Here is a 250046-nt window from a genome sequence, read left to right as displayed (position 1 = left end):
CGAGGAAGCGCCCCTTAAGTTATACTGGGGTTTCGGGGAAACCTCGGGGCTCCCGAAATGGGTCTGGGAGCGGAGGGCGAATTCCCATAGGGCTAGGTATGGAGCAGTGCAAGACTGCCTTGAAGGGGTCCTGGTACCGGACGTAAAGGTCTCCACCAACTCGGCCAGGGACATCATTCCGGGGGCTCACTTGTCCGCCAAATTGCGTTCCAGGATATTGGACGGCCGCTATGTTGATATATTCAGCCTAGCCCCCCCGTTAGAAGGTCAGGAGCCCCTAGATAAGGGCCTGCCTGTTCCAAAGAAGCGGACGGTCATAGCAAAGGCAGATAGGACTTTTGAGCGATGGTTAGATAGTTACCAGGTTTTTGCTGGAGTCGTGGCTGCGGCTTATCCCAGGAGATCTTTGCATCTTTGGGTGTATCTATCCATAGTCCGTTCCGCCTTCACAATGGCCGGGGAAACTGCTGCGCTAGCTTACGACCAGAATTTTAGGCGTAGGGCGGCAAAGATCCCCACGGCCCGCTGGGATCGGAAGGACTTGGATGTCTGGACCACTTATGTGGCCCCTCGTATTGATAAGAAGGTTCCTGATACCCAGAAATTCAAGGTTGCCCCGGCAAGGTTAGGCCGTAAGCCGTTTTGCTGGGATTTCAATAAGGGCGCTTGTACACGGCAATCCTGTAAATACGCACATGTGTGCGATAAGTGTTCAGGGAACCATTCCGGGTCTGCGTGCCTGGGAGGTCGCCGCCCCTTTCGGAAAGGAGGGGGCTCCCAGCAGCCCCCAAAAGCCGCTGCCCAAGCCCCTGCCGCGGGAACGGGAAAGTAGTATGCTTTCCTCTTTAGCTTATACTCCGGTAAGGCTGCAACCGCTACTATCTTTGTTGAAGTTATACCCTGATGCCAAATCGGCGTCCTACTTGCGTGACGGTTTTTCTTTGGGTTTTAGAATCCCGGTGGTCTCTACCCCGGTTGCCAGGAACCCTGCGAACCAGAAATCGATTAGGGATATGCCAGAGGTGGCCCGTAGGAAAATAGGCAAAGAACTAGCTTTACGTCGCATGGCCGGTCCTTTTGCCGTCCCCCCTTTCCCCAATTTGCACATTTCACCTTTGGGTATAGTTCCCAAAAAAGCCCCGGGGGAATTTCGCCTGATTCATAATCTCTCACATCCTAGAGGCACGTCAGTAAATGATGTGATTCCCCCGGAGCTTTGTTCGGTGAAGTACGCTTCTCTTGATCACGCGATCAAGATGATTCGGAAATTCGGGCCGGGCGCCTTACTGGCAAAGTGCGACATTGAATCAGCATTTCGGCTGCTTCCAATTCATCCCGACGATTTTTGGTTGCTGGGATTTCAGTTCGAAGGAAGTTTCTACTTCGATAAGGCTATGCCCATGGGCTGCTCAGTTGCCTGTGCGGCTTTCGAGTGTTTTAGTTCCTTTTTGGAATGGGCCTTGCGTGAAAAGACCGGCCTGAGCGGTGTCACGCATTATCTCGATGATTTTTTGGTCGCCTCGGCGGGCAAGTCTGGGGACTGCGTAGCGTTATTGCAGGCCTTTGCTTCCTTAACGGAAGATCTGGGTGTCCCTTTAGCGGCCGGAAAGACCGAGGGTCCGTCTACGCAGCTGACTTATCTGGGTATCTTGTTGGATACCGTGGCTCAAACCTCCAGCTTGCCGCCTGAAAAAATAATCAATTTGAGAAAGGTCATTAAGGATATGATTCCCTTAAGAAAAGTTTCCCTGCGGCAGCTTCAGTCGTTGCTGGGCCATTTGAATTTCGCTTGCAGGGTGGTCTCCCCAGGGCGACCATTTTGCTCCCGCTTGGCCAGACTTACCTCGGGCTTACAGGCCCCGCATCACAGGGTCCGCCTTCCTTCTCAGGTAAGGGCTGACCTTGCTATTTGGTTGGAATTCTTGGAGGAATTCAATGGGGTGTCCTTGTGGCAGGACACTTTGAACCTCCACAACGACTTCCAGGTGCATTCTGATGCTGCGGGGTCCTTGGGGTTTGGCTTGTACTGGGACGGCAGGTGGTGTGCTGAGCGCTGGCCTCCTGCTTGGCGGGGGCAGGCTATAACTCGAGACCTAACCTTTCTTGAGTTTTTCCCTATTGTAGTGGCAGTGCACCTATGGGTCGAGCAATTCAGGGATCACCGAGTTTGTTTCTGGACCGATAACCAGGCGGTGGTGAATGTACTGGCCAAGCAGTCTTCACGATCTCCTAGGGTATCTGCCCTTCTTCGGGCCTTCGTTTTGCATTGCTTGCGATTTAACATTGTGTTTTCTGCCCGTTTTGTCCCGGGAATTTCTAACGAAATTGCTGATGCTCTGTCCCGTTTTCAGATGGAGCGTTTCAGGTCCCTGGTGCCAGTGGCTCGAGACCGTCCGGAAATTTTCCCGGATCATCTCTGGAACCTTGGCAGAACTTAGTCTTTCAGGGAGTAGCTGCATCTGTTGCACCTTCTACCTTGAGGTCCTATAAAAAGGCCTGGTCGGACTTTTTATTATTTAGCGGGCAGTCTGCAGGGGAAGTTACCACCTCCCATTCCACTTCTCAGGTGCTCCGGTATCTAGCACATCTATTCCAGATGCGTCGGGCAGCTAGGACCCTGCGTCTGCACTCTGCAGCAATTTCCTTCTTTAATAAGGCATATTTTAACAAAGATCCGTGTGGGAAGTTTGTAGTGCGTAGGGCCCTGGAGGGATGGGGGCGACTCACTCCTTCCAGGCACATTTCCAGACGGCCCATTACATTTGAATTGCTGGGGCAGATGCGGTCTAAGCTGCGGTGCATCTGTTGGTCTAAATTTGAGGCTCGGCTATTCTCAGCAGCCTTTTCGTTAGCTTTCTTTGGGGCCCTGAGAGTCGGAGAGGTGGTCCTTGAGCCCAAACGGGACGGAGGTTCAAGGGGTTTGCTAATGCAGGATGTTAGTGTGTCTTCAATGGACCTGCAGGTTAATGTCAGGAATTCAAAGACGGACCAGCTAGGCAGGGGCGCTGTTCTTACGCTCCCTGCGACTGGTGAGGGTGGCCCTTGCCCGGTGAAAGACCTTACGAGGTATCTAGCTTTGCGGCCTGGCGGTGAAGGGCCCCTGTTCATTCATGAAAATGGCCGCCCGCTGGTAAGACACCAGTTTACTAGCGTGCTGCGTAAAGCTGTGGCGGCTTGCGGCCTTCCGGCTTCTGAGTTTGCCCCTCACTCATTTAGGATTGGAGCTGCTACAACTGCCGCCCATTGGGGTTTGTCAGTAAGGAGGATAAAGGACCTAGGTCGGTGGAGATCGGATGCATTCAAAGCCTACGTGCGGAAATAATGTGTTGTTGTACTTACATGTGTGTGTTTTAACCCTAGGTCGGGCTGCTATCCGTATCTGGATAGTAGGGCACAGTATTGTGCACTGGGCTGCGGACAGAGCTCGCCAGTCCGGACTGGGTGATGGCCTGGGATTCCCGCAGCACGTACATGTGTCCTGGATCTCCAGAAGGGGGATGCTGTGGAGGGAATTCTTACCTCTCATGCGAAGGCGTGTCCTCCAGTGTGGCCCTCCTTCAGCGATCGTGGTGCAGCTCGGGGAGAACGATATGGTTTCCTCTTCCTGCTACGGGCTGCGTGCTGCCATAGTACAGGACCTTGGAGAGCTGGCGGCACTGGTGCCGACAACTAAGTTATTTTGGTCACAGCTACTGCAACGCCGCATTTGGCGAGGTAGTCCTTGCCCAGCTGCCACCGAACGTGTAAGGAAGCGGATTAATTCTGCGGCAAGCAAGCTGGTGGTGAATCTGGGCGGGTCTGTGATCCCTCACCCTCTTATTTCATTCAAGGCGATCGAATTTTATAGGGATGACGGGGTTCATCTCTCGCCAGTTGGGAATGATGTGTGGTTGGATGCTGTGGTGTCCAGGCTGAGGGTGTGGCTTAATTTGTGAGTGGTTGGCGGCGAGCGTAAGGGCTCGAATGGCGGTTAGGCATTGGTTAAAATTGGTTGGTGGAGGGGTATGGATTGGCTGTGCCTGCCCCTCCAATGCTGCTGCTGACGGGTATTCCGTTAAAGGAATTCTGAAGCTTACCATCCCGTTCGTCCAAACCCTGACGGCAGGGTGCGGGCCGCGTAAGCTTCAAGGAACATGCGCGGAGTAGATGAGGGCCTGTGACGCAGCTCCAGCTGACTCTGACCATGTTTCCTCCGGGACTGACTAGGGAGTCAGTGCTGTCCCCCCCCCAAGGCGGGAGGGGGGGACAGGTAGTCATAACCAATGCCTAAGCAACCACTCTCAATTTGTATGAAAATAAAGTTGTGGCCAAAATTATGCCAAAAACCTTAAACAAAATTACGTGTGATGTCTGAGTTATTGGGGTAGGGGTTTTGTGGGACCTCAGCACGCAAAGCGTGTTCTCATAAAAGAGAGAGCACGTGTTGCGGATGGGGCCGAACAAAGCCCTCAGTTAGTGACCAGGCCATTGAGGGCAATGGGCTGGAGCAGATTTGATGATGTTGTTACTGGGGTAAATTTGATGTTGCCAATTTAGGGGTGGGATTAATGGCCTTATATAAGCAGGGTCCACAGCTTTCTCTTTCTCTTTCGCTGTGGACATCGGATCTCCCGCCCGCCCTCCCTTGAAGGGGCTTGCGCCTTGACCTTGCTCTGCCTGTCATGGGGTCGTTCGCATTGGTGCGGGGGCCCAGTAGGAATTTGTCCAATTGGCTGATTAGTGCGTGCCTTTTGGGTTTTGCCTACTGCTTAGCAAATCGTCACAACTTGTAAGGTTGGCGGTTAGGCATTGGTTAAAATTGGTTGGTGGAGGGGTATGGATTGGCTGTGCCTGCCCCTCCAATGCTGCTGCTGACGGGTATTCCGTTAAAGGAATTCTGAAGCTTACCATCCCGTTCGTCCAAACCCTGACGGCAGGGTGCGGGCCGCGTAAGCTTCAAGGAACATGCGCGGAGTAGATGAGGGCCTGTGACGCAGCTCCAGCTGACTCTGACCATGTTTCCTCCGGGACTGACTAGGGAGTCAGTGCTGTCCCCCCCCCAAGGCGGGAGGGGGGGACAGGTAGTCATAACCAATGCCTAAGCAACCACTCTCAATTTGTATGAAAATAAAGTTGTGGCCAAAATTATGCCAAAAACCTTAAACAAAATTACGTGTGATGTCTGAGTTATTGGGGTAGGGGTTTTGTGGGACCTCAGCACGCAACCTATAATATCATTTATAATATAATTTGTTAATTGCGTTGTATTTACATACAGCAAAGGGAAGCCTGGATAAACTAGATATATTTTAATTTAGGTAATCTATGTAATAGGCTTATGTCAGAAAATGAATATGGATTTTGAATTTGATGTTTGTGAATTTATTTATTTTTTTGGTTTTGAAATAATATTTTTTATAAATAAATAAATAAGGTCCAATTTGGCTCAGGGCTCAGCTGAATCTGGAGCACCACTCTACTTACTGTGGAAGCTCCAGTCCTCAGTCACCATGTCTAGCATTAGGAAATCAGCTTGTGTTGAGCAGGGGTGGGAAACCTGAGGCCATCGCAATATTACAGGACTCCCAGCTCCCATCAGCTCCAGCTACTACGGCCAGTGGTCAGGAATGATGGGCGTTGGAGGCTAGCAACATCTCAAGGGCCACAGGTTCCCGCAACCCTACGCCAGAGCCTTACCTTTTGCCCTCCGACAACTTCTGCCATCCAAATGTGAACGGTTACCCTTTGCCTGTTTGATCCAGCCCTGTGAAATCTTTCTAAGGTGCCAGCAAAGTTATGCATAGAATTAGCAATCCAGAGGCCAAATCTTGCCACTGAAATTAACACTCTTTTTGTGAACGCTTTCAAAGCAAAAAGGCATCATTATTGAATTTTTCTCCATATTTGTTTGCCAATAATTCGCGTTTCAAACCCATGACAACGTTTCCACGTAAACAAGATGGTTCAGACTCATATAATTTTATATATTAAAGTGAAAGCCTAATTAGCCTCCAAGTCAAGCCGATTATGTCTTGTTTGCTGTAATATTCATCCAGATACATAAAATATACTAAGCAGTGTTCCATCTGAATCCTATCAAGCAAAGTTACTGAAGCATGAGGCCTGCGCAGGCAGTGAAGCAGAAGACCATGCTATTACATGGATAAATGCTCCAGAGTTACTGAAGCAATGCAAAAACAATCACAGAACATGGCTTTTTGAGGTCTCCCATGCAACTCATTTTTTAAAAATAGAGAAACAGGAAAAAGCCATTCACTACCCAGAGGCCTCTGGCTGCCCCCACTGCTAAAGAGGAAAAAGCCATTTTCCTTCTTTAAAAATTAAAAAATAATAATCAAGAAGAAGAGCGACAATTAGAAACAAAAGATGCACAGGGATTTTTCTTTGGTCCAGACCAATCGTTCATGGCATACGGTAATAAACCAAGCCCAGACTATGTGCCGAAAAGCAAGCGCAAAACCCGAGGGCGTGCAAATGAAGCTGAAAAATGAATCATTAATTTCAGCTGACGTTTCCGCTTGCCAGAACATTCAGGCATTTTCGCAAACAATAGAACGGTCTATAGCCTCTCAACCACAATGTAGGAGATGTTAAATTCTATTGAGGGCTTGGCAGGAAGTGCCTAATCCCACAGGGGTCTTCCTGATGCTTTAGGCCCTGCTGAGTATAGCTCAGTGTTTGAGGCAGGGTCTTCTTGGTGTCACCACCAGTATTAAGTGTGTCACTGGCAGGGATCCACCAGCTACTTCCATTAGGTATTTTAGTAGAGGCCTTCCCAACCACTCTTAAATGAATTATTGGCTGATTCATTCATTCATAATTGCTGCTTGCTGTTTGGCTGTTCCATTTGTTGATTCAGCTGTTGCTTTTCAACCTATTGATCTTATTTTCAAGTTGCAGTCCATTTTGGGTCATATATATTAAAAATAATAATAACTGGTCTGTACTTTTTATCAGTCAACAAAGCTTAATATTTGCAATTAATGCAAACAATGTACGTTTGCAGTTAATGCTTGAGAGGTGCCTATGAATGAAAACCTTAGTCATCTTTTACTTAAAGACACCACAAAACAAAGCACAACTGCTATAACAAGGTTGGCCAAAAGATGAGCTCATCATACAACTATTGTCTGATTATTATAAAAGATATACAAACACACACACACACACACACACACACCCCTCACACACTGCTATACACAATGCAAAAATGATACTTGTAATCAGTGCTATTTTTCTAGAAAAAGAGGTGCCGAAACTCACGATGAACGCCTCCCTTGTTCTCTTAATAATGGCAATGGCACCCACTTGAGTTCCTGCTGAAAAAAAGCCCTGCTTTTAACAGAAAACAAGTGGGAATAGTGACCCCTGGTGGCAAGGACTTGGGCTCTGCTTTGAGCAGCAAAATGCTTTGGCAGTGCAATCATCAAAACAGATGCAGAGAATTTGTGCAGATGACTTTCCAGTAATTCATGAAAATACCCTAAAGGTTGATCATTTCAGTTCTCAGTGCTCTACATGCAATTAAAATGAAAAGCAGCCGAGCAGCAGAGATTGGTCAGTTGCGCTACAAGTGACCAGATTTAATTAAAGCAACCTATCAACACTGCCACAATAAGGATTTTATTATTATTATTATTAACAGGAATGATTTAACTAAGAAGCCATTACCACATATTACCAACAAGCTACTGTTACTGGGCAATGTGCTTGCAATGTGGAGGCACAGTCAACCACAAGTTGGATCACAGTAGCATTTTTCCTCCAGGGTACCTCCAGATTCATTGCACATTCGTCCTTGAGAGGCTAGGCAAGGTTGGTTGTTTAATGAGCATTCATTCTGATTTGTCTGCAGGGAGGTTAGACGACGTGTCAAAACAAGGGCATTATCCCGCATTTTCCAGTGCACCTTCTTGCCACTTTATCTAAAGCAAAAAGTGGATTTGTTGCTTTCACTTTGCAACCTGAATTTTTGGGGACGTGATTGAATACCACCCCGAAACAATGAAAGTCTGGAAGTGCCCCCAGCTTCATTAGCGATTCCTCTTCTCACCCCAATATTCAAATGGCTGAACAACAACCTGTATTTACAACAGCAGTAAGTCTACAGTGTTTTTAAAGCAAAACATGAAAATGCACATTCGATATCTCTAATCACCCACCCAACCTGATCAAACAGGGCTACAATAACTACTCTAAGGTTAATATATTATGTGCCAGGCTTTGCCTAGAGCAAAATATAATTTTTATTTTTATTGTCAAATGGTTAAACAAAAATATCCTCCAGAAGGAGAGGGAGTGCCTGACAAGATTTTTAGCTTGAAACATTCCTCTGCAATAACCTAGTTGTTTTTTTTAATAAAAAACATATATTTTTAATGATTATTTTCCTTTATGCCTATCTGTCCTGAGGTATTATCTTTGTTGGAAAAGAAGGGGTTCAGTTGGGCAATGCTGCCCTCATGTGGTAGCATTTTTATATACTATATTTAAAAATGCATAAGCTTTTATTCCATTGAAATTCCTTGGTTGTCATTTGCAGAATTCAGTTCTTTTGGACCACAGGACAACTTCTCTATGTCTAAAATTTGAAGGGAGTTTTAGCTTGTATGAGTTTTAAAGGAAGCAAAATCTGCAAATCTGACTAAAACCATGGCAGCAATGTGAAACCAGAGTAAGTTAGCAGCGCTGCAAGTTGGTCTGTATGACACAGAATGATGCTAGGAGCTCCTTGTAGGAGCCAAAAGCATCTCTCTCTCTCTCTCTCTCTCTCTCTCTCTCTCTCTCTCTCTCTGCATGGCTATTTTCATTACAAGCCCTGCAAGGTGAGATTTGAAAGGTTTGATGTGCTGCCTGCATCGCAATGACAGAAAATCATTCTGAATTGATTGCTCTGAAAGGCTGAATTACTCCATGTGGTCTTATATTTGATTGTAAAAGGAGAAAAGAGTTTGTCGCAGGGTGGGGCGAGCAACACACCGCCCTGCACAGAAGAAATTGTGTGGCTGAAGATAGCTAGAGATTCGCAAAGCATCTGGGTCGAAAAGAAATTATTTAAGAAAGCATGGAGGATTGGAAAGACAAACGGGGAAGTGGGAGAATCTGCAAATATCAGTGGCCTGGACCGGCCCACCCATGAGGCAAGATGAGGCGGTCACCTTGGGCAGCAGGATTCACAGCTGCAGCAGCTGGAGTGACAGCGACACTCTATGGAGGCCAGACCTTCCACCTTCTCTGCAGTCCCCACCCCCAATTCTGCTTCGCCAGGGGCTTCTCGGTAAATAGGAGGCACTGCTGTTTTCCTCCCATCTCTAGAGAGGGTTGGGGCAGCCCTCTGGGGTCTCCTGGACTTTGCACCCACCCACTGTGGTTCTGACAGCAGCCTTTGATTGTGAGCCGAGGCCCCACTCCGCACTTTGTGATGAAATAAGATACACGGACACAAGTATTTTAGGTTAATGGGCTAAAAAAGGCCACAGCTTTATTGGTTACAGAATGTGAGTGGTATTGGCTTAGGCACTGGATCCAAACAGACTATACTTGACTCCTGCCCGCTCTGCAGGAGGTCACACAAGGGTTAACAACCTGTAGAGGGAGCTTGTTGGTGCAAATCAACTGGAAGCTTTCCCCTAGAGTCACCGGAGGGTTGTGCCAGGGCCCTAGCCACCACCTGGGCATCGGACAGGAACCACGACCACCGGATTCCTTTAAAGGAATACCCTTCAAGGGGAGGGGTAGGTGATGGCCACCTCCCCTCCAACTCACAACACATTTTCCAATGTCTAACTGTCAAACCTTACAAAGTTGTGGTGATTTGTTACGAGGTAGGCAAAAAACCGGGACGCAGGTGGCACTGTGGGTTAAACCACAGAGCCTAGGACTTGCCAATCAGAAGGTCGGTGGTTCAAGTCCCCGCAACAGGGTGAACTCCCGTTGCTCAGTCCCAGCTCCTGCCAACCTAGCAGTTCGAAAGCACGTCAAAGTGCAAGTAGATAAATAGGTACCACTTTGCCGGGAAAGTAAACGGCGTTTCCGTGCGCTGCTCTGGTTCGCCAGAAGCGGCTTAGTCATGTTGGCCACATGACCCGGAAGCTGTACGCCGGCTCCCTCGGCCAGTAAAGCGAGATGAGCGCCGCAACCCCAGAGTCTGTCGCGACTGGACCTAGTGGTCAGGCGCCCCTTTACCTTTACCTTGAGGCAAAAAACCAAGTGGCTGGAGCCAATCTGCCAAGTGGAAAAAATTCCTACCAAGCCCCTTGGGCAACCAACCAAGGTCCATAGCAAGGTCAGGTGCTGAAGCAAAGCCTAAAGGGCGGGTGGGCAGGTGATCTGAGGAAGCTGGGAACAAGGAGGAGCTTGTAGGGTCTGCGGCCATTTTAAATGGCTAAACCATGCCCACGAGCCTGCCGGATTGGCTGGCTGGAGTGTGTGACGCAGGCCCAGGACTCCAATGAGCAGGGGGCCCGGCCACCACCACCACCACCCTGCAGACACGGGAAGCGATTCCCGCTCACAACACCTCCCCTCTGGGAAGAGGAGAGACTTTCCCACAAACCGTTGATTTGATCTGGCCCCCTTGTTCCCAGTGTAGGTCTTCACCCACTTTTCCCTTCTTTGCTGGCTGGGTGGGGGCGCCATTTTGTGGTTCGCCTCAGCTGCCAAAATGTCTTGAGCAGGCCCTGGCAATGAACGAAGAGTCCATATTGGATTGGCATTGAAAGATGAAAAAGAGCAAAGGATTGCAGGTTGGGCATCAGGGTAAAAACAGCTACTGCAGTACCTGGACTTTTTGTGAACATGCAAGTTGTTGGGCTGCAACTTATTTCACATCTGAATTTATCATTGATGCATCTGTATTTTGAAAGGAGTGGCACCTCTTTGTGTAGTGTGTGTATTTGGGTAAGGAAAGAGGAAGGAAAAAACCTGTCCATTTATCCCTCCCCCCCCCCAAAAAAAGTGCACTGCATAGTACTGGAGAGGACAAAATGCAGTTTAAGAAAGAAAAACTGCCATTTAAAAAACTTCTTTCTGCTCTGAAACATGAAGCCATTTAGATTCAGAATTATGCCTGTATTGATAATTTTAGTAGGGACAAAAAAAATTGCAAGGAGAGAAAAATTAACAGCCCTGCCTTTAGTTTCTTTGTTCACTCGGGTAAGATTGCCAACTGGTCTTTTGTAGTGATTGCTATCTACCATCTAATAAGTTTTTTAAAGAATATATGCAAGAGGGGAGAGGGACAGGACCACAGGAAAGTTAAATCTGCATTCACTGTAGATCAAGATGCCAATCCTCACTCACACATTCGGGTGCACACCCCAACCCACCCATAGTGTGTTTGTATGTGTGTGTGCGTACATTATACATGGGATGAGATAGAGGAAAGATAATCGCCCTCTGTCTCTCACACACCTCTCCATCCACCCATCTGTGTGCACATTGTGAACGGATGAGCAGGACATGTGGAAATATGGTTTGTGGAGAGTGAACCGATTCACAGGGACTCCTCTACCTCCAATCCATCTACACAGCTGAGCAGTGAGGAAACAGCTGAGTGTTGGGGAAGCAGGGCTGTGGCATATTCATGGTATGGCACAGAGGGGTGGGGCGCTGTTGCACTCAAGCGAGACTGCTGAGAGAAACCAACCCACCTGCCAGGTGCCGGTAAAGCTTCTTCAGATGTGTAAAAGAGGGAAACCCTCCGCCATCTTATACTTAAAGAAACAAACACCCTCCTAATTCTCTTGCCCACCCCTCTCAGAAGTCACTGAATATCCATACACAGATACAACTTTGTTGGGAGAGGGGGGGGAAATATACGGTCCTGTAAAAGTGAAATGAATCCTAATTCATTATTTAAATGAATGAATGAATAAGTGCAAAGACATACACTTAGAATGAAAGAATTTTTAGCTCAGGAATTTGTTCTGAGCACCAGTAGACTGAACTTACAGTCCTATACCAAATCAATCAATCAATCAATCAATCAATCAGTCAATCCACTCCTGATTAATATCCTCCAGCTTCTTCTTCTTCTTCTTCTGTGGTGGGGAGGTCATATGTTGTCATCATGTTTAAACAAGTAGGAGCCAGAAACCAATGCCAATATACTTCAAATCACCTAGAGGCCCACCAGGAAATCCTAGTTGAGATTCTGCTCACCTCTGACTTACAGAACAGAGTTTCACATGGTTTAATTAGGCATGCTTACTAAGATGGCAATCCTAGACTGGAGCAAGTCCCACTGAACGCTTAAGAGTACTTAACTTCTGAGTGGGAAAAACATAGGATTGCAATATTTGCAACTACCTAACAGAACCGTATTAGAAAGACTTCAAAAATGACATTTTCAATAAAGAGAGTGCTCATTCATGTTTTATAGAACATTTTAATTCTAAGACATTTTGGTGCGGCATATTTTGGCTCATAAAAACTATTGGCATGTGTTTAAAGGCCAGCTACCAAAGCACTTTGCTAGCAGATCAATTATCTAAGGAGGCCAAAACACAAAGATCATTGGCTTTAAAAGCAGCATGGTATGTGTTAACATTTCAGAAGCTAAAGACAGTAAGTGACAGACAATGGTATTTAAGTGCTAAATGCATAAAAATAAATCTTATGTACATAATTTATGAGAAACAAAATCATATAAAGATTTTCCATCGAAAATAAATATACATGTATATGGTAACATGGTCACTAAATAAATAAAGACTACTTTTGCAGTTAAGACTACAAGTACTCAACAAATCAACAAGAAAATTAGTTGTACAAAGTGGCTGAGTTCTGCTAACCAAACATATGGGCACAAACATATTCAGGACTGGCATGTCCCAGTCCAATGTCCCACATTGTGCAATGAGTTGCTGTGAGTGGAGGAGAAAGGAAAAGATCTCCTTGCACTCCAGCAGGGATGGGGAACCCGCGGTCCTCCGGTGTTATTGGACTCCAACTCCCATCGGCCCCAGCCAGCAAGGGCAACAGTCAGGGATGGAAAGAGTGGTAGTCCAACAACATCTGGAGGGACACAGGTTCCCCAATCCTGTACTACATTTCATGGCATGAATGGAACCGCTCTTTCCATTGAAATAGACAGGGACTTCTTGGCACATGGCAGGATTCGTATTTGCACCGCTCCAATCTATAAAGGATGATTTGCTAGGAAGTTGGCAACTTCAGAAATAGAAACTAAAGTTCCAAAAGTGCAATCATGCTGGTTTAAACTGCTGGCTGTTGTCGAAGTAACAAAACCAGTACTTCGGTTTGGCGGCCCCTGCTACTGCAAAGGCATTTCAAAGACTTGTATAAGCCCTGATGCTGAGTAGTTTATACTTATTTTAACACTTCAATTTTTGTTTGCATACCAGGTTTGTAACCCATAACTGTGAATGCTTCACGATTACTGCTACTGGTGCTTTAAAATAACACCTAGAAATCTTTAAAATAAATCAACCTGCGAAAACTGGAAATTCTGGGCTAGATTGCTAGGATTTGAGTATAAATGTATGTATAAAAGGAGAACATGCAAATCACTTACGGTGCCCTACTCAGCACCGATTTGCATCCAAGTTGGCTGAATTACAAACATTTGTATTTTCATTTCACCCCAATTTTAAACATTTCCACTGATACGTATGCTTTGAAATATAAGAGTTTTGGTGGTATTTAAGTGTCCCCAATTCTCTGTTTGCAGTTTTTCCTTGGATACATTGCTTACACCAGGATGGAGCACCTGTAGCCCTCCAAAGGTTGCTATCTTTGGCTACTGACTGTGCTGGCTGTGGCTGAAGGGAACAGAAGTCCAACAGCATCCCAAGGGCCACAGATTAGCTACTCCTGAGCTACAAGTAAAGCAATGCACCCACTCACCCCTCACAACCCAGACAGTTCTATTGAGACTTGCAGAATTTAGACTAGTTTTCTAGGTTGCTGTAAGTTTCACAGACATGAACAGCTAACAAATGCTTCAATTGCAAACACTTTCCTCACTATGATAAAGCATGGGAAAGCAAAATAAAATCTATACATCTATAAAAATAGACTAGTTTTTATAAATTAGTTATAAGGAAAAAGATATGAACCTATAAATGCAGTAAAATATTTAACATGTATATAAAAGAGCCCAAGTTTCTTAGCTCAGTCAACAAACATTTGCATGTACAAATCTCCACCAACTTCCCATTCCACAGGTCAGAAAAAAGCCCTCTCTCCAGGTAGTAGTTATCAGTAACAGAGGTCAGAATCAACCTTCTAATTTTGTATGTAAGAGCTTTTGTTCTACATTGTTTTATCTGTTGGGGGCCTTTCCCTTTCTTTCCCTTTAGATTGTTTGAACTCAGGCCCACTGCAAACTTAACCATTTCCAGAAGAGATGCAGAGGCTTGGATCAGCTGTTTGCCCAAGCTAAGTACAGACTACTTAGGGTGCAACCTGTGAAAGCTGCTGATCTAAACCAGTTAGCATTAGAGCTCATTATTTTGAAGGTGGGAAGAAAACACCCATATTTAACTCCACTGCATTATGAGAATACTGGCATGTGGGGAGCAGGTCTTTCAACAAAGGGCACATGACAGACAGTTCTCACCAGGGTCATGAGCCTGTGCTTGGGCTATGCCTCTTGAGATGTGGGATGCACACAAATTGACTCTCTTCAATAACAAAAATTGGACTATATCCATTGTTAGTCCTCACAGTAGTCATTGAAACTGACAGGCATGACTAACTTCCACCCATGAATTTCAGTGGCTCCACTCTGAGTAGAACTTAGTTGGATTTTCTCCACCCAGAAAACAAGATGCCTGAGGGGGAAAAGAGGTTTTAGCTTAGCCTTCTTCAAAGCCTGCTTAATTTACATTTTACACACACATCCCCTGCAACTGGGAGCACTCCAAAGCTGTACAGCCCAGACACGGGTTTATCACCACAGTGACAGCTAAGACACATTTCATTTATCCTGGTCAACTGACATGTATGGCTTCTAAAAGGAGAAGCAAGCTTGAATGGTTAATTCTTCCCCAAAGTTCCTACATGACGTCAGGGATGCATGATTAGTTTAGCTTTTGACACAGCCACGATTTCCTTTCCAATGCAGGTTCATTTGCCTAGAGGTTGACTGCCGCCATGTTTCCTTGGGAACCCGATGCAGCACAGAATGCAGGGGGAAGTTAAGAACTGCAGAACTCCACTCAAAATAGACATGGGGCAAGTTTCAGGTCGGGGATGAAATTGCACGAACAGCAGCAAATGTCTCCCAGCAGGTCAGAGAATGGGCTTACTATTTACATGTATATTTTGAGTAAGGAGGATGCCTGATGCCTTGCTTCAACATTTCTTGGGCAGGTTGTCTTTAAAAGGCACAGGCGGTTTGCAGCTGGTTCTTGCACACAGGAACCAATGTCTCAGGAGTGTCTGGCTCTGCTTCTGGACTGAAGGTCCCAGACTCCCTGGCCTGGTTTTGCTCAACAGGGTTCCAAAGCACCTGAAGCTGCTGAATGGATGTGGCAACTCAAGAGTAATGGTTCTCAGGTTCTTCTCTACAGAACACTCTATGCCTAAATCCTTCATTACTCCTTTTCTGCCCCAGCCACAGGAATCTGTTTCTTTGGAGCAAAAAGAGGGCTGGATTGTCTCTAAACACCACAGCAGTTTTTGGTGAGAGACGGCTTCTTTAATGATGTCCCAGTCAGGTTTGTCACAGACTTGTCCTCCTCTTTGTCACTCCTTTTTCGCACTTCTCTGAAAAATAATAGTTTGGTATGATTACTAGCAGACCTGACTACAACCCAAAACCTGCATATTCAACCGAGCCAAGTTTGAGTCTGCTAGCTGCCTTTCACATGCCTTTCACATCAGCCAGGATTTTCTCTTCTTCTCTCTCCCCTTGTTGTTTACTATCTAGCCTCATAAAAAGTTCTCCAACACTTGCACACTATTTTGTGACATTCTGGTTGGCCTAATACAAGGTACTGCTCTAACATGTAGTTGGGTTACCTTTATTTTCTGCAGTCCTGTGAATGGCTTGCTATATTGGGTCTACTTGCTCTTGGTAATATAGGAAGCAGGCTTACACCAGGTCAGACTATTTATCCATCTAGCCTGGCAATGTTTGCTCCAGGGATAGGGAAACCCTTTACCCCTGACCACTGGCCATGTCCAGCAACATCTGGAGGAACCACAAATGCCCCATTCATTCCCTGTTCAGCTCTCATGGTCTCAGAGAGAAATGAGCCTCTCTCAATACCTGCTACCTGAGATACTTTCAGCAAGAGAACTCAAAAGATTGAATCTGGGACATTACATGCACAATGGCCCTTGCCACAGATCTATGGTCCTTCACCATGTAAAAGTAGAGAAATTAAAATGCAGTGTTATAATCTACATGCTCAAGAGGCTGTGGCAGAGGTAACCAATATTGTGCCTCACAGATCTTGCTGGTATTCCAATTCTAATCATGGCTGACATTGGCCATGCTGACGGGAGCCGATGGGAGTTGGTCCAACAATACCTAGAGGAGTCCTCCTCGGCTTCCCCTGGAAACATTATTGGAGCAAGCAAATGATTTTCTTCAGTCTGGAAGCAGTCAGGAAAGATCACCACTAAAGCACCTCTAGAGTTTTGGAGTATGTTTGTTCATGGTCCGCAACTTCTCTCAAATATAACCCCCAGAAAACAGGTTTCCCACTCTAGGATGAACAAAATGGTTAAAATCTCCATTTTGTCATAAAGAGGAGAACATTTCAGGTCTCGAATAATTCATTTAGTAGTCTGAAAATTAGAACTAAGAGGTCTGTTTTCCATCAACTGTTTGGGTTATATAATTGCTCTGTACTTGCTCCCTGGAAATCTCTAATGCACTGCGCTATTTAAAGGGTAGCGCCTGAAAATTCCTGGAAATGAATCATACCACAAGGCAACAATTAACTTTGAATTGATACTTCCAGATAAGTGGATTGTTACACCTCTGCTGCACCTGTTGCCATGGGAAGATAAGGGTTTTTCTCTGTGCTCCGAATTAACAAGCAGCTTTGCCTCTTTCCAGGAATCCCATACTTATTTTTATTTATTCAAGAAGGGCTTTTGAAAACAAAACAGCTTGCCATAAAATGTAGAAAAATGATTCCAGAAATCCCCTAATTTTTTCATATGAAAGGCCATATATTTCAAGCAGCATAGGGACAAATAATTTATGTTTGGGTACTGAAACAAACAGCATTTGTTTCCATTTGGAAGACAATTATTAAGAGGCTTAGGGTACAGTGTGTTCCTTTGCTTAAGGTTTCAAAAGCCCTTTGAGGCTGCTTCCTAAGTTACAAAGTTCCTGCACAGAAAGCAATTCCACACAGGAATGCATGAGAAAACAGTGTATCACTCAGCAAAGGAAACAAGAGCACACAGGTATTTCGCACTTGACGTCCTCCTGGGAAGCAGCTCTCTGGGAGACGCCATCGCATGTAATGCAAGGTTCATGTTCATTTTACACAGAAAGAACATCTGTGCAGATTTTTATGTTTTTAAGACGTGAAATACCATTTGGCAGATCTGACTCCCCTCGCCAAAAAAGAGAAACAGTGTAAATGGGGTTAAGAAAAAGTAATTCATATCTTTCAACCTACCGAGCAAGATGAAGTACTGCCTCCACAATATTAGAGCCATCTTTAGCACTTGTTTCACAGAACAATGCACTGTAGGTCTAGGTGGAAAAACAAAAGCAGAAGAGGCTTATGCACATATGCATGGAAGTTTTCCTTCCAATAAATTAATTAAAAGAGATGAGAACACCGGGGAAGAAGCTAACCTACAGGAGGTACAGTTCACTAGCCACAGTTGTTTCTGCGTGCTTTGAGGTACCTATCTGAATAAAGGTTGCCAAAACATCAGCCAGCGACAAACCATAAATTTTCAGCAAGTTTCAAACTAAGCACTTATTAAATGTCATCCAATACCAATGTTTTTAAGTGAATTACAATCTCAGTTCTTTATGACTTGACTCTCATAAATCCAAGATCTGACACCATCATTTTAATACATTCATCCAATCCTCCACTTCCTACTGCCAAGTCTTTCTTGATTGTGAGCGATGAGTTCTGTAGTTCTTACCATGGCCAGCTTCTCTCCATAGTTTATCGGCACACATTTCTGTCCTTGCTCAGCAAGCACCTGGCGAAGATCGGCTTTGTTTCCTACCATCATGATTGGAATGTTTTCATGAGTTGCATCCTGCAAGAACACAGTTTGTTTTCGGTTTTAGGGATTGCTGGAGCTTGAGACACTAAGCTCCAATTAAACATTTAAACTTCTGCTGTCAAAAAGTACAAGGTCAAATTTCAATGGACGTCAGTTAGATTATACAGGCACATTTATCAAGCTATACTGAATACGGTAACCACACTGAAACGGAATTATCTGATTATAACATTTAAAAACAAAGGGAGTTTCCATTTTAAAAAACAGAAAAGAACATCCCACCTTGAACCCTCCAGGTCAATGTTTTATTTAGCCTTTATTAATGAAAGCAAGTGCTTGCCCTGCATTGGTCAAGTCAATACATGAATTGGCTGTTTATCCACGGAAGCAAAAGACATTTCCTGTGACTCACAATGGCTCAGAGCAATGCTTGCAGTTATCTGTGTACCAAATCCCTCTTACAACCTAAACCAGTGGTGAGGAACCATGCCCACTTGTTCCACTTCTGATGTCAGGTGTGATTTGAGGTGGGAGCAGGTGCAGCCACAGCTGTGAAGGAACTGATGGCACTGACAGGGATCCCCACTGGGGTCAGTTGAGCATGTTTGCTTTCTCCATTTGGGAGAAGCAGTTTGAATCCCAATCGCTTGCTCAACAATGGAGCTTTTCCCCCCTCTGCAGACATCTGCGGAGGAGAAAATGTTGCATCTGGAGAAAGTAGTTGGAATCATAGCTACTTCTTCCAGACTTCAAAGGGGCTCCCTGAAATTGCCAATCAGCTTATTGGCTGTTACAGTGACCTCCTTTGAATTTGGCCAGTCTCACAAATAAATACAGCACTCCAGAATAAGCTCACTGGATTTAAGTGGGAATCTTATGTACACTGAGTTGGAAGCATACTCCATAGGTTTCACATGGCCAAAATCCTTACCGCAATCATATCCACCCATTCTCGTACATTCAGGAAACTCTTCTCACAGGTAACGTCATATAGAAGAAGTACCCCATCTGCTCTTCTGAAGTACGATTTAGCAATACTTCGGAACCTTTTAAGAGAAAGTTACATTTAAAACCACACTAGGTTTTACCACACTAATAACAACTCTTCTGTTGTTATTTTTTCCAGTCTGATCTGTACACAAGTTCAATGAACTCAGTAGACCAGACCCAGAGACCTGAATCCATTTGTCGTGCAGGCAGTCTTCTAAGATAAGAACCTGCCTCCAAGGAAACAGAAAGCAAAGCATCCCAGTGTCTGGACCCCTGAATGCTGATGGGTGGCAAGAATTCAGTTTGGATACTATTAGCATCACCATTACTGACCTAGTGCAAGATGTACAAACTTTTGTGCTAACTTTTAAACTTAAGGAAGGTGGCACCTCATTTTTTAAAAAAATGCAGATTGTATAAACTGCAGTCATTAGGCATTGAAGGTAATGGCACGATTCAAACATTGTTGATGGGGAGCCCAGGACCAGACTGGACTTCAAAGGCTAACATGCCAGAATTATCCTTAAATCGTACAGATAAAAAACCTGAATGGGAAATATATGTGCCCATTTATATTGTTCTATAGTTAAGGCTATACTGAAAGCTTCTCTGAGTTGGTGCAGAGATGCCAGCCTGTCTAAAGATGACTTAGTTATTAATACACCTCCACAGAGTCGTATGTGTGATTAATTTGGGGGTCTCTTTCCCTCCCTGAAACATGCCACCACTCATGTTTTATGTATAAATGTATTGCATTGAATGAATATCCTGCGTTGTACAAAATAGTTTTAATATAATGGAAAAGGAAAATTGATGAAAACCACAGTATGTTGCCTCAAGGCATTCAGCATCCAAGGCTGAAGGATTTCAATATAAATGTACTATGATGAACTAGGAAGCCTTACTGTACATAACCTTCGAGAAATATGGTAGGAATGGCAAAAAAAGGAAAAAGGAAATTTGCAAAAAATATAATGAATTATACTGATCTTATTGGTTTCCCACCCCCAGATCCTCATAGTAATACACAAGTGGGAAAATGTTTATAGAAAAGTTGCAATCTCCCTGACCATACTGCTAAATTAATAACAATCCCAATTCATTACAGCTTACCTACTAATGCATTTTTCATATCGCATGGATATCTTCAACCAGATTCACTGCACAGCAGCAAACTCAATCCACTTTTACACAAGTACAGGTCAAGACTGAGGCTTGCATTTTCACAGATTTGAGCTTAATTATTGCTTCTCCCTTTGAAATTTGGTATGAGATCTAACCCCAAGGTACAAGCCCAGGTCATACTAACCTCTCTTGTCCTGCCGTGTCCCACAGCTGCAGCACTGTAGGTTCCCCATCAACAATGAGCCTCTTCATTTGAAAGTCAACACCTTAAAAAAAATGAAGTATCTATTATATCCTTTAACAGAGTAGAAGTAAACGAAGGCAGAGGAATAACTTAGTGCAGCTTTCCCCAACCTCCAAATATTGCTGGACTTGGCACAGGTATGACACCATTTCCATATATTGATGGTACTTATATTTAATAGAACTTTTAAGAGAAAGAAACATACAAAAAGCCACTGGCATTTTTAGATTGCATAGATCAGGCATGTCCAACTCCCAAGAGACTGCGATCTACTCACAGTATAAAAAGACTGCAGTGATCTACCCATTATTTATTTGTTTGTTTGTTTGTTTTGCTCCAAAGATTGACCAGGGGCACCTCACGATCGACCAGTAGGCTGCGATCGACCAGTTGGACATGCCTAGCATAGATTAAAAACTGCATCACTGATGCAATTACAAGTGAATAATAGTAAGGTGGTTTTAGCAAAGTCAATGTTACGTGCCCCGCCCAGACACTTACTGGTTGACAGGAATGCTGTCTTCCAACAGTGACTCAAAAGAGATTCTCCATTAACAGACCGTAAGTGCATTTGATCATTGCACATTTTATCATCTTTACAAAATCCACATGCACAGAATACAGATAACAGAGTAAAAATGCACACCACTTGCAGCAGTTAAAGAAGGACTGGAGTACAGTGGTACCTCTGGTTAAGAACTTAATTCGTTCTGGAGGTCTGTTCTTAACCTGAAACTGTTTTTAACCTGAGGTACCACTTTAGCTAATGGGGACTCCTGCTGCCACACCGCCACCGCCCGATTTCTGTTCTCATCCTGAAGCAAAGTTCTTAACCCGAGGTACTAATTCTGGGTTAGCGGAGTCTCTAACCAAGTGTCTGTAACCTGAAGCGTCTGTTAGCCGAGGTACCACTGTATATAAATGGTTCCTTTTGCCTTCACAATACAATTAGCCCACAGGGCTGAGAGTGCGGAAGCCTTTATTCATGCAGAAGTCTCACAATACTTGGCTAATGGCAAGTTCCTGGGAGGCTTCATTCCCCATCCCCATTCTAACCATGGTTTCTTCAAGTTTTTGTTGCCTCCTGGATGGCTGCCATTTTCCTCCTCTATCTCTGCTATAGGACAAAGTGTCCAAACCGTGCCTCTTCCTTTCACAATAATGGCAGCCAGGTCAAATTAGACACCCTCACTGTATAGCAGGTGAAATAAAGATAAAAAAAAATGTCCAGTAGCACCTTATAGACCAACTAAGTTTGTTCTGGTATAAGCTTTCGTGTGCATGCACAGTTCTTCAGATATACATAGCAGGCAGCTGTGTACATCAGAAATAGGCAAACTCGGCCCTCCAGATGTTTTGGGACTACAACTCCCATCATCCCTAGCTAACAGGACCAGTGGTCAGGGATGATGGGAGTTGTAGTCCCAAAACATCTGGAGGGCCGAGTATGCCTATGCCTGGTGTACATTGTTCTTCGTTAACTGGTGCAGGAGAGCCTGATTCTTATTCCCTAACATATGTAGCAGGCAGTTACGTTGTACCTTGTTTTTTCTTAACTAACTGCAGGGACAGGGAGCCCAATTTTCACTATAAAGGCAGCATGTCAGGAAGAGAAATTATTTACTGAGTCGAACCCCCTGCCAGTGATTAGAATGGAGGTTGCCATTCTAAGATAGGGAGCTGCCTGCTACATATTACACACATATCTACTGTGTCCATTGGGAGCAGAACACACCCACTGCTGCTTATATTTTAAACCTAGGGTTTTGGCTCAAGCCTCCTTCAAAAGTGATACAATATCACTCCAATCTGTTGTGACCAGGCTGCTGACACCCCAGAAGGGGAAAGTCTGACGAACATACCTAGAGTTGCGCTGGTGTTCCCTCGAAATTCGTTTTTGCAAAGCCTCATAAGGAAGCTAGATTTTCCAACAGCTGCATCCCCAGCAAGAACTATCTTGTAAGCTTTCTCTGAGCTTGGGTATCTGGAGCTGCAGTCTGGAGAGTCCGACTAAGGGCAAACAAACACACGTAAGATTGACATTCATGAAGTGTACAAACCGCCTCTCGTCTACAGTCAACAATCTCATTCCTACGGCAGCTTGCATCCTCAATAGACAGAAGCACATGTCTATTCCAAACCATCCAATGGAGTGTCGGACTTGTCTTTCTTAAACAACTGCCCTTCATGTCACCTGGCAAATGTCTTTAAAAACCGAGCATGAGTTTTTAAATTTCATGAGGTAGCAGCGTGACAGGAAGGAAACCTGCCATTTAAAGGAATACTAGTCAAATATTACACTGATCAAGCCCTTAGATATGTCTAAAGCTGAAAGGGGGGTCCTCAGGCTAAAAATTTCTCCACCCCAGGTGGAAAGTATCTGTTGGATCCCAGTCAATACGGCTTTCAGGTGAAACCTGTGGAGACATACCTGTGGAGACATGACAGGGAGACATTTCCTTATTGAAGCTCCAGAGCTGCTTCGACTGACTGGGTGGGTGGGCTTCCAGTCCAAGACGGTGCCGACGTCATCAGGACTATATACCTCTTCATCTCGGATATCTGGGACCTGCAGAGACCAGCAAGTGTTACCAGCTTCCACAATGACCTCAAATTAGCCTTAGGAAGGACAGAAGTGGATCAAAGCATACAGCAGTGTCTCTTTTTTGGAAATAACGTCACACTGCATTTTCAACAAAGACAGGATATAAACACTGCAGCATTTTGAAACCAGTGGAGCAAGCCGCACCAGGGGAAGCATAGCAAAATTTCAGGCAGGGGGTGGTGTGTGAGAGAGGGTTTCCCCCAAAATATGTACAATGGAAGTAGCAATAATTAAAAGTCACACTGTTTCAATCATTTTGAAAATCCAAATGAAACAATTAGGGGAGCCAGGTTCTAAGGGGTCATGGAATTTTTGTTGGCTAAAAGGGGGCAAGGGTAAAAAAAAGACTGAGACACAGAGGTAAAATATTAGCAGAGCAGGGAAGGCTATTTTCTCCCTGCCCTCTGATGTCCAGGGCTTGCAACTTATGCATGGCCTTTTCTGCTCAATATAATATAATAATAATAATAATAATAATAATAAGCCGGGCTCAGGGCAGCTAACACCAATAAAATTACAATAAAACAAAATAGGGGGAGAACAAACAAACAAAAACCAGTTTGTTAAAATACTTGTTAAAATACAATTTAAAATGCAGCCTCATTTTAATAGAAACCCATAAATCAAAACCATAAGGGGAGGGAAACATAAGGGTCAGACTGATTCCAAACCAAAGGCCAGGCAGAACAGCTCTGTCTTACAGGCCCTGCGGAAAGATGTCAAGTCCCGCAGGGCCCTAGTCTCTTGCGTTGGAGCGTTCCACCAAGTCTGGGCCAGTACTGAAAAGTACTGGTCAAACAACCATATTCAATGAATGGAGATGAGGGGAGGGCAAGAGACACAGAGCCAAGGAGCTACATGATCTATGGGATGGGGTACAGTACAGCCCCCTTCCCTTTCCATATGGTGTATCCTTCAAACATATGAAGAAGGCTTGCATAATACCTAAGAAGTGGCTTCCACAATCTTGATTTTTGGAGGCTTGCGAATGACCATAGATGGTTATCATTCTCTCTGATATGCGGGCCTTGAGTAGATCACTGCCATATCAAACATGCTGTCCTTTGTGGATTAGCATACATTTCATTCATGAATTTCATTTTATTTTAATCAGGTCTCTACAAAAACCATTCTGTGTGCTCACAAATCAGACGTGTGTGAGCAAACATTCCACAAAATAAACCTCACAGCCACCTTATACATATTGATTCCTCCCCCTTTTGGTCTGTGCATACACAGTAATAACTCAGACCCACTACTTTATTTCTTACTTATATGAAACTGTTGGGTTCGCTCAATAGATAGCAAGTAGTAATTTTGTCTCTTTTTAAAATGCAGCTAAGTCTGGAGCTTACATCTGTATCAGAAGCGTCACCCGTAAAGCTTTCACGCAGACCCTGTGGCCTCTGAGAAATCCTTTGGTGTTTAGAGTCCACTTCTGAATCATAATCATTTGAATCTCTCAAGGTAGACAAGCCACTGTCAAAGCAGCTTTCGGGCAGGCTGTCAACCTCACAGTTTCTCCTCTGCATAGGGTCACAAAGGGCCAGAGAATCGTAGTCTTCATCCATATAGGACGAATGGTATGACCTGAATGGAGAAACAACATTCCATAACATTGGCTGACAAAGTTCCTTATCTACAGCCAAATAATACTGGTGTGCCCAAGAGCCACAAGACACACACTGCATGCCATTTTTCTGCCTTTCCAGAACAGCCCAACTGCAAGTCCTGCTTCCATTTCCCCCACTAATCCGACACACACACGATCACTGAAGCTGGGCACTGTTTCAAGTTCTCAGTCTGCTACCTTGGAGTCTCTCCTTCCACCACCCTCATTTTCCTTTCCTCATCACCTCTTAGTTCAAATCTAATGCACATGGTTAATCGTCTCCTAATTTTGAATCACAGAATTGTAGAGTTGGAAGATCGTTTCCAAATTCCCTGAGATACACTTTGCTAAGGAAACATTAAAGAAAGCATAATGGTAAACCACTGGAGGACTGATTAATGTTTTGGCTTTCTGCAGATATGAAAGAGTTATTCCAGTTCTTCACTGAACAGGGAACAATGCACATTCAAGAAAAGAAGGTTGCAAGGACCTTGCTCTGAAGTTCAATGAACATTTACTGTCCTTGATATTCTAGAAACGCTTGCAGTGCCAACCCCAAGTTTGCAAAATTATTCATCCGGGTAGAAATGCCGAGAACAGTTAGTGTATGAGAAGTGCTAACTTTACTTTGGATGAAATCCAAACGAGTTGTTCCTAATAGTCAGCTGGCAGAAGCATGTCCCTTGTTGCTCGCTGATCATTAACTCCACTAGAGAGCAGCATGGGGCAAGGCAGCCAATCAATGCGTCTGGATCTACCAGCAACTTTAATCACTTAAAACAGAAGATTAGGGATGTGAGTCTGTGCTCTTTACATGTCTCAGAAAGGCATTAAGCATTCCCAGTCCTCCTAGATTTAAATAGGGCAAGTTCCAGTGAACAGTGGCTTCCCCCATCACACACAAACACAGAATTGATACAGAGGGAAGACACTTAGCTCTAACTTTTTTCCAACTGTGATGCTTTGCTGGCATTGCAGGCCTCGAAACACAGTAGCTTAGAACCAAGTCTCATCAATTTCAGCGAAAAGTATTTTCAGAAAGTGCTTGTGTTTAAAGGATCACTGCCTGAAAGGTCTCCTTTAAATTGCTAAGATCTGGAAAAAATAAAGTAACACCTGTATCAGTTCTACCTGTCATATCGTGGATTTTGGGGAGACTGGCCGCTGCTGCATTTGGGACTGCTTCTGGCGAGAGTATTCCCTGGAGAAGTGTTTGTCAGACGCTGAAAAACATAGGTAAAGAAAGCTTTTCAGAACACCTGGCTTGTAACATACAGTGGTACCTTGGTTTAAGAACAGCTTAGTTTATGAACAACTTGGATTAACGCAGCAAACCCGGAAGTAGGTGTTTTGGTTTGTAAACTTTGCCTTGGAATAAGAACATGTTTTGCTTCCTGTTGAGTGTGTTCCATTTGTAAATTGAGTCCCCCGCTGCTGTGGGAAAGCACGCCTTGGTTTAAGAAGGCTTTGGTTTAAGAACAGACTTCTGGAACGGATTAAGTTCGCAAACCAAGGTACCACTGTACTCTTTAGCTAACAAATGGTAGTCTTGATTCTGGACATTTATTTTTTTGTTATTTTGGAATGTTCAAAGCCAAAGGGTAGTATTCAACATTGGGCAGGTAGGGCAACAATCTCCCCCACCCCGAAACTGATTTTGAGGCTGCACAGAGGGCTGTGGGGTGAGGAGAAGGTAACGTCTTGCTTTGCAAGCAGAAGTCTGGTCGACTTTGACACAGACAGCACTAGATAAAACGCAAAGCAAGAGCTACACTAGCTAAACAGCATTCAGCCCCTTTTCTGTGGTCCAATCAGGGGCAAAATAGTGTAAATGAAGGATTTCCATGTGAGGGTTTTTTGTTTGTTTGTTGCCCACCTGTTTTTCCTTATGTGACTGAAACATAATTTAACCTATATAGAGAAAAGTTCCAGTACATTAGCTTTGCAGAAGAGAACAACATATACTCTCTGGTGGCAACTATGATTCCTAATTTACCAGGGAGTAAGCTTCATTTAACTTGACGGGGCTTGCTTTTGAGTAAAAGTCCACAAGATCACGCTGTGAGTTACTTTGGCATCAAACCAGAATGACTACATTATTTCCATCACTATCTTACGGCTTATATTGGTATAACCAAGAGCAAATATTTATATTACTGCACAATTATTTAAACATATTGCTTATGCAAGGTTGCTGCCTACCAGTGATCTGTTGTACATGCTCCAGCTATTCTCTAATGCGCTTCTTAAACCATCGTTGCTGTCGTGAAGTTTCCTGTTGGCTGACCTAAAAAACAAGCCAGGACAAACAAATTTATTCACATTCAGAAGGTATCAGAATTAGATTGTAGAGTTTCAATCATCTGGCATTTTGAAAGCCAACAGATAGAAGGCGTTTAATAAGGTGACCTTGACTTTTGTGATAGTGGCACAATGGATCAGTATAAATCATTGCATCAAAGACAGCATAAGGAATCACATTAATGCCATTTAGACTCTTACAGTAACCCCAAAGCAGGGGAGGAGATTCTCATCTATCACGTGATGCTCCCTGAATGGTCCTACAATGGGGGGGGGGGGTTGACTGTTCTGTTATTTTTCTGGGTCTAGCTTGTTCTTTTTAACTTTGCAAGTTCCTTTGGCAGGTGATGCAGCAGCTGGTATAAAGGCATTAACCTGTCAGCAATTCGCTAAATTCAAAGCCAAAGCTGATTTCAAGTTGAAAGCAAAAAGGCATAATTAAGATACTGCAGGTCTGAGAGACCCCATAAATGTAAAAAAAAAACCCCACAAAACCACTAAATAACTAACTAAATCAATGATTTCTTGATATGTGAACAAACAGCCTTCAAGGAATGCAGTCCAAAGGCTTAACCGTCTGGCCATAATATTTAATATATCAAATGGGAGGGCAGAAATGCAGGTTAGGGAACCAGCAAAACTTTTCATTACAGCCAAGTACATCTGCTTTTCTCTCATTTTATTATGGGTGCTCAAGTATAAAAGTCCATAAATAAAAAGTGATTTATTGGCAGCTTACTGTAGAATGTCTATCTGCCTCTCCAGACTATCTCTGTCTTCCGTGTATTCTCTGATCATTTCTAGTTCTCTACAAAACAAAAATTTGCACAATTAGTTTTCTTTACTGACCAGAGTATACACAGGGAACTAAATAACCAATTTTCTACAAATATGACTACTGAAGACTCTTACCTTTCTGAACTCAAGCTCTGATCTGCAAGATCACTTTTCAAAGTATCTAACTCGCTCTGAAGGAAAGCGATATTTGTCTGTGCTTCCATAAGATCTTTCTTAAGTTTCTGGTTTTCCTGAAAATAAACCAGGGAAAAACAATATTACTGATTAAAAATCACTTGTTACATATGTAATGCATGTTCAAAAATACCTAAGAATAAAATATTCACTGCTACTAACTACGAAATGATAATATGAAAATGCTTGATGTGCAAACTCATAGCCCATTTAAAGTGCATAAATGCCTCAAGGCCAGTCTACATGTTACAGTCCTACATGGAGACTCCTCCACAAACATCTGTAGAGAAGACAATACCATATAATGCCACTAAGACATGAAAATGTCTTCAGTCACAGCTGTAAGTTCCCATGTCTGCTAATGGTGATGGCAGCATGGACATTTCATGAAATGAAAAGTAAACACAACATGTACTTTCCAATTAGGTTTCCAATATGAAGAGGTGACTACACAGAAGTTATTCTAGCCGGCCCCAGATCAGTTAATATTAACCCAACCTCACTTAAAGAGCTTGAGGCAACATTTGTTAAGAAACTGGGTCCACAGAAGAGAACTGGCCAAAACTATTTTCCGTGAGAAAGAAATGAGAAAGTTATTCTTACTTTGAAAAGCCAGAGTCCTGTAATACCTATACATTCTCCATTGCTAATGTGTGAAAATGACACCCAAGCATGATATACGCAGCTTAAACAGTATAATTTCTTCTCCCTCTGAAATGCCAGTCATCCTCCTTTACAACCTCAACAATTTTCAAGAAAATGCCATCGCCCAACAAGCTACTTAAATATGATGGGTGGTAAAGATACGGATCATATCGAAGCGCGACAGGCGCAATGATCACCCCGAGTAGGAAAATTATAATGCAGCTCATACCAAGGTCAGATCATGTATCCTGTTCTTTAATGCCACCAAATCTTCTTTGTGATGAATGTTTTTAGATTGCTCTTCAAGCTGAAACAGTAAAGACAGTGTGATTGATGTAACAAAATAACTTTGATGGACACATTAGAATGCATGAAGAGCAGTAGAAAGGGATCAAGCAGTACAGTGGGGAGTTTTAAAAAAACAAAAACAGACAAACTACAAAGCATTTCAGTACAGCCTTGAAAATAAGACAAAAACAACTATCACAAAAACAGTTCCTTGCCAGCTTGCCTGCTCTTAGCAACTTTGGCCCAATTGTGGAACATAGGAAGCTGCCTTCTACTGAGTCAAACCACTGGCCTACCTACCTCTTTAGTGTCTACACAGACTGGCAGCTGTTCCCCAAAGTTTCAGGACAGGGGACATTCCCAGAACTACCTGGAGATACTGGGGAATGAACCTGGAATCTTCTGCATGCGAAACTGATACTCTGCCTCTGAGCTACAGTGGTGTGCCAATAACCTACAAAGACAAGGAACTGACTGCTTTTCCATTTATGAAAGGAACGTCTCCCCATCTGATTAGCTAAAGAGGATTCACACCCATCACAAGCAATAGGTGGGTGGCTATTTAAAGTCTGCTTTTGTAACTGTGAACATTAATAATTTTATGTATTTATTTGGATAATATAAAACAGTAATTCTCAAACAGTTCTACACACACAGTGCCACAGATGCAGCCTTGAGTGAAGTGAAACCCTTACTGAGACCTGACATCATCGTTTATGAAACACTCTGAAAGCAACTGCTTCCTTCCTTTCTCAGAAAGAATGGCTTTGCAGCACTTCTTCTCCTTCAACTCATAGACTTCAATCTTACAAACAACCTTCCAGCAAGATGAAGTTCCAGGCTCATCCTCTGAAGTGTGATATGCCCTTAATTACTTCAAAGATAGCAGCAAACGTATCAGAGGATTGACTCCCAATAAATTTGTCACAAACGCCAGACCACCGCAAAAGTCAGCACAACTTACCATTTTAAGTTTTTTTATCGTCACTTGGAGCTCATCCACTTCAGCCTCGTATTGGCGCTTGAGGTCATTCAGAGCCTCTTCTGTTTTCCGCTTCTCCTACAGGCATGATATATTTGTTAAATTACAAATGGCAGGCTTAAGCAATGCACTTTTACACCATCACATGTCTGGGAGGCATCTCTTCCCATTACAGTGCAACAAAAATATTTTGGGCTACCCTTAATGTTTCTACACGTGGCTATGCATGTGTGAGAGTTGGGCATATGCTTATGGATACATGTTGTGCAACCCACAATATGAAAAGAAGTGCAGGGGAATCCCATGGCACTGACAAGCAAGCACACAAAATACAAGGTGACTGTGTCATAAGTCAGCCCTGCATCAGTAATAACTGTGTACATGGTTACCATTAAAATTTATAGTTCGGTACTAACCCACAAAGTAAATATCACCGAAGGAGTGCATTTACATTTGGGGTGTCATACTTCTCAAAATTGCGAGCAGCACTGAATGAAGGACAGAGTAAAGAATGATAAGTGAAATAAGTCATCACCAGGCCAGCCCTGCTATTTCTATCTAGGTGGTAAATTGACTGATACTTGGCAAGATGCTTATCAACTCAGACATTCCATTGTGTGTGTGTGTGCTTAGGGAAATACTGATACATTTATAAGGTGGGTTCAAAGTCCATGGTAAGGCCAGTGCTCAGAGATCTGTGGGATCAGCTGTGAATTACCAGCTGTGGTTTGGACTTCACAAAGAACAGCCTCCACCCCACTGCCCCCCTACTAATTCAAATGCTTCAGAGCCTCAGGGACATTTTAGAAGTCACATGTGGTCAGGTGCGCAGCCCTGTCATTCCATCACTGCTCACACACAAGCTCTTAGGGCAGGCCTGCACAACTTGCGATGTCTTCTACAGTACACACATCACAAGAGAAAGGTAGTCTACTACTCAGGTAGTGGGCCCTAACTAGATGCTTAACAAGCCCCCCATGTGAAGTTCCTGGAAGACAGCAAAAGGAGGAGGTTTATCAACACCTCGGTATGCATGGCTGGTGGGGTCAATTGCCTAAGCAAGTCACAACTTGGGCCAGCTTGCCTTAGGCTTGGGGTAGGGAACCTGTGGCCCACCATATGTTGCTGGACTTCAGCACCCCTCATCCCTGACTACTGGTCATGCAGATGGGAACTGGAGTCCAGCATTAACTGAAGAGCCCAATGTTCATCACCTGCGCCTTAGGCGCAACTGAGAAAGCCCTCTCACTTGTGGACACAACCTTTGACAACTCAGAGGCTCCTTCAATGAGTAACTAAGCAATCGAAAGGGGTGGGAGGAAGAGTCGCTTGCATGCAGTTTAAAGAACCTGTGCTCTGTTGAATGTGCAGGCTGGAGGTACCGTATTTTTCGCTCTATAAGATGCACTTTTTCCCTCCTAAAAAGTAAGGGGAACTGTGTGTGCGTCTTATGGAGCGAATGCAGGCTGTGCTTTCGCTGCGCAGCGATCCCTCTTGCTGTTCTGGCTTCTGGGATTCAGAGTATTTTTTTTCCTTGTTTTTCCTCCTCCAAAAACTAGATGTGTCTTATGGTCTGGTGCATCTTATAGAGCGAAAAATATGGTACTTAGGAATGAAACACAGAAATGCAGCAGCTTAAAACTTCTATATTACTACTAGTCAGAAAACAACTAGTTCTAATTCTTCTATTAGGGCCAGTTTTAGAGCCACCACATTCAAGGGAACTGTATGCTGACTGCTGCTATACAGCAGGCAAGTTGCTTGCCCATCATGTGGATCAGGCAATTTCTCAAAAAAGTCACACACACAAAAGCTGAGCTAAAAGAAAACCCCTGGTATAGATACAACCAGTAGTTTAAAATGTACATTTAAGAAAAGAAAAGTTCCAATTAAAAGGCACATCAGCCTCTATCTGGCCTAAAAAAAGTTTCTCACAGGCACCAAAAACAGCACCAACCCCAGCCACCCTTTCCGTATTAATGCTCCCCACCCAAAAACTGAGGTGGAGAAAGCTCTGACCTTCATACCTTTCACATCCATGGCAAATTGGGAGGAGAAAGAATGCAGAGAAAGGTTTCATGTATGAAGCCTCAGGCAGAGAAGCCAGAATCTCTTCACTAGTTTTCTTAAGCAGAGAAGCCAGTTCTAAAAGAAATATTAGGGCTATAAACATCAACTATTCACCTCCTTCTTGATTTTATGCTCTGCAGCCTGTATTCTCTGGTCCATCTCCTCTTCCAGTTCACCAAGCTGCATTGCTGCTTTATCTTGTGCTCTAAAATGTAAGCATTCACACAAGGCCATCTTGAGAAACTTCAAATAAAATTGAGAATACATGGTTTGTTCCATCCCTAACCTGAATCGGTGGCTCAAGATGTTGCAAGTCAGGCATCTGGGGAAAGGTGAACAAAGACCTTGGTCTCATCTGCAAAGCAGCATCATTCCACTTTAAACAATAACGGCTCCCCCCAATGCATTCTGGGGACTGTAGTTCGTAAAGAGTGCTTGAAGTTTGAGGTCCCTATGCCAGTAATAGAGCTACAATCTACAACAGTGGAGTTCAAACTTTTTTCAAAGAGGGCCAGATTTGATGAAGTGAAGGGCCATGAGGGCTGACCAAAGGGATAACCAAAGTTGTTGAGCTTTTTTAGGGTTGAAGTTGTTGAGGGTTTTTTTGGATTTTACCCCAGGAAATAAACTGACTGGTGGACCTGATTAGGCCGCCGAAATGGACTTTGGACATGCCTGATCTACAGAGTAGTTCATCAAACAGTCCCTCTTCCCAGGAAATTCTGGGAATCGCAGCACTTTGGGAGGAACAGAAGGTTTCCTAACAACTCCCAGCCCCTCTTACGAATTGCAGTTCTCAGGCAGGAAGCCGTGGCTGTTTAAAGTGGTATGATACTGCTTTAAATGTATAGTGCAGATCGGCAACTCCAAATTAAAGTCACCTGATTCTCATTACTGTCATTAAAAGCAACCCAATTCTCTTAGGATGGTACATGCTACACAGATATCCCAAGCATTGTAACTGCTTAGGGCATCCAATTACCAAAGCTGTGGCTGCAAATGATGTGCAGAACTGTATGTGAACTGGTTTTCCACACACGATTCTGAACATCTTCTCACGGCAGCACAAAGAAGGCAACTTCATTTTCCGCTTCCCTTTCTGCTGCCAACTTCCTATGATGTGTTACCACAAAAAGGTAGATCAGCTGGGATGTAAAACTGTTGCTTCTCATGGATATACACCATCAGCAACAAAATTTCACCAGTCATATCGGCCTGGATGTCATACTGCTTGAACAGTATATAATTGATAACTATTTCCTTTTTACATATGTGTGTTCAAAGGTATAACTTTAAAGTAAAACAGACTTCTGAGAGGACATTTTTTTTAAAGTTACAATCCCAATTCCATAAGGAAGGAATTTTGGTTGTGTCCAGCCATGTTATACTCACTGAAATGAATGAACTTAAGTTGGTTGTGTCCATTAATTCCAGTGGGTCTACTCTGAGGATATAACCCCATGATTGCAAGGAAAAAACATAGCATGAAAAAGAATAATATTAGGCTAATAGTCTGCCTTTGGATCTTAAGCACTTCATTCAGCTTCTCAGAGACTCCAGGACAACCAATGCTAATTTTGACTTCTCACACCCACCAGCCTCATCCAACTCACAGTGAAATTTTGGCAGTTGAACGCTGCCATTAACATTATCATGTGACTTTAAACAACACCATGTACTGCAGACAAAAATAGTAATTGTTTCACTGTGAAGTACAAAACATTTGACTCTTACCTTTTTACAGCTATGGCTAAGTTTTCCATCTCTGCACTCTGAAGCTTGATCTCTCGAATAAAGTTCTTAATAACATGCTCATAAGGTTGAATTAATCGTGGTTCCACGATATTGATGTTCTGATACAGAACACTGACCTGTTCTTGCCTGGAAGAGGAAAAAAATTACTAATTAAAGCATATGCAGATTTTCTCACAAATAATCGGTTTATATCTCATGCAGAGATGGCTGTTGAAATGGCGAAGGAAAAAGCACTCCTATTCAGTTTTCGCGGGTTAGGCTTTCGTACCACGAACCAATTATATTTAACCCTTACAAAATTGTTAGCATTTCTTTGGTTAATGGCATCAACTCAGAAGAGATTTGGATATCTTCAAAACAATATTACAAAATGTTTTGGAAACAGTGTAATTGCACAATAATTAATGCTTTTACTGTGGGGACGGAGGCAACTTCTGCACAACTTTCTGAGGGTCACATGCCAGTGGGAGGGTGAGGTCAGAAGCAAAAGTAGGTGGAGCAACAAATGTAATTCTTTGCCTTTGTACGGTAGGCTAGTTTCTACTCAGGCGCATCTCTATCTCCCATCCAAGCAAGAAGTATAATGGGAGTTCAAAGGCAAATTGCAGCCAGACAAACACTCTTTGGGGTGCAAAGCAGGGCCAGTGAGTGGTGTGGCCTGGGGAGAGTTTGGAGGGCCAAACAGAAGGGCCTGGAGGGCCACATCTGGCTCCCGAGGCCTGAGGTTCCTGCACTGCAGGGGGCTGGAGTAGATGAAACTCGTGGACCCTTCAAACTGTAGAATTCTCCAATTCTCTGTTGCTGGCCCAACCTCCTAGGCATCCATGTGTGGGACCAGATACCTGCCTTTATGAAGCCTTTGGGTGAGCAGCTGCTTGCTCATAGGCTTCCATGCAAGTGGCTCTCCTGATCACATGGGTGGCCTCCTTGTGTGGAAGACCACACACCCAGCAGCTGCTTCAGCACAGGCTTTGCAGTTCAGATGTGTGCCCCAATGCATGGGCGCCTCGGGAGGGCCAGGGCCAAAGGAGCCAGCTCTGCTCCACAATAATTGTGTGAAGAATATATATAGTGCAAGTTTTTAGATGCAGGATAAACTTTAGAGAAGTGGATAGAAACCAGCAAGCACACGCCCATGCACGGTTAGTAAGAAAGGCAGCACAATAAAAGCTTTTCTAGGATGCTGTAACAAATATTAACTTAACTCAACCGATAACCTACCATTGGATGCCACTGGCGTTCCTGTTGGGATAATTAAAGATAGTCAATATATATGATCTAGGAACTGCAACCAAAATACTCATTGGAATTGGTGGTGGATGAATCAGGGCAAACTGACGTGGTTCTGGAGGCCAACTTTCATGGCAAAACATAATAATAATAATAATAATAATAATAATAATAATAATAATTTATTTATGCCCCACCCATCTGGCTGGGTTTCCCCAGCCACTCTGGGTGGCTTCCAACAAAATATTAAAATACAAGAGTCTGTTAAACATTAAAAGCTTCCCTAAACAGGGCTGCCTTCAGATGTCTTCTAAAAGTCTGGTAGTTGTTTTTCTCTTTGACATCTGGTGGGAGGGCGTTCCACAGGGCGGGTGCCCAATTTTATTTTTACAGAAAGGTAAGCAAATTTTCAGTGCACCTTCCGTAAAATTGTCCAGACATGTAGCTGTCTTAGTTGGCTGCCGCAAAAACAAAACAAAAACAGTCTTACGTCATCTTAAAAACTAACAGATTTATCATGGCATAAAATTCGGTGGACTAGGGCCAACCTTGTCAGGTGCACGAACTGTTCTCCTCAGTTGGCAAGTATGCACAATGGGAACAGAGGGGGGGGGGATATAAACAGTGGCGCAAAACAACAGCGAGAGGCCCAGTCTGAGACAATTGTATGCAACGTTCAAATGTATATAAGATAAGCAAAGTGGCAATTCACTATGGCAGTACGTTAACTCACCCCTGTAGTGAGAGGGGATGCCATTGTCTCTATTCAAGGCTAAATAAATAAAATCAAATTCCCCGATAAATTCTAGTCCAACAGCTTCACACTGTGGTCTCCCTTTGAAGTTCCTTTGTTTTAGACTGACAACTGCCAGCTCAGTGAGCAAAGTGTCCTGGGAGACTGAAATGTTCGCCCACTTGTTGCTTGAATGTTGCCATTTCTTTATGTCAGATCAGTTTCCCATTTGCTCCTTTGTGCAGAGACTGACTTGCTTGTCCTGCGTTGACCACAGAAGAGCAATGCTGACAAGGACACACTGCGTTGGGGAATGACCCTGGATGGCATGGCTGATATTATGAAGGAGAACAGCAGTGCGGCCTGAGGAGATATGTGAAAAGAACTGGCACCTGGGCTGGATGCAGCAGCCTCTGGCCAAGGCGTTTGGCTTGGTTATTGGGCCTGCTGATATCTTTCTGAATAATCAGAGAAAGCGTCTGAAGTGTCTGGGCAGCTTCCCTCACACACTGGTGGACAGGCAATCTCCTGGGCACAGCATCTTTCTGGGGACACTATCTTCCGGACTGGCCTTGTAAGGGGCATCAAATATCCTGACATATCATTTTCAACAAGCAGAGCAGGAAGGTAAAGGTAAAGGTAAAGGGACCCCTGACCATTAGGTCCAGCCGTGGCCGACTCTGGGGTTGTGGCGCTCATCTCACTTTATGGGGAGGAGCCGGCGTACAGCTTCCGGGTCATGTGGCCAGCATGACTAAGCCGCTTCTGGCGAACCAGAGCAGCGCACGGAAACGCTGTTTACCTTCCCGCCGGAGCGGTACCTATTTATCTACTTGCACTTTGACGTGTTTTCGAACTGCTAGGTTGGCGGGAGCAGGGACTGAGCAATGGGAGCTCACCCCATCGCGGGGATTCAAACCGCCAACCTTCTGATTGGCAAGTCCTAGGCTCTGTGGTTTAACCCACAGCGCCACCCGCGTCCCAAGCAGGAAGGTAGGTTCACTTTAAAAAAATTAATTCCACGCTTTCCTTTTGTTTTTAACAACCTACTTGCATAAAAATCACCACAGCCTTGATTCAGTCAAAGTTATTAGGTATGTAAGACTCAGGAGGGATAAGGGTCTGAATAAGGTCATTTAGGGGGTTCAGCGCCAAGCTGAGATTCGAAAAAGAGGCTTCCACTTCATAGCTCTGAAATGTTCAGCCTTCACCAACCTAGTTCCCGGAAGATGTTTTGAATTGCAATAGTGCGCTGTAGCCCAAAACACCTGGAAGGCACCAGGCCAATTTAATGATGATGGCATATAAAAGTTTTGTTTGTTTGTTTGTTTGTTTGTTTACCACCTGCTGTCAGGCATGTTTAAGCCGTTTTGTGGGTCAAATGCTTTTAAAGATTTTACTCAGGGGGAAGCAACAGGTTTTGTTTCTGCATAATGGCCCATGGCATGCATGCATCAGAGCATGTTATTTTATTTATTTATTCTACACCCCACCATCTCAACTTCACAATACACATCTCCCCACCGCCCTGCCCCCTCCCTTTCCATAGAGCCCTTGTAAACCTATCTTCGGGAGCTGAGAAGCAGGCTTCGTGGCCCTATTCTGACAGTGCTACCTTTTGTTCTGGTTCTCAAGAGCGTCACAGCTGCTGTTCTTGGAGATTTTTCAGCTTCAAAGATTAAACAAACAAGAAGCCTGAAAGAAGGGAGGTTGAAAGCTTAAGGCTCAACCTCCCCCCCCCCCCGCCATGCTGTTCAGTCTGCGCCTGCTGAGCTCGGCTAGGAAGAGCCGCTGCTGTCACAAACATATGGCGGCAATTGCGGGAGTTTGCTCAGCTTATTTGATCTCAAAAACCACAATATGGTTTCATTGTTCCTCGCTGGCCCAATTACAACTGTCAAAAGAGCTTGATTCAGCAGACTCCGGCGGCCTATATTTATGCTGTGCCGGTCAGGTGCAAGGAGCGAGAAAACACACCACAGGCAAGCGCAACAGCGCAACCCTCTCCGGAAGCGCAGTCACAAGGAGGCGATGGGGTCTTTTTAAATTAGAGGTGACAGTGAGCACTCACCCGAATGCTTATTATACAAAAAGGCTGAATGAGATTTTAAATCAAAAGCACACGTTGGCAACTGCTACCACCAGCCCCAGAGCCATTTTGGAAACAGAGAAGTTTTTTAACTACAGTCAGCTGGGAAGGCAAAGACATCCTTAAACTACAACTCCCATCATCCCTGACCACTGGTCCTGTTAGCTAGGGATGATGGGAGTTGTAGTCCCAAAACATCTGGAGGGCTGAGTTTGCCTATGCCTGGATTAAAGGCAGGTGCTCAAAAATGCTGAAGACTACTGCTCTGCTAGCTAGTCCATGAAATTGCATGGGGCATTTAGAGGAAGGGGCATGTGGAAATCATTCTTCCCTCCTGCAGTTTGTATCCAAGTAAGTTCTTCTCGGAGTAAAACCACGGAAATTAAGGGACTTAAGTTAATCATGTCTATTAACTTCAGTGGGTCTACTGCTAGTATGACCAAGACAGGATATAACCCCATGTTTCAGATCACTTGAGATTATTGTTTCAGAGCAACCTCTACCCCTGATTATCATTACCTCTTACTGCAGCTCAACTGATTGAAATGGCACCCTGGTAACTTAAAGACTGCAATATTCCAAGTCCAATATTCCAATATGTGCAAGTTGGTTCATCAATGCTGCCACCAAATATTGTGACCATTTGTTGAAAATGAATTATTAAGGAGCAAAATATTGTTTTCAAAATTCCCATTAACTTTGTCCTTTGCTTCTGCATCAGAGACGAGTCAGAAACAAAATCCAAATACCAGAATCATTTTAAGGAATTTCTGATCCACATACACTCAAATACATTTCCAGGTAATGAAATGATAATGAGAAATCTACATTCAGCAGTCAAACCTGAAGCTTGAGTCACCCAAGCTTGAAGAAGCGCATTAAGATTTGGAGTTCCACTTGTGGCTGGAGCAAAGCTGCCCCAAGCAAAGTTCCCAGCCATCATGGTGGAGTGAGGAGTGGCACTGAGATGGTGAACGACAGAGCTGTGTACCACGTGACCACTTCTGAGCCCCTAAGCTAGTCTGTTGCCCTCAAGTGCAGGAGAAAACCAAGTTTCGTTGCCAGAGTTAAAACAAGATCCAGCTACCAGCTCAGTCAGCTTCTGGACATGGTATGGGAGCTTATCATCTTGTTCTTCACCTCAGGCTACAAGCGTCTTGGACTTGTTGTATTTTAATTTTGTTTTTAAGTTGTAATCATTCAACTTGTTTTTATTATTGCTTGTTAGCCGCCCTGAGCCCAGCCTTGGCTGGGGAGGGCGGGGTATAAATAAAAATTATTATTATTATTATTATTATTATTATTAGTCCTGCTGCACTTTAATACAGAAAAATGACTCAAAACTATGACTAAGCATCAGTGCATCTGCCCCCATTATTACTGCTCTGCGCACAGCCCACACCCAAGGAAGTAGGAGGTGAGCATGATGTTTGGCTGGAGACAACAAGCAATCCTTTCCCCTCACATGGGATAGTGAACCTGAGTCCTGATTAGACTGCTTTGCACCACCAAGTACCTAACTTTGTCATGTGTCTCGATTCACCTCAGCTATCCCATTTTGACCATCTTTCTGTCTGAAGTGATGCATGAGAATTTCCATTCAGTAGAATCAAATGGGTGGCGCTGTGGTGCAAGCCTAGGGCTTGCCAATCAGAAGGTCGGCGGTTCGAATCCTCACCACGGGATGAGCTCCCGTTGCTTGGTCCCTGCTCCTGCCAACCTAGCAGTTCGAAAGCACGAAGTGCAAGTAGATAAATAGGAACCGCTCCAGCGGGAAGGTAAACGGCGTTTCTGTGTGCTGCTCTGGTTCGCCAGAAGCGGCTTAGTCATGCTGGCCACATGCTGGCTCCCTCGGCCAGTAAAGCGAGATGAGCGCCGCAACCCCAGAGCCGGTCACGACTGGACCTAATGGTCAGGGATCCCTTTACCTTTAGAATCAAAACACACTCAGCACACTCACGCCGAACAAAGCTATGGCAATTCACTCTACCACCCTATTAAGCAGCTGGACTGCATTCAAAGTGCTATGGCAAACATTGTATCCATGGCATTGCGATAAGGACTAGCTGCTGAAAGGGAGGCAGATGCTTACACAAACTCTCTTTGCACATGCCTCATTCCACCACCAACTCAGCAGTCTGCTATACCTGAGCAGCCTTTGTTTAGCAACCACCATCTTACAAAAATAAGAATAACTTTTCCTTTCAGAAAGCAGGACAAACCAAGGACTCCCTTCCAAGTTTAAAAAGCACCTATTCTGCAAACCTTTCTGGTTATGTTGTTTTAAAGATAACACACCCACACAATCTATATATTTATTTAAAAAAAACCCATACATATATATTTAAGTGAAGACTTTAGGGATTTCCAATCTTTTTGAAAAAAATAATGTTATAACAATTTAGTAAGATACTGAATAGATAAAGTTCTTGATCATCTGCATTATTCTACATCAGCCCAATATCTCAAATGGGCAGCTGCAATCTATATTCAGTTAATATTTTCAATACAGGAGTTTCTGATTCAATAAAACAGAAATATAAATTACGCAGCTCTTGCAAGTTCATATTAGAATCATTACAGGCTACAAGGAGACCATGGCAACACTTCAGTGCCTTGAACCCTCTAGCCTTTTTATTCAGAAATATAAAGGAAAAGACAAGCTACAGTGTTCTAGCTGATTGGTCAGTAAGAATGAAATCTGAACCAGTCTTCCAGTGTCCTAACCAATGGTCGCAAAGCTACTGAAATGACAGACAAGTGTAAGCAACTTGTTTTAAATATTTATATGGCAAATGCATACTAAGCCTAATTAGATTCTTGTTGTATCGTGTGGATTCATTCCCAGTGTACTCTTGAGTCCCCTTCACTGCATTTCTAGCACTGAGCATTGCTTGCTGTACGTTCGCCACTAAAGGTTAGTGTTCTTTAGATGGAAGCATAACTTTCTTTGCATCCCCTTCAACAGCCTCCGGGTGGATAATTTGCACTCTCACACTTCATGCCAAAGGAGCATCTTGAACTAGGGGAAACGGTGTTCTAATGCGATTCTGTATGAAAGAGCCAGGGCCTTATTAAGCCCACTCAGAACACCATGGAAATCGATACATGGATCAAGTTACAGGCCTCAAGTGTCAAAGTGAACAACAGCAATGCAATGATCACCTTTTCGTATGTTCCAGAAAATCAATGATAATTTTTACCTTTGCTTGAAAATCTGACATCTCAGTTCCTTTTCATAATCAACTGCACCCTCAGGAGCCTTATATAACCAACATGCTTAAGTGAAATTAATGCATGAAGGGGTTAAAACCATAGAGTCAGCTGTCCTGCCAGGTTTAGCTAGGTCATACCCTCTCACCTCTTCCACCATGTGAATCCAAGTAGTAAGGCTGTCTAAACTGGATTTTCCAAGCTTAGACAACATGGCTTTAGCAAACCATCTTTGTGTTTCTATACAAATAATTTAGAAACTCTTACCGTTTTTTAAGCTAAGTTTTAAGCTAAGTACTGCCTGCTTTTTCTTGCTGCTGTCTGGAAAAGCACATAAATCTGACCTTTGATGCCTGGAGATGCCAGGGATTGAACTCAGGACCCTCTGCATGCAGATAAGATGCTCTGTCACTGAGCTATGGCTCTTAAATAAAGGAGGCATCTGACTAACAACTACCCAAGGCAGGATGTTGGGCCACATCAGGACTGGCTAACTCTTTGGCCCTTTTGATCTTACTGGACTCCCCAACCAGCGGCCATGATGGGAAGTGGAATCCAATATGACAGGTTACCTGCCCATGGCCTAGATCAGCCTTTCTCAACCTGTGGGTCCCCAGATGTTGTTGAACTACAACTCCCATCACCTCTAGCTAGCAAGGCCAGAGCTCAGGGATGATGGGAGTTGTAGTCCAACAACATCTGGGGACCCACAGGTTGAGAACTGCTGGCCTAGATGGAGCCTTAATTGAAATCTAAACATCTCCTCCTATGTGGCTAATTAAATTTTTTAAATTGTGTTTTATTTATCTATTAAGAACACTTCTAAGTCTGTCCTTTAGCCTAAGATCCCAGGGTACAGTACAATGATCAATACATAAATAATTCCAATATTATTAAAAGAGCAGGTAAAACAATCCTTAAAATCACGGTCCATAAAACCACTTAGAGCCACTCACTGACTCCTTAACTGAAGCTCCATACTAGCTATATTATACTACATAAGCCCAGGCAAACAGCTTTACCTGCTGCCAAAAAGGGGGAAAGCTTTTGGGAGATAGCGAAGGAAGTGCAGTATAAATTATTATACACAGTTGGAAAGAAAGCCCATCTTTGCTGTTCTCTGTCATACAAAGTTCAATAGTACAGCAGAAGCAAAATGGCCTTTGAAATCTGACAGAAGAGACCTTACGCCACTCACAGCAAATAATCTACTCAGAACAGCAAGCCCAACTGTTAACATCGTAAGCAAAATGATGGTAACCAATTATTGCGGATGAAAGAAGCTTGCGATGCAGAAATGCACAGGGTGGCATTTCTTTAGCATGACCACTCCCTCCTCTGGCATCCCAGGGTGTCACCGTTACTATTTGGTCACTGCACCTTTCACGTCACAGCATGGTTGGGTGAAATGGCTATCATAGATCAGCTATCACAAACAGAGCCTTCTTACTGCGCAAACACAGGGCCCATCCATAAAGGCAAACACGGAATGTGATATGCTTGTCACAAGATAATTTATCACCTCACAGGATTACGAATGCTAAGCCTAAATCCTCATTCTCGACAATATCTCTTGGGGGCCCAGATAGTCCACTTCCTATGCATGTTTGTTACTCAGAAGGAGAGCCCACCAAGTTCAATGGGCCTGAGGATGCAATCCTGTACATAGTTACCTGGAAGTAAGCGCTGCTGAACTCTGCAGGACTCACTTGAGTTGACATGAACAGGATTGCATTAATAGTCCCAGGTACATAGGATACACAGGATTCCACAGAAGCATAAGAAGTTGCCTCATAGTGAGTCAGACCATTGCTCCATCTATCTCAGTACAGTGGTACCTCGGGTTAAGAACTTAATTCATTCTGGAGGTCCGGTTTTAACCTGAAACTGTTCTTAACCTGAGGTACCACTTTAGCTAATGGAGCCTCTCGCTGCCGCCATGCAACTGGAGCATGATTTCTGTTCTCATCCTGAAGCAAAGTTCTTAACCTGAGGTACTATTTCTGGGTTAGTGGAGTCTGTAACCTGAAGCGTCTGTAACCCAAGGTATCATTGTACTGTTTACATGGAGTAGCAGCGTGTCTCCCAGCCCTACCTGCAGCTGCCGGGGATTGAACTTGCAACCTTCTACAGGAAAAGCAGGTGCTCTACCACGAAGCTATGCCCTTTCCCCAAACTGAATTGCAATTCAAGTTGAATGGAAACCTGTGTTATTGTCATACATACGGGGAGAGGGAGAGAACACAAACCTAAGAAGAGCCAGCTGGATCGCCAATGGCCCATGTAGATTGCATCCTGTTCTCACAGTAGCCAACTAAAAGTCTCCGGGAAACCGGATGTAGGACCCAAGAACAAAAGCACATTTCCCTCCAGTGGCTTCTAGAAACTGGTATTCAGTAGCCTGACTGCCTCCAATTTAAACCATCCATGAGATAGGGAGGAACCTTTGGGTGCTTTGATCATTTCACATACGGAAGTTATTTCTGGCCGATAACCTGTACATTAAAACAGTTACAAAAATCTGATTTCACTGCTCTGCAGAGTGAATGAATTTGCCTTTATACCAGTGTTAGAAACTTGAGATAGATATGAAAGCTAGGAGCTAAATGGCACCTTAAACCGAGCTTATGTGCGCAACAATGGAATGTCTAGGCACACTTTTTTATATAGCAAGAAAACAAAGCTGAAAATGAATGAACTACAGCTAAAATATTATGTTCATTTTTCACATGGTCCAGTCCTTCCCCTGCCCACCCCCTAATATTCTTAAGAGGGTCTCTTCTCCAGACTTCAGAGAGTAGCTGGAAGTGGAGAGGCAGAAAAAGGACCTCCTTTCCTTCCACTCTGCCGTTTTGATGTGAAATCTTAGGCCATAGGTAGGCAAACCAAAGCCTGGGAGCCCAGATCCAGCCCAATCGCCTTCTAAATCCAGCCCGCAGAGGTCCAGGAATCAGCGTGTTTTTACACGAGTAGAATGTGCCCTTTTATTTAAAATGCATCTCTGGGTGGTTTGTGGGGCGTAGGAATTCGTTCACTCCCCCCAAAAAAATATAGTCCCCCCCACAAGGTCTGAGGGACAGTGCAGTACTGCGCACAGAGTTCATAAACTTCTCACGCTAATGAAACTCTCTGTCACAAAATGTACCTAGAACAATAGGAGTTTCAAACACTTCTTTATACCAAATCTGACCCTTTCTTTCTGACTGCTTTTCAGCCTCTGCTTTGAAGTCGTAGGAAGTGGCATGTCCAGTCTCAAAAAAAGACGCGGAGTGTGGCGTGAGAAGAGTCTGTTCCAAAACTGCTCCTACCCCAGTGTAGAGGGCTGCCATTTGGACAGGGCTGCTATAGCAGATGGATCATCTACAGATGGGGAAGGGGCAGTATTTTCACAAGAGCCAAAGCGGCACAAGGGTGAACTTCCTGCCCCGCCTTAAATAGCCACACAACTACCCTTGCTATTCCAGCTGTAAATAGAGCCCCAACACTAAACAGGAACAGATGTAATAAAAGATAACGATTTATTTGTTCATTTGTTTCTGTTCAATATTTTCCTTGTAAGCTGGGCAGCAACTGTCCACTCCAAAAATAGGGAGGGAGTGGCAGGGTACACTTTCTTCTCCTTCGCAATGTGTTCTGCAAACTTTTACAGAACTGGGATGCCTTCAGATAAGCATTGCTGCTTGCTTTGGGGTTTCTAAAGCAGTAAGAGAAAATACCTGAAACCCACAAAGAGAGTAGCACCGTCTGCCTGCAGTAATGGACAAAAAGGAGTCCAGAAGCGACGTGGCACCTTGCAGACTTGTAGCACAGGATATTTCAAAGATATGGATTGCATCATAAAATATTCTCTTAAGGGCCTCTTTCATTATTGGTCCCCCCTCTCCCATCCCAAAGTCCTATTGCAGCCTGACTGGATTGCCACTGCCTAATGTTTTATCTCAAACAATGGGGGGCAGAGAAAAGGCTGTGTGTGTGTGTGTGTGTGTGTGTGTGTTTTCTTTTCTTTTAAAAAACACACACATAAAAATGTTTATGTGGACAGAAAATGCATCTGGAGTGTGCCGTTGCCACCAGTTAATTTCTAAAATTGCAAGAGGATGCCTAGAAACTAAATGCTTTGACTTACAAGCTTTGTCTCTTTATCCCTCTATCTTAGAGACAGTGTTGTTCAGTGGCTAGTGCCAAATGAGGAATCCCAGGTTGAAAGGTCCACTAGAATAACTAACTTGGGTCAGTCACACTCTTTCTCCCCACTGAGTTGATGAGGATAAAGGAGGGGCAGAGAGGGAGACCCTGACTGTTACCTTGAGCTCCTCAGAGGAAGTGAAGTGGGGGAGGACACACAAATAAAGAACTAAGTAATACCATACTTTTCTGTGTATAAGACTAGGGTTTTTTTACTAAAAATAATGTTTAAAAAGGGGGGTAGTCTTATACACGGGGGCAATCCCCCCATTTTCTTAATTTTGAGTCCCCCAAAACAGGAGATGTCTTATACAGGGGGGGGGGGCGTGTTGTACATGGAAAAATATGGTACCTCACAAGCTGATCCATGAGAAAAGGTAAACTGCCTTTAGGGAGGTTGCCTTGTTCCAAGCAGGATGTCCCTGTGCACACTTTAGGATGGGGGAATCTACAGCCCTCCAGATGTTGTTGGGCTACAGCCCTCTGTATCCCTGAGCACTAGCCCTGCTGACAGAGGCTGAGAGGCGTCGGGAGTCCAACAGTTTCTGGAGGACCACAGGCTCCCCATCACTCCATCATTCCTGAAAGGCGGACAAGTTTTCCAGGCGGAAAGGTGCATAGGAATTCCTACCGTTGTCTACTTGGTAATGAGTCGCTGGCGGAGAGGAAAAGGCCAGCAACGCTACTCGGCACATGCTCAGAAGCCCTTTTACCACTAATAAGACCCTGCACACCCCAGATGTTCTGGCATTTCGGGCGCCGAGGCCAGGTGGCGCCTGCCTGCCTTCCTCCCCGCGGTTTACTCGCCCCCCAGTCCGGCAGGGGACGACGGCGGGGGTTACCTGGGGATGAAGCCGGCCTCGTCCCCGAGCCGCTGCTCGAACTCCCGCCAAGCCTGGCTCGGCTCCATCGCCGCCGCCGCCTGGCTCAAGACGTCGCGGGCATCTGCCAGCCCCGGCTCGTCCGCCCCGTCCTCGGATGCCTCCTGCGCGCTGTCCCGCCGCCGCTGATGCTGCCGCCTCCAGCGCTGCGTGGCGCCGCGGAAGCCGCGGAAACCGCGGGCAAACTCGGCGAAGGTGATGGCGCCGTCGCGGTCGGTGTCGAGGCGCTGGAAGATGGCCTCGGCCTCGGCCGGCCGGACCCGCAGCTCGGCGCACAGCGCGCCGAAGTCGTCGCGCTCGATCCGGCCCGAGCCGTTCACGTCGCAGGCCACGAAGAGCGAGCGGAGCCAGGACACGTCGTCCAGGGGCCCCTGCTCTCCCCCGGGGGAGCCCATCGGGCACCCGGAGGCTGGATCCGGCTCGGAAGGGCGATCGCAAGCGGGACGAGCAGCACCCGCCACCCAGCCCAGCCACCCTGCCCGCGCCCAGGCGCCGCGGGGGCCCGTTCCCTTCGGCGCTCCACCCCCTCGGCCGAGAAAGTTTCTTCCGAGAGCCCAGCGCCAGTCGGCGCGCCCGCCCCGTCCCGCCCCGCGGCCACCTGGAGCGCTGCGTTTGGCCGTGGAGAGGCGGCCGCGCCGTCGACGCCTCCCAAGAGCAGCGCGGGGCCAGGAGGAGGGAGCGGCGCGCCCGAGGCTCTTCCGTCGGAGCGCACGCCTCCGACTCTCTCTCTTTCCTTTCCTCTCGATTTTAGGACTAGTCAAGGGTGCAGAGCACACGGCGGGGACTAGACGCCAAGGCGTGGATTTCAGGGTTTGCTGAAACCGCTTAATCCGGACTAGGCAGCCTGCGGCCCCCAGCCAGTGGCCATAGATGTAGTCCGTAGGGAATATAAGAAGTAGCCCACCTAATAGCACAACCACGGTTGGTCTCTTAAAGCACCGCTACCTCGTTCCTCTTAGCCAGGGGTCAGGAAACTTTTTCTGCAGGGGGCCGGTCCACTGCCCCTAAGACCTTGTAGGGGGCCGGACTATATTTTGGAGGGGGGAAATGAACGAATTCCTATGCCCCACAAATAACCCAGAGATGCTTTTTAAATAAAAACACACATTCTACTCATGCAAAAACACGCTGATTCCCGGACCGTCTGCAGGCCAGATTTAGAAGGTAATTGGGCCGGATCCGGCCCCCAGGCCTTAGGTTGCCTACCCCTGCATGTTCTTAGCTGAAAGTACCAGGAGTTAAACGTGGGACCTTGAGCTTTATCACTCCAGCTTAATTTATAAGGATTCTATCCGAAACTTTTCTTGCCCAGGGAGGTTTTTCTGCCTATATAGAGATGGTTGCTTTGAGAATCTCTTTATCTTGGACAAAAATCACTTACCTGTTCACTGCTTCCTATAAAGCCACCCGTGGAAAACCCCTTCAATGGCGCAAATACACAATGGGCGTTATTCCTCTTGCATCCCTGAGGCTGCCGTTCTGTGCTCACTTACCCAGGAGTAAGTCCAACTGCATATGAGACTCGCTTCCAAATAAACTCCCATAGGGATGTGCTGTAAGTTATTTCAGTTGCTTAACTAAGGCAGCAGACATGTTTTTGTTTGCAGCAATCCTAAGCAAGTTGAACTTACTTCTGAGTAAACACATTTAGGATTATATTGCAAGTGTGGCTTGCTCATACCCAAATACATAGGACTGCAGCCTGCTCAGGCTTCTTCTACTTAAAATCACTTACTCAGAACTAAGTCCCATTAAACATACTGGGAGTGTGTTAAAATTACATGGAATTTTCACCATGAGGCATCTTTTCCATGGAGACATTCTTTTTCCTCCCTTATCTCACTTGCATTTCAGCATTTTGTATTTGTTAAGAGACAGTTTCCTTATAGATATGTATGTGGAGAGTCTATCTAAATAGGTTTATGTGAAATAGAATTACCTTCTTATAAAAAAAAAGGACCTGTGGTCGTGCTGCTGCTGCTGGACTACAACTCCCATAATTCCTGACTGAGTGCCACTGCTGGGAGTTTCTGCGTACACCATACATTTAAAGCACATGACTTCCCCAAAGAATCCAGGACACTGTAGTTTACCCCCTCCAGAGCTACAGTTCCCAGCACCCTTAACAAACTACAGTTCCCAGGGGTCTTTGGGGGAAGTCATGTGTTTTAAAATGGAGTGTGTGCATCCTGGGGGCCAAAAACGCATGGAAGGCTACAAGCAAAATGCTCAAGGAGCTGCCTTTTAATTCTGTGGCTGACCATTGGTCTAACTAGCCACAGTTTGTAAGTTCTCATATATACCGTATTTTTCGCTCTATAACACGCACCAGGCCATAACACGCACATAGTTTTTAGAGGAGGAAAACAAGAAAAAAAATTATTCTAAACGAAATAGTGGATATATGATTTTTGTGGTTCATGCTGTGGCCACAGACATGTGATCTGACAGTGAGTTTGGAGTAGTCCAATACAAAAATCCTGAGGATCCATGTGGATCCATGCTTTGTAACCACGGAGGAGGGAAGGAAGGGGAACCATGGATCCTCTGCTCACGACTGCAGCAGATCCCACCACCACCCGCAGGCACTCGCTCCATAACACGCACAGACATTTCCCCTTACTTTCTAGGACGAAAAAAGTGAGTGTTATGGTGCAAATTATACGGTATTTCCCTGTGCTCCTGTAGTCTTGAAATCTTTTAGTTGCATTGGTCAAAAACTTGGTCAAAGGACCTAGTAGACCTTTCCATGTGTTGTGCCACTAAACTCTGATCTTGTATGGATTATTGCTGAATATAAAGGAAAAACTGAAAGTAACCCAATCTCTTTTCTTTAATATAAGGGGTCCTTTCGAAGACTAACAAGTCTAGACTTTACAAGTGTGTGGCTTCTAAACATTAAACACACTGACCTTTCTGCTTGCAGAACAGTGTGCTCAAAATAGATTACCTGAGAACCAGAGAAAGGAAGTGGCATAGAGTTGCAACACTGGTTTTGCGAGGTTGGGATTCGCTAAGAAAGGGCTCACTTGCTGAACAGGTTTCTTTGCTCTAACTACAGTTAACAGATATCACTTAGATTGTATTGCCTGCATATATTACAAGGACAGAAACAGACTAGCTGTCTGTTGAAACAGAAAGTGTGCCAATGTATTTTCTGGAATATGAGTCCTTAATCAAAATAGATTCATAATTGACTATTATCTTCACATAATGCTGCTGCTCCCTGTGATTTTGGTTTCTATTCACCTATAGAACAATTGTGATTTTTTTTGCTTCAAGGAACAGGCAAAATAAAGGTCTTAAACCCGCAGACTTACATCAACACTAGATGGGCTGGTGAGGGCAGCTGTGCATGCCCTCTAAGAGTGAGTCTTGGATTCAAAAATGGAACTTGAGAGACATGGGGAGGTGTGTTCAATAGCTAGATGAACAGTCCCCCAACCACCCAGACCAACATACTGCATGTGCAAAATGTGAGGTGGTGTGGTGACATACAGGGCAGTCTTAAGCATATCTGGCGCCCTTGTGCAAAGCTCCCTCCGGCGCCCGCCCCCCCCCCCCCCCATTTTCCAGAATTTTTTAGGGAGGACGGCACTGCTGGCGGGGCTGGAAGAGGTGGGCAGCAGCTGAAGGGCAGCTCCTCTGGCAGGGAAGAGGCGGAGGCTGGACGTGGCGCCTCCCGGCTCAGCTGGCCATTTGTGCCACGGTGGCCACGGCAGAGAGGCTCTGGGCGTGGCGCTGCTTCAGCGCGGCATGGCGGAGGCGGGCAAGGGCGGCAAGCTGATGCCGGCAGGTGCCGCGTCCAGCCTCTGCCTCTTCCCTGGCACTCTCCAGAACTTGGCGGCCTGGCGCCCCGTGCCACTAGCCTCTATGGGTAAGACGCCCCTGGTGACACATCTTTTGGCACACTCCAACCAAGTTTCAGGAATGGGCTGAAAGAGAGTTACAAACAGGTTGAATACATTCTGTCCCAACCATTCAGGCCCTTTCCCTTGGCTCTCTTCTTAAGATCAAATATGACATCATTGAGCACTGTCACAGAGATGTAACCTATAAAATGGATGGCACTGGTTGTATTTATTCAGGCTGCCAATTTCCACCTATGAAGGCTTGGCACCACCCAGCCTATTCAAGCAACTGGCAGAAAAACCACCCAACAAAAGATGATTTATTTTTATGAGCAGTAAGAGTGGGCGTTGGGAGACGCAGCTCTCAGCATAAAAAGAGAAAACAAAGCTTTGTTCCGATATGTCTTATACATTGGGGGGGGGGGGGGAGGACAAGAGATAGCAGTTTGAATGCAACCCCAGTTTAATTTAAATGTTAAAAATGTGTCAGATTTGGTCTCTAGTCTACATAGTGCCCTCTTTGAATTCAATGACTGAGTAATTCTGGTAGGTAGATGTTATAAGAATTTTTAGGTCTTATAAATATATAATGAATGTTCATAAATGTACCAAGCAAACACATATATAAACCACATGTCTGAAACCCATAAGGTAAAAGGACCCCTGACCATTAGGTCCAGTCGTGGCCGACTCTGGGGTTGCGGCGCTCATCTCGCTTTATTGGCTGAGGGAGCCGGTGTACAGCTTCTGGGTCATGTGGCCAGCATGACTAGGCCATTTCTGGCAAACCAGAGCAGCACACGGAAACGCCGTTTACCTTCCTGCTGGAGTGGTACTTATTTAACTACTTGCACTTTGACGTGCTTTCAAACTGCTGGGTTGGCAGGAGCAGGGACCACGCCACCCACGTCCCTTCTGAAACCCATAGGAAAAGTCCTAAAGCCATTTTGACTCTTTCAGTCACCTCAAATATTTCTCTACAAGGTCGAAGGAAATGCAGAAACCTCCCCATTGTCTCTGTCCTCACAAATCCTGCCTTAAGGGCACATTTAAGGTGTAAATAGGGTGAGCCTGTGACCTGGCTCAGGAATTAAGTATTATCATTAAAAATAATGGCCAGACTCTCCAGGTAATCCAGTCAAGTGACCATTAACAGGTAATCTGGCAGACAGGGTAAAAACAATGCACTCAGATTTCTGTTGTAGACCGCCTTTTCTGTGATGTAGGTCTGTTGTATCTGGGGGGTGGTCTTGGGCTACACCCCTTCTGTGATGTATGTATAGTGTTTCTGGGGGTGGTCTTGGATTCCAGGGCGGGCAATTTAAAATGTCTATATAAGGGCAGGCACACCTTTGTTCTGGGTCCTCCTCCTCCTCTCTCCTGTGTGTGGGGGAGCACCCTGCTGCAACAGTTAATAAAGATCAGACTTACTAGCTGCTTTGCTTCTCAATATTCTCTGGTTGGTCTCTGTTATTTTCTCCTACCGACAGAGAACCTACAAAAGGACTCTATATGGGCTCTTGGGTACCCCATAAGGGGAAAGGAGCAGCTTAATTACTTATAGCATAGATATCAAAGCAACCATTCATTGAGGTAAGACGTTTTTCTATCCTATTTCACTGTAAAATAAAATTCCAGTTTCAAAACTCAACTAGCTTTAGAACCTAAAAGCAGTGCTTTTTTCTGGGGGGACACATACCCCTAAACATTTTGTGAATCTTTGTACTTTTGTCCATTTACTGTATTTATTTTTCCCAATTTGAACTATAAAATGGTGATTTCCGTGAGTCAAAATGAGAGTACCCCTAAACATTTTTTAAAGGAAAAAAGCACTGCCTAAAACTATAATGAAGCTTTCAGAAATCTCTCAAAATTTTTCATGCAGGCAATCATGGCACCAATTTTGTGATGTCAAATAAGACATGTAACCATTAGCGAACTTCCTGTGGACTCATTGCCGTTTTTACTCCATATTTACTATATTTAGGCACCCCAATGCTCAACATTAGAATTTCCAAGTACTGGATGATTCTAGCACCAGTTTTGTGAGGTTGGGAATTATGATCAGTAAGCCCAATCCAGAAAAAGTCGACAAATAAATAAATAACTCTTAACATATATATTAAAGTTCTTATTTTATCCTCTCTTGCCTCACTCATTGCAATCATCAGGACTTAAATGTAGTCCACTACTTGTGATTCACAATTCAAAAATATGTGTTTCTGGCTATATTCACCATGTTTTCCTGCACACATCTTAAGCACATACAAAAAAGTAGATCCACTTCAGCTCCTTAGCTGAGTTTTACCTACGTAACTGGATTGTCCTGTTTATGTATTTATTTATGTATGTATTTAAAATTGCCAACAAAGGTCCGTATAGTTAAAGCCATAGTTAAAGCCATGGTTTTCCCAGTAGTGATGTATGGAAGTGAGAGCTGGACCATAAAGAAGGCTGATCGCCGAAGAATTGATGCTTTTGAATTCTGGTGCTGGAGGAGACTCTTGAGAGTCCCATGTACCGCAAGAAGATCAACCCTATCCATTCTTAAGGAAATCAGCCCTGAGTGCTCACTGGAAGGACAGATCGTGAAGCTGAGGCTCCCATACTTTGGCCACCTCATGAGAAGAGAAGACTCCCTGGAAAAGACCCTGATGCTGGGAAAGATGGAGGGCACAAGCAGAAGGAGACGACAGAGGACGAGATGGTGGGACAGTGTTCTCGAAGCTACCAGCATGAGTCTGACCAAACTGCGGGAGGCAGTGGAAGACAGAAGTGCCTGGCGTGCTCTGGTCCATGGGGTCACGAAGAGTCGGACACGACTAAACGACTAAACAACAACAACAACTTAAAATAGTTCTATCACACTTTTCTTTGCACAGAAAGAAATGCAGCTAACGTGAAAATCATTATTTATTTATTTTTTGAAAAATTAACCAGGGTAAGTCAGAGGGTGTGTGTGTAAATATTATAATTATAATATAATAATATAATATAATATAATATAATATAATATAATATAATATAATATAATATAATAATATATAAATCTGAGTGCATCAACAGAGAAAGCCTTTTCCTTTGTTGAAGCCAAATGTCAGTTTGGAAGAAAGTAGGACCTCTGTAGTATGTGGCAGGCTCATATGTGTCTAGATAGCTTTTCCATTCCTCATATTTCTTCTGCACATACTTTTAAATAAAGAATAAAATATGAATTAAGTCAAAGACTTTAATCACAATTTATGTTTATTGTACTTTTTCAAATTATGTTAAACTGTATCTCTTGCAACACGTTTCTCCTCTCTTATTTCACGGATATTAAAGATACAGTAGCAGCAGAGATTGTATCTGGATTAAAGCTAAACTAGAGGTAGGTTCTATACCTTGCCCAAGTATAAATTTGTACAAGTCTTCTTAATAAAACTCTGAGCAGGAAAAACTAATGTAACATGTCTTTGCTGAATCAAAATTGTTTTTTGTGAAGTTCCTCATTCAGATGACATTTTAGTGCCTGCCAGGTCATGTAGCACTTCAACGTTTTTATTGATTCTTTTAATGGAGTCCAGATCAGGCACAAAGTGGCAACCATATAAATGAAGTATCTTCAGTCTGGGGGGGGAAAAGCAACATTTGTAGATAGTTCATTAATTTATTTTACTAGTCATCTGGCAGCCACAGAATAAGTCCCTGAAAATATGTTGCTTCCTTTTAAAAAACGCCAGAGGGCCTTTCCTGTAAGATGCTCTGCAGATAGGAGGATGAACGTGCATTACGTGCGCCACCGAAGCCTCTACCAAGTAGCTGTTGACTTTCTGGGAGTTTATAGAGTTTTATCATCTGTTAATGGGGTTATTTTAGTTGGGGTGGTGACAGAATGAGTAGACCACAGGCTTTTCATGCCAAAGGTCCAGGTTCAATCCTCAGCATCTCTAGGTACAGCTGAAAAAGACCCATGAAAAGCTGTGGCCGGTCAGTGTACATGTCCTTTCTCCAATCTGATGCCCTCTAGATGTTTTGTACTATAACTCCCATCATCCCTGATCACTGGCTACACTGGCTGGAGCTGATGGAGCTTGTACCCAAAACATCTAGAGAGCACGATCTGATTTGATATAAGGCAGCATTCTTTTTTCTTTTTTTTTTAATAGCTTTTCTTTTGCTTAAACAGGTACATATAAATATAAACAACCAAAAATTACAAAGGAAAATTCCTTAATAGTAATGGGGGAAAACTACAAAAACTACAAAAAATATCGAAGTACATGACACAGAACATAAGCAACTACGGGAAATATAAAAGAAAAGGGAAAGAAAGGAAAGGAAAAAAGGGGGGGGGGAGGGAAGATGAGCCAAAGCAGGAAAGCTCATCAACTGTACACTTCCTTCAAGCTCACAACAGATCATTATTTTTATCAATTAACTCTATCTGCATTCCAAAGGAATCCCTCATCTTGGTATCAGGGAGCATTTCTCTATGCAGTATCATTCTAAACATAGCCAGATCTTTCTTGCTGAGCCCTTGTCCCCTAAATAATTATTTAAACATTCCCATTCTTCTTTCACCAACTTTTTAGGTTTATCTCTTATTGCATCTGTCAGCTTTGCGAGCTCCAAGTACTCGCACAATTTGACTACCCATTCCTCTTTAGTGGGTATATTTTTATCTTTCCAGTGTTTTGCCACTATAACCCTTGCTGCTGACGTTGCATACATAAATAGCCTAGTTTTGTTTTTGGGAATATTATCTGAAACCATTCCTAGTAAAAATTCTTCCGGTTTCTTGCTAAATGTAGTTTTTATCAATCTCTTTATCCCTTCATAAATCATATTCCAAAATCTTTGTATCTCTAGACAGGAACACCACATATGGTAGTATGTTCCTATCTGTTCCTTACATCGCCAGCACTTGTTATTGTTTGATTTATTTATTTTTGCAAGTTTTACAGGGGTCAGGTACCACCTATAGTACATTTTCATAAGATTTTCCCTTATAAGGAAACAAGCCGTGAATTTTATATTTTTAGTCCATAATTCGTTCCAAATATTGGGTTTGATCGTATGTCCCAGGTCCCTCTCCCATTTTACTGTAATTTCTTTTATGTCTTCCTCCTTTCTTTGCCAATTCAAAAGTAGTTTGTACATTTTAGAAAGTGTCTTTTGATTATTATATAAAATATCCTTCTCCAGATAGGATATTTTTTTGTCAAATCCTTTGGTTCTTTTATCCTTTTCAAGGGCGGCTTTTAATTGATAATACTCCAGCCAGGTTATTCCCTTCTGTTTCAATTCACTTAGGTCCTTTATTTTCGGATCACTACTTGTTTCCTCTACTAAATTCTTATATGTTAGCCAATCGCTGTTCATATTCATCCTGTGAACCGACATAGATTCCATTGGTGACAGCCACCATGGTGTTTTGGTTACTACTGATTTTTTACTCCTCTCCCATACTTCATATAATCCCCTTCTCACAATATGATTTAAAAATCCTTTGTGGGATTTAACCTTGTCATAGCCTATGTAGCCATGCCACCCGTACACAATATCCCATCCCTCCAGATCTAGGGCTTCCGTGTTTTTAATTAATATCCAGTCCTTAATCCATGTCCAGCACGCTGCCTCAAAGTACAATTTAAGGTCAGGGACCGCGAAGCCTCCTTTTTCCTTCAACTCTGTTAGTAGCTTAAATTTTATGCGTGGTTTTTCCCCTTGCCAAATAAACTTGGCAAGGTCTTTCTGCCAATCCTTAAAACACTTTACGCCTCTAATTATAGGTATTGTTTGGAACATAAAAATCATCTTTGGCAATACCATCATTTTAACTGTGGATATTCTCCCCCACAGGGACAAATTCAATTTTCCCCAAGTCTCTAATTCTTTTTTTTATTTCCTTCCACTTCTTCTCATAATTGTCCTTATATAGGTTTATATTCTTATTGATGATCCAAACCCCCAAATAATTTACCTTATTGGCTACCTTTAAACCTGTTGTATTTTCCAGTTCCTCTTGTTACAACTTACGTAAATTTTTCGTTAATAATTTGGATTTTCCTTTATTGAGTTTGAACCCCGAGACCTTCCCAAATTCTTCCAATTGTGCAAGCGTTTTTTGGATACTTTCCACTGGATTTTCAGTGGTTACAATTACATCATCGGCAAAGGCTTTAATTTTGTAGTATCAAGTGCCTAGGTTAATTCCTCTTATATTTTTATCCTTTCTTATTGCTATTAAAAGTGGTTCCAAGGTGGCAATAAAAAGAAGTGGGGAGAGAGGGCACCCCTGTCTTGTCCCCCTTTCGATACTGAACTCTTCGGTGATCTCGTTATTTATTAGCAATTTTGCTTTTTGGTTATCATATATCGCCCTAATTCCATTAATTATTTTCTCCCCTATGTCCAGACCTTTGAAAGTTTCCAATAGGAAATTCCGTTATACTCTATCAAAAGCTTTTTCTGCATCAACCAATAACATGGCCAATAAGGCAGCATTCTAAGTTCTTAACAGCTAGGCATATTTTTCTGATGGACTAGGATTCTGCCTTCACTGGGTAATAACTGACAAGAGCTGGGAGAGACAGTTTGAAGCCAGGTTGGCAGTTATTAATTTGGAAAGAGAAAACTAAAGGGAAGCGGGGGGGGGGGGGGAGGCAAGGTCTCTTTCTTCCCTAACAACATAAATGTTTAAAAGGTGCTTCCTACTTCACAGAGCGAGCCCACTATCTCTGGAGAAACAAATGTGCTAACTCCTTGCAAATCCAGTGCGAGGAGCCTGAACTATTCCTGCTTGAAGGCTGCCAGCACTTTTTGGAATTCTCAAGCTATCACCTTGAGAGATGTCAAACTCTATCCACAAGAAAACTAAAATTTGATTGTCATTCTTGATTCTTGTTGCCAGGTCTCCTTCTGTACTAACAGCTCTTCTTCCGCTGGTAATAAAAACTTACTTGAAGCACTGCAAAAAGTAAGAGGTATTTCTACGACTGAATAATATCAAAACCACCTACATTGTCCTGATCCCCAGCCAGCCATCAAATAGCCAAACAACAGCAACAAGTGAAAAATAAAAAGGCAGGATAGCATTACGGTATCTCTAAAGAATTTGTTAAATGAGGAAATGTTTAATGGAGGTTTCACCATTCATTTACCTCAAAGGAGACTAAGGTTACTCACACTACAAAATAAAACAAACAATAAAGGTCTGGAATGCAAATTGCTCTGGAATGCAATATGACACCACACTCACTGCCTTTAATCTTAACTACAGGGCATTAAAATCTTCACACACACATGAATTCTTCCTAATGCAGGTTTGAATAAACTGAACATTGTTTTGGATCCTTGCCTCTCCCTCAGCAACTTCACATTCCTTTGAATGCAAGAAATGGGCCCCTACATGCATATAGCCATACACAGCCTGGGAAGTCCAGTTGCATGGAGTTCCTGCTTACATGAACATCAAGGGGCACAAAGCCCTAGGGGTGGATTACATCTCCACCACCTGCTCATACTGTCATTGAAAATGACAGCTAAAGATGGATCAAAAGATCATCAAATCTAGCATTCTGTTTCTGACAGCAATTTCTGGCGACCAGTGGGGCATGAATCTGATAGCACTACTGCTGCCCCACATCAACTGGTATTCATTTTGCCTCTGCACATGGAGGCTCCATTTAGCCATTATGGCAAACAAATGGAACCTATAATAAAACAGTGCAATGGTTTTCTGCTCCATTCAAGCCATGCCCTCCTCCAGGATACTCCATCCTACTCTCCAAATACTGAAACCTTTCCTCGTAATTTAGTTCCAGCAGGGTCCTATTGTTAATCCCTTTACTATTAAGTCAATGAAATCATCAATACCTGGATTGTATTAGAGGAAGTCACACTCACCTTTTGCAATTTTTGCATAATTTCACAACTGCATCCAGGGAGATATTCTTGCAGAAACTCAGCTTCACACATTCCAAAGTCCTGAAGCAGAAGCTAGCCAACAGGCAAACCCTGAAGCCCATAAACAAGACACAAGCTACAAGTTAAGTTCTGCTTTTGAAGTAAGATTTGAAAAGGAATTTTGCTCTAGGAAGTCACTTCTCGGATTAAGCACACAGCACATTCTAAATCATCAAAGGTCACCTATTCCTGATGGACACAGCACTAGGTGAAAAGCTATTTCATGCTTTCAAGACCAGCTACTTATTTGCAAGATGATTCAGACATTTTTGGGGTATATGTATTCTACAGGATGTGATGCGTTTGCACTCCTTAAATCAGCAATGAAAGGCTTTGCTGTAGGAGAAGCCACATTTCACATTTTCTTAACTTTGTTTCATGCTTCTCCATAAAGTATTTATTTTGTCGTTCATTTCTGAAGGTTACATACAAGAGGTTAGCTTCTACACCAGGGTTACCAACCTTTACGGACCAGTTGGTACATTTTGAATTCTGGGAGAGTGCTGTGGGTGCCAGTCACAAAATAGTTTCCATGGGGGGCATGGTATAACACAGAATTAGAGAGCATAGTCATTGCTGCTTCTACCACCTCAAGAACCTCATGCTTATCATGGGAAGTCAGTTATAGCCTGCTGGTGCTGATTGTAGACATACAGCTGTTAAAGTCACAAGTGCTCTGCTTTCCCTAATGCCAATCCTAAACCAAAAGCTCAGCTGCCCTCTTGTGCCCAGTTTCCAAGGGACTATTCCCCATTAAACCTAAGGAGATTTATTTCTGAAGTAAACAATGCATACCATTGTACTGTAACTTACAGTGACTTCTTAAGGAGTGCAGGGACATCATTTCATGTACAGTAGGAGATATCCCTGAGTCTTGTTGCAAAGTTTTCACATTTTGCACTTGCCACTTGGGGAAAGTCCTCTTTTAACATCCACCCATACTTACTGACTGTGTACTAGTATTTGCAAAAACTTCCAAGGAGTACCTGATCTCAGTCAAAACCACCACAGGAAAAGTACATCCTGGTTGCCAGGAAAAAGGGAAGGGAAATCATGGAGATTCCAAGGTCTGCTAAAAAAATAAGATGGAAGCAGGGAAAGCATACTAATGGGGACAAGAAAATAGAAGCTCTTATGACCCCAGGGATTTCTACTGTTTGGTATCCAAACAACTCACTTAGCTCTGACTCCACTCATTTGCTTAAAAACACTGACAGACGGGAACAGCCAGACCAGCTCATTTTACCTAAATTGCTTAGAAATTGTTTAGAAGGGCACCTGCACATTTCACCTCATAGCTTTCTTTCCAGGAGGGCTAGTTTAGAGTCTGAGAGCCTTAGCCTAGAGGCCCCAATGAAGGCCTTCATAGGTGTCATGGCAATCTCTGGATGAAATGTCCAAAACATTCATTAACCATCAGCTTCAATATACTTAACAAGGATGCAGCTTGGGTGGGGAGAGGGGGTTGTTGGTTTATTTTTGTTTTGTTTTTTATTATGCATTTTGTGTGGTTTTGTATCCTGAGATTTACAGATGAGATTTAATAAATTAATAAAAATAATATTAGTCAAGTATTTCAGAGCCTGTTGCTACAAGATACTGATCTGCTTGCAGCCAGTGGGAGTGGAGGGCAATGCAATCAAGAAAGTCCATCAATATTATTACAGCAATTTAGCTGAATGTGCTGCAGTCTGAGTAACTGCAAGGAGGACATGTGCTGTGACATTTAAATCCACTTAGTTCATAGAAGAAAAATAGCTACATGAGAAGCAGCTGGAAACATTTCTGATAATAATGGAATCAAAAAGTTAAACAGAGCAGACCAATCAGATGAAGCCCGGATTGTCCAGCAGTGCTAGAATGCATCTAAAGAACATAATGCACTTACAATTATATAGCTGTTGCCATAGCTACCTAGGAAACAGTCTTAATGCTCTGCAAATCAGAATGGGAAATTGAAGGGTTCGGGGAAAAGCTCTTAGGTTATTTTGTCTACTCTCCACTCTGGATCTTAATTAGCAGATCCTCAGCTTCTGGGGGTGAAAATCCAGTCATGATGAAAAGGGAGATTACAAATTGCACCTAATGGTAACAACTGGAGCTTAGTAGCCGCTGATGCACACCAGGTTACTTTAGCAACCACAAAAACCGCTCTCCTTTTTAAATGTAGATAACAAACTAATCAGAAATAGTCTTTATGCTCTACAACAGCCATATGATAGCCTGTGTCAGTAGCACAAAGTATGTAGCCTGAAAGGGAGATAGTGAAACTCCAAATTTTGCCTGAAAATAAATCAGTTCAAACCACAAATTTGGAGCTGAACTGTTCCGCCCTGCCTCATTCTCCAGGCAGGCTGCAGAAACATGGGTATCAGGAGGGCAGCTCCACCGTACCATTACTGGCTGCTACTGTTTGAAGGTCAGATTACATTTTTATTGCATATTTCCTTGAACACGTCACTTGCAAAATGTCCTCAAACACCCTACCCTCTCTTGCTGGTTGCAGTGGAACTTAAATCAAGGAAAGAAAGCTTCCGACAGCTCCCCGCCAAAGCTTGAACTCCAATGTCAGTGACCTCTTTACAGCCACTAACATCCAGGTACCTGCAGCAATTTTTAAAAAAAGAAAGAAAAAACCAGCATCCATATATAGCAATCAGCTGATTATGTAGATCAGAGGTAAGTGTTTAAAGTAGTTACGGCAGCTCCATGTAGTACATGGTTGGTTTTTATGATCCAACCCCGTAGCAGACTAAACTAGCAAGTACGCATATAGGGATGGGTGCACCTTACCGATTGTGTGGTACCTCATTACATGACAATATTTATAAGTGGTTACAGAGGAATAACTTGAGCTTCCCCTTTTAAGACTTCCCAGGTAAGATGGGAAGCAGGAATTTGCACAGATGTGCACAGAGCTCACACATTTCACCAAAGAGGAGATCCACAAGTTCATGTTTCCTGTGTCACCACTTGTAACACTGAAAATTATTTTTATAGTACGAAACTCTCATTTCTTGCAAAAAGGAAATGGGAAAAAAGAAAAAGTACGTTTCCGAGCACAATTCAAAGTGTTGGTGCTGACCTTTAAAGCCCTAAACGGCCTTGGTCCAGTATATCTGAAGGAGCGTCTCCACCCCCATCGTTCTACCCGGACACTGAGGTCCAGCACCGAGGGCCTTCTGGCGGTTCCCTCACTGCGAGAAGCCAAGTTACAGGGAACCAGGCAGAGGGCCTTCTCGGTAGTGGCGCCTTCCCTGTGGAACACCCTCCCACCAGATGTCAAAGAGAACAACAACTACCAGGCTTTTAGAAGACATCTGAAGGCAGCCCTGTTTTGGGAAGCTTTTAATGTTTGATGTATTATAGTATTTTAATATTCTTTTGGAAGCCGCCCAGAGTGGCTGGGGAGGCCCAGCCAGATGGGCGGGGTATAAATAATAAATTATTATTATTATTATTATTATAAAAAAGTTACATTAAAGTACATTTGTTTCATTTGTGGTCACTGAACAAGCAAATCTCCAAACTTGGCTTTTGATTCTCTTGTCTGCAGTATTAATTTAAACAATTTCATACTGCAAGGTAAAATTATAAAGCTGTAATAAAACACTCTGCTGTAAAGCATCTTGTAAATAATCCATAATGATTTTAGAAAAGCTTTCTACTTTATCTTGCCACATGGTATGTTGGACAACTAATTAACCAATTAGGAGATGATGCATAAAATACTTATGATGGTGTGTCTTCAGTCCAAATAAATATATTGAATGAGTTATCAAATAAGAGCACTGCATAAAATAAAACAATGAACTATGAGTACAAGCCAGTTTTATCCACCCTTCAAACTTATCACCATGAACTCATGAAATTCAAGGCAATCTAAGAATACAACTGGTCGTCAGCCAGGAAAAAGCCAATCTTTCAAGGATTAAGTGGTAATAATGCTGACAAAATTCCATGCTACTCAAATAACTGACTAACTCTGTTTTAGAAGCAAGATAAATGGTTCCTTTAAAAGTCATTCTACACACACCAATCACTGTCTCTGGGCTTTCCAAAGACTGCCATTATTGGGGAATCACCTTTCACCAAAGTCAGTTGAGGAATGGTGTAATGCCCCCACTGAGAATGGGTTTTATTATCATATGCTCCATCCCAATCTCTCACACAAATTTCCCTTGTTAGGCCCCTGCTACACTATATGTTTAAAGTTGTATCATGGGACATTAAATAATGCTGGGAACCCTAACTGCAGTGCAGATTTCACTCTCAAGTAGCACTCCAACTTGAACACTATAATGAGATTTCCTTTTCAAAAGCTAACATTTAGAATCTAAGATGCCCTGAACTACTTTTTAAAATCTTTTTAATAATTGTATATTGCCATGCATTTCCAAGTGTCATGTAATGAGGTACCAAATGTGCAGTGTTTTGTTTGGCTACTACAGAATTGCATGCTTCTCTGTAAAATGAATATTTTTATTTTACGATTGTGTTTTGCGCGTACATGGCATCCACCACAAACACTGAATCATGCCATGCTCCTGTAAGCAGGAACACCACATCACCCAAAGGGTTAAAAAATGACAGTGAGATTTAAAACACCTGAGAACAATAATGATGCGGCCAGGGCAGGACTTTGCAGGAGAGGTCTGGAGCCCCAAAGTATTATAAAAGGGTTCTTCATTAGACGATTAAGTCTGGTGTGCTGGTGGCCTGTAAGACCTTTAAGTCTAGAGTTGAAAGATTGCTTGCACCATTGAATAACAAATGCATTTACAATAGCTAGTCTTCAAACATACCTGATTGTTGGTAAGCCAATGCTGATTTCTAAAAGGCTTATATCTGTTACTTGGGAGCATGAATTGAGAACCAAACTTTCCAGTTTAGGACATTTCTTCACAATTAAATGTACAACACAATCCCTCACCTACAGCCCAACAAGAGAGAGAAAAAGGAAACACAACAATTTGGGTAGCACTCTTCATCTAGTGCAGCTCTACAATCTTATTGCCACTATCATGCAGGCTTCTCTATTGCAGTTTCAACCAATTGAAAAGGAAGGAATGCATCAATATATATGTAATAGTCACAGGCCAGCAGACTGGCCAGTTGGCTACGCTAGTTGTGACAGTCTTATCAACCACAGCAGTCCTACGCAAAACAAGAGGCACTTTTCCTGAGTCGCTGCAAGATTTGTTCTGCTGTGAAATAAAAACCACCTACTCAAAAAACGTACTCGCATAAGATGGCAAAATAGAAGCTGTTAAGAAAACAAATACTGAGAATGCACAGTCATATGGCAATAAACTTTTATATAGCTCACTGCTGTTTTTCTCCTCCACAGTTCTGACACAATCACAGACAACATGAAATATATATATCAACATGACTTTTGCATTATAGTAATAATTATAATAAACCACCACATCTATCTTCCCTCTGTAGTTTCTTCAACAGACGGAGCCCTCATGCTGAAATACTTCATCCGTCAGCAGGCAAGTTAAATGCAATTAGCCTAATTTGCACTCCATGCGCATGAACATGGTTGATGCTATATCACAGTTGGACAATATGCTGTATTTAATAATAAATCAGCGTTGTGCTGGAATTAACTCAACTTGTGGTGGAAAACTTTGATTTAAACCATTCACAGTTTGCCACAAGCAAATTTTAGTCACTGCTGAATATAGTCACAAGCATAATTCCAATGAAAACTGCTATATCCCATTTGTGGCCCGTTTTTTAAAAAAACTCACCCTCTGGTTTAGAAGTCTCCGCCCACCTTGCTATCACCATTTTCTAAGCTAACATCACAACACTGAAAACTAGAACTTTTTTGAAAGTGCTAAGTGGGATTTCAGATTTCCAGTAAGAACTTGTAACCTGTACACGTGAGCCTTGAATTCATGAATACCCGTGATTCATGTCTTTCTTTTGCCCAAACTCAGCACAATTTATTCCACACAAATGAAGACAGGGGAACAGGGGGGAGGGGGACTACCTGCTTACCATATTGAGCCCTGTAAGGTTAACACTAGTTAGCTTTTTCATAGAGCTTATGACTTTCTCCAAACACTCCTCGGTAATCTTGTGAATTCTGCCAATGTTCAGTACGTTTAGATCTGGACACTTCACAGCCACGGATCTCAAGCATTCGTCAGTAAGAGCATGGCATCCAAATATTTCCAGCTTCTTAAGGCTAGAAAAGACAAGATAGAGAAAAGTAACATGGTTTTCTAATGATCATTAAATCACCACTGTTTAATAAACTTGTCCAGAATATGTGTGTGTGTGTGTGTATATATATATATATATATATATATATATATATATATATATATTCTTGTTTTACAGAAGTAAGTGTAATGTCTCTCGTATTTTTCCATGTAACATTTTTACAAATCCGTTTCATTTGTTGAGACATTAGGGAGAGAGAAAAAAGGGGGTGGAGGGAGGGAAGATGCGTAGGGGTGGGGTTGGGTGGCGATGTTTCTATTATGCTTAATGTATGTAGGGTTTGGTGTCAATATATTTTAACTGTATCATAACTGTATTGATTCCACAACTCCAACATGAAACAGCTTAAGGAAGTAGTTGATAAAACTACTGAGTTAATGAAATTGTATCTCATATGCTCTAAATAGGTTCATTTGTGTAATTTCACAAATTGGAAATGCTATAAAAAGAATAACCCTATGTTCACACCAAGATCAGCAACACCAGCTATTACTTTTTTGATGCCATAAAAGTATGAGGCATCTTATGCTATTAAATATACAATATAGAAGGCTTATGTTATATGTTTAGTATATTTTTCCTCCATTTATTATTAATAAAAACAATGGTCATAATTACACTTCCAGAATATGGGGGGAAAGAACAAATTTAAACAGAATATCTGCAGAATTGCAATTACAAAATGTCTGTGAAATTAAATACAATACTGAATTCTATTTCAAAAGGAATTAACCAAAATGAAAAAGGAGTGAGAGAATCTGTGTCATAACCCTTTTAATAACAGAATAAATCTTAACCAACCTCACCAAACCTGACTTCAAAACAGGGTAAAACCACAATATATTTTCATTAACCCCAAATCCTTGCTAAAGTCAATAAATGGCTGCCCATTTGATTAACGTGATCAGGATTTGAAGCAGCTTAGAATGTTAACTGGTGGCAGACCCAAGTATTGGGGTACAGATTGACTGCAGTATTTCAATACCGCAAAAATACTCTGCAAAGATTAAACTTCAAGGGGGAGAAATTTCAGAACACTAGGGTGGGATGGAATGATGTGCACTGATGTAAAGGGTGTGTTTGGTTTAACCAGGAAAAAAATATATTTGCTTCCAACTAAAAACAGCAGGTTGGCAGGTAAATAGTTAGCCCTCACCTCTTTCCCTCTATTTATGCTAACTCGGGGTGCGGACAACTGGCTTAGGCGCGTAGGCAGCAAGAGTTATGAGATGGCACAACAGGATCAGGAGGTTCCTGAGACCCAGGCAGGTGCCCAAAGATGCTGTATACCCAACGCCAGCCCTGATCAAGGACATGGTTAGTGGGAAAGCAACCTTTCCCCTTTAACTATGCCAATGGTTCCCAAACTGTGATTCACAAGCTTCACTCAGGTGGCCCACAGCATGTCTGTGAAGAACGGCAGGAGTTGCCACTGCGAATCATGGGTGTGGTGGCCGCTTCATTGCTCAAGGAACTTGGCAGCCCACCCACAAGGTGAGCAGGATGGCGTAGAAGTGAAAGGAGGAGGGGGGAATCAACTGGAAAGGAGCAGAGGGGATTAGGAGCACGAAAAACAGAGCAAGAGGAAGGGAATAAAGAAAAACAAATAAAAGACGCAATAAAAACACAATTGAAATCATACAGCATCTAAGCGCAATTGCTACAGCGGGTGGACAAGTCATCAAGTGGTCTGCCAAGGACCTCAGCAGATGTCAAGTGGTCCATGAGGGAGAAAGTCTGGGAGCCACTGGATTTATTGAACCAAGCATGGGAAATGACTGTACATTATAGTCATGTGGCTTAGTATCCAAGTTCTGATGTTACAACGTAAACATTTTGGTCAAAGAAAGAGCAGGGAGGCGAACAGAAATATTATACCTTTTAACCAAGGGACTCTGAATGAACTCTCGCTTTGTTCGTTTGTAAAAAGGCACAACAGTTCATAGTTCATTACTTGCAGAGGGAGCATCACTTTAGGACTAAAATTAGGAGGCAGCAATAAATGAAAATCTAAGCTGCAAACTGTAGCTTCAAAACTTCAAATCTCACAACTTCCTGTGCTTGTGGCCTGTCCCCATATCAGTAAACATATCTGATCAGTGAAAGGTCAGCTGGGCCTTTTCCCTCCAGACTTTTGCACTTCAGTGAATATGTGCATTTGCAGTAGAAAACTGGTCAAGGCAGTCCAAATTTCAAGTTTTGTTCTTCCGACCCACAGTTCAGAATTTCCTCTGATAAAAATTATCTTGATGTGGGTGAAGACATATAACATGGTAGATAACTAACACTGTTTGCCTATCTTCATGAAATTCCAATTATAATATGCTTTGGTAACTTGGACCTTTATCAACAAGAATACTGATTAACAGAGCAATCAGCTTCATATTTACTTAGAAGCCTCACCATTTTCAATAAGGTTTACACCTTAATGAATATTACAACTGTGACACCTTTTCCCCAAAGCTGAGGCATCACAATAACTGGACCAACAAAGAGACAATAATTTTTCACAAGGAAGATTTTCACCAGAATTCATTGACTTGCCAAACACCATTATATAGAAAACCCTGAAAATCTCCTCATTTGGTATAAGCTGGGCAGAACTGAGACAGTTAAGTTCCCTAACAGTAAATAGCTTGTGTGACATATTTGTTACGTGTGCAGCGCCATGAACTTCAGAACAGATATATTAAATCATGGAGCACATGAGGAAAACTGCATCCTATTCAACATCCTACAAAGTGCCAATGGCAGCTTCTCTCTCTGGTTGAATAACAACTTTGGGAGGGGGCCATTTTTACCAAAATCAACATGCACAGGACTAACCCACCCCTCCCAACACATCATAGTTCTAATTCTGAGTAGTTGCTGTTTATTTACTTTAAAAACCAGATACATAAAATGCATTCACACATTTTACATATTGTCTAGCTTGGCCCTCAGGTGACAGACTGTGGGTTCTGTTAAAAGTGGTAGATTAATGTGAGAACATGTGCAGTTAAGCAATTCAGATATGCTGAAATAACGCTTCCAGATGGGGCTTAATTTGCAAACTGAAATATTGCAAGTGATTGGTTGTCAACAGGGTTTTTAAAAATATTTTTATTAGATTTACCTCAGAGAAGTTAAATCCAGATTAAATGGGTGGGGGGAGAATACAGCCTGACATTTTGACGCCAACAACACTGGTTGGCTACTTAAATATATATATATATATCTGTGGGAGATCCTGCAACTTCCTGGAAGGGCCCAAAGTATGAACCAGCTGTTCACCAGAGAGAAATCCATGTAGGCTGTACCCACAAAGGAAGTTAAAAATATTTTTCATAAAGTGAAAGCCTAAGGAAACTCTGGGAAAACAATAAGAAAAACAAATGTGTGACAGCAAACCAGGCAGGCGATATTCTGATTTATTTATCAGTAGCTCCTGGCTGTGTTGCTCCTGCCATGTCTTAAGCGGCTCTGTTATATTTTCCTGCATTATCGCAGATGTCTTCGCAGTCATACTTGCACTCTGTGCTGAAACACAAATTCATCGTATGCTTTTATTGCACTCAGCTGGAGTATTCCATATCATTAAAGTGCATCTGCCATGTGTAAACACATCAGCAAGAAGAATCATCGCACTATGCTATGCTCTGAAATTTTGCAATAAAAAGAACAGTCAAATTATGACGGGGAAAGAAGCCCTTGTTGAAATCAGTCATCGTATGAGAGCATCTTTTTAACAATCAAGGCAAGGAGCCAATACTGATTAAGCCACTTAAAATAAGGTATTTTGTGTCTTGTTTGTTCTGTTCTAATTTTACAGCCATGACAATCAAAACGTAACTTCTCAGCAGATTATATTCATGTAAATCTGACGCTGGAGATATCAAGGAAAACTCGTTTTGGAGGGAGAAGAATCGGTGGAAGAAGACTGGAAAAAGTTTAAAGATTATTTACAGAAATACTGTAAAATTAATGAATGTTAGAAAAATGTTGGAATGAAGTTATATGGCTTTAGTAGAAATGTTATAAGGAATTAAGTATAAATAGATTAATAGAATATTAAAGGGAAAATAAGGTTAGAATGTGTTAAGATAATTATAGGATAGAAAACAGAGGAAGATGGAAAGGAATTGCTGAAACAATTAACAGAAGTGGAATACAAAAAGGGAGGTGTGAGGAGGTCGTGGAAACAAGTGAACGAAAGATAAGATAATGAAATGGTTTGATGTGTTTTAAATGGGTTTTGTTTTTGTTTTATTAGTTTTATGTGTTAGTGTTTTGTAGTGTTTTTGTATTGTATTGCATTGTCTTCTTTTTTATGCTTTTTCTTTTGTACTGTTGTGTTTAAATTGTTGGAAAATTAATAAATATTATACCAAAAAAAAAAAAAGGGAAACTCGTTTTGGCTCTATGTCACTTCACATAGCTGCTGGTGCCATGTTAGGTCTGAAGTCAGGAGCTACAGTATTAGAAGGGAACAGTGTCTTCCCTAACATTGGGCCCTGGGGTTCTGTTGCCTGACCCTATGACTACTGGCACAATGGCTTAAATGGCAAAGTCAGTGCTGTTTTTCTAGAAAAAGAGGTGCCGGAACTCACCATGAACGCCTACCTCGTTCTCTTATAATGGAAATGGCGCCCACCTGAGAGGTGCCAGAACTAAGTTCCAGTGAGTTCCTGCTGGGGGAGAAAGCCCTATGCAAAGTAATGATTGAACAGAGGCGAAACTAGGCTTTATTTCACATAGGTCAAAGACCTCCCTTGCACATCTGTGTGCGCACATACACAGGGTAGGAGCCTTAATGGCACCCCCCTGGAGGCTTTACCTGGGGCAAAAAGCCTGGCTAGTCCCGTCCCCCGTCGCTACAGCTTGAACTAGACATAACATATTCAAAACATCTTTACATTTAATGTGCATTTTAAAAATGAATATAGTAGCTGCTGGGGGGTTTATAATTATCAAGATTGTAGCAGGCATTGATGGAGCATTTAATCTTTCCCTCCCCTGCTGTGGTCCTGATGAAAATCACTCTTCTAGAGCTGCTATTTGCATTGGGATGAAAGCTCCCATTCCTCAGTTTTGAAATACCTTCTTCTTTAATTTAAAAAGATAAACCTCCCGTATTTTGTTTTGTTGTTGTCTTTGCAATGAGTAGGCTTTTAAAAATAGGAACTGTTACTCACAGGAATTAATAAAATACAATTCTTTAAGCATAAATTATCCAAAATGGAAAAAAGAGCCAGCATTCTGAAAATATTGAAGGAATTAGAGCAAATCAATACAGATTAGACAGAGCGGTACAAAAAGCAATTCCCAGACAGTCCTGTACAGAGTCTCAAATAAACAGCCCGGAACATCAAGTCCAAAGGCTTCAACAACAAAAGAACCTCTTGAATTCAGATACTTCATACATATTAAGCAGAATGAGCCACCTAAGTAGAATGACCCATCTAAATTAAGATGCCTCTTAATGGAAAGAAATGGGGTTTTGGTTTTTTATAATGCAGAAGTATATGTGGGCATGATCTCATACAACAAATAATTGGAGCAGCCAGATCTTTACAGACTGTGTATAATGATGGTTTTGTTTCTAACCACTATGAAAAAAACTACTATGTACCTAAGATATAATGAAATACAAACAAGCTAGAATTATGTGGAGGAGGAGGGACGGGCCCACAACTCATATTTCTTTATTCATGCACATATATACAATAGCCTGGCACACGGGTGGCGCTGTGGGTTAAACCACAGAGCCTAGGATTTGCCGATCAGAAGGTTAGCGGTTTGAATCCCTGCGACGGGGTGAGCTCCCATTGCTCGGTCCCAGCTCCTGCCAACCTAGCAGTTCAAAAGCACATCAAAGTGCAAGTAGATAAATAGGTACCGCTCCGGCAGGAAGTAAATGGCATTTCCGTGCGCTACTCTGGTTCGCCAGAAGCAGCTTAGTCATGCTGGCCACATGACCCGGAAGCTGTACGCCGGCTCCCTCAGCCAATAAAGTGAGATGAGCGTCGCAACCCCAGAGTCGGTCACAACTGGACCTAATGGTCAGGGGTCCCTTTACCTTTACCTTTTATAAAATAGCCTAATAGTTCAGCCTTGGCATGTCTTACCTTCCAGATTTCACGGTATAGGATGGGTTTCGTTCTTATTGATTTGTTACTGAACCTGCTGGGAGTTGCACCTTCATGTAAATACTAAATGTTTCTATTTTTGGATGCCATAGATGATAACATAAATTCTGTAATTCATGGACCCAATTACACATGCAGGACTGCCAAGTAACTGGAAACAGAATTCTCCCACCGTGACTTTGCCAACATGATTTTGAAGAACACCTGAATAGGGCTCATATGATGACAAACATAGGCGTAGGTATGATTTGAAGGGAAATATTTATTGCACATTCTCTTTAAAGTTCCAAGGCAGCACTGGGTGAGGCATAAAGTAAAAGGGATTGTAAGAAAATTGTAATTACAGAATATAGATCCTGACTGGCTTAAAACTGGCAAAATGAACAGAGGTTGAAGAGAGAAAGAAATAAGCAAAGCTTTGACAGACGGTGGCTACCATCTGCTAACAATGGTTTTGCATTGTATTCATTTCCCATGATATTACATGCCTTTTAATAAGTTTATTGTCTTCATTTGTCTTGTTAGCACACCTTTGATAAAATGCATCGTAGGGGTAAAATTAATTTTAAAACATTAACCACTAAACTTTTTGTTGCCCTGGGCAGGCACCTGCTGTATATGAAGAAGAAGAAGAAGAAGAAGAAGAAGAAGAAGAAGAAGAAGAAGAGGAGGAGGAGGAGGAGGAGGAGGAGTTTGGATTTGATATCCCGCCTTTCACTCCCTTTAAGGAGTCTCAAAGCAGCTAACATTCTCCTTTCCCTTCCTCCCCCACAACAAACACTCTGTGAGGTGAGTGGGGCTAGCCCAAGTGTGACTAGCTAGTAGGAGAGAAGTGTGACTAGCCCAAGGTCACCCAGCAGCTGCATGTGGAGGAGCGGAGACGCGAACCCGGTTCCCCAGATTACGAGACTACCGCTCTTAAGACAGACAGTATTTATTGACTAAAACTTTCTAGGCAAACGTACAACCAAATGAAAACTGTACCTGAGAAGTTAGCGTGAATTCTAAAAAAAAGAAATCCTGTCCTTTTCATTTTTATAACTAAATATAGGTTCAGAACCCCAAGACCTTGTACATACTTTCAGCTTTAATAATTTGGCATTGAATTGGCCAAATGACTATTTCCAAGGAATAGCTCAAAGCAAAATGTAAAAAGCGGTTACTTTTGCAACTGAAAGTTTGTGCTAATTTAAGGCACCAGCTCTCAATAATGCAACATTGTTCTGAGGGCAATTAGCAAAAGGGTATGAGGGAATGTGATGCTAACACCCAACACTAAGATGAAGCTCTACCAGGCTTTGCGCGTTGAGCACACTGTTTTATGGAAGTGAGTCATGGGCAACTTACAACTGTCAGGGGTGATGCCTCAGTTGTGCTGTGTCAGAAAAAAATTGGGCATCACATGGCAGCACAGAGTTTCAAACAAAGATGTGTTCTCCCAAGCCCACTGCTGGCTTGGTTATGTCCAAAGAATGGAAGATGGCAGAATCCTCAAGGATGTGTTCTATGAGGAGCTGGCTTCAGGCACTAGGCTAATTGGCAGACCAAGTCTGCATCACAAAGATGACATGACGTGAAAGCTGGCAACATGAACATTGTCATGTTGTAATCCCTTGCAGATGACCTCTATGCCTGAAGACAGACAGCCCGGTCATGTATCCATAGCAGTGACCAGAGGAGGAAGGAGTGCTGGAAGGAGTGCAGAAAGAAGAAACACCATAGTGTATCCGCATCAGCACAACCAGACACCTTCACCTGCCCCAGCTGCAACAAAGCATGTCTCTACAATATCAGCTGCTTCTTTGATGACGATTTGTGAATTATGGCATGCTTTTGCACTCATGCCTGTTGTCTTTGTCCATGGAGTTTTCTTGGCAGGGATACTGGAGTGGCTTGCCGGTTCCTACTCCAGGTAGATCACGTTTGGTCAAAACTCTCCACTATGACCTGTCCGTCTTGGGTGGCCCTGCATGGCATAGCTCATAGCTTCTCTGAGTTATTGAAGCCCCTTCGCCACGGCAAGGCAGTGATCCATGAAGGCTCCAATACTTTGGCCACCTCATGAGAAGAAAAGACTCCCTGGAAAAGACCCTGGTGTTGGGAAAGATTGAGGGCACAAGGAGAAGGGGATGACAGAGGACAAGATGGTTGGACAGTGTTCTCGAAGCTATGAACATGAGTTTGACCAAACTGTGGGAGGCTGTGGAAGACAGGAGTGCCTGGCGTGCTCTGGTCCATGGGGTCACGACTAAATGACTAAACAACAACAACATTGCACTCATATTCTACTTTGAGCCATCGACATCTGGTTGGCTACTGCAGGAACAATATGCTGGACTAGATAGGCCTTGGTCTGATCCATTTATGTTCTTATCTATGCCAACAACAGCAAATAAATAAAATGCAGTGTTTTCAGAGAGAAAACGCACAGCCTTGTGAACCATATATAGCTATGGTGATGAGACAAGCACTAAATACTCATATTGTGGTGCAGTTACTGCTGGTATATGAATTACCTTTTCCCATGCTTTTCAATCAAGGCAGTTACTGCATCATCTGTAATCCGGCATCCATTAGTAGAAAGGCACTGCAATCTAAAAACAGAGAGCAACAGCAATTCTCTTCTTTTATTTGAGCAATTAAGCAATATGCAACCCAGATTTGAGCTTATGTTATGATTTCTCTACACAGATATTCTACCTACATAGGAAGACACCTGAAAGCATGAAAGGTAGTATAGATCAGGGGCAAATGCTAGACTAGTAGATTTCTCAAAGACCTGAAATAGATAGACAGGGTTTCTGACTCCCAACAGTTTAACAACAGCAAGTAACAACAACAACAAAACATTTACTATGGCTGGCATTTAGTTAACTAATTATTTGCTATGGCTGGTCATGTATTTCTCAGCCTCCATGTTCCATCCTCACCTGTTAAATGCAAAATATGTTGCAATATACACCCTCCAAAAAACCCCTAGTCTGGAGGACCCCTTAATCTCCTTGTTTCTACAGATCCATTCTACAAAATGGTACCTAGTTGTGCGCAACAGTATGAAGAACAACAAATGTTTGGGTTTTCAATTGTACCTTACAGATGATGCTACTAAGGCAATGAGTCCTGAATCAGTAGCTCCTGTCCAGCTAATATCTACAGTTGTCAGGTTATGGCAAAAGGTGCTTGCACAAAGCAGAACTTTGTCCCCTCTAAATCCAGGACCACTGCAGCTTTTTATATTCAGTTCCTATGTGCAAAGAAAATTCCAAGTGTGGGTTCATTAAAATGACTTTTCTTCTTTGATATTAATAATAATAATAATAATAATAATAATAATATGCTTTTAAATATTGTCATAACATTTTCAAGCAACCTCATTTAGGGGTTAGGAATGCCAGAATTAAATAAATAAAAGAGGGGGTGGTATTCAGTGTCCTCTTACTGACAGAGGCTTCTATCAGCAGAACAGGGAGGCAAGCCGTTTTAATTCATCCCCTTCTCTCCACTGTACCTCCCACATCGTTCCAAAGGGTCTCAATTCTCTGAAGCGGATTTGTGAGAGATGTGGTTGGGCTACAGGAGTGAAGGGGAAATTGGCACACGCATACACACAAATCCCCAACCCAACACTGGCCTCCAGGTCCAACTGATGGAAGCCTTCATTGGAGCAAAGTGCCTTCCATCAGTATGGGGACGTACTGGATGCAACCCAACATATTTTATACAGCACATTTTCCTTTTAACTAGACCTTAGGCAAAGCTTTTATGAAATCAGGCTTTATTTATTTATATAATGCTACCAAGGTAGAATACATAGGGTTCCTAGTTTGTCGCCACTGACCAGCTCTACACCTGCTTAGTTCCTGAAAGGCAGCTGGATCATGTGTCTTCAGACTGTGGCCTTATCATAAATGAGGTGTCTGCAAGGTCAATGAATATTATTGAGATTCCTACTGCACTAATTTCAGCCTCAATTGTGAGTTGCAGCAAATATTCAGCACTTTCATGGCTCTTCAGATTTCACAGAAAACAAAGTAATCTTGTTGGCTTGCATATCAAATTGTTATCTCCTGCTCTGCTTCGGTCATGCTTCATTTAGATGTTTCCACTGCATCCGCACGCAAACACACTCCTTGCCCTCATTTGAGTTAACAATAAATAATTCTTATGTCACGGATCAGGAAAATACTATATTGTAAAAAGGATAAGAAAATACAAAACTGGGATCCTTCCAATCAAGAAGTAAAACATCGTTTCCTTTGGTTTGCTTTTATGCTAGCTGGAGCTTCACTTATTTCTTAGCAGGCAGCTGTAGATCCAGTGACTTCACTGTCAGTAGGGATGGATGAATCTGTCCACTTTGGTTTTTCTCATTTTCCCATTCTCAGTCTCAGTTCTCCACATTTCTTTATCAGTTTGCAATTATTATTTTTTAAATAATAATTATGGAAATTAATCAGCACAAATTTATCCCAATATACACATTTTTGCAAAGCATATTTTTTCTAATATTTCTAAAATGAATTTTTGTATGTGATTTTCACAAATAAATGCAGTTGTCTGCACACTTTACCTTAGTCACATGCCACCCTGGGTTCTTTTGTAAGGAAAGGGAGGATACAAATCTAATAAATAATATAAATAGCTTATGCATTTTCTACACATTTTCTTGGCTGCAGAACTATACTGCCAAATTCAGATAACTGCAAATTTTGAAGGATATGTTTTGGTTTATTGTTCTGGAAATTAAGTAAATTTGCCTTTAAATGAAAACTTAACAAAATTTCTCCCCTAGTGTTAGCTAATAGTAATGTTTCCTTAATGAAGGCTATTAGGCTCTAACTTTTAATAGATAACCAATATTCATAAAACTTCAGAGTGCTAATGGTGGAAATCTGTGTGGCTACAAATGGGTCAACTTTAAAACTTTTAAAATTTACGAGTAAACATCTATGGCACGACCAGTATAAAATCTACAACTTTAAAAATATATGATAGAAAATATCCACATTGAGCTTTGCATTCATAAAAAACAAACAGTGTGTTATGAAATGTTGTCGTTCATTTTTTATAATCCTTCAGGTGTCCCTATGTCGGTTTTGACATGCCAGCAGCCTTACAAGTTACTGAACTCCCTTATGTAAGTGAAGGGAACTTGTGATCATGCTAAAACTTTCACACATCAAGGTGTTTTTGCCAAAATTTGTTTCTATTTCCAACTATTGTTGTAATGCAGATGTAAATACATGCAGATTTAATAAATTAATTAAACTCCTTTTGTTACTCTGCTACACTTTTAAAGCAAGTGAGGTGCCCAATTACTAATATTCTTATCTATGGTTTCAGAACAACAGGGCAACATCTAACAATGATTTTAAGTGGTATATATTGCAGGGAGTGAAGATCTGTTTCTGGAATCTACATTTTCAGTGATTTCTTCATTTACAATCAGGGGTGGGGGGTCAGAGACAAAATGAGGCCAGGTTCAAAGGCACAACAAAGTAGGCTAAGCATGTGATTCTTACATTTGTACAGTAGGCTACGTTCTAAGCTGTAAAAGTCATAGCTTAGGGTTTAAAAATACATTTAAAAAACCCCCACATTATTTACTTAGAACATCATCAACAACTAGACCCCCACACAGCACAAAGTTGTAAGTAAAATGGACATTACTCAACTCTATGAATTAGCTGTATGTAGAGTGTACATATTTTGCTAACTTAATATGAAGAGTTTATGTACAGTATTACCGGTATCTATCATATGGCATTATGAGCTCCCTCTTGTGGGCCCTTTTCATTCTCTTTCTCAATTTCTCTCTTAAAGAATTCAAATGAGAATTAAATTCATTCAGTAAAAAACAGAATTACCGTAATCATTTTGATTTTTAAAAAACTGAACAATATATTACTTGTTCATTAATCTGTAGATATAAGCAGCCCACACATCTCATTATAATGCATTTGCATAAAATCTACACCACCTATTCTCCCTCTGGGATGCCACTTCTAGGCTCAGTAGGAGATGGCCTGTTCCTGCAGTTCGTCTTTTGTCTAATCCCACCTCCCAATTTTGAGTCTGCTTTAATTGCCTGTCCAGTGCACCTGCTTCTGTGCTCATTTCCACAGATATCACAGGGTCTTGGATTCAGCTTGTATCAAGATTTGCTCAACTAAACCTTTATTTTATTCACTACTGTATGAATACGGGACACGGGTGGTGCTGTGGGTTAAACCACAGAGCCTAGGGCTTGCTGATCGGAAGGTAGGCGGTTCGAATCCCCGCGATGGAGTGAGCTCCCGTTGCTCAGTCCCAGCTCCTGCCAACCTAGCAGTTCAAAAGCACATCAACGTGCAAGTAGATAAATGGGTACCGCGCCAACGGGAAGGTAAATGGCGTTTCCGTGTGCTGCTCTGGTTCGCCAGAAGTGGCTTAGTCATGATGGCCACATGACCCGGAAGCTGTACGCCGGCTCCCTCAGCCAGCAAAGCGAGATGAACGCCGCAACCCCAGAGTCGGCCACGACTGGACCTAATGGTCAGGGGTCCCTTTACCTTTATCTAATCTAGCATAAAGTATGTTTTCTCTGATTATTTGCCTTGTCAAGTGAGGATGCAGAATGCGGCTTTGTTTTTCTAAACTGAACCAGTAAATATTTTACAGGAACTAAACTTCAGAGCTGTGGAATATTTTGTCCTCTCTGACATAACTCCCAAATATGCTGGAATATGCAAAGTGCCTGGAGTGATATCCTTTGTCCTACTGCCAAATATTTGTAAACTGTAACTGCTTATTGAATGTAAGGATGCCGCTTGAATGTAAGGATGCAACTGTGTATATTCAACAGGGAATATTATGTATTCCCTTACTATGTAAGATGCCGTCACACTCTGCAGTTAGTGTCACCACCAACCTGCAGCCACGCCAGTTACAGCATGAGGGACAGCAGGCAGGACCAGACAAGCTGTTTAATGGAGGGTGGAGAGACCTTGCATACAGCATTTCAGCAAGCCACTGTGTGGAAGTCCTCTTGCCCCTCCAGGAAAACATGCCTTTAAAAGGTGGTGGGGCTTCCATTAGCCCCGCCAGCCTGACTAATCATCAGGGATGGTGGCAGCTGCAGTGCAGCAACATCTGGGGGGCCTCTGGTACCCCACTTTTGATGTACATAGTATAAGTTATTACAGTGGTGCCTCGCAAGACGAAATTAATCCGGTCCGCGAGTCTCTTCGTCTTGCGGTTTTTTCGTCTTGCGAAGCATGGCTATTAGCGGCTTAGCGGCTATTAGCGGCTATTAACGGCTTAGCGGCTATTAACGGCTTAGCGGCTTAGCAGCTTTAAGAAAAAGGAAACAAACTCGCAAGAACTCGCAAGACATTTCGTCTTGCGAAGCAAGCCCATAGGGAAATTCGTCTTGCGGAATGACTCAAAAAACGCAAAACCATTTCGTCTAGCGAGTTTTTCGTCTTGCGAGGCATTCGTCTTGCGGGGCACCACTGTATTTCTAAGGGTTTTTAAAATTAAGTTCACATAGAAGTCCACAGTCCAAGCTCTTAGTAAAATGCTAATAATAATAAAATGTTATTCATTATTAACGTTTTATGGCAATTGCAGAGACAAAATGACGTTTCTCCAAAAGCACAGTGCTACCTTAAGAGATTCTCCACAGTGCTGGAAGAACAGCTTTAACCCCACTTCAGTAATTCTCTGGGCTTCATCGTGGCAATGATCAAGAGTGAAACATCGGGGGTGGCGACTCCCCAAACTGATCAACCGCTCATCATTCAAGCAGTGGCAGTTCGTCAGGTGGATCTCCTTCCCTGGGGATAGAGAAGCCAGGTTTTTTAATCTGCAGACTGATACTTATAGCATTTTATTATTATTATTACTTTTTAAATAAACAACAGAAATAATATTGAGGCAAACAAAGGCTTTGCCCCAAAAGTGAAAATTAAAGACAAGTCAAGAGTTAAGTATGTCTAGAAGAATAATGTGTTCCTGGAATATGCTATCAATAGTACAGTACTTACTATTTAGTCAAGTAGCCTCCAATGCCAAATCTTATTACTCCTAAGGATTTATTGACATCAATGGCAAATACGCAATCACATCATATGTTCAGAAGCATAGCCACAACAGCTTGATTTTTAACTCTACTTTGCTCCAGCACATAGATTCAAGCTAGTTTGCTGATTTAAATCAAAACAGAGGTTCTCACAATGCTAAAGCTGATGCCAAAGGCCTTTGTTTGTGGTGGTAGTGCAGATGAGCAGAGGATACAGAACTGTGGAAAGCACTCCTGGAATTGTGGAGAAGCATAGGGAATCATCCCTACGGATAACCTGCCCCTTTGCATGGGATACACTATAGCAACAAGGTGGGGAGGGGAGAATAAAAAAGGGACAGAAGGCATGAAAGGAGACCTATGTGATCCATCATTCATTTATTTATTCATAAGATGTTTGAGACACTTTTTGTATATAAAAATGGATAAACCAATGAAAATAGTTTTTGAAAAGCACAACATCTAGCAGAGAGAGCAGACAACCCATACCTATCATAGAAACTTAACAGAAAGCACGTGGGGGAAACAAAAGTCTTGGGCGAGGAGGAAATTCTAGTGAATGCATTTTAAATATAATAGGCAGCAGTGTAAGAATGCAACAATATACATTTTGTCATAATATAAAGAGATTCTCTACTCCAGATAAAATGCCATAAACGAAACAAAGTAGCATATGAGGACCAATGACTCCAGGATATAGGATAATATGAAATATAACTAGCAAACATACAGAGCCTACCTGGTCTCAAACCCAGGAATTAGGAAATGAATTCCCAACCTTAGCACCTCATATTATTAGGGAAGGGGGAGAAATTCTTACCTAATTCTTACTTCCCATAACAATCTGCTACCTGAGATGCAGCTATCCTTCAAAATTCACATTTATCTGCAGAATCCGAGACCAGGGAGAAGAGTCGGTGGAAGAAGATTGGAAGAAATTTAAAGACTATTTACAGAAATATTGTAAAATTAATGAATGTTAGAATGATGTCAGAATGAAGTTAAGTGGTTTTAGCAGCAATGTTATAAAGGTGTATGTAAAAATGGATTGTTAACAGGTGAGAATCTAAACTTATAATATATTAAGTTAAAGGATTAAGATAAAAACAAAGAGGGAAAGGAATTGCTGAATTAATTAACTGAACTGGAATTCAAAAAAGGGAGGCGTGAGGAGGTCAGAGAAACAAGTAAATGAAATGTAAGGCATGGAAAGAATGATTTGTTTTTTAAAATCTTTTTTATTTTTTCTGTATTTTGTATTTTTTCTTTTTTCTATTTTTCTTTTTTTTATATATGTAACTTTTCTCTTTTTTGGAAACCTTAATAAATATCATTTTTTTAAAAAATTCACATTTATCTGAATTTTGTGATGCAGTTCTCAGACAAAATGTGTACAGAAATTCATATACTAGGGGGAAATGTCCATAGCAATAACAAGCACACAAAGTATATTACATTGGGGAATTATTTGAAGAAATGTGCTTATTAAGAAAAAGTGCAAAAAAAAAGTTTATTTCAACAATTGTGCACTAAAATGCTAGTGAAGTTTTGTGAAGGCTTTTTAAAAAAGTTGATATGGAAATGTAGCAATATGAAGTTAACACTGGAAAAATAAGGAATGCTTATAAAAAAACTGAGGAATGCTTACTTTGTACATACTGGTGGTCTTTCACCTATGCCACCACTGTTTTCACATGAGGACCAATACATCTTAAGAGCAGTGAAACATTTTCTTTATTACATTTTACTGCTGCTTTTAAAATTCTTCTGTTTTTGCATGCTGTGGCTTACATTGTTTTATTGTAAAGTAGTCTGGAATCTGTTTGATGAAGGCTGGTATATAAATTTGTCAATGAAGTAGATAAATAAAAAAAGCAGACGTGTCCAATAAGTACAATAGCTACCTTTGTTTCCAGCCTAACAAACTAATCAGATTTGAGGAACTTGAGGACCGCTGCTCACAACTAGGTCCAGCTTTGCATGAAGAATAGCTGAGCCGTCGGTCATGCCCGGTTTCATTCCCAGAATCAGATTGTGCCGTTCAGCTCCCTTGTATCAACTTCCTCCAGCAGAACAGCGCTGATGATGTCAGCTAATTAGTTCTGCACTGCTTGACTCTGTGCGCAAGACCCAGCTTATTAGCCCTAGCATTAAAAAACCCATTAACATCCCAACAAAAAAAAGAATAACCACCTGAAATTATATTCACGTAGCCGCAGGCTTGTTAAAAGCCCAGCGTTCCTGCCAAATACAATCCTATCCAAAAGTGTTTGTCCCCAAGCCTTCCCCTGCCCACCACCCTTCTCAGGGGAAACAGCTTTTAATCCTCAACTGATGAAAACGATTTTGTTCCCTGTGGTTCACTCCCAGCTGATACCTCCTTTGTTATTTCCCTGGTCTCTTTCTTGTGTTTAAGAACCCAGCTCCTTCCGTCAGGATATGTTAAGCTACAGGTGACTGACTAGCAGCCCCCGCATGTGCTGTGGCCAAGGAAAGAGAGATAAAAGTCTCAGGCCTTAGCATCCCTAGCATGAAGCGGAAAGAGCTAAACACTTTGTTTTAATGAAACTGCTTTAATGGGGGGGGGGGGAGAGCCATTTGATTCCTGTTGTCAGCAGTACTGTGGGAAGAGGTTCTCAAGAACTGAGTAAGTCATCCAGACGTATTTGCAAGGAAAGGGCTCTTTGAAGGGTTTGACTCTCCTCCTGTGTGTCCTGTTATCGTCACTCACTAGTGTACATAGCAACGGAATTAGCATTCAGCTGTTGGGTAAACTGTTGAAGAGACTTGGCCAAGAAACAGTGCAAGGAGGTAGGAAAAGTTTGATGAAAATCGCTACGTGCCCTAGACATTTAAAAACTCATAGATCGGTTTCCAACATGGATGTAGCTAAGGGGGGGACCGGGGGGGGGAGCTGCCTTGCCTAGAGCAAGAAAAACAATAGAAATACTTAACTAACTGACCAATCACGTCAGTTCTGTCCACCCCCCCAACAAAAGTCCTGGCTACACCCATGCTTCCCAACAGTGACTAATCACCCAACACAGTATTTGATCCTGTCTATTTCAAAAAGGGGAAAAAGATAGATGTTCTATATATGCATAAATAAACTGAATGTGAATCCCAGGGTTAATGGTATAGATTGGCACAGATAAAAGGGTTTGGAAATATGCAGTTTGAGATTAAACCATTTTCTGTACATTTTGATGGTCAGGAGCCCAGTTTGGAGCCTTGAACCTGGCTCTTTTCAAGAGCTGGGACACAACTATGTTATTTTGGCAATGGTCTCCCATATACCAATCATGTGTCTGATTGGCTCACCCTCAAAGCCTCAACAGCTCTTAATTTATCCATCTTCGCCCTTCCTGGTGTGTGGTTGATCACACCACCATATAAACTCCCCCAGGAGCAGCTGTGGCTCTACAAAGGAATGTGGACCCTCCACTGAAGTTAGGATGTTTTAATATCACCCTTCATCCAAGCTCAGAGACAGCATTCATAGTCTTTCACTGTCCTTATTTTATCCTCTTAACAATCCTGTGAGGTGGGTGAGGCTGGAGTGACCATCTCAAGTTTACCCAGTGAGTTTCATAGATAGCAGAGTGAGGATTTGAATGCAGGTCTTCCTCTTCCCAGTTCAACACTTCAACTACTCCATCACACCGGCTCATAAAGCCTGGTTCAGCCTGACCTCTAGGATGATCATGCGTCCTCAGTACTCTATTTCAATGGCTATCTGGTCTAAGTCTAGTCTAAAGATAAATAACTATAAGAAGGAAGCGCAGGGGCCTTGAAGTTGTCCATAAATAATTAACAGTTTGACAAGTGCATTAGCATATACAACATTTGTAAAAATTTATGTCCTCATTCTGATGTTGCATTTCCTCTCTCTTTTTTTCTTTATTGTGTGATATTTATAAATTGGCTCTCCACATGTGCCACAGAGTCCCTAGAGGAGTGAGGGGCAATTTAGAACAATAGTGAAATGCTGATGTTTCTCGACAACAGAGGCGTCTAACCTGCAGCTTGCAGCTGTTGTTGGGCAACAACTCCCATCATCCCCGGCCATTGGCCATATTGGCTAGGAGCGGGAAGTCCAGCAACATATGGAGGGCCACAGGTTAGTCACCTCTCCTTTACAGGAAGCAAAGATAGATACAGCAGTCTAAATAAAGATAATACCACCACCACTGCCAATGAACACAGAGAAATTTCAAATACTCACTGCATGAATGAACATTATTCTATGAGAATCAGTACCATTTTTAGGGCTGCAAATCATGCATCTTCCTGTGTTCAAGAGTGTTTTATTTAGGGGTGAAGTTTTGCTTGGCACAAACAGCTCACAGATCAAGTGCTCTTTCAAAGCAGAGTCATCTGTTATAAGCTGTGCAAACAAACTGTTACCGATTTATTAGTTTAACTTTTCCAAAACAAGAAAAGATGAAGGAGGGAATGTATTCAGTCCAGTCGTAGTGTGGAAGGTGGAATCAGGGGACATTTTTTGTACACTAGCACCCTCTGAACACCCATGTATGACAGTTTGGGGGTCCTTCGGTTTTTTTATATGGTCTTCAACTCATAGTAGCCTCCTCCTTTTTCTGTCCCATTTATGGCTGTTTCCAGCACTGCTTTTTTCCATGGTAGAGTGCTCCCCAAAGCTTCTCTTTGGCCCCACTCCTAGCCCATGAAAGCACAAGCAACCCTCTGTAGCCTGTCCATTGCCTTGGCTGTTACTGCTAACATTTTATGTTCTGTGAAAACATTCAGAATCTGTTAAGCAAGATTCAGTTGTTAGAAAGAAGAGTGCTGTTTTAGGTACAATTTAGGCCACATGTGCAAGGGACACAGGTGGCGCTGTGGGTTAAACCACAGAGCCTAGTACCTGCTGATCAGAATGTTAGCGGTTTGAATCCCCGCGACGGGGTGAGCTCCCATTGCTTGGTCCCAGCTCCTGCCAACCTAGCAGTTCGAAAGCACGTGAAAGTGCAAGTAGATAAATAGGTACCACTCTGGTGGGAAGGTAAACAGCGTTTCCGTGCACTGCTCTGGTTCACCAGAAGCGGCTTAGTCATGCTGGCCACATGACCCGGAAGCTGTACGCCAGCTCCCTTGGCCAATAAAGCGAGATGAGCGCCACAACCCCAGAGTCGGTCACGACTGGACCTAATGGTCAGGGATCCCTTTACCTTTACCTTTAGGCCACATTATTATCTGCACCACACATATAAAACAGTATTACACTACTTTAACAATCATGGCTTCCCTATTCCCCTCACAGAGCTACCATTTCCAGACTGGTTTAAAAACTGATCCCTCTTCCCATGGAACTCTGGGAATTGTAGCTCTGTGAGAGTACTAGAAGAAGAAGAAGAGTTTGGATTTGATATCCCGCCTTTCACTCCCTTTAAGGAGTCTCAAAGCGGCTAACATTCTCCTTTCCCTTCCTCCCCCACAACAAACACTCTGTGAGGTGAGTGGGGCTGAGAGACTTCAAAGAAGTGTGACTGGCCCAAGGTCACCCAGCAGCTGCATGTGGAGGAGCGGAGACTCAAACCCGGTTCCCCAGATTATGAGACTACCGCTCTTAACCACTACACCACACTGGCAGGTCCCCTATCAACTCTCAGCATCCTCAACAAACTACAGTTCTCAGGATTCTTCACGGAAAGCTGTAATTATTGGAGTAGTATAATAGCGTTTTAAATGCATGGTGCCGCTTTGGCCTCAATCTGAATACCCCACCAAAAGTGGTGAGTGTTCAGAAGGTAAGGCTCAGCGTGTATTCCCAGCTTCACGTCAGCCTCTTTGGATCCTGGTAATCATATTGCTTGAAAGTTATTTCCTTGTTTCCTCCTGCTCAATCATTATTTCCTTCAATTTTCTTCCCATAAAGTTTAAACCTTGTTTGCAACACCAACCATGCAGAAAGCATTCACTTCAGAAAATCAAAAGAAATAAAAGATATGTCGGGCAATCCTGGCTGCATCCAAGTCACCGGAAAGTTCACCACAAAGGTCACCACAAAGAACTCTGCATTACCTGCCCTCCAGGAAATCAAACTTATTTTACTGTTTGGCTTATTTACTGAAGTTCATACATAAGTTCACCCATTCCCTCCCCTTACTGAAACTTTTGCCATAAATTTGCTCTTTTCTCTCTTGTTTGCAAGCTGCTTCAACCATGAAACAAATCAGAAGTTTTCTGTAAAGATTCAAAGATCAGGCATAACGCTAACCTTGGTTATTAAAAACAAAGCACAAAACTCAAAGAGGCATTCACTTCTACAACATTTATGCAGCATTAGTGAATTGCAGCACTTGGCTTTGTCTAATTGCCCACCTTTGTTTGCCCAAGGTGTTCAGTATTTGCTTTGGAATTCAGTGTGGGAATGTGACACAAGCGCAGGTGTACCTGCTACAGCAGTTGACCTTCAGTTTGTTTTCCTCCCTAGCCACAGCCCTTAGCACGCTCCTTTTCTCAGAAATTCGCCAGCACGAGCTGGCCCACTTTCATACAACGGGATCTGGCACTTTAAACAAACATCGTTTTGTTTCTGTTTTTTCTTTTTAAGGAAGGAAGTAGTAAAATGAGAAGCTTAATTTCTCTGTAGAAAAATTACAAGGCCCCTTCATTATCCAAAGATAAGCAGCCATGGCTCTGTAGCTAGAAATGGCTCATACAGTGGGACAGAGCTGCTCTTTCCTAGCTTCTCAGAAGGAAAGTTGCTCTTGCCTACCAGTAGGAGCAAGGGGTAAAGTGGCAGGAAGACTGGCACAGTGCAAACACACTAGCAGGAGTGCTGGATTGGCTTCATCAGTGCATTTGCAACACTCCAACCTCACCCCCTGCCTCCTTGGATGCAGTAGCAACCCACCTGTCCAGAAGGTAGTATAGCAGCTCTGCCCCACGTGGCAGGTTGGATCCAGACCTTCTGTAAGCAGAAGGCCTCCTTCTGTTCATAGAAGTGACTTGGATCCATCAAGGGATTCTGCTGGATTCTTTGATGATAGGCAGACGATAGATAGACGTGGATTTACTATTTTGTGAGGCAGGAAAACATACACAATATGTATAACTGGCTGTATCACAGTGCTAATCCTTTTCAGAGTAAACCCAATGAAATTAATAGACCTAAGCTAATCATGTCGATTAATTTCAGTGGGCCTACTCTGAGTATGACTGACAATGGATGCAATGCAACAGGTTCCAGCAGGTATCACAAGCATTGCTGTACTAATGCTATGCCCGCTCACACCATTACAGTATGTGTTCCAAATTGGCAGAGAGCAAGCACCAGGAAGAGCAGTGCGTGGGGGGCAATGGGGTGGGGGAGGACGCAGAGCTATGTGCACCATGTAGGCTGCCTGGCACCCTGAAAGCGAGCCTTCTACCTTCAGATGTCTCATCACCACCACTGAAGTAATTTTCATATGCCCATACAGTCAGTTTCTGTGTGTAGAATTGGGGGGGGGGGGGTTGGTTCTGGACCAACAGGCATATATCAAATTTTGAGGGTGTGGAGGCGTCAGTGAAAAAATAGCTGCTATGTGGGGATGTGACATAACAAAATGGCTGCCAGGGAGTGTGTGGTGTAAGACAAAATAAGACAAGACAGGCTCCCTGACAAACTTATGCTTACCGTACTAAGTCAGCTATGTCCTACTGGTCCTGATCATTGACTGGTCCTGATTTACACAAACATACACTGTTTGTGTCTAATAGCAGCAATGAACATTCCGCAGAACCAGTACAAGATGCCCATACATGATCTCATTTCATAGAAATTGCTTAGAAGGTGCTTTCACATTTTGCTCAATAACTTTCTTTTTAGGAGGACTAGGGACTCCCCGCTCCCCATGAAACCTCAGAACCTGGGTCACCTGCCCAGGGCACCAGTGAAAGCCTTTGCAGGCACCAGGGTGCCTGAATTTGCCAGGCTGGTTACCTTACTGTTTATCCATTCCCAAAGGTACTTACAGAAGGACTCATCTCCTGCAAGCCGATAAAAACGTTGACAAACTTGGGAAACCCGAGTAATATCTTTATGAGTCAGCAGCGAGAAGATGCAAAGCCACAATTCATCAGGAAGAAGGAGCCATGGTAAGAGCTTGCTGTCACTATGCCATTCCTAAAAATCAAAAAGATTCCTATGTGTTGTGCCAAATAATGGGGGTGGGGCAGGGGGCGGAATGCAGCCAGTCAACTACAAAGCAATGGCACACACCTGAGCAAGACAGGAAGGAAATAAAACTCAGTTGATCCAATTTCAAAACTGTATTTTCTTTGTCTTACTAGTAACTGTGAGGAGCCTATTCTTGATGGGACAGAAACACGTCAGTCTCCCATCTTAAAAAATTGTTTCCAAAGCTTCTAACTTCTATGTTATTCAGCACACAAAATATACAAAATATACTTACCATAAAATATACTTACTGTATTTATTTCATCATATTCTCTAACAGCAGTTTCATGTTCCTGTCTGAGTTCTGTCCCTGTGGAAGCAAAAAGATTTGATGTGGGATCCCCTAAAGTTGCACTAATTCAGCAAACCTTTCAGAATCCTTGCATATTGCATAACTTGACCTTTTCTGAATTGCATTGTGTCTCAAAAAATCTGTAGCCTGAGTATTTTTTAATACCGGCCTATAACAGACATAAGCCTATAAGAATTACTGCACAGCAATGGGTTCCGCTATAACTGCAAACAGTGAAGCTCTCTTAGAAAAGCCCAGTATTCAAATGGGATCATGTCAATTTTTGCATCATGACTATATATAGTTCATCTATTGAATTACCCTGTGAAAAATTGTTTAAAAAATGTAAGTCTTTTATCTAAAGAGAGGTTTGGGTGTTGTTGTTTTTCACATGACACCTTCTGTTTGCTTCAGGAGCTCATTGGCAGATCAACTCGGCTCTGGAAAGCATGGAGAAGGAGGAGGAGGAGGAGGAGGAGGAGGAGGAACTGACAAGCTCCAAATTAATAAATAAATAATCAATTAATCAATGGAAGTGCTGGATGCAAAAACACCCTTGTGCTCCACATTTGTCTCCATTTAATTCTCCATGCAGAATTGAGGATCACAGAATAATATTCTGCAAGTATGCTCAGTGGTAGAGCACTTACTGTATTTTGCATACCCCAGGTTCAAACCATGGCATCTCCAGGTAAGATGGAGAAAGGAAGATTCGTGTTCAAATTCCTGGGCAGCTGCTGACTGTCAACAGACCATACTGAGCTAGATAGACCCTTCATCTTGCTATAAGATGGCTTCTTATGTTCCTGTCACCAGAGTGCAGCTTCTCAGCCTCACCCTGAAACCTTTGTACATGTATGCCCAGTGCTTTTTTCCTAAAAGAATTTTTTAGGGGTACTCTCATTTTCCAACATCTACCTCAATACACAAAAAAGGAAATTGCGATGCCACAATTCAGGTATTTCTTATGGGCGCAGAAGCTGAGATGTGCATACCAAGTTTTCCTACCTAATTCATTGGAAATAAGTAAAATTCCCCATGAAATAAATGGAGGAGCTTGCACAAGCAAGAGACCTGTGAGGGCAGGGACGTGTTTTTTGTTTGGATTGTAGATTTTCTGAACGCAGTTACTCTTCCAGAGAAATTAGAAAATACACACTCATCATATTTCCAACAGATCAAAAGGCACTTTACTTGTCCAACTGATTCACACATATACATCTTCCTCTTCACTAAAGTGGACAGTGGAGATTGCCCAATGATGGATATCACATGCTAAATGCATTAGGACCAAAATCTACTGAGTTGCTTTAGGTGAGGCCCAGAAGATTATGCATACCCAATTGGGGTTTGGGTTTTCCCCCTGTATACAATTGGTTTCACTTCTATGAAAAAAATAAGAGATATGCCCCCCCCAAGAAACCCACAGAATGATTGACAGCTGTATCTCAGTTCACAACATATATACAGGCATTAACTTACATGCATTTGCATTTTTAAGAAAACTTTTCCTTGTGTTCTGATTATTAGATGTTTTCTTCTGAACTTTACATGGTACAGTTGTTTCAGAGACAGAATGCATACTGGTCTGTTTACAAGGGTTGCAGCCTATATTAAAGCAGAAAAGTGTAACTGGGGGGGAAAAGCTTATTGGCGCAATATAGCCTATTCTACAAACATTTAGGTACAAGATCAAGAAAAATATTCTGAGCCAAATCATCCAGGATGTCTGACATCATCTGCAGAAATTACAGCAGACACATGTCTTCCTGCCACTCATTCTGAAGCCTCCCACAATGCAAAGCATGAGGAAACAGGGTGGGGACAGCTCTTATTTCCTGCAAGGACAGTGCCAACTGCCACAATCCTGCACCCCTTTCACATGCAATGCATGGAAACAAATATAAGAACACAGGCTTTGACACCAAGTAGGTCACTCCAGATTTCACACACCTGAAGATGGATGGCTCTGAGACTTATAACTTCCTTTCCTTGTTCTTTCACTGGTCTTTGCTGGTCTTTGAGTATGTTGTGATCTATTGAAAGAAAAACAAACAAAATTAAAGGGGGGGAAAAATACTCCACAAGAGTCAATATGGATGGATGGAGTGTTTGACTTAGAAAAGTATCCCCCTGCCTGGGGCCCTCTAAATATTTTCCACTTCAACTCTCACAAACCACAGCCAGCATAGCCAGTAGTCAGGATGATGGGAGATGTAGTACAAAATGAATATGGAGGGCACCAGGTTGGGGAAAGATGACATCTATGTTGGATATATGGCTTCAATTCCTTTCTCATTCTTGGTTAAGACAGTGACACAGTTCAGACATAAACCATGGCTTATCATTTGCTATCAGTCAAAGAATGAGATATATCATCACATTCCCCTTCCTTGTTCCTTCCTATATCAGTCTATTATTGCTTCTCACATCCAAATCAAGAAACCATGGTTTTATTGGGACTTACAAACCAGAAGATAAAACCAGGTTCAGAAGTCACAGGAAACTGTAATCAAGAGATAGACATGCCAAAGCAAAGTACTGTTTCATTGTTAAAATGGTGGTTGTTTTTTAATTGTGTGTGTAGGTCACCCGGACACATTCAAATAAGGCAACAATGAATAAATAAATAAATATGCAGGAAAGGATGGAACACACAAGCACATGGCCAATAAATCAAGGTTTAATCAGCTCAAAATTATCATACCTAAACTAACCCACTGTCCCCTCTAAACTATCTAAAAGGAAAGAATAATAGTGACCTTTCTCACAATATTTTTGTGGAGAAGGACTTTCAGTTGGGCAAACTACAGATTAAGAACATACATGTTTATCTTTGAGGGGTTATTAAATTTTATAAGAAAAGAACAAAATATTAAACATAGCTTTGCATAGTAACAGGGATTACTGTAGATTGTACGTAGATACTTTACACATCCTTAATGACTGCAAAAGACACCCAATATTGCTGTTTTGGTAAAACACAAACTTATTTAAATTATAATTAATCAGTTAAAAGGCAAATAATGTATTTTAATTGCTTAAATTAATTCACACAAAAGATCTTCCAGAAGAAAAAAAATGATCAGCTAATTTCTGCCTATGTAAGCACAAAACATGATGAATATATTCATCACTGATGAAACCCATACATTTTGATAACACATAATTATGATGCTGAAAAAATGTACACATAGGTGTAGAAAGTGATTACAACTATTGTTAGAGTTTCTTGTATCAGCTCTAATGAAACACTTTCCCAACTAGCCTTTTAAATTAAATGAGAAGAGGCCTGCAGGGAAAACCACAATAAATCAAAGTTCTCTTTAAGACATAAACCATTGTTTTTAAAGGGATGGTCTATTAGTTTTTTTTGTAAAACTTTAATCTTGACATCATGGGAAATTAACACAGACATTTCACTTAGGCTATCTGCAGGGAATGAGGGTAAACCCATCCTTCTTTCAAAAGCCAACAAAATACATTCAATAACAGATCACTGGGTGGTAAATATTAAAACATAAAAGGGCAAACCTTGGCTTCAGCTCTCTCTGTGTGAAAGATGCACATACAGTGGTGGATCTCTCGGAACACCTCTTAAGACCAACCACATCTGTACTGATTTTCATGGCCCCCAAAAGCTTCTTGCCTACAAAAGACGATGCAGTCACAGGCAGTTCCATAGTCATAACAATAAAAGCAGACTCAAGGGTTATGACATAATCATCTACAAACATGGATGCGTATTTCCATATAAGGTAAAGGTAAAGGACCCCTGGATGGTTATGCCCAGTCAAAGGTGACTATGGGGTGCGGCGCCCATCTCGCTTCAGGCTGAAGGAGCTGGTGTTTGTCCAGACAGCTTTCCGAGTCATGGCCAGCATGACTAAACCACTTCTGGTGCAATAGAAAGACCATTTACCTTCCCACTGCAGCAGTACCTATTCATCTGGGACAGAGCAACAGGACCTCAGCACGTTGCATGGACTCAAACTGCCAACTTTCTGATCAGCAAGCCCAAGAGATGCAGTGGTTTAGAGCACAGCGCCAATATTTACATATGAATTCATTCCCAAATATACATTCAGACCATCTTCTCTTTTAATTCACTGCCAAGCGTAAGGCATGGATGGTACAAAAGGCAACTTAAAATGGCCAAAACAGGTATGGTCTGTGAGATCCATAGTCAGTTCTCCCAATATTTCATAAAACAAATTAGAAAGTAAAGCTCAAAAACAGCTGGGGATGCTCTGATTTTGACAGCAGAGGTGGTGCTAGGGAGATAATGTTTAACTCTTCTCCCCTACTTCCACAATCAATCCCCCCTCTCCAAACTGCTATTAGCTCTGCTTGGGAGCTGAAAATAGGCATGATAAAGGGAGTTGAAGGGAGATTCAGTCACAAAATCACCACAGAAAGGGAAAGGGTAAACTGTACTCCCTTAGAGCTCACCTTCTGTTCCAATCGAAATTAGAGCTCTGATCCAGTTGCTTTTCGATGATGACGAAGTGTTGGGAGAACAGACCATAGAGTTCCTACATCACACTTGTTTTGGTCCAGAAAATGTAGAGTAGTATCACATGCTCAGCTTCTCCTTACATGAGTGACCAGAAGAGGACTTCCACCCCTACTCTGTAATCAAGAGTGGTGTCATAGCAATTAGACCAAGCAATAACCCATCTGGCTTGAAACCAGCCTTCCTAAGCTTTATGTTGAGCAATGGCCATGTTGTTTTGGCCATGTACTCCTGCTTGTTCTTTGCCTTTTTTTCTGCCCATGCATTATTGCAGAAGCATAGGAGCCATATCCATGATGTGACACAACTTCAAATGAACCCAGAGCTGGCAGTGCCATCTGGTTCACTCCACCCAATATTGGTTCAATGCTACAAACATTACTAGAGTAGCATGGGACCAGGTCACTCAGAATTCTTGTGTTATTAAGTAGAATCATAACAAATAAATAATATATTGGGAAAGATATTCATTCATAATTCCCAGCATTTCCTAGCCTATTTTGAGAAATGCCAACCTTTGCTAGGAATGGATGGATCAGTCTATTTACAGTGTGTCTCAGTTCTGCATGTGGCCAGTTCCAGGTATGTTCTGTCCCATATTATTGGTTGTTTCTGAAAATCCACATAAAAATGTTGATTTTTAAATATTCTTCCATTATTATGAGGTGGTCAAAGGGCTGCCTTTTTTTAAATGTTCTCCATCTTTTTGTGAAGGTCCAAACCACTCCTAGTGGCTAGAAAGACTGGGGTCTGGTGAGTACATTAACAGGCAGGCATCTCTTCCCCCATACAAAGTCCCTGAGAAAGGAGGCATGTCATCATTAGAGCAATTTTCAAACTCATTTTGCACACACATAGTAGCCTCTGGGTGCTACAGAAGCTTAACTGAAGGCACTTAAAAGTTTGACGTGCAACATATGGAAAGTGCAATCCTATATACATCTTCTCAGAAGTGTCACTGTCTTCAGTGGTGCGTGCACTCAGTTAAGTAAGTGCAGCCTAGGTTGTTTAATACAAGTCGTCGCATTGGCGTAGGCTATGAGTTTTAAAACAATAAATCATATTTTGTGTGTTTATGGGTTTACTAACGGGTTGAAGGCTATGTTCGTAACACAGAAAACTGAGACCCTGTATAGAAATAAAGCCATTTCCATGAAATTTGGCAGATATATACTTATATTCCATGTTCACAACAATGTAGCTATTTTGACACATTATTTTATGCAAAAGGGGGGGAAATCATATATATACATCACAATCCTGCTAGACAACATCCGTCTATTTTTACCTTTCAAAATGTGTCCATTCTCCAATTGTTTCTTTTCCGTCAATAATAGATTAGATAAATGTTCAGGACTGTTACATGAAAAAGAAGACTTTGATTCCTGTTTTTCAGGAAGGCTTTGCTGTTTTATAACCTCAGAACTTTTATCCTCACAGTAGCTTACGTCATTGTTCGTATATTCAGTAGCCTTATGCTCATACATATTACCACCCTTATGGTAGTCGAGTGCGGATATTTTTGCTTCTTTAGAAATTCCAAAATGTTGTTGACAAGAGAGAAGATTGCCACCAACCTCTTGCTGAAGCCTTTTGGACTTACTGAGATAACTCAAATAGAAGTAATATTTTGCCAAAACACTATCACTGTGGTTGAAATCAAACTGGGATTTGTCAATCCAAAATAGCTTCTCATCACCATCAGCTTTTATTCTTGGGACAAGAAATTCTTCTGTATTCTTTTTAGAACCTACTACTGATTTTGCAACACCCTCAGAAACATTTTCATGTATATCACCGTGCACATATATTGGAACTGTATTGGACTTAGGTTCTACACTATCAGTAAACTGGAGAAGCATGTCTAACAAAATGCAGTCACTACTACTGCCCAAGCAAGTGCTTTTATAACTGTGATTCAAACAGACTGAAGTACTGTTTTCTGAAGGGTTCAGTAATGTGTTCCCACAGAAACTCTTAATTTGCATGGCTGGATCTTTCATCAGGAATTTAAATTCTGTTTCCCTTTCTTCTCTGTTACAGTGGTTTCCATTAGATGTACTATTTGCTTGTTCTTCTGTGATATTCTTCCTTTCTAGAGTTTTAACCATCCCTAGCATATGGTCAGATTTAAATGCACTTCTCTGATCGATGCCTTTCTTTAGAGGCTGAAAGTCTGAACTCCCATCCCTTAATGCATCTTTTTTTACTTTGAGATGAAAAGGGATGTTTCTGTCTGTAGTCTCTCCAACATCATTGGTCCCACTGGAAGCTTTAGGTTTGAGAGTCCACATGAAATCTTTGCATTTGTATTCTTTGATCTCCAAGAGCTTTTCTGTTCCTGGATTCCATTTTTCACAGATGTCAGAACTTTTTGTGAAGGAGCGTCTGCCTTCCAGCACAGATAAATTGATGAGTTTAATATTTTCTGCCTCAACATCACTGTTAAGAGGGCTTGTGTGTTCCTTGCTCTCTGGTAGTTTTAGACAATCAATCTTCACATCTGCAAATTCCTCATCTGAACTATCACTGAGAGGAGGCCAAAAAAAAGTTTCATTTTTGTGCTGGTCCACTGCAATTGTACATGAATCATCTAGCTTGCACACATTATGAGCATTTAAAGAACTGGCTTCTCTTGTGCTACTATGCATGTCATCCTCAACTTCACATTCTTCTGAAATGTTGGTGGAAAGCATAATATCCCTTCCTTCTTTCTCAGGCTTAGTTGCTTGAGCAGAACTCTTGCAAGGATGAGGTGATGTATTACAACATAAAAAAACAGGAGGAGTACATCTTTCAGCATGCGCCGAGCTATTTTCAGAGGCTATGAAAGGATTTAAAACATGTGCATGTAATAACTTCATTTCCAAATTGTCAGCATTTTTATTTATGGCATCTTCACCACTGCTGTTTTGAACCACTGTATCATAATCCAAGGTAGATTTTCCAGCTTCCTGCAGGTTGTCCCAAACAACAGATGTATCATGAAACAATTCTGCCCAGCTTGCAACCATTCTCAGTTTCTGTGTCTCAGGAATGCTTGCATCCTCAAGTAGTTGATTATCCAATTTTGATATGTAGGTACTGCTTAAACATTTTCTGTGTGGTGGTTCATTTGTGTTACTTGTTTCTTGTTCCGTTCTTGGATAGCGCACGCTAGAGAGTCTCTGAATTGAATGATTTCCTCTGCTTAGCGACTTGTTGGGCTGCTGAAAGCCCATGCTAGCACCAGCTACAGAATGTAATGGGATACCTTTGGCCTTGACTGAATTTGGGCTATTAGCATCACCAACAGTGCCAGACATTGTCCTTCCATAGAAAGTTAGCCGCTTAAGTCATGAGAATGTCAGATTCTGTGTACATGCCGTATCAATTTCACTTCCAGCAGAGTGATTCTACCTTAGGAGACTGATGCTCAATCTGTTGAAACAAACACAGTTATACATGAAAGCTATTCTAATTATTTATTGGCAGTGCAAACAGGATAGTCCACATGAGTAAAATGTCTATTCTGTCATAAATTTTACATTCAGGGCCACCTTCTTAACCTTTGCATTTGTCTAACAGGTAGGGGTCACCAACAAGATTGTAGCAAAAACCAGCCCACTGAAGTGTCAAGCAAAATCAGGTTAATAGAAGAACAAAAATTCGTTGTTTATGCATTTCAAATGGTTTTAATATCTTGTAGTGAGATGTCTTAAAAACATAGTTATAAGATGGCTTATCAATACCATGCATGAAAAAACAAACAATATGGTGGGAAAGGGCCTAATAAATTATTTGTACAAATGTTGCGGTTTTGCTGAAGCTAAGCAGATCTAGTTCTAATTCTTACCTCTATAGCCTCAACTGCTATCTATATTGCTGGAACCCCATGGGTCTTTATTGGACTGCGCTGTGTGTGGCTGTGTGTGTGTGTGTGTGTGTGTGTGTATTTGTTGGGAGACTCCTTAGATATGCAGAATTCTCTGCTACTGAGTTTCACTGCTAAATGTATAGGCACTCAGCCACCAAAGATTGTTATTAGAAGGAGCAAGTAGGCATGAAACAAAATGTTTCACTGAGTCACCTATTGAATAGTATAAACTAAGAGGAACTAGGACATTCCACTATTGTCTCTCCCCTCCCCACATTTTCTTTTCTAGCTGACAGTCACATTCTGGGGCGAGTGAGCATGACCAGTTCTCAGTGGTGGGTTTGGTTTTTGTCTAAGGGAGGCTTTTGGGGGGCCTTCAGGGGTTTCCCCAAAAATATTTCTGTCCTTTTCCAAGAATCAGGAATTCCCAAACAACTCTGTACCTCCCTCTTGATTCCTAGTAGTCCCAATTCTGTTACAATCTTGTCAGCAATCAGCACCTGAGCTCACTACTAGAAAGGTAATGATAAAAACACGGTATAGGCTGGCTGCAACATGAAAGCTTCATATATGAACACACCTTTTTCAGGACTGAGGGCCAGACATTATTTTAAAAGAAAACTAAGCTACTTCAACCACATAATCAAGAAGAGAAAGACATCAGTATGGTGCAGTGGCAATTTGAGCTATGTGGAAGCTAAGTTCAGTTATGCACTTGGCCACAAAGCCAACTGGGTCATCTTGGGCAGGTCATTATCTCCCAGTTTAACTGACTAAGTAAGGCTGGTTGCTTTGACCTAAAGCACAGGTCTCCTTTTCTTGAATAAAGAAAAGGTGGGCTGTAACAAATCAAAACTGGATACATGTCTCTCATGTCAAATATACCGTAGTAATTACAGATGAACAAAACTGTGTATTCATTTTCAAAATAAAATATAGTCTCAAACTGCCACCTAAAGGTGTAACTTGATTGTACTCTTGTTTTAATATAATATTGTAGACAGGATATTAATTCAGTTCACTTTCAATATTGCTTCAATATTGAGAAGGGCAGCCCATATGGGAAATAAATGTTAAGTCTAGGAGGAAGAGACAAAGATGAGGAAACAAAGGCATCAAGGGCTGATTTGGAGAAGAAAGGCAAAAAAATAATAATGCATACAGCTTGTTTTTTCATTTCCCAGAAGGCACCAGTGACTTTTCAAAAAGAGGGTTAGATGAACTCATGTTGTCGGGATTGCCTTACGCTAATTAACAACCGAAGGCAATGAGTCCACTGTTACTTGGATCTTAAGACAGAGAGGAAAACATGTCTCACAGCATCGAAATTCCCTGGCAATGAGGCCATTGTGTGCTGTGTAAACCCTTTCCATATGCCAACATGCTGCTGTGTGAGGTTATATATAAATACAATATGCTGCAACTCCATAACATATAAACAGGGATTTTTTTTAGAGCCGGAGCTCACTGGAGCTCAGCTCCGCCATTCAAAGAGAACAAGGGAGAAGTTAATGGCCAAATCCGGCACCTCTTTTTCTAGAAAAAGAGCACTGTGCTGCACAGATATATCAAAGTTCAGTGAATGCACTCAGGCAGGGCCGGATTTTGGTTTGATGAGGCCCTAAACTACTGAAGGTAATGGGGCCCTTTATATGTCCAGCTGTCCTTCGTCAACAACAAATTGTCACTGCTTTGTGTGTTGAATATATGTTATATGGCAGGCATGTCCTAAATTCGTTTTGGGGGCCTAATCCGGCCCGCTGGTCGTTTTAATCCGGCCCCTGTGGCAGTTTATTTCCTGGGGTAAAATCCTAAAAAAAAACCCTCAACAACTTCAATCCTAAGAAAAGCTCAACAACTTTGGGGTGAAATCATAAAAAAGGGCAAAAACTTCACGGCCCTTCACTTCATCAGATCTGGCCCTCTTTGAAAAAAGTTTGGACACCACGGCATATGATAATTTATGGACCTAAAGCCATTTGCACATAACAAAATATGTATTTTATCAAAGTAATCGTTGAACTGAAATAAAAATTAAGAAGTTGTTTTTTATCTTATATTTTGGAAACGTACATCCAGCCCCCCCCCCCCCCGTTAAATTTTATACTTAAATCCAGCACTGCACTCAGGTGCTGGATACTGCCCAGAAGCCGTAATGGGCTTTCTGGAACCCTGTTGGTTGTTGAAAGGCAGCGTTTCGAGGTCTCAAAGCGCTCCCCTTCCCTCCAACTCGGCAGGCCCAGAAGATCCGATCTGGCCCCGCGCGCGCGCGTCCCTCGCCAAGTTCGCCCCTTCACAAAATCCGCGAATTTCTGGTGAGGCCTGAGAGATTCACGCCCAGAAAAAGCACGGGGCTTACGTGAGGTTTATTTCTCTCTTTACACGAAAGGGTAGAGGGCAGCGGAAGGAAAGGCCCGCTCGCCTCAGCAAGTGCCCGAGAGGGGGGCGAACTAAGGGCCCGAAGGCGGGACGAAGCGGGACGGTGCCAGGGCTACACCCGGGGCTTCTCCTCTGAGGAGAAAACCTCGAGCCAGCCGCGTCCCCGACGGGGGGCTACGAGTGGAAACGCACCTCCTCACCAAGCGGCAGAGGCCGGGGAAGAGCGGGATGCTCCTCGTCGGCGCGGGGAGAAGGGCGCCCCGGTTCGCGAGGGAGCCCCGTCCCGCGCGGCGCCTCTCCAGCCCGCGACCCGCAGGAGCAGCCAGGCAGGCAGGCAGGGAGGCTGCGGGTGGCGCCTCAGCCGCCTCCTTCTCCCTCCGGCGCGGGGCTCTTGTCCCCGTGGAAACCGGCCGCTGGGGGTGGAGTCGGCAAAGCGGGCGGGGAGGCGGCTTCGCCTCCAAAGAGGGACGTCGGTTTTCCCCTCAGCGCTTCTCGTTTCAGGGGCGCCAAGCGGCTCTCCTCGTTACTCCCGCGCTGGTTTCGCGCGGTCGCCAGCTCGAGCCCGCTCCGGGAAGGGGGTCCAGCTGCCTTGGCATATGGCGCAGGGGAGCCGCCGCCAAATTCCCTGGGAACACATTGGACTTGCTTGCGAGTTCGACGCGCTGAGGAGATGGAGGCTGGAGGGCCTTCGAGGAAAGGGAATAAAAACCGGCACAGGCCTGCTGGCTCCACTAGGAGGCGCCATGACCCTGACGAAGAAAATGAGCTTTCTTCTTCCACTTTGTTATCGGTCATAGCAGTTGGGTGAGAGAGTTACGATACGGTAATCTTTATTGTCATTGTCCCATACAGAACAACGAAATTGAAAAAAAATCTACATCAGACATTCAAAAACCCACAAGCCTGCTATCCCAGCCTGGTCAGCCCCTAAAAACTCTGATACCCCATAATTGAATACAATATACTCACATAAAGACTACCTTAGGTAAAGGGACCCCTGACCATTAGGTCCAGTCGTGGCCGACTCTGGGGTTGCAGCGCTCATCTCACTTTACTGGCCGAGGGAGCCAGCATGGATGATGGACTCAAGGGCATCCTGATCAAATTTGCAGATGACACCAAACTGGGAGGGGTGGCTAACACCCCAGAGGACAGGATCACACTTCAAAACGACCTTGACAGATTAGAGAACTGGGCCAAAACAAACAAGATGAATTTTAACAGGGAGAAATGTAAAGTATTGCACTTGGGCAAAAAAAATGAGAGGCACAAATACAAGATGGGTGACACCTGGCTTGAGAGCAGTACATGTGAAAAGGATCTAGGAGTCTTGGTTGACCACAAACTTGACATGAGCCAACAGTGTGACGCGGCAGCTAAAAAAGCCAATGCAATTCTGGGCTGCATCAATAGGAGTATAGCATCTAGATCAAGGGAAGTAATAGTGCCACTGTATTCTGCTCTGGTCAGACCTCACCTGGAGTACTGTGTCCAGTTCTGGGCACCACAGTTCAAGAAGGACACTGACAAACTGGAACGTGTCCAGAGGAGGGCAACCAAAATGGTCAAAGGCCTGGAAACGATGCCTTATGAGGAACGGCTAAGGGAGCTGGGCATGTTTAGCCTGGAGAAGAGGAGGTTAAGGGGTGATATGATAGCCATGTTCAAATATATAAAAGGATGTCACATAGAGGAGGGAGAAAGGTTGTTTTCTGCTGCTCCAGAGAAGCGGACACGGAGCAATGGATCCAAACTACAAGAAAGAAGATTCCACCTAAACATTAGGAAGAACTTCCTGACAGTAAGAGCTGTTTGACAGTGGAATTTGCTGCCAAGGAGTGTGGTGGAGTCTCCTTCTTTGGAGGTCTTTAAGCAGAGGCTTGACAACCATATGTCAGGAGTGCTCTGATGGTGTTTCCTGCTTGGCAGGGGGTTGGACTCGATGGCCCTTGTGGTCTCTTCCAACTCTATGATTCTATGTGGCCAGCATGACTAAGCCGCTTCTGGCGAACCAGAGCAGCACACAGAAACGCCGTTTACCTTCCTGCCGGAGCAGTACCTATTTATCTATTTGCACTTTGATGTGCTTTTGAACTGCTAGGTTGGCAGGAGCAGGGACCGAGCAACGGGAGCTCACCCCATCGCGGGGATTCGAACCGCCAACCTTCTGATAGGCAAGTCCTAGGCTCTGTGGTTTAACCCACAGCACCACCCGTGTCTCAAGACTACCTTACACTGTGTTTAAAACCAAAATCGCATTTGGATAGAAACTGTTTCTCAGGCGGCTAGTCCTAGTCTTAATAACCCTGTACCTTCTTCCAGAAGGCAGAAGCTGAAAGAGATCATTTCCGGGGTGCGCACTATCCTGCGCTATCTCTGCAGCTTTCTTATGGCACCTGGAAGCATAGATTTGATCCAAGGTGGGAAGAGTGCACCCAATTATTCTCTCGGCAGTCTTTACAACCCTGGACAGCATTGTTTTTTCCCCTGGCTGTGCAGCTCCCAAACCACACACACAGACCATAAGTTAATACACTCTGCACAGTACAATGGTAAAATGCCATCAACAGGTCCTTTGAGAGATTGTTTTTCCGGAGGATTCTCAGAAAATATAACCTCTGCTGTGCTCTCATCTTTTACGCCTTGCATAACTTGTCCTCATCTGTAACACGCACACACACACCCCAACTAAAAAGCCCCCCATGCCTCAACCCTTCCTCCAACCCCTTGAGTATTTTGCTTACCCTGTTTAGAACCTTTTCCTGCTCTCTGGGCGCAGCAACCAGAGCTGGACATGGTTTTGTTGCACCATTGACTTGCATATTGGCAGTATGAGATGGACAGATTTCCTTTTCGGTCTTACCCCTGCAAGACTTCGTCTAATATCTCCAAATTATTAGGAAGCATGAATGGGAGAGGTGCTCAGAGTGGCTCAGGTTTTTTTTTACCTTTGATTGCCATTACTGTCAGAAATGCCTCCATAGATGGCTGTGCTTCCTCATTTTGAACCCAAGGGCCCTGGAGTCCTGCATAAAGACTGGCTGCAGTAGTGCACAAATACTTAAATTAATGAACAGAACTAAGTTAAATCTGTTAATTTCACGGGGTCTTTTCTGAACAAGCCTTAGTTGCACACCCCTCCCCAGTTTCTGTTTATTTCTTATGTGGGAGTTCAAGCTTCAGCTCAAATTCCAAAACAAGTATTTTTCTCTGACTTTATATAGTCTACTATAGACTAAGTAATCTGTGTATCCAATATTTCCACAGTAAGATTATCCTTTGCAATTTAAGCCATTGTTGCTAGTAGTCCCAGCATCAAGCTATTTTATTTTACTTGTTCCACAGGCATTTCAGTGATTTACCAAAGACATTAGTGTATTTCTTTTACAATCCTGGAGTGGTCTCTCTGTGTGTTTGCTTTCTACATTTTTAAAAGCTTGTTTCAAAATAATGTTGGGGCGGGTAGCTTTGTGTTTCTCTTACTTTCCTAAGTGGGGAGGACCCATCACTCAGGGGTTCAGCCCATGCTTTGCATATAGGTTTCCCAGTCAACCCCTGCATTTCCAGTTAAAAGGATCACAGGCTGCAGGCCTGGAGAGATTTCTGCTTGGGTCCCTGTGACAGCCTCCTTGAGCCACAGGAGGCAAGACTGGAGTTTCATGTTCCGTACTATCACTGGACAATGTTTTAAGTGTGTTAAAAGTGTGGCGCTTACTATAACTTTACTATAACTCTTTTAAAAAAGCACTGATGGTCAGTAGCAAATTCCATATGTGCTGCAGCTTTTGTGACAATGCCAATTGCTGCTGACCAACTGCAGTCGCCCAGTTCATGCATTACACTTGTTCATATCAGCCAGTGCTCTCATTTTCCTACTCATATTGAAGTACTGCCCCTCAATGAGGTCAAACTTAGATTCACAAAATGTTTAGGGGTATGCGTACCCCTGTGTCCCCCCCCCGAAAAAGCACAGATATCAGCACATATCTATGCATGCTTAGAGCCGATCCTGCAGAGAAAAATGTGTTGAACGATTTAACTCCAAAATGTCAAAATTGTATGTGTACCAAATGACTAAACAGAGGGAGACCAAACGCCAGTTCAGAGACATTAAGGCTACAAAACTATACCCACTTGGGAATAATTGATCTCAATGGGACTTTCCTTTAGAATAGACATGAATAGGATTGCAGTTAGCTTATTATGGTTGCCTAGTACTCGGTGATCTGGACTGCCTCTGTTCCATCCCTTGCCTTATCCCTATCACCTAGGAGAAGTTGAGAGAAGGGTCACAGCTTAGTGGTGGAGCATCTGTTTGCATGCAGAAGGTCCCGGGTTCAATCCCTGACATCTCCATCAAAAATCATCCAAATCCTAATTTTCAAATTAGCCATTGTTTTTATTAAGGGTTTCTAATTGCCTTATATATTAATCCAGGATGGTTCTTGGTACTGTATTCATAATGGATGTTATGTTGGTCCTGTGACTGCTCTGGAACCTGCTGGTGAAGGCTGGGTAATAAATGTAATCAGCATCCATTAGACAACGATTATGCTAAAAGGTCAGAAGATGGCACTGACTCATCATTGTTTGGTTTCACTTACCATCTGTGTGATGCTTTCATGAAACAAAATTCCTGAAGTGGAACCATCCCCATTTTACAAAGACATATTCTCTTGATTCTTCTCTAAACATTTTAAGTATGATAAGTAAAACCATGAGTGGTTCACTGTCAGGATGCCATTGCCAAGTATACCTAACTCTCAAATACTGATACATATTACTTTTAGCATATTTTCTCCTAAGGCACCAAAGATCGACGGGAGGATAGAACGGATGGGGACCTATGCATGCTATTTAGAAGAAAGTCTGGATGTAATAAATATAAATAGGTATCTACTATATATTTTGGAAAGTGTTGTTTCTTTGCCTGTTCCTGGTGGATTTTCACACCTCTTAAGCTATCAAGCAAGTTTTGCATGATAGTTCCTGAGATCAAGGAGCAGGTTTTTGTCATTGTTTGGATGCCATTTTGAATCAAGATGATGGACTGAACCTTTCAGAGCTGCACAGATTTTAACCACTGGTTTCAAAATTGCACTGATTTTCTTTCTTGTTAGAATTCCCAAGCAATGCTGGCCACTGTCTATTAGTTATAAATAAAGAAGGTACCAAAGCGAGTTCCTCTTGCACGCTATACATAGGGCCAGCCCCATCATCAGAAGCTCTGTGCAAAGATTTCCATTTGCGCAATTGAGTTTTCCTTCCTCTGCTCCCCCCATGAGCCCCTCACAGCCCCCCAAATTGGCTAGGGGTGTGTGTCAGAGGAACCCCCAAAGAAACACAGGGGAAGGAGAGGGGGAATCATTCTACCTGGAAAGCGCAGATGGAATGATTCGAAGAAGTTGGGTGGCCGTTTCTGAAATATAGTAAACATAATTGCCATGAATAATATGGTGTGAGTTTAATTTCATTTAGGTATAGATTTATTACAGTCTCACTCTAAATACTGCTGTTGTATCTTCCAGTAGTGACATCATTACATGGGCTGTTACAACTGTCAGAACAACTAATCCTATGCCCCAAGCTAGCATATCAAGTCTGAGGACTGTGCCATTAATGTGTTTTCCCCTCTAAATGTGATGATTATGATGCAAGCCATAATAACGCAGCGACTCTCCTTCTGCAAAGAACTTTATTGCACAATAAGGAGCATAACATTGAAGAATGGCTTTTTCAACATACTTTTATTAGGGAGTCCTGTCATTATAGTAACATATAAAACAATCAAGATGTTGACATAGAAATGTGAACTTTACAAAGATAAGGCCCAAGTTTACAGGTACATTTCCCCCTAGATTTTTGTGTGTGTTTGCATTTAACGAAATAAACCCTATTTAATTCTTCCCAGAGTTGTGTTTATAAATATTAGACAAATCACAAAATAGATTTCAAGTACATAACATTTTACAATATATTCCAAGCACAGACAGAAATACACAATACTGTACCTATGGACTCTTCATATGCCAGACATTTCCAGTACTGGAGACAAGACTTTGCTTCAGTCTATGCAGTACATGCTGTTGATGATATACACACTCTCTCCTAGCTTCTCGGTTCTCTCTGTTATGTAGAAAAGGTGTGTCCATAATTCCATAGAATTCACCTTGGGAAAGCTCTACAGGATCAAGGATGTGTATATACATCTAGACATTCATGTACATGCATTTGCATCTAACCCTACATGTACCCTTATTGCACAGTCCATTCTCTGAGGTAATCTGTTCCTCATGCAACCCAACCCTTCCCTAATCAAATCATACAAACAAATGTTTCTAATGTTCCTGGAGCTCTATGACATCAACAAGACTACATTTTAGAAGCCAGGAACCTAAGTGATTATAATTAAGGGGCTCAGTAAATTTATATATCTGTAGGACTCAGAATAGAACTTGGTTTTATTTTAGTACACTATATGCAAAGTCTGTATTGCCTAATTCTATCATCATGGTGCCTAAAATGCAGGTGTCTGTTATCTTTGTTTTGGGAACCAAAAGCAGATGTGTCCTAAATGGATTTATGTTTCAATAGAAAGGATTCAGCTAGGAGTTGTTAAAGAATTAAATATGCAATAAAAACTATTGATCAGCAACTGTTTGCAAGGTTTAAGAGAGGCAGAGAACACCAGATAGTTACTGTTGAGAAAAGGTTATTCTAAAAAGATATCTGGTACCTTTTAAAGGGATAGGGGGCAAGCGAATGTAAATTGCCCCCCCCATTCTAAAGTAGCCAACTGCTCAAAAAGAGGAAACAAATTGCAGTTTTACCTCCTGATCCAACAGCTACTTACATTCTTTAGAGCTAGAGAATATACATGAAGCTTCACCAGAGTGCCTGATGTTTCCCCAGGAAAGAATTGTTAAGCCTTCATTGGGCAAATTACAGACACAATCTGATGTGCAGTTAAGCACCTATGGGTTGCAGATGAATAAGAAGGGCTTAATCACGTCCAGTTGTGACTTAGATTGTGCTGCTTTCACATGTTAAACATGATTCACACTCCTCATGGATGAAACATTATGAAGGCTCAACTGGTTAAATGATACACAACAACATTATAACCTTACCACAATAGGTTGTTGTGAGGGGAAATGGTTTTTTTTTTAAAAAATGAGTACTTTATACACTGATAAATTCCATATAACTCATAAATAGCAGCAATTCTTACAGCAATAATGGAACTAATGTTGTGTTTTTCATACTGGCAGAAAATCAGTCTATTGGCTTTAAGAGTCCTGCAGTTGATACAGTTAGATACAGGGGAGAATAATCCTGTGTCAGGAGATCCAAACTGGGGAATACAAAATATTTTTGTTTTGTTTTTTTCCAAAGTTGGGCGGGCACTGGGACTTACTGATCTTTTCTACACACGTGAGGTTTTATGCATTTATAGCCTCTTAGAAGTACTTGGAGCTACACAGGCACAAAACCTCCAGCACATCAAGACAACAAAGATCACCACAAACCACTGTCATAGGGACACATTTATGAGCGAACTATGTGCATCCATTGTCACTTATATCAGGTAAGAGAGTTAGCATGCACAAGAAATAATAACATAAAACGGTGACTCAGGATTTATCATGATGAAACAGTAATGAGTGGAATCAAGAACTAAGAAACTCTGGGATACATCATGATGAAACAGTAATAAAAGGAATCAAGAACTAAGAAAATCATATTTAGATGCTTGGGATTCAGGGGGTAGGATGCATTTCATAAAGTCTGTCTCTGTTTTCAGAGACCAGTGTATTTTTAAGTTCTATATATTTAAGTAGGCCTACCTAGACTTTTTGTTTTTTATATCTTTATGTTTCTATGTTATGTACAACAATCTACAGTTAATCCCAAAACCTCTTACAGAACTGTACTTCCACTGCCCTGCAAAGACCTTTCATTACCATTGAGTCAAGTGGTGAACCACAGGAATAGCTGAACTGTCATCTTGTGAAAAGTACTCACCTCTCTTCAGCTTTAGAACTGCCAGGACAGAACTACACATTATATGTCATGCATCTGGAAAGCCAATATATCTGGCAGTTGACGTGATTGCAGGGGTGATAGAGATTTGCTGGGCAGGATCAATGAACAGAAAGAAGAGCTTAATTAAAGATTCTTTCCTGCATATTTTCCCTCTAGGCTGTTTTCCCATACAGCTGGGCATCTCCAAGTCTTGGAGCCTACCAAGGTGGGAGACCATAGGAAAATGACCATGGTAAAAGAGAGAACAGTTGGGCACAAGAACTGTCTTAAGCACTTCTTTCTGCCAGTTAATTCAACCCTGCAAAAAACCCCTACATCACCATTATAAGGGAATCCCATGTTTGCTTTGCAATGTGTAGTTTGGACCTTAGAAACATGGTGTTGTCGTTTCAACTCTATCTAGCAGACCCTGCCTACTTTCCCCCTCATCTACTCACCATCTTGTGCAGATGTCTGAGAACCCCATTCTTCAATCTTTAAAAAAAAACTTTGCTAAAACATTTTAAAAAACCAAGACATGCCTTTGTGCATTTATTTTAGTAATCTGTACACTTAAATATCTTCAGAAGTTGACTTTGCTAAAAATTTACCAAAATTTTGTAAACACATAAAAATATTATTTTTTTAATGAAAATTCAAACCAAGAAAGAAAACCTCAGCAATCAACATTGCTTGTATAGGCATTGGTTAGTGGAGATTGTTTCACTAAGGAGTATATTCAAACGCATCACCCTCTTTTTGTCGCTAATTAAATTTAGTACATCATGGCTTGTAATGGTAGAGATGATAAATTTCTGTTCTATTCAGTCATTGATAAAAACAAGCAAGCAAGAAAAAATAACTGCTTTTTGGTTACTGAAAGGCCACCATGTAGCTAAATCAATAATTCAATTATGAAAAGGAAACTTAAGAACTTCATAGGTCCATTATGGATTAAAAATGAAGAACTACTTGCTGATGGCCTTAAATATGTTTATGAGCACCTAGCACTGACTGAAATTCACTAGTTTTGAATATAGCCCTTAGTCATGTCGCATATTCTTAATTTTTAGGAGCTGCCAAGCAAATGGCTAACAAAGTCTACTTTGCAGGCCACCCACTGCCTAAGAGGACAGTAATATTCAATGTGAAACTGCCGAAACTCTGGAGTCTGGCGGATTTCATGGAGGAAGGAGATATCGAGATCTGATTCCAAGAGCACAAGTAGAAGAGGGAAAACAACCAGCATTATTCCAAGCCCAACAAGAAGAAGTCTGGAAAAACTCTTCAGGACAGCATTTATCTTCATGTTGCCCATCAAAAAGTTATAGCTCCACCTAAGTGCTTTCCTGGCTTCTTTCAGCTCCTCCTCTTCTGCAACCAAAAAGGCATTCTCATCTGCCTCCAGTTCCTCAAATGAATCTGTATCTTCTTTTTCATGATCTGCTCTTGGGGAGGTTTGAAAAAGCAGATCAATCTCCTCATCATTAACAGGAGTGGGGAGCAAGCTGCTGCTTGGATTGTACATCAATTCTGATATTGTTAAAGGCTCTTCTTTGATTTTCTCATCCTCCTCGATAGAGAGATCTGAACTATCATCTGCCTCCTTAGCAGGAGAGTTAGATATCATAGGTATTGATACATCATCTTCTTTGGGCAGCTGGATACCTACAAAATAGATTTAAAATAGACTATTTAAGCTCTCAGTGAAACATTTCAAAGAGATGTTAACAAAATAGTACAGGAAAGGTTCCAGAAACAAGTGTTCATAAAATGAAAAATTACTGAACTCAAAATTCAAACGTACATGAATGAAACTTCTTAACTTTTCAACTCAATCTATTGTGATATGGATATATAAGAATATTAAAAAAATAAAAATGCAAATCTACATTTTGCAAACTTTGAAGGTAATGTTAAGTTACTGCACAGTTGGCAGCAACCATAGTTTTGAAATCAAGCGGTTCTTTGTATTGTCAGATACATTCAACATGTATCTGCTGGAAAATGTGTAATAATATACAGAATTAGTTTAGCATCTGTTGGTTACAATATTCTCCCAACTTTATGATACTGTTTCTCAGGATAGAATAATAAATCACTGTTCCATGTGACAAGATACTGCATAATACAGTGTTGTGTGCAATAAAACATTGAGGTCATACTTCTGTCTTTTAACTTCAAACCTGACTGAAAAGAGTTCTATGAGTAAGGGATCTGATAAAAAGGCTATTAAAAAACTTTCCCCCTCTTATAAGATTATACATCTCTGTGTAGAGACTATTGTTAGGGGAGTATCTTAAACATGGAAAAAAAGATGAATCAAAATATGACAAATATTTTTCCTAAAAAACACATGTATGAATGAATGCGAACCTGAACTCTGAACTTTGAAGGAGCAAACACTGTTTTCTGTATTTGGCCACCGAAGAAGACCAAGAAGTTGAAATGTGTCTGCCAATCTGAGTTTTAATCCACAATGCTTACATTTCAGTGTGATCTGTAAGCCTGCTAGCAATATGTTTAAAATGCAGCAATACACCTCTGCTGCAAGAGTTTTATGGCAAATTATTTGTTTATAATTTTGTAAATATTTCAGTAATTGTTTATTTAAATAAATCTTTATAGAACTATTTGATATCAACACATTCTGGTTATTTTTCACCTTGGCTTTTACATTCCCCCCTTCAACATTGTGTCTGCATCATGTCTTAGCTATTTTCATTAGTAACACGAAAACGGTACTCATCCCATATACCTTCCCACCCCCATCATTACATTTTGCAAATTAGGTTAGACAATAGAAAAGAAGGAGAGAGCTCAAAGGCAAAGTTCAAGAAATCAAAATTCACTGAAAGCTCTGTTTTTGGTATCAAACTTCACAACACTACTCCATTTGAATTAATTATGTAAGAGAAACGTTAAACTCAGATAAGCACTAATAAGCACCCAAAGCAATTAAAAATCTCAGCTTGTATTATCTGCATTCATTCACTAGTCATGAACTGCAGAAACACTGTTCCAATCTCAGCTTCTGCAAAAGAAGTATTTAGATTCCAACTGCGGAGAACAGGATTTTTTCAGATGGAACTGAAGTGAAGCAACTCCATGACCAACTATGTTGTGCACAAATTTGGCAGAATTCCTAGATCCTATCATCAGTTTCCATTCCTGAATGATTAACATGAGATTAAGGTTACAAATGTGCCCCCACATAAACATGATGAATTATTGTTCTTCCAAATCAGTTATCTGAGTATGCACAGCACAATGCAGGGGGGAATAATTATTTTCTGTTTTGTTAGGCTCAGAATGCCACTTATACAAACACAGCTATTTAGATGGCAAAAAAGGAGAATAGATAGTGAAACAAATAAACTTTATGCGAGATGTTCCAGCTCCTAAGTCAAAATTACGCATTCATTTTCAAGTACTTAATGGTCACTTGAGAACGTTTTCCCAGTGTACAAAAGCTATGCTTTTCAACTGTTTCTACACTTTCTTCGGCTGTAAGAAGAGAAAGCACACTTGTCTTCCGTATTGCCCTGTGACCAGAACAAATCATGAAACTTTGGTTACAGCTCATGGTTTGTCTGGATTGAGATAAAGCACAAGCCAGGGTTCCGTGAGTGCACTATGCCAAACCATGTCTTAAAGCACAGCACCAAACACATTGCAACGTGACCACACTCTTCTCCCTGGAAGCCTACACATTCATGCTAAATCATGGCTTGGTTTAGTGTTATGTGCAAACTGGTTCAGTGTGTATCACCTTTTCTATACTACCTGCCCACTCTCCTCCTTGCCATTTCCCTCACTGTCCTTCCACTCTAGTCTCTGGGGTGGAGACAATTGTCAATTTCATTCATGTTCTTCTCTGGCCTGTGGGTGAAACTGACAAACTCCAAAGAAAGCCCATCAGCGTTTTCCCCCCAAAAGGATAGAAATATGTATACCAGTGTGAATATATAGGCCCACATGTCCATTTCAAGGGCAAAGACACACTGCTGCAAATGATAATAATTTTTTTCAACCACGTCGGTTTCAGGAGACCAGAGCACGGGAGAGTGAAGGAAATAGCTGATGTATTTAAAGCATATAACTGATGCTTTCCAGTGACGTGTCAAATTTACAGAGCCACAGCTTTCCCCAAATGTATACAGTTCTATATGGAGAAAGAAGCAGAAAACTAATAAAGCATTTCAGGCAGAATGCATCTCTTCAAAGGTAAAACTGCAGTAGGAAGATTGAAGTGGAAGCGTACATGCATTTTTCTACCAGCAATACCATAAATTAAAATATTGTGCAGAGTCATTGAAAATTGCATTTCTGTCTTACACCACAGATTCATCAATCATTTAAATGGCACATGTGAAACGGAACTTATAAATTATCTCAGAATGGTTGCTGACATAGATGTAAATTCTCCTACTATCATTACATCTTCTCATTGTCTAAAACATTTTCTGTAGTCACACTGGTACTTTGTGCAGCAACAGTTTCATTTGGCTTTCATCTTGAGATTTCAAACTTTTCTGTATCTGATAAGGGCATATATGCATTCTCAGCTGTTTCAGCTCTGCAGTGAACCGGCAATTCCTAATTCCTTGCATAGTGACATAGTTGATGAAGTATTAATAACCACCATGAAGTGCATTCTACCACCAACACTGCTTTTCCGTAGATGAATTAGCAGAATCGTGCTTCTCCAAACACCATGACTTATCAATTGAATCCCGACTTAGCATCCATGATAGTCCACCTCCTTATGGGGATGTGAGATACTGGCGCTGAGTGGGCAACGTTCTCCATCAGCAACCAGCAGTAGTGTAGCATCAGAATTCTCCATCTTTCTTACCTTATCTAAGGTGTGAGTGGGAAGCAATTTACTGCCGGCAGTATATGTGAATGGGACCTTAGCCAGAGATCTTTTCTAAAGAGATACTGACAGCTGCGATAGGGTGCCATGTGTGCTTGCCTGACTCATGCAACTCCAGTAACTGTATATGCTTTGATGGGGCCAGATATCAGATGCTGGAAATACCTGTGTGATTTTTAGTCAACAGCAATAGACATTGAAGAAGAGGCTAGCTCCATCTGACACCCCAGACATCTTCCCATCACAGCAACTCTGCCCAACTTCCACTCATTGAGTCCTTTCTGCCTGGGATCTTCTCTCAGCACCTGGTGCTTTGCTTTCGACTTTGCTGATCTCTCTAAAACAGGCATAGGCAAACTCAGCCCTCCAGTTATTTTGGGACTACAATTCCCATCATCCCTGACCACTGGTCCTGTTAGCTAGGGATGGGGGGAGTTGTAGTCCCAAAACAGCTGGAGGGCCACGTTTGGCCATGACTGCTCTAAAAGGAGTAGGAGTTCTGGGACTGAAGCCCTAAAGTGGCTTTCAGAGCTTCAGCACTGAATACGTTTAGGCACTGTTAAGAGCTCTGCTTACATGGTAGTCTTTGGAGAGAGTTGAGGATTGCTTGGTTGTGCCTTCTCTTTTGATATTATTATTATTATTATTATTATTATTATTATTATTATTCTCCTCCCGCTTTGATCAGATGTTGCTTCCTTCACTTGGAGTGCTGCTGCTGTTGTTTTTATTATTTGAAATATGCTTTTATTGTTGTAATATGGTTCTGTGTTACTGTAAATTAATCTGGGTTCTGTCTTAAGAAGAAGCAGGTGGATTTTATTTAGTTCACAATAAATATTTACAACCCTGATATTTTAGGCTGCAATTCAAACCTCCCCTGCCTGGGTTTATAGGATGGCGCCCTGCCACTCATGGAAGCAGAGGCAGATGGCAGGGGCAGTAAGACTGCTAAGAGAGTCTAGAGCTGGTGCAGCAATCGGATCCAGACTAGGCTTAATGCTGTCATGTGATGGCAGTGAGACTAGTTTAGCTCCTCCCCACCTTCAAAATGTGCCGTTTCAAGATCTTCTGGTGATAAATCTCTAGTGGGCATCTCACTGACGGCACTCCTGCCTGCATGTTTTGTGGGCCAAAGGGGGAGTGCCACTTTGACAGAGTGATATAGGGGATTGTGTGGGGAGGGCGGTCTGAGCCAGAAGAACTGGAGGAACACCTCCAACCAATATCAACACCCCTAGACTGCTGCAAAGGAGGCTGAATTGCTCTGTTACATAATGACAAGAAACAGCACCAGTGCTTTAATTTGACCTGCAAATTTGTTGGGTTGGGGTTTTTTTAAAAAAAAATAAAAATGTTACAATTAATTAATACTTTCTTTTTTAAATATTGATTAGCTTTGGTGAACTACATTTGACAATATCTGAATTTTGACTAAGATCATGAGCTTTTTTTCTTTTTTACAAAAAAGTAAAACATCACAGTGATTTTAATATTATTCCACAGAGAATAAAACACCCTAGATTCATCACAGAGTGCTGTATTTTTTCCACACAGAGACTGTAATGTTTTTGAAAATATTTCTCAACTCAAAACTGTCTTCTCAATGTCATGCAGTTTTAAGAAAAGTTAGTATTAATTAATGCTTTCTGGGAGAGTTTTGTTTTCAGCACAAAATTAAAGTTTGTAGCTCTTTGTGCTTGGTTGCATGGAATCCCAAGGCTAAACATTAAATGCCACGGGAGTGAACCATCTATAGTTCATAGTTTGTTGAATTCAGTTTCTTAGATTCATAGTTCTGTATGTAAATTTCAGAAATAACTTTAAAAAAAAACAAAAAACTTTATACCTATAGTTTCTTTTTCTTTGTCAACTCAAGTAGTTGGATGTAATCATGATTTCATTTATTCCTGAATCGCCTCATTGAGAAGCGATTACTTCTGAAACTTTGGGGTGATATTTTAAGTCAATTGATTTCAAGGTGTCAACTCTGAGTATGACTTTTATATCACCCTTCCCCACCCTCTACTTCTTCTATCCTATTCTGTGTCAGGGTTTTTTGGGGGGCGAGGGGGGTGACAGTTCAGATATTAATACTATAGCTTACTGCACACAAAATGTGGACCTTTATTAGTATGACAAACTGAAAGCAGACCTTTCTGTCCATAAAACAACTAAGCAAAATTGCAATTCAACTTACCAGCACTTGTAGCTGTGATCCTAGACCCATGTCTCAACAGGCGAATGCACACATCTTTGCTACAATGGTTAACCATTCGCAAATGAATACTTCTCCTGGTCTGGATTTTGACTAGGCATTTCACCATATTGAATAATTGCTGTTATTTTCTGTGGCAGCCTTATGAACTAGTCACCCATACTGGCTGTGACCTTTGCTAAGTTTCCACTGCGTTCAGCCTGGGAGAGTCCTGCTGAATGAATCAAATAACAGGCTTCGAACACAGCCAATAGAAATAGCCCACCAGAGAACAGAGTAGAAGGCTATTTTTAGAGCTTTCCAACTGTCTTATAATACACAATACAATTAACTTCAAATACCAACCATTTCCTTAGCAGTTGCTAGTAAACAGCTGCACCGCACATACCGGGCTAAAGCCTTTAAACTAGTTTACTGCACAATCATGCAGAGTAGCAGATCAACAGGCAGTAGAAGTTCACAACTCTCATATTTAAGTAAAAGCAAATTGTATTGACCTCTCATGCATTCTAACTAAGCAGGAGGCTCTTCCTTCTCTTTAATTGTTACTTCAAGCTTCTAGTGGTAATGTATAATGAACGAAGAAATTAAAAGGTTGCATTTAATCACTAAAATGTCAGAGAAACAATTGTGACTTGAATATTTGCAGGTTTTCCATTGTCGTGATTTTCGGCACAGTAACCATATTTAAGGGTTTAGAGTGGGGTGTGCAGTGTTGACGGTTTACTAGCAACTGCTAAAGAAAAGACTGGCATCCGAAGTTTATTATATTGTGCAGAAAAAAATGATCTGTGCAAAGCGAAGAGTGATAGCAAAGCACCCGGGACATGGCTGCAACATCCGCTACATTTCCTAGAGCAAACCCATTCGGCATTGTAGAGAAAGAACTAATCTGCAACAGACAGAAATTCTGATCTAGTTCTTGTTGTCAGGCCAAACTATTGACCACAAAGGGGTTGGATATGTAAAAGTAAAGTAAACGTAAAGGACCTGTGGATGGTTAAATCCAGTCAAACTTGACCATGTGCTTGTCCACAGACAGCTTTCTGGATCATGGGGCCAGCAGGACTAAGCCGCAACGGGACACCATGACGAGTGCCAGAGCACATGGAAACACTGTTTACTGATATGGACATCTCTTCAGCACGTGACACTCTATATGTGAAACTAACACACAAGGAGTGACAAGCACACCAAATTCCAAACTGTGCAAGTTGGAGGGCGAGGTTCTGAAGTGAGGACCTCTGGTAATCCTGGATGTTCCCTGTGTAATTAAGAACCCTGGGCTCCAAATCTCTATGGGCAAGGGGTCTTCGACCCTCCCGATAAAATATTTGAGCCCCCGCCCCCAAGTTGATGGGCCTTGCCATTCAAATACTGTGTGTGCACCGCTTCATGTGATTGATTATGGGGGAAGGGCTTTCCTTCTCCCCCCCAATATTTTATTCAAGTTGGCACCCCTGGTTGTGAGGATGAGGGAGAACCATGTGTACCACCTTAAGTTCCCATGAAGAAAAGTGGAACATATAAGCAAATAATAAAATAATAAAGAACGTTTGGCAAAAGATAAGACATTAGGAAGAAAGCACACTCTGAAGAGTTGATGCTTCTTGAATAGCTGAAGGCAAAAATTTGGCCGGGGTAAAATACAGCAGAATCTGGGGCCATCTGTGTGTCCCATCTGCCAGTTGTTATGCTGAGTCATTGAGAGTTTAGGGGAAATGCAACTACGAGTGCAAAAAGAACAGAATGAGTTTCCTGGAGAAGATTACAGCCCCATGGTAGGATACAGGTGTTGTGCGTAGGGATGGGGGAGGAATTTGAACCTACCTAATTTACACTTTCCAAAACAATATGCAAACCGAAATGCAGCCATCCTTCAAGATTCACACTTTTTTGAATTTTGCAGTGTGGATTTCCAGCGTGCAAAAATGCATGTACTAGGGTAAACAGTAGATAAAAATGCATATATTAGTAATATTTAAAATTTGTTACATTAGGAGATATTGCCTGGTAAAAAAATGCAGAGCAGGCAGAATGCTTTGAAAAAAATGTGTGTATTAGGAGGAATTTGCTGAAGTGTTTTCACAAGGACTTTAAAAGAAATTGCAGTCTTACATGGAAATGTGAAGAGCCAAACTTAAAGGTTCTAAAAATGAAAATCTTGCCCATCTCTAGCTTCATGCAGAAAGTCTCGGGTGTAATCACCAGAATCTCCGGGAGAGACTAGAGATAAAACCTAGAGAGCCACTCCCAAATAGTTTAAAAGGACAATGCCAGCTTGGAATGTGGCAGCTTCCTATGTTCTTATGAATGATTCTATCTCAAAAGAAAAGTTAATAAGGGTCAGGTTAGATGTAGAATGAGGAGAGGTGGTTAATGTTTGACTCAAAATTATCATGCTGTCCACAATGCATCAGTCAGAACCAATGTCATTTTTGCAAGTCAGTAAAATATATGTTGATTTCCACAAATGGCAATTTTGTTTACTATGCATACCATGTTCCATTGGAACCTCTGTTTCTACTAGGCAACCTTATAAGTAAAGGCACAGACAAATTTCAGTGTGTACATGAGCAATTATGTTGATTTCATTTCCCACTCGAGTATTTCAGTGGATTCTCCATTAACTGTCTCTTTCTGGGGAAGAGGAACAACTGCTTTGGACTGTTGTGTCATATTTTCAGACACAGCATCCCTGTGTCATCCTCTGATGCAAAATCCACCCCTTGGAGCAGTTTCTAGGATATAAAAAGCAAGCTTCTAACTGCCAACAAGTGGTGCTGAGGTGCTATTTTTATAATGCATAAAATCATAAGGGCCTCACCAAGTTATTAACATGTTCCCTAATTCACAGACAAGCTTCCCGAGGTGAGCAAATGGATCGATGAAGGTGGTGAATTATGTTCAAGGTCAACAGATACACTTGCGTAAAATAAATAAATAAATCGTATCATATTACATGGAAAATCCCACATATGGAGGGCTGAAGAATTTGTGCTGAAACGTATAGCCTGAACTCATACAGCTGAGTCAGCCACACACATTCATAGCCATTAAATCAAACTGTCTACAAGCAGGAAACAGATCCTTTCTCTTTTCAAATGCACTCCTCGTGTTGAAAATCATTACTGCGGTCAGGTGTCAAAGACATTTCTGGTGACTGAATTCCAGCCGTCATCTGTGTTCAGGCCTGGTTGCTTCAGTGACCCCAAACATACAGAAAACAATCCTCGCTGAAGCCACAGAGCTAAAATAACCTTAGCTCTCATTCAGAAACAACAGCCAACAAATCTGTTGTTTTAGCCTGTCTCTTTGGAAGATGTGGGCCTCTGTTTTTAGGTAATGCTTGCTAATGATTTCTCCCACTTTCTTTCTCTCTCTTTTTGGAAAATTCATATTTTTGAATATTCACTGCTATTGGCACATGCGTGTGTCTGCATGCGCACACATGCACACACCTATAATTTTGCTCCCTTCAGCAACTGGTATTCAGAGGCATATTGCTTTGGAACATTTCTGCTCCATTTAGCTATTGAAAGACTTGCCTTAGTATCTTGCTGGTTAAATGTGGCTTCTTTGCAGCGGAAGTGCTAGCTATGCTGAATACATATAGAGCTCTCCATAATGCAAGCTCTATTTTTGTGAATGTCATCTAGATCCTTAAAAACAACTGCATTAAACCAAGGCTACACGAGCACCAACTTGCAGCAATGCCTACTATTTCAAGAACATTTCCTTATGTGTATTAATGGTTGGGGGTGTCCATTGAAATACGTACTTTGCTCCCACTCTCCAGAATTAGAAGTGCACATCTTTGCATTTTAAAAGAGGCAAAGGCTATTCCTATTGCTGCAAGGCATCCCAAGGCATCTGTACAATTACCGTATTTTTTGCTCTATAAGACTCACCTTTTCCCTTCTAAAAAGTAAGGGGAAATGTGTGTGCGTCTTATGGAGCGAATGCAGGCTGCGCAGCTATCCCAGAAGCCAGAACAGCAAGAGGGATTGCTGCGTTCACTGTGCAGCGATCCCTCTTGCTGTTCTGGCTTCTGAGATTCAGAATATTTTTTTTCTTGTTTTCCTCCTCCAAAAACTAGGTGCGTCTTGTGGTCTGGTGCGTCTTATAGAGCGAAAAATACGGTAACTATCACCTACTGTTGCAGGACTGGGGCTAACCCACCATATAACTGAGAAGGGGTGGGGGTACTGCATATCTATACTATGGACCAGCAGCAAAGTCCCTGTCATCAGGACAGCAACCTTTTATAAGGAACATGAGATCACAGAGATCCAAGGTGATTCCAGCAGCTTCATGTGGACTGTATTAATAGTTCATGACTCACAGAATCCTCTTGGACAGAGATTTCAAAAGCACCAAGCCCTTCACGAATCTAATGACTAAGGGAGAATGTACTGCCAATTTATTCATGGCAGTCTGCAGAAGTAGATATGGGAACATAGGAAGTTGCCTCCGACTGAGTCAAAGCATTGGTCCAGCCAGCTCAGCAATGACTGGCAGCAGGTCTTCAGGGTTTCAGACAGGTTTCTCTCCCAGCCTTAGCAGGAGATGCTGGGGAATGGACCTGGGGGTCTTTTGCATACAAGGCAGATGCTCTATCACTGAGTTATAGCCCTCCCTCTGGACCAAACTGGAATAAGCGCGATAGCAAGGCCAGAATGCAGTATGTCGAAAATCTTGTACTACTCTTATTCCCCAAATGACCAGGGTTTGAACCCAAGGAGCGATCTTCAGAGAAAGGTTCAAGGTTCTGGAAAATACCACTGTGAGTAATCCATAAAGCCAGTCCTCAAATACTACTACTACTACTACTACTACTAATAATAATAATAATAATAATAATTTATTATTTATACCCCGCCCATCTGTCTGGGTTTTCCCAACCACTCTGGAAGGCTTCCAACAAAATATTAAAATACAGTAATGCATCAAACATTAAAAGATTCCCTAAACAGGGCTGCCTTCAGAAGTCTTCTAAAAGTTTGGTACTTGTTTTTCTCTTTGACATCTGGTGGGAGGGCGTTCCACAGGGCGGGTGCCACTACCGAAAAGGTCCTCTGCCTGGTTCCCTGTAACTTGGCTTCTCACAGTGAGGGAACCGCCAGAAGGCCCTCGGCGCTGGACCTCAGTGTCCAGGCAGAACGATGAGGGTGGAGACGCTCCTTCAGGTATACAGGACTGAGGCCATTTAGGGCTTTAAAGGTCAGCACCAACACTTTGAATTGTGCTCAGAAAAGTGACCATGTTTCAATGAGGAAGACAGCGTACACTATGTCTGCCTGATTCTTCATCTATCACACAAACAAATGCATTTTTTAACCCAGTAGTCACACACATATATATACCTGCAATATATATATACAGTAGTTATTTAGCCAGCCCTCCTCTAGCCACCAAATGCCCAAGACACCCCAAAGCATCACTCACCGAGACACCTGGGGGCACGAACACAGGAGGGAGAATCATGCGGTACGGAGAAGGAGCCAGATTCCCAAGCTGCCAGGCTTCCAGGGAGGAACACAGGGATGGGGTCATGCTGGACCAGGTGAGGACTGATGGCAGGGTCTTCCCCTGCCAGAGTATAAAAGGAGCAGCAGCAGTGAGAGCAAGATCCCCGCAGGAGAAGCTTCTCAGCCACCCAGCTAAAGAAGCTGAAGACTTTTTAAAGTTTAGGAAGGTCTATGGAACCAGTAAAAGAAAAAAGCCAAGGAGGCTTTCAGGATAGGAATAATATCAGCTGCATGCTCTGAAGGAACACATTAAAAAGAAAACCTAAGCTTTCATTAATCTGTGCATTTCATGTAGGGACAAAGGTAGAAGATCAGGGAGAAAGGAGGGAGGACTGGAGATGGGGAAATTCAGTCACATACATCCACATCGTGAAAGCTGGAAATAGGGGGTGTTACCCAGGAATCACAAAATAATGGGAGAATTGTGAAGTTAGCACAATAATATCACCACCTACAGTATACCACCCTGTGAAACAAATAAGTTCAGATGTTGCAGCTCCCCATTAAAGCTGGTGAGAAAGAGATTGAACAGCACGGTTCCACTCTGATGGTGCTTAGTTAGTATCAGTTCACGTACAAACCTTCCTCCCCAACCATCTTCAGTAGACTCTGCAAACGCCTATTGCTGCTTCTATCACATGCTTACTAAAATAGCCCTAACTCTTTCTTCCTAACAAACTAATAGTAGCTTTCCTTTGATACTGCAAACAAAAGAACTTAAGAAGAGCTTGTTGAATCAGCCCAGTGGCACATCTAGCCAGCATCTGGTTTTCACAGGAGCAAACAATATGCCCATGGAAGCAGACAGGACCCCAACACAATAGCAGTCTCCCCTTCTGCGGTTTCCAGCATCTCGTACTCAGAACTAGACAGCCTCCAACAAAAGGAAGACACTCTTGTGCCACCTGATATTCTAATGGACTTTCCCAATTCCACCTGGGCCTATTAGGTTTCTAAACAGAATCCACTTGAAAGTACACAAAATCCAGGCTATTTGTGTCCATATGAGTAAATGTGGTTATACTGCACTCTCACCATGAGGCTTTCAACAAGAAAAGCCAATGTGTTCACTGGACAATGAAAGTCTCAGATTCTGGGTTCAAATCCCAGTTCAGTCATGAGACTCAATGGGAAGCCTTGGGCAATTTGTAATCCCTCAACCAAAGTCCTGCATCTGTAGAATGAGGCTTCTACTTCACAAGATTATGATACAAATGAAGGAGTCCCAGTTCCTACTCCTTATGTTAGGCCTGCAGCAGCCTCTAATATAAGCAAAAATAGCTGAAATGTTTCATTTTCAAACACAGAATACTTATTTTTAAAGTGGTGCTGCTGTTTCCTCTTACTCCAAATGAAAAGGATCGTTCAGTATTGCTGTACATCTCTCAAAAGTTAAATTAGAATTCTATGCACAAAATCTGCTTGGTTTGGACTATTTGTTTGCTCTGTGTGTGTGAGAGAGAGAGAGAAAGAGAGAACGAACAAACAAACAAACAAACAAAAAAGCATCAGGAACAGACTTGCCTTCATCAGAGAGGACATCTTCCTGATCATTTGAGGCTGGAAGGAGAGGTTGCAAAGGCTCCATGTTAATTATGAGCTGTTTGTTCAAAGAGTGAGAGCTGCGACTCTGAGTAATGTTGGTTCTGAGAAGAAGCGGGAAATGAGACCTTATTCACCCATAAACACTTGCCAGTAAATAAAACTCCAATATTTCAAAGCATATAACAAAGGCATGGCAGGGCTATTCTCTTCATAGTGTTTCTTTGTTCAGAAACACTTTAAGAGCATTTTGTAAAGGTCTACCTTTCCTTATTTTACACAGTCCCTAGAATATTATTGTGTGATATTTGGTCAGCAGGAAAATTAGGTATGTAAAATGAGAAATAATGAAAAGCAAGGAAATAGCAGTGGCGGGGGGGATTCAATGGTGAGCCCAGTCTTCACTGTATAGATTTTAGTGAGATCAAATATGCTCACCTTATTTTCACACCTTCCCAGCCCAGGCAGTAAAGAGGTTTATGTCTAGATTCATTTCACCACCTTTTGCCAATGCAGTATTTATGGTGGCCAGTGATTGTGGCTCTGCTCAATTATTATTTTCTTGTTTGGGGAGCATTGGGATTTTCTGAAATAGAAGCTGGGCTTCCAAGTTACGAGGTTGTGGTTCCTTTGCAGGAATGGGCCAGAAAACAGAAAAATAAACCTTATAGTTGCTTTCTGCTTTCCTTGCAACTTCCTACCCAATGAGTCAGCAAACTTGTGAGAAGCCAAGTTACAGGGAACCAGGCAGAGGACCTTCTTGGTAGTGGCACCCACCCTGTGGAACTCCCTCCCACCAAATGACAAAGAGAAAAAAACAACTACCAGACTTTTAGAAGACATCTGAAGGCAGCCCTGTTTAGGGAAGCTTTTAATGTTTAATAGTCCTTCCTGTAGCACCTTAAAGACCAACTAAGTTAGTTCTTGGTATAAGCTTTCGTGTGCATGCACACTTCTTCAGATACACTTGTGTGTATCTGAAGAAGTGTGCATGCACACGAAAGCTTATACCAAGAACTAACTTAGTTGGTCTTTAAGGTGCTACAGGAAGGAATTTTTTTATTTCGACTATGGCAGACCAACACGGCTACCCATCTGTAATGTTTAATAGATTATTGTATTTTAATATTCTGCTGGAAGCCGCCCAGAGTAGCTGGGGAAACCCAGCCACATGGGTGGGGTATAAATAAATAATAATAATTATTATTATTATTATTATCATCATCATCACCACCACCACCATCAAATATACAGCGTGTGACTTCTTCATTTGGGAATACATGTCAATTTTACTTTAGTTCTTTGGTCTAGAAGGTATAGGTGACATTGGCAATGCTGACATGAACTAGGATGATGACCAGTTTGGCAGCCAAGAGCAAGAGCTCTAAGGGGTTTTCTGGACACTCACAGCCATTTGTGCTAGCAGAATTTAGATGACAAAGTACCTGTTCACTTCCGGTGGCTCCCTCCGAATTTTAGAACTTGCTTCAACAACCTCTTTTGCAACTTTCCCACTATAACAAAACACAAAGTTTAACATATGAGCTATTTGAAAGATTGAGATGTTATGTGCAGTAAGGTAACTGAATACTTCAACCAATCAATATCTATATTTAAAGGATATTAGCCTATACAGTGGTACCTCGGGTTACATACGCTTCAGGTTACATACGTTTCAGGTTACAGACTCCGCTAAATAGTACCTTGGGTTAAGAACTTTGCTTCAGGATGAGAACAGAAATTGTACTCCGGCAGCGCAGCAGCAGCAGGAGGCCCCATTAGCTAAAGTGGTGCTTCAGGTTAAGAACAGTTTCAGGTTAAGAATGGACCTCCGGAACGAATTAAGTATGTAACCAGAGGTACCACTGTATAATGGTGATCTATATTTAAAAATTAATTCAACTCATTTGAAAGAATTGCAGCTAAAATCCCAGCTTTATTTACAAGTAGACTCTCCACTTTGATCACCCCCAGTGAGAGTGGCCAGTGGTCAGAGAGTTGTTGACCAGGAATTTTTGGAAGACCACAGCTTAATGATTTCTGATTTACAGCAGAGGTTTTATCTGTGGTTGGTTCCAATATGGCCCTTGCCTACCAAACACAATGTGCCTTCATCTTCTCATAGACATTTCATATGAATAATTGGTGAAGGAATGTTTCCTCAGAAGCAAGTCTCTCTGAGTCCAACAGAACTTACTCCCAAGTAAATGTGTGTAGAATTACAGTCTTGTCTCCAAGCTTACTCCCCCCTTCCAATATTTACCGGTATATCAGCCTTCAATCATCTCCCTAAGGCAGTTTACAAAAAGGAATAAAGCAACTAAAATGTAAATGCCCCCAAAGCATAGATCCTAAGGTAAGTTAGGGTAAGAAGGAAAGTTTCCCATCTTCTTGCTGGCAGCTCCCATTGCCCCATCCCAGACACTGATACAAGGATAAGAAAACACTTACTTGTATCGAAATCTGCTGCCTTTAAAAAATATTTTGCTGCTTGACACTGTCTTGATTTGGCTTGATTTTGCATACCTTCAGGGGAGGAAAAGCAAAGCAGAGGCAGTTACATTTCCAGGAAGATGGGGGGAAAGGCATGCGTTAATACACAAATGTTAGCACTATCACTTGCAAACTCCTTGCTATGTTGTTTCAGTTTCCTGAGAGGTAAGAAAATCAAAGCAACCTTTACAAACAGAGTATATGTGCTTTGAATGATATTTAATAATCTGTTTCATTATAAACATACAAGTTGTCACCTCCCCGCCCCCCAGTAGTAGAGGGAGGGGTATATAAAAGCCAGCATGCAGACAGTGCTAGGTCCAGTTCAATTCCTGTTCTGCCTTTCAAAATTGGGTTCAGTCCTCTGTCAACCAAATCCACTCCATGCACTCAAAACATTCCAGTTTCAGAGTCATTACATGCATTTCCTAACTGGAAGGTCTTTAGAAAGAACAGCCTTGTCTCTTGGTGGTTAATAGTGACTTCTTGCTCAGGTACGTTGCTCAGTTACTTCTTGCAAAGATACACATGCATTTACAGTCAGGACATATGTAATTCCATGTAGGTATGATGTCCGCAAGCCTGGGGAGCCCGGCGGGAGTTCCTGCAGGCTCCCCAGGCTTGCGGGTAGCAGCCTCCAAACCCAACCTGGTTTGGAGGCTGGCGGTGGGGAAAGCAGCGCTTCTCCCCACTGCCAGCCCCAAAGAGCAGGTCGAAAGGAACCCAAAGCCTCCAGAGCCCAGCGAGTGAACGCACCTTGAACGCACAGAACGCACCTTGACTTAGAGGGGGAGAACAAGGGAAAAAAAATTTTTTTTTTCCTGTTCTCCCCCTCCTATGGTCCGGTGCGTCCAATAGAGCGAAAAATAATAAGGAACTGAGGTTACACAAACCAGAAGGTATGGTTTGCATCCCAGAAACTTGGAATGGCCAGTGGCCCACTGGTTTCCCAGACTGCACCACATTTGAGGAGAAAACCATGTCTCTGCTTTGCTCATTTCAACTGCATGACTTACAACAGTATATCTCATAACTGTCAGACTTCCTTGCACTGACTTCATTTATAGGCACAATGGAGCTTTAGGCAGAGACTGGTGGTGCTTTGAGGCAATGTACAAATGCCAAGCCTAGTATTTCTTGTATTTTGTGTAAATACTGCTTGGCCGTCTCCTGTCTCCAATGATTTCCTTGCTTTGATTATCTCCTTTTTACCCTTTGCCATGCTAATGTGTGCTATAAATCCTTTTTTTTTCTTTCAGAGTTTCAGAGACAGAACAGCACTGTGACAGCTCAGGGTGGCAAATGCTAAATTGTTGCATGTGTGAGGTGATCCTTTAAAAAATATTGCTTAAAAAAACACGAAAACTTCTTCTGCTTTGTATCTAAAGAACATGGACTGAATATACCTAATCAAACTTTAGGTTATTTGAAAGGAATTTCTTCACTTCCAACATCAAAGCCACCGTACCAATTGAAGTAGATATCACCTTAGGCTGGACCATCACTAAGCTGATGTGCAAAACAGTCAAAGTGCTTTTTTTTGCTATTATAGATGGTCACTGAACATGAAAGGAATCTCTCACTCTTCTCTGCTCATCTAAACATTCTGCATTATAGCCTGGGATTACATAGATTTGCTTACTTGTAAAAAGCCTGGTTTTCCACTCCACACTTCCAGAGATGTTTGCAGGCTGCTGGTGTAGAGGTGTGGAATGACAACATAGCCTTTTTCTATGTGTTCAAAGAAAAAATAAACAAAAGTAGATAAACAGTTGACTTCTTGAAGCTGGGGGAGGGCCTACAATTTAGAAAATTTGAAGTGTGGGCTCTCTGATCCACTAGGTCTCTCCCCCCCCCCCCCCCAAGTCTCCAAATCTAAGAGTTCCATGATCTATATCACAGACTACTGATGCCTTTCCATCTTGCCTCCATGTTTATCCAACATGGCGCCTGGTTGCCTTCTGCTTTTTCTAGACCCCCTTCCTAGAGCAGGGCTAGGGTGTATCTTGGTAAGCCCCTGGCTTTGTATAGATTTCCCAGCTGGGATTATTGAAAAACATAAAAAGTCCAGATACAGAAACTTTGAATCGGCTAATTTGTAATAGTGCTGACATGGTTTCATTTCTGAAGATTTGCTACTAAAAAGATTATTGTCCCAACTCTTCTTATATAAAGTGTAAGTTAAATAATGAATATGCATAAAATTAGTAAATAAAGAAGAATCCTTTGCAACAGGCTATATAGATTTCCTAAGTTTTTTTCAGTTGCATTTTTCTCTGTCTAAAACTAGGCTACATTTTATAAGAGGAAATTCTATATTTAATTAAAAGCATAAGTTGACTGCTTCACATATGCAAGGTAGAAGCTTATTTTGTAAGATCAAGAACAAACATGCTTGCTATCCATTAGAAATGCACAAATGTTAAATTAAAATATTTTAGTATTCAGGGAACTTAAAATATCCAACCTCCTTCTGAATTCCAATCACATAGAAGGTCTTTCCTTCAAACTTTAATTTGCAGACATCACACCTATAAAAAGAAAGCGCTTTAAATAAGGAAAATACATTACTCTTTTTTTTTTTTTTTTTACAATTGGCAGTTTCATTAAAAATAGCCAATTTATAAACATTCAGAATAAGCTGCTGTGAAATGAATTATTTTCAGTGCAAAGAGTAAGAACAGCTTATTAAAACCCATAGCATAAGACAAACTGAACAGTTCAATATATTTTTTTAATGCTGTGCATTCAATAAATTGGATTGAAAACTTGTGAGTAGGGGCATTATTTTTAATTTTTGAATGGTTCCAAGGAGAATAATATCTATAGTGGCTTATATCTAACCGTGCACAGAGTTCTGCTTGCATAACTAAACTTCCCCATATGCCCCCAAAATCTGCTCCCTCAACCACCTAAAACAGATGTTTAAGGTGTGCAGTGGGCTGTAGGGAAGAGAAGGGGGGAATTTTCATTGTAGAAGCAGAACAGCAGCAGCACTGGCTACAACTCAAAAAGAAATAATACATGGGAGAAATGGAACAACAACAAAAAAGCAAGCAGGGTTGGGGAACCTTTTAAAGGGACATATTCTGGGGGTGGCCAGGGCCAAGGGCAAAAGTGGGTGGAACAATAGATGTGGCTCTTAACCTTTGTACATTAGGCTAAAATCCAGCCATGCAAAAGTCAGAAGGTTCTACACACACGTGCACCGCTCTATCCTCCCTCCAGGCAAGGAAGAAGCATTGCCACAATCAAGCACTCTAGGAGCAAGAGCAGGGCATTGCTGGTGGAGAGTCCCAAGGGCCTTATGGAGAGGCCTGGAGGGTCACATTTGGTCTCTTCTGGTTTTGAAGAGATTAATTTGGGGAACAGCAAAATATGTTAATAAGGTGCTCTTTCTACATCAGGATATTTTTAATTCTTGGGAGGGAGATAGTTGGAAAACGAGAAGTCATGTATTATTTGGAAACAGATGATGCACAGACAGGTATAATACCCTTAAAACATTCAATTATAGATCTCTTCTATTGGTTAAAGCTTTATACTTAAAAATGGGTAGAAAAGCACTCCTGTGTTGGGTTTGGTATTTTCAGTCCAAATATGGACAAGTCATCAGAAATTTCATGGACTTACTAATAAGCCTGACATGCTGAGTTCACTGAGACTTAATCACAGGTACAATGGAAGCCTCGTTAGTTAATTAAGTGTATATCCAGATTTCATTTGCTGTTTATCCACATTTCAGACAGAAGATTGAAATCAACCAGAGATAAAGGAAAGTTACAGAATTTGCACCTAATTAATAAATTTCCCTGTTGCCCTTGTTTACAAACTTTCACGCAAATGCATCGTATTTATTTGTACAAATCATGAAGTCATAACTAAGGTATATATTTTTATTAGCACACTTCAGCTTTAATAGCTCATGCTTCAGGACCCTTAAATGCATGGAATAACGTATTAAAATAATAATATTAATTTTAAAAATTATTATTTATACCCTGCCCAAACTGGCTGAGTTTCCCCAGCTACCCTGGCTGGCCCACAGTACACATAAAAACATAGGCAATTAGTGCATTTTAACAAATAATGTGTGGTACAGTATATTTGAAACAGGGTGGAATCATTAGTGATGCAATCTAATCATTAGTGATGCAATCAAATGCTTGAATCCTATTCAACTCGATGAGGGTTGTATATACAGAGGTAATACGTGTACCGTATTTTTCGTCCCATAGGACGCTCCGTGCCATAGGATGCACCTAGTTTTTTGGGGGGGAAATAAAGGAAAAAAATTTTCCCTTTATTTCCCCCCAAAAGCAGGTCGGGGAAACCGAACAAGGTCGAGGAACAGCGGGATGGCGGCGCTGCGCCTCCCTGCTGTCCCCCGAGCTTGTGGGGCTGGCCTATGTCTGCCCGGCGCGCGGGGCGCTCTGCTTCAGGGTGCCCCGCCCGCCGGGCAGCAGGCTGCTATCCGCAGCGTGGGGAGCCCTGCAGGGAACTCCTGCAGGGCTCCCCACGTGGCGGATGTGTTCCCGAAGCGCCGGGCGCTCTGCTTTCAGGGCGCCCGGCGCTCCGGGAAGCAGGCTGCTATCCGCAGCCTAGACATCCCTGCAGGACCTCCCGCAGGGCTGTCTAGGCTGCGGATGTCTTCCTGAAGCCTGGAGAGTGAGAGGGGTCGGTGCGCACCGACCCCTCTCGCTCTCCAAGCTTCAGCAAAAGCCTGCATTCGCCCCATAGGACGCACCCAGATTTCCCCTTCATTTTTGGAGGGGGAAAAGTGCGTCCTATAGGGCGAAAAATACAGTAATTGCAGGCAAGGATTGCATTTGGATCAAAGTTGTGTCTATCTGCAATATCGTTGGAAAAACCAGGTTTGCAGTCATAAGAGTGAACCTGCCACCCTTTAGAGTTGCAGAGAGGGTGCAACCACACTGATGTTGTGTTGCATTTGTTGCTGGATTCATGCTGTAGATCTGTCATGGGGTGCGACTGGTGGAGTACTGTATGTGTTATGATTTGGGTTGGCATTATTGGCAAGAATGTAGCTTTATATACACACACACCAAAGAAGAAAGAGAAATATCTGGGGATGAACCAGGAGGCTAAGGAGCAATTGTGTCGGTTGTACAACCTGGAACTGATGCTACTTGCACTATCCCCTGGGTTGGAGGCTGCACTGCTATAAGATTGTGTCCCCCACCCTGCCAGGTGAGAGGCAGAAAGAGAATACCTGTCAGTTCTGTGGGAGTGGACTAGATTTACTGACATTGTTGATGTGTAGAGTTTGATTATTATTGAGTTTTGGCCGCTTTATAATTGTTATTATGGCTGATGTGTTATGTTGTTGTTGTTGTTTAGTCGTTTGGTCATGTCCGACTCTTCGTGACCCCCTGGACCAGAGCACGCCAGGCCCTCCTGCCTTCCACTGCCTCCCAACTCCCAAGAGACTGCAATCTAGTCCCACTATAAAAAAAACTGGCAGTGATCTACCCATTGGACTGACCAAAGTTGTTGACCTTTTTTGGAGGAGAATTCACCAAAGCTGTTGAGGTTTTTTGGGGGGGGCGATCAATCAGGATCACGCGATCAACAAGGATCAAGCAGGGACGCCTAACTGGAAGGTCTCAACCAGAGATCACGATCGACTGGTTTGACATGACTGCTATTCATGCATGAAGTTTGGAGATATAAGTGCTTCTCTGAATGTATGGAAAGTGTCCATTTCTTTTTGCTTAGCTCCCACAACGTGGATGACCTCCTTCTATCTCACCTGGCGCTGAGTTTTGGGAAGGCTCTGGCAGGGTCCTAGAGAACTCCCACCTCCTTCTCAAAGCTGGGAAAGTGCTGACTAGGCTTTGGGAAGGAGGCCAGAGGATTCTAGCACCCAGTCAGGGCCCTCACACCTCCTTCCCAAAGCCCATCACCTCACTAGCTGGCTTTGGGAAGGCAGGATGAAAGTCAAATGTTGCCAAGAGCCACCAAAAACTAGCTCTTGGGCTGCAGGTTGGATCACATGGTTTAAATGTGGACTAATAATCCTGTTTACAATGAATATATAGAAAAAATAGCAAGACTTTCCAACATAAGTTTTTGGAAGGGAAGAAATCAAGACATGTTAGAACATTAAAAATCATATTCAGTTAACCGTTTTTCAGCTCACCATTTTAGCAAATGTATCCTTTTATTTCCCTGGAAAACAACAAAACCTGTGGCTGTGAATCCTAAAAATGTTGTGGTCCCTGTTGAATCCTTGAAAGAAAGGGGGAAAAGATAAAACAAATTAGAAACTGGAGGGGGTGTGTTCAAACATGCAGAAAATTCCATAATTGGCTACATATATTTCCTTGTATTGTAGAAGATCCTATGAATTTGCTTTTTGTTCCAGCTGTTTAAGAAAGCCAGCTTGTTGCAGTTTGCCAGAATATAATCAGGTTTAGTGGGCAGCGCAGGAGGATTAACACAATGGTCATATATAATTGTTAGCATTAAAATGTAATGTAAGTACATTTATATGATAGTCTCTCTTGCTAAGTTTTATAGTTTATACCAGTGCAAGACACTTTTGTAGCAATGGAGAAACACATAATAGTGAAGAATGTTTCAAATTTTACTGAGGCACTACACTATTATGCAAAAATAACGGAGTGATTTCTCCCCTCACTTCAAACCCAAGCATGGGTGTAGCCAGAATTTATGTTAGGGGGGCAGGATATATGCTGGGGGTCAGAACTGAGCTATCTATGTTGTGATTGGTCAGTTAGTTTTTTTATTTCTTTACTTGATGGGGGGGGCCTGCTGCCCCCTCTTCGCTACGCCCATCACACCAAGGTAGTACTGTACTATATTCCTAATCAGCTCTACTTGGTCTATTCAGGAACCTGTTTTTGAACCTTTCCTGTCATTTTCCATGTTGACATCCAGCTTACATCAGTTTGGACTCCAACTGAGGTGTGTTTTAGATGCACTGGGAGCTGCTTTTAAGTGATGCACTCCTCACTTACCTGAGGGTCATCTCAGCTGTTGCATGTTGATGTCATTTCACTCAGTCAAATATTGGCCCAGAATGCTGATTTGCTGATTCTGGTTTTTGAATGAGTGCTACATCTTCTTATTAGGAAATAAGAAGGGACCCCTGACTGTTAGGTCCAGTCGCAGACAACTCTGGGGTTGCGGCACTCATCTCGCTTTATTGGCTGAGGGAGCCGACGTTTGTCAGCAGACACTTTTTCCGGGTCATGTGGCCAGCATGACTAAGCCGCTTCTGCCGAAACCAGAGCAGCGCACGGAAACACCGTTTACCTTCCCGCCAGAGTGGTACCTATTTATTTACTTGCACTTTGACGTGCTTTTGAACTGCTAGGTTGGCAGGAGCAGGGACTGAGCAATGGGAGCTCACCCCGTCGCGGGGATTGGAACCACCAACATTCCGATCGGCGAGTCCTAGGCTCTGAGGTTTAACCCACAGCACCACCCGCGTCCCATATTAGGGGACCCACCTATGGTAGGCCAGTACATATTTAATGGCATAGATAGGGGAGGGACTGAACAGGCACTAAATATGGAAAATGCTAATTGCGCTTAAAACCATAAAATAAATACATTACCTTGCAAGGGTGGGGATCAACACCATAGGTTTCTAAAGAATGTGCTTTCAATAATAAATTAAACTCAGCAACAGCTGGACTCTGACCCCTAAAAAAAAGCACAATGAAAAAATTTTAAAAATACAAAAACATTCAGCCAATGGTATCTATCATGAGAGGGGAAATAGGAGATCTTTCGTATGATTCTGCTTGTACTCTCTCACAGCACCTAATCCCTTTGGATTAAGTCTAGATGCTCTTGACATATTCTCAGGACTCCAGTGAGCTGTGCAGTTAATCAGGGGCTATCAAGTATCCTTCAAATATTTGCTCTCTCCTGGTGCACATGGGACAGTTGGAGCTTAGTGAGAAATAAGCTGCAGTCTTGGTTTCCAATGACCTATTTCCTAAATTCATTTTAAAGAAGCACTCCTATTAAGATGTGTTTCTTTCCTGCTCTGGAAATAAACAAGCAAATAAACAAGGGTATTTTGGTCATGGCTGCCTCTCCAGGCCTAGACTTGAATCTGTCAGCATTCTTGTGGAACACTCCACTTTACGATGCGTGCATCCAAATCACGAACATGATCCAAACGGTAAACCATGTCATGCATACCTGCTGGTATGGCACAACGGTAGTGTGTTTTTCCAAACAGCAAGGATTGACATACATACTTCAGATAAATCTACTGCACAGAGTGTCTGTATAAATGCTTTGTGGCGGTGTGAATATTATCAAAAGCCGTTAGCATTAGCCATAATTAAGGCTATGCTGTGCAGTAATCCATGCACAGAAAGCAGAGGCGTTTGTAACCTCCAGCCTCCTGACAAACCCGCTGAGAAGGAATCACCTAATATGCCCCATCAGAGGAAGTCCTGCACAAGGACTCGCCATGCCCCATCTTTTCCTCCCATGCCCTGAGTGTATGGGGGTGGGGTGGGATCATGGGGAGGGGTGGGGATCATTAAACTTAATGGTAGGAATGAGTTTGATCCTGCAGAACTGGTTGGGCACCCTCTTCTCTGGTTTCCTTTCCTGCGCCACCTTCAGCCTTTTGCCCTGGGGCAGGTGGAAGTGAATCTGGAGATGGAAGTTTTCTCCTTTATTTTGCTCTCAGTGACCGAATGGTCATCATAATTGATTTGATCACTTCAGATGCTACTTCCCGGTGAACGCTTGCACAGCCGTGCTTAATTTTAAAGTTATTTTTTCGTTTTTCTCTTCTTCTCCCTGGGACAGAGTGACCTCTTTATGGATTTGCATTGGGGAATAGGATATGGGGGAAAGAATGAGTCCTTCTCCTCCCATGCTAAACTATCCAAAGTAAGCAGAAAACCTACTTTTTCAATGTGTGATATATTCAACCCCATCTGCTTCCCACCTACAGATTAACTGAATTGTAAATCAGAGCAAAGGTAAGTCTTCCCAATTCCCATCAGCCTCAGTCGGCAGGCTCAGCAGTCAGGGATGATGGGAGCTGTTGTCCACCAACATCTGGAGGGAACCATACAGATCACTCCTGGCTTTGCAAAATGATTCACCAATATTCAGCACAGCATTTGTGCAGAGTGGCCCAGATTTACAAAGCACGGATCCGCATGGATCCTCGGGGATTTTTGCACTGGGTCATCCCAAATTCACCAGCAGATCACATAGCATTTCCATGGCTACAGCCTGCACCAAAAAAACCACACATCCACTGTTTCGTGGGGCCGCAATGGTGCAAAAATGTGGTTACAGAGCACAGATCCACATGGATTCTCAAGGTTTTTGCATTGGGCTACCCCAAACTCATTGTCAAATCACATGTCTGTGGCCACAGCATGAAACACAAAAATCATACATCCACTGTTTCGTTCAGAATATTTTTTTTCTTGTTTTCCTCCTCCAAAAACTTGCTGTGTCTTATTGAGTGAAAAATATGGCAATTGCAGGATCTGCAACTGAGAAAAAAATTGTGCCCCCAAACTAAGAAATGTCCTCTGAACCTCTGGAGAGTCAGAATGATCTGTATGTTTTAATAGAACGTATTTATATATTATTAATGTTAAACTGTTTTTAATAATAGCTTTTTTTCTATGTTTGTAGCTGCTTCTCTTTTATCTGTAAGCCTCCTAAGTCCCTGTCAGGGGGAAAGGGTGGGATATAAATACTACTACTAGACTAGTTGAGCCAATGGTCTAACTCAATATTAAGTAGCAGTCAAATATAGAATAATCAGTTTAACAGTAGTAGATAGAATTTATGTTATGCATTTGCACTGTTTTAAAGTAGAAATGCCTCCCAGATTTGGAAATGGAATGGGTAGAAAGCCAAGAAAATGAAAATATATTAGTAATTATCAGTTTTGGATTTAGAACAACTAAAACATTTTAACCAAGGCAAACTGTAAAGAAATTGGCCACTTCACAAGCAATGTCACAGGTTCATGTCACAAATGAGAAAAGGAGTGAGGACAGTAATAGACAAAGACATTAAATACAGGAAGGAGTCATTTCTGAAATTCTTAGAGAGAAAAATACAAATCTGCTTTTCTACCAGGGAGGGCTGCACTAACAATGTGGATGAAAGAGAAGAAAAGTACCGTATTTTTCGCTCTATAGGACGCAGCTTTTCCCCTCCAAAAATTAAGGGGAACTGTGTGTGCGTCCTATAGAGTGAATGCAGGCTGCGCGGCTAAGCCCAAAGCCAGAACAGGGAGACGGAGCGCTACGCAGCGCTCCGTCTCGCTGTTCTAGCTTGGGGTTAGCTGCGCAAAGCCTCCGAAGGGCAGCGGCTGAAGACACCCCGCTGCTCTGCGGAGGCTTCAAAGGCTGTGCTCCGGGGGCTTCGGGCAGCTATCCGCAAGCCTTCGGAGTGCAGGAGTTCCCGCTGCACTCCGAAGGCTTGTGGATAGCTGCCTGAAGCCTGGAGAGCGAGAGGGGTCGGTGCACACCTCTCTGCGCAGCGCCCCTTCAGCAAAGTGGGAGGAGAAATGGAAGGAGCTCCATTTCTCCTACCGCTTCGCTGAAGGGGCGCTGTGCAGAGAGGGGGAGAATTTTTCCCCCCTGTTCTCCCCCTCCTATGGTCCAGTGCGTCCTATAGAGCAAAAAATACGGTAAATCTGCAAAATCCACTGGCTATCAAGACAAAAAAAAACCCCACCCCACCCAATTCAAAAAATGCAGTAAAACATAAAACTGAATGCGGGTGGGGAAAGAATTCTGATGCTGGTTTACGTCACGCAGTGCTTTTTTCTGGGGGTACTCAAGGGCAGCACGTTAAATTGGGATATTAGATTGTATTCTTGTCAAACTAAGCAAAACAAAAACCAACAAAAGCGCCTAGTAGACTAATTGATTTTCATCTAATAACCCAATTGAACAAGCTACCTCATTAAAGCACTGACTTATGGGATCAGTCATGCAGATGCCTGTCCTGGTGTGTGGGAGGGGGTGTTAATTTACTCACATGCACGGAACCTAAATCCAGTAAAATTACTCTTTTAGTGGAACTCATGGAATACCCTCCAACATCCCTCAGATGAAAATAGGGGCATTTCTCCCTCCCCACCCAACTGACCCTCCTCAAACCTCCTCAAGGTTAGACATGGACGCACAAAGCATTTTATTTTTTTTACAAGACTCCTTGCTCTCTGCTCTGCTCTTGCTTTCTTAGCATCCAGGTTGGCCCTGCTCTCTGCCTGCACCTCTGAGTTGGTGCGTCACACAAGGCTCGGCTCGGCAGCGACAGCCTCTCCTCTTCTTCACCGGCTCCATGCAGCCACTACGAGTTGCCCAGGCTCAGTGGTGGTGGCACTGGCAGGGAGAAATGGGCACATTCTAGGATCAAATCAGAAGCTGGGATGGGTTTCGTAATTCCAAGACTGTCCCCAGAAAATAGGGACCCTTGGAGGGTATTTCATGGATATTGCGGCAATAGAGCACTTTCCCTGCTCTCTTTGAAGTACCATTGCACAATACTACAGTGAACTTTGGGTGGCCCTGTGGCGATCACACAGGGTCCCCGGACGTTTCACCGTCTATTGATCCCTGTGCCACCACTTGATTTCTCGCTGCCACCACGCAGGCCCTACCTGGTACAATACTGAGTCCAGTCAGGGTTAAATGGGAACATAAACTTCTGTTTATTTACAGTGGTGCCTCACAAGACGAAATTAATCCGTTCCGCGAGTATCTTCGTCTAGCAGTTTTTTCGTCTTGCGAAGCAACCCTATTAGCGGATTAGCGGATTAGCGCTATTAGCGGTTTAGCGGCTATTAAAGGCTTAGCGGCTTAGCGGCTTAGCTGCTAAAAGGCTATTAAAGGCTTAGCGGCTTAGAAAAAGGGGGGGAGCGGGGAAAAAATCTCAAGACTCGCAAGACATTTTCGTCTTGCGAAGCAAGCCCATAGGGAAATTCGTCCTGCGAAGCGCATTGAAAACGGAAAACCCTTTCGTCTAGCGGGTTTTCCATCTTGCGAGGCATTCGTCTTGCGGGGAACCACTGTATTGCAGTTTAACAAGCAAGTGGTTTCATAAACGGTATCGGTCCATTACAATCATGGGGTGCCTATCCAGACCTATAACTTCCACTACCTGCTCTCACTCACTAAACCACCTCTCAGATATTTACTTGTCTTCCTAGCCCCCAACTGTTCCTGACTCAGCTTATTTCGCTACACTAACTCAACCTACCCACAGACTCTATCCCAATTCACTCCCACTCCAAACAACCTCCCAACGAACTCTCCCTTCGCCCCTCCCAGAGCTGGTTTTATAGTCCCTCTGACTCCAACCCCTGGGTTCTGATTGGGTAACTTGTTTAACTATTTCACCTCCAGCACTCCCATATGTTAACGTCACAGACCCCTTCAAGATAGCTCAACATCTAAAGATAGTTTTAAAGGCCCAAAGATGGAAACAGCTGAACAGCCTTGCACTATTGTTGCTGGAAGCAAAGGAATTTGCAGGTAAGTCTGGAAGAGCAGAATGCCTTTGCCCACTTAATAATAATAATAATAATAATAATAATAATAATAATACAGTGGTGCCTCGCAAGACGAAAATAATCCGTTCCGCGAGTCTCTTCATCTAGCGGTTTCTTCGTCTTGCGAAGCAACCCTATTAGCGGCTTAGCGGATTAGCGCTATTAGCGGTTTAGCGGCTATTAAAGGCTTAGCGGCTAAAAGGCTATTAGCGGCTTAGCGGCTTAGAAAAAGGGGGAGGAAAGCGGAAAAAATCGCAAGACTCGCAAGACTTTTTCGTCTAGCGAAGCAAGCCCATAGGGAAATTCATCTTGCAAAGCGCATTGAAAAACGGAAAACCCTTTCGTCTAGCGGGTTTTTCGTCTTGCGAGGCATTCGTCTTGCGGGGCACCACTGTAAATTTTAATTTATACCCTGCCCTCCCCAGCCAGGGCCGGGCTCAGGGAGGCCAACACTGAATATAAATTACAATAAAATGTAATAGGAAAAAAGAAAAAAAGCAGTTAATTAAAATATGGCTTAAAGTACAGCTTAAAATGCAGCCTCATTTTAGTAGTAGCCCATAAATCAAGACCATAAAGGGAGGAAATATTCACACGAGCTAGCTCTCCATGCTGGTCCTACATGGGCCAGCAAAATAGCCAGGGGAAAATTTATATACCAAATCCCATACAGTATAAGGGTTCAGAGTGAGTCCAAGCAGAAGACCAGGCGGAACAGCTCCATCTTGCAAGTCCTGTGGAAAGACGTCAAATCCCACAGGGCCCTAGTCTCTCGGGACAGAGCGTTCCACCAAGTCGGAGACAGTGCTGAAAAGGCCCTGGGCCTAGTTGAGACCAATCTAACCTCCTTGAGGCTCGGGACCTCCAAAGTGTTGTTATTTATGGACCTTAAGGTCTTCCGTGGGACATACCAGGAGAGGCGGACCCATAGTTCCTTGCAGGGGTTAAGGCATAATTTTACTTACTGCAGTGTCGAGTAATTATGGCACTGGAACAACTATTGCCTGTGCATCTCCTTTGTACCAGCTTGATGCCAGCAGCATGATTTGCCAGCAGCATACGGGCTACCTGTGTATTGGGAGCCAACTTGCGTAGCAAGCAAGAGCAACATGGCACAGTAGGTGATGGAACTACTATAAGAAGGTGCCACCACACTTCCGGGGTGGCGCCATCGGTAATGGCGGATTCCCTCTGATTCGGAGGGACCAGCTCCACGGAAAACGGGTCTTTACCGCTACGGCGAAGCGGGGACCCCTTCAAAAATCACAGGCGGATGAAGCCTGTGACCATGGGACTCGACGGGCACCATTAGCGCCCCCCCAACCCATAAAGGAACCCACTTATGGGCTCCGGAGCGAAGAGGGGGAAGTGGCGCGGTGCTGAGAGTCAACTGCTTCTTCCGTGGAGCGAAGCCGCACAGCCGTTGCCGGAGAGCGCTGCCTTTTTCCTGGGACAATTTGGCTTTTAAAACAATTACCCGTGAGTACTTAAATTTCAGACAATTGGACTTTAATTAACGATCTGCGAGTAGAAAAGAAAATTGGACTAAGAAATTTATCTCAATTTGGCACTGAAACGGGAAGGTCTAAACAGGAAGTCAGCCTTCCGTTTCTTGTAGATAGATTAAAGCAAAGACATGGCAAACTAGAGTTCAGGAAATCGCTTGTAAAGGATTAACTTTCATCATTTAAAATTGTTGAACCCCCTTCGGAAGCAGGAGAAGACGGGGGATTTTTTCCGGACTGTTTAAACCTGCAGAAGAGAGTGTAAAGCAAAGTAATTTTCCACCGTCTTGATCCTGGGAGTGGGGTGTCAGGACTGACATTCTTTGGGAAGCTCATTGACCAGAGACAAACGTTTTTGACAGATAGTTAAAAGAAGAGAAACATAGTGATTCCATTGTTCCCCTTCGCATTTTAAAGGAACAAATATTGACAAAATATCTGAGAAAGGAAACTTTGTTGTTAGATCCGCCTTTAAAAGAAAAGAACAAATAGAAGTTCTTCCCCTAGAGGGAGCCTGTGAAACTGTTACCAATTCTGAATCGGGGAGCTTGCAGCTGCAACAGATTACGATCGTGGGAATAGACTTCTGACCTTGCAGAACAATGTATTCAGAAGCTCTGGTGCGTGCTCTCTGCAAAACAAGTGCCCTACTGGAACAGCTATATGAGAAGACGGACTTGATGACTGCTGCGATCATAAATTTTGGACAGGTAGTGGGAAACTATATAGTGCCCACCCAGGAATCAAATCAGGAGTGTGCTCTGACAGAACAGATGAGGGAAGAGGATGCTGCTGAACCTCGGGCGCCAGAGATGGAGGGAGTTGTGGCCCAGCAGGAACATGAGTTCTTGGATCTGACAAATGAACTTGGAAAAAGCCAGATTTGGAAAGATAAAGTTTGGTTTGGTTTGGAAATGGGGGGTTGGATAGACCCCCCTATGCAGGGATGTTTGGACTTTTCAAGTCTGGCAATGGGCCATGAGATGTTTGGCGTTGTGGGGGCTCTTAATTCTGGAGGGACTTTGAAACATGTTGTTAAATACCACATGGAGTTTAGTGTGGACTATGGAAAAGGGGCTGATTTGTCGAGAAGGGTCAAAAACACTGTTAAGTTGGAGTTCCCACGAGTGAAAGGAGCAGGAGACAAGGTAAAGTACAGGTATAAATATGAAGAAGAGACAGGGAAGAGACTTAAGGGCCTCGGACATAAGATTACCAGGTTAATGCGCTAGATTGATGGGATAGAAAGGACTGACAAAACCCGAGACCAGGAGGAAGAGACGCTGGATGAAGATTGGAAGGGGGAAAAATTTTTTTCATTAGGATTGTTGTATAAAATTGATGAATGTTAGAAAAATGCTGGAATGAAATTATTTGGCTTTAGTAAAAATGTTTAAAGAATTATGTAAGAATATTATGGTTATGAGAAATTGGTATAAATAAGATCTAAGTTTTAAGTGTTAAGGTCTATTATAGTAAGATAAGATTAAAATAGATTAAGGTAATGTAATGACAGAATATTATGAAAAATGGAAAGGATTTGCTGTGACAATTAACAACTAGGATACAAAAAAAGGGAGGAGTGAGGAGGTCAAAGAAAGAAGGTAATGACAGTTAAGGATTTGAGAATATTGGATTTGTTTTTAAAATGTTTGTGGCTTATTTTTGTCTTTTGATTGTGTTGTGTTATTTTTTGGATTTTGATTTTTATTAATTTGTACTGTTTGATTGTGGTTTGTTTTTCTTTTGTTTTTTCCTTTTTCTTTTTCTTTCTTGTTTTTTTTCCTTGTAATTTTAAAATTCTTAATAAATATCATTTAAAAAAAAAAGAAGAAGGTGCCACCACAGAGACACACAAACAGCCATGAGAAATATGCCCCAGCCCCTCATTTCTAGGGGAATATCCCTAGGAAACCATTCAAGTAACGTGAAAAGGACAGAAAGTTATTATCTTGTCAGCGTGAGTCATTGTTAAGCCAGACCTTGATTCAAATGATTTCAAACTAATACAATGAAAAGATTTCCCATAGGCCATGAGAGGGTCTAAGCAATTCAGTCCAAATGCTAGATTTAATATCATGCTTGCTTATAGCTCCACTGAGGGGCCAGCGGCTGAGCAATGATCTTAAATGTGTCATAATAGTGTGAGAGGGGAAATTCTGTACAGTCTTTGCTGACGGGTTTGGAATCTGGGACAGCTGCCGGTCTCACACTTGAATTAAAAACAAATGTAGAAGTTGCAAGGATCAAAGCAGAAGAGCTGCAATCAAACCCGGGTAAGAGGAATTTAGAGGAGCGGTTGTAGCTACTATGGACTGCTTAAATAGCACACCATCCCAATAGATACTCTTCACATTAAGTACATCTTGCTGAGAGTATGAACTTTGCAGAGATCTTTTTCGAGAAGGATAAGCAGAATTTCAACAAGCTGAAATTACAGAACCTCCACGTTGATCAGTAAAAAAGAAATGCCATTTTACAATCTGTACAGCAAGCTACTACAGAAGAGGTAGGAGGACTAATTTCTCACAACCCGAGTTACAAATTGGGGTCATTATCTGTAGAAAGAGACATTCTAGACTTAACACTGCTATTTTTCAAATGGCATTTGTAAATTTATCAGACCTTAAAACAGAGAATACAGAAGGACTCTAAACAACTTAGGAACAAAAATCCTTTTCAGATTTATTGACACCTTCAAATTTAACACCCTCCTTCGCATCTCCTCAGCAGGAAAGAGACATTATAAGCCAATAGCTGGATCACAGATCTAGAAAGAAAGCCCACATTATTTAAAATGTGCCCCATTAATACTGAATGGCTCTAATGTTCCAATGTGTATCCAGAAAATAAAACCAGGATTTTCAAAGCACTTACTGTACCAGGATTTTCAAAGCACTTACTGTACACTTGGTGACTAGTAGCCAAGTGTGTGAGCTGACTATATTGAAAAGCATTGCATGAAGCGAACTTGAAGTTCTGTCTGAAGTTAGATATGTGATGGCCCATGTACACATTGCTGCTACTAGTACAATTGTAAGGATTTCTATCTGTCTCTTCTTATGAGTCAGACAATGCTCTGTGAAGAATCCCAGAAGTGGTTGAAACCATGCCATGCAATAGTAGATAAATGTGTTAGCCTTCCATATGACTCCTATGTTTGTTGAACAGACAGTGATGGACTAGGACAGGGAAGGCCTTCCCTCCCTCAGCCATGAAGCTCACCAGATGCCTTTGAGACGCTCACTCTTTCTCATTCTAACCAATTTCATAGGGCTGCTGTAGGGTTAAAATGGGAGGGAAGAATGGGTTGTACCTCAAGATTGCCTAAGTTAAAGTTTTCTCCTCTCATCCCCCTGCTAACACAGCCCAGCAATGACCCCAGATCCTCTGGAAAATATTGAAAGGAAGCTGCTGGGGTGAGAAAAGGAAACATTGTTGTAGGATCGAACCCCCTATGTCTGCCTTGAGCTTCTTGGAGGTAAAAATGAATGAAATACATATGAAGGTTCATCCCTATGAGCAAAACTACATTAGAACCAGCATTTAGCCACTATGGTATGTATGTATGTATGTATGTATGTATGTATGTATGTTTGCTCCCCAAAACTGCTGTTGAATAAATGTGAATTGTACTTTCTTTCTGATAAAAGTGTAAGGTGGTGCATTTAAAACAACGACAAGAAGTACCTCTAGAAAGTACAGGTAGAAATCTGACATCTACTTCAGACAGAACAGCCTTCAGACACCAATTCTGTTTGCTTTTCACAAAGATTATGCTCCACATTTTGCTAGATCTTCATGAGGAAGAAAATGGCAAATGTTCTTACACCTGAAAAAGATGCTTCTTCCCTACTTTGGCACCTGTCACTGTGAGTCACTGTTTCCCTAGCAGCTCATGCATGTGATACGGAGTTTGTTCACTGATAATTTGTTTTGCTCTGCTGTATCCATGGACCCCATGACAAATTGTTATCCTGATGCTGCCACAGGAGGTTTCTACAGTATGCTCAATTAGCAGACAGAAATTTAGTAACTGGAATTTTTTTGACCACCAGAATTAAATACAGTGGTACCTCGGGTTACATACGTTTCAGGTTACATACGCTTCAGGTTACAGACTCCGTTAACCCAGAAATAGTACCTCGGGTTAAGAACTTTGCTTCAGGGTGAGAACAGAAATTGTGCTCCGGCAGCACAGCAGCAGCAGGAGGCCCCATTAGCTAAAGTGGTGCTTCAGGTTAAGAACAGTTTCAGGTTAAGTACGGACCTCTGGAACGAATTAAGTACTTAACCTGAGGTACCACTGTACTACATTATATTATATCATTCTACTGAGTCTTAATTTACAGCACTCGACTATTTATTTCAACAGCTGGTTACTGATTTGCTCTTTTCACTTTGTCACAGATATGTCATACTTCTTAAGGCAACATGAAAACTAGTAATGCTGAATATCTGCTTAAAACTTCCCTCATCACACAGAAATTTAGCACCTGATAGTTTCTAAGTCAATCAGGGTAGCATCCTCTTTGTTCACTATGGTGGACAAACTGATGAAAAACTTACAAGGCCTAATTAATTACAGTCCTCTAAAGCTACCATGCCTTCTGCCAGCACCTTCTTAGGAGATTCAGTTGCAGTCAGGCTCAGAGATCAGCATTTCCATAAAACTCAACCATTGCAATGATAGTAAAGGTAAAGGACCCCTGACAGTTAAGTCCAGTTGCAAACGACTCTGGGGTTGCGGCGCTCACCTCGCTTTACTGGCCGAGGAAGCCAGCGTTTGTCCGCAGACAGTTTTTCCTGGTCATGTGGCCAGCATGACTGAGCTGCTTCTGGCGACACCAGAGCAGCGCACGGAAACGCCGTCTACCTTCCTGCCGGAGCAGTACCTATTTATCTACTTGCACTTTGATGTGCTTTCAAACTGCTAGGTTGGCAGGAGTTGGGACTGAGCAATGGGAGCTCACACCATCGCGGGGACTCGAACCACCGACCTTCTGATCGACAAGCCCTAGGCTCAGTGGTTTACACCACAGCGCCACCTGCGTCCCTTGCAATGATGGTACTCAGGGTTAATTATTTTTAAAATGCATTGAGTATCATCACTGAATTGTTAGAATGCTGCCATAAACAAGCACTGAAAATGTGCATAAGACAATTTTTAATCATTCATTAGCCACCTGAAACATGTTACCAACACTTTTTCAAAGCATGTTAAGACTAATTAATACACAGTACATGAAAGGATATTGAAACTGCACTCTGTAGTCTGGACTGATAATTCTAATTTGTGATAGGGGTTTTGAACAGAGAGAAAGATAGGATGTCAGTATTTACTAATGTGTATTACCTAATGTGGAATAAAGTGAGTGAGATCTTGCAAATGTTCTCAGAGATACTTTATGCTAATTTAATATGGCACAGTGTGCTATATGAACAAACAAAAATCACCAGCAGTGAAATAACATCTGAAAAATGTTTGGAGCTGGCAAGACCCTATGACAGTCTTTCAAAACTCATAGAGGATAGAAGATGGAAGCAATATTTTATCTGCCAGTAATGAGTATGTGGCAATATTACAAATACAGTACTGAACATTTAATTCAGGCTTTCAAGTGTAGAATATGTGACAGTTATACTAAGCACCAATGGATCCCCTGCGGAACTAGAATTAAGCATCCTGCATTAAGTAAAAATGTTTCTATGCCCCTTCTACCAATCACAGGATTTAACTTTGGACTACCTGCAGTCTGATGTGACTTGACTTGCTGTTTTGTGCAGCTTGTTTTCTTTTTCATTTACTATTTCCTGAAATATATGCTTATCTACTACACAGATTGTCTTGCTTTCACCTGCCTATCAGTCAGTCTTGCAATAAGCCAAATATCAGCTTCCATTCCAGGGGTAGCGTCAGCTTTGAGGACGGGTGCATTTTCAACAGGACTATGACGCAGAGGGAAAGCATTACCCCTCCTTGCATAGCACAATCCTGATCTTAATTCCCAACCCCAAACAGGCAGCTGGTTTTTTAAAAAAAAAAAACACGTTAAACACACTCAAACATTTATTGTATCAACTTGTCTGGCTCTATAGTTCCTTTTTTAAAATTCACTTTTCCCACTTGCTCAATTTTACCCAGACATTATTTGTGTGTGGGGGGGGGTGTCCCCTGAAGTAGTACCTGAAGAGATCATAAGCAACCTATTTACACTTGACAGAAGCTGACACATTTGTGTGCATATGTGTCGTGGTATTGACGGAGAATGAAGGGGAGAAGGAGAGACAGGCAAAGGAAGGGGGGCAGGAAGTGGCGGTGGAGGAAAGAAGGGAAAGCCAGGAGGAGGGACGGCTCACAGATTTTGGACCAGAGCCTCAACACCGCACAGGAAGTTCTGGCACAGACAGTGAAACAATGCCTGTACCGTCTGCCAAGGAAAGGAGAGTGTTAAAGAGGAGGGGACAGAGACATCACATGAAAATTCCACGCCTTTTCTGTTGGAGACATAAGGCACTCCAAGAATCTGAGCTGGAGGATTCGGATGCATGATTGTAACGTGCTGTTTGCACATATGTAAAATAAAGACTGTATATATGTATCTCTGAGTGAGCAGAGGCATTTCTTGCAGAGAGCGTTCACAAGCCATCACAATATGTTCCCTAGGAACACAGGACTATAGGAAGCTGCCTTACATTGAAACTTACCACTGGCCTGTCTGACTCAATACTTGTCTATACGGACTGGCGGCTTAGGCTGGTGACTTCCAAGCCCTACCTGGAGAGGCCCAGGATTGAAAACCTGGGATCTTCTGCATGCAAAGCAAGACGCACAACCACGGAGGCAGTGTTTAGGGTTGCCCTACGTCCGGAATTTCCTGCCGGAAATACCGTCTAAGGGGAATTTTGGCAAAATGCCTGGGATTTTGAAACAAAGCTCAACTTGGTTTTTCCTTTAAAAAAGCTCATCAACTGTGGCAACTCTAGTTGTGTACCTATATCACGGAGACCAATCTTGTCATTTTGTGCAAAGTCCATCCTGCAAAAATGCACACATTAACAGGCGCTTTCTCATGCTGCAGATACTGTTCCCTGCATGGTCTTGTGCTGGCCCTTTGCCTTCGGATACTACATTCTGCTAGCACAGTTTAACTCTCCCTAAATGAACTTCTGACTACTTCTAGGTCTTGGAATCTGCTGGTAATTGCAAGTGTTACATAAACAAAGCCAATGGTTTTCTAGCAACATTCCATGACACTTTTCACATCGACTGCAGGATAATTTAAATTATGCTCTTAATTCTTCAGTTGAAAAGTATGCCTGAAGGGGGCAGCCTTTCCCAAAACAATGTTTATCTCCAAAATAATAAGAGGCCGCAAATGTCTATAGAAAGAGAGAAATGGTTTGTCCTCTCTATTCTGTTTTGTTATCAAATAATATGTCAGTGGAGAGAAATGTTCTACATATATATGATGATGATGATGATGATGATAAACTATTAATATTCATTACATTTATAAGTTGTTTTACATTGGAACAGTCTCAAAGGAACTAGAATAGAAATTCAAACTAATAAAAACCAAACAATGTTTAAAAACTGTAATGTACATTAAAAGTGCTCATCCAACAGCAATAAGAAAATATCCTTCAAAGGATAATTACCACAAAATCAACAGAATGCCAATTAAAATGAAAGCAGTAACGAAACCTCTCATATGCTTTTCTTCTAGAAAGAGAACTATAATCAAAGTAGACTTTTTAAAATAGAATGGGGGGAAATTATTGACTATTTGAAGACATAATGTTTAACCAGAAAGTAACTGAACATCAAAGTATGTTCTAAACCTTTAGATAACAACCATATTCTTTTCTTTAAAATTCACCAGCGAAACCAAAATTACCACTTGTCAGTAGCAGTGACATTCGTATACGCTAGCTCAGTATTTGCTACATCCGGGTAAAAAATAGAGAAATAGAAAACAATATGTATGTTGTGATTATATGTTACTTGTTGATCTTTTGAGAGTTTATACAGTGGTACCTTGGTTTACGAACTTAATCCGTTCCAGAAGTCCGTTCTTAAACCAAAGTGTCTTTAAACCAATCAAATATGGAGTTGCATCTGTAATAGCTCACTGAAATCAATGAGCTTAATTGTGGCCTTACCATGGTTTCGGCTCAGTTTTGGATCATAACATATTGAGCAGATCTGTTGACTTGCAAAATTTTATACTGAATTGTCATCTACTGACCCCTTTAAAATACAGATTTTTATTTTCTACCTGTGTAGGTTACAACCTGCAGAAAGCACTAACAAATAATGGTTAAATAATCCTCTTTTAATACATCTTTTAATCAGCTTTCAAAATTACCTGAATTCGTTTTTATGTATATCAAGTATTTTTCTTTCCAGCTTTTGGGATTGTTTGGGGAAAATCTTAAACTCACTGACATAATTGTCCAAGTGTTCATCAGGATCATAGTCACCGAACTCAGCTGCGCAGATAAAAATGCAAAGAAAGATTAGGGAAGAAATACCAAATATGTGAGCAGTTAGCTAAATTGAATCCCTAGTCACAAAAAATAAACTGGCAGTGAATTATTTGTTATTAATATATGAATAGACCTCCACATATAATACTGAGACACTGGTGCTTACCTTTAAAGCCCTATATAGTTTCTGAATGGTTCTTTCTCCTGTTAAATGTCATTCAGAAAGCCTTTCTCTGGCAGTTTCAAATCTTAAGCAGATGGCTACTGAAGGGACGGCCTTTTTGGTTGTGGTGCCTTTGGAACACTCTCCCCAAAGAGAAACGGAAAAAGCTACACACAGCCTGTTATTTCAGCTACGTATTTATTTATAATTTTGACGGCTCCAGACTAAGCTTGTCATGCGTAAGTCCCTGTTTTGCTGTTTTATTTCAGCAAAACAGTATATCAGTTCTGTGAAAAATAAACAAATGAATGAATAATATCTAGCTGGCAGAGAGGCAGTGGTTCCTGCAGTGGATGCCACTGCTTCCTGGTACAGTGGTACCTCGGGTTACAAACACCTCAGGTTACAAACACTTCGGGTTACAGACTCCACTAACCCGGAAGTTGTACCCCGGATTAAGAACTTTACCTCAGGATGAGAACAGAAATCACGCAGCAGTGGGAGGCCCCATTAGCTAAAGTGGTACCTCAGGTTAAGAACAGACCTCCAGAACGAATTAAGTTCGTAACCAGAGGTACCACTGTACTGGGATAGTGTGCGACAGAGTGAAATCGCAAGTGGTCGCCAGCGATGGCATCACTCCCACCAACCTGGAGCTCCACCACCTGCACTGCTGCCTTACCCCACCCCGGCAAATGCAACACTTACCCACATACCTTACCCACATAAGGTAAAGGTAAAGGACCCCTGGACGGTTAAGTCCAGTCAAAGGCGACTATGGGGTTGCGGCGCTCATCTCGCTTTCTGGTTAAGGGAGCTGGTGTTTGTCCACAGACAGCTTTCCAGGTCAAATGGCCAGCATGACTAAACTGCTTCTGGCGCAACAAGACACCATGATGGAAGCCAGAGCACATGAAAACGCAGTTTACCGACCTATTTATCTACTTGCACTGGCATGCTTTTGAACTGCTAGGTTGGCAGGTGCTGGGACAGAACAACAGGAGCTCACCCCGTCATGGGGATTCTAACTGCCGACCTTCCGATTGGCAAGCCTCAGTGGTTTATACCACAGGGCCACCCGCGTCTCTGCTCTCACATACACCCCCAGCAGCTGCTGCTATTGCTAACTAAGATCACATCATTTTCAATGGGACTAAACTATGACTAACTAAATCTGGATCCAAACCAAATTAGTTTATAAAACTTTCATAAGGTTTTTGATATTGCAATATGTATATCTGGTCGGGATGCTGAGAAAAGGTCTGAAGATGCTGTTGTCTTCACTTACCTTGGACAATGCATGCACCCAGGAAGGCAGCGTCAGAAAACGAACACAGCAAGCGGCCATGGAAAATGTCTCTTTTGATTTGTAGGTATAAAAGGTACCTGCGTAAGGAAAAATACTATATATAACACACATAGAATCATAGAGTTGGATGGGACCCTATCTTATGAAGATTCTGTTTCTATATTTATTTTGCCTTTATTCTCATTTAATCAATGTACATCACAACATTAGCTAATGTAATTGGCCAGAGAGCCAATGCAGAAGTAAAAATCAGGTTGCTGGTACGAATATATTTTCTCCTTTCTACCAACCGGGCCATGTGTTGAAAAAGAAAGAATGACATTAAGCATGCTGCTTATGAACAAAGCTGAGATGCAATATTTAATTTATACTCCTTTTATCACAACTGCGCCTTTAAAAGATTCCAATATATTCTTGGTTCCTACAGAAGACTCTCAGGACAACAGCAAATGCATTCATTTTTCCCCCATGTATAAATCTACACAGGGTGGTATTTTACTCAAAGTAGACCAATTGGAATAAATGACTAGATTGGGTTCATTAACTTCAGTGGGTCTACTCTTGAGTCAAACCATGCTCAGTGTTTCTGTTCCAGTCATCAGACTAAGGCATTCAAGTGGAAGTTTGCCATGCAATTCTAATCAAAATGCTAAGAACAGTGAAAGGAGAGAAAACACATTTTCATATGTGGCTGGACCCCACTTCATGTTCAGATACTATTTTCCATTACTTTTTTTTTTAACCCAAAAGCAGGTGAATCTTGGGAGGCTGAATCTTAAATAAAAGACTAGGAGAGGGAAGGAATGGGCTTCTTGACCTTTAGCCCTCTGGCCATTTTCCAATTCTGATTCATTCTCCCAGCCGCTCTCTTCTCCCCTTGTGGGAAAAGGTAGGAGCATCCGTATGTTTTTTCTCCACAAGTGGAAAAAGGATCTTGGGGGAAGGGACTGTTTTGTGAGGGAAGTGACTGGAAAGGCAAGGGTTAAGCAGCCTCCTTTTCTTCGTGGTCTTCTGCTCAAGATTGCTGCCTCCCTGTGGTTACTAAAAACACACAAGAAAATATATTCGCAACTGTGCGCCACATACATCTTTTGCATAGGTTATTAGAAAACTACATCCCTAGACTAGGATCTGAAGATCTGTGTAACTATTTCCACACACATAAAGGGGAAGTTTTGGACTTTTGCTTCTCGACAAAACAACAACAACCCACACTCTAGTAATTTGGATCCCAGCTCTACTCTGAAATCCAGGGATCTTTAATCGTTCAAAAAGTTGTTTGGGGGTGGGGTCCAATAAGGAAGGTTACTGCAGAATTCATTATTGTTGTGCTTCATTCATAATTGCCCTTTTTGTGGCATCTTCCTAATGTAATCTTTGGCCTGTCACAGTTCATTAAACTCCTTTGAAAAATTCACATTACATAAGTGCTAGTGGTTCTCGAGAGAGAAAATTTGTTCCACTATAGTGAACAGATACAAAAAGTCTTACTTCACAAGGCAATGTGCTAAATAAGTCCACAGTATGATTATACTTTGAGGTACCACACTAGCCTCTAAATGAGGGGGGGTTAATAACACTTCCTGGTTGTGTAAATCAGTTTGCACTACCTTGGGAATTTGCTCTGGCTAAAGAGCACATTTGGGGAACTGTTTGCATTCTGGCGAGAACTGATACAAATTCCACAGAGAGGAATTTAATGTTTTCATCTCAGTACAGTGGTACCTCGGGTTAAGTACTTAATTTGTTCCGGAGGTCCGTTCTTAACCTGAAACTGTTGTTAACATGAAGCACCACTTTAGCTAATGGGGCCTCTTGCTGCTGCCGCGCCGCCGGAGCCCGATTTCTGTTCTTATCCTGAAGCAAAGTTCTTAACCTGAAGCACTATTTCTGGTTTAGCAGAGTGTGTAACCTGAAGCGTATGTAACCTGAAGCGTATGGAACCCAAGGTACCACTGTACATGCTACGCTGTTCTATAAAGAATATACATTGGATTCCCCTATCACTATAAGTTGATGTTTTCAAAGGTTGAAAGAAACGATCAAGTGTGAGATAGGTTTTTAGGAAGAGATCAGTAGTGGTGACATAATCATTTAGTGTTGCCTGTTTCTGACTGACAGCATACAGTGTGTAGGTTTCCAAAACCAAATTCTTATCAGATGACAGCTCATATTTGTATACAATTTGAACCGTAAGTTGGACAGTATGCCTACATCTATTTCATGAAGCACACTTTGTCCTTCATCTTCACTCACAAATGAAGGCAAACATACCCATATTCCCTCACAACAGAAATCACCCACAATTCAAAAAGTATATTCATTCAGCATTTAATGCACTGCAAAACACAGTAGTGTGATGAGTATCTACATTTTATTAATAGTAGTAGTAGTAGTAGTACTGCAGCAGCTCATTTTGAAACATTAAAAATGCATATTATGCATATAATAAATGGAAAAACAACAACATATCTGAAGAAGTGAGCATGCACATGAAAGCTCATACCAATAACAAACTTAGTTGGTCTCTAAGGTGCTACTAGAAGGATTTTTTTATATTTAGTTTCAACAACATATGTATAACATCTTATATGAATTGAATCTATTTGCCTAAATTGCAGGTTTTACCTCCAAAATAACCAGGAACAGCAGTCCAATCCTTTAACAGTTGCTTTCCATGTGCAATTAGCATGCAAAATGCATGGATTACTATCTGAAGTGGGTCATTCATCATAACTGTTGCTTCAACCTGCCGTTAGCTTTTAAAACCTTTTGTTGCCTCTCAGTAAGTACCGTATTTTTTGCACCATAACACTCACTTTTTTCCTCATAGAAAGTAAGGGGAAATGTCTGTGCGTGCTATGGAGGGAATGCCTACGGGTGGCGGGGGGATCTGCTGCAGTCGTGAGCAGAGGATCCATGGTTCCCCTTCCTTCCCTCCTCCGTGGCTCGCTTTGAAACAGCAAAGCGGGAGAAGAGCCGCTGAGTGGGGAGGAGAGAGGGAGAGAGAGCCTGCTTCTTTAAAGGAGCAAAGGGGGAGTGGAGAGGAGCCGCTTACACAAGTGTAAGCGGCTCCTGTCCGGTTGGCTCCTTTAAAGCAAGCAGGCTCTCTGTCCCTCTCTCCTCCCCACTCAGCTCGCTACATAGCAGCAAAGTTTTTCAGCTCGCTAAGCCAGGGATGAGCGGGGAGGAGGGAGAAAAGCAGAGCCTGCTTGCTTTAAAGGAGCAAAGTGGCCACAGCATGAACCACAAAAATCATACATCCACTGTTTCGTTTAGAATATTTTTTTTTCTTGTTTTCCTCCTCTAAAAACTATGTGCGTGTTATGGTCGGGTGCGTGTTATAGAGCGAAAAATATGGTAATTGCTTTGATGGCTATTATAACAGCATTTTGGGTTCATTTTTATGTTTGCTGTACATTTTTCTAGCATCCATCGGATGAAAAGCAGTTTAGAAATGTTTTTCTTAATAATGAGAATACTAGGCATGTATGCTGGTATTAATTTCTGAGTCCCAAATAAAAATGCAGTATATAAAGCAGTCCCCTGTGTTAAAAGGTTTCCCTTGCTTATTTGACTGTTCCAAAATTTACTTTGCCAATGTCTCATCATTACGACTTTAGGGACAACTAGAAAGCTGGGAACAAAGGATTCTTCAGTAACAAATTCCAAAAGAACATTCTCAAAAACTGATAGAACACATTAGCTCTGTAAAGGATTTTGCACCCTTTAAGCTTCACTAGCAATGTTGCATACAGTGCAAAAAAAGAGGAGAGAGAGAGAGAGATAAAAATTAAGGTGATTTTGCTTTTGCTAAATTTGTGACTTTACCATATCTTTGCTCCCAGGTGTTTAACTATTTCCCCCATTGCTCAGTGAAAGATCTTTACAACCTATGGAGGAAAACACTTAATTGGCAATGTCAACCAACAGAGCAAATTGCTACACACAGTGTGCTGTCAAAATAAACAAACATCATTTTCACACAGCCTCTCCCTAGGGTTGTCAATGTTTTCTTTTCCCAGCCAGACTGACGTTATTTTAAATGTTTATGCCCTTGACAAAAATAATTTATAATGCTTCCTGCCAATACATAGTGTTGTGTTTATTTATTTTTAATAAACTACGTTTTCATTTACGAATAATTTGAGCTGCTCAAAATAAACAATTACCAGTTTGCAATGGGCAGCATCTAAAAACATTCATCAACATGAAGGCACCATGGGCATAGCCAAGGGGGGGCAGGGGGGCAGCTGTCCCCCTTAGATCAAGTAAAACAATAGAAATACTTAACTAACTGACCAATCACATCAGTTTTGTCCCCCAACAAAAATCCTGGCTATGCCCATGGAAGGCACAGCAGAAAAATGAAGGCAAAATTAGTGTTCTCCGCTCACTGCCATGATGGAAATCCATTTGCACAGTGAGACTTCTCCCCACCCCCCACCCCCAGTTACCCACACTTTGCCAAAATGTGTCTGGGGGTATCTCCCAGCCCTCTGGAATGCAGGAAGCATCTAACCCCACCCCCCAAACTCTTGTGCAAGCAGATCTCACCCTGTTTTTAGCTGGGAGAATTTAGGGATTGAAAGAGGTAGGGAAGCGCGTCTTCCAGAGTTTTCCACCGCTTGGTGTCCTCCAAATATTTTGGAATACAATTCCCAGCAGACCCAGGTAGCACAAGTCTCCTGGCTACAGCTCATGGGAGTTGTAAAACTTCCGTAAAACATCCCAGGAAGATCCCAGTCTGGGCAAGGCTTTTCTACCGCAAAGATCTACTGTTGCATTTACTCAGCTCCATAGTTTCAGCTATAAAACAAGTGTTCCTATGAAGCACAACTTGGTAAAAAAAACCAAAATAAAAAAAAACATTTCTCACCATGGCTATTTTCAGTTTGGCTTTTTGTTTCTGTTGGCGGCCACACTTTAATTATTATTTGTTTTTTACTTTTTTACGAAGTTAGCACTTTCAGGGTTGTTGATAGGCAGGGCGAATAAAGATGTTGCAAGAAAATAAAACAATAAGTGAAGTAAAAATAATTGAAAACAAGAAGTTGGCATGCTGGCTGGGGGCAGGCAGGGGTCAGCAAACTTTTTCAGCAGGGGGCCTGTCCACTGTCCCTCAGACCTTGTGGGGGGCAGGACTATATTTGGGGGGGGGGAATGAACGAATTCCTATGCCCCACAAATAACCCAGATGTGCATTTTAAATAAAAGCACACATTATACTCATGTAAAAACACCAGGCAGGCCCCACAAATAACCCAGAGATGCATTTTAAATAAAAGGAAACATTCTACTCATGTAAAAACACGCTGATTCTCAGACCATCCGCAGGCCGGATTTAGAAGGCGACTGGGCCAGATCCGGCCCCCGGGCCTTAGCTTGCCTACCCATGACCTAGAGCTTTTATTTCTATGCACACTGGAACTGTCCAAACCCATAGCTCTTTTTTGAAACAGATGAATACATTGAACTGCGGGTTGTATGCAACTATGTCATCCCCCAGATACAAGGGCTTCCACCTGTGCAATGGGGCTTCCTTGCCCTCTCCTCTCTCTGAGGCCCCCACTCCCATCTGCCCCAGAGAGTTGGGGGGAGCACACAGGACACACATGGAAAAGAGAGGAAGTCCCATGGCACAAGTGGGTGTCCTTGCCCCACCAGGATGAAACTATGAACATTTACGTGGGTGTGAAGCCTATTGAACCCAGTGGGACTTACACCTGAGTAAGTATGCCACAGATTAACCCTGCAGGAATTTCAAAAGCAGTGTATCCCAAGAGGACTACTGGGCTAGAGGAGAAGAAAAGGAGCCCAGGAATCTAGCTTCACATCCCATTTTCTAGCAGCGCCTCACCATCGAGTGCTTCATATAAACACCTTTACTCTTACTAATCACTGGTGGCCGAATTTCAGCTCCCAGAAGCCGTTTTTAAAATTTCCAGCATATGAGTGGACACTTTTAGTTAGCTAAAGTGTAGAAGGTTAGCATATCATAAGTGATGATAAGAGTTAGCCATGCTCCCAAAATATTGACTAAATGAACAGACAGGGATAAAAAAAAATACCTGGTGAGCTCTTCTTTAATCTTCAGTGGTTCATGTGGGTAGAATTTCACTCTAAAGCACATGGTATATGGTGGATGAGCTGAAACATTATAAAGAAAAAGCATGAGAAAAGCAGCATAAAACATGGCCTCTCTTGCACTGCAGGAAATGTTACCATTGGTTTCTCAGGATAGCTTGTGAGATGCAGTGCAGCAAATTAAGAAGAGAAACAAGCAAAAAGCAGATCTAATGTGTGATAAGGAAGGTCAAAGCATAAGCACAATATAGTCAGTCTAAACTAGAGAGGTGTACCATGTCATTTTTTAATTAGAGAAAGAAAGCCAGAGAAATTCCACCATAAAGATTTTTTTAAAATCCTAATTATTGGTTGTATCTGGGCTGGACCAGGGGCTGTGCAATGAGCCGTATATGGACAATGTGGTTTATAACCCATGTTCCTGTAGTCAGGAGACATTCAGTAGGCAGAAAGTTCTGTTTTGTTGTGCAGAGAAGGACAGAAGGCTAGGCTCTCAGTACTTAGACAGGCCTTGCCACTCCAGAGATTTCAGATGATATTGCGTTAGTAATTACTTGGCCCAGCGGCCTGTAGCACCTGAAAATTCACACACCAGTTTTGCAACTATATCATGAGAGCAGGGGCACCAGCTCCTGGGGGCCAAGCCCTTTTGCGCACACACACACCAATCTTTTTGTGGCTTTGGTTGCCCCACCATGTATAAAAAGCACAAAGGCGAATTGTGCCATGGCTCCAGTGGCCAGCTCCTTCTTCTCTTCCTGCTGCTGTGGAGAGGAAGGAGGGTCGAAGCAGCCTCCCACTGGTGGCAGTGCCAGGAGGAGGAGGAGGAAGCCACTGAAGACACATGGCTGCTGTGTTCAACTGCACTCCCAGCTCCGCGCGATGTCAGGACACTGACATCGCACATGTCATCATGCACACGTTGGCTCCTCCCAACTGTCCTTGCAAGCAGGCACCTCTGCCGATTTATCGTATTTTTCCGTCTCTAAGTCGCCCCCATGTATAAGATGCCCCTTATTTTGGGGGACTCAAATTAAAGAAAATGGGGGGAGATGTATCCGTGTATAAAACGCCCCCTAATTTTTAACATTATTTTTTAGGGGGGAAACCCTAGTCTTATACACGGAAAAATACAGTACTTCATGTGTAGCGTAATCTAGACATGCAAGTAGAAAAGACATGGGAAATAAAAGACTGCTTGCATTATTTATTTATGTAATTGTCTTTACATAAATCTGTGGAGAAGAATGTAGGTTGCAATGGAAGGAGAAATACAAGGTACTTTCTCAAGCAGCAATAAAATTACTATTTGGCCTCCACCCAGCAGAGTGGAGATATAGCAAGAGCCTCTCAGCACTGGTGTCACTGTGTCTTACTGGGAGGGGGAGGGGCAAGGCGATGATGAGGTTGGGGTCGTGCTGACCTCCCCCGACACCCCTGCCATTACGCCCTTGCAGCCGCGTCCTCCCCTCCCCCACCTGGTAAGCAGTGGTTCCTGCTGCAATTTACAACATGCCTGTTTGTTCAGAGGCAAGTCTCTGAATGAACGGGCACTGAATAAACTAGCAGGACTAGCACCGTTATGGGCGCCACATAATACCTGTTCCACATTTGCAAAAAATCAATCCTCTGCATATTGACACCAGGCAGTGTCATTACTATAGTATTTCCCGGCGCCTGCTAAAAACGTTTTTGTTTAGACAAGCCTGCCCAGATATGTAGACTGTTTATATGGTGTTTTCTGGTTTTGGTTCATTCCTGATTTTTTTAAAAAACATGTTAAATAGTTGTTTTGAACTGTTTTTACTGATAATTTTATTGCTTTATCTTCTTTGTAAACTGCCTTGAGATTTTATTATATTTACTTGATCTTGGAAACTTGTGACTTCTTGTTCCCAGAAACTGGTACAGTCTTATAATGCAATCCTAAGCATGCATCCTCAAAAGTCTTGTTGCATTCAGTGGAGAAAATGTATGTAGGAGGACTGCAATTTTATGTCTACTTTATTCCATATACCGTAAGCCTCACTGAACACAGTGGAGACTGAATATGCATTCATAATAGGATTGTGCTATTAATTAGATATATTCTCTGTCAAGCCATCCCTCACCATAAAACACAACATCCAGGCTCTTCTATAGGGGCAAAGCTTCTTCTTCTTTTTTTTGTATTTTTGTATTTCACTGTGCTATGCATCATATGCATTCAAGTTTAAGTATTTCTATGAAGAAACTGTAAGTCTTAAATACATTGACAGTCAAACAATGATTGGGTGGTTCAATATGGCATCATTACACATAATTTAAAAACCAGTTAGGCAGCTCTTGTGAAACCAGCAATGTTTTTTATGAAGTTCTCAGTTTCATCTTTTGAGGACCTGACTTACTGTTATGAAGCAAATAATTGACAAATTGTGAAATGGACAATGGAGGAGGGTTAAGGAAAAACAGTGCAAAGCGGGGAAGCTGGGAAGCAGAGTGTGAAAGTCAGCCGCAAATGGATAAATAAGATGAAGGAAGCAAGTGGCTGAAGAAAGAAAGAACAATGTAATATATTCAGACTGTTGTGTAAATTTTAAATCATTTTGCTAGCTCAGTTCATTAGGTACAGAAATACTGTTATGTACTGAAGTTCTCACCCTGGGCCAGCAGGGGGATACTGTAGATAGTTATGCAAATAAGGGATCGAAAGTGACGTTCAGTGATTGGATAGTTTTAGAAAATTGTTGCAGTTACATTGTACGGGAGCTCTACATAAGCAGGCTGACTGAACCCTTCAGTTCAGTTCTGTCCTGGCCTGTAAATAAACAAGAGCTGTTTGAAGAATCGCTGTGTCGTCTGATATGTTCACCCACAACTTAACAAATACGACAGTATGTTTTGGATCACTGGTTTCCTTGGTATTGGCCAAGGATACCTCAATGTGTGAATATTCATGTTACTTGATCCTAAACCAGATCTAAGTCTATTAAAGTGTATGGAAAGACTCATCTGGTTTTAAGAACCAGCTCCGAGCTGTCAATGAAAAATCACGTTCTGCCAAGGGTGATTATGGTTCACTTGTAAAGGGCAAGTCGCTATATTTTTGAATTGTTATAATCTACTGGGAGGAGAGAAGTGGACAGATTAGTGGTATCAGCTTCTCAGGTACAACAATCCTCTCTCTGACCCTGTATCCCTTTCAATAAACATTATCTGGACTTTGCAAACATGGCAGATCCTTTAACACTCAACACATGATAGAGTCACTCTTGCATATTTTTAATCTCTCTATTCTCACAGTAAGGAATTTCACTTCCTCAGAAATTCCTTATACAGAAGGAAGGGAGGGGGAAGGAGGCAGGGGGCGTTGATTTCCTTTCACATTTCTGAAGCTGTTTTCCGCAGTCTGCATGTTAAATTGACTATAATCATTAACCTGAAATTGAAAAGCGTAATAATATTTACTAGAACAAATACTCTCACACATATCTTGTTGTATGGTAGCATCTCAGACACATTCAATAATATTTAGTATACTATGTTCCCAAGAAGGCATATATAGTGCCAACATTTTAGTATTTTAGAATATTTATGTTTCAGTTTGCTCTTTAGTTTACAGGTTTTCATTTGTTTTTGCCTATTTTCATTTTGGAAAATGCTGTCAATTGAACAGAAATTTAGTAAGTCATAAGAACCAGAGGAAAATAAACTGAAGCTGTACTATATCATATCAACCCCTGGGGATTGTGGACCACATGATCATGTTCAGCATGGTAAGACCAGTGCAACAGGTAACATGATAGAGGTTTTATAGTTTTGTGCTAATTCAATGGATGATTTTTGTTTAATTTTGTTTTGTTTTTAAAAAACCTGGGACAGGTAAGGCCAAGCACACATCTGCAAGAATGAGGAAATGAGTTAATGAAGCTGTGTGGTGAAATTCTGCAGAAAGGCATTGTTGGGAAAGCCAGAGTTTCCATGGGATTCTCAGTTTTAGCAGATGAAAGAGAATACAGTGGTACCTCAGGTTAAGTACTTAATTCGTTCCGGAGGTCCGTACTTAACCTGAAACTGTTCTTAACCTGAAGCACCACTTTAGCTAATGGGGCCTCCTGCTGCTGCTGCGCCGCTGGAGCATGATTTCTGTTCTCATCCTGAAGCAAAGTTCTTAACCTGAAGCACTATTTCTGGGTTGGCGGAGTCTGTAACCTGAAGCGTATGTAACCTGAAGCATATGTAACCTGAGGTACCACTGTATTTCTGGCATAGAAAAACCATCTTGAGGTGTAAGATTTATAGAACAAAATGGTGGGAATACATAATGAATCATTGGGCTCATTTCAATCTCAGACCAAACTGCTGTAGACATACCAAACACAATATTATCTGTTTGTTCTGATTTTTGGAGTAGATCGCAATAAGCTAGTTGGAGAAGGATATGATGGTTGTTCAATCATGGCAGGAAAAGAAGGCGGGACTCAAGCTCAAATCAGGACACTAAATCCTCAGGCAACCTTTGTCCACTGCTCATCCCACAGACTTAATCTAACTGTAAATTATCTGAATAGTGTAATCATGTGTGTAATACATTTGGCACAATTAGAGCCATTATAAAGTTTTTTTCCATTAGAGCATCTAAAGATGACATCCAAAACCTAACGTACCAATGAAATGTGAAACACAGTAGACTCAACGATACACAAGTATCCCTATGTTTGCATAAAGTTACCCAAGTGTTGTCTTGCATCTCAAACAATAAGCAGGATCAAGCAACGCCAAGACGAGACAACTTTTGTACCACTTATTGTGTGCATCATGGACATCAATTTGAATTGTTCATCTTGTGACCATAAGCAAATATTCTTCAATGCTAGAACCAAACATCCAAGCTCAGTAATCTGTTTAGTTAGATGTAATAGAAATGAAAGCACATTACACAACAGTTTTGGGGAACAATGGAACAGCACAGGGAAGCTAAAGAGGAGACATTTAGCACAATAACAAAGAAACTGGCAGATGAAGTGAATGTAGAATTTAAAGCACTTGGACAAACCAAACAACAGAAAAAGCCATGCCAAATCCACAGCCAATCCACAGAAGAGTTCTACCAGTCCATCTACATTCCCTACTTGGATTCACTTATTACCTCACTCAGAACTTGTTTCAGTGATGAAATGATGAAAACCAACCAACTCACAGTTTACTGAAACTACTTCCATCTTACCTCTACCACACTGTAGAAAAAAACTTTCAAGCCCATGTCAATTTTAAAAAAATCAAAAGCTTTGAGGATGAATCTGTTACTTGGCATGAGTTGTGGGCAAAAAGACATACCAAAGATATTAAAATACAGTGGCTATATTATATTACTATAATATAGACTGTTTGCCCAGCACTGTGGGTAAGGCACTAAAATGACCTATCAATTCCGTTTGTCCATTGAACAACAGTAATGTAGGACCCTAAAACAAAACAAAACAAAAACTCTATGGCTGATTTTCACACCTTTTACACAGAATATGCCTTGGCTTTGGTGAATGCCAGGCTTAAGAGCTGAAAGCAGTCAGACTTTTTTGTTAATGTTTGCCCATCCGTAACATAAAGGCAAATATAATACACTCTTTAAACAAAAACTGGAGTCTTCAGGGGTCTTGACCAGAACAGGCAATAACCTTTTCTATAAATTTCTCATTGGGATAGCCTTTTCTCTATGGACACTCAACAAACACAAGCCATTATCGAACATGGCCTTGTCTTCACCCTGCATAAAGTGCTAAAGGATCATTCAGTTGTGTGTGTTGTAACTAGGACGGAAAGTGCTGCAAGGATTGCCATTTTAATAGCAGGGGACAATAGCCCAATAGTTCAGTAGTCCTATTGCATATGTTTAGTGGACTTCATTATGAAGGTTTTGCAATTTTTAATGCGGCACTGTGGCACAAGCCTATGGAACAATAAGCAAAGGTTAGTGACTCATGAGAAAAACAGCACTGGCCAGTAAATTACACACATATGCACAATGCAACAGACCTATTGCCTAGCAGTCACTCAAAGAACTGAAAAGGAAAACTGGAACAGGAAAAGAAAAATAAGATGTCGTTTTGGTTAAAGTATTCTCATGCAAAAGAAGCATAAATAATCAAGTTTATTGTAGCAGTGAGTCCTTCCTTTCAGAACAGCCTTTTTATCTGTCAGATAAGGCCCAGCTGGTACACTGGAGGGCCCAAGATTTGTCACAGGCTTCCCTGTCATCTGAGGAACAGCTCTTTTGCTGAAATGGATTCATAATCATAATCGTTTAAAAGGATTTTACACACCATGCCATGAATTCAGTGCAGCATCTTTAAAGTGATGCTAATAACTCGCTGGCTTACGCACCAAGAGTATTCAAGAGACAAAGGGAAGGGAAAGATAAAAGCTTCCTATAAGATGCCGATGTCAGGGGCCCCTCCGCTCTGCCAAGAACTGGCATGGCTTAGTAGCCCCAGACGGAAGAGGAGGAAAACGAAGGAGGATGGCACCCAAGGTGGGAAGATGAAGGAAGATATCAGAGAGGGGGAAGCAGATCTGCTCTCTCCATCACCCCTTCTGTGGAGTGCAGTGCCTCATCAGGGAGAAAGGAGAACTTCAGCCAGGGAGAGATGCTGAACCAAAGGAGGGAGTGGCAGAACTGGAGGCAAAAGGGCAGGACATTTTTATCTCCAAGAATCAGGCATCAACTTCATAGGTGGGCTCAGATCCACAGGGTGAGAGAGTCTTGTGAGTGAGCTCCTCCTGCTTCATCTTTAAAAGCTTGCTGGAAGGGCTGTGTCAGCTATCAGGACATCTTTGTAATTTCCATTCAGATAACTGAATGGAAGAACCTCTTGTCTTGCTCTTGTACCTTGGAGTCTTGACTTCTGGACCTTGCGCTTGCTGCTGAGCATGTACCACTATTACCTCAAATAAAGATCTCTTCCTTACTCTCAAGTAAGAGTCACTGCAATCGTATTTTGGGATGGTAGCCTGACAGCCATACAGTTAATGGGAAGGAATCCCATGTACAAGGGCACCACACATTAGAGGGGTTTGTAATATGTTCAACAGAATTGAATTGCCACTGAATATGAAAAATCTGGCTTAGGATATGAATTTGACCATCCCATAAAGCTTGAATTTTCTCTGACCCAGGGCCTTTTTTCAGCCGGGTTCACAGTACTTGGAAGGATATTCTCCCATTTCACATTTCTGTTAAACTTTATGGGCTTTTGCTTGTGGTTCTATCATTCTCTTTGCCACAGATAGTGGCATTAATTTATCAGTTTGCTTATTTAACTTCACTCTTGCTTCTCCTTCAGAATGCTAAGAGCAGATTGCACATGTTTTTTTGTGGGGGGTCACCTAGAGACTGATAATATCTATTCACACTTAATTTCAACAAATTATAGCTAATCAAACACAATTCATGGAAGCCACTAAAAACAGAAAACCATCTTTAAAAGAAAGATCATCATACTGTACTAGAAGGCCATCAGGAAAATTGTGGGCAGACCCCCCCCCCTCTGTATAATGGATATATGTGACACATTGACCTTCTTATGTTGTCTATGTCTCTTGTGCATCTTGTTTTAAAATTATGGGTTTATACCTTTACCTTTTTAAGGAAATGAGGAGAGCACTGAAGACTCCTCTGGACAACTAAAAATATATAGTGCAGGTCTATATGACACAGGTGGTGCTGTGGTCTAAACCACAGAGCCTAGGGCTTGCCAATCGGAAGGATGGTGGTTCGAATCCCCGCAACGGGGTGAGCTCCTGTTCAGTCCCAGCTCCTGCCCACCTAGAAGTTTGAAAGCACATCAAAGTGCAAGTAGATAAATAGGTACCGCTCCGGCGGGAAGGTAAACGGCGTTTCTGTGCGCTGCTCTGGTTCGCCAGAAGCGGCTTAGTCATGCTGACCACATGACCTGGAAGCTGTCTGCGACAAACGTTGGCTCCCTCGGCCTATAGAGCGAGATGAGCACCGCAAACCCAGAGTCGTCCGCGGCTAGACCTAATGGTCAGGAGTACAGTGGTGCCTCGCAAGACGAAATTAATTCGTTCCGCGAGTTTTGTCGTCTTGCGATTTTTTTCGTGTTGCAAAGCACGGTGTCGGGAAAGTTTTGGAAAAGCTTCAAAAATCACCAAAGTCTTTAAAAACCTCAAAAAAGGCTACCACACCGCGTTCTATGAGTTGCTCCTCGAAGTCAAGTCGCAACTGTATTAACGGTGTTAAGAAAAAGGAAACAAACTTGCAAGACATTTCCGTCTTGCGAAGCAAGCCCATAGGGAAAATCGTCTTGCGAAGCAGCTCAAAAAACGAAAAACCCTTTCGTCTAGCGAGTTTTTCGTCTTGCGAGGCATTCGTCTTGCGGGGCACCACTGTACCTTTACCTTTACCTAAGTGAGTATAAGATTGCAACCTCCATTTTATTCATTCAGATATACATGTCTAAATTCTGTCATACAATGCTAGCTGCTGAATCACTTATGCTTCTATTGAAAATGTACAATGATACTAAAGGAACAGAACTTCCCTCCTTTTCATAAATTAACCATGTTGACAACAACCTATGTAAGTAAAACAAGCAGCAGATCTCACTATCTAAAGTCAAGTCTTCAGATATTGCAAAGTGAGCTTTCGTCTCAGGCATCATATCAAATCATTAACAAATGACAGTAGTTGCGGCCATTTAGGAAGGAAGGAAGGAAGGAAGGAAGGAAGGAAGGAAGGAAGGAAATATTTAAACAGAATCACACAACTTTTATCCTTTACAACAGGCTTCTTCAAACTCGGCCCTCCAGATGTTTTTGGCCTACAACTCCCATGATCCCTAGTTAGCAGGACCAGTGGTCAGCGATGATGGGAATTGTAGTTTCAAAACATCTGGAGGACTGAATTTGAGGAAGCCTGCTTTACAATCTACAACACAATCCTATATACCTTCTCCGGCCTGCTGTCTTCCAGATGTTTTGGACTGGAACATAAAAGCCTGCTAGATCAGGCAGCAGCCAGTCTAATCCCACATCCCATTCTCTCAGTGGCCAATCAGATGCTTTTAGGAAGCCACACCTTTGGGGCTATACCAGAAACTGCATAGCTCTTTCTTGAAACTGGACAATATTTCCCAGTAAGTCCCTTTTAGGACTTGCATAAAGTTTGTAAATACCAAAACAAAAGGGTAGGAATATGGCGCTCATTTCTTTATTTTACTCAACACTTCACAGCTCTCTCTAAATGAACTGAGTTACTGCTCAGGCGCTTCATTGGATCTGGGTTCAAAATGACTACAGTCACGTGAAATGGCCCAAGACATCAGGCAAGAGTATAGCAGGTATAAAGAAACCATCTCGTACAGTGTGGAAGAGGATAGAAACATGCTACTACATGGCACTTTTAAACTAGCCCGCCACATTTTAAACTGAGCTATCAACACTTACATTTCATTTGCTTGCAGATAGCCTTGTTGGGCTCTAGCCAGTGCTGAAGGAAAGAGAGGCAGAGATAAATGGTTAGAGCGTTGCAAAAGACATCACTTTTATTTACTGCCACAAGGTCATAATAAACTGACAAGCCGTTTTCATAACAGCTGTGATTTCTATTGTGTTTTGTGTCAAAGAGCTTCAAAGGGATGCTTATACTTGTGGAAGGATAATGAAAAAGAATCAGTTGAACGTGAAAGGCATAGCTAATGCAGTAAGAGTATACACAATGGGCGTATTTATGTTTGTTCGAAGTCTGGACCTTGGGGACAGGAACGGGAAGAAGTGAATCAACTATAAAGCAAGCAGGGGTTTCAGTAGTGGAACAGAAATATATTTATTCATTCAACTAAGTTAGATAAACAAATTGGTCCCATTTATATTAATGGACCTAACTTAGTCAATTCAATTATTCTACTCTGAGTAAATACCACCCACAACTTGTTAATACAGGGAGCTAGAGAAGGCTCCTTAGAACAAACTTAAACCTCTAGATATTATTTATTTCTTACACACCATTGCTTCCTGCAAGCAACTCTCGAATGGTTTACAGGTTCTTTCTCTCTCATTTTATCCTCAAAAAGAACCCTGTAAGAGAGGTTAGGATGAGAGCGAGAAACTACCGTATTTTTCCATGTATAAGACTAGGTTTTTTTTCCTAAAAAACAATGTCAAAAATTAGGGGGCATCTTATACACGGATAGTGCTGAGGGTGGATTGGCAATTGGTGAGTCCCCCAAAACAGGGGTCGTCTAATACCTGGGGGCATCTTATAAACGAAAAATATGGTATATTTGCTAGGAAGTATCTCTACAGCAAATTGTGGCTGCTAGCAGTGAGTGCGCATAAGATTGGTGGCTTTGGAGAGGGTGAGGTGGGTGAGCGATTTTCGGCAATCCCTCCCCCCAAAAAAGCTTAACAACTATGGGCAATCTCTCCTGCCCCCCACCCCATTTTCTTAATTTGGAGACCCCAAAAATAGGGATCGTCTTATACACAGGGGTGTGTTATGCATGGAAAAATACGGTATATTCTGATTTTATCATGTGAACCGCCCTGAGACCTACGGGTTTGGGAGGCATACAAATTTAATAAATAAAAATAATAGAATAAAATAAATTAGCAGGAAACTAGGAAACCATTTTCCCATTTAAATTTGATGTCACTTCTAAATCCCCGCTGTGAAAGTTAGTCAAGGCTGATTTATAGCAGTATTTTCAAAAGACAAATATTTAATGTAAAAAGGTAGGCTGTGCTATATTTACACTGCATGAAAAAGAAATATAATTCTTATAATTGCTTATATATATACTGCAAATTCCCACCAACTATGCATTTCCAGAAAGTCAGACAGATTGTAAATTGTTCACAAAGGAAACTGAAGTTTTAGCATAAGCATACAAACAAATAAAAATTTGCTGCTGGTAATAATGTTGGTGATTAGATTTCACAAAGCCATGTCTAAAGAGGTCTGTTTTCTGCTGAAAGCCAGGTAAAAAAAATAGCTGCCTCATACAACCACAGACATAATCAAATACGCCAGCGTAGCTAATGCAATGCCCTCAAGAATTCTGGCCTGCAGCTCCCATCAGCCCCAGCCAGCAAGGCTAATAGTCAGCAACAGCAGGAACTGCAGACCATTCTGCAAAACACTGTGCATGTCAGGAGTGAGTCCAAAGGAATGTGAGCAAAGAACAATTTTTGCATGATCCACTTACAACATTTCTATTACATTTGTTACTGTTTTTCCCTCCCTCAAAGAAGCTTCAGGGCAGCATGGATGGTTCTCTTCTCACCTATTTCATCTAACCCTGTGAAATAGATTAGCATCCCCAGCGTAATGCCATGATGCCCCACCCCCAACCATCTCCTTGTTGCCCATCAAGGCCCTTTGTCACTCCTTCCCCCCCAAAAAAACTTTATTGAAAAATTTAAAAACTGACACCAAAAACTCCTTTTAAAAAATCAAAACAAGATGGAGGGTGCCTGGAGCTCATGTGTTTTTTATATATAATACAGAATATAATTTATTATTTATACCCCACCCATCTGGCTGGGTTTCCCCAGCCACTCTGGGCGGCTTCCAACAGAATATTAAAATACAATAGTCTATTAAACATTAAAAGCTTCCCTAAACAGGGCTGCCTTAAGATGTCTTCTAAAAGTCAGGTAGTTGTTTATCTCTTTGACATCTGATGGGAAGGCGTTCCACAGGGCGGGTGCCACTACTGAGAAGGCCCTCTGCCTGGTTCCCTGTAGCTTTGCTTCTTGCAGTGAGGGAACCACCAGAAGGCCCTCGGTGCTGGACCTCAGTGTCTGGGCAGAACGATGGGGGTGGAGACGCTCCTTTTTACCTTGTGCAATGACTATGCTCACTGGAAAGTGAAGAGCGGGCCTCCAGCCCATGACAGCCTCTTCCATTCTTTTCCACAAAGTGCTTCTGGTTGCCATGTAGACCCAGAGCCATCTTTCATAGGCTGGAAGAGGACAGGGCAGCTAAAACTGCCAGATGTGCCAGGAGGCAGTGAGGGGAAGAAACTGGAAGGCATTTGTGGGGTTTTTTTGTGGGGGGATATTTTGCTAGTTGGTTTTGAGGTATTTATTTGGGTTTCTCTGAGCACCACCAGTTTTCCTTTTGCAAAATGCTTAGTTTGTTATGCGCTGGTGGGAGGATAGTGGTTTGGTATTTGGAACTCAGACCCAACCTCTGCCTGGTACTGAATTTCATGGACAGGTTATTTGCATTTTGTGACTACTCGCTAGGCCATCACTTTGTCACTAGACAAGCTCCCCATGGCATGTTTTGACCTTTCAAGTCTGGCTTTGGGCCGGGAGGCGTTCGGAGTTGTGCGGGCCCTTAACTTTGGAGGGACTCTGAAACATGCTCTTAAATACCACATGGAGCTCAGTGTTGACTTTGGAAAAGGGGCTGATCTGTCGAGAAGGGACAAAAACATTGTCAAGCTGGAGTCTCCCCGAGTGAAAGGAGCAGAAGACAAAGTAACGCACAGGTATAAATATGAAGAAGATCTGCGGATGGGACATGGAAGAGATCCAAGGGCCTCGGATATAAGGTTACCAGGTTGATGGACTAGATGGATGGGATAGAAAGGACTGACAAAACCCGAGACCAGGAGAAAGAGACGTTGGATGAAGATTGGAAGAAAGTTTTAAATAAATTATTTAGGAAAATCTTGTAAAAGTAAAGAGTATTAGAAAAATGTTGGAATGAAATTATTTGGCTTAAGCAGAAATGTTAAAAAGAATTATGTAAGAATATGTCATGGTTAAGAGAATTTGGTATAAATAAGATTTAAGTTTTAAGTTTTAGGGCCTTTTATGGTAAGATAAGGTTAAAATAGATTGAGGTAATTTAATGACAGAATATTATGAAAGATGGAAAGGATTTGCTGAGATAATTAACAACTAGAATACAAAAAGGGAGGTGTGAGGAGGTCGATGAAACAAGGTAATGACAGTTAATGATTTGGGAATATTGGATTTGTTTTTAAATTTTTTGTCTATTTTTGCTTTTTGATTTTGATGTATTATGTGTTTTGTTTTTTTCTCTTTTTGATCTTGTTTTTTTTTTATTGATCCGTATTGTTTAAATGCTATTTGTTTTTTCCTTCTTTTTTTCTTTGTTTCTTTGTAATCTTAAAATTCTCAATAAATATTATTTAAAAAAAAAAAAAAGACAAGCTCCCCATGGCAACCATTTTGTGGCAGTGCACATAATAGCTTCACGGATCTCCAAATGAGCTCCCAGGCCAAAATAGTTAGGGATTTCTGGATTAGGCTTGTGACTGACCAAGATCACCCAGCAAACTATGAGGCTTGCCACTCATTCGAATCTGGGACTCCCTCTTCCAACACTCAACCACTGCAATCTGTCCTCTTTTGTTCTCAGCTTCTGGCAAAAGAGGTTACATTCATTTCACTTATTATTTATTACAACTGACCCAAAGAAGCTGGAATTTTGCTTTCGGGGTATGTGATAAAAAGCTGGAATCTTTCTATCACTTCTACTTAATAATTCATTAAAATGCTTATTAATTCATTCCTATGAAGTTTCTCCTACTATCAATCTGCACTCATCTCTTCTTCAAATACAAATTTAGCAAAATTGAAATGCATGAGCAGGCAAATTAAATTATTAGAATTTAATTAAATTATAGCAACAAATGTAAAAGGTGAAAATGACTATCACTGACAGGGATCAATACAGTATCTGCTATATTAACAAGCATGGAACCAAAAATATCATATGCTGAAGTGATTTGAAAATGTCAGGCTTGCATCCTGGCTCAATTAATTAACCATGGTGTTTATGGTCAGAGTGGACAAAATCAAACGGCATAAATGCATTATTACGAGCTAATTTCAATATCTGTGAAGGTGTCAGACTGAAAATATTTAGAGAAGTATTTTTTAATTGCTAAAGCAATGTGACCTCTCTAGCTTCTTTTGCTAGGGAGGCAACTGCACCTGCAATATGGTATTCCATTGCTTGCTGTGCGCTGACCTGTAATGTTTTTCACTTTCTAAGCACTGTATTAATCCCGGATCAGCATTTCGACGTCCCTGAGTCGCCATTTCCCAGTCCAGGTGCCCTCAAGATGATTATCCACAATGCTGAGTAGGCCTATATGTTATGCATGGCTCCACGGCAAAAAAAGCGTCCGTGTTGGAAAGGTCATTTCACAAAGCTCAAAATACATTTAAAGGGGCGGGGGGGACGGACCAAGTATTATTTAACAATATTGTCAAATGGCCACTTCTCCGTATGTGCCTTTATATGCTATTTCGGCATCTAAATTAGTCATACTTTGGGTTGTTCCCGTCTCTTACATACTTAGAAGTGAAAATGATGCTGAAGAAATGCTTCTTCAGATATTGTCCCTGAAATCATCATAGGGTCCCGATTTGATTTAGGACAGAAAATCTGCATCATCGTTGCCTCATCAGAAAGGGTGCAGGAAGATATACATGGATATTCCATCAGCATATAAGTGAAGATTACAATGACATGCAGCACTGTGTACCTAATGACCGCTCCCCGCTTAAAACGGGGGGGCGCCCTTTGCGTGGACGCGCGCAGCCCCTAGATCTGGAGCGGCTCCAACAGCATAGGCTTGGTTTGCCTTCCCTCAGGTGGGATACCTGGAGGTCTCCGCCTACCTCAGTCAGTTGTCCAATCCCACCTGGGGGAAGCGTTGCCAAGGAGACCAGGCCAGGTAGGGGAGGGATTACCTGCCCACACAATAGAGGGAGGATCTTACCTGGGAATCTGTTAAAGGGGTTTCTGAAGGGAGGCTTTGACCGTACGCCGAAAGGTCATCATTGCTCTCCCCTGCGGCGGCGGTGTAACGGGGGCGGCTATCTCTGCTTGAACATATGTTCTCCAGAGCCAGCCCACCCACCCCCCCCCACACACTGGATAACCCTGATGCTCCCTAGGTCCCCGGCTGGGGACTGGGGAGGGAGAACGCCCAATGCCTGAGCCAAGGTCTACCCACATTTGAAATTTAATAAAGTTGTGGCCAATTTAATCCCATAGCACATTGTCATGAGTCGTTATTCCACATGACGGGGGGACCGCGCAGGATCTGGGGACTCCGCCTGTCCACGCAATGTGGAATATCATCTGCCATTTTGCTATCTAGTCAGCCAGTTAGGGCAGAACCTTTTGGAAATCTTGAGTCTGCTTGAAAATTTACTTTCCTGAATCATTTTGTTTCACCTCCAGACTTTGCTACCTCACTAATTTACAGATCTCTTAAGTAGCACCAGACCCCCTAAAATAGATCTTCTGTTTGTTTCCCTGCTTTATCATCACTGTTTGTTTAATCCTGTCTTCTCACCTGTTATTATTCATAAGAGGACCCATTTTCATATCCCATAATAGACTCATTTCAATTAAAATGTATTTGTTTTGTAGAAGTTGTTTCTTCCTAGTTTTTAGGGGGTAGCAGTGAGGCTGAACATAGCTTCATCTCACCTTTCAATAAGGAGGTATAGAGATATCTTACCACTGCTCCCTTAAGAGAATGGGGAGTGAGAATTTCCTAGCTGAACTGTAGCTGGATATAGAATCACACCCCCTTAGCAATTGTCACAACTTTGTAAGGTTTGGCGGTTAGGCATTGGCTCACTAAAGTGTGTGGGAGGGGAGGTGCGGCCATCACCTGCCCCTCCATGAAGAAGGGTATTCCGGTAAAGGAATCTGGGGGTCCTGGATCTCATCTGAAGTCCGCTTGAGGGGCTAGGGCCATGCCAGGACCACAGGAACCCCAGGGTGAGCTTTGTTGGTCTTCATCGATGTTGCTCCCTCGTTTGGTGTTTACCCTTTCAGACTTCCAGCCAGGGAGGCAGGAGTCAGTTATAGTCTGCTGCCAATGCCTAAGCCAACACCGCTCACTTTGCTGTAATCAATAAAGTTGTGGCCTAAATTTTGCCCAATAACTTAAACTTAAAGTACATGTCAGTGTGAAGTTATTTTCAGGGGAAGGGCTTGGGGTCCTCGAAGCGCAACCAAGAGATTCCATTCCACTGTCAAACAGCTCTTACTGTCAGAAAGTTCTTCCTGATGTTTAGTATGATTTAGACAACTGGATTACTAGATATAGGATGAGCTGAACGCCTGCATGGTCTGTGGTGAAATCCAACAATTTCTGCCAACAGAACAGCCTCCCTTGGCAGAATAAACACTTCACTGAGTGGCCTTGGGCCGTAATCAGCCTAACCCACAGGGTACAAGGGAAGTACATAACTCTGTAAAAGCTTGCAGAAAATCCAGGTATACGGTTTCTGCTCAGTCGCCACATCTACAGTTTTGTTGACACCTCCAGAGAATTCTGCATTGTCAGTACAGTATGTACCAAATGTGCTTTGGCGTTCTGCAAAAGGTGCCGTGTGGCATGAATCAGATGAAGATAACAAATACAGTAAAAAAAAACTGCATTGGTTAACCTTACATTCACGTTTCATTTTTAAGGATACAAGTTCTATATTAAATAAATTTTGAAGTGCCAGAATATTGCAGTGCTGAATGATTTGTTTCAATATTCAGTTAAATAAAATGGGGTGGGAGTGGTCGTTTCAGGAAGGTTTTCTACAACTGCAAACAATGAGATAGATTTTTATGGCAGAAGTCTTAAGATTTGCTGAGATTAAATGGAATGACTTTTAAAATTCTTTAAAATTATATTGTTCCTGTCATTTCATGCAGTCAGAAAATTTGTTTGCTTTCTTTGTAAAGCTCTAAACATAGCTAAGTACCTAAAGAGGTTTCTGAACAACTAAGAGTGCTAGGTAAAGGTAAAGGGTAAAGGTACCCCTGCCCGTACGGGCCAGTCGTGTCCGACTCTAGGGTTGTGCGCTCATCTCACTCTATAGGCCGGGAGCCAGCGCTGTCCGCAGACACTTCCGGGTCACGTGGCCAGCGTGACGAAGCTGCATCTGGCGAGCCAGCGCAGCACACGGAACGCCGTTTACCTTCCCGCTGGAGCGGTCCCTATTTATCTACTTGCACCCAGGGGTGCTTTCGAACTGCTAGGTTGGCAGGTGCTGGGACCGAACGACGGGAGCGCACCCCGCCGCGGGGATTCGAACCGCCGACCATGCGATCGGCAAGTCCTAAGCGCTGACGTTTTACCCACAGCGCCACCTGCAGTCAGAAAATTGGTTTGCTTTCTTTGTAAAGCTCTAAACATAGCTAAGTACCTAAAGAGGTTTCTGAACAACTAAGAGTGCTTTCCAAATTAGAAAACACAAAATAAATTGAATTTTAAAATGTTCCCTAGACCCAGGAATGCGGAAACTATGCAGAAATACTAGCACTATTTTTCAGAAGCGAAACATGCTTTAAGCCATGAGAGGGTGCATTATAGAAGCAAGGAAATCCCAGCGTACCAACGTAACAGCCATCATAATAGATTTGCCACTTGGTGGGAACTAAATATTTAAAAGCCTTGTTTATTACTGCCAGACTTACTTGAAATATTGCCAGCATTACTCACAGGCAATGCGACTCACAATCTGCTTTGCATTGTGCCCTTTCAACAGAAACACACACACATATATACAGTTGCTCAACTATAGACCATTGGTCATGCTAGCTGTGGCTGATAGGACATGCAGTCCAACAGCACCTGCAAGACCACTGGTTTCCCATCCCTAATTTAAACAGAGTCTTATAGCCTCTTAGATATGAATAGATGTATTGTAGCATAGGCCGTCATGCACCAGAACCCACTTCTAATATATGTATCTGATGAAGGCTCTGGTCCAGAAAAATCTTGGCCTTTGTTTGGAAGACCATGTGACCTACTTTACAGAGGACACACCTCTATTTTGGGGTCAGCTGCTCCAAGTTCAGTTTCAGGACAAAGAATATAAAAAGGAGACTAGGCCTTGAAGTTCCCCATTCACAGTTAGCATTTGGACAGCAGACTGAACAGGCACAACACACACCTCCTGGTTGTAGTTTTTCCTGCTACAGTGAGATGCCTTGTATTTATGTTTAAACTACATGCCTTCTAAAGCAATGCTTTCTAAATTTGCATCTATACAAATAAATCGACATATGCAAATTTTATATCCATCTGTGCCCTCTTTCTTCCTCCTTTTTGGTGATTTCTTTCATTCTGTCCTTCCTTTCTTCCTTTCTCTCCCCCTGCCTCTATTTTTTGGAGGGACACATGTAAATGGTTACCTTAACCACAGGACATTTTTTTTAGATGTTTACTTTAAAAATTTCTTTAGAATTGCTAAAGTCATCCTCAACTACTAACCAATCTGGCAAAGCGATGGCCCAAGCAAATACACACTACAAGAGAAATTTGGGGTGAGGGAGACAGAGAATCTTCTACATGGTCCCATTGTGATAGCCTACAATTCCAGGCAGCACTTCCTTTGTGGCTACAATTTGTAAGTGTTCTTTTCACTTGGGAAACCAGTAAAAGAAGTAAGATTGTTTGCTCATAGACAGAAACCCAGTGTTCTCACTTCTGTTTTCTGCAGACTATTCTCCTTTCTTCCTTCTAGCTACTCTGCAGGAGTCTTCCAAAATTACTGGTTTGGGGAAATTGCACATGCTGTCATTTCATCCTTAACAGTGCCACAACTGCTGCGTAAAAGCAGATAACGCATCAGTTGACTACATAAATTCAAAAGCTATCCCTCCAAAAGGTTTGGTCCAGATGAGCTTTAATATAGGTCACAAAAAAATACTTTTCACATTGTAAGCCGTTTTGCAGTCAGCTGTACAGGTGAGAAAGCAAGTTGTCCAAGTTATTACCAGTCAGTGCAACAGTGCAAAGGATTATTTTCCTGGGCTCCTATGTGCATAAATCTGTAGGGATTTTTGTCAATTTTACTCCAAACCAAGACATTCTTTTGTATGAATTTCATAAGGAAAAACGGACAAACCGTAAGAAAAAAGAGGCAAACTGGGCGAGAAATAAAGCTCTGACAGAAATCAATTCAAAAGAATAAATGTTGCCAATGATATAAAAATATTATTGGGAGGCAATGCTATCCAACCAAGTGTGCTTGTTAGTTCTTCCATTTGAAGATCCTTGACTTTTGTGCAATTCAGCAAACAACTAATGCACTCATAAACATGATGAGTCCTTTAATATGAGCAATAAATCTGAGTTTGAGCCACATGGTTCTGGAAGCAGAAGCAGCTGCACAGACTGCAATTAAGCAAACTCGGTTGTATGCAAAACTCAGGCAGCAGACATTAGAGATGGTGGGCAGGCCGGCGGGGGCATCAAACTACTGAACCAGCAAAAAACTTTAGTAGTCTCAAGAGACACTACCAATGTGTTTAAAAATCTGTTTTTAAATTTGCCACTCATCTCAAGAATATCACCAGTCGCTTCTGTAGTGATCATTTAAAGGAAGGCAAGAGATATGAGTCTTTGTCACCTAAAGCATGCAAGTACATCTCCGTGTATTATTTATAATGTTTATTGGCATGGGGGCCTCTGAAGCATCTTGACAAGCATATTGCTTTCAACCCAATATGCATAGCCATTGCCATAGCTCAATGTATTTTTGTCTTTTTTAAAAACAGAACAATGCAATGTTATCTTTATTCATCTATTTACAAATTTATATCCCACTTTCACCATGTCGGTCTCAAAGCTGGTTACAGCAGTAAAATAAACAATTCCAAAGAGTAGTTAATATAGTGCTCAACATACAATGGGGATTTAAGCACATAATATATGCAAAACCAAGTGACAAAGTCCACACGTGGAAACCTCTTAAGTTCATTTCCCAAGGCGGGGAGGTAAAAAGTTTTTCCAACTACTAGTGATTAATATGTGTTATGGTTTGAGGTTGACAGATGTAATGGACATCAAAACCCCATACAGAAGATTTAAAAATTGACTTTTGCAAAATCACTAAAAATTGAAGTAATTTTATTTCTTCATTTAAAATGAATAGGATGTTAAGCATGAGAAGATGGAGTTTTTCTATTGATATTTCAAATCCTTAGCAGGAAGGGTGCATCAACTTCTGTGATGCACAACAGTAACACTCCGTTAGAATTTTGCGACTTACACAGTATAAAACTAAATGTTTGTCTATTATTACACAATATTAATAGTCATTTACTGAGGTCACTGGTAAACAGCTCCCATTGTTATAATTTTAAACTAGGAGGCTTCCTTCGCTGGAAGATTTATAGTTTTGAAAAAGGCTTTGAAAGCTTTTCTAAGGATTCTATTGTTTGCAAGTTGAAGACTTGCAACAGCCACTTGCCAGCCGCATCTTCCAGCCTTATTGTTCCTGTGATTTATTTGCAGTCACAAATCTTGCATTACATTTACAAGCTTCTAGGATGTAGCTTCTCAGAACACAACTTATATATTCATAACCCCACTATTATAATCTAAGAAGATTAACCCAGAGCAGTGGGGAGGGAATTATTTGATTTAAAATGTGGAGCAATATGCAAAACTTAAATTCTTTAACTCACTAATTATTTGAATGTCTATTTTTAAACCATTATCTTAGTTTCAAAGGTACCCAAATACCAATGTGGCTCTAACGGTATGAACTATAGTGAAAACAACAATAATAAGACTCCTATATTTATATAGGAGGCTGGATTTAGGTTTGATGAGGCCCTAAGCTACTGAAGGTAATGGGGCCCTTTATATGTCCAGCTGTCCTTTGTCAACAACAAATTGTCACTGTTTTTTGTGTTGAATATATGCTATATGGTAATTTATGGACCTAATAGGTACCTAAAGCCATTTGCACATAACCAAATATGTATTTTATCAAAGTAATTGTTGAACTGAAATACAATTAAGAAGAAGTATATTAATAGTGAAATTTGGGGAGGGGGGCAAGAGAGTGGGGCCCTAAGCTATAGCTTGTTTAGATTATACGTAAATCTGGCACTGTTTATATATGTTCCAGACCATGAAAAGGCTAGCATCAAAATGCTGTGGCACAATGTGGAAGTGGATCTGTGGATCTTCAGCTTCTGCAGTTGTGGCTCCCCTGGTCATGCTATAAAAAGGGTTGACAGAGCAACAGGGAAGAGATACAGCTAGGCTACACATTATAGCCACCCCAGGGATACTGATCCCCATGGCAACTGTAATATGTATCTCAGCTCAGAGACTGGCAGGGTCCTAACCATCCCACACAGGAGAACTCTTGCACTTGTCCTAATATATTGCAGATTGCTCATCAACTCAATAAATGGGGATTTAACACTTACCCCTGACGCTTATGACTTCACAATTTGAGGAATCTATACTAGGGCAATGAAAGACCAGATAGAAAATGAGAAGAAATTCTTGGTTCTGCTTGCCAGCTTAGAAGTTTTACAGACCTGACACAAATTGACAAATGCACTCTGTTCAGAGTTCATATACATACCCGCTGTTTTTCAGGATCCACATAGCGAATGCCAAAGTAGTCTTTCTCCAGCAAACTGTAATGATTGCAAACATGATCTATGAGAAACTGGCCTTTGGTCTCTCTCTGAAAAGGAAAGAGGACATATATATATAGTAAGGCTATAGGTTATTTCTACATAATTATTATGCCTATCTTTTGAAATTAATGTTTAAACACAATTTATATATTAATTATGTTGCTTCATGAAGTGGGGATTCCATTCCATAAGAAATATCTATTCTCTCCTTCAATCAGCACCACAGTTTCACCTGTCTAAAGTCCTTCTCAGGCATGACAAAGTTTTAAGAGTGAATGTAGTGTACGGCTGTGCACACTGATTCTGAACCTTCCACCTCCCATCTTGTTGGGTTCAGAGGCAAGGTCTGAAAGGGGCTTGAATGTGTGCTTGCTTAAGATCATAAGAATGTGAATAGCCTGTTGGATCCGGAATTGTGAAAAAGATTTTAGCAAAGTGTCCAATTATTCAATTAGCTAAGAAGCTAAAAAGTCCTAGAAGGAAAATATCATTTTTAACCAAACATCTTGCAATCACAACACCTGGAAACGGCATTTGTATTGCAAAAAAAAGAAAAAGATAAGCATGAAGCCAAGAACAACAGCGTTCAAGGATTTACTCTCTAATCCATTCATTTTATTGGATTATCAATCTTCCTGATCCCTATACACAGAGTACTTGAGTTAATTAGTACCTGATCAAAGGCTGAATAATGCAATCATTTTATTCAAACCAACAACAAAGCTCTTCTTCTAAACCAAAAGCTATAATAAATAGGTACATGAGCAACAGACAAGTTTGAACAAAAGATACGATGACTGAGATGCAAGTTTGTTAGTATCACTCATTTTGAGAATCTCATTCAGTGGAAATGAAGTTGGTATATACAGTAACCAGTACCAGGATCTATAAGCAGCAAGGCAGAAATGCAATCAGATAGCTCCTTTACGCTCAAGTACAGGGGTAGCCAACGTGGAGCCCTTCAGATCATCTTGTTGAACCATCAGCCACAGATGGCCAATGGTCTATTGCAACTATAGTCCAATATAATAATAATAATAATAATAATAATAATAATAATAATAATTTATTATCTGTACCCCGCCCACCTGGCTGGGTTTCCCCAGCCACTCTGGGCGGCTTCCACAGAGACCAAACATGCACTAAAATGTCACACATTAAAAACTTCCCTGAACAGGGCTGCCTTAAGATGTCTTCTGAATGTCAGGTAGTTGTTTATCTCTTTGACATCTGATGGGAGGGCGTTCCACAGGGTGGGCGCCACTACCGAGAAGGCCCTCTGCCTAGTTCCCTGTAGCTTTGCTTCTCGCAATGAGGGAACCACCAGAAGGCCCTCGGCGCTGGACCTCAGCGTCCGGGCAGAACGATGGGGGTGGAGACCAATAGGCCAATGCAGCTATAGTCCAACAACATCAAGAGGGCAACATGCTGGCTGCCCCTGTTCAAGTACGCATTTGAAGAGCTATATGAGCTTTGGCGTTTAACCCATGTCTGGCTGCTTGTGGCAGGCAACCGAGTGCCCCAATTCCTCAGCAGCAGAGTTGTGATCAGGCCATACAGTGCTGCCCTGTGATGCACTGCTATGTGAGCTGCCTGCCTGGTACTCTGTCAGTCACAAGAGATGATCATGACAGACAAGGATCACTAGCAGCAGCCACAGTATACGGATGGTGAGAGGGGAAAGAAGCAGAGTGAAGCAAAGACTGGAAGACCTTTCCCCACAAAGTCATAGCCACATCCAAGCTACTTAGTAGATGTTCAAACTCTCTTGGTAAGGTACCGTATGTACATCTTTCTTAACTTAGGAAGTTCCCCACAGCAGCAGTTTTTTTTTAATATGTCTAAAATGAGCAGCCTTATACCTGGTGTTGCTCTGAAATTATAAGAAACAAACAAAGAAAACTGTGCAATTTTGAAATCGGTAGTTAAAATCAGTGCAGTTTTAAAAGGTTCAGTCTACTACCTTGGTTCAAAATGGTACATGACTAAAAACTGCTCCTTGATCTCAGGCATCACCACGCAAAATGGTGTCCAAAGGCAATCAAGAAGCTTTCCCAAACACACAATAGACTAGCTGAAACAGTACACAGTGTTGGCCAGCAATTCTAAGGAACCAGAAATAAATTTTTAAAAATTGAGATTTAGAAATAAACACTACACTCTGTTAGTTTTATGGCTGTGCACAGTCCAACCACCAGATCCAGGGATCCAGCCTGACCCAAGGAACACCTGACCCACAATCCAGCCCCAAACCACCACAGGAACCCTCGTGTCAAATTGGGTGGAAATATCTCAAAAAGCATCCAAATTCCCAGAGAACAAACAACTTTCCAGAATATATGGTAGATACATGTAGGTATGTATACATCTACATCAGCTCTCAATAGACTCCATCTCAGATTACTAACCAGATCCATACTTGATTAGCTTCTGTAATGCTACAGAATCTTGTGTTCTAAGACCACTCACTGGACCCCTCCTCAGAACATTTGAGAACCTTAGGTCTAAAGCAAAAATCACCAATATTGAGCCATAAGTAGGGAGTAAAAGTAAGAAATGTTTTCTTCTTTGGATAACTATTATTAAATTTCCTCTCTCTTTTTTGTTAGAAAGTGTTGAGAGAGAAAAGTTTTTAATCTGCTTTATGGAAACTGTTATTCAGAGCCACCTTTACGTCCATTACAATATGAAGTCATTTCTTTTGCATTTACATTTACATTACTTCAGTTTAGGATTAAAATACAGCATGCTTCCAAGCAAGCATAATTAAAGGGTGAGCTGAAATATGTTTTCCCAGAGGTTCATAAGCACACAGGCAATTTCAGTTATAGATCACCATTTCAAGTAATGCCAATAGATGACCCCTAACATCTGCTCCTCACCAATTTCCTGTGAGATACATGTTTACACATGGGAGCAGTAGAGGCAGGCGGGTTAATTGCATTTCTTGAATATCTAAGTGAATAATTCCATAAAACCAAGCCATTGGTTCTCTTCCGTTTCTATGCTCACCAGGTTACTGACTAAATCCTGCTTTCAAGCCAGAAGTTAGCTTGAACTTTCAGAGCTTGCTTTGAACTTTCAAAGCTTGCTTTGAAAAAACAACAACATGATTTTGCACAAGAGAAAACTTTTACAAACTTAGAGTCTCTTCATAAAATCCCTTCTATACATTTCTTTTGGTTCCCCTAGATCAGGAGTAAAGGAACCTCTGGCCCTTCAGATGTTACTGAACTCCATCAGTCTCAACCCACACAGCTTATGGACAGAAATGACCGGATTTGTTATCCATCAAAATCTGGAGGGCCTCAAGTTCCTCATCTCGCCCCGGATATTGTAGTAAACAGCCCAACCTTGAAATGCTGCTTAGTGAATTTAATGCCAAAGAAAACAAAATCTTTTTGTCCCATGGCAGTGAATGGGTAGGAGCTTTTCACAGATGTAAAGGTGGGACTACTGAGAGCTGCTTGGCATGGTAAACCTGTTTATTTTGGGGGGGATATACAGTTTTTACTCCCAGCATAAATGAAAAGATGCTCCTCATGTCACATAGGACCTATGTTCAGCTCATTTGTGTATTGTCTTCCTCACCCACTTGCAGGCAATTTAATGTTGCTAACTTAAAAAGGAAATGGCTGCGCGTTTGTTCTAAAGTGTCATCCCTCATTGGGAAAAATATGGATTTTTCCCCCCTAATGTGTCATTCCTCGGGAGACTGCTCTGAAAGTGTAAGAAGTATATACAGTTTCTTCCCACAGCAATATATCTCATCTCATAGATTTGCATCTACAAATGAACAATAGAGAAATAATTCCTTTATTTCCCATATTGGAGTTGAGCTGTACAATTTTAAAGGAACGCTTCCAATTCAGAAAATACATTTTTAAATCATCCGGCTAGGGCTGGGAACCCTTGTCCAAAACCCTGGAGAGATGCTGTCAGTAGTGTAGATGACAGTGAGCGAGAAGAACCAAGGGTCTGACTCCGTAGAAGGCAGTTTCCTACATTCCTATAAAATGAAAGAGGGGGTGGGGAAGAGGGAGAGGCATGAAAGTAAAGAGAGCCTTCCTCACTAAACAAAGAAGGTAAGTAGAACTCTTAAGAGTTCTAGTTCAAATCCAGTCAGAATGAAGCTCTTCCTTATAATGCAGTGTGCACAAAACCCAGTCCACTTAACATGGATGATATAGTTAGCTCAGCAGCAAAAAGTATCTTTAGTTGAGCTTCTTCATCATCTGAACATATGCAGATAAAGCGCATATCAATCTACTCAGAAGAAAGTCCCCGTCAGGAGTGCGTGCAGGAGCCAGGCCCTGTGACCAGTAGGGCTTCACAGGACTGGGGCCTTCCTAAGTTTGTTCTGGAGAGGCAAAGCGTGGCCGCACAGATGAGGCCACTTGGTGGCAAGAGCCGGGAAGGAATATAAGGTCAGCATTTCCCTTTGGCTCTTTGCCACAGCAACTTGTTTCCTGTCTTGCTGAATTTGGCTTCTTGCTTCCTGATCCTCGGACCTCGGCTTCTTGACTCCTTGCTTCTCGACCCTTGGACCCTTGACTTCGTGACTCCCTGCTTCCTGACCCTTGGATCCCTGGCTTCTGGACTCTCATTCCTGCTCCCACCCCACCATCTTGCCCCCGGTCCCGACGTCCTCAGCCGGGACTTCAATCACCCATAGACCGGACCGTGACAGTCCCATTGAATTTAATGGAGCTAATTCCCAGGTTAAGTGGGGCTAGAATCACAGTTTCACACACTATTATTTATTAAAATGTCAGAATGCCACCTTTCCGGCAAAAGCACAATTAGGCTTTTAGCTTGTTCACCAAACAACAGATCCACATGCCCCACAACAAATTTTGAAACTCTCCCAAGCTGCTGCATGTTGAGGAGTGCTGTTGTTCAACAGAAGACGAGGAAGGATGAAATGTCTGCATTACATTCCTATGTCCTTTGAATCTTAACTAGGTGCTCTGGGTCACACTTTCTGCAGTCCAATTTAGTATGGTTGCAATGTTAAGAAACTCAGTTCTGTGTTAAAATGAAAAAAGGGCCAAAGCTTGCTTGCTTACTTACTTACTTTGCATAGCTGGTTGTGCAATGGACAGAAGAAAAGAATATATTCTGGAAACCCGTTAAGGACCAACAATTCCCCACAGTACAAAGTAACAGTTTTGCTCTGGCTTTGACGTATTAAATTGTGAATATGACTAAGGGGCCCAAGGAGAATGATTGGAGTTTCAGTTGATAGAATGAAGGATAGAGAGGAAGAGAAAACTGAAACTATGTCCTAGTCAACTTTTAATGAGAAGAGCCTGCAGGTGAAATCGGGGAGGGGGGGGGCTCATGGAACTGTCAATGGGATAAGGACTCTGTGGCAGAAGAGTGGGCAGAAGAATGAGACACAAGCGGAATAGAATGCTGGGCTGAGTTACAGTGAGTGACAGGTAAACAATGGTTGGCCGAAAAGGCATTGTCCCATTAGGGGCTTTGAAAAAGACAGTGGCTACAAGAGACAGAGGAAATGCAATGAGAAAGTTAAAGAAAGCATATGTAAAGGAGTTAGCATGGTTGTGAAGAAGACGACTTAGGATATGAGCATTCTGTACGCAGTGACTATTTGTTATGGATGTTACGTTCCTTCATTAGATGTTGGATTGGATTGGATTGATCTTTATTACGGCCATTGGCCCGTCACACGACAGTTTCCCATACCAACATAATGTACTTGAACCTCCAAATTTAAAACCGTCAAAACTTACAAAAAACAGACAAGAACCAAAGCAGAACAAAAACAAAAGACCAACATCATACGTTGCAATAAATTTGTAACATAACCATCACCATCTGCTCACAAATCAATAGAAGACATCAATGGTGATTCACCTAGTTACATCCTAAAACATAGATCATGGTTTAAAGGGATTTTCCGAGCCACACAGGAGTCCGTTTCTCTTCTTTAGGGATAGGACACTGATCAAGAATCTGGCAACCGTGAGTGATCTTAGGGGGTCATCATCATTTAATAGATATCTCAGTTTGGCTTCATTCGTATCATCGGCAATTCCCTTTAGATATTGGGCAAGAAACTTGCTCCTGGCCGATGAGTGAAAAGCACAGTCAAAAATTATGTGATGCAACGATTCCGGTGCCCCACAATTACAATCACATAAGAGCGATATCTGTCCATTGGAGAATCTATTTCTCAGCATGTTCGATGGGAAGGTGTTGAATCTTGCCTTTACAAAGGCATATCTATGAGCCGAAGAAGTTAAGGAATTCAAATAGTTTGGGAGCCTTAAGAGGGGTAATAAACCAAGGTTTAGAGGTGAGCAGGTACCATTGCCCAAGACCATTTTCTGCTGCAAGTCCATCTCCTCTAGTTTACAGGTTACTGTTCTTTTAGCTGGAACTATGTCCTGCTCTAGTAATTTGGATGGGGAGATTCCCATTGCCGTTATTTTCAGCTGTAAATTTTTTACCCATGGGCTCTGGAAATCATCTCTCCACATACATTGTATCAAGTACAAGTTTGGGAGATTGTGCCATAGAGATAACCAGTGACAAAGTATGTGCTTCCACAGAGCGTTTTCCAGGGATACAGTATTAAGTTCCATGCGGAACGCTGTATTACTTACACAGTTGGGCAGTTTCAATATCCCTCTTAAAAACTGATTTTGAATAACCTCTAGGTGAGATAGATTGACAAAAGTCCCCCAAATTGAGATGGCATAGGCAATTGTCGGGATCACCTTGGCCTTGAAGACTTTCAACGCCGATGGGATATGAAGGGCCCCATCGGTGAAGAAGAATCGCAAGATCGCCAAGGAGATAGCTTTGGCTCTATTTGTAACATAGGCTACATGGGCCTTCCATCTAAGGTTATGTTGTAACCAAACTCCCAAGTATTGGAATCTATAGACTTGTTCGATGACTCTCCCATCAATTCTCCAATTATGGAGTTTCCGGCTCTTTGAGAAAATTAGGATCTTAGATTTTCCATAATTAATTGTAAGGGAATTTGCGTTACAGTACGATCCAAAAAATTTTAAGGCCCTCCTGAGACCTACTCTAGAAAAGGAAAGGATGACTGCGTCATCCGCATACAGTAACAAAGGGCAGCGATAAAGTGCTAGGCGGGGTGCATGAATCCTTTCTTGAGCCTCTATTAGGGGAGTCCTCATATCGCTTATGAACAAGTTGAACACGAATGGAGCCAATATACAACCCTGTCGGACACCTCTGTTAATGGGAATTGGATTGGTGAGATCACCCTCCGGGGGATTAGATGTTTATGTTTTAACTAGATGCAGCCTTGATAGTGCACTTTGAGGAAGCTCTGTAGAGGCTCATCAACCATTTGGTCCAAACCTGAATGGAGTTTGGCCTCCCCATCAGCCCGATGAAGACCAACATTTTTGGTCAGGACATCACCAGCATCAGCATTGCTGACCACATTCTTGAGGTGGTAGACAATTTTGTCTGCCTGGGCTCCACCATAACCAGCAACCTTTCTATTGACACTGAGCTGGGCAAGCCTATTAGTAAGGCAGCTAAGGAAATGGCTTGCCTCTTGAAAAGAGTACACAATAATGGGATGCTAATGACCAATACCAAGATGAAGGCCTACCAGGCGTGTGTGTTGAGCACACTGCTTTATGGAAGTGAGTCATGGGCAACATAAACCAAACCAGGAGCAAAACCTCAATGTTTTCCATATGTGTCAGGAAGATTTGGAGCACCAATGTGGCAGGACAGAGTCTCAAACAAAGATGTGCTCTTCGTAGCCCACATGTTCACACGTCTGTCCCAGTGATGTCTACGTTGACTTGGGAAAGGGCCATAGCTTAGTGATAGAGCATATGTCTTGCATGCAGAAGATGCCAGGTTCAATTCTCAGCATCTCCAAGTAGGGCTGGGAAAGACTTCAGACTAAAACCTTGGAGAGCTACTTCCAGTCTGTGTAGACAATACTGAGCTAGATGGACCAATAGGATAAGACAGCTTCCTGTGTTCCTATGATCCTCCTATTGTTCCAGGTACTGAGTTGTGTCAGAAGTGGAAGAAAAATCACAAAAAGTATCAATCTGCTATGAGATTTCACTTTATACAATGGAAGAAGAATGATATATGCAATATGAATTCAAAGGGCATGGAATGCAATATCCCTGTCTCCCATTTTGCCATCATATGTAGTTTATCCACTTTGCTAATACAATATGCTGAAGAACAGTCATGGCTTCCCCAAAGAATTTTGGGAACTGAAATGTGGTGAAGGGCTGAGTTTTCTAGTCCTCTGCCCAGAACTATGGTTGATATAATCTCAGTCTCCAAACTTTTTCCTTTCTGTGACAGTTATAAGAGAGTTGCTTACAGCCTGGCAAAATAGGGATGGGCAAATCCAGTCCATTTCTATTGAATGCCAGTTTTGCATCAGTTAATACATAAATTCACTATGTGTGTTCACGCTTAAAAAATCGAATCCATCAATCACATTCAAGTCCTCAAAATCAGTGGTGAAATAGTATTCTGTTAATGATTCTATTAGACCATTCAGCAGCTATAAAACACAGCACACTTTAGTCCCAAACAGAATTCATGTGGTTAAAATCCTCTTTAAATTAATTGCATTCATATAAAAAGGAGAGTCTGTTGACCTCGAAAGTACCAGATTATATTTCTTCCCATCTGTAACATTTAATCCAAATTACATAAACTAAATGTGGTCGCTATTTTAAGATCTAGCAGTGAAAACCAAAGTCAGTTTGGGTTCCAATTCAATACACATTTACTTGGGAGTAAGTCCCACTGAACTCAGTGGGATTTACTTCTGAATAGATCCACAAAAGAATGTTGCTCAAGAGAATGACCACTGAAAAGCATTTTTGGCCAAGTAAGAAAAAGGAAATAATATCAAAATCTTCTTCGAAGTCCACCTAAGTTATCAGCAGAAGACACAGACATCTTGATATGTCAGCCAGGCAGCATAAACCTGGAATAGTCATTTGTGACAGCCTGAAAGAAGAGACGATTGAATTATTTCATTGTACAAGAGTTACCTTTCCTGGCCATCTGTAGGCTATGAATCTTACTCCACAGATGAGCAGATATGTGGCTGTTTTGAACTACTATCATGACTATATCCTCTGGCTCTTATAAGCTGTAAAGTAATTTATTTGATTCGTCAAGACATGACACCCTTTGTGAGGCAAGAGAAACATGCTAGTATATGACATGCCATCTGAATTCCTACTAAAACACCTTTAACTGCTACAATATCTTAGGTGTACTGAGTTGCACTGAGACATTTAGGAATTCCTAAATGATGAGTCAGTATTTTCAGTCGGTGAGAGCTTTGTAGTAGACAAGGTTTCCTATGTGGAGATAGCCTCTGTGTAATGGGGGAGGGTTGTTTTTTTAACAAATCTGAAAGTCAGTCAGAAAACATTTGAAACTTGTTCAGAAATCACCTTCATGCTCCCATTCTGCTTTACAGAATAGATTCCTTTTTTCTAGCATGAAAAATATTAAGACTGGACCTTAGTAAAAGCATTCAAAAGAAACTATATAATGAAGATGGTAAGCAGTTATCTGTAGAACAATATTCTGAAGACCACGTCATGTGACATCTATTATTTTTAAAGCCGCTTCCTTAAGAAAAACACCAGTACTAATGGAATTGAACTATTTTTCCAAAACTGCACATTAAAAAAAAATACATTTGGAAATGTACAAACACTCAAAAATGCTATTTTCTAGGCACCTCTTTGGAACTGATGGGGCATGACAGATGTTGTACACATAAACCACATCTAGGAACATACCGGCAGCTGTTTTCCAGTGGTCCATCTATCTCAGCACTGCCTAAACTGACTGACAATGGCTCTCCAGAGTTTAGGATGGGGGACTTTCCCAGTCGTACCTGAATAAGCCAGGGATTGAACCTAAAATCTTCTGCATGAAAAGCAAATATGCCCTTTCCCTGCTTCAAATCACTATACTGTATCCTTAAACTATGCCTGTTCACTGCACCCAAAAGGTTTTTCACACAATATTGTAAAACCTTCTAGAATAAACTTCTGTTCTGCATTTTCTTTACCGATGGTGAACCATTAAAAGTGTACCAGAGAAAAATAATTAACTATGCCCACTTGAGATCTGTAGAGCTTATAATGCTCTATTCTTGGAAGAACTACTTAGGAAAGGAGCCATGAAGACTTATGTAATAACATATTCCACACACAACTTTACACAAGCCAGTAGAGAAAAACTGAAGTGTCCTAAACATCTAAGGAATTTTGAAGGGACAAGATTTGAGAAGCCAATGCTACGTAGCTTTAACTCCAAATGATAATTACCAGAATTGTTTATAATTTCTGCTCACAAGAGTTGGGGCAATATTGATGAAATAATAGCTTTTTCTTTCTGTCTTTCAGGTCCTAACTCAGTATCATGTTGGCTATAAAACATCTGTAAGATCAAGCAGTTGAGCTTAAGATAAATCATTTAATCTTTTCCACAGTCCATTTTCACTGGGTGAAAATGACAGCTAAGGAAGCTGAGCTGGGATGAAAGGCCTCCCAACAAAACGACCTTGACAGATTAGAGAACTGGGCCAAAACAAACAAGATGAATTTTAACAGGGAGAAATGTAAAGTATTGCACTTGGGCAAAAAAAAATGAGAGGCACAAATACAAGATGGGTGACACCTGGCTTGAGAGCAGTACATGTGAAAAGGATCTAGGAGTCTTGGTTGACCACAAACTTGACATGAGCCAACAGTGTGACGCGGCAGCTAAAAAAGCCAATGCAATTCTGGGCTGCATCAATAGGAGTATAGCATCTAGATCAAGGGAAGTAATAGTGCCACTGTATTCTGCTCTGGTCAGACCTCACCTGGAGTACTGTGTCCAGTTCTGGGCACCACAGTTCAAGAAGGACACTGACAAACTGGAACGTGTCCAGAGGAGGGCAACCAAAATGGTCAAAGGCCTGGAAACGATGCCTTATGAGGAACGGCTAAGGGAGCTGGGCATGTTTAGCCTGGAGAAGAGGAGGTTAAGGGGTGATATGATAGCCATGTTCAAATATATAAAAGGATGTCACATAGAGGAGGGAGAAAGGTTGTTTTCTGCTGCTCCAGAGAAGCGGACACGGAGCAATGGATCCAAACTACAAGAAAGAAGATTCCACCTAAACATTAGGAAGAACTTCCTGACAGTAAGAGCTGTTCGACAGTGGGATTTGCTGCCAAGGAGTGTGGTGGAGTCTCCTTCTTTGGAGGTCTTTAAGCAGAGGCTTGACAACCATATGTCAGGAGTGCTCTGATGGTGTTTCCTGCTTGGCAGGGGGTTGGACTCGATGGCCCTTGTAGTCTCTTCCAACTCTATGATTCTATGATTCTAACAAATCGCTCACCTGTAACGACGACGCAGCGGAAGAAACTGCTTTTGTTTCCTGACTTCTCGGGAATATTTGATGCTATGGAGTAATAGAGCGACAGAGGGGGGGCAGGGACTTTCATTCCATTCCTTTTCACTGCCACCAATCAGTATACAGTAGGTATACAATTGGTGCCACCCCAGAGTTCGGCGCCCGTCTGCCCCGCACCCCTTGCACCCCCAGGTAAAGACAGCCCTGGGTACGCCACCAAGGCGTATCAGAGGCGTTGCAGGGTCTTAAAACAAAGTACACACATGGATACACAGTGAACCCATTCAAACCCTCAGGAACTAATGCCTACAACCATCTTACCAGAATAAGTCAAGGAAACTCCATTTTCTGAAATGTAGAAATTCACCCAAAATAGCCAAATAAATTGTTTCATTTAGTTCTAAAGGTAATAAAGATGCTGTACACAGGTAAAGGGAGAAAGACCTGAGTAGCCATGGGGGTGGGTCAGGGTCAGACATAATCACCAAATCCCCCTCCTGATTGGCAGATTGGGCAATATCACACATGTCAAAGAGCCAGACAGAAGCCCATCAGACTCACAATAAATGTACAAGAACCCATCTCAGGATGGGAATTCACAAGGTGCATCAAGCATAGATGATGCCAACTGATTCAGGATCAAGGAAACTACATACTTTCTGTAAAAGATGAAAGACAGGTGTATAATCACTGCCTTGAGTGACAAGGGGCATGCATGGGACTCAGATTTCTACCTCTCATTGACATGTTTCTGACATTTTTATGATGCTTCTTGAAATGTATTATGGGAAATTGTGGTTGCTTTTAAAAAGTTGTTCTGGCTTCTTCTTTGCTTGCTTAGGAGTTGAAACATTGTTGTGACAATTAACAATCAGGCTTAATAGCTGCTCTTTTGCTCTTTAACTTGGCTGCGGTCTCTTCTTGAACCTGACAGATTTTGGACCCACAGAACCAGATCCTGACAAAGTTGGGAAACCCTTTAAATAGGGTACCCCAATTTTTGTTCTCTCCTTAACAGTTGTAAAAGAAATAAGCTATGTGTAAGAAAACCCTTGTGTAAAGGTATAGCAACCCCCTGTTCCTTAGCAATGTTTATTTACAACAAATAAGGAAGAAAATAAACAAAACAGTTTATTTAATTCATGGATTCAGTTGAGGAGAGAGGAAGAATTATCTCCTTATCCTTGAAAATCTGTGAGAGAGCATTTGTTCTGATCTTCTTGTAACTTGGCAGATTGTGGTTTGTTTCCCCACCAAAATCTTCATCCAGAAAAGCCTCAAAGAAAATGTCCAAAAATCTCATTAAAGTTACAGATGGGCCTGTGGCATATTTAAATCTGTCAGTGCAAAAACTCTGGGCATCTTTGCTTCAATAGTTCTTATTTCAGTTTTAAATCTTTTCAATATTAAATTCCTCCTTCAGAAAAGACAGGTTTTTCTTATATACTGTGTACAGCAAGTACATCATATTCTAAGGTTCTGCTTTTGCCCTCTTGTGGGAAGGAAGAGGTCTACAGTGACAAAATTCTCAACACAAAAGAGACATCTGCATTGCAAAAACTCACATAGAATTGCACACTATTTATATGTCACTTCGTATGCTTTTTGCAAACAGGAAAATGCAGGCAACTTAAAAAGAAAAAAGCATCAAATCTCACCATTATATACAGATGCTGTCCTCATTTAACATTTGTTAACAAGTTTGTTCATAGGGCTCAGCAACTGAGGTTGCTTTTTTAGTTGCAGGAAAGCAGATTTGTTTATTTTGGTATTCAGTATATGTGCATCCAAAAAAGTTATTAAGAGAACATAACAACATCTTTAAGAGATGGAATCCATTTGAGCTGCAAGAATTGTTCTATGTACAGACTTCCGGGTTGGCGCCATCGCCGAATGGCGGACTCCCTCCGAGCTCCGGAGGGAGCCTGCTCGGCAGGGGCTGGGTCCTACCGCACCGGCGATGCGGGGACCCTTAAAAACCACGGCCACGGAGGCCGTGGACATGGAGACTCGGCTGGCACCGCTAGCGCCCTCCCGACTCGTGAAGGAGCCTTTTTAAAGGCTACGGATCGGGTGCCGGGGAGAAGCGTGGTGCTTTGAGTCCTCTGCTATCCCTGCCGAGCGAAGCTGCATGCCATCCGGTGGAGAGCGCTGACTTCTTCCATTGAAAATTCGGACTTCTTAACAACAACCCGTGAGTAATTTGGAAACCGGGTTCAAAAGGAGAAAAAAAAAGAATTTTTTTTTTCGGATTGGACACGAGCGGGGGGGGGATCCAAAAAGGAAGTCAGTCCCCCCCCCCTATTGTAAACCTTCCAAAACAAGGATGGGGAAACCAAGGTCCAAAAAGATTTGTATTGCTGATAAAAACTAAGAATTCCACGATGGGGAACTACAAGAACTGTGCTGGAGGAAGAATTGAGGGAAAAGGGAAACGTAACCCCCCCCCCCTGGGAACCGGGGTGATTGAAGAGAGAGCCTGGTGAAAAGAGTCGGAGATTTTGACAGCTGTCAAAGTAGCTGTCAAAGTCGGAAAGCAGAGAGGATTTTATTATGAGAACTTTGCTGGTTAAATTTGTTACAATTTGCTATAACCCGTTAAAACTTGGATACAAAATGGCGAAAACATGGATAACAATCGGACTTTTGGACTAGAGAAAACAAAGTTACAACAATCCCCCTAGAGGAGTTTCGGGACATTACAAAGATGGTCGTAAGTGGAAAAATACCATTGGAATTTTACAGGACTGGTTATCTTCTGGGAAAGCTGCAAAACGGAAATAATATTTTGTCTACAGGGTGTTCAGCTAAAGGAGACAATAGAATTTTCTATTGAAGAAAGGAAGGGACTGAACGCAAATTTTTGTTCCTGAATAACAATAATCCCTGCAGAGTTACTAAACTTCTGAATTAGAACGTTTTAGCAGCGGAACAAGAGGAAATTGGACTACAACTTGGAAAGAACAATGGGGGGAGTTTTATTAAAGATTTGAAGTTAAATGTTTTAAAAAAAATAACTATAAAAAGAAAAAGCCAGCAAGGAGTTGGGGGAAATAGGTGATTTATGGACTTTAAGAATTCCAGGCAGATAACATGGTTTGGTGGTCAGGGGGAAATTAAACCGGGGACAGGGGGGGGGAGAACTAAAATCCAAAGGCTTGTCAACTTTTTTTCTGAATTGGCTCTTTTTCATCTATTATACTTTTCATTTCTTATTTCTTATATTTCTATTGTGTGGGGTGTCCTTATTATTAAAAAAAGGGGAATTGTGGAATGAAAATGGGGTGGGCCCTGGGGAGAGAACTTTTGTTTTTTTATTAAGGGTATTGATGAGGAGTGTATAAATTTTAAATTCGAATAATGGTCTAAACAAATTAAGTTTCAATTAGAACTGAGAGCTTGTGGAGCCAACAATATGAAAGTGGAATATGGTAGGGGTGGGGGAAGGGGGGAGTCCCGGAAAGTGGATGTATGAAAATAAGGCTTTGAATGTACTTTAATCTTTACTTTCTGTATTTTTGAAAATTTTAATAAATATCATTTAAAAAAAAAAAAAGAATTGTTCTATGTACAAAGGTCTCAAAAGTAAATTTATCTTGGTCACCTTTGCAAGAAGTTTGTACTAGAAGGGCATATGCACTGTAACTGAGTATCTGGCATATTCAGCAAAATATCTGCCATTCCAGAGAACTGAATCAGGTACTTACGCAACGACACTTGTGAAGGGTGCAGAAAGACAGAAGGGCTGAGATAAATACTAAAATCAGAACAGGGAGGGAGATAAGACATTCAAGATGTGGCTCTATCATAAAAGGTAGAGGCAGGGTCCAAGGATTCTGTAGGTTTTATAAAGAGATATTGCTATGAATCTTAAGATATTACCCACCACTGATTCAGCTTCCTTATCCTATCTAATATTTTAGTTAACATAGAAATGTGAGGCTTCATAAATGTATGTTGGTCAGTAAATCGTTATTCCTTAGAAAAGACAAACATTGACTTATACAGTGACTGACAACAGCAATAACAACAACAAACTCACTTTGTATGAAATGTGCTCATGCAAACCATCTCCTAAATGCATTTAACGGTCTAAAAAGTTTTAATCATTACTTTTTTAAAAAAATGATATTTATTGAAAAAAATTTTAAAATTACAGAAAAAGACAGCAGAGAAAGAAAAAAGAAAAAAAAAAACAAGCCACATCCAACAATACAAATTCAAAAAACAAAAATACACCACAAACAGATAAAAATAAAACCATCATTCTCAAATCTTCAACTTTCATTACCTTCTTTCTTTGACCTCCTCCTCCTCCCTTTTTTTGTATCCTAGTTAATAATTATAGCAGCAAATCCTTTCCATATTTCATAATATTCTGTCATTACATTACCTTAATCTATTTTCATCTTATCTTATAAAAAACCTTAAAACTTAAAAATTAAATCTTATTTTTACCCACTTCTCATAACCATAATATTCTTGCCTAATTCTTTAAACATTTTTGCTAGAGCCAAGTAATTTCGTTCCAACATTTTTCTAACAGTCATCAATTTTATAAAACAATCCTAGTGATAAAAAAAAGAAATAGAAACAATCCAATCTTCATCCAGCGTCCCTTCCTCCTGGTCCCGGGTTTTGTCAGTCCTTTTTATCCCATCGATCTAGCGCATTAACCTGGTAACCTTATATCCGAGGCCCTTAAGTCTCTTCCATGTTCCTTCCGCAGCTCTTCTTCATATTCACCTTTCACTCGTGGGAACTCCAGCTTGGTAATGTTTTTGACCCTTTTCAACAAATCAGCCCCTTTTCCATAGTCCAGACTAAACTCCATGCGGTATTTAAAAACATGTTTCAGAACCCCTCCAAAATTGAGAGCCCCCACAGCTCCAAACATCTCACGGCTCATTGCCAGACTTGGAAAGTCCAAACATCCCTGCATAGGGGGGTCTATCCAACCCCCCATTTCCAAACCAGTCCAAACTTTATCTTTCCAAATCTGGCTTTTTCCAAGTTCATTTGTCAAATCCAAAAGCTCATATTCCTGCAGGGCCACAGCTCCCTCCATCTCTGGCGCCCAAGATTCAGCAACATCCTCTTCTCTCATCTGTTCTGTCAGGGCACACTCCTGATTTAATTCCTGGGTGGGCTCCATATAGTTTCCCACTGCCTGTTGAAAAATTCTGACCGCATTAGTCATCAAATCCGTCTTCTCAGTTAACTGTTCCAGCAGAGCATTTGTTTTACAGAGAGCACACAACAGAGCTTCTGAATAAATTGTCCTACAAGGTCACAAGCCTATTCCCACGATTGTAATCTGTGACAGCTGCAAGCTCCCTGGAATTAGTTACAGTTTCACAGTCTCCCTCTAGGGGGAAAACTTCTATTTGTTCTTGCAACAAAGTTTCTTTTTTGAGATATTTTGTCAATATTTGTTCCTTTAAAATGCGAAAGGAAACAGTGGACTCACTATGTTTCTCTTCTTTTAGCTATCTGTCAAAAACGTTTGTCTCTGGTCAATGAGCTTCAAACGTCAGTCCTGACACCCCGCTCCAGGATCAGGACGGTGGGAAGTTACTTTACTTTAAACTCACTTCTGCAGGTTTAAACAGTCCGAAAAAGATCCCCCTTCTTCTCCTGCTTCCGAAGGGGGGTTCAACAATTTTAAATGATGAAAGCCAATCCTTTAGAAGCGATTTTCTGAGCTCTAGTTTACGTTGTCTTTGCTTTATTCTGTCTACAAAGAAACGGAAGGCTGACTTCCTGTTTAGACCTTCCCGTTTCAGTACCAAATTGAAGTAAATTTTTAAGTCCAATTCCTTTCTGCTCGCAAGTCCTTATTTAAAGTCCAATTGTTCAAAGTTTAAGTACTCACGGGTGCTTATTTTAGAAGCCAAATTGTCCCAGGAAAAAGGCAGCGCTCTCCGGCAACGGCTATGCAGCTTCGCTCCACGGAAATAGCAGTTGACTCACAGCACCGCGCCACTTCCCCCTCTTCGCTTCGGAGCCCGTTAGTGGGTTCCTTTGCGGGTTGGGGGGGCGCTAAGGGTGCCCGCCGAGTCCCACGGTCACAGGCTTCATCCGCCTGTGATTTTTAAAAGGGTCCCTGCTTCGCCGTAGCGGAAAAGACCCGTTTCGCGCGGAGCTAGTCTCTCCAGTTCAGAGGGAGTCCGCCATTGCCGATGGCGCCACCCCGGAAGTCATTACTTTAGAAAAAATTACATACAGCAGCAGTTGTCAGACTTTGCCAATGTGGGATAGTCTCAGCAGCTGGGCATACCACACTTCAAAACAATACATGGGTAAGATTTTTGTTATTAGAACTTCTAAAACTAATTTGGACTGTGTTGTGTAAAACAACACCAGTAATAAATTTTAGATGAGGAAGAGTGGTTTGCAGAATATCAAAACAGAAGGAACTCCAAGGACTACCTTGTATTAAATATTAATTTTGTTACCCAACTACATGAAGAAAATTGAAGAAAATTCTGAATACTGTTACTATTCAAATATTGAAGATATACGTGGCTCATAATTAATTGGACAGTTTTCTTTTTAACTAAAGTGTGAAAAATAGGGGGGAAGCCAATTAAATGCTTCTTGCCATCTGTGGCAAACTTTATTAATTCGGAATTTAAATAAATACACTTCATGAAATTAATATACAGATATCAGTGAAAAACCAGTTTAGATGAAAAGAGCATTAACAGCTAAGGCCAAGATTTTCTGTCACATTGTATAATTAATTCATATTAATGGGAAAGTTTGCCTTGAAGATACGTTCTGCTCTTATTTAGCTGGTCCCAGTTCTTATCTTAAATTTAACACTCTGAAATAATTTCCCATGACTGCAGTGACTCAGAGAGCAGGGGGAGGGGAGACGCACAAGCTTATTTCTATGAATAGTTGTGTTTTGGCTTCTTTATGAGAGTGTTTTCAACAAGTTTTCTAAAGCTGGTTTTTTTAAAAGAGAGAGAAAGCTATTCATTCTGCTGTTTGCCTTCTTATTTCAATTGCACATTGCCACTATGATAGTAACGTGCATTCTTCCACATGAGATAGCCTGGTTTATATTACTGACCAGTAACTGCTGCAGTTTCTCACCTAACATTAAATTCCTGCCGCATCTGAAACTGTCTTGTCATGTGTAAACAGCACATGCCTCTGCAGGCAAATTTATCAACTGACAAATATGAGACATTTATCAAGTGACAAATAGCTTCTTTGCTAAGGCTGCCTTAGGATGGGAGTAAATTCCATTGACCTCAACTGGGCTTACTTCTGTGTAAGCGTGCATAAGATTGCACTATAAAGCATCAGAGTAAATCCATGCAAAAAAATCATTTAATTAGTCCACTAAACCAGTTCCTAGCTCATGCTATTTGCGGAAACATGCACCATACTTCATCCTTGGTTGAATAATATTATCCCAGTGGCAAAATAATTTAACGAAGAGGAAACTATTGCAAAATTACAGTCCCTTTCCAGCCATCAAATGCAGAACTGGTATCTTTTTAAAAAAAAACAATTGGAAACCACATTTAGCAGGTCAACATCTAGAAATTTCAGAACAGTTTTAAAGGAAACAGTTTTAATTGACATAATGGTTTGCGGGTATGGGCTTGTTTGGGTATGAAAATTAGCTCTCATTTAATAGTTTTAGCATGCTTTTTCTGAAGAGCTAATGTTGGTGCTGTAAGGACAGAGGGTGCATTTGTGGCCTTCCTACTCTCTGTCTTCTTTTGGATACTTTTTCAAAACACATTTTGAACAAGATATGATGTTACTTTAAATGAGGGGCTATTCATATTCTGTATGCTTATTAAATTACTGGAGATATTTGCTACACTGAATTCAGAGCTTCTTCTACATATTTTTTTTCCCTACAGAAACAAGCTTATATAAATGCATTGTTTATTCCTGGCCAAAGGGCCCATGAGACCTTAGTTATGCTACTGATTATTATTATGCGCTGTTTATGCAAATTCATCTCTTTCTCCTTATCACAGTGGCCGGTTCAGCAGAAGGGTTTTGGATTTGGATTAAGTCTTTTATCTGAAATGCTGGCACAAGAGTTACGGTAATACACCAGAGGCTAGAGTGGCTTGAAGCTCAGGTTGGGGGGGGGAATGTTGTATATTTTCCTCTTATATCCACTTTTCAGATCATATATGATTCCCCAGTGTCTCTAATGTCAGTTTCAAGCTTAGAAAAAAAGCAGGAGGAAAAGACTGTGACTACTCTCACGTACACTTGGTTTATCCCAGAGGCTATGAACTCGATCACAGAAGTGCCTTCTCCAGTCTTCTATAAATTAGGAAAGGGGATTTACCCTCACTCCAGAGACCCTTGTTTGCACACCTGCCCTGGTAGTCAGGAATTGCAAAAGTTGCAGCATATTCTCCTTCCTAAAAAGAGAAATCATTTTATTATGAAGTTACCTACTATTATCCCCTAATAGACACCATCCTTAACATTGCTGAATGTTTTTAGTGTTAAAGATGAAGTTCTAGGTTTATTTTAAATTTTAAATTAAAAAATAGGGAAATGCAGCAAAACTATTCAATCTCTAGAAAGGAAATGCTTAAGCAAATTCATAAACAGCCAAGATTGCAAAATAATCACACTAGGGGGGTTAATGAAAGGCTAAGATATATTAGATGCGTTTAGTCATATTTTAGTTACATTATTATTTCAAGACATCTGGACTTATTTTAATGCTTTAAGAATACATCAGGATTAGGAAAAACTGGATACTGGATAGCAGATTTAACAGAGTTGCAATCCTTACCTGGAAGTAAGCCCCATAGAACTCTTTGGGGCCTACTTTGTAAGATTGCACTCTGAGCAATAAATTCTAACGCTAATTTACAATTTAATGGTGTGAACTATCTCATTTTCCCCACATTTACTCAACAGCTTGCCAAACTAGAATGTCATCCTATTTACAGAGTAACAATAAGAAGCAGGTGATTAGGTAAAGATCAGCCTTGAACCAAAGGCAGAGAATTTCACACTGTCCCAAACAGAGGCAAGTCACAGTGCAGGGTATATCTCCACGCCTTCTGTTAAACGATGTTACTGACTACAGTAGTGCAATCAGAAGATTTGGTACATGTCATTTGGCACATGTCTTGATTTGGTACCTGTCTTGGCCTCAGTCTAACTGACTAAGACATTAGGCAAGTACATTTAAGTTCCATTCAGTTTCTACCAATGTTTGGGAGCTGTCCTGGGTCCTGCAGTTCATACTTACAACTCTGTTACCAGCGACCAGCCACAGCACCTCCTACTTGCAATGGCTGCCAGCCAACTCCATTATTCCCAATCAGTGCCCACAGGTTATTGCCTGGCACTCTCACTTCAGGGTAGACCAGTGCCCAGTATGAACAGGATGCCAAAATATGATTGCTGCTCATTTGTACCAACTAATACATTATCCTGGAGCAAAACCTGCAAATATAATCATTTAGGTAAGGAAATCCTAGGTTGCATGGCTTAGTAAAATGTATTATAAGTGTTTTCCAGTATATACTCAGTACTTGAAATATCATTACACACACACACACACGCACACACACACTCAAATGTACTGGGTATGTAATACTGTTCTGTTAAAGACACATTCACACCAAACATTTAAAGCACTGTTATACCACTTTAACAGTCATGCCCCCAAAAAAAAACCCTAATCATTGGAACTTCAGTTTGTTACACATGCTGAGAGTTATCAGGAGTTTCCTATTCCCTTTTCAGAGTTACAATTTTCAGAGTGGTTTACGAACCAATCCCTCTCCAAAGGGAACTCTAAGGCTCATGTGTACATGTAGCAATTTTACCGGATTTAAATATCACATCACAATTACCTGATTTTCTTGGTTGCTAACCACTGTTTTCTCTATTCTTCAAACCAATGGGGCATGGTTGGGAAGCACCTTGGAGATGTCTGTGATAGCAAAGTGCTAAAACAAAAAGTGGAGGCTGGCTGAGGTCGTATAAGTCCTCCTGCCCCAATCACAACATACATCACATTATATGACAGCCATATGATAAAGCACATTGCTTTCCTTCAAATAATCATAGGAAACTGTAGTTTGTTAGGAGTACTTAACAAACTAATTGTAGCTCTGTGAGTTCCCAGGATTCTTTGGGTAAAGCCATGTGCTTTAAATATGCTATAAATTGTATGGAGTGAGTGTAATATACCTCTCCTGAACTCCACCACCTCCTCTCTGAGGAGTGTGGCTTTTTAAAGGAGTATCCTCTGGCCTGGAGGAGACTGCTTCTACACCCTTTGTCTCTGAGAAAGTGTTGTAGATCAGAGATTCCTAAAAGATTATGTGTTACACATTGTGAAGCCCTGAATGAATGCAAACCTCTTTTTTCCACTCTGAAACCTTTTTTTAATGTCATGTGCATAATCTGAGTTGCATAATCTATCTAAAAATGAATATAAACAGCAGGGAGATGAATATGAGGGGAGGAGAATAATATGTAGTACATCATCATTCCTTGCACGGCTCTGTTGTTTCAGGAAATATCTACTGAGGGAATCTCACAACGGTTTCACCTCCCAGATTCAGGCACATCGCATGGTTTATCCATCGCTACATGCAGGCTTCTTGAAACAGTAGTAAAACCACTGAAACATTTCCAATGAATTACTACTACAAACACAGCAGGGAATGCTCTGTTCCACTGATTGAAAGAAGGGAAGAAACAAAAACAAAATTACAGAGCTGATTTTTTAAAATCGCTCTTATTCATGCAGCAAGCATCCATTTGATTTCAGCGTATGTCTAGTGCTACCTGTCAAGATAAAAGCTTGCTGAGAAATGTCAGGAAGTTATTAAAGAGACTCTTCCCCAAAACAAGTTGATTAGAGAACTACCCATTTATGAAAAATCCTCAAGGGTAAGAAAGAAAAATGTAATTTGAGAAAATTGTTGAGAAATATGACCATTTCCTATATATAAGGAAAATGCTGTCTTGATATATATTTCTATAATTGCTTACTAGAATAAGATAGGAGAGACAGAACAGCTTACAAATGTATGCTAAAAACATTTCCATTCAAATGGTTCATTTTTAATTGTTTTTTCAAAAAGAACAACTTTACCAGCAAATAAAGAATGCTCAGAAAATTAGGCCTCAGTACAAATGACATCAGGTGGGATTTTCAGATTTGCAAACTTGTGTGACATCGAGATGCACTCACATCATTTAATGTGTAGACTGTGCCAATTACATAATTCCGTGGGCTAGAAACTATGTGTAAGCCTCAAAGCTGGCTCAAGACTTTTTGCTGCCCCAAGCACCACCTGGAAAATCCATCCTAATATCCCTTGCAGCTTACAAATGACAGAGAGCAATTCCCAAATCATGCATGATCCAATTGGGCATGATCCGATTAGTGTAGTCTACTCCTGAGTTTTACATATCACATTGTGTGACTATGTAAGCAGGAATCCAAATATTGCCATCCTGGCCAACTGCTTTGGATTCTTGTACAGTTGTGCTCATCCTGACAAGTCCCACTGAGACGTGTAAGAAAAGTACAATGTGAATTGCCAACAAACAATGTCATTTATTTCCATGGGCTAAAGTGTGCTTCACTCTGATATGGATTGTGGCCCAAATCTTCAAGTTAAATTGCACAAATGTACAAAGCTGCCTCAAAAGATAAAAACTCCCCTGTTGTTTTGGACCCCAGCAGAGAGATACATAATGCAAGAATTTGGGTCAACAGCTGTGACAAACTGTGAACAAACAGCTCACCTTTAAAAAAAAAAAAAACCTGCAACACTCTAGAAAGCATATGGTCTTGCTTTAACTAAATGGAAAATAATGAGAAAAGCAATACCTCCATCACAGACAATGTATCCCTCTTTTATAACCGCAAGACAAATTTATGTATTAATTGTAGTTTGGCTCCAAGGCAGGAAGACAGCCTACGGCTACAACACACAATTTTCCCTGATGGAAAGTTGGTGGGAGGATCCAGACTTGGTTCCCCAGTGTTTAGACTGAGAAAAATTAGAAAGCGTTTTCAACTTACTGAACAAAGCATATGGTAATAAGACAGGAACGGGTAAACAGCAAACCATTTCAACTCAGTATATCCAATAAATTACACCCCAAAAAATCTTATGTAAGAAATACCTGGCAAAAGAATAAGGCTGTGTCACATTCTCATATGACAGAGCCAGTCATATGTTCAGTGTAAAGTATTTAATGCATACAAAAGAATACATAAATATAAGCATTCTACTCCGTTTTGTTCTTGCTACTGATACTGGGCCGCAAGCTGGAAAACCACATTAAATTCTATACCTTTTGTAGGGGTTGGTAACATCTGGAAAAACAATTTGGCGGTGTACCAAGGGAAATGGCCATTAAAAAAAAATCTTTGGTAAACATATATAGATGTAGCATACTTAAAGTAGTCATCTGGCTTGTGGTAGCAAGAAGGAGTAAAAAAAAACCCCACATTTATTCACGAGTAGTCTGCTGAGCCATTGGAAATAGCTGTAAAGCCTAGAGTCTAAAAATGTATATTTTCAGCATGAAAAATTATTATTATTATTATTAATTTCAGTTCTATACCACTCTAATTTTTTGTAAGAAAAAAATCTCAAAGTGGTTTACAGCACATTAAAACATCAAATAGAACAACCCAGAATGAAACATTACTGAAGAAAGTAAAATATAAAGTATACAACCAAAGCAACCTACTAATGAAAATGGTGTCACAGAGAAAAGCCAATAGATGCCCATTCATACAATTGGATTCCATATGCTCATCCTAACTGCTTTATAACTATTAGCTGACTGGGTAAATTGTATCTTTTGCAGTAATCGCACATTGACATCTGAGTGCTGTGAACATGTAACATCCAAACAACAGATGCTTGGGTTTGCATGACTATCTATCACCAAACGTGCTGCCTACCCCTCAGCGCAGCGGCCCTTTATATACTGTAGCAGTGGACCAGAATGAAGCCTTGCTCCCTCTAGTCCACCGCTGAAACCCTGCTTTCTCAAAAGGCCACTATTGGTCCATCTGATTTACATTTTTGGTTGGTCAATCCAGTTCTCCCCTGTGGCTGGCTGAGGCTGGAGGCAACAGGAGCTGGGCTGGGCTGCAACCATCACCCACCCTTGGAATGAGTGAGCAATCTTTATAATTAAGCAACTAAAAAAAGCAACCTTTCCATAGTTCTACCCAACTGCAGGTGCTGCTTCACACTTTATACCAAGGAAATTATTCCTTTGCACATGTCATTTATGATGGGAACATATGTAAATAAATCATGCTTTTATCTGCTGAATGCATGCAAGGCTTCACCTTTCAAAAATGACATTTTACATGCCTATTTTGTAACATCTGAAGCAGCCCCCCTACAGCAAGGCAACATCCAGCATATAGATTAGTGAGGTGTTATTCTTTGTTTCTTTTTCTAGCGTGTGGCATTGCTAAAGATATGTGTTTTTTCCTTTGACAAGGGAAGGCTACAATAATTTCTAAATCATGTCTTCAGAAACAAAAAAACCTTATGACTAGGTTCAGAGGCGGATTTAAGGTAAGGTTACCAGACGTCCCCATTTCCCGGGGACAGTCCCTGGATTTACAAATCAGTCCCCGTACAAAATCCATTGAAGTTGAAAAGTGTCCCTGGATTCATTGAAAAAAATCTGGTAACCTTAATTTAAGGGAACGCGACCAGTTTGGTCAGCTATGATGTAGAATGGATGGCAAAAAGCCGGGAGTGCTGAATTTGGGAATCACACCGGGTGCTGTTGAAATTTGAGAACCCAAAGACCACCAATGCTAGGTTCTTTTAAGCCAATATTACACTTTTTTGTGTTCTCACGTACTTACCTATGTGAATCTGTACATCACTATTTCCACACTGCAATGTGCTTGAGGATATTGTCTATTTCAGCTCACCCAACCCTAGGCAGGAAAGAAGCCTATAGAGCTAAGCTGTCCAATTTACTTAAGTCTATGGAAACATCATGGGAGCGTCAGAACTAAGAGTCCAGACCAAGTGATGGAAAAATTAAAAATACATCAAATCAAAAACTCAAGTGATAAGATCAAAGATATATCTTTTTGTTTTCATTTATATTCACAGAGGGGGTCCCAAGATACTTTCAATATGTCAAGCCTTGTGCATGTTGTGATTTAATGAATATTTATTTCTTGCAAACATGGAAATGAAGCATACGTGTATACAAGCCCTGAGGCACAAACAAGTCCTCTGAGGAAGCTGTGGAGCTGTCACACTAGGACTCCTCCAAAGTGTACATTTAATTCACTACCAACGGAAACTGGGGAAGCTTAAGAATTCATCTGTGCTGATGCCAAGAGTGGTGTGCTATGAAAACACCCTCGTTTTCTGTATAGGATTGTTTAATTTAAAAACATAGGGAGAGTCCTTCTAGATCAGGCCAAGGACCCATCGAACCCAGTATCCTGTTCCCACTAGAAGCCTGAGTACAGCAGCACATTCAGGCCACGGATCGAGGGCATAATTTATCTCTCTACTTGTGTGTACCTGTGGCAAAGATGAAGAGGACGAGAGAAATACAGGACAGCAGAAATTGCTTACTGACAGATAAAAACAGACTGGCAATGGATTATACACTAAGTAGATCCATTAAAAGCAAACTGACAATAGCAAAACTGAGTGAGCAGAAATAAATAGGAAGAGGCATTTGAGATACCTGACTGGGTTCACATCAGCTGCTGAAACTGAGCCGTGTCTCTTGTCAAATTCTAAACCTGAGCCAGATAACATGATACCTCATGGGACAGCATTGAACTATAGACACTGTAGAGAGGAGTGTGCTAAAGAGCACAGGGAAGCATATGGAATTTAAAGGCTGCAAGAAGAGCCCCCACAGGAGCAATGCTGCTAGAAAGAACAACAAAGGAAAAAGGAGTGCAAGGTATTAAAGGATTTGGTGACGGAAAGTGAGATGAGGCACTTATTGATGCCGGCTAACCACCAGCACTTCCATTAAGCAAGGAGGCTGAAGTAAGCAGATGATGTAATACAGGAAAGAAAGTGGGGACTCATCATCCAGAGAGAACATATGAAAAATAAGATTAAGTTTCTGGTCAGTTCAGAAACATATTGGATCTCTCCTGGCTATGGCTCTTCGAAGGGAGGAGAAATAATAGCAGAGTTTGCAGATACACAAAATACTCTTACAGCAGTTTAAAAGCACAAAGGAAAATGCATACACAGAAAAGCCAACATTAAATATGCTATTTTTAATATATAGTTATAGTTTGCAGATAAATTATTTGCATTATAGTATCTGTTGTTAACAGGACCCACGGTTACCGTTTTAAAGATGTCATATAACATTTGGGATAGGTCCCCCCCCCCCCGAAAGCATTCCTGAATTAAATTGTCTTATAGGAACTGCAGCAAGAAAGCAAATAGGATGCTGAATCAGTAATTTGTCCCATGGTTTATATATTAGTTATAACTATATCACTTCATATAATAAAAAAACTCTCTAAGTGGTTTACATAAAAATACAAAAAAAATCAATAAAATAACCTAAAAGCAAGATAAAAATGAGACAAAAATAAAACACGTGTATATCACAAATAAAATTTGAGTAGTGTACAAAACAAGAATTAAAAATTGAGGGTCAGAGTCCAGGAAAGCTTCAATAAGCTGTGTTTAAAAATCATTACAATCTCCACTTATAAATTACCCAAGGGAAGGCATTTCAGAGGGTGAGTACTATCACTGAAAAAGCCTACTTCTGTGTTGTTACTAAGTGATAATCTGCTGGTTATGTAAAGCTGGGTCTCTTTGGAAGACCTTAAAGATTGGTTTGGTCTGTACTGGAAGTATCCTGGGAATATCTGGTCCCAAATTGTTTAGGGCTTCAAATGTTAATAAACAAAAACCTTGAACATGGCTTGATAGCTGATAGGCAGCCATAGCAGATCTTTCAGCATTAATAACCACACAATCAGGAGTTGGAAGGGTCTTGCAGGCCATCTAGTCTAAGATGCCTGTCCAGCCTCTGACCGAAGATCTTCAGCAAAAGCAGAACCTGATTCCACTGTTGAACTGCTATTATTGTCAAGAAGTTTCTCCCGATCTTCAACTGACACCAACCTTTCTGTAGCTTAAGCCTAGCTGATTTAGTCCTGGCCTGTGGGGCAGGACAGAAGTCTTTGCCCTCTTCTATCTGATGGCCCCTTGGGTACTTGAAGAGGCCTGTCATGCAGCCCCTATGACTACTAACAAGCACATCCTCCTGCTCCCTGTGTTGGGACACGGATCTGCCTTTTTGTTCCTACTCTGTAAAAAGTCATGTAAAGAGCTACAGAGTGACTACAACCATAGAAGAACTGGTAATCTCCAGCATCCAGCCACACAGTGAAGCTAGTTTTATCCTGACCCCATGGTATGCAACCTTGAGTTTTACAGTAACAATTCTGGCCTCCACTGGAGACAAGTGCAAGGCTGGGTGGGCATGAGGCATCAGATACAGAAAAGCAATTCTTATGTTTTTAACTGAAGCATTTAAAGATTATATACTGTTATTTGTTCGGGTCCCAGAATTGGTGGGTGCAAAGGCATCCATAATTCCTAGAGTTAGCAAATGTCAGAGATTACTGAATATTTGGAATTACTAAATGCTGGGAGTCTTCACCTGGGTGCCAGACGATGTAACAGTGTAAGAATACAGGCAGAGCCTCTGGACTGAGGCATTGCCTGGGAGATAAGCCATTCAGAGGGACAAGGGAGGAGTTTTGGGGGGAAGTTTCCAAGGTTACAGTGGGCAATGATGTAGGCTGTAGGAAAAATTGTGGTCTTTTGCAAGAGGCTTGAAAAGCAGGGGAGAAGGAGGAGAGCTGAGGAGATAAGCTGAGGCAGAGATACAATGATGGCATTTTGGCTACCCTAGAATACAGTGCTGCACTCCTACAGGAAGCGAGCCCTTCTTGAGATGTGACTGCTCTGAACTCTCTCCAGATTCAGGTGTATATATGGTGTAAATAAAACCATATATCTTAAAGACACTACAGTCTCCGCTGTGCACTTTTTTTTTGCAAAGGATACACAGATCCCAGGGTTACAAACCACCTGCAATCTCTGACAAGTGGTGACAAGATTCCAGGAAGTTCCAGAAGTTCACCCTAGGGTTTGTGTTTCCTTTGGAAATTAGGTACAGCGGAGACTGCAGTGTCTTTATGAAATATGGTTTATTTACATATATTTACAACCTGCGTCTAGATGAAGAGAGTTCAGAGCATGGACATCTCCAGAGGGGCTTACTCCCTGTATCAAAACAGCAAAGAATTCAAAGGCATCCCAAGCACCATCTCCACCTCTCTGTCCCAACCTGTCACAGCTAGCTTGCCAAGAGTTCTGCTGGCCCCCTGCTCCCCTGCTTTTCAAGTCTCTTGAAAAAAGACCCCAATTTTCCCTGCCTCCGATGTCATTGCCCACTGAAACCCTGGCAACCTCCATTGCCTGATCTTTCCCTGATGGGCTGATGACTGCCCATCAGTACCTTTGTTCTTCTTAATGGCTTCTCTCCCAGGAGATGCACCATCAGGAAAAACAGCTTAGCCTGCATTTTTACACTGCTGTTTTGCACCCATGTGAAGACTCCAAGCATTTAGTAGCATTTACTAACTCTGGGAATTATGGGGAGAATCAAGTACCCAAACTCATAACAATATTTAACTGCTAAGCAGTAGTAGGCACTTAGGAAAAAGAAAATTTACAAAGAAATGGGTGCAAATTTTGGCAGCAATTTGTAAGGACTGAACGTGACAATCAAGGTTTTTTTTAATCTTTAATCTGATGTTCCTTATAATAACAAACAGGAAAAATCTGAAAGCAAATTACTGCTCAAGATCTCATAATAAGCTAGAAGATGTACTTTGTATCTTCCACAAGGCAATGGCTAAGATAAATTCCTATCTAGAGCATGCCCTTGAATGCTGTGTTTACTAAAAGGGAAAAAATAAGAGTTCATGCCAAATACTGCCTTCTTTGTTTGGTGAACTAGCAGTTGCTAGCTCCTTTAAGGCTTAGTTATGCATGACAATTCTAGTCAGGGAATCCTATTCTTCATGTCACAATTCCAGTCTCCACTATCTTCTCATACATATTTTTGATGGGCAAACATCACCTGCCTTAATTCTAATTCCCCCCCCCCAAAAAAAAATGCTTGCATGCAACTGTGTGTGCTGAACAGTTTCTTCCCTTCACCAAAAGTTAACTTGATGTACATGCCTTGCCAGCTTTATAATACAGTACTGCTCTGTATCAACTTTATTGACGTCAGAGTCAGATGGAAAGAGATTCAAAGGTTTCCAGTGCTTCAACTGAGCATTAAAAACCAGCTAAAATTCTGCCCAGTCATCCAAAGCTAAAACAGGAAAAGGGAGATAAAACAATGGGCAGAATATGAACTCAGCTTATACTAAAATAATTAGACATTAGCCAACCTAGAAATTAGGTGAATGCATAACTGCCACCAAATAGTTTGAATGTCTAGGTCCTCCTTACCCTTCATAAGGTGACTAGGGTTGGGGCAGGAATTCATTCAGCCCACTTTTCACAGCAGACCAACCCAATCTGATGTTCCTGAACTTGCTTGTGGATCGGAATGCAACTATCAGTAAGATACCACACTTCTCTGGATTTGAGCCAGCTTGGTCCCAAACAGTGCCTCTCAAAAATAATACTTTATTTTAAAATGCATATACTACGAACTTTAAGGGGTAACAGCACGAAAATATGTACAACGGAGATGTGTATTTTAAGTAACAAGTACACACTAAATGTGTCCGATTTACAAGCATATCTTTCAGGCATTCTCTAAGTCATTCTCTAAGTCAGTTGTATGTATAATTGGTGCTTAACAACAATCTTTTGACTGAAAAAGGGGGGGGGGGGGACTAATCAAAAAGATCTGTTATCCACTAGTAATGTGCATCTGCTGCTGACTATTTCTTGACTCTTTTGTACCATTTTTATTCTGTTAAAATCAGCATGGACTGTTATATTATACAATGTAGAGATGAACTCTAGTAACACATTTAAGCACAAGGTAAAAGCTGAACGTGGAGAATGAAGACATGAGACACTTTCTTCTTCTAAACTGTAGACTTCACTCGTTTTTAATACACATTAAATTGGCTCTTCATAGCTAAATTCATTTAATCATACATACAATCCTTCAGATTTATGTTAGTTACCCCTAAATAATCAACTCATTATTTTTTCTTCATGAATTATGAATGCTAATTTCAGTGGGAGAAATGCCAAAAAATAAATAACAAGTGATAGTTTAGAATCTCAAATTGAGATAACTTGATCAAAATATGCTGTATGACTCAACCAAATTTGTTGCTTAAAATGAAGGGAAGGGAAGCTTAAGACAAAATGTTATATTATTGTGATAGATATATCACTTCACAGAAGGGGTGGGCACTTGGACTTAAGAGAAACTGACAGAGCAATATGTCATGTTACCTGCAGACACACCAGACAGATCCAAGCACCTGGTCCGCATCCTCAAGCCTTACTAACTGAAACTCATCCAACATAACAGGCAGGGGTGCCAACTTGAATAAAATATTGGGAGGGGCAGTTAAGTATAACTGATTACATGATATGGCACATACACACCATTTGAATGGCAATGGCCATCAACATTGGGGGTAGCCCCCTCAAATATTTTATTGGAGGCGCCAAAGACCCCCAGCCCCTAGGAGTTGACTGTGCTCTGGACACCCCTTGAGATTCATCTGCCGTAACAGTGGAGTCAAGGTCCATTTACACAAATTACACAAGTAATTTTATCCTCAAAATGCTTTGCAGACAAGTCACAACAAGGTACCATCTGTCACCTCCATTGGGCCAGGCTGTAAAAGGCCCCGCAGTACCCAGAAAGGTTTTGCCAGACAGCACAATTAGAATGCAATGGAGGCAGCAAAATATGCCTTCTTTGCTGCTTTTAATGCCACTACATAGGCTCAATTTTGACTGGAATTTTTCTCCACTTATGTTTGAGCCATCTCCCAGCCTTTTTCCTCATAAGCTCTGGAGTCCTGAGCCATTCAGATGTTCCAGGTTGACCAGGGCATCACCAGGAACACCAGTCATGTCACCAGTCCTACACACGAGCAACTCAAACTCTGCTCTCTCTCTTAGCTTCCAGTTTCTACATTCCAACTATTATGTACTGAGTTGAATAGGATCCAAAATGCAGCAGTCTGATTGGTCCTGGAACAATAGGATTCAGAATGCAGCAGTCTGATTGGTCCTAGAACAATGCAGCAGTATGATTGGTCCGCAGGAGACACCCAATCCAGCTCCAGGTGGAAGTGAATCCACAACCTGATTGGCCTACAGGAGAATCCCAGAATTAGCCAATCACGTTCAGCCCATTGTGTAAATAATGTATATAAAGCAGATATTGTGGGGAAACTTCCATTCCTCCTCACCACTATGAGCTGAATAAAGAGCATGAAATCCACTCTCGACTCCGAGTATATTTCACCAACCATTAAAATATTCTCCATTGTCACGTGTTTTGTTTGGATTTCAGTTATGCTAACATGCCATGCCCCCTGCTTCCTGACTGCAAAAAAGAAGTGCAAACCATGGGAAGATGCTTGTAGTTGACCGCATATTTTTGTTTAAAATTGTATAATTGAATACTGTATCCAATCTCACTGGGAAAGTTGACCCAATTATTCTGCGGGCGTATTATTTGATTAGTAACTTCGTTATCTTCTAACCCTTGGCATATTCATTTAGTATGCTGTGAGCTAGCTTGTTGGTAACAATGTACCACAAAGGTCTGTGTAATGAATTCTTTTGCATTTTTAGGACAGGGCTGCATGGATGTGCCCTCTTTCTTTAATCAGAAAATTGCCATCTCAGACATAATACTTGACTAGCAAGCTCTGATTTGCTGCTTTAGGCAGAGTGAATCAAATGTTATGTGTCTTACAATTAAAGAAACCAAGCTATTGCTCTTGCAGAAAACAGTAGCGTTCATTCCTTTAATGATTTTTCTTTTTTTACCCCAACAGCACATTTTAACCTGCAGTTGATTTGCTCAGAGTGCCTCATCTCATTTCAAAGGTATTCACTAATATCTGTCAAAAGAGATTTCACTATATCATATTCTCTTTGTTTGGAAATGATTCTCATTCAAATGCCACAATTATTAAATATAGGCAAGGTTTGCATATGTGTGCAAATAGATCATTGGACACAAAAGGAAGCAGAAAAGGCAAACACTCCAACAAACCTCAAGCACTAGAACTGCTGTGTACTACACCTCTGCATGTTATTTCTTGCAGCTATTTCTGTGAATTAGGGATAATACCCATTTTAACACAAAAGGCTTGAAAAGTGAAGTGGTATGAGTCAAGTCCAAAGAACAAGCCCAACTGTAAAATAAATGACAGTAGATATCCAGCATTCCTATACTCCCACGTTGTGTTCTAACAGTCAGACTGCAGTCCAGGCAACACAGAGTGACCTCAAAATAATGTCAGTTAGTGTAACTGTAATTATACTGCAACAGACCAAGCACTTCATGAAGAATTATTTCTCACCCTCTTATGGCTTGCCCACATTCCCACTTGTCTCACGCTTTCTAGGCACGGGTCGAATAGGTTTTTTGTTTGCCCTGTCGCTTTCTCCTCTTCACCGCTCAATCATAACAAATGTCAATCAGGTTTTCTGCAAATTGAAGTTTGTTCTGATTCCGTGGTAAGCAGTGGGGTTTCCCAGGGAAAATGGTGGGGCCAAAGAAAAACCTCTTGAAAGCACAGGACAAGCAGAAGAAAGTGTGGGACAAGTGCAAGTGTGAATGAGCCATTACTTTAAGTGGAAGGCACCAAAAATAGGATACCCTTCTTAAGTCTGTTTCTTGCAGCTTCTAAGGTCTCTTTCCCAGCCTGATGCACACTAGTTACTAAGATAGTTTACAGAGTTTGACTAACATAAAACTGCCAAATATATTTCCTTTATCGTGGAAGAACAAAATAAGCAAAACAGTAGAAAGTAAATGATTGTGTGCCTCCTTGCCACTCAAGTAATATGCTGGGGGTGGGGATAGTGCAATAGTCTATAGAGCAAGCCCTTCAGCAAGCCATCAATGAGTCAGAACTCGCAATTTAAAAATGACTGGATTAAAGCAACGCTGCATCCTCTTAACACACAGGTGAGCAGAAGGTAGATCCTAGGGTGATTTTCAGTAGATTACCGAGGGTTTCTGTCTTCCAATTATTTAACAATAACATTGATACTTTCCCCACCTAAGTTGGGCTGCCGAAATGAAGAAATTGAATCAGTAGTTGGCTTTGGGGTGAAATAACTGTAAACTCATTCAGTCCAGTTCTGATACTAGAAACAAATTGCTAGGCTTGGAAGGTACTCAGAAGAATCCTGTTCTTTAATGCTGTCTTTTGTACCTTACCCTAGTTCAGCCTTTCCCAACCATGGGTGCCCAGATGTTCTTGAACTACAGCTCCCATCATCCTTGATGACTGGCCATACGGGCTAGCAATGATGGGACTTGTAGTCCAACAACATCTGGGAACCCAAGGTTGAGAAGGGATACTCTAGTTGATAGATAAAAAAGTAGATGCAACATGACTGAAGTCTGGCCACCCATATCTTCACAGCTACTTGGTTTTTTTTACAGCTACACCCATCACAGCATAACTAATAGTGAATGTGCCAATTTTCAGGATGTAAAACATGTTAGAGCACTAAGATTTCTTCTTGGCAGGTTTCTACATGATGCAGAGAAAGTTCAAATTAATCACCTATACAATACTTTAATGTTGATCCAAAATATATTTCCAAACAGTTTCTTAAACGTGGAGTCTCTGTAAACTGCCTGCTGTAGTTCTAAAGCAAGCAAAATATGCAAATAGATTGTTTATAGTTACGCTTTTAGATCAGATTTCTGAGTTACTTTTCCCATGCCATTTTGTAGTAACAGGCTACCTTAATATCTATAACAAGATAGAAAAGAAATCCACTTAGTACAACAGACCTCACATGCACTGCTTATTATGTACTGACATTGCTCTGAGCAGATGCAACTGCACCTTAGTTTTGGATAACTTATTGAGCTGGAAGAATTAAATAGCCTGTATGTATTGCTTCACTTTTATTTTTATTTTAAATGGTAGTTATACCCCAGATTTTCATTTGCAATGCAGATCATCTTCAACTAAAAACACTACAGGCCAAATTTTAACTTGGTAAAATATTTTTACATTTCACCCTCTCATTATATGACAGGCAGTATATATTTCAGGTGAAGAGAAATGTTGGTTTTTGCTAAAAATAAGCAGTTCGCTAAATACCTGTTTGCTTTGTTGGAAGCAGTATAGACCACTGGAATGTTCAGATGTTTCCACATGCAAATGTTGTTTCCTCCCAGCTATTTTATTTTGTAGAGGGATGGGGGCAGATGTGTCAGGAATGCTTTACATACAGCTTTCTATTTTGAACTAAGATATGATAGGCCCTGCATATAGTGTCAACTCCAGAGGCAAAATCTAACATTCATTCTAAGGTGTCTCGACGTCATTCAAGAATATTTTCCCATTTCAGTAACTGCATAGCAACACCATTCACAGCTTAAAAGTTTCCCCACTTTATATGTCATCACACACATTCCAGCTAAAGTGAGAGAGAAAAGTGTCCCTCCACTTGCCTGCCTTGGATGTTGGCCCAATCTGCCCTGCACCGAAGGCCAGCAAGGAGTAAGTGATGATGTGCAACCACCTCTCTGCCTGTCTACATTGTCTCCCTCTGCCAATATCGTCTCCATCCTTCCTCCACTCCACCCCCCACTTGCTTCTGGAACTAGAGGTCCTGGATAAACTACTTGACTGTTTCTCTTCTCTCATGACCAGCTTCTCCATTTATGACTGAGGTAGGAGCAACTCCTTGCCAGTTTATTTTTTAATTAAAATATTGCTGGGTGTGTCATTAAAGCTGATATGCATGCTCTTTTGAAGGAAAATATAGTCACAACTGCGGGATGTGGGTGGCACTGTGGGTTAAACCACAAAGCCTAGGACTTGCCGATCAGAAGGTTGCAGTTCGAATCCCCACGATGGGGTGAGCTCCCGTTGCTCAGTCCCAACTCTTATCAACCTAGCAGTTCGAAAGCACACCAGTGCAAGTAGATAAATAGGTACCACTGTGGCAGGAAGGTAAACGGCGTTTCCGTGCGCTGCTCTGGTTCGCCAGAAGCAGCTTAGTCATGCTGACCACATGACCCAGAAGCTGTCTGTGGACAAACGCCGGCTCCCTCGGCCTATACAGCGAAATGAGCGCCGCAACCCCACAGTCGGCCACGATTGGACCTAATGGTCAGGGGTCCCTTTACCTTTACCTATAGTCACAACTATAGGAGAACACACACACACACATGATAGCCAATAAATCCAAAGTAGTCCAATGCCTTGGAAAAAGAAGCTGGGTAGGAATGCCCTAGGTCCAGGCAACTGCAAAATGCTATGCTGGGTGGAACACTTGAAACCATTAAGCCTCCTTCCTTCAGACTGGTACTTACTCCTTGGCGGTTTTTCACCAACTTATCTACGTCTGTTTGCATGGCATTTCCACTGGAGACTGTTTCTCCATATATTTCGAAGGAAGGTGCAAGTGCCATCTGCCCTGGATTTTGGGCTGCAAGTCTGACAAACTAAAGCTGCAATCCCAGCTACTCCACCTTCCTAAAAAGTTTTATAGCTTCATTTTCCTCCCTAGGCGTTTGTAATCCTGCCTCAGGCTAAGCAAGTGTATGCTCCAGTTCCCACAGCTGTTGGGAAGCAAAGAACAGGTTTGTGGCAGTGTATTTGGTTTGTGCTTCCAACATAAGCTTCAGGTGCTGGCAATTAAACTAATGTTATTTCAGATTTCCGGACCAAACCCCATGTAAAAGCATTTCCATTCGATTAAAGTGCCGTTCTTGTTAATGGTGCAAAGACCTTGTGCTGGTACATCTGGTCCACTGTAATTCTTTTGGGGGGGGGCAGGGGGCAACATTCCTACATCTTAAAAGCTATCGCACTCACTTAGAGTTCCGAGTACCCTGAAGATTTTCATTTGGCAATGAATGCTTGCTCAGGATTTCATGTTCACTTCTGGTGTTATAGATCAGTCAGTAAAGCTATGGGAGAATCTCTTGCAAATAAGCAAATTGCTTTCATAATTTATGAATGCCACATTAAATTTAATACATAATATCCTAGAGTGGGATATGAATAATGGAACAAGCAGGAAACCAATTCCCTTTATATTTTTGATCTCTGGGATTCAATCTGGTAGCATTCTTGTCCTTAATCATATTAAACTATGCTTTTAAAAATCAACTGTAAAAGTTTCATTAAAAAACATTTACATTCCTCTGCTCATTAAATGTCTAATAGGGAAGATTTACTATACTGTACTGTATTACACAGAAATCGTTTATTTCTCTTTTAGCTCCAAGTTAGTAACCCTTTTCTTCCTTTGTGCACTTGTCTAATTTTGGAAACTGCTGCTATAAAAAGACATTTTTTAAACAACATTTCTTATTTTCTTATTTTCTCTCTTCTGCCCAAATCCATCTACTTCCTGACTTCAGCTGAAAAGAGGGATATTTGCCCACGCTGTCAGTCTGCTTCATTAGCCCTACAATTTCATTCCAAACAAACAAATTCAAAACTGAGCATGTTTGATAGCTGCCAATTGTTCTCTATTTTTACTCCTAGAAACTATGTTTACAGAACCTTTCTTTCCCAATAAATTTGTCAACAGACTAAGCAATGACACCTATTCAGAGCGTTAGGACCTTTTGAACCAACACACTTACAACCTGCACTTCTTATTGTGCCGTGAGTCAGCACTTGGCTGGTCAGGATTGAACAGTAAGAATCAAAAGAGTTTCCAGCATCCAATTTAAATCACACTTTCCTGCTACAGAAGATTTTTAACAATAACTTTTTTAACATCCTATTTTCATGCTTTAAATGGTAATCTTCACACCAGAATTGTTGTACTTTCCAGTAATTTTAAAGCAAATTCATGGAAGAGCTCAAGGGACTTGAAAGCAGATTGGGGCCAAATATTCCCTCTTCCCATCTTGGCATGGTCATCAAGTGTAAACATTTTTACTGACGTAAATTGAGTTTTTGTTGAGTCTGCTGATAGTTATTTAAGACAAGGCACCAGACAGCCTTGCCCTTTTTAAAACAATAAGTAAAAACTTTGCTGCCACTGAAGGGGCCACACTCAAAGCAGTTCTGTGTATCCTCATTTGCCACACCTGTAACATCATTTCCAAGGCTGGTGGTGCTGACAGTCCTGGGGGGCGGTGCTCACACCCCCGGGCTGGCGGCGCTGACCTGCGGGCGTGATCTGCAGGTGTATCTGTTGCAGCCAACCCTTCCTAAAAAAAGCTCAACACCTCCGGGCAACGTTCCCAAAAATTGCAATATGGGGGAGGGGTGCCAAAAAATTCCACACCAGGAACCACCTGACCTTGCTACACCTCTGCAGAGAAAGCAAAGCTTGTTTCTTTCAGATATTTAAAGAGGACCATTATATCTCCTCTCAGTCTCCTCTGTTCCAAGGTAAACATACCCAGCTCCTTTAATTGTTCCTCATAAGGCTTGGTTTCCAAACCTTTCGTCATCTTGGTTGCCCTCCTGCACATGTTCCAGCTGGTCAACATCCTTCTAAAATTAAGGAAGTTGGGTTCCCCCAGCCCCCCTAAACAGCAACCCCCCTCTCCCAAATGCTGCATACAAAAAATACTTTTGCAAGTGAGAAGTTCTTTGTGTGAACCTAAATAAAGTGAGATTCTGCTCTGTTGCATTGTTTGTTTGTTTCATATAATTTATGTACCACTTGATTGAAAAAACAAAACAAAAACTCAAAGCGATTTACAAAAGATAAAACAGTAAAATAAGGGAAAACCCACAGCCCTACTTTCAAAACATACAAAAGTTGTTTTTCCCCCCGTAATGAAATTCCCTCAACTTTCTAAGCATCTGGGTAGATCTATCTAAACATGAATAATTTTAGCAGCTGCTGAAAAGAGTATATATTAGCAATGTTATTTTACAAAGATGAACTTTGCCATTTCCTAACATTCGTCTGAACAGAACATCCGTTACGATGCCATGCATGTTTTATGTATTTATCCAAGGTAAATGAGCCAGTAATGTCTGAGCATTACTTCCAGACTTTAAAATAAGCGCTGTTCCTTAAATGTGAATGTGTGGTTTTTATTATGTTACGATAACGATCATTTAAAAGCTAGGAAGTCAGCATCACAAATGGTGCACTTTAAGAAGTTCCTATTTAATCAGGAAACATTTTGGAATATGTTAGAGCTCCATGGAATTCAAGCTTTTAGCAGTCTGGCAGCATCACTAAGTGGCAAGAGGGAGCAGTGCATTGAAAGAGAGTCTACAGTACCATTAGAGAAGGCATCATAATTACTCTGCTTTGTGTATTTTACTACATTTGCCATCTGTGGCCCTGCTCTGGCTGCAGACGTGTTGTGGAGGGATACAAGGAACAGGTCCCTTTTGATGGTGGCTCCCTGGTGACGGAATGCCTTTCCCAGAGAGGCTGACCAGGCACCTACATTGTGGTCTGTTTGGCACCAGGCAAAGGCATGTTATTTTTCCAGCCTTTTGAATCTTAAAATCTTCTCCTGCTTTTTAATTACGTTATTTTCTGCCGCTAATTTTGTTTGGATTTTGCTGTCTTTATTATGTTTTAGATTTCATGTTTGCTATTTAAGTTTGTATCTTACGGATTTTATTTTTACTTGTAAACTGCTCAGAGAACTGTCATATGAATATAAATACTGTAAATAAGATAAACAAAGCTATGTAGAGATGGTAAGTCCAAGGTTATAGCAACTGTATGGTTATAGCATTAAGCAATGCGTGGTGGTTCAGAGCCTGCAAGTGTCCCTGTTTTCCAGCGACAGTCCCAGAATTACAGAAGCTGTCCCGGTTTCTGATTTGATCCCAGAATGTTTCCCTTTTTCCTTAGGATGTCCCTATTTTCATTGGAGAAATGTTGGAGGGTATGGAGTTATGCGACCCTCCCTGTGCCAAGGAGACAATGAACTATACAACCTTTAGAAGACATATGAAGGCAGCCCTGTATAGGGAGGGTTTTTTTAAATGTTTAATGTTTTATTACTATTATTTTTATGTTGGAGGCCTCCCAGAGTGGATGGGCAACCCAGTCAGATGGGTGGAGTATAAAATTAAAATAAATTAAAATTACAGGATGTCCCTATTTTCATTGGAGAAATTGATAAACATAGAAAGCAGTGATATGTGCTATAGTGTCCATTAATGAAAAGTAGAGAAAGTTGAAGCTATCTAGAAACCTTTGTTAATACTCACCTTCAACTATCTTGAATGGGAGCTGAGAACTCAACTATAGTGGGTATGACACAAATTTTAAAGAAAAAACCACAAAGCAAAGCTAAAGGACAGTACTATAAAACACTAACTGGACCCAAAGATCTGTTGGAGAGGCCCTGTAACATGAGTGTGTGATCCTAACCCTACCATTGTTGGTTACATCAGTGAAGGATGTATTTAATCTTATCTATCATGTGGGTGGCGCTGTGGGTTAAACCACTGAGCCTAGGGCTTGCCGATCGAAAGGTCAGTGGTTCAAATCCCAGTGATGGAGTGAGCTCCTGTTGCTCGGTCCCAGCTCCTGCCAACCTAGCAGTTCAAAAGCACGTCAAAGTGCAAGTAGATAAATAAGTACCGCTCCAGCCAGAAGCTGCTTAGTCATGCTGGCCACATGACCCAGAAAAACTGTCTGTGGAAGCGGACAAACGCCGGCTCCCTTGGCCAGTAAAGCGAGATGAGTGCCACAACCCCAGTGTCGTTCGCGACTGGACTTAATTGTCAGGGGCCCCTTTACCTTTACCTTTTTAGGGCACATGGGCAAATATAGACATGTGCAGCAGAATGCCATGGGGCAAAGTTTCCAAGTATCTGCTGCCACTCCAAAGTGCAGGTGGTGAATCTCTCATATTGGAATGCCCCTCCCAATCCCTCAAATCTCAGAAACCCCACACCTGTAGTAAACAAGTATATTACAAAGAAAGGTTACAAGTACAATTTATTTATCTTTAGAAACATGAGATCTTTCACCTACTATCCAGGAAAAATATATCCCATTATTTTCTTCAATTTGTATATTGATTATCAGGTGCACATTTAGAAATCTAAATGTGGTACACTCACAGGATTGTATTAGTGAGCATGTAGCTAGGATGATTTATCTGAGTTAGCTAGAGCCAACACTGCCGTTACACATGCAAGTTGTCGTCACATTGTTAACTTTTGTTCTCTTTTAGGAACACACAGTCTGGATTGGGTAGCTTGATTTATGAGGAGCTGGACGAAGGGCAAACAGCTAGAGCAGTGATGGCGAACCTTTTAGAGACCGAGTGCCCAAACTGCAAAGCAAAACCCACTTATTTATTGCACAGTGCCAACACGGCAATTTAACCTGTATATCTCATTTTTTCTGTGTGTTTCTCGTTTCTTCTTTATGACTGCTGTTGTAATAAATAAACCTTCATAAAAGTTATTGCATTACATTCTTCATTAAATCATCTTTCCATTGATATATAATTTTATGGTATAACTCAGTCCTTTTTTTCTTAAAAAATGTTTTGGGGGTACTCTCATTTTCACTCAAGAAAATCGCCACCGGGGGGAAATAAATACATTTAAAATCAGGAAAAATAAATATAGTGAATTTCTTCTTCCATTAAATTCACAATGTTTAAGGGTCTGCGTCCCCAAAGAAAAAAACCACTGGTATTACTCGAAAACAGAGTGATGTTATCAGCCATCAAACCTTGGAAATACATTTTTTCCAGAAAGTTCCACAATTCTGGCCACTAGTGTACACTGGAGGGCTGTACCAAGAGCCAACCTCTCCCAATTTTTAATATGAGATAATAATGATTGCGTGCGCACATACATATGAATATAAATAAATAAACCCAGCCAGCTGGCTGGGGTAAGAATAATAATAATAATAATAATAATAATATGTTGTTGTTATATTTTGCCATTTCTTTGGCTGCTGTTTGATCGCATCCTCCACGGAATGAATTTCTCTGTTGGCTTCTGTGGGAAAGCCCAGCGAACATGTAAACCCAGCAGCCCCTTCTTAGATTGCCGTCTTTATATGCTTACTGACCTGGGAGTAAAGCCTTGCTGAACTCAAGGCGGCTTACTCATGAGTAGGAAAAAGAGACTGGCGGGAGGCCCTGGCGCATTAAAAGTCAATGCCTGCTCAGTGCCCTCTCTGGTACGTGTGCCATAGGTTCACCACCACTGAGTCACTAACTACCCAGCCTCTTCCAGTCAAATGATCCTATCAGGTTGACATGTCCTATGACCCAACCTCTCTGCTTATAACAAGAAGTGTTTAACTTTTCTCTTCACTGGGCTGCTTCAAAAATGGCACAATTACGCTCTGAAACACATCTCTAATTCCCAGCAAAAGACATTGACAAATCCTTTGGAAAGAAACAAGCAAGAAGGCAAAACAATCAGAGCCTTGGCAGTTCTCAATGTTCTAACGAAAGAAACTCTTTGTCTCATATCAACAGGAAGGACACCATGATAAAATAATGATTAGCACTATCAAATAATAAATATTTCATTAAAACTACAAGTATCCAGCCAATCAAATTGAATTGCTGGCAACCATTTCCCAGTCTGTGTGAGGCTGGTTCAGCATGAAGATTGCTTGTCAAACTAAGACATATTGCAACACTTTGCATTAGACTTGCAACCGTCTGTAAAGTTCCCATTCACTGGACTGGATTTCACAAGCTGATATTCCACCATTTAAATCCAATGAAGTCGGGGGGGGGAGTTTCTCAGTGGACAAGCCACATTTGGCAGGGAGGGGAAAGGGAACCTTTTTTTGTATCACAGCACAACCAGTTAGAGAAATCATTAGTTGTTTATCATTTACTCAGCTCTAAATACAGTGGTACCTTAGGTTACATACGCTTCAGGTTACAGGTGCTTCAGGTTACAGACTCTGCTAACCCAGAAATATTACCTCAGGTTAAGAACTTTGCTTCAGGATGAGAACAGAAATTGTGCTCCGGTGGCGCGGCAGCAGGAGGAGGCCCCATTAGCTAAAGTGGTGCTTCAAGGTTAAGAACAATTTCAGGTTAAGAACGGACCTCCGGAACGAATTAAGTACTTAACCTGAGGTACCACTGTATTGTTACAAATTCTGATTTGTGGGTTGTGTGGAAGGAGAGTTGATTCACTGGAGGGTTGGGACTTGGCAATGCTCACTCTCATTTTCAGCACATGTGAAAACCAAATTCTCAAATAGGCCTTGTCAATAAATGTTATAAATTCTGACTGTCTGTGTTCCTCTCTTAGGACTCCCCCTGTACCACCTGAAGGGGCAATCCTGCTGGGCAGGTTTCTCTTACTGCAGATATGACATCATTCATCCTTACAGACTCTCTGAGGGCTTACAAGCTTTTTTCTGTAAAAAGTGGGACTTGGGTGTCTCAGCAAGTTCAGTTCTCTCTCTCTCTCTCCCCCCCCCCTCTCTCTCTTTCTCAAATCAAGCTTTTCCTTCTGATACCTAGGTAAAGTGTATGGTTTGCTTGAAGTATCAAAATCCCAGAGAACAAAAGTACTCCTGGAGCAATGCAGGTTTTGAGAGCCCTGCCTAATATTTCATCATTACCAGCCAATGCAGGAAGAACCTTGCTCTTTTTCTATTTTTCACATGTTTCGGTCAGTTTTAGAAGCATTTTCTTCCTTTCATTTTCCATTGCCATGTGATCTCTGATTTCCTGTAAAACAAATTAATTTATCTCTCTTTCTTCTTTTATTTTCAGCACTGTTTTTCAGATGCATACTGTCTTGAAGCTTATCTTCATTGCAACTCTGCTCAACTTATGCTACTGGTGCCCACATCATCAGGGGATTTTGAAAGAGAAGGCGTCCCCAACTGCATATAGGTTTTATAAATTCTCAGACCTGGGTAGGGTTCACATAGGAGAAGCCACCACTTTGGGCACCCGTTCCACTTTGCTTAGGGCTTTAAAGTTCAAATCCAGTACAGTGGTACCTCGGGTTACATACGCTTCAGGTTACATACACTTCAGGTTACAGACTCCGCTAACCCAGAAATAGTACCTCAGGTTAAGAACTTTGCTTCAGGATGAGAACAGAAATCACGCGGTGGCGGTGCAGCAGCAGTGGGAGGCCCCATTAGCTAAAGTGGTGCTTCAGGTTAAGAACAGTTTCAGGTTAAGAACGGACCTCTGGAACGAATTACGTATGTAACCAGAGGTACCACTGTACTTTGAATTGTGCCCAGGAATATATTTCTAGTCAGTGAAGCAATGAAGTCTCATTATCCTAATAACTGACCCAGCTGAAGCTTCTGAACACTCATCAAAGGCATTCTTACATAGACCATGTTACAGTAATCCAGAAGACATGTTCCACTATGGCTGGGTATGATAATTCAAGGGATGGGCAGCCAAACTCAAAGTTGGATGCAGAAGGACACTTAAGTTGTGAACCTGTCTTCAAAGGAAGTGGAACTCCACTGAAGGCAATGTCAGTCCTTTGGGCTGTTACCTCAAGGAAGGAGCAAAAGCTCAGTGGTAAAACACACTGAACGTTAAAGATCCTGAAGGCTGGGGTGTACTTTTGTAAGCCAAGGAAATCTTTAAGAAAAACATTTTTTTAAAAAGAAAAGTATGCGATTGTGAGCTGAAGAGCTCTACCCGTCTGGTTGACAGTACTGAATGGTTGACCATGAAACACACGCAATGCAAAACAATTTCCTATATTCCTACAATAACCAAAGTGATCAAAGCTGGACTTTCAAAAGAAATTTCATGGTGATGTAGGGACAACAGAACGGCATATAATCAAACAGAATGTACGCTGGTTGCCTGTCTTGCACCTGCAATATAATGAATTTGACTACGAGAGGTTTTTGTTGCTCCTAAGAAGAATTAAGCCAGTGAGAAGGTTCATTTTTAAAACTGATTGAAACTGAATGCTCTGCAACTATGCAATTTACACTTCACATTTCACTTAGCTATTCTGCCTCTTTTTCTCTAGGGATATTGTTATGCTCAGCTGGGTAGATTTTGTTTAACTTTGAACTGATTACTCTTATCCTTCAAACCTCAGCAGCCCCCAGAGTTGTCTCTGCGATACAAATAGTCATACCAAGAATGAAAATTAATTCAAGGATTCAGGTGAAGTAATTAAGTTTTCCAGCGAAAATATAAAAGAATCTGCACACAGAGAGACCAGCAGAACTGTGGTGGGAATGTATATCCAGTTTTATGTTACTATGAAAGTCTCAGAATATATGAGATTAACAAATCTATCAAAGCCACAACAACAAAAATAAAGAGGTTGGTACCCACTAGCATGAAAACCAAAAAAAGGGAAGCCACAAATTACAATGAAGGGGGGAGGGATAAAATATCAAGGATGCACCAAAATGAAAAATAAATTGGCCCAATACAAACAAAATATAGTTCACTAAATCACATAGTGATGTGCTTCTTAAGTGTCCAAGAAGAATAATTTTAATTCAAAGTGTGCTGGCCCCAAACAGTGCTATTTTTCTAGAAGAGAACCTCCTTTGTTCTCTTATAATGGCAATGGCACCCACTTCAGAGGTGCTGGAACTGAATTCCAGTGAGTTCTGGCTGAAAAAAGGCCCTGGCCCCTCAAAATCTTCTTTCCTGTCCACTTTTGGGATTTCATCTCCCCAATTTATTCCCCAGACATCAGCATGAGTCAGAAAACAAGCAGTGTTATACTTGGTTGTATGTGATTAGATAGCTGTATTTCACAGGAAAATTCCCACATTCCAGACCTGAAAGCATAGCAAGTCCACCTGACATTCAAAACAATAGGCAAGTCAGTTTGAGAAGAAAATCCAACAGTAATAAATTAAAATAAACATATTTAGCAAAAAAGATATCTTGAAACAATGCGTATTTTAACGTCCAATACAGTAGACCAACTTATTTAAACAGAGCACTTGCCTGTCAAGGTGCTCCCCATGGCCAGCTTTTCACTTAAAATTTATTCAGATTGCTTATCACACCTGCAGACCAATCCATGTGAACAGTAAACAAACCAGCAGATGCACCACTAGAACAACAACAATTCCTCTGCAAACTTAGCATCACCACCAGCGCCATTTCCTTATTTCTTTACATATCAAATTTTGGCCCAAAGGCCCCCAAAGCAGCAGAAAACATATTAAAATAAAATATTCAATAAAATGCCATTTATTGGATTACATTTATAGCCTGCCTTTCCTCCTGAAGGAACCCAGGGTGGGGAGAGAGAGAGAGAGAGAGAGAGAGAGAGAGAGAGAGAGAGAGAGAACCACCACCTATGGGCACTATATTTTTCAGAGCTCAAGAATTTTTTTCTCTCTGGCTCTGGGGACATTTTCAGCTGGACCAATTCATCCTAAAATATGGCCTCATGTGGAGCATCCTGTTGATAAATATAAGTTACAAACATGCAGGCACTAAAACTGGACAAGAGGAAATGCTGTGCTCCGTCTGCTATTTGAGAAAAGAGTGGGGTCTGAATTCACAGAGTCTAGCAAAACATGCATCAGCAGCAATCTTTAAATATGTCCACTCTATGTTCTTATATTGCTACTATTTATGAGCTAACTGTCACAGCAGATCAGAGCTCTTGTTTATTGAGGTTCTGACATCACTTGCAGGATAAATATAAATTCACTAAATCTCCTGCCTGCTGTGCTGTCTGCATAATCCTTTAACCTTTTGTTTCCCATGTCCAAGGCACTTTTCTGCACACGTACCCATGGGCCCCATTGGTCTCTATTCCCATTATTGTCCTCCTATTCTTCCTTGTTTCTCAAACTGTCGCCTCTTGACAGTGGGGTTCATCTCCCAGCCACCACTGGCCCTGTGCCTCAAGGCTGCCATCAACATATGCTGCAATGAAGCATCACTTAAGGGGAGGAACTTCAAATAAGAGATTCTGGAGAAAGGGAACTAATTTTTAAGAGAACCTATCAATAAGATACGAAGCCTAGCACATACTACTAAATATATATTTTTAAAAGAGAATATCACATGAATGCTGAAGGTCGGGGAGGTGGGAGAGACTGGGAGTTAGGAAATGACACAATTATTGACCATCTGAGTAGGTGATTACAATAGTAACTGTGCAGATGAAAATGACAGAAGTCAACTGTGTCATTGCCTGCATCTTGCCCTTTGCAGTAAAGGGCTCATGGAACACACGTAATAAGAAGTTCCGTTTTGCAGATAAATAACTTGGCTTTTGAGTGAACTCTTCAAAGGTACACTAATGTCAGAAACAGAGTTAGAGTCCACCAGAGGTCATCACATCCTACATTTGCCTCCAAAATAGTTTCCTGCCCAGTAGGATACCCTGCAAGCTGAAAAGATCAGTCTATGTGCAATTCAGAGCACAGGGTACAAGCAGATATCAGGTGCGCTGCCGAGAGGCTCTGCTTACAGGAAATGGTTCTGAAAATGTACCATTAAATGTAATTGATTATATGATTTGTTGTAGTTTTTTTAAATGAACATTTAAACAATTAAAATCTGTGTAGAAAAGATAATAACTGCACATAATAAAACTGCATAAAACCAATAGAAAACTAGATAATCTCACATTAATTGTACAATAACTAGCAGTATATCAAAACAAGTTCCTACATTTTCATTTTTTACACCACAGGTTGCTCCTAAGGGAAAACAATTTAAACATACAATCACAGCAGAATGAGTAGAAATAACCTATAATGAACCTATAAGAATGTTAAATACCACTGTATTATATTTATGAAAGCACAACTCTGGTGCAACATCTGCTACTGAAGGAGGTCAAGAGAGTTTTTTACGTGCGTTTTACAACTAGGCTGGCATACATAAACCAGGCAACCTACCTCAGCACACAGAATAATTGCTAAAAATAATCAAGCAAGGAATAAAGTTAGGCTTCAATATAAACATTGAAAACATGATCTATGATGATTTAATAAAAGCTGATCCCCCCCCCCACACACACCAAGAGTCTTACAAAAATGCCCTGCTCTCTGTAAATCAGTCAGAGTCACTTCTTAACTTACTTCAGTTAGCCTTGGAAAAACTCACTCCCCCCAAACCCCCCCCCTTTCATTCAAGTATTACTTTTATTAGATATTTTCATTAGAAAATAGAGGTTTCACACCCTGGCATGGAACACAGACCTGAATGAGAAACTAGAGGAGGAAGTCTGGAACAAGAGTTGGGTGGTGAATGCCAAAAGGCTGATCTGCATGAAGAATTGCCAGAGCGAGCTGCTAAACCACTGGTATACAACACCTGTCAGACTGCAAATAATCAAAAAGACATTAAGTCCCCTTTGTTGGAAAGTGAGTAGGCAGATTGGATCACTCTACCATCTGTGATGGGAATTCCCTACAGTCCAGATTTTCTGGAGCAAATTTATTAACTACTGTGAGGACATCCTCCATTGCCTGATGAAATGTGATCTCAACAGGGCTTATTCTCCTGAACCACAGATACTAGCGGTGCTTTCAAATTCCTTAAGAACCTCTATTTCAAATTTGGTGATGGCAGCTAAGCTGTGCATTCTCCAAACAAAACAAAACTTTTCTTCGCACACAGCCATAAGACGATAGTTTAAATTAAGTATACAAAATGAGAGAGGAAAGGGAAAGAAGACTGAATTGCATTCCCACAATGCAAAAAGCTACATGACTTTGAATTATATACATGGCTGTGTGCATTTTGCAGCTCTGGACCACTTCATAAACACAGAAGTTGGCACTGACGTGGAATTTAACTTTCTGAAAATCACAGCTTTTATTTAAAAACAAACAAAACGATGTTCTTGAAAGTGTGTTGGACGGGGCTCATGAAATCTCAGAACCCTTTCCCCGAGATTCAGCAGGAACAGATTAAGTTGTGCAGAACAAGCAAATATGGTCACATTTTCTTAATCTGGGTAATGAATATTAACCACAAAATTGAGCTTTGAGGGTACTGTTGCGATTTTTTTTAGTGCAGAATCTACACAGCCCTGTTGTTATTTCTAAAGTGGATTCCTCACCACATCCCTCCAAAAAATATGGCAACATTAAACACCAAGCACTGAAAGCTTTACATTTAGTTTGGTGTTGTTTGATATTAAACTATACGCTATGAATTTGCCCTCCTTCACTGTCAATGTCAGGAGCACGTCTTGGCTGGCCTTAGTGGTGGGACAAAGGGCAGGTACTCTTCAAAAGAGCAGTGAGACTCAAAGGCGCTCCCAGGCTGCCACTTTTTGGGGGTAAGATTGAGTCACAAATTCAGGTTGATTGGGAGGACTTGCACAACAAACACACTTCCCCAAAAGGTCAGAATTTTGTGATAAGAAAAGTGATGGGGGTGTGTGCAGTGGAAAGTGTGGGATAACACTTGCTTTGATTTAACAAGGTCTTGCCTTTCTACAAACAAATCAGACTGAATGTTCACTAAATCATCAACCTTGTCTAATCTCCCTGCAAAGAAATCAGGATGAATGCTCAATAAACAAGTCTTCTGGAAGCAACCTAAGTATGTTGGTCCAAATCTAAATTAAAAGCCCCAGTAAAATGGGAAATCTAAAAAATTTGGGAGTGGAATGACTGTAAGCTGAAAACAAATTCCTGGGCTGAGCACACAGAATATCATAGCACAGAATCATGCCCATAGGCATTCTGTTTCTTAATTCTAAGTGTACACCTGTACCCATACCTGGCGCAGCAGCTGGGGGGGGTGAAGCATTTCCCCCCCCCCAAGTTCTTAAGGAGAGGACTGAGAACCTGTCAGTTTTGAGTGGTGATGTCAGCACTTCTCACAATGTCACGTGACATCACCCCCCTCAATAGCGCCTTTGGCACACACACCAATTACTGCCGTGCACCTGGTTCTAGTTGGCAGACTTTGGGCCACCATTATTATTTTTTTTAAAAAAGAAAAAGATCCTATAAGTTTGAAGACCTGCCCACACTAGAGTGAGGTCTTTATATTACAGGCACTGAAATATATGTATTCTCCATGGGTTTGGCAAACTTATCATCCAGGTATAGGGCAGTATATAAATTCAATTAAGAAGAAGAAGAAGAAGAAGAAGAAGAAGAAGAAGAAGAAGAAGAAGAAGAAGAAGTCTTTGATTTGTTTTTCTATAATTCCTGTATTTGCAGACATGGACTATCTATCTGCCAAACTGACTGGAAAAAATCCTCCACTGCTTTAAGCTACGTCTGTCTACAATTGCTCTTTAAATCTTCACTGAAATCCTTTTAGCTTTGCGTTTGGTCAGGCAGGTCAACCATCTTTTACAAAGAGTCTGCGTGTTACAGACTGTGGCCGTTATGATTTCAGGTTATTTTCCATTCTACTTGTCTCCTTTTTCCACTGTGCCATTGCAGTTTTACTCAACGATGCTGCAAAGCAGCTGAGTCCCAAGGGGGTTTAAGAAATAAATCAAACACCAGGGCAACTATGTCATCAGAAAGATTGCTTATGTCTTGCCATGGGTCTTGACCCTTTCCACTGCCACTTGCCTGGTTCACCTAATTGCTAATCATCAAGCCCCATGTATGAAAAAACAGCATATTGAATGTTGACCTTTGGTCAAGAAATCTAGCCCTAAGCCATGCAATAACCTATATGATAACGCTACTGCCTTTTAACCAGCTGGTTAGAATCTGTAATAGCCTGATTCATTTGAGACATTCCTCAGCCCACTCAATGATTCCACAAAGGGAGTCCTCATCACCCGTGTTAGGCACTACGTTCCTTTTTGAGTGCCTAAGATCCAATTTCCAAAGAACATTAACATTCCAGTGCTAGTGCTACTTTCACAGGAACACTAAAAAAATTACACTGGGAAAAGAGGGCAAACTACTGTTGCTGCTTTTTTTTTTTTAACATTAAAAACAAATAATCAAGTTTATTTTATAAGCATGAACAAGTTTATGGTTTCAGATAATTTTTCTTGTCAGTTTCTTATCCTTAGTTTCTATACCGGCCTATACCTTTCTAATAACGTCTAACTAATTATCCCAGCTGTCTATCTTTTTCTTTTTTAAAAAAAATATTTTATTAAGGATTTTCTTGTTTTACAGAAGTGTAGTGCCTCGTTTTGTTTTTTTCATGTAACATTTTTACAAATCCGTTTCATTTGTTGAGGCATTAGGGGGAGAAGAAAAAGAAAAAAGAAGGGGGGTGGAGAGAGGGAAGATGGATGGGGGTGGGGTCGGGTGGCTATTATGTTTAATGTATGTAGAGTTTGGTGTCAGCGTTGCTTGTGTTGTTCACTTGTGTTCCTTTGGTGGTGAGAGAGGTTGGGGTTGGCCTAGGGTGTGATTGTTTGCTTGTGATTGGCTGTGGTGATCTTTGTTTTCGTGTGTGAGTGAGGTGGGTGGGTGTTTTGGATCAGGTTAGCTACTGTTGCTGCTTTTCAAAAAAAAAAGAATAAACTAAAGACATCCCACATAACCAGTAATGACCTTTCTGGTGTGTTTAATAGCCTGCTACTTTGATTTAATATTAGAAACATAGAATTGTAGAATTGGAAGAGACCACAAGAGTCATCTAGTCCAACCCAGGAATATTTTGTTCAGCTTAGGACTCAAACCCACGACTCTGAGATCCAGAGTCTCATGCTCTACCAGCTGAGCTATACCTCCTTATGCTGCTGTAACACTTTCTGTAATGTTGGAGAGGGATTGTTTTGAATAAGTGTTTATCTGGAACTTCACATGCACTACAAATAAGAGTCATTGCAGATGTTTGGTTTGAAAGATTATTGGTATAAAAGGCTAAACGACGGCATAAGGGTGCTTTGGAAGTTAGTTGTTTGTGGTGCTTCTGCTTGGAACGGGTAAATCAAAATCTTAAAAGGAAAGTATACTCTGAAGCACCTACATATTGGCTGCTGTCCCTAGGCTATTGCAGAGGCTTTGAAGGGCACCTGAAAGCAGACTGGGTAATTCAGAATATTTTGAACCAAAGAGCACCATGTTTCACAGCTCTCCTGCTTCTTCTCTTTTTAAAATGACTTTGTGACTGTGAAAGTAACAGTTTTCTATATTTAACAACACACACATCTAAGCAAGATGTGCATAGGGATAATATAAGTCTGCACTGGATGGAAGCCAGTCACTTAATGCTCACTTCCCAGCATATGCCTCCCTTCGCAGCTCCCAGAGCACCAAATCCCATATTCTCTATGTGCATCAACATGAATTTGCCCACAGTCTAGTAATATGCAATGCCAAACAAGCACAGCTGAAAAGCTGGTTTCAAATCCTATCTTTAGAGACTGCTTTACTTTATTTTTCTAATAATGCTTCATTTAATGGCATTATGGAGGACATTAATGCTCACTTTCTCATGTAAGCTTTGAGGTCACCACTATAACATTCCATTATGAAATAATTGTTGATATACATACAATGTCTCAGAGACTGTTCCTTCTATTGCTTGGCATTCCACTAAACCTGAGGCAAGTTCCATACTCATTTACCCTCTTGGCAGCCTGTCAGTGAACACATGCCAGCGCATGATGCTTCACAGCACTATCTGCAGAGAATTTAGTCCACATGGAACAGAACCAGCTGGAGCTACAAGAACACGAACCTCCTAAAGTACATGTCTTTTCTTCTAGCATAAAATGTCAGGAAGTGTCCTCAAATGACTCCACTAAGGTCATTAGATTCATACGTGCACCGTAAAGAGTGGATGTTTACACAAGCCTCCGTGGTTGTTTTATCAATAGCAGCACACAAAAATTTGCATGAGATAGGAGAATTCCCCCAAAAGAGAATCCATACTCTGAATTGCTGGAAATAGGATGCAACATGAATATAAATAACACAAGTCAGAAAAAATTATTTATGTAACTTACAATGTGTAAAACACACATAACCACATGTGCATTTTTATTTCATTTACTTGTCCCAGGAACATTTAACAGAAACATGCTGAATGCTTTCCATTCATATAGAAAAAAAACATAAAAGTTGATGTGAAACCTCTTAAAAACCAGCGGCCATGACAGTCTGTACGGACCCTGCTTTTAAAACTTCAGCAGAACAAGGACCATTTCCCCCCAAGACTGGAGAAGAATGTGATCCCTGAGCTATCCCTTACGCCAGCAAATCTGAATTCCAACTGTCCTGACTGAACGAAACGAAACTGACTGAAACCCAAGTAAAACTGACTAAAGTTGTATGAAAGTTGCACTTCTACTCCATTAGATGCAGCACAAACTTTGCAACGTTGCTGTTGCTATAGTTTGTGGTAGTAATAGTACAGTAGTAGTAATTCAAAATATTTTATGTACTTTTTATTAAAATAATACCAAGGCGGTGTTCAACAAAACAGTTTGGTACAAACCACTGGAAAACAATAAAATATACAATATTTATTTATTACATAAAGTTTATATACTGCTTGATTATAGAAAACCTCAACGTGGCTTACAAAAAGAATAAAACAACAAGATTATTAGTAACAACAATTAAAACGTTCAAAAAATTAAAAACTAGCAATAAACTAAAAACACATCAGCATTCTAAATATCTGGGTAGGCTGGTTGAAACAAAAATAGTTTTAACAGGCACTGAAAAGAATAAAGTGAAGCCACCTGCCTGACGTCAATAGGCATGAAGTTCCAAAGTGTAGTTTCTGCCACATTAAAAACAGGTATTACATGGCACCTGTAACAGTGCCAGTTTCACAGAGCAAAAGGGTGTAAGGCAATCTCGCAGACAGATGGGTCACAAGTTTTTAAGGGCTTTACGTACCAATACTAAACCTTTGAACCTGACCCAGTACAAAGCAGCAACCAGTGCAGATCTCAGAGCGCAAGTGTTACATGCTAATAACATCTCGCTCCTTTCCGCAATTGTGCTGCAGTATTCTGCACTAACTGCAGCTTCCGGATCAAGTGCAAGGGAAGCTCCGCATAGAGCACATTACACTAATTCAGTCTTAAGGTAACCAGTGCATGAACTACTGTGGCCAAGCCTTCCTGGTCTAGCAATGGGTGAAGCTGCTGTACCAACTGTAGTTGGTAAGAGGCACTTCTAGCCACTGAGGGCACCTGAGACTCCAGGGACAAAGCTGGATCCAGAATCACCTGGAACTGCAAACTTGCTCCTTCAAGCAGAGTGCAGCTGCATTCAGGGTAGGCAGTTGACCAAGTTCCCAAACACAGGAACTACTGACCCACAGTGCCTTCAACCGGTGAGGATTCAAGCTCAGCTTATTTTTCCTCATCCATCCCACCACCATTGGCCCAGGCACTGCACAGCCTCACCTGATTTGGATGTTATAGAGAAATAGAGCTGAGTGTCATCAGCATACTGGTAGCACCTTGCCCCCAAACTCCTCCTGAAGCAATCTAATAAAAACAACTTTTACACTCAGAGTAACCAGTAAGCATTCAACTGGTACCAGAAGCCAAGCAAAGCTGCATCCCATTAGTCTTGTTGGCCCAACACCAGAAGCAGGTCCTCAGACCCTGCCCCAGGGTGGAGAAGTGTTCTGGCAAAGGAGAATGAAGTTTCATGGCTATGTCTCCCTGGCCATTGCTGCTGTACCAAGTACCCAGGCTGGGTCATCCACTCCACCATGTTATGAGCATGGTCCAGATTCTACCCCATATTTATAGATATCATGGTGCAGAGTGACAACAAATATGAATAGGAGTATATGCTTTGACTCCCGCCTCTCAACTAGGCATAGTGTACAGATAGAAGCCCACTTGCTACTGTATCATAGGCATATGATTCCTAGCCGGCCATAGCAAAGTATTGATCGCATACCTCAACCATGGTGTCCAGCAGCCAAGGCTATTCCTGCCTGCAGTGTGTAATTAATCCACTGGCAGTCTAAGCAATTGGGGACTGGTTTGTGTGAGGAAGGGATACTGCAGGTCCATATACCTGATTGGGGCCAAAGCAGAGCAGAGATCAATGCATGTGGGTGTGTACTTTGGCCAGCCAGTGTAGACTCTGGACTGCAGGTCAATATATCCTCACCCACTTCTCCATCATCCAGTAAGTGAATAGGGTCTTCTTGGCCTCCTATACTTGATCATCCAACTGTGATGAGGAAACCTAGGAATGGTCCATTCCTTGCAGTTAAGCCCATCTTTATGTACAAAGGACAGGATCAAACCCTGGCATCAGCTTCTTGGGTCAGTACAGTGGTACCTCTGGTTAAGAACTTAATTCGTTCCGGAGGTCCGTTCTTAACCTGAAACCGTTCTTAACCTGAGGTACCACTTTAGCTAATGGGGCCTCCCATTGCCGCCACGCCTCTGCCACACGATTTCTGTTCTCATCCTGAAGCAAAGTTCTTAACCCGAGGTACTATTTCTGGGCTAGCGGAGTCTGTATCCTGAAGCGTCTGTAACCTGAAGCATCTGTAACCCGAGGTACCACTGTACAGCAATTGATAGCCCCCTCCCTATCAGTGTACTCAGCTTATCTGTAACTTATCTGCTATAAGTAAATTTGCTGTCATAACTGCAATTTCTTTCTTTTCTGCGCTATGAAAAAAATGCTATCAAACATAGACATTTACATATACTCACAAAAACAAGTTAGCCTCACCTACATATACTCACAAAAACAAAAGTTAGCCTCACCTACTTAATATCTCCAAGCCTTTGCAAGTAACAAAGAAACAACTATCTCTTTCAAAATATTCTTTCATGGAAGCAGAAAGACTTATTCAAATTGCTTCAAGTATCCACTTGTGCTAAACCATCTTGAACATTATCAGATATGTACTCTATTTTTTAAATGACCAATATATCAACAACTCCACCACTTCATGTTACAGTTCCTTGGCAATCTATCAAATCAACATTTCTGTAGTACACATATATCAAATGAATGTTTTCCTACTACAGGTAAATAAATTCCTCTACACCACGCACACTCAGTCAACCATTTCTATATAGTGCATAGTGGTTCACTAATCTTTTCCCCCCTTGGGGAACTAGATAGTAGCTTTCATATTCAATAGATTTCAGCCATTCCTGTATTTCATGAAGCCTGCTACTAAATCCTCCAGTTAAAAGCCACTGGGGTGTGTTAACAGCACAACATACTGGAACAAAATTCCTGGCAGTTAGAAATAAAGAGAGAGGAAGAGGTTAATAGATTCTTAATTGTATTGTCCATCTCCACTCGTCAGAGAGGCATTGAAAAATGCAGTCTGCCAGCCACTCTCAGCAGAGGTTATGTTCCCCATACATTCCTTCTAGAATAGAACTGAAATCTTTCATCAGTTAGGCTAGTAGATTAATCAACTGAATGTTTTGTTGATTAATAAGTGATAATTAGTTTTAATTTGCTGGGATATTTATTTTTCCATGCTATTTTGGTTTTCATGTAAGAGCTCAAGAAAATGAGAAAACTAAAAATGGCCCTGGCACAGCGAGTGTTGGCTTTCCTTATGTTTATTAATTAATAAGCTATATTGTACTCCTTTCAATATCTCAAAAAGGAATAATATTCAAAATTTATTTCCATGGGATCAATTCATTAATTGATTTAACCTGTCAGGAATCAACTCTATCTGGTTGCCAGACAGCCCTGATCATTCTTTTTGCTTAAGCCCCACAAACAGCATAAATATTTTTCTATTACCGAACACAGCTAGAGCTGCTGCCAGGGGGTTCCCTAGCTCCTAATTCAGTTGCTGGGTTGTGTATTGGTCCAAGATTTATTTATTTTTAACCACACAGGGAAAAGGGAAAGCTGCTGCACATACTGTTAACCATCCCAATATACAGATGCAAAATGTAAATATAAGTAAGCATCTAAAGGCTGAGGATTACTGTGCTGCAATATACCTAGTGACACCATACATAGATACCAAGAGCCTTGTTTTTCTGAAACCTCCTGTGCAACAGGACCAGCCACCCAGCACCCCATTGAATTCTATGTCCCTAGAAATACCATACACTATTCTGGAGCATAAAGGGAAAGTAGAACAGCAAGAGTTCATCTCTATCCATAACAGCCTGTTTTCAATGAGCAAAAATCATCGGCACACTATTTCATCACCAGAATACTTGAGTCTTCTCTTGTGGTGCTTGCGCTTTATTTATGTCTTTCTTTCAAAGGACTACATGACCACTCCTGTACAATACTTGAACAGCACAGTAAGGCGGTGCTCAACTCTTAAAAAATAAAAAGTGCTGACCGCCCTGACTCAGAATCATCAGTACCACCCAGACAGACCAAGAGTCAAATTCAACATGCACAAGTTTCCTGTAGTAGAAAACACAGCACAACTAAGACATGGTGAAGAAAAGTTGCTTCTCCCGTCATCTGCATTGTCATGGGCTTCACCCAACCAGAGCTGTGCCATCCATGCCATCCAGAGATAACCCCAACCCACAATGGCCCCTCTGAGTGGGAAAAAGGATCACATCCCCTCCCCTTCCCCAAAAGCAACAATATCACGCAGCTTTTGCTATTGCAGAGCTGCAGCCCCTGCAAAACAGAAAGGCTTTCTCGAGGAAGCACGTCTGGATGTCACGCAAGGAATGCGCAGCAGCTACGGAATCGCTGCGCTGCAAAGCAGTAGCCTGGGAAGGCCCTTCCTTGGTTAACTTCCCAGGTTTTTAGCACCAATTTTCCATTTCTAAGCGCGGCTCTGCCACCCACCCACCTGGTGGTACCCAGCCCTTCGCCTGCGAGTAACTTCTCCCTGCGCTGATGCGCTCGGGGGAATTGCGCGCGCGAGAGGGAGAGTTTGCGCGACGGCGGGAGGGCAAGGGGGTGGCACGAAGCCAGCAGGGATGCCGGGGGGCGTCCGCCAGCCGGCCCCCTTTTTTGCAAGGGGCGCAGGGGGTGGGGTGCCTGCCCCAGAGCCCCTTCCTCGCAGCCCAGCCGGGTAGAAGCACCTGGATGTGGCAGGAGATCTCGGAGTCGTCCAGCAGCCGGATGGTGCACTTCATCTCCTGGCTCAAAGACCTGATGCTCGAGCTCCGGAACCGGATCATTTTCATGGTCCTCCTGCCGCCTCGCCTCACGCACTCGCAGGGCGCGAACATGCACCGCAGTCCGGAGCGGGGGGGCCCGGCCACCAGCCCTGCTGCCTCGGCCCCTCCTGGCCGGGAGGGGAGATGGACGACGGGGAGGAGGAGGAGGAGGAGGAGGAGACCCCGGGAGCCAAGGAAGGAGGGACCGAGCGCCTCCCTCCCTCGCCAGGCGGCGGGCGCCTCAAGCCCGAGGAGGCGGCGGCGGCGGTTCCCGCTGCTGTTGCTGGGCGAACATCATGCTGAGGAAGAAGCGGGGCGGGAGGAGCGGAGCGGAGACGAAGGGGAGGCGGCGGCGGCGGAGGAGGAGGAGGCGGCGGCTGTCCTCCCTTCGCCCCCCCCGCCTTGCCCACGGCAGCTCCTGTCCCGGCCTAAAGGGGGCCGCGCGCAGCGCTGGCGCCGGAGGCGAAGGAAGAGCGCCCGTGGCGCGCTCACAGCTGCCGGCTGCGGTGGGGACGGCTCGGCTCACTGCGCTGCCGCCGCTGCGTCAGGCTTCGCTCTTCCCTCTCGCGCCTCCCTCCCCGCTCGCCCGCCCGGCCGCCTCTCTCTCTCGCCGCTGCCCCTCCCTCGGGCGCCTGCCCTCCCCTTCGCCCCTCGCTCCTTCTGCCCCTTCTCGCCCTCGTATTCCCTTCCTTTTGCGCCGCCGCTCTCCTTCAGCCTCCTCCTGATTCTCCCTCGCTTCCTGGCCCTTTCCCTTCCTCCTTCCCTGCTCCTCTTCGCGTCCTTTCCATTTCTTCCACCCCAGCCTCAGATTTATTTCCTTCAGCCTTCGCCACTCATACTTTACCCCCTTCCTTGCGCCATTTCCCATTTTCCTCCCTCAACTTTTCTTTCCTTTCCTCCCCTCATTCCTTCGTTTGTTTTCTCCACTTTCCCTCCGTCGCATATTATTCGCTTCCTCGCCTTTTATTGCCTTCAGCCCCTTCATTCCCTTTTCCCTTCCCCTTGGCGCCCGGGCAGAGACCCAGAGGGGACCCAGTCGCTTGGGGGACACTTCCCTTGGCTACTGCGTTTGGAAAGCAATAAGGAAGCCTTCCTTGGCGAAAACGGGGGTGGTGGTGACCATCAATGGGGCTTGTGCATTTCATAGAATTGTAGAGTTAGTTCAGCCCCCTGCAATTCAGGAATCTTTTGTCCAGCATGGGGCTCAAACCCACAAGCCTGAGATTGAAAGTCTCCTGCTGAGCTGTTCCCCTGAGGGCTAGTGCAGGACATTTTGCCACCTGAGGCCAAGGATGAGAATTCACACTTCCCATCCTATGCATTTAGTAATTTGTTAGGTTTCTACCTCGTCTTTCCCCATACATGTCTCTTTCCTCCATTATCTGTGCAACAGGCCTATAGAAGAGGTTAAGCCATGGGTAGGCAAACTAAGGCCCAGGGGCCAGATCCGGCGCAGTCACAGATGGTCCGGGAATCAGCGTGTTTTTACATGAGTAGAATATGTGCTTTTATTTAAAATGTATTTCTGGGTTATTTGTGGGGCCTGCGTGGTGTTTTTACATGAGTAGAATGTGTCCTTTTATTTAAAATGCATTTCTGGGTTATTTGTGGGGCATAGGAGTTTATTCATTTCCCCCCCCCCCAAAAAAAAATATAGTCTGGCCCCCCACAAGATTTGAGGAACAGTGGACCGGCCCCCTGCTGAAAAAGTTTGCTGACCCTTGGGTTAGGCTAAGAGACTGGGCCTATGAGTGGCTTTGAACACTGCTCTCCTTGATCCTCTAACCACTAGACCACACTACAGAGGCCCACCAGACCGGCAGATGAAACTTCACTGCTAACAAAACAGAGTCCGTCACTACAACAGGTTGGCCTAGTGGGCACAGGGCAGGCTGCATGGCACTCACAGCTCTGTGGAGCAGGCAGGGAAGGAGCATCACTGCTTATTTCACAGTGAGTATGGCAATGCTCTCCGTGACAAATAAATAAGCTTTTACTCATTCCTCCTTTTTCTTCCAAAGACCTTTTTATCTCCCCAGGCTTTATTAACCTCTGCCTAACCCCCTGCACATAGATCGTTTTCGGTACTGCCTATTACTGTATTTAAAGTGATTTGTATTAGTTCTTATGAACTGCCTTGGGAATTTTGAATGTAAGGTCAGGTGCATAAATACTTTAAATACAGTGGTACATGGTCACATCTACAGACGTGATCTGTTCCGGGGTGCCATTCGCACCCTGAAAAATCTCTAAGTTGAGCTCCACTTCTGCACATGCACGTGACACAATAGAGTGCTCCTGCGCATGTGCAAAGCGTGCAGAATGCTTCTGTGTGCGCGCATGGCGAAACCTGGAAGTATACACTTCTGGGTTTGCCACGTTTGCAACCCAAAAATCCGCAACCTGAACCTAACGCAACTAGAGGTATGACTGTAAAATACAACAAAAAGTCTACCGGTCATTTTCTTTTGCACCCTCTCTGTTTTCTCCTACCTGTCTCCTACCCCATCCTTCATCTGATCTAGTTGCTTTGTTGCACTCGAGTAACAGCTAGACACAATAGGTTTGGCAGCTGTTGGGGGCCGGCCTTTCCCAGTTCCTAAAAATGACTTGTTCTGCCAAGTGGAAGGATGTAAATCTTGATATTATTAGCTCCTTGGCGCCTTTCTTGGCACCCAAATCAGGCCTGGAAGAATGGGGTCATGGCTTCATACTGTGAATCTTCAGCTGTTACCTTACCAACCTGTGGGAAAGTGTCAGGAAATAGCATAAGGATGAAGAGACGCACTTAATTCAGTGCACTTCTACTTTGATGTGATAAGCAGACAACTGTATAGTAAAGAAATTAAGAAAGGGAGAGAGGAATGTACAGTTAAACCCCCTTCCCCAGTAAACAACTGATATAGTAGTATATTAATCAAGACCTAACCATGTCCTGGTGAATTCAGGATAGAGTGGCGAAAGCAGAGTGGAAAGGATAAAAAGCTAATTACCTCTGCTTCTGTTAATATTTAATAAAGTGCTGGTTTTACTGTACATGATCCCAATCATATACAAGAGTTAATTGCATTAAATCTGGAGGAGCAATTTAAGATCTCCAGGCTGTGGCTGCTCATGCAGGCCTTCTCTGAACAATCAGAATTGCTGGACTGTGTGCAGGCCTTGAGAAGATTGCCCAGGGGGTCAGATATGGGCCAGAGGCCTGACATTTCGTGTATCTGCATAATTAGCGGAACAGATAGATACTTATGAGAAAGATCAGCTGACTCCTAAGATCTATACTACTGATAGGTGCAGTTTTAAGGCCTGGTCTCCACTACTGTATAAGCATAGCCAGGAATCAGTTATTACCACTGTGCTTGTCCAGAACTACAGCTGGAAGTTCCTATCACATTATTCTCCTTATGCTCCTGCAAGTGTGTCCTTTCTCCCTTCTCATATCTGTTTTATGCAGGGATTTAATGCATTTTTTAAATCTTATATTTTGTTTTTGTCTTTTTGTTTTCTACACTGCCTCAATATTTTCAAATGGTGCATCGTTTATGAATTATTTTAATAAATCAGTAAGTACACCTTGGTCATTCACAGTTTTATGGAGTGTACGTATCTGTCTGCCTGTCTGTCGTCTGTCTTTTCCTACTTTTTGTCCATGCCTAAGTCGAACTATCAACAAAACAAATTTGCAGTGAGTCACTGACTTGTAGGACTCACATTGTGGAACTCCAAAACCACAAGATTGTTGCTAATTACAGTGGCAATCAAGATGTTAATGGAGTAATTTGAAAGCTGTCACAATCACATTTTCCCAACATCGCACAAGTGCACATCTGTGCAATTCTGGCAACGTAATAAACATTTCAAAAGGAGGATGAAGCAGCAAATTCCTTCTGCTCAGACAATGTGCATAATATAGGAGCCCAGGAAGGAGTAAACAAGCCCAAATAAGCTATATGCAATGCTGCACGAAATCAAATATGTAAACCATGAAATGAGGCATACTCTTAAAACACATCTGCACCATGCTAAAATCAGATATACTATCATGTTGTATCTCATTACTACAGTCCACAAACACTGGGGCTTCAGTCCTCTGTGGTCCTCTAATAGACCTCAACATCAGAATTCAACTAGAAACATTGAGCTTCTCTGCTCTTAGCATGAAACTTGAGTAGACACCTGAGCACTTAATAGTTATAATGTAATGCAGGCACAGGCAAACTTGGCCTTCCAGATATTTTTGGGACTACAACTCCCATCATCCCTGACCACTGGTCCTGTTAGCTAGGGATGATGGGAGTTGTAGTCCCAAAACATCTAGAGGACCGAGTTTGCCTATGCCTGATGTAATGGCATTTTAAAAAATAAAACTGTTGTGAAGGAGCACAAATATAAATGTAAGGCATTGATTTGAAAGGTTGCATTACAGAGATCTAATTCTCTCAGCAGATGTTTCTTACCAGTAGAACTAGACGGCAGGGAGGAACATTCTAGTCCAACCCCCTGCAATGCAGGAATATGCAGCTGTCCCATACAATGATCGAACCTGCAAATTTGGAATTCTCAGCACCATACTCTAACCAACTATGCACTATGTAGATGATAATGTCAGGGAGAGGATTTTAATCTAGCCTAGCATGACAGTTTAATATCTGTAGGAATGCCCCCCTCCAGTTAAGATACAGGTTTACCACCTCATTGCTGTCTGTGAGAATTAGACTGCAATCCTATACAGTGGTACCTTGGTTTTAGAACAGCTTAGTTTATGGAAAACTTGGAAATAGAACGCTGCAAACCCAGAAGTAGGTGTTCCAGTTTGTGAACTTTGCCTTGGAAGCTGAACATGTTGAGAGTGTTCCATTTCTAAATTGAGTCCCCTGCTGCTAATCAGTGTCTTCCTGTTGAGTCTGTTGGCTGTTGAGTCCCGAGCACCCACGCAACACAGAGGTGATATTTGGAGCTTTTGTTTTTGCTATTTTTTGCGTTTTTGTTTGTGTCGCTTTTTCATTTTTTTGACCCACTAGTTCTTCCTTTTATGGGACTGACTTGTGACTGTGGCTTGTGACTTCATTTTTGTGACTGTGTGGAACCCAGTTCAGCTACTGGTTGATTGATTGTGTGGCTGCAGAAATGGATAAAAGCCCTCCATACAAACAATTACTATCATCAGTGCACGTAAGAAAAAAAATTAATTTTAATTTTTATCATCTACAATACTGTCTTATTTATTTTATAGTACAGTACATTGATTATCACTTTCATTTTATGGATCAATGGTCTCATTAGATAGTAAAATTCTTGTTAAATTGCTGTTTTAGGGGTTGTTTTTAAAAGTCTGGAACAGATTAATCCATTTTGCATTACTTTCTATGGGAAAGCATGCCTTGGTTTTAGAACACTTTGGTGTTCTTCCAGAACAAGGTAGCACAGTACACATTGGAGCCTCATCGGCGCTACACATTTAAAGCAGTTTCATTCCACTTTAAACAGTCATGCCTTCTTCCCAGAAGTCCAGAACAATACCAGCACATTGCTTACTTAGGCAAGGCAACATTCAGAGTGCCTCACTCTTGCTGTCTCTTGCAGGGCAGGGATCTGCTTGCTTTCAATGAGGCTTCTCTATTGCATGGGTAGCATGGAGCCAAAGCAATTTAAGCACTTTGGAGGAAACATCATCCCTTGAACCTGTCGCAGACATGTGCCAAACCTCAAGACCAATGTAAGAATGTTTATTAAAAAATATTTTTAAAGCAGTAATAGCGCCCATTATAGTGGGGTGAATATGAAGCTGCCGTCCCAGTAACGGCATTGCAGCAGCTTAGCTGAATAGCATTGGGTTGGAGCAGGGCAAAATAATAATAATAATAATAATAATAATAATTTATTTATATCCCTCCCTCCCCAGCTGAAGCTGGGCTCAGAGCCGCTAACAACAGTAAAAATAACACAGTTTTCATAAAATCACAATCAATTAATTGAAATACATTCTAAAATCAATTCATTCTAAAATTAATTCAAAATCAAATCAATGGCAACCATTGGGCTAGAGTTCTGTGAGGATTACCAAAGGGGTCAGACTGTGCCTTGGCCAAAGGCCTTGTGGAACAGCTCTATCTTGCAGGCCCTGCAGAAAGATGTCAAGTCCCACAGGGCCATAGTCTCTTGTGACAGAGCGTTCCACTAGATCCGGGCCACGGCCGAAGAAACCCTGGCTCTGGTTGAGGCCAGCCTAACCTCCCTGTGGCCCGGGATCTCCAAGATGTTTTTATTTGAAGACCGTAAGGTCCTCTGTGGGGCATACCAGGAGAGACAGTCCCGTAGGTAAGAGGGTCCTAGGCCATGAAGGCCAGGCCTATGTAGGATTGCCAGATCGACTTCAGCAGTGCGCGCACACACACACACACACACACACACACACACACACCCCAGCCCTCATCTCACCCCCCACAGCTTCACACCAGCATAGTCCAGATAAACTGTAGCGATGGCAGTGTCAGGAGCGTGGTTCCATGGCTCTGCTCCACTCCACTGATGGCTACTGACATGGTAGGATGGTACTTTGAAAAAGCAAACAAACATTAACGATTTGATGAGGTTATACAAGTTGGGTCACCTCAAAAGTAAGGCAGCATGTTGGATCCTCAGTGTTTGGGAGGGAAATGGCTACCCAAGCTGCCCACCCTAATAGGAATAGAACAGATCTTTCTAACACAAGGATTGGCTGAAACATTGTGCTACCTATCACCAAATGGAATAAGTTTTATGTCTCTGGAAAACATCTGAGGAAGACAGAAGTTCCACAGGAACATAATCTCTCATCACAATGCTGTGTTGATGGGAAAACATGCGCTAAATGCTGGATTCTCACATAGGTAAAAGGAGCCATGGGGTGGGGCTGAGGCTAAAAGAGAGTCACTGAATTCATTTGAATTAATGTGGTGCTCTGAGAGTATATGAGACAAAATGAATGCAAATAACAGGCCGGTGTCACGTGTTGTATAGAGATAATTATTTTGTACATGTTTTCTGTACCAATTAAATAAGCTTATCTCACAGGAGTTATTCTGTGCTATCGAGCCACTTTCACAATACTCAAATCTGGCTCAACATTCTCTTTCTCAGATATGGCAGGAGAAACACTCTCATTGTAATGCAGAACACAGGTCCTTAATGTGTACTTTGCAGGGAGGGGAATATACACGCAACATTTACACAGAGAATTTAAGAGCAGTCAAAGCGAGAAAAAATGATACTTCTGGCCAGAGTTGGGTTTCCATTCCTGCACTCCTCTAATGTTTCTGGAACCCTTGTCAGATGATTATAAATTTAATCATATTCACGAAGATTTACCATGGAAAACTGTATTTAGGAAACAGTTACTTTGTTGTATGCTTTAGGTAGCTGACATGCAGTTAGCGGCATATTTTGAAGAGGCACCCATCCCAACTGATTCAACTAACCCAGACTCAACAAATGAGAGTATAAATTGCATGGCTTCAGCTACCACTGATACTTATTTTAGTACAGAACATGTGTGCAAGGTAAGTATCAGAATAAGGCCCATTCTGAGTTTATATGCAGCGAGTTGTAACCAACAATATCCCTCCACTCATGGAGGACTCTTGAATGCAGTGGTTTCCATGAACGGAAAGGGATAAGAGCTTTTGTCTCCCATGCCACCACTCATGGTGTTCCAAAGTGTCTTCCAATCCTCTGGAGCAGACGGGTGTGTGTGTGCATTGGGCTGTGAAAGGAAGGGGAATCAGCAAAAAGAAATCACATCCTCTCATGGATCAAAGAGCCCTCCATCTGCGAATGAGACCCAACATGCGAAAGGGAAGGCCTCAACACATCACCCAAGTCTGCTGTGAAAGGTTGGGAGAGAACCCGCCAGAGCAAATTTGGAGGAGAAGTTGGAGGGGAAAGAACAGAAACTGGAAGTTGTGTTGCTCAAGTGGATTTCCGTTTGTCACTTTTCATTTTTTAAAAGGTACTGTAATTCCAAGTGACGTTGAAATAAAGTTGTAAGTTCCAGTTGATAAAACAGAAGATCAAAAGATAGGATTAATTTTGTTGGAGGGACTGTTTCTTAGATGAAGTTGGAATGCTTCAAAAACAAAATCGGGGCGGGGGGGCGGGGAGAGAGATCTGGTCTTTCGTTGTTGTTGTTTTTTAAATGATATTTATTGGAAATTTTTTAGAATTACAGAAAAGAACACAGCAGAAAAAGAAAAAAAGAAAACAAAGAGAAAACAAACCACATCAAACAATGTAAATTCAAAAAAAACAAAAATACACCACAAACAGATAAAAACAAATCCATCATTCTCGAATCCTCAACTTTCATTACCTTCTTTCTTTGACCTCCTCCTCCTCCCTTTTTTTGTATCCTAGTTATTAATTATCGCAGCAAATCCTTTCCATATTTCATAATATTCTGTCATTACATTACCTTAATCTATTTTCATCTTATCTAATAGAAAACCTTAAAACTTAACTCTTATTTTTACCAACTTCTCATAACCATTATATTCTTACCTAATTCTTTAGACATTTTTGCTAGAGCCAAGTAATTTTGTTCCAACATTTTTCTAACATTCATCAATTTTATAAAACAATCCTAGTAATAAAAAGAAAGAAATAAAAACAATCCAATCTTCATCCAGCGTCCCTTCCTCCTGGTCCCGGGTTTTGTCAGTCCTCTTTATCCCATCGATCTAGCGCATTAACCTGGTAACCTTATATCCGAGGCCCTTAAGTCTCTTCCATGTCCCTTCCGCAGCTCTTCTTCATATTCTCCTTTCACACATGGGCACTCCAGCTTGGTAATGTTTTTGACCCTTTTCAACAAATCAGCCCCTTTTCCAAAGTCCAGACTAAACTCCATGTGGTATTTAAAAACATGTTTCAGAATCTCTCCAAGATTAAGAGCCCCCACAGCCCCAAACATCTCACGGCCCATTGCCAGACTTGGAAAGTCCAAACATCCCTGCATAGGGGGGTCTATCCAACCCCCCATTTCCAAACCAGTCCAAACCTTATCTTTCCAAATCTGGCTTTTTCCAAGTTCATTTGTCAAATCCAAAAGCTCATGTTCCTGCAGGGCCACAGCTCCCTCCATCTCTGGCGCCCAAGATTCATCAACATCCTCTTCTCTTCTCTCATCTGTTCTGTCAGGGCACACTCCTGATTTAATTCCTGGGTGGGCTCCACATAGTTTCCCACTGCCTATTCAAAAATTCTGACCGCATTAGTCATCAAATCCGTATTCTCATTTAACTGTTCCAGTAGGGCATTTGTTTTACAGAGAGCACACAACAGAGCTTCTGAATACATCGTCCTACAAGGTCACAAGTCTATTTCCCACGATTGTAATCTGTAACAGCTGCAAGCTCCCTGGAATTAGTTACAGTTTCACAGTCTCCCTCTAGGGGGAAAACTTCTATTTGTTCTTTCTTTTAAGGACGAATCTAGCAACAAAGTTTCCTTTTTGAGATATTTTGTCAATATTTGTTCCTTTAAAATGCGAAAGGGAACAGTGGAATCACTATGTTTCTCTTCTTTTAGCTATCTGTCAAAAGCGTTTGTCTCTGGTCAATGAGCTTCAAATGTCAGTCCTGACACCCCGCTCCAGGATCAGGACGGTGGAAAGTTACTTTACTTTAAACTCACTTCTGCAGGTTTAAACAGTCCGAAAAAGATCCCCCTTCTTCTCCTGCTTCCGAAGGGGGGTTCAACAATTTTAAATTATGAAAGTTAATCTTTTAGAAGCGATTTTCTGAGCTCTAGTTTACGTTGTCTTTGCTTTATTCTGTCTACAAAGAAATGGAAGGCTGACTTCCTGTTTAGACCTTCCCGTTTCAGTGCCAAATTGAAGTAAATTTTGAAGTCCAATTCCTTTCTGCTCGCAAGTCCTTATTTAAAGTCCAATTGTCCGAAATTTAAGTACTCACGGGTGATTATTTTAGAAGCCAAATTGTCCCAGGAAAAAGGCAGCGCTCTCCGGCAACGGCTATGCAGCTTCGCTCCACGGAAAAAGCAGTTGACTCTCAGCACCGCGCCACTTCCCCCTCTTCGCTTCGGAGCCCGTTAGTGGGTTCCTTTGCGGGCTGGGGGGGCGCTAAGGGTGCCCGCCGAGTCCCATGGTCACAGGCTTCATCTGCCTGTGATTTTTAAAAGGGTCCCCGCTTCGCTGTAGCGGAAAAGACCCGTTTCACGCGGAGCTAGTCCCTCCAGATCAGAGGGAGTCCGCCATTGCCGATGGCGCCACCCCGGAAGTCCTCGAGCTCTGGTCTTTCGTCATAAATTTGTTCTGGTGTAAATTCTACCAGTCATGCATTCCTCCCTCGCTTCTTTTATGCTACATATTAAAGTTTAATTAACAGCAGTGGCACTGCGTTGGTGCCTAGAGGCTAGCATTCTCATTAAGCACTGCCCTCAGAGAACTTCCCCCACCACGTATTGCATCAGTGGCATCAGAGTTCCCATAAGATTTCAGAGTGTGTTTCCAGGGTGTTCTGATGGAGGCTGAAGATAATGAGGAAAATTTATATATCTATGTATAGAGGAATCTGAAAGCAATTACGGCCTTTGGGAATATTGTATTACAGGAATCTGTTGCATTACAAGAATCTTCGGGTGTGAGAATCTAAATTATTCCTGTTTGATTTACTGGGAATCTGAAATATTTTTGAAGAAGTGCACAGTCAGAACATCAGTAGTTCATCAGCAACAGTGATGTTTACATATGTATGTATGCTTTCAGAATTCCATCCTGCTTTCTTCCACTATGCAAACTCAACAGGGATAACAGCCTAGAAATGGAATTCATAAAGCTATACCAATATATGTGGTGGAGATTACGAAGCAATGTTTGTTTATTTAGAAGCAAATCTCATTGTGTCTAATGAGATTTATTCCGTGGTACATGTACATAATTTAGGGCTGCAGCAATCAGCACATACTAACCGATTCCCCAATCAAAATCCATACTAGTTGGACTGTTCTCTTTGCAACTGGATCTTAAACATAACTTCTTAAATCTGAAAGACGTACAACTGCTTTTGGTATTTTATAATTTGTAAGCATGTTAGGTGATATATAAATCATAAAAATAGTGGAAGATGCCCAATATATTAAATATATGTGCTCTTCTGGGTCATTTGATGGGTGAAAGATACATTCCTAGCAACTCTGAAATGATTAGTTGTGAGGGTTTGTGACTGTTCGTAAATGCTCTTTTTGTGTTTAAATGCTTTTAATTGTTTTAAATATGTTTTCTTTTATCAGAATTGTATTGCTTTTATTACTTTCTTGTCTGCCACTCTGGGCTCCTTTGGGAGAAAGGGCAAGATAGCAATTTCATAAACAAACAAATACATCTCTGTGGGTTGGTAGCCAGGGCTCCAATTTGCAGTGGTTCCGCTCCTACATGGCAGGCACTTTCGTTGCTCCTCCTGACAATTATCCTGTTGGCTGCCTCCAGAGATAATGTTGCCTCTCGTGGTTTTAAACAAATGCCATTATTATCCTGATAACACTCACCCTATTTATCTTACTATTATGAGATCCAGGAGGAGCTGTGGCTTTCAATAAAGAGTGCCTGAAGTCAGTGATGGCTTGAATGAAGGTGACTAAACTGGAAGCCAGTCCAGACATCAGATCTATGTTAGATATGTTCATGCAAAATTGGACTATCAGTATTGTTTCAGGCTGAAGACTGCTCAGCAGCAAATTCCAAGACTTGACTCCTTGGACAAATGCTTGTTCTTATATAGAAAATATAGGTAAAGGTAAAGGGACCCCTGACCATTAGGTCCAGTCGTGACCGACTCTGGGGTTGCAGCGCTCATCTCGCTTTATTGGCCGAGGGAGCCGGCGTACAGCTTCCGGGTCATGTGGCCAGCATGACTAAGCCGCTTCTGGCGAACCAAAGCAGCGCACGGAAACGCCGTTTACCTTCCTGCTGGAGCGGAATCTATTTATCTACTTGCACTTTGACGTGCTTTAGAACTGCTAGGTTGGCAGGAGCAGGGACCGAGCAACAGGAGCTCACCCCGTCGCGGGGATTCAAACCACCGACCTTCTGATCGGCAAGTCCTAGGCTCAGTGGTTTAACCCACAGCGCCACCCGTGTCCCTATAGAAAATATAGCAGACCCTAAAAAACTGAGGTTCCAACCACCTGAGAGTTCTTCCTTTCCTACTAAGCTTCTGCAGAGTGCCTAGGATGCCCATGGCCAAGGCCAGCCTAAAGGGTTGAGGTTCCATAAGCAAATTAAAATGTTGCCACCAACTTTGTGTCTTCTTCTGTGCTGGAGTGCATTAAAAACAGCACATTACGTGATCAAGTGTTTGCTGGGAGATCCATTTTTTCATTTTCATTCTTAATTCCTGTCACTTAGTTACTGCCTCCCCTTTACAACCTTGCCCCTCGCCCTGGCGACTGATGGAGCTGAGGAAGCTCCAGAACATATTTCTTTAAATGTATCGGATATCATGCAGCAGCTGCTTGTTTTTGTTTTGTTTTGTTGCTGAATTTCATGGAGACTGGGAGTGGGTGAAAGTTGGAAAAGAAAATCAATCTGGAGGAGAGATTTTGGAGGCTGCACTGTGTAGGAAGGGCAGTGTCAACTTTTTTATTTTAAAAAAGCTGTTTTTACTTCAATATAATTTTTAAAATGCAACTTCAAGTGGCACAGGACATTGACAGCCAGTGGTCATCTGGACTGCCATGTTCCCTCACAAGGTCTCTATTATTTTTCTTCAAATCTTGTTCTGTGCTTTAATTTGATACTTCATTTGCCTATCTATGACCACAGTACAGTGTCCAAAAAATTATCCAAAGTTGGCTTTGACTTCATGAATAAATATATAGATAAGCATTCCATTTCAATCCAAGATTTCTAAAAAGCCAAGCCCCAGGTATTATCACAAGCAAGTCTGGAAACAAAAGGGAGGTGCTTTGTCATCAAGGCAGCAAAATTAAATTTTCTCCAGCTATTGCCTGAGCATCATCCAAATGGGGGGAAATTATGAGCTTGCTTTAAATCTTCCACTGAAGTTCATTTCCTGAAAATTTGATCAGGAGCGCAGTATTGACAGAGAGAGGATCTGTTCTATTCTTAGGATGATATGCAGCTGTTCCTAGATAAACCTGCATATAATCCTAATAAACGGTGGAAATCATAGGCAACTGTGGAAATTGTAAGAAACTGTATATAAGAAACTACAAACTGTAGAAATTATAAAAGTAATTAAAATTCACTCTTACTTTTGATATTATTAAAAATTGCATCTTAATAGAAATATAGTTGTGAGTATAATTTAACACTACATGAATGATTTCATGCATAAAATGAGTCAATGTCTTAATCTCTTCCATTTTCCTTCCATTTGAGATATATTACTGCCCTGCAATATAATCCATGCAACAAAAGCAAATAATCTTGTTACAGTAATTACTCTGTGGTCAAGCCTTAAAGCAGCCTTCACCTGGTGCTGTCTCGTGTTTTGGAATGTATGTAAATATTACTGTATTTTAATGTTTGGTTGGAAGCCACCCAGAGTGGCTGGGGTATAAATAAATTATTATTATTATTATTATTATTATTATTATTATTAAAAAATGCTGGCTGGGGCTGATGGGGATCGTAGTCAAACAAAACATCTGGAGGGCACCAGTTTGGAGAAAACAGCTTAAAAAATATGTTTTAGCAGCCAGTCTTGGAATACTCTTTTGTCAGCGTTGCATTCCTAGTTTTTATTTTGTCATAGGGTAATGATTCCAACTTAACATATGAAACTACTGCAAAATGTCTCCTGCTTCAACTGATATTGGGTTTTTCCCTCTGGGCTCCAAGGGCTCCAAAGTGGGTAGGATTATATCCCTAGTATAGGGATGGAGACCCTGAGGTCCTCCAGATGCCAGCAGGCCAGATCCTTATCTCCCTTACCTCTCCCAAGCTCATTTGACAGGTAGGTGGGTGGGGCGAGGTCACCCACTTCTCAATCACCTGTTGTCAGATGATGACTGCTGGGACTTTGCTGGGCAGGCTTCAGGTCACCACTTATCAGTTGATGGGCAGTGACTTCCAGGCAGCTTTGTGCTCCAATCCGGTTCTGCAGTCGATCCAGTCTGGTCTCTACCTCCTCTACTTCATAGGTCTGGTGTGTGGGGAGTGGTTAGGGGGGAAAGGCCTCATGCCCCATTGAGACTCATGCCAGACCAAAACTGGACCCTTTCCCTCACTGCTGCCCGTTGGGGCTGAGGAGAGCTGGGGTTCAACAGGAAAGGGAGAGGGGAATCACAGGCTGCCCCATCCAGGGCCCCCAACCACCTTAGAATCATAGATTTGGAAGGGACCACAAAGGTCATTTCATCCAATCCCCTGCAATGCAGGAATCTTCTGCCCAATGTGGGGCAATCCTGACAAGTCACATGCTCTACAGCTATCCCTTAATCCAGCCTTGTGTTTGCCTATAATTGCAATGGTTGCTAAGGTTGGTTCCGGTCGAAGATGGCGACGAGGTAAGACGCATTTGCCGGAGTTCATTTCGAATCCTCCCTAAAATCTGTGTTGTGGCACCCAGCCTTTCAAGTTCTTGCTGAAGATTGTATCAGAGTGCTGGAACCCATGCCAGGAGTTCACATTGCTGATAATTGTAAAGCCTGCATCGTAAATCAGCTTTAATGAGCAGATAATTGTATTCTCCGGCAGCCTTGGAAGCAGCCTTTGACTTACTGGTTTTCCGCCAGCTTACAGCCAGCTGTATTTCTATTTCTACCACCTTTTATTACCTTTTAAGCACTGCTATTTTAAAAGACTCATAATGATGGGCCAAGGCAAACGCCTAAGGGATTGTGACGAGGCTCTGTCCTCCCCAAGAGCCAAACAATTAAAAACCGACCCCCCCGTGTCTGGCAAACGGAGTGACCCCACTGAACACTACTATGGGGTGAAAACTCAGAACCGTTTCTACCCTCTAACGTCTCCAGAAACGACGTCAGCACCAGAGGAATTATTTTTACCTCAGACTAAAACCACGGACGGCAAGCTTGGAGGAAGAGGGAGTGTCCCATTGAGGGTGGTGCAGGACGCTGGAGCTGAGGACTGCGCAAGACAAGAACAACAGGAACATCTCCATCTTGTGGTCAGAACCCTTAATTGCATATTCAAGAAGATTGATGTGCTATCCTCCCAGCTATGTAACCTCGAACAGAAAATTGATAACCTCTGGTCAGAGTTTAAACCAACTGTAGATACGGGGGACTTGAAGTGCCAGAGGTCCTTACCTCCAACCAAAAAAAGAAGTGTGATCCCTAAATATAAACCAAATCCTGCACTGAAACATCAAGCGTTGTCCCTGCAACCTAAGAAAATCTGCCTAAACATCGGGGCAGGGTCACCAAGGTGGCTTACTCTGAGTGGAGTTAAAAAGCATCTAAGCAATCTCCTAAACATAGAAATCTCACAATGCGATCTTATTGCAGTATTACCTTTGAACCAACACCTCAGGCAACAGAAAGTGATGCTTGCGTTTTACTCTCCAAGGATCCCTTCAGCTATCATCAGGCAGAAATCACTCTTGGCTAGGTATGATATCATCCCAACAAGAGTTTTTATGGATAGCATGACCCACCCCCTTCTACTTGCCGGCCACGGCACGGAGCAGACTCTGTCGGAGAGGTCAGGAGTACCTCGGGACATCGAGCCTCCTCTCTCGGAGGATATCCACCCGTACCGAAACTGGACTTACCCTACGCCCCCACGAGCTTTAAAGAAACCCACTGGCGCAAGTAATTCTCTGACCCCGCCGGAGGAAAGAGAGCTTTTAGCCACCTTTGGCGACCTTCCACCGAGAGAACAACAAGAAATAATTGATAGACTAGAAGTACTAAATCATCAGCTCATACATGTCCAGAAGAACGGAAAAGTCCTGCCCACTTTTCAGGATATCCCTGCCAGCTTTTCGGAGTCGTGTTTTAAGGAAGCAGGAAGTCTTCCTTACCTTAGTCCAGCTCCTAAACCCATGCCTCCCCCTCTTGTGGGCAAAACCCACCGACGCTTGGCAGACCCAGGTCTTGCCTCACAAGTTGGCCTCTCATCCCAACTCTTGATAAATTTTGACTCGCCCTCCAAGAGTCCCCCGCTGAGGAGTGTAACTCAGAGTTCCTTCCACCAAAACAATTCCTTACCATCTAATCCATCAATGCCGGAACTGGAGTCTTCATACTCCCCTGAGCGGCATAGACCCGACATACAAACGGTACCAGTACGCCGAGCATCCCCCGTACCTTCGCCAGTACCAGGTCAGGGGAGTGCTCCACCTACATCAAAAAATGGCCCGGATTTGATTGAAGACCCGGCCGGACATATAAACCAAATGGTTTCATCGGCGACCTTTGGACCTCGCGGTGGGGCAGTCTCAGCAAATCCAGTGGAGTTTCCCACTGAAGTGTCCGCCCTTGGGTTAGCCAGCGGGAGACCCGTTTTGTCGCCCCAGCCAGAATACCTCACTACCAACTTTAAGACTAGGTACCTTCAGCAGGTGCCTGCCATGCAAAGTAAAATAACTGACTTTTTTGTGGGGTCTGCCTTGCCTCCAAAGGACTCACATTTCTCCCCGAAATGACAGCGAATTGGTCACAACAGGAACTCCCCCCTATCAGTCCTCAGCTGGAACATTGCGGGCTGGAGGGGAAAAAAACTTGACCCAGAATTCTTGGAGTATATTAACCTGTTTCATATTATCTTGTTCCAAGAATCGTGGGAAGTAGAGAAAATTGCCCTAAATGGCTTTGAGCTTCTAGAACTCCCTGCCTGCCCCTCTCAGAAAGGAGGCCGCCCCAAAGGGGGCCTAATAATAGGCATCTCCCTCAACCTACATTCTAAATTTACTCTAGTACAGGCCTTGCCTCCTTACGCCCTTACCGGGCTGATTGAGGGGGAAAAGATCTCACTTCTAGTTACAAATGTTTACTTGCCACCTGGGGGTTCTTCCTCCGAACTGGGCTCTAAATGGGGCTCGCTAGAAGAGCATTTGCTCTCATGCTATGTTAAGTTTCCAAACACCCCGGCCATAATAGGTGGCGATTTTAACGCCCGCACAGCAGCAAATTGGGACTCGCTGACCAAAGCTAAATGGTGGGTTACCCCAAACCTTGATAATTATGATCTGGAACATATCATGAGGAGAACTTCTAAAGACCAACGAGCAAATGAGGCTGGAGTACTCCTCTATCAAATGGCCATCCGTTTAAATCTGGTCCCCCTAAACGGCACATGCCTCCCTGATATTCCAGGGGATTTCACTCACCTGAGCGTCAAATCAAACAGCGTCCTCGATTACCTGTTGGTCTCCAGTGATCTACTTAAGTGTATTTCCACCTTTAAGATCGAGAATGTACAATCTAGTGATCATCTTCCTCTGGTAGCCAAGCTTTCCCTGAACTGGCAGTCGGAGGCCCATAGACATGCGACCCAGATGGTAACCAACGAATCTCTCCAAGTAAGAGGAATCAAATGGTCGGAGACCCAGGCTCAAAGGTATCAGGAATTCTTTCAAAAAGAAATCCTCGGGCCCCATTCCAACATAGGCTCTGCCTCAGATGAGCATAGCATAGTGTTGAAACGCTTCCACCATCATACGACTGATCTTACGTCCTTCTTCAGGTTACCACCCAAAATATTAAATCGAAACGAGTATACTTACGGTGCCCCCTGGTATAATTCTCAGTGCAAACAAGCAAGACAGCGCCTTCGTGCTATATATAATGTATATAAGACCTCTGATGCATCTACTCTGCCAGCTAGTTATGCACAAGCCAAGCAAGTTTACAAACGCACGCAGAAAATTGCCAAACGTGAGTGGCAACAAAATCGCTGGCAGGCCTTGATTACTGCTTCAAAGCCACATAGATCCAGGGAATTCTGGTCTTTGATTAATAGAAGGGCGAGGAAATACCCAAGGGCTGTCATCCCAGCACCGACATGGGAATTGTTCCTGAAGAAATGTTTCTCACAGGCAGATGCCCCCTCCGACCATCTGATGCATCTGTTTTCCCACCTACCTATTTGGCCTCCCACCGATCCTGACGAAATAGCTAAGCTAATAGCCCAGCTGAAACCGGGCAAAGCCCCAGGGCCCGACCTGATCCCTGCTGAAGCCATCAAACTACACCCAAAATGGTGGGCTGGCATCTTGGCCAAAACCTTCGACGCAATCAACGCTTCCGGTCTCATCCCCAAAATATGGAAGGAGGCCATTATAGTACCAATTCATAAAAAAGGTTCTCCAATGGAGCCGGAAAACTACCGCAACATCAGCCTCCTCTCGATCATAGGGAAAATTTATGCCAGCTTTTTGCTGACTAAACTATCGCGATGGGTAGATGAGACTAACCAGATTGGCCATGAACAAGCAGGGTTTAGAACTAAACGTTCTACAACTGATCATGCGATAGTTCTTTACCATCTGGCACGGAAGTACTCCTCCCCTCCCCGGGGCTACCTTTGTGCTGCCTTCTTAGATCTAAAGGCAGCCTTTGACAGCGTTCCTAGAAATATTCTTTGGGAGAAACTTGCGAAACAGGGCATCGATAGAAGACTCCTATGGCTTA

The 250046-nt window shown here is 42.0% G+C and overlaps 3 protein-coding genes and 2 long non-coding RNA genes across 9 annotated transcripts; 2 read left to right on the top strand and 3 right to left on the bottom strand.

Moving 5' to 3' along the window:
• Positions 1 to 12368: 12368 nt before the first annotated feature.
• Positions 12369 to 46572, bottom strand: RASEF (RAS and EF-hand domain containing). 2 transcript variants are annotated; one of them, XM_080972589.1, is made up of 18 exons: positions 46065 to 46572; positions 34994 to 35014; positions 33752 to 33898; positions 32132 to 32222; positions 29930 to 30025; positions 28907 to 28984; positions 27973 to 28088; positions 27800 to 27868; positions 26962 to 27046; positions 25891 to 25982; positions 24503 to 24737; positions 22974 to 23111; positions 22405 to 22552; positions 20483 to 20564; positions 19115 to 19229; positions 18097 to 18216; positions 17613 to 17689; positions 12369 to 15735 (listed from the first exon to the last, which is right to left on the bottom strand). In XM_080972589.1, exons 1-18 carry the CDS (start codon positions 46496 to 46498, stop codon positions 15630 to 15632), a joined length of 2250 nt encoding a protein of 749 aa, XP_080828715.1. In that variant the 5' UTR covers positions 46499 to 46572; the 3' UTR covers positions 12369 to 15629. The 2 variants fall into 2 exon arrangements, with proteins under 2 accessions (XP_080828715.1, XP_080828716.1); XM_080972590.1 differs by lacking the exon at positions 34994 to 35014.
• A 6610-nt stretch (positions 46573 to 53182) lies between these two features.
• LOC308457966 (uncharacterized protein) lies at positions 53183 to 97872 on the bottom strand. Of its 3 annotated transcripts, none has more exons than XM_080972345.1 (15): positions 97758 to 97870; positions 92619 to 94750; positions 90349 to 90463; positions 88768 to 88850; positions 88297 to 88422; positions 86774 to 86832; positions 86318 to 86468; positions 77923 to 78092; positions 73365 to 73519; positions 72792 to 72869; positions 63920 to 64109; positions 62710 to 62837; positions 60392 to 60508; positions 57845 to 57955; positions 53183 to 53563 (listed from the first exon to the last, which is right to left on the bottom strand). In XM_080972345.1, the coding sequence occupies exons 2-15, from the start codon at positions 94633 to 94635 to the stop codon at positions 53443 to 53445; spliced, it is 3621 nt and encodes a 1206-aa protein (XP_080828471.1). In that variant the 5' UTR covers positions 94636 to 94750; positions 97758 to 97870; the 3' UTR covers positions 53183 to 53442. The 3 variants fall into 3 exon arrangements, with proteins under 3 accessions (XP_080828471.1, XP_080828473.1, XP_080828472.1); XM_080972346.1 differs by lacking the exon at positions 53183 to 53563 and adding an exon at positions 56690 to 56906 and having other exon boundaries at positions 97758 to 97872; XM_080972347.1 differs by lacking the exon at positions 88297 to 88422 and having other exon boundaries at positions 97758 to 97871.
• LOC308458542 lies at positions 80928 to 87286 on the top strand. Its single transcript, XR_013977539.1, has 3 exons — positions 80928 to 81148; positions 86310 to 86440; positions 87229 to 87286. It is a non-coding gene; the product is annotated as an uncharacterized lncRNA (long non-coding RNA).
• Positions 97873 to 98283: 411 nt separating the features above from the next.
• LOC308458515 lies at positions 98284 to 104729 on the top strand. The gene is made up of 2 exons (XR_013977509.1): positions 98284 to 98369; positions 102356 to 104729. It is a non-coding gene; the product is annotated as an uncharacterized lncRNA (long non-coding RNA).
• On the bottom strand, positions 103294 to 231500 carry FRMD3 (FERM domain containing 3; the record flags this gene model as incomplete). 2 transcript variants are annotated; one of them, XM_080972681.1, is made up of 15 exons in its annotated part: positions 103294 to 107258; positions 118136 to 118279; positions 119743 to 119864; positions 121206 to 121274; positions 122212 to 122286; positions 123896 to 123984; positions 124721 to 124784; positions 128417 to 128505; positions 129861 to 129948; positions 144684 to 144807; positions 146256 to 146353; positions 152348 to 152426; positions 161805 to 161847; positions 173760 to 173864; positions 231351 to 231500. In XM_080972681.1, the coding sequence occupies 15 exons, from the start codon at positions 231498 to 231500 to the stop codon at positions 106660 to 106662; spliced, it is 1938 nt and encodes a 645-aa protein (XP_080828807.1). In that variant the 3' UTR covers positions 103294 to 106659. The 2 variants fall into 2 exon arrangements, with proteins under 2 accessions (XP_080828807.1, XP_080828808.1); XM_080972682.1 differs by lacking the exon at positions 118136 to 118279.
• Between the last annotated feature and the right edge of the window lie 18546 nt (positions 231501 to 250046).

This window comes from Podarcis pityusensis, assembly GCF_964106645.2.
Source record: "Podarcis pityusensis genome assembly, chromosome: 11".
Taxonomy (NCBI): Eukaryota; Metazoa; Chordata; class Lepidosauria; order Squamata; family Lacertidae; genus Podarcis; species Podarcis pityusensis.
The sequence above is the reverse complement of the archived record's forward strand: the minus strand, read 5'-3'. Positions and strand labels throughout refer to the sequence as shown.

What these genes read in the sequence shown, in the direction of transcription:
- RASEF (XM_080972589.1), bottom strand. Translation starts at nt 46,498, where the DNA reads ATGGGCTCCCCCGGGGGAGAGCAGGGGCCCCTGGACGACGTGTCCTGG. An exon ending in CAGAGCTTGAGTTCAGAAAG is followed by an intron (nt 27,869 to 27,972) that starts GTAAGAGTCTTC and finishes TTTGTTTTGTAG; the next exon opens with AGAACTAGAAATGATCAGAG. An exon ending in GCAGTACTTCATCTTGCTCG is followed by an intron (nt 15,736 to 17,612) that starts GTAGGTTGAAAG and finishes ATTATTTTTCAG; the next exon opens with AGAAGTGCGAAAAAGGAGTG.
- LOC308457966 (XM_080972345.1), bottom strand. Translation starts at nt 94,635, where the DNA reads ATGTCTGGCACTGTTGGTGATGCTAATAGCCCAAATTCAGTCAAGGCC. An exon ending in TCTTAAAAATGCAAATGCAT is followed by an intron (nt 86,833 to 88,296) that starts GTAAGTTAATGC and finishes TTGCTTCCACAG; the next exon opens with GGACAGAACTCAGACAGGAA. An exon ending in ACTGCAACCAGCAAGAGAGG is followed by an intron (nt 57,956 to 60,391) that starts GTAGGGTGTTTG and finishes TATGGGCTTCAG; the next exon opens with GGTTTGCCTGTTGGCTAGCT.